Source organism: Engystomops pustulosus, chromosome 2, assembly GCF_040894005.1.
Source record: "Engystomops pustulosus chromosome 2, aEngPut4.maternal, whole genome shotgun sequence".
NCBI lineage: Eukaryota > Metazoa > Chordata > Amphibia > Anura > Leptodactylidae > Engystomops > Engystomops pustulosus.
This window is the reverse complement of record NC_092412.1, coordinates 45,736,213-46,024,570: the sequence shown is the minus strand read 5'-3', so window position 1 is coordinate 46,024,570 and position 288,358 is coordinate 45,736,213. Positions and strand designations below refer to the sequence as shown.

General features: G+C 40.8%; 2 protein-coding genes and 1 long non-coding RNA gene across 8 annotated transcripts; all 3 read left to right on the top strand.

Annotated features, from left to right (window-relative positions):
• The first annotated feature begins 71,015 nt into the window (after positions 1-71,015).
• On the top strand, positions 71,016-196,109 carry TRPC4 (transient receptor potential cation channel subfamily C member 4). 2 transcript variants are annotated; one of them, XM_072134444.1, is made up of 11 exons: positions 71,016-71,631; positions 136,639-137,043; positions 166,328-166,846; positions 172,007-172,334; positions 183,052-183,191; positions 184,362-184,684; positions 188,811-189,006; positions 191,827-192,021; positions 192,361-192,402; positions 193,151-193,240; positions 194,016-196,109. In XM_072134444.1, the coding sequence occupies exons 2-11, from the start codon at positions 136,663-136,665 to the stop codon at positions 194,697-194,699; spliced, it is 2,898 nt and encodes a 965-aa protein (XP_071990545.1). In that variant the 5' UTR covers positions 71,016-71,631; positions 136,639-136,662; the 3' UTR covers positions 194,700-196,109. The 2 variants fall into 2 exon arrangements, with proteins under 2 accessions (XP_071990545.1, XP_071990546.1); XM_072134445.1 differs by lacking the exons at positions 71,016-71,631; positions 136,639-137,043; positions 166,328-166,846 and having other exon boundaries at positions 172,185-172,323.
• A 3,880-nt stretch (positions 196,110-199,989) lies between these two features.
• LOC140116472 (uncharacterized) lies at positions 199,990-202,446 on the top strand. The gene is made up of 2 exons (XR_011852771.1): positions 199,990-201,121; positions 202,237-202,446. It is a non-coding gene; the product is annotated as an uncharacterized lncRNA (long non-coding RNA).
• A 28,980-nt stretch (positions 202,447-231,426) lies between these two features.
• On the top strand, positions 231,427-287,866 carry POSTN (periostin). 5 transcript variants are annotated; one of them, XM_072134440.1, is made up of 26 exons: positions 231,427-231,613; positions 233,607-233,705; positions 252,000-252,064; positions 253,443-253,600; positions 253,689-253,853; positions 254,236-254,382; positions 254,747-254,888; positions 255,224-255,436; positions 256,174-256,308; positions 257,651-257,799; positions 258,365-258,501; positions 260,843-260,973; positions 261,890-262,020; positions 262,242-262,344; positions 263,171-263,238; positions 265,811-265,856; positions 267,315-267,338; positions 267,952-268,008; positions 269,638-269,679; positions 270,918-271,016; positions 272,275-272,370; positions 275,154-275,237; positions 276,468-276,548; positions 278,307-278,351; positions 280,895-280,928; positions 282,904-287,866. In XM_072134440.1, exons 1-25 carry the CDS (start codon positions 231,492-231,494, stop codon positions 280,897-280,899), a joined length of 2,544 nt encoding a protein of 847 aa, XP_071990541.1. In that variant the 5' UTR covers positions 231,427-231,491; the 3' UTR covers positions 280,900-280,928; positions 282,904-287,866. The 5 variants fall into 5 exon arrangements, with proteins under 5 accessions (XP_071990541.1, XP_071990544.1, XP_071990540.1 ...); XM_072134443.1 differs by lacking the exon at positions 276,468-276,548; XM_072134439.1 differs by lacking the exon at positions 280,895-280,928.
• Positions 287,867-288,358: the final 492 nt, after the last annotated feature.

Sequence of the window (288,358 nt, the reverse complement as noted above, 5' to 3'; positions counted from 1 at the left end):
TTTAGCGGATGTTTAGTTATTGGATAGTTTTATAACTTTGATTTAACAATATTTTTGATTAATTAACAATAGTTACAAGAGCAGATTTACTAAAAGTGTCTAGATCTAGATCTATTATTCTGCATCAGATTTATCATTGTGTCTTATGCTGGAGTCATAAATCTGAGGTAGTTTAAAGGAAATCTACCATCACAACCCATCATGATAAACCAGGGACACTTACTCATAGATCCAGGTACTGTGATTGTGGTAATCTTCTCATATATGTTATCCATGGCCTCCTACCTTCTAAAATAAACTGTTAAAGCCAGAAGGGTTCTGGGGTGTGTTACCGTTCTACGCTGCAGCTTCACAGGCTGTTACACTGTGTACACTCCCTTCTCCCACTGTGTGCTGAAACTTCCCCTGCTGCAGTGAGATTACATCAGACAGAGGGGGAAGTGCTGAGGAAGCAGGGAGAGGGTGAGATAGTCTATTAGCCTGCGAGGCTACAGCATGGAAGGGCTCTGGTATTGCTGTGGTAGCAAGTGATGAGTGGACCCAGTAATATAAAAAAAAATCTGTGCAGATCCGGAAACCAAATTCGGAAACTCTGACTTTAACCCATACTAGTAAGAACCACAATCACTGCTGGTACTGATCACGGGTGTTAACTGTTTAAATGCTGCTGGAATAATCTGGCATAGTCGCCAGCAACACGGTTCGGGTCCGCTCAACACTAGTTGCACCTCCATACTTATTTTATATATACTGCTTTTAGTATCCAACTAGATTTTTACATTTCCAGTACCCCAAAATACTTTAGCAGAGCATCACATGACCAAGCTAGGACAGAACCGTGTCTGCTAGTTGGAGATGCACTGTGATTACCCTTCTCCTCTATAGTCTCCTATATAATCTGAGATACCTGGGTGAGCTGTGCTCTCCATATCTATAATCTGTCACATTTTCATTAGCTCCCTTTGTGAAGAGCCTGTATCATACTGTCCATCGTACATGAAATCTGGTACCTGTGATGGGTGACAAATAGTGACAAACTCAAGTATGTGTTTGTCACTGTGATGGGTGACAAACTCAAGTATGAAAAAAAAGTGTGTCCTCAGTGGCAGATTTACAGTGTCGGTAAGCAGCTATCTGGTGGTGACACATGGTATACTATAATGGAGCGGACTGTCCCTTTGATGATGAAATTGTCATAACCTGGGGCGACCTATGCTTTTTAATTTGAGTTGAGTAGTAAAGACTATAGAATAGGTGAGTAATTCTCAGATTACTGTATGTTGTCCTATAAGTTCTAAAGATAGTGGACAACTAAGATTCAACCCCAGAATCCAGGGGGAAAGGGGACTACATTTTATACAAATATGCAAAAAAAGAGTAATCAAATAATAAAAGCAGTCACTTAGCTTTGGGTCAGTTCTAGGGAAGCTTATACTTTGCGGACCAATGACCAAAAGTAGTATTCAAATGTCGGATCTGTTTAATAATAGTAGTATGTCCAATAGATGTCATGTTCCGATGATGAAGTACAGCAAGCTGTTATAAACCTTGACTAGAGGCGAATCGATTCGTTGAAGCTCCAACAAATTTCATAAGGTTTGCTTGAGGACCAAATCGGATCGGTCAAAACTGACGTTGCGCCATTTATCCTTCTAGACCCACATATATATATATTTATTTTATAACAGTAAAATAACTCACAAACAATATATGCCCTAAAACACATGTTTTTTTCATAAAAGGGTCCTATCTCATTACATATATTTTCAAATTTTTTTGTAGGGTTTGCATTAGGGACAGGGTTAAGCCCCTTCCACACTGGCGTTTTTCACGCGCGAGTTCTGCGCATGCATTTGACGCGCAGAACTTGCATTGCACTCTGTCCCATTGTATTCAATGGGTCTTTCTTCATTAGCGTTGGTTTTAGCGTTTTTCACGCCCCATTCAAGTCTATGGAGATGCATCAAGAACGCATTGCACTCGCAATCATTGGGTTGCTAGGTGACCAGAATAACATTATTTCCCCTGCTCGTGATCGAGCATTTAATTAAAAAAACACAATGAAGAACAGTGAAGAATAGAATAAAAACATTGAACACAGTGTATTTAAACATCTGCAATGTGTTCTTCACACACATATATATTGTTCTTCACATGCTATTTTGTTCGCGCCGTTCCGCGCGTATCTCCCGACAAGTAAGCAGATGTGCCGAACATCTGTAATCTATTCTGCACTGTGTTCTGCACTGTGTTTTTCTCTTAAATGATCCTGTGGTCACTGTGTTCACTGTGTTCAATGTTTTTATTCTATTCTTCACTGTTCTTCACATCTGCTAACTTGTCGGGAGATAATATACGCGCGGAACAGTGAAGAATAGATCGCAGATGTTTTCAAATTATCAGAAGACATTCTTTTTCAATTAAATAACACATTTTAATCCCAAACCATGGTCCCTTTGAAAAATGCTCGAGTCTCCCATTGAATCGCGCGTGAAAAATGCGCCGAAAACGCAAAAAAACGCTAACAACACGCGCGTGAAAAACGCAAAAACGCTAATTACTCCAAGGAAAAATGGAACAAAAACGCAGCCAAAAACGTCAGTTTTTCACGCATTGCACCCTGACGTGAAACGCAACGCTAGTGTGGAAGAGGCCTGAGGGTTAATGTTTCAGGCCATCTGCTTCCCCCGAAATATAGACTTTAAAACTTTATGCAAATGAGCTAGAGGCACTCTCCTCTCCGCTAGCTGCGCGCCTCCGCCTCCGGGCTCCAAAAAATCTAAAGATAATTTACGCATGCACCCTCATAGATATTCCCCCATGTCATTGCATTAAGCCTAAAAGTAACCCTAACGGTAACCCTAATGCTAATGAATTAAACAAAAAAAATTAAACTAATGATAAAAAAATAACATAAAAAAAATGTTCATTTCGGATACAACCAAAAAGATTTGTATCGATAGTGAATTGACAAATAGATCAGCTCATCTCTCTACACAGGAGCGTAGCTACAGGGGTAGCAACTTTAGCATCTGCTATGGGGCCTGCAGTGTCAGGGGGCCCCAGAATCTGAGGTATTGGGTGTGTATGTGCTGTATGTGTGTATATGGTATTGTAAGAATGTGTGTATTTTCTGTATGTGTGTTTATGTGATATGTATATGCTGCATGGGCATTAATAATAATAATAATAATTAACAATTTATTATCCCCCAACGGAGGGAAAGAGAGATGTCACAAAAGGCTGTAAAACACCATTTAAATACATTACAAATACCATGGACATACACCAATTAACAGATAACAATCCGGTTTATAAAATATAATAAAAATACTTAAATATACATAATAAAAACAAAGTCATAATAGACTAATCAAAAAACCCAGAAATTATTCGCTAATTAATTAATTAATCTAAGCCCCCTTATTCGTGTTGGATAGATGGTAACATATGTATGTGTGTATATGCTGTATGTATGTAAGTATATACATGTGTTTATATATCTGTGCATAAATGTGGGTAATTGTAGAAAACATGTGTGAGTATGCATGTATATTTTTCTATGGAGGAAGGGGGACCTCATTCTGAAGTCTGCTATGGGGCCCTTCCTCTCCTAGTTACGCCCCTGTCTCTACACCTAAATCTCATTCTATAAACTCCCTTGTAACCCATTAACAGGACTGTACTATATGTTAAGTACATGTTATGTGCAGCCGTATATAGTATATGTGTTCTAGGCTTCGTAGAGATGAGTTTCAGTATCTGAAAAAATATTAAAGAGCGATTCTATTTAACCCTTCCAGGCACAATGGGGGTCATTTACTAAGGGCCCGATTCGCGTTTTCCCGACGTGTTACCCGAATATTTCCGATTTGCGCCGATTTTCCCTGTATTGCCCCGGGTTTTTGGCGCACGCAATCGGATTGTGGCGCAACGGCGCCGGCATGCACGCGACGGAAATCGGGGGGCGTGGCCGAACAAAAACCCGACGGATTCGGAAAAACTGCCGCATTTTTTAAAAAAAAGTGTCGCTCGGCACGCGCTTACCTTCACTCAGCCCGGCTCGGTGTACTCCAGTGCGTTCCGATGCTCTTCAGCGCAGCAGCGACATCTTGTGGACGGCGGAGGAACTACCTTAGTGAATTGCTGGAAGACCCGAATCCACCGCAGAGAACGCGCCGCTGGATCGCGAATGGGCCGGGTAAGTAAATCTGCCCCATTGTACATAAGGTTTACATGATGAAAGTTTTTTATCTGCAATAAACCTTAGAACATTGGGGGTCATTTACTAAGGGCCCGAATCGCGTTTTCCCGACGTGTTACCCGAATATTTCCGATTTGCGCCGATTGTACCTGAATTGCCCCGGGATTGTGTCGCACGCGATCGGATTGTGGCGCATCGGCGCCGGCATGCGCGCGACGGAAATCGGGGGGCGTGGCCGAACGAAAACCCGACGTATTCGGAAAAACCGCCGCATTTAAAAACCGAAAAAGTGTCGCTTGGTGACCGCTTACCTTCACCTGGTCCGAGGTGGTGCATTCCGGCGCGTGGAGATGATTTTCAGCGCAGCAGCGCCACCTGGTGGACGGCGGAGGAACTGCCTTCATGAATCCCGGCCGGACCCGAATCCAGAGCAGAGAACGCGCCGCTGGATCGCGAATGGGCCGGGTAAGTAAATTTGCCCCATTGTGTGGAGTAGTATTTCTCCAGCCTCCTTTCCTATCATTGTTATTTTAATGCTGTGCGAGTGACACATATGGAAATGAAGAAATGACTGTGTGTCAGATCCTGTCTCGGATGTAGCGCGTTACCTGTGACATGTCGCTATAATTAGAGGCTTACTATTCTCTTCCCATGCTCCGTGTGAAGTGCGGAACAATACAAGATCCTGAAATCCAGAACCGATGAAGGGTAGAACAGTGCAGCGACTTCCCAAACAAAACACAACAAAGTGCTTGTTACAGTCACTCTTTACTGGGCTGACATGCATTACCGTACGTAACACTAACTCATCACAATATTTCTATACAGCGGCAGTGGAATGTACTCATAACATCATATCTGGTATTCTAGCCCCGATTACCATTACTATAACATTACTAAAGAGGGATCACCAAGGATTAGAGACATATAACTACTTTTAGCAAGAAACAGCGCCACATCTGTCAACAGGTGATATCGGGAATAGCAATGAAAGTGGATGAGACTGAGCTAAAAGACAACAGTGGACATAGATTTCTATATTTTAGTAGGAATCTGGCATGTTAGGCTATGCAAAAATAATAGTACCATGGGATAATAGCGTGTGACATGGAAATTTTAGGCTGGTATGTGTAAAATGCAGCCTAGAAAGAACTTTTAAAAATTGTGTTAATATTTTATATGTATCTTTGTCTTTTTGACTGTCTGTCTGGACTGTCTCTCTGTACATGTCTGTCTCTGACTGTCTCTATGTAAGTGACTGGCTCTGACTGTCTCTCTTTCTCTGACCTGTCTTTATGTCTGTCTCTGGACTGTCTCTCTGCCTGTCTATCCGTATGTGACAGTCTCTGTATGTCCCTGACTGTCTCTCTGTATCTGTCTCTGATTGTCTGTATGTGACTGTTGCTGACTGTTTCCTTTCTGTCTGTCTGTGGACTGTCTCTCTGTCTCTGTACATGACTGTCTGTGTTTGACTGTCTCAAGACTGTCTACCTGTCTGTCTCCCTGCCTCTATCCATATTACCTCACACATAAGCTGTCTTATACTTGGCGAAGATTTATTATAAGTGTGGTAAAACTGTTTCAGTTGCCTATGGAAACCAATCAGAGCTCTTTTTTAGTTTTATAAACAGCTGTGGGAAAATGATAATTTATTTCTAATATGATAAATATCTGATATGTATTATTTTGGAAAGCACAGGGTGAAAACCCGAGTCTATGACATCTCCTGAGTCACAAAGAGTGGCTGTGCAAATTTAACGGCTCTTAGCTATAACACAATAGAATGGGTTGACCAAAAATATTTTATATGTATCTATAGACTGTCTCAGACTATCTCTGACCATCTCTTTCACTGACCGTCTCTGTCACTGACTGTCCCTTTTTTATAAACTTTTTGACCTTCTCTGTTTCTGACCATCTCTTTCAGTGACTGTCTGTCTCTGGCAGTCTCATTTCAGTGACTGTCCCTGACACTCTCATTCCAGTGACTGTCTCTGACACTCTTGCCAGTGACTGTCTATGACACTCTCATTCCAGTAACTGTCTCTGACACTCTCATTCCAGTGACTGTCTCTGTCTCCAAATGTCACCTTGTCTATGGGGAGATTTATCAGAAGTGTTTGAGAACAGAACTCCTCTATTTGGCCATGGCAACCAATCAGAGCTCAAGCTTAATTTTTTCACAGCTGTTTACAATCCAATATATATATATATAAATAAAGTAAAAAGCGGGCAGCACTCCATGGTTCAAATTTCAAAATAAAAGGTGAACTTTATTGAACAAGTGGCGACGTTTCGGTGTGTGACACCTTTATCAAGCAACAGACAAGTGACCCACATTGGATATATATAGCAAAACATAGTAAGTGATTAGCATAAAGAGGCGTGTCTTAAAGTGCCTCTGCAATATTGTGTTATTCATTATTGTACAAAAAATATATAAAAAATTACATTAAAAGATAAGGTGCATCGGTTTCAAATACATGTATATAACAATGTCGTTGTTCGCTGTACAATTATACAGTACAAAGTGTAATCATAAAGTGTACAAGTGCAAAGACTAGCGTGTAAAGAAGGGGTTAAAATTACCCAAAAGGCTCTGGAGAGAACTCTCTTGGTGGGAGCTTCTGGTCCACAGCTGATACAATCTTAAAGTCTGTGGATCCAACCTGCACGTGTGCAGTGGTGCCCTGAGGCTGCCGAGAAGACATCTTGGAAAAGGGCAACCAAGCCCTCAATGCAGTGTGCACTGAGGCCAAGAAAATGAACAACAAATGACCTGTGACAACAGCTTAACCACTTCACGACCGCCCGCCGTGTATTCACGGCGGCGGTCGGGTCGCGCTGCATGGAGAGGGCTCACGGGCTGAGCACTCTCCATAGCCGGTAAGTCTTTGCTGCATATTGCAGCAAAGGCTTACCGGTAACACCCGCGATCGGTGCTAGCACTGATCGCGGGTGTTTTCGCAGCGATGGCTGGGCGCCGCCATCTTACCTGGGATCGCCGCTCCCCGTGACGTCATCGGGGGGCGTCGATCCGTCTCCATGGTAGCCTCGGGTCTTCCGAAGACCCGAGGCTATTTTGTTTTAACCCCTTCATTACAATGTGCTAAAATTTCAAATCACCCCCCTTTCCCTAGAACTGACATAAATATAAATAAACTGTAAAAATCATAAACACATTAGGTATCGACGCGTCTGAAAATGCCCGATCTATCAAAATATGATAACGGTTTTTCAATGCGTTTAACTCCGTAACGGAAAATAGCGCCCAAAGTCGAAAATGGCACTTTTTTTCCATTTTGAAAAATATAAAAAAAATCTATAAAAAGTGATCAAAAGGTCGTACAGTCCTAAAAATGATATCATTGAAAATGTTATCAAATTTTGCAAAAAATGACACCACCCACAGCTCCATACACCAAAGTATAAAAAAGTTATTAGCGCCAGAATTTGGCAAAATCAAAAAAATATTTTTTGTACAGGAGGTTTTAATTTTTGTAAATGTATGAAAACATTATAAAACCTATACAAATTTGGTATCCCCTTAATCGTACCGACCCAAAGAATAAAGTAGACATGTCATTTGGGGCGCTCAGTGAAAGACGTAATATCCAAGCCCACAAGAAAATGGCGCAAGTGCGTTTTTTCACCATTTTCACTGCATTTGGAATTTTTTTCCCGCTTCCGAGTACATGGCATGGGATATTTAATACCATCACTATGAAGTGCAATTTGTTTCGCAGAAAACAAGCCATCACACAGCTCTTTATGTGTAAAAATAAAAAAGTTATAGATTTTTGAAGGTGGGGAGTGAAAAATGGATATGAAAAAACAGGAAAGGGTCCGGTCCTGAACCGGTTAAAAGGGAAAAATGAGCACAAACACATTGACCTAAGTATTGGGGATAAGAGGATCGCTCTCATTACCATGGCGGCAAGATAGTAATATACACCTCTACGCAGTATACATAGATTCGAGGTGATTTGCGCCAAGTGCCCACTATGGTGATGCATCACCTAATGAGAGATAGGTAAAGCACATAAGAATGCGCGCCAGTGGGATATTTAGTGAGTATAATCACATCCCAAGGAGGTGGTAAGATCCCACAGGGGAGATGGAGCATATATCACGCTCACACCCTCCAGCGTGGGCATCCAAAACCACTGCAGCTGGCAACCTACTCAGTCCCACATATATGTGGGTATTTTGTGGCACAATTTGGCGCTTAATCCCTGCACAACCATGGATATATTATATGGATATATGTTATAGTTGTCAACCAGCCGGCACAGGGCACAAGATGTAAAAAAGAAACTGTCACGGCGAGGACGCCGCCGCCTCGTCACGTGACGTGGGGTGCAACTGTACGGGTTAATTTAGCCTACTCAAACTTGCACTCACCTTTCACTCAGGACACGAATTGAGCATAAATAACACCTCATACAGATCCAGCACCAGAACCGCTGCCACCACTTATTGCATTTATACTGGGACCAATAAGTATCCCACTCTACAACAACTCTTGCTTCTCAGGCAGTCACGTTGTCACACCACTAGACATGCACACTCAGCACTCTAGCAGTCACACAGCTAACCACACTTCACAAGGCTATGAGTTCGCAGAGCATACAGGGACCAAAATTAAAGCTTTAATTACAAAAAGTTGATCAGTGCAAAAAAAGATATTAAAAACAAAAGAATTACAAAGGACACAAAACACGGCAAAACAGTTATAAAATAAAAAGGGAGAAAAATAACAGAAACTTACAACTTAAAGTAAATCCTGATCCCAGGAGGTGGGAGAAATAAGGAACACACTCAGCTTGTCAAGCAGCCCCCAAAATGTGAACACCAATTCTTGGATTTCATATTGTTTTATAACTTCTCAGTTTGGTTCAGATTTCAGAACCTCCCATTCATTAATTAGTCCAGAGGGTCATTCAGGATTGGGCAAAGTTTTAATGAGGGGGGAGAGTCCAGGAATATTTAAACAGTCTTTTGTTTCCAAATCCTGATGCAGAAGAGGGGGGGTAGGGAGACCAAATGTCCTTTGGGGTCTGAACAGACCAGTCTTCAGTTCAGAGGTTATCAGGCTGTTAAAGCTCCAGGATGTCATAAAAGCTGCCTGGACGCTTCAATAGATGCCAAATATTTAAACAAAGTTTGTAATTACCCTATAGTTAAACCAATCTTATACATTCACAATTAATATCTCCTTGACAGAAACCAACAACATGAAACCATGGTTATGATTAAACTTTGTACTGTATAATTGTACAGCGAACAACGACATTGTTATATACACGTATTTGAAACCGATGCACTTTATCTTTGAATGTAATTTTTTATAAATATTTTGTACAATGATGAATAACACAATATTGCACAGGCACTTTAAGACACGCCTCTTTATGCTAATCACTTACTATGTTTTGCTATATATATCCAATGTTGCTTGATAAAGGTGTCACACACCGAAACGTCGCCACTTGTTCAATAAAGTTCACCTTTTATTTTGAAATTTGAACCATGGAGTGCTGCCCGCTTTTTACTTTATTTATCTACAAGAGGATAAAGCCAGAACCTTTGGGGGCGCTGCACCCCTCCTTATTAGGAGTCCATAAGATTGTGCTGACTTGGATTTTACTTCTTCTATATATATATATTTATTCATATAACTCTTGCTCCCCGGAACACCACCCAGCAGGAGCCCAAAATAACATACCCCCTTATTTCACTAAGAATAAGGGTTTCTGTGACAGGCCGCACTGTCCCCCTTTTATCCCCTCACCACTAACTCCAAGGACCCCCTGACCAGCCTCTGCTGCTATGACGCCTTGCCCTAACTAGACCCTCCTAACATTTTCGACTAATTCCCCCTACCTTCCTCGTACAGACCCCTCCCATTTTTTTTCTTTCACTTCACCGTTTCCCCACCACCAAATTTAGAGCAGATGGGATCTCCTCATACTGGTAAAACCGTTAAAAAATGGCACCCATCATTGTGGGTGTGCTACTTTTATTTACCCCCCTAGTGACCGATGCTTGCCCCTTAGCAACTGACTCCACCCTCCATGCCTTATCATGCCGGCCTCCCCCTCTACTCTGTTTCGTGTCCAGCCTCTCCTTTATTACCCATCTAGTTCTGTGAGCTGACAACGTGCTTAGATTATCAGGGTACAGGTTTATATACACTTTCATTTAGCTTCTGAATATTGTACCAATATCACACATAGAAAGAGAGATGAGACAGATCAGATCACATCATGAGATCCATGAGATGCATATTATACACTGTCAGCTCTGCTACATATCTGTTCTTACAGATATGTGCCCACCTCACCCTTTCCCCGGTGGGGCTAGAGTGCAGGGAGCAGAGAGACAGAAACTCAGCATCACGGCCGTCAAACAGAAATCCAAGATGGCCGCCACCTGACCCTAAGCCAGAAGTTACAGGGTCGGGTCTAGGGACAACTGAAATTCTGTACACCAGGACTCATAGAGATAGAGAAAAAAGGCAAAAAGCTTGGGTGTCAGCTCACCTGTTCCGCAGCTAATAGGAAAAGTGCCGTGCAACGATGAGAAGTCCGGTCCGGTCCCGGAGACCAAAGGTATATGCAGGAGGAAAAAGGGGGGATATCATCGGCAACAGGCAGGTGAAGTAAAAAATCCAATCTTTATTTCCAAAACATGATTAAAAAGTGATCACTGGGGAGAGAAAAATGGTTACGCGTTTCGGACCATGGGAAAGAGGTCCTTATTCATACCGGGTATGAATAAGGACCTCTTTCCCATGGTCCGAAACGCGTAACCATTTTTCTCTCCCCAGTGATCACTTTTTAATCATGTTTTGGAAATAAAGATTGGATTTTTTACTTCACCTGCCTGTTGCCGATGATATACCCCCTTTTTCCTCCTACTCATAGAGATAGGTTTGAATTAAATCTGTGAAATGCTGTTTTTGTTAATAACAGTGAATTAGAGATTGTGTTATTATGTTATCCTGAGTATATTTAAGATACTTGTCTTTGTGGGACTACCCCTTTAAGGTTTTAAAAGAGTATACTTTAATATAAAATGAAGATGCTCTCCTGTGACAGATCTGCCTCTATATTTTATTAATGGAAGCTTTGGTGTTGGCAGCTTTTCATTTGACTACTTTTTATATCTCATCTTGCCTGGCACATTGTAACTGGAATCAATACAAACTTTTATCTAGGTGACAGACATCCCCGGTCTCCAATATGCTTCATTTTACTGATCCAGTCTTTTATATACAGAACATTAGTCATTCTGTGGTGCCGAGTGTGCAGTAATGATTAATGGGCTGCCATTGGATCATCATGATATTAATCACATATTTGCTAATAATGTAATGTAATTTTGTTTGTTAAGCCATATTGCAGCATTATTCCTCATCCACACAGCAGAGCCATAGGTAAGGAGTCTGCATAGACACACATGGAGCAGTACATATGGTAGTATAATACTAACTTATCTCCCCTAGAAACTCAGTGCACAAATCTATAGGCCTTAAAGGGGTTGGCCACTAGTGTCAGTTTCAACAGGGTAGTTATAAGACCCTAAATAAATTTCTCTGTAGCCACCAGGTGCAGGACTCAGGACTTCCAATGACTTCCTGAGTTCTGTTGGCCGATGAAGGTGGCTTTGCAGTCATTACTGTATGAATGCCCCTTCAGTGATAACTGCTCCCATAAAAGTGGTTCAAGGGTAAGTCCATAACCCTCCAACCATTGACTGCATGGCCCGTACCTGAGACGCCTGCAGAACATGGCACGTCACATGGTGTCCTGATTCCCGCTTATGGCAGAACACATGACTCGGAGCTCCGGGTGGCTACAGATGACTTGATGTCCAAACTTTGAATGTTTCTGTGAATAAAGAGCCCATCTTTGATTTCACCAATAAGGAGTTCTGCTGCTTTCCTTCATACGGGATAACTTGTGGTCCTGGTAACAGGGACCCATAGCCAGGGCCACCCGGATTTTCCTTCCCATTTCGTAGACCCTGTTGGACGAGTGCTGTCTCTTTCCCCATTTCTCTACAATTGTCAGTACACAGTGATCAAAACAATGCTGGCTTCATGAGGTGACAAATAAATATGAGATGAAAAGGGGTCTGTGCAGGGACCCTCTACTGTCATAGTCTACCTCTGCATATAAGTGTATCTATTACTAAAAGGGGATATCCAGATCTTTTTAGTTATCCACTATCTGCAGGATATGGGATTACAAGCTGACAAGTCTCGACTTTTGTCCCAACTTTTGTATGGAAGTGATGGAAATAGCCAAGCACTAAGCTCTGGTATCTCCAGAGCTTCCATTCACTATCTATATCAGTGTTAGAGATTCCCAAATGCCGTTCTCGACTATTTCCAACACTTTCTTACAAGTGAATGGAGTGGTAGGACAACTGCTTGACCTGCCCCTTCACCAAGTGGTGAGAACTGAATCCCCGTCCTGTGGATTGCTAGGGGTCCCCAGTTTTAGTTTTATGATGCAAATAGCTACAGTGTAGTACAATATGCAGCTCACCCTAGGTTTCCTGTGATCCCATAAGTCAGGCCCTCACTGATCAGCTTATTATCTCCTATCCCGTGGAGTAGGGCGGAACGGTGGCTGAGTGAGTAGCACTTCGTCCTTGCAGCGCTGGGGACATGGGTTCGAGTCCCACCCAGGTCAACATCTGCAAAGAGTTTGTATGTTCTCTCTGTGTTTGCATGGGTTTCCTCCAGTTTCCTCCCACACTACAAAAACATGCTGTTTATATTGTGAGCCCCATAGTTCTTTGCAGCACTGCGTAATCTGTGTGCGCTATATAAAGAATTATTATTATTAGAACTACTTGAGATGTTGTGTCAAACCCCTTTAAGTCAAACTTTTAGCACAAGGTGGATAATCATGGTAACTGACTTGGAAAATCTAGGTCAGAATTACCCCGACTGATGTGAACACTTTAATGTTGCTTTCCTAGATCATTACCCATGACTTCTCCAGGAACCATGAACGCCAGGATGGGTCCTGTGTGACTATTAGAATTTGATGAAATATAACAGAAGTTTTATGATGCAAATAGCTACAAGGTAGTAAAGTGGTACAATATGTCGAAGAATAAGAGTTCACTGTCGACGGCCTGAGCTATAATTGGATCTGGTGATTTCTATTCAGTTCAATTTAGAAAAGTCATTGTCACGTTGACCCGAGGTGAGAAGGTTTTAGTCAACATCTTAACGCCGAGTAAAAACAGCCTCACCGATAAAAATAAAAGATGCTGGTTACCTAGGCAACAAGGGACCATGTGCAATTCCTTATAACAACTCCACCTACACTCTGGTTACCATAGTAACTGCTTGATTATGATTAGCTCGGAGCGCAGATTGAAATATTGTTTAGCCGCATAAACTACAGGAAAAGCGGAAAGTGTCCTACAACAGTGACTGATGATCCCCGTCTAGAAACCATGCAAGATGTTTTGTCTTATGTTACATACTGCGCTCTGGATAACAGTCTGCTCCGCTGTTACTCCACTTAATGCGATCATACACTTGGAGAAATGAGCCATGAGACAAGCGCTCAACCAAGCTTTAAGTAATGATTAAGTAATGATTATCACCATCACTTGTTTTTCCACGGAAGTCAATGTTAAGCTCCAAAACATCAATATCACATTACAGTAAAAAATTCTTATGTTTTTCAGCAGGTTGTTCAGCCATCTTCTTAAAATTGAATTTAAAAGGGTAGCACCAAGTTTGCTTGTTGTCACTAATTCAAAGGATGGCTGTGTATGACTCGCTGAAGAGAAATCAGCTCCCTCATTTCCCATCCCCCGGGAATTCTCTTCAGCGAGTGACACACATCAAATGTCTAAACTTCCTAATACGGATTTTTTTATACAAAAAAACGCATGGAACGCAGTATGAAAACTTCTGTGGGGACCTGTCATTAGGTTTAATGTTCAAAACTATAGTCTAGACTTCATTCAATAGGAATTCAATTAATGAGAACTGTTCTTGGCTATCGCCAGCACTCTCATAGACCTCCACCGTTATCTCTTAGGATAGGAGATGATAATCAGACTTGGTAACAGTTATGGCTAGTCTACAAGTGTCAGCAGTCACAGAACCCGCTGCAGCCAATCAGTGATCTCAGTGGCGCCTGGGAGACGTATAACAAGTGAGATAGAGCAGCAAATTCATATACCATTTGTGGATAACCAGTTAAAGGACACCTGCCACCAGGATGAAGGCTGAAAATTATTCAAATTAGCCTAAAGGGCTTCATGCTCCATTAAAACCTATGGAGCCCGGAGGCCAGGGGTGTAACTTTAGGGGGTGCAGAGGTTGCGATTGCACCTGGGCCCAATAGGTTTAGGGGGACCTTATGGTGTCCCTTTCGTATATGAGTAGACCATTACTATAAACCATAAATTATAGTTGGGGCCTGGCAAAGGCTTTGTACTGGGGCCCATCAGCTTCTAGTTACGCCACTGAGGGAGCCCCTCAGGCTCATTTGCACAATTAAAAATCAGGGAATAACAAGCTAAAAGAAGAGGGGATTCTGGTAGAGGGGGCACACACCAGTAGGTCTGTTTGCTTGCTTTACAATCCTTCATCCTGGTGTTAGATGTCCTTTAATGTAAGGGAAAGAAAACAAATCCCAAAAATATTAATTAAAACTAAAAATGTGAAAAAAGAAAATCTAAATGAAATCTGTTGCTAGCAAGGTCAGTTATTAAAACAGTCGGTTTCTTTTCTAGCCTGTGATTTCAGCTGTAAACTTACTATTCATTAAACCCAATACATGTGCGGGCAGTCATGAAAATGTTAATTACGCTGTGCCACCCTTGCTTATAATAATACTACGCTGCAGCTTATAATGTCATGTTCTGGCGTATAATGGTACGTTGTAGAGATCTACTACTACATATGCTGTAACTAATTGCAATGTGCTACTATGTGGCTCACAATTGAGTATAAACAATGAAAAAAAACCTATATATTAGCCATTTTAGATAGTACAGCAAGTATATTCTAAGTAGAAGTTATATGAATAAAACTCTCTTGGTCCACTTATTTAACAAACAGGGCAGACAATGTTGGAGTGACTTATATACATGGGAAATTTTCACAAATCCTAAAAATATGATCTTTTTATAATGGAAATATATAGAGTTAATATTTTCTGGATCTTTCTAGGCTTAGGTGATTGATCAATCTCCTTAACCACAGTGTCACGGGTGGTCCCGCGACCCACATCGCGGGTCGCGGGCTCACCCGTGCCGCCCTGCCCCCGCCAGCGCGCCGCCAGCGCATCTCACCCGTCCCGGCTCCTGGCTCGCTCCCCTCCGCTGTGCGCGCGCGTCCCCGACTGCTAGGGCGCGCGCGCGGCACCTTCTCCAAATTTAAAGGGCCAGCGCGCCATTAATTGGCGCTGGCCATATTGCCAAATTCTTCATAAGCCTGCCTCTTCCTGTTACCCTTGCCGGATCTTTGTGCCTCACAGCCTTAGAGAAAGCTTACTAGCGATTATTCCTGCGTTCCTGTGTATTCCTGCGTTCCTGTGGATTCCTGTGTTCCCGTGTATTCCTGTGTGTTCCCGCTCCTGTGTTACCCGAGTTCCTCCGTGTTGCTGTGTTCCGTGTGCCTGTGTTCCCGTTCCCACCTGCCTGGACCTCCTGTTGCTGACCCCGGACTTGGACCTGACGTTGCATCTCTGCCGCCTGCCCTGACCCTGTGCCTGGACCTGTCTACGAGATTGTCATCGGCTAAGGTACCTCGACCTCGGCTGCCACCGTGGGCTAGTCACACCTGGGAACGACCTAGTGGTATCCTGCCGCAGCAAGTCCAACCCGCTTTGCGGCGGGCTCTGGTGAATACCAGGTGCCGCTAGGCTCCGGTTCCGGGTGTTGGCTAGTTACATCTCCCGCGGTGGTCCAGAGGATCCACTGATCCTGACACACAGCTAGGAATTAATCCACAAAAGTGGCATAGGTAGACATCCTTCTGTTAGGCTTCTCCTGTCTTTGGATACAAAAAACCTTTAATATTGCATTATGTGAATAAGACCCGAACGTCACTTTGATAGGAAACTTCACTTCTCCTACGTAACATCATTTATTATCTCAGAAAAACTGAGCAGAAGCAGAGCTGGTTACTTGGTCCCCTAGAAACATCTAAAACATCAGTCTATAAAGAAACCCTATTATAATACCTTATGAATAGAAGTGAACAGCCAAATCGAAAAATCATCTCCTGTGGTTTTTGACTTGGAGAGGGAGGAGGTGACACATGATGGAGAAGATGATCTCAGCAGGAATCTGCTTTCTGCCTTCCTTGACCTGTGACACCTATTTTCTAAATCATCCCCTTATTACTCATTCACTCCCCAATGAACCATAGGAAGTTCTGTTTTTTGGCTTCAGAATCAGGTCATTATTTTTACACAGAGCTGCCCCCTGTTGGCTGTTTTGGCCATGGACAGAGGTGCTATTGTTATCAGGAAGGTAGGTTGGAAAGGTTTTAAACACTGCAATTATTCTTGTGGAATTGGGCAAATAGACTGGGAACTGAAATCCATGCTCAGGTACCCAGATCCAAGGATGCCCAAAAGGAACACAAAGATTACAGAAATCCATGCTTAAAACAAAGGGTTTGACTTATAAATATTTGGCACACAATGGATTTGGCAGATTATGGAAGATCATGTGAGATACTTTTATTACCTACAGTATTGCACCCCCTCTTTGTCTTTCTTTATACCAGAAATGTGGCTTATGCCGTTAATAGATACGTGACATCTTAAGGATCCTCTTAGATATGAACAATTGTAGACGCTTTTCAGCATAACCTAGTGAGGGCCAAAAAGTATCAAAAACTCTTAACATTTCATCTTTAAGTTCCACAAAAATTCCATATGTGTTCCACAATTTGAGCCAACATTGAAGCTAAGCTCCCACAAAATGTTCCATCAGAGTATAATGTACATTATACAGAGGACAAAATAAAGAGATGATGTAGGGAATGGGAACAGATGACACTCACAGTCATGTCAAGAAAATCGGAAAAAGTTTGGAGCCCCTCGAGATTGTAGTTGCTCGAGATGGGAGCAGACGTCAAGGGAGAAAGAAAGAGAAGGGAGACAAACAGACGCTTTCCTAGTGTAGTAGGTCAGATAAAAATAAAAATACTTTAAAGTGTGATTAGTGCGCTCACCTTGTAGTGCTCGAAAGTAGCGCCTTATGCAGATTTATCCTTGGTGGATGCCGGCTCCTCCTTCCTCGTGGCCGTCTGTTCCAAATTGCTCAGAGGACGCTGTGATGATGCAACCAAGAAGCCCAAATGTACATGTGGAAGAAAATGGGTGCTGGCGCTCGTGGATGGACTGCTCTGGATATGGTTCCTTTAAAAGCGTATTTTATTCAATGTGCAACGCGTTTCGGCCCGGGAACGTGCTTCTTTTGCCTGACGAAGGCCCGATTCCGGGGCCGAAACACGTTGCACATTGAATAAAATACGCTTTTAAAGGATCCATATCCAGAGCAGTCCATCCACGAGCGCCGGCACCCATTTTCTTCCACATGTACAGTTGGGCTTCTTGGTTGCATCGTCAAGAAAATGTGACCTTCACATGGATCAAGTTTTCTCACCTATGTGAATTCAATCTTGGGGCTTACCCAATTGACCCAGTTCAGTATGGGAATGATGGTCCATCATGTGTTGACCTCATTTAATGGATTATTATCTGATCTAAGAAGAACATCACATCTCAACTAAAAAAAATTAAATACACCATTGACCAAATTATCTGCCCTATAGAGATTGTTTGTGTTCTATGTGATATATATTGTTTACAGTTATGAATTAAAGGGATTGTCCAGGATTCTAATATCGATTGTCTCTAGGTCGGCAGCTGCTCAGTTAGAGTCATGGGTCCTTGGCAATTCTTTAACACCAAAAGCCCGGACATCTCGTAGATACATGTGTTATTTTCCAAACTTCCTGAAAGAACATAGATAAAAGCAAACATAACTACAGCTTAGATAATGCGAACATCAGATAATGTAACAAGAGATCTTCTTTTGTTTGTTTATTGAATATTTATATAGATAATTCATTTATATAAGAAAGAATCTAGATAAAATCAAGTCTGGTGTAATAAACCATCTAAAAATTACAATGGGAAGTAAAAGGTTCACAGTTCTCTCTTAGGTAACAACTTTAGACTTTATAACAAAAATATCGTTCCAATATTTATTATGTGACTTCTATTTAGTGAGATATAAACATCATCTTCAAAGAAGGATTCGTGCCCTCATTCACTTTTAGCAGATTTTTCTCCAAAACTTAAAAGGTTCATGGATACCAGTCTGCTGCATCTTACGTTTCATGTTCAAAGTCAATAGAACGTTTTTCTTTTGGTAAAAAAACAATAAACAACTAAAATATATCCCAACCTCATACCAGACGCTATGATGACATTTTGACATCTTTGTATTTTCTGTGTAAAATTTTCTGTCCAAATGCAAAAGCTTTCGATTATTGGTTGTCAATAGGCTACAGGAGATATATTGTACTGTACATAATGTCCCATCTACAGGCAGCATGTTATGGAGCTGGATGAGCTGAGCAGATGTATATAGTGTGCTAATTACAGGCAGCATATTTTAGTGCAGGAGGTATGTAGATTGTATGTAATGTCCTATCTTCATACAGCATGTTATAGAACAGGAGGAGCTGAGCAGATTGTATAAAGAGTCCTAATTACAGGTAGGATATTATAGTGCAGGAGGAGCAGAGCAGATGTACGTAGTGTCCTATCTGCAAGCAGCATTTTATAGAGCAGGAGTAAGTGAGCAGATTGTATATAGTGTCCTAATTACAGGCAGTATATTATAGAGCAGGTAGAGTAGAGCAGATTGTATAAAGTGTCCTAATTGCAGGTAGGATATAATAGTGCCGGAGGAGCAGAGCAGCTTTATGTAGTGTCCTATCTACAAGCAGAATTTTATAGAGCAGGAGTAGCTGAGCCGATTGTATATAGTGTCCTAATTACAGGCAGTATATTAAAGAGCAGGACGAGCAGAGCAAATTGTACACAGTGGGCACATTTACTTACCCGGTCCATTCGCGTTCCAGCGGCGGCTTCTCCGACGAGTGTTCAGGTCTTGCGGCGATTCATGAAGGTCCTGCGCCCGATGTCCACCAGGTGTCGCTGCTGCGCCGAAGTCCGCCGAGGTGCCCCAGAGTTCATCGTCTTCATCGTGGTGCATGTGAGTATGGCCCGTGCGACCAATTTTTTAAATACGGCATTTTTTTCTGAATCCGTCGGGTTTTTGTTTGGCCACGCCCCCCCATTTCCATCGCGTGCATGCCAGCGCCGATGCGCCACAAACTGATCGCATGCGCCAAAATCCCGGGGCAATTCAGGGGAAATCGTCGCAAATCGGAAATATTCGGGTAAAACGTCGAGAAAACGCGAATCGGGCCCTTAGTAAATTACCCCCAGTGTTCTTTATACAGCCAGCGTGTTATACAGCAGGATGAGCAGAGCAAATTATATATAGAGTCCTAATTACAGGAAGCATGTTATAGAGCAGACGGAGCTGAGACGATTGTACATAGTGTCCTATCTGCAGGCAGTTGTTATACATATTCGGGCTCTTAATGTAATCCCCGGCTCACAGGTCACGTCAGATATTCTTAGAGGCTCCAAAGAATCCTGTGCCAGACCTAGGAATTGGCGTAAGTTCTAGCTAATGTACTGGCCGGGAACAACCCACTCCACACCCCTTGGCACCCACCTAGCCACTACAAGCCTTGCAAAATCCACCCCATTGCCCTAGCTGCAGGCATCATGTTATAGTGCAGGAGGATCCGGGAAAATTGTACGTAGTGTTTCTCCATGTCTTTGTTATCTGGTATACAATTGCACTATAACCTACCCCAGTTCCTGATGCCGGCTATGGGTACAGGACATGCCTACCTCCATACCCCTCTACCACCACTTGGTGTGAAGGTGTCTTAAGGGGGAATTAGGGGCAATTACTGGCAGAAAATGGGTGCACAAACCCTGGTAAATCTCCCCATTGACTTATTTTCTTAGAAAAACAGTATAATAACACAGAATTCTAAGAAATTGTTTTCAGGATTTCTTGTTTTACACTTACTTCAAGAAGATATTACAGATGAGTTGCTTCGGAATGCTAAAATTATGGATTTTATGATTTATGTTTAACATTGAGTTTACTATATTGAATTGTACCTGAAGTTTTGTCTTTACCTCAATTGCCCCATTTCTTTACCTTATTAGACCCTGGCATTTTATTGTCTTTTGCAAGTTCCAGGTGACTGGGTGTTTCTCTACAACATGGATAATGCATTAAGCAAACGCAGCAAGGCGTTCCAACCATTTATCAATGCAATGACCTTGTGCCGTGACCTTGAAGTGACAATAGAATGATGCCATTTTTCCTCACCGCACACAAGAAAAATGACATTCTGTTGTCCAACACTTTTGGTATTTGGTCGAATAACTGACACAGTGGAGGCTTTTCCCAGAATGGAATTGCTTAAACATAATAATAATTCCTTTTTATATAGCGCACACAGATTACGCAGCGCTGCACAAAGCATGGCAAACTGCTCCCTGTCCCCATGGGGCTCACAATCTAATCAACCTACCAGTATGTTTTGGAGTGTGGGAGGAAATCGGAGGATCCGGAGGAAACCCATGCAAACACGGAGAGAACATACAATTAGTTGGTAAGTATTAGTTGGTAAGCATGCTGTCTGACCCCTAGAAACCCAGTGACCGTGAGTTAAGGGGTTCTGGTGTCCCCTCTGGGAATGGATGCCTGTTGTATCCTGGGATTGATTGGGGTCCCTGTGGTTGATCAGGTACTCCCTATACTTTTTAAAGGGGTTTGTCATTCTGAATATATCCCTTTTATCAGCCTTTCGATCATTTTAAAGGTTTGTATTAAATCAGTATTTTACAATGTACACGAGTAGCTGGCATCACACAGAATGTAATGCTGCGTTTTCTCTATTACAGACTATAATATATGTGAAGAAGTTTTCCAGGATGGGACAAGGAAAACCTCTTACGCTACCTTGTAGCTTTCAGGAAGACTAATGACATGATGGGGGATTAAAGCTACACGAGTATTTCTATTACTGTAAATACACTCAGTCTAACTGTGGACTACTCTGATGCGATGTGGTTGCGTCTCTTCAGTACAGAGTAGGGAACTGGTTTAGCTGAGTGAGAGGCTTTTGACAAGGGTCAGGGAGTGAGAGCTCTCCCTAACCCTTTTCTGATCAGACCTTAAAAGGAGCCTTTTTTAACAAATTTTCATACTTATTGGTCTCAGGGCCATAACTTCTTTTTTTAGTACAATACCTTCTGTGGTGCTTTATTTCGAGACACTTAGGGGTTCATTTACTAAGGGTCGCGCACGCACTTTAGTTGGACTGTGCACCTTTTTGTGGGGTTATACGGCTTACACAGTTGTTTAAAAAGTGTGTGTGCTGGGATTGTGGCACATGTGACCCTTTTGTGGTGCAGCTTCTCTGGCGCCCATGCAGCACAAAATAAGGGACTATGCCGTCGGATGTTCTGACTGATCCGGACCAAGCGTGGGATTTAACTTTCAAATTGTGTTGCACACCCTATGTTAAAGGTGCTCCACAAAAAAGATGGTGAACTCTGTCGGACCTGAGCGGGGAAGTGACACATGTAGGACATCAGGCGCATGATCTAAGTGAATCGCAGCACAGTACATTATCGTCGGATAATGCACTTTTTGTGAACTCCAGTGACCCCGTAAGTAAATGTGCCCCATAGTGATAGTTAAAAATAAAAAATGTTAAAGGACATTTTTAAATTTTTAATTTTTGGGATTAAAGTTACAAACTGGAGAACATTTTTGTTTGTTATGTATATTCATTTTTTTTTTTTTAGTTTTCAAATTAACTAAAAATGATCATTATAATTTAATTCCTCAGTGTGCGACGGTCATTTTGACACATAATATATATGTTCTGGGGAAAAGGGGGGGGGGGGACTATGTCGATGGTTTTACATGGTGTAGAGCGGGATTTATTATCTTATTGGGCAATATTAATATTTATTTATAAATATTTATTAATATGTTATCTGTGTGTGTTTTTTTTTGCACTTTATTTTTATTTTCTGATTTTCCCCATTAACTGCGGCATTTTTAGAACCCCATTTATGGGGGGAAACAAACCGCTGTGAAGGCAGAGGTTTGTTGAGAACTTTACTGGGACTTTTTTTGAAAGGTGAATACCATTAAATTAAAGGGTTTAGTAGGAGGAGAAATTCTACATGACCATCTGGCATAGTTCTGCTTTCCAAGGCTAGGAAGCAGTGCCACCCAGGTCCCGACCTAATACTTGCACAAATTGGAAGCTACTATGATGTATTGGTGGAATGTGAGCTAGAAAAAAAATGTTATTTGGGGGGCTCAAAGAACTCCAGTCCGACAATTCTAACAGATACAAAGTAATTCATTCTTGATTTGATTAGCTGAAACTTTTTTCAAAGGGTTCAAATTCAATCTGTCCAAACCAATGTTAATCAATTTGATCAAGTTGTTATATAAACCCTTTAGTCGTCTAAAACACAGATTTTTTTTTTTATAAAAAGATCCACTCTCATTTTGAACCGTATCCATAACCCTAATGAAAAATCTGTATAATATAAACAAAACAAGATATGAACTTTTATTAAAAAATATTCAGTATTTTAGAGAACTAGAGGTGGTAATATACCAATTTTCAGGACAAAAAAAAAACAATGGGTTTGTCTGAAGTGGATCAGAAAAAATTTTGATTCCATTCAACACTGAAAAATCCTCAGATTATCCTCATCTATACTACAGTTGAATGGTTAGCCGTTTTTAAGGAATAAGTTATAGAACCTTCAGTATTTGACACTAACGACTAAAAACATATAATTATTGCGATTTAGCCATCCTCATTTTAGGTATTAATGATAGAGAATGTAATGGAAAGAATCAGCTAATGCAGAGACAATAGAAAAATGGTTAAAATGCGTTTCTTATCTTAATAGGTTTTGCGGTTAGTAATTACCGTGTGAAGCAATGAGATGAGTATAATATAAATAATGGAGATGTGGTATGAACAGGGCGTTTTACTAATTAATGCCCCTCTATAAGACACTTTCGGGGTCACATGGACATTTTTTCCAAATGGGCAATTCGTTTTTACCTAGTGAATGAAGTGTGCTCTCCAGCTCCTCGTCTTTCATGGTGCCTGCTGCCGGAGATACAACAAACATCATCGTTGAGATTTTCAGATATAAAGTCCTTCATTAGATTGATGAAATGTGAAGTCCCAAATTATTAGCAAACACAGAGTCTCAGCATCTGCAGTCACTCAAAGCCTGCCGGAGATTGACGGGACTTCGATTGATGAGATTTTATTAAAATATACTTGGCCCTGTTATGGGACTTCTTCTAATGCTACCTATCTGTGTGTTACTTTCAATGACAGATGTAATACAACATAAAGAAGTCATCATCTCTGCAGTAGTAGAACAAAATTCCCAGATCCTGGACAGCAAGGCCATAGCAGATTTGTTTGGTTAAAGAGGTTGTATCTAGTTTGCAAGCTATCCCCTATCCACAGTGAGGAGCTGACTGCTGGAACCGCCATCGATCTGCTGAAACCGCCATCGATCGATCCCTTCTGCAATCCGGAGAACAGGCGTCTATTTCTCACTAATTGATGGAGCGGCAGGTCGAGCATTTGTCCTGCCACCACATTAACAATGGTGTGGGAGTGTTGTAAATTGGAAAGCACATCTCTCAGCTATTCCCAGAGTCCCATTCACTAAGGAAGTGCTTGAGATAAGCGAGGGCTGTGCTCAGTAATTTCTGACACTCCCACAGTATTAAATGGAGTTACAAAACATATTTGCAACCTGCCGCTCCACCCACCAGACAGAATGGGATACCCCGTCATGATCTCATAATCATAAGGGTCTCTGCAGTCGGACTCTCCTCAATCATTTGTTATCTCATATCCACTTGGTACAATCCTTGTAAGTTCAAATGTATTTAAATGAATTTAAATCTGGAAAAAATTGGGGGCAGGAAATCAGATTTTTTTTTTATGCAAATGGTTTCCAGATTCTAGACATGGATGGAACGCAGCCTCTTATTCATCAGTAGGAGTTTATGTGCATAGTCTGGCAGTAAATATGGTTTCCTATCTATATATATAATCTATCTGTGAGCAATCAAAGGTATCACATGTTACTATATAATTTTTCAATTTCGCGTTTCCATTTTTCAATCCCCACATTAAAAAATCTATAACTTTTAAATTTTTTCATGTAAAGCGCTGTCTGAGAGCTTGTTTTCTGCATAACAAATTGCACTTGGTAGTGATAGTATTTAATAGCCCATGTTGTGTACTGGGAAGCAGGAAAAAAATTGAAAAAAAGGCATTTGCACCATTTTTTTGCAGGCTTAGTTTTTACGGCTTTCACTGTGCGTTCCAAATAACATGTTCCCTTTTTTCTTTGGATTCGAACAATCACGGGGACACTAAAATTAATACAGGTTTTATTGTGTTTTAATACATTTAGAAAAAATTAAATACCTTCTGTACAAAAATAAAATCTCCCATTTTGCCATCTTCTAGAACTAATAACGTTTTCACGCTTCGCTATACAGAGTTGTAATTTTTTTGCGAGATAAGACGATGTTTTCAATGCTACCATTTTGAGGACTGTACGTCCTTTTGATCACTTTTTATTTCATTTTTTATGTTGCGAAAAAAAAAGGTTTGTTTTTGATATTTGATAGGTGTAGAAAAAAAACGGAGGCTGCCCGGAGCACCCGCCCTGGCTGAGACCGCCCGAAAAAGGACCCCCTGTTGGTGCAAAGAAAGGACCCTATCCAACAACACTAACTTGAAGGGTGACCCCACTTTGGCTTTAATATTCTTAATTTGCTTTTCACTCTGTATTCCATCTTGCTAGAAAGATGGGCAGATTTGTGCTTTTGTTTCAGGTTACATCTCAATGCAGGGAGTGAATCATGGGAGCAATTTCTTCTCCCTGTAGCTTTGCTGTATGAACCTAGTCCAGCGCAGATCCTCAGCGGGTGCACCCAGTATGGCAGTATATGGGGATTTTACTGATCATCAATTACATTGTAACAAATGATCAGACACCATACAGCCGCAGGTGTTACAAAGATCCAAGGCTGTCATGGCTGTCATGCTGATGAGGTAATGGCGACCAACGATATAAGCCAAGATGGCGGCTTCCACGAGCTGCTGGCTTCTTGATCAAAGGGTTAAAACAATATGCAGCAGACACCCACCTCAGCCTTTGAGCCCCCTCCATACACCCGCAGCCAATGTGTGATGTACTAATACTTCACATGTCGGTAAGGGGTTAATACAGATAAATGATATCCTCTATCTATTAGTCTATGTGTAGTAATAATAATTCCTTATGTGTATAGTGCACACAGATTACGCAGCGCTGCACAGAGCTTTTCCAAATCGGTCCCTGTCCCTAAAGGGCTCGCAATCCAATCAACCTACCAGTATGTTTTTGTAGTGTGGGAGGAAACCGGAGGACCTGAAGGAAACCCATGCAATTACGGATAGAACATACAAACTCTTTGCAGATGTTTTCCTGGATGGGACTTCAACCCAGGACCCCAGCGCTGCAAGGCTGTAGCGCTACCCACTGAGCCACATTGCTTTTCATACATGACCTTATTTGATTAAATCTCTTTTAGCTCTAAGAGATTCTCCATATGGAATGGACATTAATGTATGTGTTGGATGAAAGCTGTTAGCTGATAAAATTGTATTGGCTTTGCTTCCAATAAATAGCATAAAGAGTGTCCACTTGAAACGTATTCACATTAACTCTAAGCTCAAGATCCAAAAAAATGGATATTGTGACTGGATTTTCAGCTAAATTAAAGTTGTTGTAGTTAATATACAGGCGGTCCCCTACTTAAGGACACCCGACTTACAGGCAACCCATAGTTACAGACAGACCCCTCTGACCTCTGGTGAAGCTTTCTGGTTGCTTTACTATAGTCCCAGATAGCAATAATCAGCTGTAAGGTGTCTGTAATGAAGCTTTATTGATAATCCTTGTTCCCATTACAGCAAAAATGTTTAAACTCCAATTGTCACTGAGGCAAAAAAAAATTTTGTCTGGATCTACAATTATAAAATATACAGTTTCGACTTACATACAAATTCAACTTAAGAATTGCCTGTATTTAATGAACAGGTCTGTGAACTACGTGTCCTCTGTTCAGACTAACAGTACATCCTATTAGACAGCTCAACTAAAGCAGTTCCCAGCTCAGCCTCCCTGACTATATACTTGATAAGCTATGAAAGATATAGATGGAGAGGTTAATCATAGTGCACCCCCAGCTAGAAGAAATATTTGCTTGGAAATGTGATGCTGTACTAAGACATCATGGAATAGAGAGTAATCCAAAAATCAAGATGAAGTCTTTGTTTTAAGCAGAAGAGACGATGGCTACATTGAAAAGAAGTGCACTACATATGTATAAACGAATATTTGAAGAAGGTCAGCCAAACAACTGACCACTCTATGGAGACTCTAAGTTTGTCCCAACTTATTGATCTGTTCTGAGGAAAGCTATGCCAACTAAATTTAGATTTAGAACACAGCATGAGTACCGAAGTCAGAATGAATACTATATATATACAGGCAGTCCCCGGGTTACATACAAGATAGGGTCTGTAGGTTTGTTCTTAAGTTGAATTTGTATGTAAGTCGGAACTGTATATTTTATCATTGTAATCCCAGCCAGAACTTTTTTGGTCTCTTTGACAATTGGATTTTAAAAATGTTGGTTTGTCATAAGAACCAGGAATAACACTAAAGCTTCATTACAGACACCTGTGATAACTGTTACAGCTGATCATTGTAGCCTAGGACTAATGTACAGTAATTACCAATATCCAGAGGTCCGTTTGTAACTAGGGGTCGTATGTAAGTCGGGTGTTCTTAAGTAGGGGACCGCCTGTATTTACATTATGTTAATTACTAAAATTTTAACATGGGATAAGAGAGACTTTACCTCATTTTAGGTTTTTAGGACAAAGCTATGAGTTGTTTCTCATTTCTAGGATTCCTCTTATCTTTTACCTGCTAGAAATGTCAGAAATCAACAGAACATCAGTCTACCAATTTTCCATTCTACTTCATCCCTCGGGGCAATTTGTTCTGAGATTTACTACAGATGGTCAGAAATTATTTACTTTCATCACAAACATCAATGTAGGAAATGGACCCCTCCCCCACAATTGTTTTTCCCTGCTTTGTCACAAAGCAAAAATTCACTATTAAACATTTCCATAAATACAATGTGCTTCATTCTTTATTCTAGGTATTTTTAAAGACAAACAGCCTCAAATTTTAAATATATACATAAAGTTTAGTGAATGTGAAAAAAAACCTGGTATACTCAGTTTATGCCTGTTTATGTGGACTCTAGTGTGCACACTAGTGAGGCAAACTGCACATAGCACTGCACTAATAGTAAATCTGAGCCAATGGGGCAGATTTACTTACCCGGTCCATTCGCGATCCAGCGGTGCGCTCTCTGCGCTGGATTCGGGTCCGGATGGGATTTATTAAGGCAGTTCCTCCGACGTCCACCAGGTGGCGCTGCTGCGCTGAAGTTCCCTGGAACGCACTGGAATACACCGAGCTGGGCTGGGTGAAGGTAAGTGCAAGCTCCGTGACACATTTTTTGTTTGAAATGCGGCGGTTTTTCCGAATCCGTCGGGTTTTCGTTCGGCCACGCCCCCCGATTTCCGCCGCTTGCATGCCAGCGCCGGTGCGCCAAAAATCCGATCGCGTGCGCCAAAATCCCGGGGCAATTCAGGGGAAATAGGCGCAAATCGGAAATATTCAGGTAACACGTCGGGAAAATGCGAATCGGGCCCTTAGTAAATGACCCCCAATGTCATTAATCACAAAATGTCGCTTTGATAGTTTGCTTTTATGATACCAAACTTTTAGGGGTCTTTCTAAAGTAGGCGGAGTTATTTCTAAGATGAGCCCTCAGTTAACTCCCATAAGCCCTCATTTCTCAGTAATAGCTCCTCCCTCTCATGCTCTACTCCCAGTTATGTTCTTTTTGGGGTCACCAGACTGTCCTGCTTGTGAGTCCATTTAATGTCAATCATGTGTGATATTCAGAGAAGTAAAAAATAACACTTGATATTCACCCTGTAATAATATTCCAAGGAATCCTGAAATTTTGCAGAAATTCTGTTGTAATTTGCATTAAACACTGTCTGTGCCACATTTATAAAGGGGTTTAGACAGTTTTCTGGCACTCCTATGACTAGTTTGACAAAAGGGGTGTGGCCTTTGAAAAAGGTCTGTGCGCCAAAAATAATGCTGACCCGACAGAATTTTGTCCTAGTTTTCTGTCGTAAACTAAGCCAACGAATGGGAGGTGCAGAGTACAACTAGACAGTCTTATACAGGCAGCCCCCGGGTTACGTACAAGATAGGGTCCGGAGGTTTGTTCTTAAGTTGAATTTGTATGTAAATCGAAACTGTATATTTTATAATTGTAGATCCAGACCAAAAAAATTTTGGCCCCAGTGAGAATTAGAGTTTAAACATTTTTTGCTGTAATGGGACCAAGGATTATCAATAAAGCCACCGTACAGCTGATTATTGCAATCTGGGACTATAGTAAAGCATTCAGAAAGCTTCACCAGAGGTCAGAGGGGCTGTCTGTAACTATGGGTTGTCTGTAAGTCGGGTGTCCTTAAGTAGGGGACCGTCTGTACTAGGACAGATTTATCATCCAGCACCAGACACTTTCTTGTGCAGGATAAGACCGTCTAGTCCAGTGATGGCCAACCTATGACACGCGTGTCAGCACTGACACCCGTAGCCATTTTCAGTGACACACGGCTGCTGGAGAAAAATTGCTGCAGTGCTGTTGTCTGGGGCCGGTCAGGCCGTCGGTCGGTGATGTGGTCTGCAGCGAGCGGCTGCATCTCAGTCAGAAAGATCGCAGCTGCTGCTCCTGTCCTCCAGTCCTGCTCTGCGGAGGCCGCGCAATGACTCCAGAGTGGAGCAGACCCAGCTTGCAAAGACGCAACCTATGCTGTGCCTGCGCGGGAACATCTACACAGGAGCTGAAGCGGCCTGAAGAGGAGTAACGGAGGCTCGTGGTGTCGTTGGAGCCTGTGCCAGTTAGGTAAGTTAATTTATTGAGTTGAGCTCTGCCGGGCTGGGCTGTGATGTACACTGCTTTGGGGGGGCACTTCTCAGGACACAAATGTCCTTAAAACTAGTTGTTGCTGGACTGCCACAGGTTCGCCATCACTGGAATAATTCCCCCTCCCCCTCACTTATCTTAGTTCATGGCACCCCACACAAGTTAAATAACAGCAAGACCAACAAAAGAAACCAACTGACCAATTAACAAAGAAGTCACTAAGCAGGTAAGTTAAATAACTATACATATTTGTTATTTAAACTCTAAATATCACAAAATAAGGTTTTTTTTTCTAAAGGTGACACACCACCCGAGTTATGCTTGGTTTTTTGGCGAATTTTTACACACCAAGTTCAAAAGGTTGCCCATCACTGGTCTAGTCTAACTCTACACTGACTAACTTTAGGACACATTTCATAAATCTGCCCCACTGTTTTTTACACCATAAAGTAAATGTTCCTTCCACTTAAAGGTGGTTTTTGGCTTCTTTAATTGCAGAAATTGTTACCTGAGGAATATAAAAGTTATTCTTCTCAAGCATCCAATAAATCAAAGTTTTTAAAAGTAAGTAACCACGAGTGCCATCACTCCAGTGCTCCAACAGGGCCGGCAAAAATTAATGCAGCTCCTCTACCTCAGGGAAAAAAAAATCATAGGTAAGTATAAATTGGGGCAACAGAAGGGGATACACGAAAAAAAGACACTATTTAGGAGGCACAAATGGAGGCAAAGAGGTACTATAAAAGGTGACAATAAATATGGCAGGACATTATTTGAAATAACTAATAAAGAATATTTTTGTGGAATCAAATAGGTCATATTTAGAGATGAGCGAGTATACTCGTTCGAGTATTAAGGTACTCGAAACGGCTCGTTGCTCGGACGAGTATTTCCCCTGCTCGAGATCGAGCATTTAATTAAAAAAAAACAGTGAAGAACAATGAAGAATAGAATAAAAACAGTGAACACAGGATCATTTAAGTGAAAAACACAGTGAAAAATACAGTGAAGAATAGATTACAGATGTTCGGCACATCTGCTTACTTGTCGGAAGACACGACAGAACGGTGCGAACAAAATAGTATGTGAAGAACACATTGAAGAACACGGTGAGCAGGACAGAGACACCAGGGAGCAGCACAGAGACACCGGGGAGCAGCACAGGCAGCGGCAGGCACGGAGACAGCGGGGCAGCGGCAGGCACGGAGACAGCGGGGCAGCGGCAGGCACGGAGACAGCGGGGCAGCGGCAGGCACGGAGACAGCGGGGCAGCGGCGGGCACGGAGACACCGGGGCAGCGGCGGGCACGGAGACACCGGGGCAGCGGCGGGCACGGAGACACCGGGGCAGCGGCGGGCATGGAGACAGCGGGGGAGCGGCAGGCACGGAGACACCGGGGCAGCGGCAGGCACGGAGACACCGGGGCAGCGGCAGGCACGGAGACACAGGGGCAGCGGCAGGCACGGAGACACCGGGGGAGCGGCAGGCACGGAGACACCGGAGCAGCGGCGGGCACGGAGACAGCGGGGGAGCAGCAGGCACGGAGACAGCGGGGGAGCGGCAGGCACGGAGACACAATGATTGACGAATCCAGTGAGTGCACCAGCAATCACAGCCAGAGCATCCGGTCACCAAGTGCTTCATTTGCTTAAAGATCAAAGTGGGATTGCTGGGAAACAAGTGGCTGAGTGGGTGGCACTTCTGCTTTGCAGCGCTGGGGTCCTGGGTTTGAATTCCACCCAGGTCAACATCTGTAAAGAGTTTGTATGTTCTCTCCGTGTTTGTGTGGGTTTCCTCTGGGTACTCCGGCTTCCTCCCACACTCCAAAACATACTGTTAGGTTTTTTAGATTGTGAGCCCCATGGGGACAGGGACTGATTTGTCATGCTTTGTGCATAATCTGTGTGCGTGATATAAATAAAGAATTATTATAGTTATTTCTCATTAATTTGCATGGCATGGAACTGGTTGCACCTTTCACTCATAACTCAATATGAAGCCTGCATAGTATGTAAGACACAGTAATTGTACCTTTCGGTTCCTTAGTTCTCAGATTTTTGAGCTTACGTTCACATTTTGAAAACTTTTTCTTTATAGTTGCTAGTTGTTTTTTTACAGGTGACTGATTCTAACTTTGCCTTTTATAAGACACCTAAGATGTTATTTTTATATCTCCATCCACTTTACTAACAAGATGCATATTTATATTTGATATATGTGATCTAAAAGTTTTATGGGTAATTGGAAGCCTCATCTATATTCAACCATTTTATCTATTTGTTTGAACTCGTCAACAGTTGTGAAATTAATGATGTTTTCTGAAAAGGTGGATTATTATGTTATGTACATGAGCTGTAAGTGTATCTGATATTTGCATTCTCAAAGGGAAGACCAACTTTAGGATCTTAATTAAAAAATGCTGCAAATGGCTTCAATGAGCAATGTACTGTATAATTGCCAGGACAATATGGCAAATGGAGCTCTATTGTAGAGCTCGGTGCAGCCATTCCTGCCTTTGAATGCTTGCACGCTCACCATTAAATTAAGTTTGTTGAAGTCATATGAAATGAAGAGAGGATGTTAACAGCATTTTATTACAAAATATAACAGAATGTGTAAAAGGTGCAGAGATACTTAGAGATAGAAAAGTTTGTGTTGAAAAAGTATGTCTCACAAAACATCAACGCATTTCAGGGTCAAGGTACACATATTTAAAGATACACAGCATTGATGTTTTCTGCAAATAAGGTGGAGAAGAAAATTAATTCATTGGGGAAATGGCCTCAGACAAGACAAACAAAGATAGTGAACCCTAAGGCTAATTAGGTAGGCTGTCCCTACCTAATTTCCAAACATACCCTAAGCGGCAGGTGGCAACTGTTCAACTTCTCAACTTCCTGTGCCAAAGTTAACAGGGAGACAAAGACTAAAAAATACAAGCATAGTAGAGTAGGCAACAGATATACTGTAGGTGATAATCAAGAGAAATGGCAGGCAAACCTTATATGAGTCTCAGTCCAGAGGTTGATGGCACCAGTGGATGCACGTCATGTTAACATAGCATCTACAACACACAGAATTAACTCAATGTTAAAATGATGCATACGCAGTACATTTAAATGTTGCTTACATTGTGTTTCCGTAAGCACAATGTTAACACAATGTTAATGCAATGCAATTGGGCAAACCTCCTCTTCACAGCTGTTGAATTGTGTTTCAAAACACAATGTAAATGCAGCATGTGACCTCACCCTACCATCCAGACAAAGCAGATAAGGAAGGGAGAGTGGAGGAATATTCTTTCCATCACAGCTAGCTTAAAGCGGTTGGTCACCTTTGCATAAAAATATTAAAATAAAGTAAAATGCACCCCAGTGACCCCAGTTGTGGGTGTTAACCTCCCTACCACATTCTTTCCTCCTTCTTTATGCTTGTCCACTCATGTGTATATAATAGGCGCTATAAATAAACATTATTATTATCACTATTTACCACTGCACGCACATCCAAAAGTGTAGAGGGAATGTTGTGCAGAAAGTAAAATGTTGAGGGTAAATCCTGCATCATGTGAAGGTACACAGAGGATAGGAGGAGACAACACTTGTTCCACCAGTGAGAGCGACGTGGAGGAGAGTCAGGAAAAAAAAAGAAGATTGGGACAACGCCAGAGAATTCCTAATGAAGGTAAGTTTGAAAAATGTTCATGTGTCTGCCCCCAAAACATAGTTAACATTTTTATTAAAGGGAACCTGTCAGCAGAACAGCTTTTAGATCATGTTTTTTTCATGGTCCAGCTTGGTGGAATAATCCAGAAAATCAACTTCGAATTGAGATGTTAATTGGCTTTATAAAGTTAAGGAAGTGGAAAGTTTATCAGCCAAGCAGGGCCATATCTAGGTTTCAGTAGGCCCTTGGGCTACAGACCTTAGTGGATCCCTTAACAGTAAACTCAAGTAGCGGCATGCATTAATTATATGCAGCCTCATCACCCCCCCATAGATTCATTATATACAGCCCGGTGCCCTAGTATGGATTATATTAAGGCCCTTTCCCATGGATCATATGCAGCCCCCCTTCCCCCCTTAATTATATGCAGCCCCCACGGATTATATGCAGCCGCCTAACCCCCATAGATTTATTATATGCAACCCCCATGGATTAATTATATGCAGCCCACTCGCCCCCATGGATTATATGCAGGAATTGCCAGGTTGCCCAGGACTGAGATGTGGCCACAAGTGGGACCACCCAGCAGCTTTGGGCTTGGCACTTGCCCAGGTATGCCGGTGCTGGTGCCTTCCATGCACGGAAGTCACACTTTCCCTGCCTCTGAACACCACATCATTCACCGGTTTTCAGGAGATCGGGCCAATGATGTCCCTGCATAGACCATTCATTCCAGTGAAGGGGGTGTTCTTAGACAGGGAAAGCGAGATTTTTAGTGTTAAACTTTCCACCTCACTGACTTCATTAAACCACTATATATCTCATTTCAAAGTTGATTTTCTGGATGATGCCGCCACACCACGCCATGAAAGAAACATGGTCTAAAAGCTCTGCAGCTTGATAACTTATAGTGGTTTATCAGGCCAATTTCTGATGACAGGTTTTTTAAAGGGGTTGTCCGAGTTTTGAAAAAAAAAAACTATATGTGGCCAGGAGCGGGCTGCCTAAAACAATAAAGATGTACTTACCTTCCGGTGCCCTCCGGCCGCCAGAGCAGCGCTGCATTCAGCTTCCGGCCGGACCCGACAACCTTCCAGCCCCCATACACAATGCTGTGTATAGGGACGGATAGGCGTACCCGGCCACGGCCGGCCGGAAACTGAATGCCGGAGGGTACCGGAAGGTAAGTACATCTTTATTGTTTTAAGCAGCCCGCTACCGGCCACATATAGTTTTTTTTTTCAAAAATCCCTTCATGTGTTAGCAACCCAGAGCAAAATTAATAGGAGACAGGTGAGTGTTGTGGAAATTAATAAAGCCATCAAGGAATGAAATAAAGGAGTGTTCAGACTAGTTCAGACTAGTAAGGACATGTAACCAAAGAGCAAAATCACACACCACTTCGGTAGCCGGCCCAGCAGACAGATGATGGCGCTGAAGCCCAGACAGCTACAGATGTTACAGTAAGTATAGCTGGTTTTGTTACTTTACAGCATGACCAGCACATGGGAGAAATATCATTTCAACTTCCCTTTAAGCCTAAATACCATCCCATTCTTTTTTATAACATTGGAAATAACAGCACTTGTCCTGTTTATACTATTCTGCAACCATTAGTCCAAGTGACATGTAGTTTTGTAAGTCGTTTGTCTGAAGTGTTCTGTACAGGGCTGTTTGTTATCATCTAGCAACATTTTTACAATGAACGATGTTGATAAAACTTAAATTAAAAGACTAGGATAAAAATCAGTCCCCCATTCCCCCTGTGTCTCCTATTCTAATGCTTCCTTGTTCTCTATTTACTAGTCTACTGGATCATATAATAAGTCATCACAGTTTGATCAGTGGTGATCCTACACCGTGGTCCCTTATTAGTTGCAGCTTTCCTTTATTACTCCTGTAGGCACAGATCCAGACCTTTATAAATAGCTGATTACTCAGAAGGCTCCCCAAAACAGCAGTGAGGGCTTTGTGATTATCAGAATTCCCTAATAAAATCCAAATAAGATTTGTAAACCTGATAACACTATTAAAAAGAATGTGTCAGCAGTTTTTACCATGTAGCAGGCCCAGAGAGCAGTTTAATTATAACTATGATCTAATCAGTGAACTGCTTTACAGCCCTTCCTGAACTAAAAGCCCTCTTCAGGTCTTACTCAGAGCAAATGGGAGGGTATGGAATAGCTTGAATCCAGATTCCAAGTCCAGCTACAAACCTCACAGTCCTGCTGCAAATAATAGAGCCAACGTCTAATAATGTTGGTTCTGTTCATTCATCAATCATTCTGCTGTTTTCTGTGTCCCATATTCCTGACCGTAGCCTGTGTTTTTCAACTCTGATTCTGCTTTGTAATGGATTCCCCCGGATTCTCCCTGGGGTGCTGTGGTGGTGGTCTGGTGACTTAAAATTATAATGGTAGGCACTTGATGGGTATATTACACCCTGGTTTGGGCACTTGGTAACATCCTTACCTTTTACTATGTGACCACCCTTGTGTGCCTGTGTTTGATATCCCATTGTGGAATGTATTGTATTGCATTTGTGACCACCACCCTTTGTGTTGTTGTTCTTGTGGTTTTATCATGTTTTTAATATATTTTTGGAGTGTCGATTTGTTATAATAAAGTTGAAATTGATTTCATAGTCATATAGCCTTCTTGTCTTTTGACAGTTATTGACTACCTAGATCTTGTTTACTGCTTTTTGGTATTCATCTCCCTGATTACTGTCTGCCTTGACCTTAGACTGTCACTGACTATTCTCAGTCTGAACTCTGTCTTCTGAAGAGGCAGACTTCTGAATGGGGCCCACTTACCCCCTTAAAAATCATTTGTAAACTCGCACATTTTCCAGTCATCAAGTTTAGCCGGTAGCTGCTGACCACATGGGGGAAGTACACGGCAGGGAATATGGATAAGAGATACATAGTCCTGTAATTCTGCTGTCCCCTCTGTCTCCCCTGACATTTTTTATCTGAGCTGATGAATCCTGCTGTATACTGTAGAAGATGTGAACTGGTATATACAGATACTGTACAATGTGCAGTATGAAAAAAAAATACTGTATATACTCGTGTATAAGCCGAGTTTTTCAGCACAAAATATATGCTGAAAAACCTTACCTCGGCTTATACACAAGTCAATAAAAAATACATACATACAACTTACATACTCACCATCTGATGCCCCAATGCTCGTGACAGCTCCCGATCCTCGGCGCGGCTCCTTCCTTCAGCTGTATTAGACGGCAGAGACGCTTCCATGCGATCTTCCGGCTGGCGCACACTATGATGCCGCTGATGACGTCATAGTGGGTGCTGGCTGGCAGATCACGTGGACGTATCTCCTCCGGCTAATACAACAGAAGGAATACCGAAGAGGAGCCACCAGGAGCCACACCGAGGATCAGGAGCCGCGACGAGCATCGGGGCGCCAGAGGGTGAGTATGTAAATTTGTTTTTTTGTATGTGCTTGGCATGGCTGTATACTACCTGGGGCTGGCTGGCTGTATACTACTTGGGGCTGGCTGGTTGTATACTACATGGGGCTGGCTGGCTGTATACTACTGGGGGCTGGCTGGCTGTCTACAACATGGGGCTGGCTGGCTGTATACTACAGGGGGCTGGCTGGCTGTATACTACATGGGGCTGGCTGGTTGATTACTACTGGGGGCTGACTGGCTGTATACTACAGGGGGCTGGCTGTATACTACTGGGGCTGGCTGGCTGTATACTACTGGGGGCAATAAGTGCAAAAAAGTGCAATAATGCAATATCAAAGAAATTATATCCAAAAAATAGATGACAAAGTAGTACCACATCCTATTGCTCATAACCACAGGCAAATCTATGCTTCCCAATCTTGAGTAGCTCCTCTAAGGTTAAGTTTTATTACTTATAACGGATGTTCTGGAAATATGTTTTTATTGTCTTTTATTGCAGTAATGATGAAAATGCTAATTGGTTGAAAATAATAAATGATGAAAATGCACATTTGAAAAGCAATATACGTTAATCTAAGTAGTTCCTGTGCAGAAAATTGCATTTTTCTAAATTCATTATTTGCGAAAGTGATATGTAATATCTAGAGAAATAATTCAGCAAGTATTAAACATTAATAGCTCCAAATGTGAACAAAGCTGTTTTGGCTGCGTCCTCATAAACAACGGTATACGTGTTCATTTGTAAAAGCTTTCTGCTTTGTACTAAGGTGATTATGAAGCTGTTAACATCTCCTAACAGTATTTTCCCCATGGACACAATGGATTATTTCATGTATTACCGGCTCACTAATACTGCAGGAAGAAAATAAAGAACTTAGAGTGTTCAACGCTCATCACCAAGTTCATCAAGATCTGGGGCTAATGTGACCCTGATTGTGCATACATTGGAAATCTAATGGCTAGTAACGTCATGGCATTTCTATAATACTCAATCTACTGTACAATATGATTGGTTTATTAAAGGGGACCTATCGTCAAGTTTAAAAATGCTAAATGAATGAACCACTTCAATTTGTGCCAAAACTTGTGCCTAAAGGAAAGTCAGACTTTACAAATTCAGTCCTATTATGAAAACTAGTCTATGCGAATAATGTCTTGCAAAATACTAGTTGCTCATTGCAGATAGCACATGTTTCATCGGAAATGCATTTCATTACTGGGGGAGGCTGCTGGCATTTCTTTAGTAGTGGAGGCTACTGGACATTTCATTAGTAGAGAAGCCTGCTTGGCATTTCACTAGTGAGGGGATGCTGCTGGACATTTCACTAGTGAAGAAACCTGTGACCAATGTATTTCCCACTGTAGGCTTATACTTGAGTCAATGGCCCACATTTAGTATAGTGTTTGCTACATTTGTGGGGCAGATTTACTTACCCGGTCCATTCGCGATCCAACAGCGCGTTCTCTGCGGAGGATTCGGGTTCAGCCGGGATTCACTAAGGTAGTTCCTCCGACGTCCACCAGGTGTCGCTGCTGCAATGAAGTTCATCGGAATGCACTGGAGTTCACCATCCTTCGCTGGGTGCAGGTAAGCGCGTGTCAAGCAACGCTTTTTTTTTTAAATGCGGTGGTTTTTCCGAATCCGTCGGGTTTTTGTACGCCCATGCCTCCCGATTTCCATCGCGTACATACCGGCATTTATCACTGATGTGCGCCACAATTCTGCAGCATGAACAAAGTGCACCAAAAAAAAATGGTGCCCACTTCCCAAGCAGTGCAGGGGGCACCAGATTAAAGGGGTGTTCCCATTTCAGCAAATTAATTTTATTGTTTGTATAACGAAAAGTTATACAATTTTCCAATATACCTTCTATATCAATCCTTCACTGTTTTCTAGATCTCTGCTTGCTGTCATTCTATAGAAAGCTTCAGTTTACATCCACTGGATAGAAATGTGACCATGGTCACACAGGTATATGGCTCATTAGTATCATACAGAGTAATCAAAGCTGTCCACTGGAAATAAACAATTAAGCTTTGTATATGATGACAGCAAGCAGAGATAAAGAAAACCAAAAGGAATTGATACAGAAAGTATAATGGAAAATTGTATAACTTTTCATTATACAAACAATCACATTTATTTGCTGAAATGGGAAAACCCCTTTAATGAAGATAGTGCCCCAGTTTGGATGAATCTGATGCACTCTGCTGACTAAACAGGCAAACCACACACAGTACAGACTGCACTAGTTTTGATAAATGTGGGCCACTTTGTTTTACAGTTTTTTAATTCAGGTCGGCTTATATTTGAGTATATACTGCACAGATGTCAAACACAAGGCCCACAGGCCAAATCCACTGTCTGTAGCTCTGCGCTGCCTGTATGCGCCGTCTCTGTACACGCCGTACAGCTGTATGAGGCGTCTCTGAATCTGGCTTCAGTGCCAGCACGTACAGCCGTCATTCACTGGAATAAAGGAGATGACGGCCGCTGCAACAGAGGGCATATATTGTTCGTGAGTTATTTTACTGTTACAAAACCAATAAAAACTGTTTAAAAAAAAAATTATATATATATATATTAGGTACAGGTACACCATGCTAGTAACGGGTTGGACCCCCTTTTGCCTTCAGAACTGCCTCAATTCTTCGTTAAATAGATTCAACAAGGTGCTGGAAGCATTCCTCAGAGATTTTGGTCCATATTGACATGATGGCATCACACAGTTGCCGCAGATTTGTCGGCTGCACATCCATGATGCGAATCTCCCGTTCCACCACATCCCAAAGATGCTCTATTGGATTGAGATCTGGTGACTGTGGAGGCCATTTGAGTACAGTGAACTCCTTGTCATGTTCAAGAAACCAGTCTGAGATGATTCCAGCTTTATGACATGGCGCATTATCCTGCTGAAAGTAGCCATCAGATGTTGGGTACATTGTGGTCATAAAGGGATGGACATGGTCAGCGACAATACTCAGGTAGGCTGTGGCTTTGCAACGATGCTCAATTGGTACCAAGGGGCCCAAAGAGTGCCAAGAAAATATTCCCCACACCATGACACCACCACCACCAGCCTGAACCGTTGATACAAGGCAGGATGGATCCATGGTTTCATGTTGTTGACGCCAAATTCTGACCCTACTATCCGAATGTCGCAGCAGAAATCGAGACTCATCAGACCAGGCAACGTTTTTCCAATCTTCTACTGTCCAATTTCGATGAGCTTGTGCTAATTGTAGCCTCAGTTTCCTGTTCTTAGCTGAAAGGAGTGGCACCCGGGGTGGTCTTCTGCTGCTGTAGCCCATCTGCCTCAAAGTTCGACGTACTGTGCGTTCAGAGATGCTCTTCTGCCTACCTTGGTTTTAACAGGTGGCGATTTGAGTCACTGTTGCCTTTCTATCAGCTCGAACCAGTCTTCCCATTCTCCTCTGACCTCTGGCATCAACAAGGCATTTCCGCCCACAGAACTGCCGCTCACTTGATGTTTTTTCTTTTTCGGACCATTCTCTGTAAATCCTAGAGATTGTTGTGCGTGAAAATCCCAGTAGATCAGCAGTTTCTGAAATACTCAGACCAGCCCTTCTGGCACCAACAACCATGCCACGTTCAAAGGAGATTGTCTTGACCATGTCTACATGCCTAAATGCACTGAGTTGCCGCCATGTTATTGGCTGATTAGAAATTAAGTGTTAACGAGCAGTTGGACAGGTGTACCTAATAAAGTGGCCGGTGAGTGTATATATAGCTTTGTGGTTGTCCTGAATTGGCTAATACTATATAAATGTAACAACTGAACAGCTCGAATAGATACACTTATACAGTAATAAAATGACAGTCAGCTCCTTTAAGGCAACCGCAAGGCTGATGTGGCCCCATGGAAAATGATTTTGACCCCCATGGCATACAGTATACTTTTCTGTATATTTCAGTATCAAGTTCACCCTTTGGGCTACACCGTGGTTTTCATTGCATGACATGAAGATTACAATGTTCGGCTAGCTGCACATGACTGTGTGCATTCACTGGCTGCACACAACAGATCCATGGTCTATAGTTTGTGGCCTGTGTGTCATCAGCATATGAGGTCCAAAGGCTGCCAAAGCCACAATCACAAGAAGGAGTATGACCGTATCCAAAATTTGTTGCCCGGGCAGTCGGCTCATACCCAGGCTCCGGAAACTTGTATAGTGCCTTCTACTCTGCAATATATTGGTGTATTGTAGCATATGCATTATGCCATGTATTATCCAGCCCAGCTCCTATGTAGCCAAATTTTGTAGATTTGTTTTGTCTTAAAGGAAACCAGGGACCCTTTTTGAACCTCCTACATGTCCCCACAGACAATAAATAGCTTATCCTCAAACTGTTTTTAGAAAATGAGGGGTTCAAACATTAACTTATATTAAAGTCTACCTGGCTCCCTGTCCACTTGTGTCATTGTGTCCCTGGGGAGTGTTTAGTACAGAGTGGAGTCTCCCCCCTTCCTCCTCTGAAAAATACTCATCTGTGAGTTTGAAAAAAAAACTCTCCTCCTCCCAGTCACCTCTTGCCAGCACTATTTGCCGGAGGAGGAAGCAGGGTGGGGACAAAGAGTAGAAGGGAGGAGAAGGGTTTTTTTCAAACTCACAGATGAGCATTTTCCATAGGAGGGAAAGAACTCCCCAGGAACACAGGACACAAGCTGGTAGGGAGCCAGGTAAACTTTAATATAAGTTATTGTTTTAACCACTAATGCCAGAAGTTTTATAAAAACAATTTGGGGATAAACTATTTATTGTCTGTGGGGACATGGAGGAGGGTCATAAAGGTCTAAAGGTTTCTTTTAATATCCTTCAAATTACCTTATTTTAAAAATTTGCTAAATAAAAAAGTCTTTGCATCACCGTGTTCAGACACTTAACTTTTTCATACTTGTACGGAGCTGTATAAAGTTTCTTTTATGTGAGTTATACAACTCTTTCATGATCATTTTTTTCCTTTACATTGTTCACTGTATGCAAAAATTATTATATTTTGCTAAGTTAGGCATTTGGGGGCACTGGGATATCTAAAATATTTATGATGTTGATTATACATAAAATGTTTATGATTATATTTATTTATTCAGCTATATATGTGTTGAAGGGAAAAGTGGGGTGATTTGAGTTTACATGCTGCTTGTATAGTGCCTTCTACTCTGCAATATATTGGTGTATTGTAGCATATGCATTATGCCATTACACAAGCAGGTTTTTTTTTTAGAAAAATATTGATTCATTTGACTTACCATGAATATTGATAGTTGGAGCAAATTCTCGGACACCATGTGGACTAATTATGGAAAGAGACCTTAGTCTTCAACGCACGTGTGTCAATTCTCATGAAAAGGGTTCAGTCAATCCAAAAGGTTCATTTTGGGACTCCAAACTCACACCTGGACTTCAGTGAGAAGTTTAGGTTTGGCATTTGGACTCTTTCAAATCCCACTGGCAAAGCTCCCCGATGACGCCAAAGGGAGCGACAATCTTAGGGAATCTAGCAACAGGCATGCACCACCAACATTTTAAAGGTTAACAGTGATCGCAACTGAAAGTGTCCGGTCATCAATAGTCATGAGCTCAAGTGATAGGGACCCCAGGTTTTGCATCACCTTGAAGATCTCAGGGCCTCCACCACCCATCATCCAGGTTTTAATGGATTCTTCCAGTCTCCTTGTACAATCATAATGTAGATTATGGGCACTAATTATCTGATAGCCAGTAGGGACTTTGCCATTCTCTTTGTAGACAACATGGTTATGGTAGCCTGTAGCCAACCAGACGGCAGCGTACTAAGATGAAACCTACTGGAAGCTTCCAAGAAAATGGAGATAGATAGCTAAATAGGGGGGTCTTCCCCTGTAAGCATCGAGCACTGTTTATAATACACAGGCTTTGTTGCTATATGGAAATGAATCTACTTATGTTAGCTATCTTAGTTTAGAATCCGTATCTTGGGCAGCACGTTGGCCCAGCACGTATTTGCGTGGGTTTCCTCTGGGTCCTCTGGTCTCCTCCCACACTCCAAAACATACTGGTAGGGTGATTAGATTGTGAGACCCATGGGGACAGGGACTGATTTGGCAAGATCTGTGCAGCGCTACGTAATCTGTGTGCGCTATGTAAATTATTATTATTATTATTACGAATGTCCAACCCCTATTAAATGGAAATGTCCCAGCAACCTCCTATTATGACCAGGGTAAACTACAAGCAGCGAGTAGCTTCAGCAGGGATCCTGCCCTGTTCAATTCTTTCCCCCAAAAGTTCATGTAGAAAGTTGTTGTCATGCTGTGAAACCCCTTTACTGTGACATAGCACCTATCATGGGTGTCAGTAAGGATTCACTTCACTAGAGCTTCACCAATTTTTTCAAAAGATCTGACCCAGAACCGGATCTATTCAGTGCAAACCAATATTCCTCCAATTGGTCTGCAGGTTGGTATAAAACCTCTTCTAGTACTGTAAATCCCAAATGAAATTATTCTATTATGTTTTTTTTTTATTTACGATGTTTTATTATTTTTCCCTTGTTTTCTCTAAATTTTAAGCCTCTGTAGTGAATAAGAAAAGTTTTGAATTTGATACGGTGCCCGAAAAAAGCAGATTCATAACAGATCTACTAACCAAGAAATAGATTTGCTCATCTCTATGTGTCAGGTAATTATCTAACCAGACTGTGATCAGGTAATATAATCCAGCACATATCAGAACAAATTGAATATACTTTATGTACAGTATCTGTGAAGAGTGCACAGTAATCTTATATGTCTCCTGTTATATGCCTAATAAATATGAAGATGTTCCAAGCCCCGAGCATGTCGTAAATGAAAACAGGATGAAATGTTACTCGCTGGGTACAAGAAGATGGAGGGAGTGTGGAGTTTAATTATTTTTATGGAATTAATTGTAATTATAAAAATTATGAGGGGAAAGAGAAATTGAAAATTCAGATGGTAGGAATTTAGTTATCGTGAGCCTTTGGTGCAGTTAATTTGTTATCTTTTGCTGATTGAGATGAATCCAGTAATACTAATACTAGATAGAGATGAGCGGACCTGAACTTTAAGTTCCGATCTAGGGTTCGTGTGGGTCCCCCGTGACCCGAACATATTGCCGGATTGGCGGCAGTGCTGCCAATCTGGCAAATTAACGCCGCTACTTACTAGCCATGGATATGATTGGCCAGGGGGGGGGGGGACCTCTGGCCAATCACAGCCATGGTTAGTAGTTAGGGGTTTCAATTTGCAGGATTAACTGCACAGAGGTCACTCTGATTAACTAGTTACACCTCTTCTAAATGCATGAGCCCAGGAAAACTGTGAAGATGACAGAAGAAGGTTGCTTTTTTATAATAAAAAAAACCCCACCGCAACCTACTAGCCATGGTTGTGATTGGCCAGCCCTGGCTAATCAAAGCCATGGATAGTAGTTAGTGGTGTCAATTTGCCGGATTGTCTGCATGGCCACCAATCTGGCAATATGTCAGGTTGCGCAGGAGGCACCAGAATCTCGGACCCAAACTTTAAAAGCAATCCAGCTCATCTCTAATACTAAACATTATGGGTTTAAATACATGCAAAAAAATACCCAAAAATGTAAAGAAATGGATGTATGTAATGACAGTCTCCCTGTCTATTCTATCCAGATCAATGCCACTGATAACAAAGACCCAACACACCTTTCCCACGTATTGTATATCTGCTTTGTACATGACCAGCAATTTGTTTCCTAGTGGAAAGATTAAAGGAAACCTGTCACCAGGGACCTCATTTTCACTAAAGACAGGCTGCAGAAGCCCATTACACCTGCAGTGCACATCTTCCTTTCTGCCTTTTATAAGCATTTGCATTACAATATAATTGTGTGTTATAACTTACCTTGCACCCTGACAAAATACTGGTGTAGTCACAGGGGCTGGGCTTTGGTTTGGATGCATTTCAAAAAACAACATTTGCCTTGTCTGTGTTACTCCTTCCTCTGATCTTAGCCCCCACCTGTGTGCTCCTGTACAGCTCCACCTCCTGCTTCTTCTCAGAGGTCACAGCCTGGTGAGATGACATCAGTGGGGGAGGGAGGAGCTGTACAGGAGCACAAAGATGGGGCAGCCTGCAGCTCAGACATGTTGTTTTTTGAGATACATCCAAACCAAGGCCCAGGCTTTGTGACTATCCCAGGATTTTGTCAGGAAGCAAGAGTAAGTTATAACACACAATTATATTGTAAGGCAAATGCTTAGAAAAGGCTACACTACAGAACTTGCTAGTACAACAGAGTGCAACATTTACTAGAGACATACTGTATACACAAATCCCAGGTTCCACCACTAATCCCAGGGGGGACTGACCCAGAGACCCTCAAAATATACAGCCAAACTGTAGGCTGCTTTTATTTTCCCACAGTCAGGACCATATTAACCCCTTAAGGACCAGGCCCTTTTTCATTTTTGCGTCTTTATTTTTCACACCCCACCTTCAAAAATCTATAACTTTTTTATTTTTCCATGTAGAGAGCTGTGTGATGGCTTGTTTTCTGCGTAACAAATTTCACTTCATAGTGATGGCATTTAATTGTCTATGCCATATACTGGGAAGCGGGAAAAAAATTCTGAATGCAGTGAAAATGGTGAAAAAACGCATTTGCGCCGTTTTCTTGTGAGCATGGATTTTACGTCTTTCACTGTGCGCTCCAAATGACATGTCTTATTTCTTCAATGGGTCAATACAATCACATGGATACCAAATTTGTATAGGTTTTATAATGTTTTCATACATTTACAAAAATTAAAACCTCCTGTACAAAAAGAAAAATTTTTCATTTTGCCGTCTTCTTGCGCTAATAACTTTTTCATATTTTGGTGTATGGAGCTGTGGGTGGTGTCATTTTTTGCAACTTTTGATGACGTTTTCAATGCTTTTATTTTTAGAATTGTACGGCCTTTTTATCACTTTTTATTGAATTTTTTATATTTTTCAAAATGGCAAAAAAATGCCATTTGCGAATTTGGGCACTATTTTCCGTTACGGGGTTAAACGCAGTAAAAAAACATTCTTATATTTTGATAGATCGGGCATTTTCGGACGCGGCGATACCTAATGTGTTTATGATTTTTACTGTTTATTTATATTTATATCAGTTCTAGGGAAAGGGGGGTGATTTGAATTTTTAGGTTTTTTTAATATAATTTTTTATTTTTTATTTTTTTTAATTTAAATTTTTTACTATTTTTCAGACTCCCTAGGGTACTTTAACCCTAGGTTGTCTGATTGATCCTACCATATACTGCCATACAACAGTATGGCAGTATATGGGGATTTTGCACACCATCTATTACAATGTGCAGATCGCACATTGTAATAGATGGCCTAAAACATGATAGCCTCGGATCATTGTGTGATCCGAGGCTGTCATGGCAACGGATCGCCGCTCCCTGATGACGTCACGGGGAGCAGCGATCGGAGCCAAGATGGCGGCGCCCACGCGCCGCCGGCTCGTTAATGCCGCCGGCAGCTTTGCCGGCGGCGATGAAAGGGTTAACACCCGCGATCGGTACAAGCACCGATCGCGGGTGTTAGCGACGGGTGCTTGCTTCATTGTGAAGCAAGCACCCGGCGTGTATGAAGAGGGCTCAGCCCGTGAACCCTCTTCATACTACCCCATGCCCAATAAAACGTACAGGTACGTCTTATTGCGCTATGGGGTTAAGGGTAGTGGTGGACACGGGACAAGAAATCTGGTGGGGTGCTTCAATTTATTCTGAGTAACAGAAATTCCCGAAAATTTATAATAAATCTTTATTTCTATAGCACCATAAAATCAGAACTTATCACGAAACTCATAATTCCCACCTCATGTTCCGTAGAACCTCTCAATATAAACCTCAGCTGCTGCAGGATTACACATTACACACCTCAGCTGCTGCAAAACCTCATAATGCACATCTCATCTGCTGCAGGACCTCATAACATACATCTCAAATGTTGTAGAATATCACAATACCCACGTCACAATACAATACAAAACGTCACAATACACAACTCATCTGTAGTAGAACCTCATAATACACACCTCATCTGCTACAGAGCATCATGACGCAAACCTTAGCTGCTTCAGAACCTCATAATGCTACTTTGAGCGGCAGCCAAATATCATAACATACAGTACATCTCTGCTGCCACAGAACCTCACAATACAAAACTGAGCTGCTGAAGAATTTCATATTACATGCCACAGTTGCCAAATTACCTCATAGTACTGACCTCAGTTGCTGCAGAACATTATAATGCACACCTCAGCTGCTGCAAAACCTCATCATGCAAACCTCATCTTATCATAAACATCTCACATGCTACAGATATGCTCATCAACCACAAGGGTCTGCCCACTCACATGCAAACCTCCTCCTCCTCTGCCCGTGACAAGGGTGACCAGGAGCAAGGATTGTACAGAGAGCTTGACTCCCTGCACTGCTTATCACTTAGCTGTATCAGTGTCCTCACGGCACTGATATTGCTGATCATGTGTCAGGTGTTGGGACACGGAGGATGGTGGAGGCCCCCTATTTCTGTTCTCTGGTGGGGGCCCTGGGTCTCGCATCCTGGTTTCTCTTTCTATAATTCTTCCCTGCCAACAGTGAAAAAAAGGTTTTATAATGTATTTACTTGAATTGGATAACTTTTCTACATGTTACTTCAATGAATTATGACATGAAATGCTAGTGTATATAGGTCTTCTATATACATGAACCCATTGAATGGGTTAATCAGGGAGAATTTTCAGTTGACAGAAGAAGGCTCCTTGTTTTCTAAAAACCCAATTATAGGCAGAATTAAAAAGGAACCTTATTTTTCATTGATTTTTTTCTTCTCCGGAGAGTATCTGTGGTTAAAGACCTTCTTGACATACATCTCACATTCTTGGCGGTGGCTTAACTAGGAGACAGCAAAACACCTTTACACTGCCGAAGGTCCTCCGTTCTTTGCAGTGTATCAGGTCAGGTGGTCGGGCCCCATGATACTCAGGGCCCCAAAGCAGCTGCTATGTCTCCTACCCTCTAGTTACGCCCCTGATCCTTTGCATTTATGTGTTATTATGTAACGGTGCTGTCAGTGGCCTTGGGTTCTATTTACCTTTGTGATTTTTGCTAAGACCAGGGGCGCCACCGCTCAAAATGTGTAAGCGAATCATGGATTTTATACGCTAATAAAGTGGTTTTTATTCAAAGAACAGGAATGTGCTGGCTAGCTTTTATTCCTACGAGATGTGTGTGACCGGGAGTTCATATTCCCATGGACAGAACACTGTGTGAGTGCAGCTTATATATTCATACATTACCATACAGGTTAATGCATAAAACAAAAGATTGTGGATGGTAGATTTATGCAGTGCATAAACAATCACAGTTATGACAATGTGGAGAGCGGGGGCTGATGGTTGCCATCTTCTTATATACAGTCAAACCTTGGATTACAAGTAACTGGGTCTGCAAATGTCTTGCAATTTACAAAAATTGTAATTTGGTTTACAAGCAAAATTTCATAATAAAAGCATAATGTGAGCGTTCCCCACCATGTACTGTAAATCCCTCTCTCACAAAACTGTATAACACAATATTGAAGAAGTACAAGAAATAAAGGGGCTAGATGTTGTACTACGCATAATCAAATATATTTAGAGAAGGAAGATTCTAAGTTTCAATGATTTCCTTTGATCAATTTGGATTACGAGCATGAGTCCTGCATGTAGTCCAATGTATTTGGTCATTGTGGAACCAATTGCCTGGTTTTCAATGATTTCCTATGATATATATATATATATATATATATATATATATAAATATATATATATATATATATATATATATATATATATATATATACAGGCGGTCCCCTACTTAAGGACACCCGACTTACAGACGACTCATCGTTACAGACGGACCCCTCTGCCCACTGTGACCTCTGGTGAAGCTCTCTGGATGCTTTACTATAGTCCCAGGCTGCAATAATCAGCTTAAAAGAGTCTGTAATAAAGGTTTATTGATAATCCTTGGTCCCATTACAGCAAAAAATTTTGAAACTACAATTGTCACTGGGGCAAAAAAAATTAATTTGTCTGGATCTACAATGATAAAATATACAGTTTCGACTTGCATACAAATTCAACTTAAGAACAAACCTTCGGACCCTATCTTGTATGTAACCCGGGGACTGCCTGTATATATATATATATATATATATATATATATATATATATATATATTAATACTCCTCTTTAAGATTTCTTCTTAATTCAGGAATTAACCAACTGCAGACAGTGTTAGGTAGTGGCCCAGGAGATCTATGCATTCATGCTTTTGTGTGTGTGTTGTATGTAGCATCAGGGCTGTGTAAAATGGATTATTATTCCAGGTTTGTAGCTGGACTCATCACTAATATAACTATAGATGATGTCACAGCTTATCTACTCCTCCTCCCTGTACAATGACCTCCATATAAATAACACTGACCCATCATTACATCACTACTGACAATAGATGATGTCACAGCTTATCTCCTCCTCCCCCCTGTACAATGCCCTCTATATAAATAACACTGACCCATCATTACATCACTACTGACAATAGATGATGTCACAGCTTATCTCCTCCCCCTCCCTGTACAATGACCTCTATATAGATAAAACTGACCCATCATTACATCACTACTGACAATAGATGATGTCACAGCTTATCTCCTCCCTCTCCTGTACAATGACCTCTATATAGATAACACTGACCCATCATTACATCACTACTGACAATAGATGATGTCACAGCTTATCTCCTCCCCCTCCCTGTACAATGACCTCTATATAGATAACACTAACCCATCATTACATCACTACTAACAATAGATGATGTCACAGCTTATCTCCTCCCCCTCCCTGTACAATGACCTCTATATAGATAACACTGACCCATCATTACATTACTACTGACAATAGATGATGTCACAGCTTATCTCCTCCCCCTCCCTGTACAATGACCTCTATATAGATAACACTGACCCATCATTACATTACTACTGACAATAGATGATGTCACAGCTTATCTCCTCCTCCTTCCTGTACAATGACCTCTATATAGATAACACTGACCCATCATTACATTACTACTGACAATAGATGATCTCACAGCTTATCTCCTCCTCCCTGTACAATGAACGCTATATAGATAACACTGACCCATCCTTACATCACTACTGACAATAGATGATGTCACAGCTTATCTCCTCCTCCTCCCTGTACAATGACCTCTATATAGACAACACTGACCCATCATTACATCACTACTGACAATAGATGATGTCACAGCTTATCTCCTCCTCCTTCCTGTACAATGACCTCTGTATAGATAACACTGACCAATCATTACATCAATACTGACAATAGATGATGTCACAGTTTATCTCCTCCCCCTTCCTATACAATGACCTCTATATAGATAACACTGACCCACCATTACATCACTACTGACAATAGATGATGTCACAGCTTATCTCCTCCTCCTTCCTGTACAATGACCTCTGTATAGATAACACTGACCCATCATTACATCACTACTGACAATAGATGATGTCACAGCTTATCTCCTCCCTCTCCCTGTACAAAGGAGTCATAAAGAATATCAGTGATACATTTCCTTTAACCCCTACACATACCTGTACATTATAATACATCTCTGCAGGAAGATACGATCCACTTCTGGGCAGCCCTGGGATCTACCAAGTGCCCAATTTTCTGGACAGACAGACCCCTTCCAGGTCTTACTGTAAACTGTCTGCGCATGCGTCACTGATTCAAGTTCAAGTATGTGCAAGTAAAAAAAATAAAAACACTAAAGATTAGAATAAATCAAAAAATAAATAAATAAAAATATAAGCCCCTATAATGTCACTTTCCCATAAAAACACTTAATGAAGTATAAAAATCACAAAAACACAAATGCCCCCACCCCCACATATTTGGTATTGCCACGTCCAAAATAATCTGTATAATAAAACAGAATCGTTACTGGACCTGCACGGTAAACGCCAGAAAAAAAACCCGCAAAAACATCAGAAAACAGATCATTTTTAACAAATAGCCTTTTAAAAATGCTCTAAAAAGTGAATAAAAAAGTAACACACTCTAAAATTAGACCACTAAAAAGAACAATGCTTCTCACAAAGAATAAGTCCTTAACAACATTTGTCAGCCAAAAAATTAAAAAGTTATGCATATGAAAGTAGGTGATGCTAAAATTGACAACATTTTCACCTAATTACTTTTTATTCAGTAAAAATGGGAAAAAAAGGAAAAATCTTTATAAATGAGGTATTTTCGTAATCGTGGCGACCATAAAATAAAAATAATGAACTATTTTTATGGTAAGGTAAACATCCAAAAAAAAAAACACCAAAAAATCTCCCTAAAAATTGATGACTTTCATTTCCTCCACCAACAAAGAGTTAATAAAATCTCACCAATTAGCTATAGATGCCCCATAATTTTGTACCAGAAAAGTGAATCTCATGTGGCAAAAGAAGTAAGCCCCTATAGGTCCACAATAAAAATAGAAAAAAAAATTATAGCAATTATTACAATGTGACATAGCAAATCTGCTCTGGATGGCGCCTCCTTCCATTCTCTGCCCGGTCGTGCGCCCATACAGGAGGATACCACCACATATAGAGTATCAGTGTACTCGGGAAAAACTGGATATCAAACCCAATTTGTGGAGCCTTTTTTTCATTTAATCCTTTTTAAATTGTTTAATTTTCCACCCAAAATGAGTGTATTGTTAAAAAATATTACAATTTGTAGACTGCACCTCCATTTTGTTTTAACCCCTATAAAACACTTAAAGGGTTAACAAACTTCTCAAAAGTGATTTTTCATACATAGAGGGGTATAGTTTCGATAATGGGGTAATTTACGAGTCTCGCTATTATTTAGGCCTCTCACAGTCAATTAGAAGTTGAGCAGGTCCATCTAAATGCGGGTTTTGGTGATTTTCCCAAAAAATTGAAAAATGGCACCTAAATTCTGAGCCTCATAACATTCTAGTAAAATATGTGGAATCTTAAAAAATCATGGCAACATAACGCAGACATTTGGGAAATGTAATTTATGAATTTATTTTGGCGCTTTGACTATCTGCATCAAAAGTAGAGAATTTAGAACTTTGAAAATAAAGAATTTTTCCGCATTTTTGACAAAAGATATCATCCAAACTAATTTAATGAAAACTATGTAGACTAATTTAATGTTTACATTTAATTTAATTCTATGTAATTTAATCTAATTCTATGTAAATTAATGTTAACTAATTTAATGTAAACTAAGTACAATGTGTCACGAGAAGAAAATCTCAAAATCCCCTGGATATCTCATAGCGTTCCAAAGCTATGAGCACTTATAGTGACACAGGGCAGATTTGAAAAATGGGGCTGCTTCCTAGAGGCCAAAATAGGCTGAGTCATGAAGGGGTTAATAATAGATTACTCCATACTCTATACCTCAATCTAGCCAACACCAAAACAACTTCTGTTTAGTAAATCCACATCTTTGGATAGTAACATTAGATACTTGGCTTTATCATTTGTTTACACTCTCAGTTGTTCTATCTTTTCTATTTTGTCCACTTCTTCTCTACCATGCAATGTTCTGCAATCCACATAATTGATTCTTCCAAGAACGTGATAAGACATCTAGCCTTAGGCAAAGTTTAGTCTCTGGACACAAATATCACTTTTACTTTTTCTTATGTTCACAAAATAGCAACAGAAAACCTAAGCAAACATAGGAACATAAGAGTTTTAACTTTAACTGTTATTTAGAATTTGAGTCATTCTGCAAAACTTTGTAATGGCAAAAAAAACATTGGTGTATATAACCAAAATCCAAAAATCTGAGATTGATTTACAGGGTAAATTCTGTGGGGTCCTGGGGAAGTGTTGATAAAAAAAGTGTTTCCTTCTCCGGCACCAGGAAACACTTGATGGTTGTAAATGCTGGTTGTTACGGGATCCACTTCAGCCAATCAATGGCCTCTGTGGTCCACTGGATGCTGCTTCTTATATCCTTATCTGGCTCCAAGAGAAAAGTGATTGGCGTTTTTGGTGTTTCTTCTATTGCAGCTCATGTTTTTCGTTGTGGGTGCCTGGTCATAAACAAGGTGCTGAGATTATTGAGATCCTGGCCCCACTTTACAGACTTGGGTCACAGTGTGCGAATGACATGTTTTCTGCACTCTGGATGATGAAAAATGCCGTGCTGCGGACACCCTTTGGGCCAGCCTGGTGTGCTGAGTCATTGGGCAGTAGTAGGCAATGTTGTGGCTATGGACTGACTGCTGCACTTTGCCTCTCTTATTCATGTTCTGCTAGCTGCTTGTGGCTTCCTGACCACCACCTCCTCATCCATCACTTCCTTGCATCTATGTTTGGTCTTGTACCTTGTCATGAACCCTGGCATCCCTCCTTCTCCGTCTGTACATCGTAGAAAGCCCCAGCAGTTGGGTTTCATCATTGTCTGCAAGTAGGCCAGATGGATGAGTCATAGAATATCAACTAGGAGAGTCCAACACAGACAGGGGCCCCTGCCCTTTGCCCATGGCATGACACTGGGCCTTTTACAAACTTTGTCCCCTCATGTGGCTCATCCATGACTTGTGGCAGAGATGGCTTTGCTGTTTTGAAGTGGGTCAAGGTGGAAGGCTCTGAACTTTCAACAGCACGACATGTCAAAAACAATCTGTATCAACTTTGTGAGACCTTTGGGGTAAGTATGTGATCTACACCCTGGAACCTGCTTACACCAGAAGAAGTTGTAGCAGGCAGGGACAGAATACATCCTCTCCCTGCAGCACCACCTCCATCACCTCCCATTCTCAGTTCTTCACACTGAAATTTAGAAGCATATGAGTATATAGATGGAGCAAACAGGAGCACTGCTATCTTGAAAATGGATGCATTGAATATGGACTCTTTTTCATATTCTGTATATCTAGGGATATACCGTTGCAGCAAGAGTGCTGCTATTTCTCTAATTGATGATGCAGTAAGGTTATCTCATTATCACACCTCTGACTTTCTTACACTATCCTGAAAAGGGCAATTATTTCTATATTTCTCTCACAACCTTCTTCCTTATCTGCCCTAAAAAGGGCATTTGTGAAATGTTTTAATAGTGAAATGTTCCCTATCGATCCCGCCTTGCCAGTCACAGCCATGCTCAAACTCGGGCATGGCTGTGGCTGTGATTGACCACGAAGCAACCAGTTTGCCCAATTTTTGAGGTTCTGGTTCGTTCAACACCACTGGTGAGTTTACTCACAAACTGGGGCAGATTTACTTACCTGGTCCGTTCGCGATCCAGCGGCGTGTTCTCTGCGGTGGATTCAGGTCCGGCCGGGATTCACTAAGGTAGTTCCTCCGCCGTCCACCAGGTGGCGCTGCTGCGCTGAAGTTCCCCGGAGGCGCGCTGGAATGCCCTGAAATTCACCGGCCTATACCTGGTGAAGGTAAGTGTAATTTTCGCTACACATTTTTTTTCTTAAATGCGGTGGTTTTTCCGAATCCGTCGGGTTTTCGCTCGGCCACGCCCCCCGATTTCCGTCGCGTGCATGCCAGCGCCGATGCGCCACAATCCGATCGCGTGCGCCAAAATCCCGGGGCAATTCAGGTACAATCGGCGCAAATCGGAAATATTCGGGTAACACGTCGGGAAAACGCGAATCGGGCCCTTAGTAAATGACCCCCACTGTGTCTAAATGTACCTGAATAATGTATTCTGTTTTGAAGGCAAAGATAGGTCACACCAAATATTTCATTTCAATTGTTTTTATTCACTTTGTATTTTGAACCATATTTTTGAAGCCTGTATTTTTTCCACACCTTTCTAAAACCTTTGCCAAATTCTATATAAGGAAAGAGGAATTATGATGCAGTACATTGTTTTTTATCTGTAAGACCCATTATCAGTAGAACAACTTGTGTTGTTTGAGAAGTTATTTGAAGCTGAATTGTTGATTAATACTGTTTAACTATAGTACTGTAGAAATAGTCAGAAGTGATACTTCACCATCCTGACAAGAGAACAGAACAAGCTTTGGATGTTGACAATTGGTTTTATCTTCTTTGGAGAAAATCTTTTGGGAAGCCTGTGTTTTATTACAAGAGGAACATTTATCTCTAAGGAAAATCTTACCCCAGGACAAATTACCGTGAACAGAACAGTCACACTTAAATGCCGTCCAAGTCATAAATCAAGCTGTTTATCTTTTACATATATCTCACTTGGCAGCCAATCTGATAACCAATTGGAAACCAAAGCAAAGACACACAACACAAGACCTACTGGTAAAAATCATTGTATAAAGCTAGACAGATAGAGATCACAGAACCTTGTTGTTTAGGATCTTTTTCTTAAAAGAAGTGTTATTTTTTCTTAAAGAGGAAAAGGACCACAAACATGCGGTTAAAAAAACCCTTAAAGGACCACGTCAATTTAATTTTTTTACTCCCTGTCTTTATAAAACCATCATTTTCTTATATTTTCATTTACATAGTTGTATAGGGCTTGTTTTCTGCCTAACAAATTGTACTTCCTAGTGACAGTTTTCATATTCCATGCTGGTTACTGGGAAGCTGGAAAAAATTCCAAATGCGATAAAATTGTAGAAAAAACACATTTGCTCTGTACGCTCATGTACGACATCATTCTGTGTGGCGGCCAACCGCGAAGAGCCGCAGTGAATTGGAAAGAACCATAGAAGTCCGAAGGACCTGAAGAGGATCCAAAGCAAGAAGAGGACCTATGGGGGCGTCGGAAAGGTGAGTACAGTGATAATTTTATTTTTACTACAGGTTGGTAGGCTGGCTATATACTATGGGGCTGGCAGGCTATATACTACAGGGGGCTAGCAGGCTATATACTGCAGGGGCTGACACCAATGCATTTCCCACCCTCGGTTATACTCGAGTCAATATGTTTTCCCAGTTTTTTTGTGTTAAAATTAAGTACCTTTTCCTATACACAGGTCTGTTTATACTCAAGTATATACAGTAAAGACGAACAAGAAGTTTTGGAATTGATGATCTTACCCCCACAGGCTTTATATCAACAACATCAAGTCTGTCTGGGATTCCGTGTTTTTTTGGAACAACAATTTTGGAACAACCTTCCTGCTTTTTGGCCTGTCACACCAAATAATCACTGATGTAGATTTCTCTTTTGTTCATTCACTTTACATTTTGTTAATTGATGAAAAATAAAATGTTAACACTATTTTGGAAGCGTTCTTACGGCCTAAAACTTTTGCATAGTAATGCATATGAAGAGTGCAAGTGTGTAGGATGTGGATGTTTCTGCATAATACTGTAAATGTTACTTTTCTGGCTTTACTTCGGCCAGGGCCTCTGACGTACCCATCGGAGGCCACTGTCAGTGTCTGTAATAGTACTCAATACGGACAGAATTGGGAGCTTTCCGTCAAACTCTGACCTTGGTGCACATCACTCTCTGACCCCAGATGTGGCTGCCTCATGGCATCATCACCCTCTAGTCTGGCTGCTACAGTGGCCAGAGCTAGGAGACAGGACGAAGCACGTGAGTACATGAAGATGACGGTGGACATAATTCAAGGGAGGGTAGTATATATAATTAATGATGGGGACCAGTATATAAAATTAATGAAGAGGGCAGTGGACATATTGAGGCGGGGCAGTATACCAAATTCATAAAGGGGGGCAATGTACATAATGAGGGGGGCCAGTATTTAACATGCAAGAGGGGGCAATGTTTATAATTCATGAGGGGGCTCAGGGTGTATAATTTATTACGCAAGCAATTGACTTTAGCCCCTTCTCAGAATGAGATCCATTTGACATGGTTGTCACAATGTACTGGTGAAGTAAATGGATTGATTTGAGGAAATACTGCACAGTTAAAGATTTCTACATGGTATATTACTAACTATTCATATTAGAACTTTAAATTATGTTTTATATAAGAATAAGGAAGCATAGACAACCACCAACCACTCGTTAAACCAAACATTAAATGGATTTTCTTAGCTACAAAATTGTTGAGCTTACAGCTCCATTCTGTGTGTAGTGGCTGATACCAGTCACTGCAGCTTTCAAATGTGTGCCAGATGATTTACAGTGACCTGGTGTGACCCCTTCCTGAAAATGGCAACCAAAATTGTGTACAGCAGGACTGTTACAGACAGGTTGGAAATGCTGTATTTTTTGTAATATTGAATTAGGGAATGTGTTATGTTTTGCCCACACTTCTCCAGTGTCACGGGTGTCCTTGCGATCCATGCCTCGGATCGCAGGCACACCCGTGCCCCTCTCCATGGCGCCGCCGCCACTCGAAGATTTAAAGGGCCAGCGCACCGCTGATCGCTGCACTTCCAGGTTTCCCATAAAGACCGGCGACTCCCATCACTCCCCTCTGGATCTTTGAGCTCATTAGCAATTACAGAAAGCTTCCTGTCCCTGCGTTGTTCCTTGTTCCTCCTGACTGTTCCCGTTCCTTATTGATCTCCTGTTGTGACCTCGGACCTGTCCTCTGACCTCTGCATCTCAACCACCTGACTAAGTGCCTGTGCCTGACCTCGAGCCTGGATCTGGTGGCACCCCACCACGGCAAGTCCATCCTTCTTTGCGGCGGGCTCTGGTGAAGACCAGGTGCTACTTTAATCCCGGTGCCAGGTTTTGGCTAGTACCATCTCCCGTGGTGGTCCAGGGGGTTCACTGACCCTGAATCCTGACACTCAGGAGGTACCAAACACACGCTGGGAGACTGGAACTTATGGGTGAACGGAGGTGCAGGTGGACAGCAATATGCATGCGCCTGGAACCAACATCTGGTTCATGACCTGCCCCACTTCTGGTATGCGGGAGTAAAGGAGGGGGGTATGAGGGGTGGGGGAAATGGGGTTTGCGGGTTGGGCGGTTTGCAGGGCAGGGTTGTGGAGGATGTGCCGCAGGGAAAGAGGATGTGCTGGCCGGCATGCAGGGGGATGTTCCAGCCCTGTACAGGGAAAGGTAATGTGTTTTGGTCGGCTGGTGGGAGAATGGGCGGCCAGGTGGGTGCATGGGCGGGTGGGCCGGAATAAGGGTGGGCAGGAGTGCCGGAGAATCATAGCAGTTGTACCCCTACGTGATCACGTGCACCGGCCTATGTCACTATACACTATGTGCCGGCTCTGTACAGGGAAAATTTTTTAGCCGGCCAGGTGGGAGCATGGGCGGGTGCATGGGTCGATGGCCCGGAGCATGATGCTGCCTTCTCGTCCAGCAGGTGGCACGCCGCCTAAGGCGAGATTCTCAACTCACTTCATGGCAGGTGCACCCCTGCGTGATCACATACGTTGGCCTATGTCACGATACACGATGCAGCTGCCAGCTGAAGAAAAGCATAAGGATCTGCAGGGTGGGGGGGGGGGGGTGCCGGGGCTGGGGGTAAATACAAGGTTTTTTTTTTTAATGGATTACAGCTGTATATACTAGTACTGAGGGGTCAGGCTGTGTATACAGGAAGGAGGGAGGGCAGGCCATGTATACAGGAAGGAGGGAGAGAGGGAGATGCTGTGTATACTAAGGGAAGGCAGGCTATGTATACGTGGAGGCAGGCTATGCATACTGAGGGGGGCAGGATGTGTATACAGGGGAGGCAGGCTGTGTATACTGGGGGCAGGTTGTGTATACTGAGGGGGCAGGCTGTGTATACTGAGGGGGGAGTCTGTGTATACGGGGGGATGGCTGTGCGTACTGAGGGAGGAGGCTGTGTATATGGGGAGGGCAGGCTGTGTATACTGGAGGGGCATGCTGTGTATACAGGGGCATGCTGTGTATACTCAGGGGGGGAAGCTGTGTATATTGAGGGGGTAGGCTGTGTGTAGTGAGGGGAGGGGCAGGCTGTGTAATTCTAGGGGGCAGGCTTTGTAATACTGGAGAGGCAGGCTTTGTATTCTGCGGGGGAGGCTGTTCGTACTGGGGAGGGCAGGCTATGCAATACTGGGGGGAGGCTGTGTATACAGGGGGGAGGCTGTATGGTAGTGGAGTTGGCATAGCGCTATATACTGTCTGAGGAGGAATCTGTATGTAGGGGCTGTATTTTAATGAAACTGGGTGGCCTTGTATGGAGCACTGTATATAATGTAATTTGGGAGTATGTATATGGCGGCTGTTATAAATAAATTAGGGAATATGTATATAAATCGGGTGTGTATATAAATTAGCAGGGTGCTGTAGCTCAGGGGGTGTGGTATATATAATACATTGGGGGAGCTTTGGATACTATAAATTATTTGGAGGAATATAATGGATGTCTTATGTGGGGAATAGTGTGTTCAGTCGTGTTGTGAGGATAATATATATTAGAGGTTTTATATGGGCACAGTGTGACTTCAGCAGAGATAAACCAGAAGCGGGAGAAATTGTAAAGAAGTCCTCTTTCTGATGGAGCAGATCATCACCTGTAAGGTTCTAGATGTCAATAATGTCTTTGTCTGATGACTGACTACTAGTGTGTGACATAGCATCATTGGGCGCCGTGGGGGGGCAGCATTTTAAATTTTCGTCTCATACAGCAAAAATGCTATAATCGGCCCTGGTGTATTAGTATAAGATGGGAAAGTGATAAAGGGGGGGGCACAAAATTTACCAGTCATGTGCCCAATAATTACTGGCGGCTGTGAAAGCACCCGAAAATAAAGCTGGACTTCTGACTTCCGATGCTATAGGCTGCAGCTATCAGTTGAAACCCCCACCTTTATAATATTGATGGCCTATTCTGTGGATAGCTCAGCATTACCATAATCATGAACCAGTTCGTTCCAGCAAATTTGCTTTGTGTGTGTGCAAGATTTAGCAGACTGAACCTAGAACTGGCATGTTGATTTCTATTCAGGAGTTCTAGTCTCGGTCCTGTAAATCCAATAGACATACGGACTAGTTTGCTGTAACAAGCTAGCCTGTGTACAAACCAGCCTTAGAGTCGTTACTTCTGGAAATATATAGCGCCATTACTGTTTTGGTACTAGTAGTTTTATGGCTGATTTACTGTCTCAGCTCCATTGGGATACGATCAGGGCCGGCTCCAGGTTTCAGTGGGCCCCTGGGCGATAGAGCCTCAGTGGGCCCCTTAACAGTGAACTCCTGTGGTGGCATAACCCTGCCACCTGAGCTCAGACACAGTAAGGGACAATCATATTTCAAGGATGCTGTTGCTGATGTAATTCAATTTTCTGATCAGGAGCGTAACCAGCAGAGGGTGAGCTGCATAGCAGATCATTTCTTTAAAAACACATGCATGTTTTTACACAATCACAAACAGTATATACACATCAAATTTACAACATATACAACATACACACAGATACAGTATACAGCATATATACACACACATCCAATATATACACAGCACATACGCACAGATATACACACGCATCCTGTATATACAATAAATACACACAGATATACAGCATATATACACACACATCCAGTATATACAATACATACACACAGATATACAGCATATATACACATACACATCCAGTATATACAATACATACACACAGATATACACACGCATCCAGTATATACAATACATACACACAGATATACAGCATATATACACACACATCCAGTATATACAATACATACACACAGATATACAGCATATATACACACACACATCTAGTATATACAACACATACACACAGATATACAGCATATATACACACACACACACACACAGTATATACACAACACACATATACACAAAAAAACACATATTCAGCACATATACACACAAACACATATAAATGCATCTACATATATAGCAATTATACTCACCCAGTCAGATGTGGTGGCAGGGTCAGGAAGGAGACCGCATAGGAGAAGGTCGGACAAGAGGTGTGCAGGCCGGGCAGAACGGGAAGCGCGCAGGCCGGGGAGGACCGAGGCGCTCAGGCTGGGGAGGACCAAGGCGCGCAGGCCGGGGAGGACAGAGGCGCACAGGCCGGGGAGGACTGAGGAGCGCTGGCCGGGCAGGACCATGGTGCAGGTCGCGGAGGACCGAGGCGCGCAGGCCGGGGAGGACCGAGGCGCGCAGGCCGGGCCGGACCATGGAGTGCAGGCCGGGCAGGACCGAGGAGCGCAGGCCGGGCAGGACTAAGGAGCGCAGGCCGGGCAGGACCATGGTGCAGGTCGCGGAGGACCGAGGCGCGCAGGCCGGGGAGGACCGAGGCGCGCAGGCCGGGCAGGACCATGGAGTGCAGGCCGGGCAGGACCGAGGAGCGCAGGCCGGGCAGGACCGAGGAGCGCAGGCCGGGCAGGACTAAGGAGCGCAGGCCGGGCAGGACCATGGTGCAGGTCGCGGAGGACCGAGGCGCGCAGGCCGGGGAGGACCGAGGCGCGCAGGCCGGGCAGGACCATGGAGTGCAGGCCGGGCAGGACCGAGGAGCGCAGGCCGGGCAGGACTAAGGAGCGCAGGCCGGGCAGGACCATGGTGCAGGTCGCGGAGGACCGAGGCGCGCAGGCCGGGGAGGACCGAGGCGCGCAGGCCGGGAGGACCATGGAGTGCAGGCCGGGGAGGACAGAGGCGCGCAGGCTGAGGAGGACCGAGGCGCGCAGGCTGAGGAGGACAGAGGCGCGCAGGAAGCCGGGGAGGACCGAGGAGCGCAGGCCAGGGAGGACCGAGGAGCACAGGCCGGGCAGGATCGAGGAGTGCAGGCCGGGCCTGACGCGAGGCGCGGGACGCCCATATCACAGAAGAGGTGGGTGGGGCAGGGCCCGCGGGCAAGTAATAGATCGTGGTGGGCCCCTTCGGAGCTCTGGGGCCCCGGCACTTGCCCGGGTCAGCCGGGTGCTGACGCCGGGCCTGGATACGATAACATTTACCACTTCCAATATTTCAATTAAGAGTTCCATGGAATATTATGTAAACTGCAGAGAGATTTCTATAGAAAGCTAATATTAGTCATCCTTAATTATGATTATCCAATCGATCACTTTATTATAAAGACAAATCCTGGGGGTTCGTTTTTCTATTTTTGTAAGCAATTTATTCTCGGCTCTTTCAATCGTGCATTGCTGATATATACAGTGTTTGTAAAGCAGAAATGACAAATTGTCAAAATAATGATTTATCGCTGTTAGTTTATCTGCATTCAGCGTTTCTGGTAATATTTGCGAGGGGAATGTGCACTTCAGAATAATAAGTAAACAACAAAGAAGCTTTGCTGACGTTCTGCCTCCTCTCTGACTCCACAAATTTAGTTTCAGGCTCATAATTCTGTTTTAATTGCCCTGAATGTTTCTAGAACTGAAAAGCTGTCAAGATGACTGCTCCACCAGCTGAGGTCTCTTGAGGTGAACTTGGCAGAGACCTACCTGATAATGGGCAATGTGACATCGCCTGATTTCTAGCCTTTAAGTTCTATTAAATGTCTACCTTCTATAAATCCTTGAAATGGTCCATTCCAATAATCATACTGCAAAACATTGCATTACAAAAAAACTATTATAAAGTCGGCTTTGTTTTCAATGAAAGTGCCCTACTCATGTGCATGTGTCCTTTAACCTCACCGAAAATTATGAGGCTAAAGGGGTTGACAGACAAACAGGAGCTATGATTATGATTGCTACAGTATAGAAGAAGCTTCCTAGGTCTGTAGAAAACTGACAGGGCAAAACCCACAAGCAAAACAAGGCACCTCTAATCCATCACCGACCTAAGGTTCCCCTCCACGATCCAACAAGAAGGTATGGACTTGATGGACTCAGGTTGAAACAATGGAACAAGGTGTAAGGCTCTAGTAGCTCCTACCAGTGAAGACCAGGATGACATTATGGCACAAGATATAAGACTCTGGTAGCTCCTACCAGTGAAGACCAGAATGACACTATGGCACAAGGTGTAAGGCTCTAGTAGCTCCTACCAGTGAAGACCAGGATGACATTATGGCACAAGATATAAGACTCTGGTAGCTCCTACCAGTGAAGACCAGAATGACACTATGGCACAAGGTGTAAGGCTCTAGTAGTTCCTACCAGTGAAGACCTTGATGACACTATGGCACAAGGTGTAAGACTCTAGTAGCTCCTACCAGTGAAGACCAGGATGACACTATGGCCCAAGGTGTAAGGCTCTAGTTGCTCCTACAGGTGAAGACCAGGATGACACTATGGCCCAAGGTGTAAGACTCTAGTAGCTACTACCAGTGAAGACCAGGATGACACTACGGCACAAGGTGTAAGACTCTAGTAGCTACTACCAGTGAAGGCCAGGATGACACTATGACACAAGGTGTAAGGCTCTAGTTGCTCCTACCAGTGAAGACCAGGATGACACTATGGCCCAAGGTGTAAGGCTCTAGTAGCTCCTACCACTGAAGACCAGGATGACACTATGGCCCAAGGTGTAAGGCTCTAGTTGCTCCTACAGGTGAAGACCAGGATGACACTATGGCCCAAGGTGTAAGACTCTAGTAGCTACTACCAGTGAAGACCAGGATGACACCATGGCACAAGGTGTAAGACTCTAGTAGCTACTACCAGTGAAGACCAGGATGACACTATGGCACAAGATGTAAGACTCTAGTAGCTCCTACCAGTGAAGACCAGGATGACACTATGGCCCAAGGTGTAAGGCTCTAGTAGCTCCTACCACTGAAGACCAGGATAGAAAACACAATGCTATAAGGGAGATACACTACACCAGGGAGGCTGCAGCAGTACATGAACCTCAGACATGTAGATATGTCAGGTCTGAGTAGATATTGAAAACAACAGGTTGAAGAAAGTCCATGTATGGAGTCTAAGTTCCTCTCATTTTCACAATCTTTTTTTAATTTGTTATCACTAGTGTTGAGTGGACTCAAACCATAAAGTTCTGGTCCTTAGTGGAGTTTGGGGGTTTGGCTCTCACAGTCCCAACCCCAGACTTCACCAACCGGTTAATGCCTACGATAGGTTTAACTGTAGCCATCAACATTTAAATTGTTCTGGCACATGTGCACTGGGACTTACATATCAGGGAAGCTGTGGGCGGCTATTTTAGTGAGGTTTATCATCTAAATGACGCATAGAGTTACCACCGGTGACATTTAAACCGTAAATACCTGCAAAAGTGAATATGAACAGTGGCTTCGCAAGCTGAAGTGTTGAAACGTTGGCTGGCAGTGGCTTACAATGGCTTAGAAAGTAGGAAAAGTTCAATCCGCAGCCCGGTTAACACACCTGGATGGGGTAGGATAAACAATTGTTTGGCCAATAACCTTCAGAAGCTCAAACCTTGTGAAGTAGAGTACAACTCAGCAGTCCGGGGCTTTTCCGTGTGAACATTCAAATGAATTTGGAGGATATTTTTTATAGGTAAATTTTATATTAAATTTGCCATAAAAGAAGGACTAGAATGGACAATTTATTGTTTCTATTATTATGAAATGGGACAACAGAAAACAATAAAACTATACTACCGTATTTTTCGGACTATAAGGCGCACTAAAAATCCTTTGATTTTCTCAGAAATCAAAGGTGCGCCTTATAGTCCAGTGCGCCTTATAGAACCATAGTTACAGACAACAGCTGCCTTGAACTGTGCACAGGTCTGCCACGTGCTGGTCTTTCATCCTTATAATCAGGTGTGCCTTATACTCCGGTGAACCTAGACGTTTTAGCAGGCATTAATTGATGGTGCGCCTTATACTCCGGTAGCCTTATAGTCCGAAAAATATTGTAGTCTCTCTGATGTTAGCATTTTAAGCACTTTCCGCTGCTCACCCTCTGCTTACATTTTCAGATAAATATTTTCTCTGTTCGCCGCTGCTCACTACTACAGCCGGTCTCATCAGTGACCTCAGCACAATATCTCTAGGAAAATATGATATAAGACCTTGTGTAATACTTTTGGATTGCAATGTAACAGTAGAACAGTAGATTTTCAACAACGAGATGGTCATTATACCCAAAATTAGCTTCTACATTCTGTCCAGGGTATGAGAAGATGAAAATGTATACAAGTTTTTGAGTTGCAAAGTTGCTAAGTGTTTTTCAACATCCAGACAACCCTTTATTGTTTTTTAAGAGTAGGGAGATCAGTAGAGAGGGATGATAATGTATAAGAGTGAGAGTATAGAGGAGTGATACAGTACTGTGTACAGTATACCAAAGTATGGACAGAGAGGTTAATGGCCACAGTGCATAGGAGTGGAGGCCCATACTATAGAGAACTTGGAACCAATGGGGCAATTCTGTAGAACTGGGGGTACAAGTGGTTCATGGTCTACTTTTATACTAATTGTATCATCAGAGAACAAATTACATTTTTTTTAGAAAATAGTAAATCATGATAATTGTTTGGAGGGTTGCTATGGCTTAGTGCATAGGGCATCTTGACCTGTATATACAGTCTTTTATATACAGAGTTTCCCAATTCCCAATCTGTTTTTGTCAATTTATTTTAACATTACTTTTTCCACACACTAGTAGAACTGGCTCCCTAACAACAAACTTCATTGAGTCATGGGGGTGTCTGTTAAAAGGCTGCAAGTCCCAGTGTCATCATTATTATCTCCTCACAGCTCTTCAAGCTCTCATAGTTCTCCCTTTTTCCCCGCTGTATCCACACTGGAATTCAGCAGTATTATTTATCCTCATATATTTAGCATGAAGACAGCTATAATGATAATGTGTAGGAAGCCATCATTTGCCTCCTGGAATGAAAAAAAAGACATTCAACCCCTCTTCCAAGTTATCTTCCATTTCTCGATGCATGCAGTGATCTTCTCCTTCCAGCTTCAATAATTTGTTTGTACTTTGTTTACCAAGCAGACAATTTTTAGATCTTATTTGTAAGCACCTGCACAATGTAAACATCAGTTTTTTATTGGCTATTTGCCATATACACATCTAATTGCTGTCAGACACAGTCTCAAAATCCCTGCTTAAAATTTTCGTGGAGGGGCTGTTTGCAATTACTTTTTATAAAACTGTCATAACCTATAAACTTGCTGCCTCTTGTAGGTTTGTTTATAAATTATAACCTTTTCTGCGGTTTTAGATATGCGGTAACAATTTTTTATTGGACTCCTTTAATATAAACTATGATGAATATATAGAAATATACAGAAGGGGGGCACGTGTCAGGTTTTTTCATGTACATCAGTGCCATACACATGCCACCACTATGCCTCATTTCTCTAACTCTCTGGAAGGAAAGTTTTAAGGGGCTAGGGCAGACACAGTGGCATTTATAGTATTCATAGAATTCCCAGCTGAGGAGATACTCAGAACTCTTAATGGGAGCATAGTAAGTGGTTAATGTTTAGTCTCAAACAATATGGGAGATCCAGTTGGATCTGATGGCACCAGAACATGATCCTATGACCTCCTATTGATAACTTAGAACTCCATCTGACTGGTCCAAATAGGAGATTTTCTATAACCCACCTAGGTGCAGGAGGGAGGGAGTTGTATCTATACCACTCATAAAAACAAGTCACCCCCTTGGCCATTGTTCTTTTCCTGGGGGATTATTACCCTCACAAAAGGCAGGAAGGATCTGAGAGTAAAGGCCATCTACCCCCATTGGTTCAGCACAAGATAATTGACTTTCACATGGCTGCTTATATACATGTTTTACTCCAAATGTAACTTGTACTTTAATAACTGTACATATATTCCCTTGTGTGTATTGATTTGTTTAATGTCAATTAAATATATAAATTTAACCTGCCTATTTTATCTCAATCCATGAATCCTCATGTCCATTTCTCCAACCAGTCTATTATCTAATGAGAGCAGGTGGAAGAAACTACCGTTCTGAACTGGATTCTTTTTCAGCCCAGTGAAAGGAGACTGCTAGCCGTTCATGGGCTGTGGGTGAGTGTTGTGCCATGTCGAAGGTTGTGTGGACAACTCTATTTCACTTCCTGGGCCACCGGGAGCCAATGTAATTTGATAAGGCCTGGGTCCATGTCAGACCAATACAGATCTCAGACCTACAGTAATTAAAAATAATGTCTATGAAATAAATACAGTTCAAAGATCAGACTCCAATAATAAACAGACTACAGACCACCCAACAATTTAAAATTCAGACCCCAAACTCCTTTAAAATAAACCCCAGAACAGACACTTCTTTTGTGTCCCTTCTCACAATGGCTAAAGAACCAGTAGTTCATGACATCATCAAAGGTCCTTCACCCCAACAAGAAATATCCCTGGGTAGATGTTATATTCCACTTTGCTGCAGATCCTTAAAAGGTGTGAACAAGATCTTTTAACAGGTTTTTTTGTGTATTTGCCTTTGTGTATCTGCAGTTGTGGAGAGTATTATGGAAAAATGCAATACTCCTGCAATACTCCTCGTTCAAACAAACTTGATAACTGTGAATCAATAAATTACTAGTTTTATAATTACTTACAAATATGTATGTGTATGGATGTGTATTTAACCATCCAAATCCTAAACGTCTATTACAGTCTCAGCAAGCGCATTGAAGAATTTCACAGTTTTCCATTATAAAAACAATGATCTTAGTTGGCTGGACCTGGCGTGCCCCATGACAATTATTCTTCATCATCATAAGCATTTTATGCTAACAAAGAACATAACGACTGTCCACTTATTTCTGAGAGGTTCCAGCATAGAGGGGAAGAAATCTGTCACACAGCCATTATATTGGTGATATTACATTGCTGAGAAACAACTGAAGGAAGTGCCAAAAATGTTGTTAATAAGATGAGTTTAAAGGTCAGATGAATGTATAGGAAAAAAGACAAGACTTAGCTCCAGGAATGGCCAACAGGAGCCAAGTCTACAGCTGTTGGTGTAATCCGTGCTCAGCGCGAGCGGCTGGCTGACAAATCCGGTCTATTTGCATCTGTTCCACGAGAAATAAGATTGTACTTGGCTCTCATTTCCTAGACAAGAAAGAGAAATAAATGAAGCCTAGCAGAAACCACAACAGGATATGTCTCGCAACGAGACTCCTATAATGTGTTATACAACCAAATGAACAGGACAAGAAAAGATAGTATTCCTATTTTTTTGATAAACAGTGAACCTACTCACTCTTGAGCTTACATGCTAGGCCATTCCTGGATACCATTATCGTTAGCCCCTTAAGGCTGGCAACAACTTAATGTTAAACTAAAATGCTTAAAATCAAAAAACATTACTCATCCAGCACTTAGGAGAGGGACAGTACCCTATGTAGAAAACATATCATTATTGTTATTATTATTATGTATAATTCCATGGTGATGTACAATCAATAAGGGGTTCACATACATTACATTGAGACAAGAACAAATAAGTACAAAGAGATCTGAAACTACAGAGATCTGAAACAAGTGGAAGGAGCATGTTGCCCGTGAGGGCTCACTTTCTATAGGGGAGGGTAGATGGAGACATGAGAAGAGGGAGCAGTATTTGTATATTGCAGGCAATCTTGAACAGGTGGGTATTCAGGTTACATTTGAAGGACTGGAGGTGGGAGATAGTCTGACACATTTTGGTAGAGAGTTCCAGAGTATGGGGGAAGCAAAGGAGAAGTCTTGGAAACAGTTGTGAAACGATCTACTGTTGATACAGCTGAAGGTCCTGTGAGGATCAGAGATTATGTGTGGGGCTGTATTAGCTGATTTGTTCAGAGATTTATGGAGGTGACAGGTTGTGGATGGCTTTATAAGTCATGGTTAGAGATGAGCGAGTATACTCGTCCGAGCTTGATGCTCGTTCCAGTATTAGCGTACTCGAAACGGCTTGTTGCTTGGACGAGTATTTCGCCTGCTCAATAATGAGCTTTCACTTAATGAAACACAGTGAAGAACAGTGAAGAACACAATGAAAACAGTGAACACAGTGAACACAGGATTATTTAAGTGAAGAACACAGTGAAGAACACATTGCAGATGTTTCCGTACATCTTCTAACTTATCGGAAGACGCGCGCCAAGCGGTGTTCTTCACAATAGTATGTGAAGAACATTATGTGTGAAGAACACATTGCAGATGTTTCCGTACATCTGCTAACTTATCAGAAGACCTTATTTCTCAATAAGATGACACATTGAAAAATGCTTGAGTCTTCCATTCGAGACGAGCACTCGAGCATTGGGAAAAGTTTGTTTCGATTAACAAGCACTCGAGCATTTTAGTGCTCGCTCATCTCTAGTCATGGATAGTATTTTAAACTGGATTTTTTGGACAATGGGAAACAAGTGGAGCGGCTGGGAGAGGCATAGGAGAAGCAATCAGACAGATGGATTAGCCAGGCAGTAGAGTTAAGGAGACTTTGAAGGGATGCAAAGGGCCATTAGCTGGGAGAAGACTATTGCATTAGTCAAAGTGGGAGATAATGAGGACATGAACTACCAATTTTGTAGACTCTGGATTGAGGAAGGGTCTGATGCAAGAGATGTTCTTGCGATGGAGGTGGCAGGTTGTAGTAAGGGCCTGGATGTGAGGCTTAAAGGATAAGGCAGAGTCACAGATTACTCCAACACAGCGAACTTTAGAGACTGGGGAGAGTGTGGAGCCATGAACTTCAAAGAAATGTTACGGTTTTCTAAAGTTGGACATACATTTTGGACTATGGTTGGCCAATGCCAACAATTTTTGGCAGGATCCTATCACTGATTCACTTTATAGAAATGGTTTGCCAAAATAGGATTGGTGTATTTTTGGCTAAGAAATAATGTGGCATGTTGAATTTTTAAGACTTGTTTAATATTCCACATGCAACCCTTATCTGAACATTATCTAGTTTGAAGTAGCTGAAGAAAAAGTAAACCTACATTTACAGAGGATCTGTTAGTTCTCCAAGATGTCTGAAACAAGCTCTGTGCCAAGCAATGGCATAACTTGAAGCTGATGGGCCCCAGTGCAAAGTCTGTGCCAGGCCCCTGACTATAATATATGGTGCATAGTATTAGTCTTCTCATATTGCATAGTTTCACCTTATGGGCCCCTTACGCCCCTTGTGGCCAATTATGACTGCACCCTCTTCACTAACTCAAGTTACACCCCTGCTGTCAATTTCCTTCAATACATTTTTTGCAAGAACAAATGCTTTTTTGAATGAAAAGACTGATCACACCAAATATTGATTTGATTTGATTCTCTTTACAACATTGTTTCCATACCTGCCTAAAAATTTTGCACAGTATTCCATGTCCATACAAAATTGCTCCTTTTGTGAACACTGGACATCCTTCATTGATGAGTTTTATAAACTCACTCTTATCCACTCTGCATATTTTCCGTAATTTCAGCTTTCGTTAATTAAATCTTAGGAATACTTTGGTGATGTTCAGCTCTGGAGCACAGGTAAAAATTGAGGGAAATGAGGGGTTGCTCCTTGTATCGCTTGCTGGGCATCGGTGCATTGTATAATCTCTGTAATTCATTAACCCTCCTCTGTGCTAATACATAATTAAACCAGCATAGCACATCCATAGTAACAATCCTGAAGCCTCACGCAGAAACCTTCCAACGCATTTCAGAGCCTCATTTAAAGCACCATAACAATCTACGGGCTATACCTTCTTATGGAAGTAGCACAATAAGCCTCGCACTTGTATGTGAAGTGGATGAAACAGTCCAACCTTCGCTGCTGTATGTGATGTTCAGATTATACTAAAAGCTTCATAGATATTCGGAAACACATAGACAAATTGCTCAGGAAAAGATTAGGACTGCTGTAAAATTTACAAGCCGTGTGTGGGAGACACTTTGTAAACATCCATTACCTATAGCAGACAGTATTATTCCTGGATGACTGCTAGAAAAAATGTAATTTCCTCAATTTCACACTGAAAATATGAAAAAATGAGTTAAACGGGGATCGACATGAAGTTGTTTTCACAGTCATATCCCCTGGTTTTGTAACATTTCTCTGGGCAGATGTACACAGCATTCCCCATAGGACTCTCAATGCAATGCAACACTGTGTACAGATGTCAGGTCCAAAATCCTGTAGGCAGAGAAAAAGGAAAAAAAACTGAATTTAAAGCAGAAGCAGTGTCTGCGTAGAGCGGAATCCATCACGTCCATGTTCTACTCAAGTATTTTTTTAAAATTCTATTTTTTTTAGTTTGTTCTTTTTTCTATGTCCTTGTTTTGCCTTTGTGTATTGTTATTGTTTTGGATTTTCTTTGCCTTTTTTTACTACCTGTTTTTTTTTCTTTCTGATCCCAGACAGATACAATTTGTGATTCCGATTAGCACTGACCTGATTACAATCAGGATCCACTTTTGTCAGGCTCGATGTGTCTGCAAAGAGCTCAACAGATTTTACTGTGAGTGACAGAAAGAGAAAACATACCAGGCAGGCAAATGGAGCCAGCAAATCAGTAGCAAGTGATCAGTGAGCAATAGGGGAGATGCAAGGAAGGAGCTTCAAGTCAGTGGGAGGAAGGAGAAACTACTCAGAGAGTGGGAGAGAAGGATAATCGAATGGGAAAGCAGGGAGATCAAAACAGAATGAAGGGATACCCTAAGGGATTTCACCAAAGAGAGGCGGATACTTTACAGCAGGGAAAGATGCAGCCTCCATATAAGTCAATGTAGGCTAGCAGCAGTCCAGACAAGTGCAAGTGCTAATCTTCATTTCATGTGCTTCTTAACCACAGCAAGACACTGAGCCTGGAGATGGCATGATGGTATTTTTGCAGTCCGCATGGGATCTTCTTATATACTTCTCTATCGATTTCAGCTCCTTTCCTCGTAAACACCTCTAGAAATTAAGGAAAGCACAGACTATTCCTGCTTTTACCATGGAGAACAGATCGGAGGACAAATATTCTGTGATTTATCTTCACCCATAAATCTTACGGATGAAGTTTCACTTGGAAAAACCAAATCTGGACATTCTGTGAACTTCACTTGTGGATATTGGAAAATCGCAACTGCACCAAGTAAGTAGTAAATAACTTAGAATGAACATGACATTAATTATGTATTATTTATTCATTGTTTTGTTGTCTAACATTGTGTAAGATTTTTTAAAAATCTATGAATCCATTGACTGTGTAATTTATGATAAAACCTTTTGCTTGCATTTTCATCATTTTTGCTCATTAATGTACTACGGAATATGTTGAAGCATCAAATAACCGGTTGGCTTAGTTTACTGTATGGTGGTATAAGGCTGGCAGACGCTGACACCTGCAGGAAGACTGAGAAACCAAAGATTTGGAAAAGAAGAGTTTTAAGAATGTAATATTTTGTAATGTTGACACATCTGGTTAGCAAATAGATTATTATGCCCTACCTGATATCCCTGACATCATTACATCTACTCCTAATTCTTGTTGACCACTCACAGGAAGCTTTCATTTTGGGTCAGTTTTCTGCTCCACCTACGGTCACTATGAATTATGACTTTCAAAATAAATATCACTATTATATGGTTACATTTTGAGTTTCATGTTGCTAAGAACATCTCTGTTGAAAATTGGTGTAAGGATTCTAAGTATCAATGTCCTATACATGAGTTTCCCTCACTCAGGACATCATAGGGGCGAAAAGATAAGACATACTTAAAATGGTAATAAGTTGTTGATAGTGAGATGGGAACAAGATAAGGTGAATAAGGATTATTTTACCAGTCCTTTACCCCTTGTTTACTAACGCAATGAAGTCTCTCTTTTGGGTTCATGGGGGTCCCAGTGGTTTATGCATTCCCATTACATTGCATATCGGGAGCTTATAGTCATCCTGAAGGTGGTTGCACGTGAACTTGATGTACTTCATATAATACTTACTGTAAAGAGGCAAATAACTTTGAACCTTGCCATGAAGCTAAAATACAATATTTGCTAGTTCTTAGAATAGAATTTGGTCCTGGTGATGTGTGGTGGACATAAAATTGTACAGGTACATGGATGTTGTTGCTGTTGTTATGATGGTAAGGCCAAATTGGTCTTTAAAGAGAAGAAAACCCTGACTCACATGCCATTCTGTATGATGTGCTCCCTGGGGTTTCCAGTCCCTATGGGACCAGAAGGTATGATGACAAGTACATAGTTCTCATGACTGCTCGGCTAACCACTGGCCTCAGCAGTCACATGTTGTTTATGTACACATAACCACTGAGGCCAGTGATTGGCTGAGCAGCCAATGGTTTTGTTAAGAATACTTCAGGTCTAATAGGAACTAGAATCTAGAGGGACTAGACTCTGCAACACAGAAAGTAGGAAAGGGGTTTTACGCTTCTTATACTTTTAACTACCTGCTTATTTTTGAAAATCCTCAGGTGATCCCCTTTTCAGCAGATCTGTTTAGTCTCCTGTCAAGTATTCTATATAGAATAACAATTTTCCATCCATGGTATAACATTCTACTAGAAATTGTTGTCTAAATGAACAGTTTGGGGATTGTCCCTACAAACTTATATCTGACGTTTGTAACTTTTCATCATGTCCATTGCAGTGGTTTTAGAATGTATGGAGTTTGGGGCTTATGTACATGCTGAATAGTGACTCCCATTGGCTGCTGCATCTAAGAGGTTTGATTGGACAAGAGGAATCCCAATGGTGTTTGCCTCTTATCCAATTGGGCTACAAGAGATAAAATAATCCTATAATGTTAAATCTCTGATCATGGTGTGAATGGGAGTCCAGGACATTCAGCAAATACAGAATCACCCAGTGGAAATCATTACTGTCATTACATTATTGATGCTATTTTCATTAAAAGAGTGTGTCTGGAGAAGGAACATGTTATTCTTCAGTCTTGTGTCTTCCGGGGACTGCCTTGATGTAATGGTTACTTGCTGTATTCCATAAAGTGCCATCAGAGGGGTCTAGCAAGTGACAATATGGAATGATGTCTGTATAAATGTTCTTTCTGTGCTCCTGTGTGATTTTTTATTGGACATTATACCCAGTTTATATCATTAGTGTCTTATTAGGAACATTTAAACATTTCTTAATTGAATTACAACCTCCCGCCTGCTTCGCATTATGCCTTTCCATGAGTGGAAACAATATATAGGTCCTTCCTTTCGCTTTACAATCTAATTCAGTTGATGGGACCTTGCAAGCATTTATTTTTATTCACAATGTTAGATTGGGCTGCCATAAAGACTGGACTCAAAAAGACTCATGTGTGGGAACGTTCCCAATCAAAAGTGTTGCTCAATATTTTCGGTCAAATGGAGGCAAAAATGAATATTGCCTATAGTGGGTGCTATATACAACAGGAGTTCTATTGAATGGCGGCAGGTCAAGAGGTATAACATGAAACTCCTTGGCCTCCATGGAAAATCTGTACCAAGCCACCCAACTATATTATATAGTATAGCTTATAAAACTCCAGCATCCATGTCCTTATTAGATTAGTTTCTGACTATTTCAGGGTTGTTTCAGGGTTCCAAATACCCTAATTAGGCTCCATACTGTTAACTGTCTGACTCCATCCATATGACAGGAGAGATCCAAAAATAAAGTCACTTATTTAGAAGGCTATCAAGAAAATTTAATCTATGGCATAGGCCTTTTGAGCTTGGTGTGTCAAAATTCGCCCAAAAACCGAGCATAACTCGGGTGGTGTGTCACCTTGACAAAAAAACATATTTTTGTGATATTTATAGTTTAAATAACAAATATGTATACTATTTAACTTCTAGGGTACTTTAACCGTGGATTGTCTGATTGATCCTACCATGTACTGCCATACAATCAGACAGGTGTGAAATTGCTTAGTAACCTGCAAACTTTCAGTCATGAAAGGTCACAGGTTATAGCGAGGGCGCAGGCGCCGCTATCCGCATTTCCTTCATTCCCTCTTGGCATAGAGAAGGTGTGCGGAGCAAAATAATCGCAATGTCTGGCGATTTGCAAAGAGTTGCAATTATTTCATGGCTTGTACGTCACAAAACTGACACACAAGCCTTGATGACTGCCTTCTATCATACAGTGCACTGACCTTAATCACTGTATGATGGGAGTGGTTGTCCTCCCTGGTCCCTGCTGTGGAGATGGTCATTGTAGAGGTGGCAGCTGCTGGGACATCACACAGGGCAGCAGCAATGTGACCTCTGACTGTGCTGCCACCCTACCCCCACCACAAATATCAGGAGCTGCAGAGAAGGCTCCTGGGTGTATGGCCGGGTCACCTCTCCTGCTGTGCCCTGTGCTGATACCTGTGCTGACTGGAGACACTAGGCACAGCTCACACATGGGGAGGGGCCGGCCCGGGGGAGGAGGAGGGGGAGTGCTGGAAGCTCAGTGCAATCTCTCAGCCTCCCGGCTACTGCACCTGGTCATGTAGTATGAAACTTAACTCTCAGGCAGCTGCGTGTCAGTGAAAATGGCTACGCGTGTCAGCACTGACATGCGTGTCATAGGTTAGCCATCACTGGCATAGGCAGTGAAGCCTCACCTTACTAAGGATGGGAAAAATCTAAGTTGATGAAGATGGTAAATAGTTCTCTTTATAAAAAAAATGTAAATTGGATCTAAGGAATAATGTATATGTTGGGATGGGGGTGATGAAGAGAAAAAGGATTAGGCAATGAAAATGAACTTTTGAAAATCTGTGTTTCGGGGCATGTCAATTGTTGATCCCATGAAATAATGTCAATGTTTAGGGTATAACATTCTATAAAAATGGTGCAGCACAAGAGGAGTCTTGGATTTGGATTATGCAGTGTGTAAGATGCTTCATCTGTAATTATAAGTTTAAAACAGGTTGTGGTAGTAATAAAAAAAGTATCCCAGGATTTCTTCTTAAGATTTCTGGATGAATATGTAGCTTCTGTAAATCCATTGCTTGAGGTGATATATAAGAGCTGGAATGCGATGTGTGACAGTGTGATGTGTCCTAAGGTTTTTCTCACATTTTGTGCGTAGCCAAGAGCCGGTGTCAATCATTCAGCTATTTATGGCTACTTGATAAATGACACTTACAGGAGGAGAGAATCTTCTTTCATATCGATCTCCTTTAAACAATATTTTTCTATATGGTTGTAGCTGTAAAGCTTTGGGATTTAGTATAATTACTTTTTCTCATAGGCTCCCAGACTATGGGATATATGTTTGTGTATGGCTATAGTACAGTGATGGCAAACCTTTTAGAGACCGAGTGCCCAAACTACAACCAAGACCCGCTTATTTATCGCAAAGTGCCAACACAGAAATTTAATTTGTTATTTATACTCCCTTCTCTGTCACAGTTTTCATTGATACCAGCACCTGAGGACACCAATAAAGCAGAAAATAGTCCCAGGTAGAGCTGTCACTTTAAAATACCTCTCCACAGCAAGTCCTGGGCTGTCTGGGACTGCAGGAAGATACCTGGAGTCATCTCTGGTGATGGCCTGAGTGCCCACAGAAAGGGCTCTGAGTGCCACCTCTGGCACCAGTGCCATAGGTTAGCCATCACTGCTATAGTAGATATCATAGGTGATGATTACACAACTCTACCTATTCAATGTTAGTACATGAGGCACCATGGTCACTCCAGCTACAGAATGGAATAATTCATTAATTTTAGGGGAAATTTTTGTGGAGGAGGGGGTTTATTTTTTTGTATTATTTTTATAGGCATATATTAAACATTTTCACTGTGATTATATTATATATAGTTGTATGTTGTGTTAACTATATAGAAATGACTTATTGGGGCACATTTACTTACCCGTCCAGTGGAGTTCACGAAGTAGGGAATGTCCGTCGAGAATGAACTCTGCCGCGATTCACTGACACCGTGCACCCGATATCCTGCATGTGTCGCTTCCCCGCTCTCCCGAATTCACCATCTTCTTCCCATTGCATGCAAGTGCATTGCATGCGACACAAAGTTACAGTAAAAATGAAGAAGAAAATCAAGTCACTCACCAAAAAACGTGAGCTTTATTGTAGCCAAAGGAAACAGGCAGAGAGGCGCCGAGCACGCTGAAAAGTTCACTTTTTTGGTGAGTGACCCGATTTTCCTCTTCACTTTTACTGGATGTTTTTCCTATTTCTGGATATACTTACCTTGGAGTGCACCACCGTGTTAAGCTGTTGTCGTTGCTTGTGGTTCCAGTGCCTGTCTAGGTGTATGACCTGTGCGTGAGGGATGCAGCTGCCTGCATTTCTTTTTGACTGTCTTGGTTCTTGTTCATACAATTTTAAAGTTAAATCCCGGGCTCTGTCCGAATCATTTGGATCTTCCGATGGACCGCCCCCCCCCCCTCGATTTCTGTTGCATGAAAGCCAATGCCAAAGTCCAATCGCGTGCAACATAATTCCCTTATAAATCCCTGTCCCTGTGGCGCGATCCATGAAAACATTGGAAAACCCGAATGAAATGCAGCAGTGGGACTTTTAGTAAATAAGCCCAATTGTGTATTTTATTACCATGTCATTGTTGTGTATCATTTTTAGTTCCAGTAGTGTCGCTGCCTCTTATAGGCCATAAGAATGAAATGTGTCACTTTATAGAGGGTCTTTCATCACCTTAAACAATTGTGACTCTTTTCAAAGGTTCAATGGTTCCAGTGTAGTTGAAATTCTTTCTTTTGCCTAAACCATTCCAGAGTGATCAATGACATTAGAATTGGCACCCACTTTTCTAATTACGCTCTATACTGTCAGGTAGGAGGTGCAAGGCTTTCTGCTCCAACATAGATCCACCCCCTGAAGTAGATAGCCAATAAGCTTGATTGGGGCCAAAACAAAGAGCATCAATTGATCTTAAATGATCAACGCTTAAGGGAAAAATTACAACAGAAGCGGAATCATTGGAGGGACAGCATTGGCGCTGGTGGTAACAGATCTACCTTAAAGCATTGAAATCCAGGTATTCTGCATTCTAAACATGTAACATATGCTTAGTTATACATATTTTAGCATCCTTGTTATACATCCTACTATGCATATGTATGAGTAAGTCACACTATAGATGCTTGATTAGATAGACCTTGTGTATGGAGCCGATTGATCAGTGTTTGATTTGAGATGTAAATGTTAGGATTCTTTGTGTATACTGTACTTATCTATACCACATCTCACCATACCAAACCATGTGCCATGTTCCCAATCATATTGTCTCAGATGTCTGAGATACTGTGAGAGGCCATGTTTTCTATGGTAACTGATCTCCTACTGCAAATTTACACATTCAGAGCTACTTATTATCTACTTACAGAACAGATCCTTTTATTATCTTCAATGAATTTACTGAGTAGTGAATATGTAACATTTTTTCCGTAGATATTCTTCTATGACATCTAGATTTACTTTTAGGTTGACAGATAATCTTATCTGGCAATGGCATTGGCTCTGTCCACAGCTCTATGTAATTTTTCTACTTTTTATCAACGTTCTGTATGTCCTAAACCCGTATTACAGCACCACTGGGCAATGATATATTTACCCACTGCCAAATTATTAGCCCCATTCAAAGTACTAGAGCAAAATAGAGATTCAGCAGGCACAGAGATTCCGCCTCCAATCCATTTCAATGGGAAGAGTCATTTGTTTCTTGCAAACAAAAAAACGCCACATGGCTTTCCATGCCAAAGTTCTGGTGGGAGAATCATGGCGGTCACCACATTTGCTGCACAAAGGTAAGCTTTTTTTTGGCATAGAAGGAAAAAGATCTGCAGCTAATTCCAGCCTCAAAATCCAAACCACAATGCATACAGGGCATTTTTCCAATGCAAAAAATTGAAGTGGATAGATTATTGGATGAGATCTTTATTATAAGCTTTTATGTGAAGCATCAGATGTATTCTAAGAGAAATTCAAACTGTAGTCATGAATGAAAACATTGAGGAGGGGGTGAGAGTGATAAGCAGATGCCAGACTACTCGGTTGGCTGCATCTAATCACTGACATCCAACATCCCTGACCTTGCTGTGCTACATTTTACATTGGGAGAAAATTGTTAGGCCTTGATACATTAAGATAGAAAGATACTTATCTACCCTAATAATGACCCTAAGACCATTGTCGCTCTCTGTATCCTTCACCAAAACTCTTTCTACCTTCGTCCTGTGAATTCTAAAAACAGATTCAGTGCTCCATAACTTGGGCCACCATCTGGCGAATTTAAAATCTGCCTGTATCCTGTAAAGCTTGTAACCTTCTGTAGGACCTCTGTAACATACGACTTAAAGGAAATCTACCATTTGCTTTCATGCATTATGAATCAATCATACCTTGAGAAAGCTGTAGCTACACTGATGCAGAATCTTGTTTAATCCCTGAACTGAGTGGTTTTGCGGAAAAAACAATTCTAAAATTTGGGATAATGAGGCTCTGTCGCTCCTGTGCCTGCCCCATTGCTTCTCCTCACCCTAATTATGCCCTGCTCCAGAGAACGTTGTGCTCACTGTGTTGTACCTGAGAGGCAGAAGTAACCAATCATTGCACCATCCCCCAGCTGTTGTGTATGTGTGATCCCACTCAGGTTGATTAGTCCTGTCTGGACAGTTCAGGAAGCTCTGTGTAATGTGTTTTTATATTGCAGCCAGTATGCACCCAGCTTTTCCTGAATTTAATAATTGTTTTTTGAGAAAAACCACTCGGATCAGGAATGAAACAAGAAATTTTTCTGCATCAGTGTAGCTTCAGCCTCAAGCGCTCAAGTCCAAAGCCGTCGGACGCCCCCCAGATTTCTGTTGCATGTAAGCCGGTGCAGCTGCCACAAAATCCAATAGCGTGTGACACAATCTCCTTTTAAATACCTGCCACTTTGCGTCACTTTGCGTCTGCGAATCCTTAGCAAATAAGTCCCAAAGAGCGCAAAGTCACTGCTCTTCTTACCTTCCTCATTAGCTTCCATGTATGAAAGAATACTTTCTGTTACAATTTCATTATACTAGCAGAAAAAGGATGCTGGGTACTGCGCTATTTCTTTACACAATTTTAAAATGGAAGAGGAAACTGAATCCGTCCTCAGGTGGGAACTGAGCCTAGCATGGACAGCTGTGTATCTTGCATGCCCCACCTCTGTGCTTGTCCCCTGCTTGATCTGCTCTATTGTCCTGCCAGCCATCTTGAACCCGTACCTTGTAATCAGTGAACGTTAATTCTGAACCGGTTTTCCCCTGGTCCTTCTTACTCCAGTTATATTTATTACATAGTCATCTTTGTCGTGGCTAAATAACATACTGGGCTCTGCAGAATCAATCTTTTGAACTCTAGGACATACTTATCAGGACCTGAAATAATCACAAATGCTAGACTATTGCTAGCACTTGTGACTATTTAGCCCTCTCTGCTACCTTCACCCCAGTGGGCGTGAAGGGGCGTGAGGGGGCACACGGCCGTCTGGCAGTGGGCCGGCGCGGGGTGTTACTGTCCCCGCGCTGGCGCACTCCCTGCCGCCGGCGACTTTTAAATTGCCGGCTGAGTTTATTTCTATGCCAGGCCCTGCCTGGCATAGAATTAACTTGCCGCAGCCTCCTGCCCCAATACATCAAGAGGCGGAAGCCTCTTGATGTATGCCGCTGCAACTATCCACCGCCGGGGAAATCATATGCTGGAGCACGAGTGCCAGTGTGTGATAAATGTCCCCCTCTGAATCTATGTGTGAACTTGTAGTTGTGTAATAGTCTGAACTTTTTGGCGCTTCAAAAACTTGTCATACCTCCTAGCAAAAGCCCTTATGGTCTGGATATGGGCCTGACCAGACCTGTGACACTTGACCGACATGATGTTATGTGCATGGCTCCCTTAAGCAGCTTGTATCACCCTTTAATTAAAATATAGAATTGAGAAATGTTTGTGTGTTATAAAAATCTTAGCGCCTGCTCTTCCTCTGTCTACAGTATTTTTGTAACGCAGCAGGTTTCTACACCTCAGTCCACAGGGCTTCTCTTCAGAGGATGGTTTCTTGTATAGTATCATCATAACAGACTATCTCCGTTTCATTGAACATAATGAAAACCCTTTTACTCAGCAAATATATATTAGCTTATGTAAATGGAAATCCTTCATTTATATACATTTATAGATCCACTTTTCTGCACAGCAGGACATTAATGTGTATAGCTAGTAGCTAGACCAGTGCACTTAGTCTGGAAACCTTGAATATCACTGAAAAACTACTTCTGCTGAGCAATCTCTGGCAAGTAATAGCCATAAAATGTCTGGAAGAGCATTGTTTGTTGGTCTAATCTGGATAATTTCATGAAAAAGATAGTGTTGTTACTGTTTCCTCCTGTATTGAATTAAAAACGATACATAAAACTTTCATCCCAGGTTAGTGTGAAGAGAACTTGACTAATTTAAAGGGGTTTACCTTATCTTTTTTGTAAGGTGTGTATAATGTAGGGGGTGCACACATACAGCATATAGACATATACATACAATATATACACACCATGAATACACATACAGCATAAACAAACACAAATACATCATATAAACACCATATATACACACACAAATACATCATATAAACACCATATATACACACACAAATCCACTATCCCCTCCCCCAACATTTTTCATGAGCTGTTTATTGTGGATGATGTGCATTGCACAGTTTGCTGCATAGTATGTATATAACAGGGCACATCCTCCAATCTTTAGTGTGGCAGGTCGGGGGGCCCCATAGTGGCTCCTGTGGCTGCTGCCCCTGTTGTTACGCCCTGATCTAAAGCAGAAAATGATGGGACTTTACATACTGCAGTCCTTAAAGGAAACATGTTGAGGTAGATGTATTATGACTGACACAGCCAGCGTGCAAAATGTCTGAATTCATATCAACTAAATGTACGCCAGGCACGGGGCGATGTGGATGACAGCTGTAACCTGTGCTCTTTCCTGGCCCCACCCTTGGACAACTTGTTCCCCTTTCCACTGCGCCAATATGATTAAAAAGTGGTACATGTGGCACAATGGTACATAGGCTGCTAAAACCACAGCTGCTTTTCTGTCAATGAAATACCATTTTAAGTAAAGTTTGTTAATGAGACAAACTTTACAAAGTTTTAATTTTACGTCCCCCTGACCCTATTTTCCATCAAAAGGGAAATCGGATAAACCAAATTTTCCTATTGTAAACTCTATTCTTTTTTTAATAATTTTCTAACTTATCTTAATAAAAATAATGAATCACTTATTTATATAGCACACACAGATTACTCAGCTCTGCACAGAGCTTGCCAAATCTGTCCCTGTCCCCAATGGGGCTCACAATCTAATCAAGCTATATGTATGTTTTGGAGTGTGGGGGGAAACTGGAGGACCCAGAGGAAACCCACGCAAACACTGAGAGAACATGCAAACTCTTTGCAGATGTTGACCAAAATCACTTATGTCTCAAAAGTGATTATCTCACTATAACACTTTCCCCAAAGTATCATTTTTGAGAGTTCAATCATCATAAATTGGCCAAATGAGAATAAGAGGATTCACTGCCGAGACACAGAACAGAAACATAAACCATTGGGGTAAAGACCTAGTGAATAGAAAAATTATCACTGTATGACAATTCTGTTTTCTATCCTATTTCCGAAATCTAATTTGCTTTCTTTGCCACTTTTAATGTCCAACCCAACTCTTACACAAGTTTTAGTTTGGTGGATTTATTGCTTGTTCAGAGGTAATTTTTTTAAAAAGTGGCAAAACTAATACTCACCTCTTCACAACCCCCCAGTCCCAGTAAACTGGTAGGAGATGAGTTGAGTTACTATGACTCTTTACTTGATGAGTAGTTACTTAACAGTGGTGTTCATCCCAGATTTGTTTTATAGAAGCTTAGCTGAATTTTTCAAATCATTTGATTCAGGTCCCGAATGTGCCACCCCCTGTTCTGGAAATTATTACTGTATATAACAATCTGTACTGCTCCAAAACTCAGATTTTTTTGCTCTCTCCCGGGCGGCGCCTAGTATGACGTCAGCAGCGTCACCCGGGAGAGAGCAATGGCAGCGCCCAGCGCGATGTACAGAAGCCAGAAGACGGGTGCGGAAGCCAGAAGAGGACATCGGGGGAGCAGCGCTGCAGATCGGGGCCACCGGAGGGTGAGTATATAAGTTTATTATTTTTTAAGTGTTGTGTTTTAACTTGTGACTCGTGTATAAGCCGAGGGGACGTTTTTCAGCACATTTTTTGTGCTGAAAAACTCTGCTTATATACGAGTATATACGGTACTAATTAACACTTTAGTGTCACCTTATGGAGTGGCACTTTATTTGAAGATCAGCATTAGTAGCCTAATTCACATTTGGTTCTTTTCTTTTTTGTGATATCACAATATATTCATGTTTTAATTTAGTCTAGTGAGACCGAAAAAAGCGACTGTAAGGAAGAGCGTAATTAAGACCCCTGATGAGGTGACGCTTGCTGAAACGAGTTGGGTCAGAATCAGGGTCATTGACTATAATTGGTACTTATGCGCTGGTTGGTTAATATAACGCAATCAGGATAAGAATTCATCATTTGTAAAGCCCTACGGAATTTGCTGGCACTATGGCTATAAATAAAGATTATTATTATTATTATTACACGTTCTATAGCGACATTACAGTCCCTTATGAGGCTTTATCAATTTACCCCAGTGTTTGTTTTATCTTAGATTTAATGTTTCAGAGAATAAGGACTGATGTTCCTTGTTCGTCATCTATTTTAATTGTAACAATAATAAAGGTTACATTTTAACGATCTCTCTTTTTCAATGAGACTATGTGATACCTTAAAGGAAACCTACTACGAAGAATCTACTGTGAGAAGTAGATATGATGGTAGATTCCTCCTGCCTGCCACTACCCTAATCTGTAATGTAATAATCGTGGAACCTGACCTAACTTGTTAGAAACTTTATTTTAGTAATATGTAGATTAACTGCAGAGGCTATTGGGGCGTGGAGTAGTCTTATCTCCCAGTGCCCAGCCACGATAGTACATGCCCCAGTAGCCTCTACAGTTAATTTACATATTACTAAAATAGAGTTTGTAACAAGTTAGGTTATGTTCTAGGATTATTACATTACAGATTAGGACAGAGGCAGGCAGGAGGAATCTACCATCAGATCTACTTCTCATAGTAGATTCCTTGTGGTAGGTTTCCTTAAAAGAAACAATCTAGTTTACCAACTCTACAGCTCTACCCATCTACACTTTTCTCTCCTCCAAATCACTAAGTAACTGATAAAAAAAAATTTTGTTATTGAAATTTACAAATGTAGGTGGTCCCTGACTTAAGAACACCTGATTTACAGACGACCCCTAGTTACAAACGGACCTCTGGATGTTGGTAATTTACTGTAGTTTAGGCCGAGGATACAATAATCAGCTGTAACAATAATTAAAGGCATCTTTAGTTAACCTTTATTGTTAATCCTGGTTCTTATAACAACTCAACATTTTTAAAATCCAATTGCAACAGAGACCAAAAGAAAATTTCGATTAGGGTTACAATGATAAAATATACAGTTCAAACTTACATACAAATTCTACTTAAGTACAAACCTAAAGAACTGTTCTTGTACGTATTCCCGGGGACTGCCTGTATAAGGTATTAAGTGGTTTCAGGGGGTATGGCTGCCTTTATTATTATTATTATTATTATTATTATTATTATTATTATTATTATATTATAATGCTGAGACCATTTTTTGTGTATTAAGGTATAAAGCCACCCACCTGTGTACAATGATCCTCCCACCCTTTGAAGTATTATAAGGCATTCATTACACACAAGCGTTTTGTGGTAATGCATCGAATAATTATTTCTTTTAATCTATATAAAAGCTAGTTACTAATAACATAGAAGGTCAGTAAGTATCAGAGACGTTACTACAGCAACCAGAATACTTACTCATTCCAACATCTGTTATTTTACATAATTAGCAAAATGACGTCTTTACAGAAGACCGTTATCTGGGCTCCGGTAGAATACATCCATACATCCAGTATATGCTTGGATGTCATCCGCTGTAACATATATTCTTCATATGTACTCGAAAAAGGGTAATCACAAGATAAAACGGTCATGGATTTATTGAACTTTTAATAGAAGTCCAATACAAATGAATTAATCATAATGTGATCTCCTGTGGATCATTTATAGACTGGACATAAAAAGTCTGACTTCTGGGTCAAACGTATAATGATCTTGTGATAGATGATGGCTCAAGGCGTTACAGGGAACATGTAGAAAGTGAGGAAATAAGATGAATTATTTATACTTTTGGCGACACATTGTATGAAGCAAACATAATAAAAGTATAAATAATATCAGTAAAAACAGAAAAACGGATAATACATCAGTAGGTGTTAACCTAAGAAATTAATGATGATAAGAAGCTGTTTTATATCTATTCTCCTGGTTCTGACCAATGAATGACTCATAGATACCGTATTTTTGGAACTATAAGGCGCACAAAAAATGCTTTGATTTTCTTATAAATCACGGTGCGCCTTATAGTCCAGTGCGCCTTATGTATGAACCATTCTTACAGACAACAGCTGCCTTGAACTGTGCACAGGTCTGCCACCTGCTGGTCATTCATCCTTATAATCAGGTGCGCCTTATAATCCAGTGCGCCTTATATATGAACCGTACTTACAGACAACAGCTGCCTTGTACTGTGCACAGGTCTGCCACCTGCTGGTCATTCATCCTTATAATCAGGTGCTCCTTATAATCCGGTGCGCCCTATACTGTAAATGAACTCAGACATTTTAGCAGGCATTTAGTGATGGTGCGCCTTATAATCCGGTGCGCCTTATAGTCCGAAAAATACGGTAATAATAATAATCTTTATTTATATAGCGCCATCAAATTACGTAGCGCTTTACTGGATAGATGTTATTCAGTATCCTTTTATACCATGAAGAAGATAATACATAATGGGGCAAATTTACTAATCCTGAGAAAATGAAGGGATCTCCTAGTTAATGCCGCACCGCTTTGGAATAAAACAGTATTTACATGTTTTGGAGTTTCTTAGCTTGTCATTTCCCGAATTAACTTACCAACTCTGTAACAAAGGCTGATAGGGGTGGGGTACGTTGTCTGTGAACGGTGGGGTTAAGGATTGGGGAACTTGGAATTCAGCTGTCTAAAGCTTTGTTCTCAGTGGCTTTTTTCATCCATACACACTTTTGATTAAAGGGGTTGTCAGAGTTTTGAAAAAAAACTATATGTGGCGGGAGCGGGCTGCCTAAAACAATAAAGATGTACTTACCTTCCGGTGCCCTCCGGTATCCAGCGCTGCTGTCGCTCCGGTCCGGGCGCCATGTAAACAAACATGGCCGCCAGAGCAGCGCTGCATTCAGCTTCCGGCCGGATGCGACAACCTTCCGGCCCCCATACACAATGCTGTGTATAGGGACGGATAGGCGTACCCAGCGCTGCTCTGGCGGCCATGTTTGTTTACATGGCGCCTGGACTGGAGCGACAGCAGCGCTGGATACCGGAGGGCACCGGAAGGTAAGTACATCTTTATTGTTTTAGGCAGCCAGCTCCCGGCCACATATAGTTTTTTTTCAAATCTCGGACAACCCCTTTAAGGTTGACCTGACATTTGTTATGTTTATAAGGTCCATAGGGATATATTTAGAAAATAAAGTCAACACAACAGGAACGCGATCAGAAATAGAGTCATACACAAGTCCCAAGTCAGGAACTTAAGGTTACATTAAGCATTGGTGTACTGACCCTTAAAAGGGAACCTGTCACCAGGTTTTACCCCACTAAAGTACTAGTCCCCTTAGATAGTATATGAAATGTCTTTTCTAGAATTCCCTCTTTTATGTGAAATCTCAGGTAAATATGACTCATCTCACCCCATTTTCACATGAGACGAGTCAAGTTTAGTGGTTGCAGGGGTTTTCATTTAAGAAGCCCCTATCTTTAGTTAACTAGTACCTAGAAGCATTCTTTTTATGCTATGTTAAAGATAAGGTTCTCATCTTCCAGATTACATCAGGGTTTTGGTTTTGTGAACTACAGAACTGGAGATACAGGCAGCTAAATCATACTTAGAAATGCAAACTGCTACTGCTACCTGTTCTGGTCAGCTCCAGGGAAGCTCCAGGACAGAACTAGCAAAAAGTGGGGGATGGAAACTTAAGAGGAGCAGAAGAGTACATTTGTGAGAAATAGCTACTAAAGGGCTATAAATGTCATTTCAGAGAAATAGCTTTGGGTATTTTTTAATGTTATATTTCAATGAACCAATCATAAGCACAAAAAGCTTTGAAGATGTATACGCCTCATGTTGATCATATGTATCTAATCCATTACGCGGAAATAATAAAGCAGATCCAACCACGACCCTGTGTGTGTCGTCTATGTAAACTGGCTTCTCCCAGTGCTGGTCTCTTGCAGCTATCTAATTTGGGGATCACCTTATAACTGTGGTGGGAGTTGCAGTCCTGCAACCCAAAGAGACCCCCTGAAGGTCTTATCTTTAACAAGATGAAGATTATGTTACTGCCTATTTGTTTCACTGTCTGAATGTCCAGTTCTGTAGCTCCCAGAACCATAAGCATGTAATCTGAAAGATGATATTCTTATCTTTAATATGACACCAGTAGCGTATTTCTAGAACCAAAGATAGGGGTTTCTGAATTGAAAACTCTGCCTGCAACCACTAAACTAGACTTATCTCATGTGAAAATTAGGTAAGAAGAGTCACATTTGTCTGACTTTTGGGGAGATTTTTTACATGGAAAAAGCCAAACAATTGCTTACCAGATACAAATGGAGCAAATAATACAGAGATAGTCAAATATATCTGAAGTACGGTACAGGCGGTCCCCTACTTAAGAACACCTGACTTACATACAACCCCTAGTTACAAACGGACCTCTGGATTTTGGTAATTTACTGTGCTTTAGCCTTAGACTACAATAAAGAGCTATAACAGTTATCACTTGTGTCTACAATGAAGTTTTATTATTAATCCTGATTCTTATGACAATCCAACATTTTTAAAAATCCAATTGTCACAGAGACCAAAAAAATTTGGCTGGGGGTTACAATGATAAAGTATACAGTTCCGACTTACATACAAATTCAACTTAAGAACAAACCTACAGAACCTATCTTGTATGTAACCCGGGGACTGCCTGTACTTCCATTAATAAAACTTAACGTTTACTTCTGATCATTAAAATTTTGCATATGCATCACATACAAACAAAAATGTGTATAACAAGTCTCTGTGCCCTTAACACCCGTGCACGGTAAACAAGGATGGGTCTTACCACAGCCCCGTGAAGCCACCTGGTCAGGAGTCTCAAGAAGAAGGTGTGTACCAGGGAGCTCTGTCTCTATCCCTTCTTATTATCGGTGCCCTTACAACCCTAATGACTCCTGCCCTTACAAGCACAGTACCCAGAATCTGTCCCTGTAGGTGGGTATTCTGGCCCTAACGCACATTTACCTACACTCCCTACGTATTTGGTCAATATTCTGACACCTCAAGGGATTTAGCGGTATAACTCCCTCAGCCCTTCACCTTCACAGGGGGCTAAGATATGAACAAGAATGCCGCCTACACTATTGGCTGGCGACCAGCATTGTAGTTCCCCTGGTCTATCAAAAATTGGGGAACAAGTTAATATCGGGCCTCATCTAGTTTTGCTAGACGTCTGGGTCCTTTACGAGGCTGTGGTAAGACCAATCATTTTTTTACTGTGCACAGTTGTTAAGGGCACAGAGACTTTTTATACACATTTTTGTTTGTATGTAATGCATATGCGAAATTTTAATGATCAGAAGTAAACGTTAAGTTTTATTAATGGAAGTTCTGTGCTTCAGAGATTTTTATATGTAAATAGGCAGTAACTAGAAGCTGATGGGCCCCAGTGCAAAGTCTGTGCAGGGTCCCTCACTATAATGTATGGTATATAGTGCTAGTCTTCTCATATGGGAAATTGACACCTTATTGGCCCCCTAAACCTCTTGGGCCTGGGTGCGACCGCAACCTCTCCACCTCTTCAAGTTACGCCCCTGTAAACGGGTAAGATTTCACATAAAAGAAGGACTTCTAGAAAGTACATTTCATACACTCCCTGAGTTGGCTAGTAGTTTAGTGGGGGTACAACCTGGTCCTCTTTAAGTTTCTTGAGTCAGAAATTTCTTCATAGGGCCCAAGAAGCAGCAGCAGGCCTGAAGAGTATAGGAAGTAGAACAAAATATGTTTGTTGATATATCTAGTATGACCCATTGTTAAATTTTAGAAACAATTAAAAATTGTGTCAATCTGTAATAAAATACATACGGTAGGTACTGGGATACTGGGATATGTCAGTGATAACAGAGACATGATGAAGAAGTCCTGGAAACACTACAATTATGCAGTTTATAGTACAGGCAGTCCCTGAGATACGTACAAGATTGGTTTTGTAGGTTTGTTCTGAAGTTGAGTTTGTATGTAAGTCGGAATTGTATATTTTATAATTGTAGCCCCAGACAAATTTTTTTGGTCTCTGTGACAATTGGATTTTAAAAATGTTGGGTTGTCATAAGAACCAGGATTAATAATAAAGCTTAATTGCAGACGCCTTTAATAACTGTTATAGCTGATTATTGTTGCCTAAGGCTAAAGTACAGTAAATTACCAATTACCAGAGGTCCGTTTGTAACTAGGGGTCGTATGTAACTTGGGTGGTCTTAAGTAGGGGACTGCCTGTATAGTGTAAGTGTAAGATAGGGGACCGCCTGTACTTCAGAAATTATGCCAGCCAGGCATTGTACCAGTCTCCAGAGGGTCAAACTCTTATTGAACTTTAATCCTTCCTCTTTCTGCCTGGTATAATAAGACAAATCGTACCAGAAATACCGAGGCATTGCTCAAGTGGTTTTTCTCTTTGCTGTCAAAACGTAGAAATGCCGACTTCTCAAATATTCTCTTTTTGTTATTCTACTGTTGGCTACAATGTGACACTTTCTCAATTCCCTCTCTTTTAAGTTTTTAAGAAGACATTCAGGCACAAACTTCCACAATTATTTTTAGCTCTGTTTAGTCTTATTATTTCTCCACCATTGTTTTTAGCAGGCCCGCTCTTGCGTTTGATCACGCTTGGGTGGCAGACAGTCGATATTTTCTTCATATAAATGTGACTTTTTGCAAACTACAGAATGATTCCTGAGCAGACGACATTGTGTTCTGATGAATATTGCAAATAAAACCATTTTATTTGCAGTTTTTATATCTGGACATATCTGGTCCCAAGCTATGGGGCACGTAATATCAGGGGACGCCATCATTGGCACTTACTTTCTCTTGGCATTAGGTTCCTTCATGCTGCTAGTGCTGTTCAGCATCCACCAGGTCCTAATACTGTCACCCTTCATGGGTGCTTGAAAATGCTCTGGCTGGTTATTAAAGGGCTGATGTATACACTGTGCAACCTTATCACTCAAAAGCTATACATTCACTCATGGCAAGCTTATCCCCTGGAAATGTGGTTTTCAACTTCTAGTGCCCTGCTTAAATATATCCACATATAGTTAATTCATATCACCCATGTTTGACCTCGCTATACTATATTTGACTGCTAGATCTAACTATCCTCTAACGGGCAGGTACATTTGACCCTGTACCTCTTTCAAAGAGCTTCACTTTGTTTACTGATATAAGTGGACATGAGGTCAGCCAAACCCGAACTTAAAAAATTCTGGCCCTGACTGAGTAGGGAGCCCCCACCAGTAGCACCCATGACCAGTGCTGGCATCAATCGCAGATGTTAACCTGTTTCAGGCCACCGTGAAATCGACCAGAACCATTTAAATCCCAGTGGTGTGTGGGCAATGCTATTTTGAGGAAAGTTGTCATTGCCCGAAGCCTCAACAGGAAGAGACAATTCTCACCAAGATGGTGACCGTGCAATCGCAACATTGATTTGAATTCCACCAGTGGCTCTAATGCCAGAGTTTAACGAGATTGGTGCTGGTATTACTGAAATGGGGTGAGCCAATCATACTTGTGACTGAAAGTCACATATCGAATTTGGGTCCAGGGGCACGAATCTGCATAGATCTAAACTTTGTGGTTTGGTTCCACTCAACACTGCTAATATGTACAAACTTGCCTGGTCTGAGCTTGGCTTGTCCACCAGCCATATCTCTGCCTGTCCCTCTCATACTGTACATCAACATCTCTTAACTTATGTTGGTCAGCTACCACTGAACAACAATTATTCCTAGAAGTAGCGGCTTTGGGTTCCCCTACTTCAAAGTCCATTGCCCTGTAATGGGTTAAAGTATGAAGCCAGGCAGCTACATAGACAATACCCTCAGGGGTAGCCCTTTGCAAAGTCAGTTTGGTAGCCCCGTGATTCCACGTCTGGGAACTCACTGTGCTTGGCAAACCAGTTTCACTTTGGGCCACTACTGAGGCCATTTTTCCTGGACTTCTCTGGTTTTTACCCCTTCTCCACTATAAATAGATCTGGTCTTTGCTGTGGAGAAATTGCAAGGCTTCTATCTCTAATGGTGGTCTCAGTGTCAATAGCAGCCGGTGCAGAGGCACCAATGCATGACACCGGGGGATAAAGCAGGATAATGGTCAGTCCCAAGGGAGGACACTGAGCCACCCTGCTGCTCTAAATGACTCTACATTTTTAATAATTTCTCTGAATTTAGAAGGTTTCAGTGAAACAACATTTCTAAAGTTATAGGCCATGTTATGAACTTAGCTTTTTTTCTGTTAAATCTATCACTTTGAAAATAGAATATGGCGCTCGTTAGCTTACTTCCTACTTAACATCCACTAATTCTATGGCCCACATTCACAAGGTGCAGTTTGCAAGTGCCTTGTGCAGGGGGCGCCAGCTTTATGAATTGTGGCGCCCATTTTTTATGAATCTGGCTCCCCTGCACTGCTCCAACTTTTTAACATGGGGCGTGCCACACACTTCTGTCGAACTCTGCATGATAAATGTGGTGCATGGCCCAACGAAATTTGGGTAGTGTAGAAAATAGTGCCGTCGCGATACAGAAGGGTCGCTTGTGACACATATGTGACGCGGGCACTTCTTAAGTACACGTGCAAGCTGTTTGCACATTAAAGAACGTGCAAAGTCCAACACACAAGCGGTGCACGGCCTTTAGTAAATGTGGGCCAATGAATCCAAAATTATGACAATCCCAACTCCACATAACATAGATGTGTCTTGTTTTCCTCTGACTAAAAAGGATTCTTGATTTCATTAATTTATAATGTCTAATTCCCAAGTAGAAAAAAAACAAACACTTCATAGAACCTAACATATTTAAGATTTTCAAAACCATAATTTGCATAATTTATGTAAAATCTTAATGTGAAGCATTTTATGTACACTTTTGCTTGAAGGCACCATGGTCTATCTAAATGCTTCTTACTATACACAAAACTCTGCCTAGCACTAACACACTTCTATCATGCAGGTCCACAGCGGGTTTTTATGGTATAATTTGTGATATATTCATCTAAAATGAGGACTTCTGCAGACAACAGATATTATTAGTGACAAAATAGAACTGTAGAAGGATTCAGGAAGGTTCCTATGTGAGCAGTTGCCAGGGATGCAATACTTCAAAGCTTTTGATTTACAGATCTATGCCATCTAGCTGAGTGAGACAAAATGAGCATGTAGCCGCTTTTTTGGCTTTTTTCCTGGCATCAAAACCAATTCGACCCAGGTTCTGAGGAGACTGCATATAGTGGCCGTCTACTTGGACTCAGCTAGTATCTGAGACCACGTGGAATGGTGAAGGTTCAAGGCCTGTTGACACATGGTGAGCATCAAGACCAGTTCAAATGGTGCGGTATTCGGCATCCGCTGTTTCAGTGGTGCGGTGCTTGTGTAGACTCGGGCCGTACATGAAAATTGACCAGCTGGGACTTATTTGCTATACAGGCTCCTGCCTCTTGATGCATATGTCTGCGCCAAAGCAGCAGCGGGGTTATCATACGCAAGTGCACGAGCACCCACGTATGATAAATGACCCACTCTCTATATACATATATGTTTATGTTGGACATTGTACACATGTTTGTCAAAGATCGCTTGATGATTGAAACATTGCACCTGGATGGAATAAAGCTTTCTAGCATTGATAGAAGTGCCACCTTTATCATACAATGTAATTATCGCTTCCCAATCATAATTGCTATCCCCACCCGATGTGTAAAACTGTAGCAGAATGAGTTACTGTACATATCACCAACATAGGTCTTGTCCCAAAGGAACATGTGATGTAATGAGTTCCATCTCAATAAAAAATGTATAATTAATTTGTATAACACTTATTCCTCTATACCCTTTTTGACTATTTTACCATATAATTTACTTTTAACCACACGTCGGCTGCGGGGGTTTGGAAAGAGCTAACAAGCTGAGCCCTATACAGCTGGTAAGCTGGTGAGCTGGTGGTGAACTCACCGGTAACACGAGCGATTGGTGCTAGTATCCGATCGCAGGTGTTAACCCTGCAATTGTCAGCGCCATTAAAAATCCGGCAGCACATGGGTCTGCCATGTTGGTCGCTCCCCATGACGTCTTCGGGGAGCGACAGTCCATTGCTATGATAGCTTCGGGTCACACAAAGACCCGGGACAGTCTAGTTTCACATCATTTATTACAATGTGCGATTTGTACATTGTAATAGATGGTGTGAAAAATCCCCATTTACTGCCATACTGTAGTATGGCAGTATATGGTAGGATTTATCAGACAAACTAGGGTTAAATTACCTTAGGGTGGCTGTTAAATAGTAAAAAAAAAAAAAAATTAAAAACCAAAAAATTCAAATCCCCCCTTTCCATAGAACTTATATAAATATAAATAAACAGTACAAATGATAAACATGTTAGGTATCACTGCATCCCAAAATGGCCGATCCATCAAAATATAATAAACGGTTATTCCTGGCGTTTAACTCTATAAAAAAATCTATAAAAAGCGATAAAAAATGGTAGCAATGAAATGTCATCAAAAGTTGCAAAAAATGACACCACCCACAGCTCCGTACACTGAAGTATGAAAATTTTATTAGCACCGGAGGATGGCAAAATGAAGAATTCTTTTTTTTGTACAGGAAGTTTTAATTTTTGTAAAAGAATGAAAACATTATAAAACTTATATAAATATGGTATCCCCGTGATCATACCAACCCAGAGAATAAAATAGACATGTCATTTAAGTTGCACAGTGAAAGCAGTAAAATCCAAGCCCACAAGAAATGGGGCAAATGTATTTTTTCACAAAATTCACTGCATTTGAAGTTTTTTTTCCTGCTTCCCAGTACATGTCGTGGAATATTAAATACCGTCACTATGCAGCGCAATTTGTTACGCAGGAAACAAGCCCTTATGCAGCTCTTTACATGGAAAAATAAAAAAAAGTTATAGCTTTTTGAAGGTGGGGAGTGAAAAATGAAAACAGAAAAACGAAAACGGGCCAGGTCGTTAAGGGGTTAATGAGTGGTGTTTTTTTTATGGTCGCTGGTTTGAATGACATTTTCAGACATGGTCCCATATACAGTAATGAAGCATTTATTTCTAGCTATTCTATAATAAAACTCTTCCTATGCAGACAAAGGACTAGTGCTTGTCACAGTGCGGCAGATGGCCTGGCGTTCATGTTTATTGTTACTGGGAATTAATATACAGGGACAGCTACTGACTACAAGCCTCGCAGTTATCTTCATTTATGACCATGATAACTATAGACATGGGGCACATGGGGAGGATAGTTATGTCTGCCTGTGCCTGACAACTCAGATCATCTAGACTATGGAGGATAATATGTGATGCTATTATAAATATACAGAAAAAAATGAGTAAATCAAGGCCATTTTCTGATCATATTTTCTAGGCTGGAGGCTATGAATGATATTGAGGGCAGTCTGGAAGTCTGGAAGTCTGACACAATGGGGCACATTTACTTACCCGGCCCATTCGCGATCCAGCGGCGCGTTCTCTGCACAGGATTCGGGTCCGGCTGGGATTTAAGATGGTAGTTCCTCCGCCGTCCACCAGGTGGCGCTGCAGCGCCGAAAATAATCTTAACGCCCCGGAATGCACCATCCCATAGGAGGTGAAGGTGAGCGCTCCCCAAGCGACACATTTTCGGTTTTTAAATGCGGCGGTTTTTCCGAATACGTCGGGTTTTCGTTCGGCCACGCCCCCCGATTTCTGTCGCGCGCATGCCGGCCCCGATGCGCCACAATCCGATTGCGTGCGCCAAAAACCCGGGGCAATTGATGTACAAGCGGCGCAAATCGGAAATATTCGGGTAACACGTCGGGAAAACGCGAATCGGGCCCTTAGTAAATGACCCCCAATGACCTGTCTATGATCAGCTGTTTGTAGCAACCTCTAGGGCAGGGAATGGAACCCGAATGTGGAAGCCGAATCCACTTTAAAGTGGCCATTGTGTAAAACTGCAACTCTACTTGTATTAAAATGAATGAAATCTCAGATTATATATAGTCGTGCAACATTCATTACCTGTATAATTTCTGGTGTCGCCTTCTGCCTAGAACAGCTACAGTGCAGGACTGGGGATCCCCACCAAATGGATATTTCTGGGTTATCCTGAGGATATGTAATCAGCATCAAGCTGTAAAAATCTCTTTAAACAAAGTCTACCAGAAGTTTTGACCCTACAAAGATAACAGAGACCTGGAGTTGTGTATAAACATACCTTTGTATGTGTAGTCAGTAGCAGCAAGACTGTGAAAAACTTTCCAGGACTGTAGCTGGACTTGGAACCCTGGTGGAGGCTTCTTACACAGCAGGGTTATGTTATCCCTTCAAATTGCTTTACAGCTCCTGCTGTGATATCTAAGAAGTAGCCTAAAACTTCTCTTACTTAGAACAGAGGGGAGAAGCTGTAATCTTGTCAGTTAAGAGATATCACACACCAGTGCTACAAGTCCAGCTACAATCCTCTAATATATATATATATACACACACAGTGGGGCAGATTTACTTACCCGGTCCTGTCGCGATCCCGCGGTGCGTTGTCCAACATGGGTTCGGGTCTGCCGTGATTCACTAAGCCCGTGCGCCCAAGTCCCTATCCCCGTCGCTTCCGCGGTTTGTCCGATTCCATTGGGTTGTCTGACGGCCACGCCCCCCGATTTCTGTCACGTGCAAGCCGGCGCCGATGTCCCAAAATTTGAAACTCGGGGCAATTCGGCGCACAATGGTAATATTCGGGAAACCCGACCGAATCGCGGTCACGCAGACCCTTAGTAAATGAGCCCCATTATGTGTGTATATATACATATATAAGGCAGTCCCTGGGTTACGTACAAGTTAGGTTCCTTGGGTTTGTGCTTAAGTTTAATTTGTATGTAAGTCCGAACTGTATATTTTATAATTTAAATGTTTTTTGTCCTAGTGACAATTGGATTTTCAAAATTTTTTGCTGTAATGGGACCAAGGATTATCAATAAAGCTTCATTACAGACACCTTACAGCTGATCATTGCCGCCTGGGACTATAGTAACATCTAGAGAGCTTCACCAGAGGTCATAGGGGGCAGAGAGGTCCGTCTATGAATAGGGGTCATCTGTAAGTCGGGTGTCCTTAAGTAGGGAACTACCTGCATATACAGTAAAGTCTTTTAAGGCCTCATCATTAAGAGGTTAGAGTAATTTCATTTTGTTGATGGCAATGAAATAATGATAATTCAGTATGAATGTGTATAGGGCAGTAGATTACCGTAATAAGTTCATATATATGTAGATCACCGATTTTTAAAAACCTGCAAAACTGTAACTATACAACGATGCCAAAAAACTGGAGGTTTGTTTATCTGTATTAATCCAGGCAGAGCTCTGCGCGGTAAAGGACAGTACAGTAATTGATCGCGTAGAGTGTCGATTAAGAAAACATTGTCTGAAGACGGACCATCTTTCTTGTTTCGGCCGTCGATGCTGTGATGGATAATCGTACTTTACATAATGAAATGTCAGTAAATATAGTAATTGATGTTAATGGAAAATAAAAAGGAGAGGAACTCATGTAGTGAGGAACAGCAATGCAGCATGAATAGTAGAGGATTCAGCAGTAATGAGTGACAGGATTTAGTATTTGGCATTAATGTTGCTTCGTGACTGTTTTTAGGTTTGTGATCCCGATTCTTTAATCAAATTCTGCATAAATCAATATATAAGAAGATACTAAGAAGAGACGTAGTATAATATCTCTATAAAGAAACATGCGGCATCCACCACTTTCATGATAACATGCTGATAACATATCCAAAGAATAGGTCATTAGATTGGGGGGATCCAACCCCCAGGAACCCCACAGATTAGATGGATCACACAGCTCCTTTCTCAATGTAGTGGTCAACCAGGTAACTGGAGATCATCGGTGCTCTTGGGGTTGGACCCACCACTCAATTTTTTTTTTGTCTTCAGGATTTTTAACCTAGAAAAATTATTAACTTCCACAGTAAATGACTTAATCTGTTAATGCTACCAACTCTTACCCCCCCCCCCCCCACAAAGTTTTAGTACTGAGGGATCAGTGGATGTGCGTTTTCCATACAGGTAGGTGTCAGCTTTATTACACAGCTGACACCTGCTTTTAACTTCCCTGATCGGTCCTGGCACCAATTGCTTCAGTTAACCTGTTAAGTGTCATGGTGGAACCCAACAGCATCACCTACAACAACAACAAAAAAAAGTTCTGACGGAGGGCGCCATCATTATAGATCAGCAGTGGTTAGGATTACAGCCTTGCAGCACTGGGATCCGGGGTTCAAGTCCCAGGTTCAACATCTGCAAAGAGTTTGTATGTTCTCTCTGTGTTTGCATGGGTTTCCTCTGGGTTCTCCGGTTTCCTTCGACACTCCAAACATAGTGGTAGGTTGATTAGATTGTGAGCCCCATTCGAGACAGGGACCGATTTGGCAAGTTCTGTGCAGCGCTGCGTAATCTCTGTACATTATATAAATTATTAGAATTATTATTCACAATACACTACTATTATAATATATTGTATGTGCAATCATACCCCCTAGGGTTAAAGTACCTAGGGGGCCTGAAATAATAATTCACAAGAATAACATAAGCTCTGTTTTATGTAGCTCCTACTGTGTACACCGGTCTAATGAAAGGGCTCTCATACCCCATCCAACAAATGTCTTTGAACAGATGACCGGAATCAGAAATAGCAATCAAACTTTCTTTATATATATATATATATATATATATATATATATATATATCAAAAAAGTGAAAAGACATAAAACACATGTACATCACCAAGTCTTCGGCGAATTGTGCCAATTGTCCATAAGTTGAAACGAAACCAAAAAACGGGGAGGTAGACGTGGCACATCGGATAAAAGATACTATTTTATTCTTCTCACATTAAAAAATCTGTGCAGTGTACATGTAGGTGAGCCACCTACGCGTTTCGGCTTGTACCTAAGCCTTACTCATGGTGAAAAAGTTAAAAACAAATGGTTGCAGATCATTTAAATTGCCTAACATGCACCTGATGGCTGAATGACGTCATATCCGAGTTAATTCGGAAAAGACGTGATACATGCAAGGGAGGCTTGTACAGATAATACAATTTACATGATTTCCATAACATTTTTGTAAGAATAAAAAATAGATGCATTTATACTTGTAATCTTACATCATAATACAGAATATAGTGAGGATATACGTGGATAAAGGAGAACAGGAGATGAGCCTAATAAATATATGAAAGGTCGTTTTTTGAGTTCATGCCTTTGGGTAACCTTGTACCCAAGGCTAGTATCCAGTATGCCTCGCGTCTTAGGAGTATTTTTCTCCAATCACCTCCGCGTATTGGGCAATGAACTCGTTCTACTCCAAAAAAACGAAAGGTAGCGATACTTCTATTATGACATTCTACAAAGTGTCTTGCTGCTCCAGATGCATTGACATCACCATTTTTTATGTTGAGAATATGTTGACTTATTCTTGATTTGAGTTTTTGTACTGTGCAGCCTATGTAGATACTGGTGCATTCTGTACAATATATCTGATATACTACGTGATGAGAGTCGCAGTTTATAAATGAGGTAATTTTTTGGGTTTTCTGTAGATCTATTTTAAATTCTAATGTTCTATTTAGAGCTAATGGGCATACGTTACAGCGAGACCCTCCACATTTATAGAAGCCCTTCACTGAGAGCCATGTGCTTTGTTCTTTGTTCTTTGTTCGTGTCCATAAGTTGGTTGCACACTAGGAGACCATGGCCTTTCACTGAGCCGCCAACGCCCGTATAGTGTGACACTGTGTGACACTGCGGAGGAGTACAATGTATTCATGAGGGAACGGGATTAGGGGTGGTGACTGCCGCATGACGCGCCGGATAGCTTTGAGAGCGGTTCGGCGTTTACTCCGCCGCAATGTTAGATAGCGTTATCAGAGGTTTCCTATAACGCTATCATTCTAACTCTGCGGCGTTTGGTGTAGCACTAGGAGCTGCTTACTTTAGTGCCGAATTAATGGGTGACAGGTAGAGATGAGCGAGTATACTCGTCCGAGCTTGATGCTCGTTCGAGTATTAAGGTACTCGAAATGGCTCGTTGCTCGGACGAGTATTTCCCCTGCTCGAGATCGAGCATTTAATTAAAAAAACACAGTGAAGAACAATGAAGAATAGAATAAAAACAGTGAACACTGTGAACACAGGATCATTTAAGTGAAAAACACAGTAAAGAACACAGTGAAGAATAGATTACAGATGTTCGGCACATCTGCTTACTTGTCGGAAGATACGCGCGGAACGGTGCGAACAAAATAGTATGTGAAGAACAATATATATGTGTGAAGAACACATTGAAGAACACGGTGAGCAGGACAGAGACACCGGGGAGCAGCACAGAGACACCGGGGAGCAGCACAGAGACATCGGGCAGTGGCACGGAGACATCGGGCAGCGGCACGGAGCGGCACGGAGACATAGGGGCACGGAGACATAGGAGCACGGAGACATAGGGGCACGGAGACATAGGGGCACGGAGACATCGGGGCACGGAGACATCGGGGCACGGAGACATAGGGGCACGGAGACATAGGGGCACGGAGACATAGGGGCACGGAGACATCGGGGCACGGAGACATAGGGGCACGGAGACATCTGGGCACGGAGACATCGGGGCACGGAGACATCGGGGCACGGAGACATCGGGGCACGGAGACATCGGGGCACCGAGACATCGGGGCGCGGTGACATCGGGCAGCGGCACGGAGACATCAGGCAGCGGCACGGAGACATAGGGGCACGGAGACATCGGGGCACGGTGACATCGGGGCACGGTGACATCGGTGACATCGGGGAGACTTCAGTGGAAGAAGAGCAGCGGATCCCGGGACAGCGTATCTCCCGACAAGTAAGCAGATGTGCCGAACATCTGCAATCTATTCTTCACTGTGTTTTTCACTTAAATGATCCTGTGTTCACTGTTTTTATTCTATTCTTCACTGTTCTTCACATCTGCTAACTTGTCGGGAGATAATATACGCGCGGAACAGTGAAGAATAGATTGCAGATGTTTGCATACATCTGCTAACTTATCAGAAGACATTCTTTTTCAATTAATTAACACATTTTATTCCCGAACCATGGTCCCTTTGAAAAATGCTCGAGTCTCCCATTGACTTCAATGGGGCTCGTTATTCGAGACGAGCACTCGAGCATCAGGAAAAGTTCGTCTCGAATAACGAGCACCCGAGCATTTTAGTGCTCGCTCATCTCTAGTGACAGGTCCTCCTTAAACAAAAATGTAAGTGTTAAAGGAATAACATCTTCAATAACTGACCAGAAAGAATGATATTTGTTTGTAGCACGGGGTCCCTTCATCAGGCAGGTTTAAAAATGAAGCACTGAGTGAAGGACACAAAGTGTAAGTGATGTTACACCAAGATAATTAGTGCATGATAGATCATTAAGATAAGCTGGGGCCGTAAAACTAAGGTGTCTGCTATACATGGAAGGGCAATAGGGGTGATGATCGAGGAGTCCAAGCATCTTCAGTGGGTCTCTTGGGGAGGTTTAAAGTGTGACCATGAAATGGGCCATAAATCCAGGAGCTATAATGATTCTTTATGTAAATGATTGGAAGGTCATCATCAATTTGAATTCAATTATGTCACTCTTGGGGATGTAAATCTAAGTATACAGGCAGTCCCCGGGTTACATACAAGATAGGGTCTGTAGATTTGTTCTTAAGTTGAAATTGTATGTAAGTGGGAATTGTATATTTTATCATTGTAATCCCAGCCACAACTTTTTTGGTCTCTGTGACAATTGGATTTTAAAAATGTTGTATTGTCATAAGAATCAAGATTAACACTAAAGCTTCATTACAGACACCTGTGATAACTGTTACAGCAGTTTATTGTAGCCTAGGACTAAAGTACAATAAATTACCAATATCCAGTGGTCCGTTTGTAACTAGGGGTCGTATGTAAGTCGAGTGTTCTTAAGTAGGGGGCCGCCTGTATTGTCTTTGTAAGGAATAGGTTGGAGATTTCTTTAAGATGTCCATCTGATGGTTATATGTGACCACAAGTGGTGCCTGCAGCTCCGTCTTAGGTACGGTGGACAGTCTGTTTGTGATAGATTGTAGTTTGTACGGTATTGTTTTTGTTGCATATGTGCATAATGTGACCAGGAAATGTATGTGAGATTTAGAGGAGCTAAGAATTTGCTAGTTTTTATTGGAAAGATAACAGTTTTTCTTCAGAGCCTGTCCGGATTCTGTGATCTCTAACTTTCCATGACCAATCTACCTCCAAGGACCTTAAGTATGTATTCATGAATACTACTATATCATTAGGTCCTGGAAGGTAGATTGTCCGTTTTATAGACAGGAATGTAATCAGATGAAGTAAAAGGCATTTCTGAACCAGGGGCTTCACATGACATATTAGGAAAGCAGTGCAAAAGTTTTAATAGATGTATATTGGTAAGTTACCTAATATTCTTCCCCAACACTTACACACATTACAAAAATATGATGTAAAGTGGCCAACCCCTTTATTATAACAATCCAAGTACTGACACAAGGACTTAATATAGCACCTGGATTTATGGCTCATTACATTCAAAGGTCGACACTATTGCCCTTCTTTGTTTAACAAGAAAAAATTAAAAATGATACCTCAGTTTCATTGCCCTGGTTTATTTCACTGTTCTATCACATAAGTATTAATTGACTTGGTGTAACATTTCTTATATTGAAAATATAATTTTGTGAAGATAGGAGATGTGGATAACCTGTAACATCATCTAATGTTGCCAGTGATTAAATGATGGGTGAGTGCTATCTATATAAAGGACATTGGATTGTTGAGCCGGCGCTTCCTACGTCTTAGTTCACACAACGTAATGTGTTTAAACAAGGTTTCTTTATTAAAAATGCGACGCGTTTCTGCTCCAAACCGGAGCCTTCATCAGGCATAACATAAGAAGTGGTAGTGACGTGAACCTCCAAATATAAAGGACATTGTACAGGGAGGAGGAGGGGATAAGCTGTGACATCATCTAGTGTCAGTAGTGATGTAATGATGGGTCAGTGTTATCTATATAGATGTCATTGTACAGGGAGGGGGAGGAGATAAGCTGTGACATCATCTATTGTCAGTACTGAAGTAATGATGGGTCAGTGTTATCTATATAGAGGTCATTGCACAGGGAGGGGGAGGAAATAAGATGTGACATCATCTATTGTCAGTAGTGATGTAATGATGGGTCAGTGTTATCTCTATAGAGGTCATTGTACAGGGAGGAGGAGGAGATAAGCTGTGACATCATCTATTGTCAGTAGTGATGTAATGATGGGTCAGTGTTATCTATATAGAGGACATTGCACAGGGAGCAGATAAGCTGTGACATCATCTATTGTCATTAGTGATGTAATGATGGGTCAGTGTTATCTGTATAGAGTTCATTGTACAGGGAGGGGGAGAAGATAAGCTGTGACATCATCTATTGTCAGTAGTGATGTAATGAGGGGTCAGTGTTATCTGTATAGAGTTCATTGTACAGGGAGGAGGAGGAGATAAGCTGTGACATCATCTATTGTCAGTAGTGATGTAATGATGGATCAGTGTTATCTATATAGAGGTCATTGTGCAGGGAGGGGGAGGAGATAAGCTGTGACATCATCTATTGTCAGTAGTGATGTAATGATGTGTCAGTGTTATCTATATAGAGGTCATTGTACAGGGAGGGGGAGGAGATAAGCTGTGACATCATCTATTGTCAGTAGTGATGTAATGATGGGTAAGTGTTATCTATATAGAGGTCTTTGTACAGGGAAGGGGAGGAGATAAGCTGTGACATAATCTATTGTCAGTAGTGATGTAATGATGTGTCAGTGTTATCTATATAGAGGTCATTATACAGGGAGGGGGAGGAGATAAGCTGTGACATAATCTATTGTCAGCAGTGATGTAATGATGGGTCAGTGTTATCTATATAGAGGTCATTGTACAGGGAGGGGGAGGAGATAAGCTGTGACATCATCTATTGTCAGTAGTGATGTAATGATGGGTCAGTGTTATCTATATAGAGGTCATTGTACAGGGAGGAGGAGATAAGCTGTGACATAATCTATTGTCAGTAGTGATGTAATGATGGGTCAGTGTTATCTATATAGAGGTCATTGTACAGGGAGGGGGAGGAGATAAGCTGTGACATCATCTATTGTCAGTAGTGATGTAATGATGGATCAGTGTTATCTAAATAGAGGTCATTGTACAGGGAGGGGGAGGAGATAAGCTGTGACATCATCTATTGTCAGTAGTGATGTAATGATGGGTCAGTGTTATCTATATAGAGGTCTTTGTACAGGGAAGGGGAGGAGATAAGCTGTGACATCATCTATTGTCAGTAGTGATGTAATGATGGGTCAGTGTTATCTCTATAGAGGTCATTGTACAGGGAGGAGGAGGAGATAAGCTGTGACATCATCTATTGTCAGTAGTGATGTAATGATGGGTCAGTGTTATCTATATAGAGGACATTGCACAGGGAGGAGATAAGCTGTGACATCATCTATTGTCATTAGTGATGTAATGATGGGTCAGTGTTATTTATATAGAAGGCATTGTACAGGGAGGGGGAGAAGATAAGCTGTGACATCATCTCTTGTCAGTAGTGATGTAATGAGGGGTCAGTGTTATCTGTATAGAGTTCATTGTACAGGGAGGAGGAGGAGATAAGCTGTGACATCATCTATTGTCAGTAGTGATGTAATGATGGGTCAGTGTTATCTATATAGAGGTCATTGTGCAGGGAGGGGGAGGAGATAAGCTGTGACATCATCTATTGTCAGTAGTGATGTAATGATGGATCAGTGTTATCTATATAGAGGTCATTGTGCAGGGAGGGGGAGGAGATAAGCTGTGACATCATCTATTGTCAGTAGTGATGTAATGATGGATCAGTGTTATCTATATAGAGGTCATTGTGCAGGGAGGGGGAGGAGATAAGCTGTGACATCATCTATTGTCAGTAGTGATGTAATGATGTGTCAGTGTTATCTATATAGAGGTCATTGTGCAGGGAGGGGGAGGAGATAAGCTGTGACATCATCTATTGTCAGTAGTGATGTAATGATGTGTCAGTGTTATCTATATAGAGGTCATTGTGCAGGGAGGGGGAGGAGATAAGCTGTGACATCATCTATTGTCAGTAGTGATGTAATGATGGGTAAGTGTTATCTATATAGAGGTCTTTGTACAGGGAAGGGGAGGAGATAAGCTGTGACATAATCTATTGTCAGTAGTGATGTAATGATGTGTCAGTGTTATCTATATAGAGGTCATTATACAGGGAGGGGGAGGAGATAAGCTGTGACATAATCTATTGTCAGTAGTGATGTAATGATGGGTCAGTGTTATCTATATAGAGGTCATTGTACAGGGAGGGGGAGGAGATAAGCTGTGACATCATCTATTGTCAGTAGTGATGTAATGATGGATCAGTGTTATCTATATAGAGGTCATTGTACAGGGAGGGGGAGGAGATAAGCTGTGACATCATCTATTGTCAGTAGTGATGTAATGATGGGTCAGTGTTATCTATATAGAGGTCATTGTACAGGGAGGGGGAGGAGATAAGCTGTGACATCATCTATTGTCAGTAGTGATGTAATGATGGGTCAGTGTTATCTATATAGAGGTCATTGTACAGGGAGGAGGAGATAAGCTGTGACATAATCTATTGTCAGTAGTGATGTAATGATGGGTCAGTGTTATCTATATAGAGGTCATTGTACAGGGAGGGGGAGGAGATAAGCTGTGACATCATCTATTGTCAGTACTGATGTAATGATGAAGACTATTTTTAATCATGTCTGTGATGTAAATGAGGTTAGTGCAACAATTACAGACTATGGAACTTTTTTAAAATAAAATATGGATAATGATATATACAAAAAAAATTAAAAAACATTAAATATTTCAAGAAATATGATTTAATACAAAGATCGGCTTCAACATAATCCTTTTCTAGTGACACATTTCCTTTAGAGCTGAGAGATGTATCACTATAGATGCAGATTTTCTCTGTGATGTTTGTAATCGAAAAAAAGAAGTGAAATATAGTTTTTTTTTTAAATAAAACCAAAGCAGTAAAATGTGAAATACAGAGAGTTCCCACAGATTCTTTTTCTAGTTAGCAGGATAGAAAGATGGGAAGTCAGGGTCAGGGGTCCATATACATAAATATACACTGAATCATCAGAGCTTCTCTGTAACATTTTCTATTATTGGAGATTTTAGTTCAGGAAAATTGTTAGAGAAGGGTTTTTTCATTATTTTTATCTCTTGTCCAGCAACAAATACTGCATCCTCATCCAATACTGCATTTTAGGGACAACCCATTGGGGCAGATTTATCAAAAGTGTCTGAAAGTAAAACACTGTACATATAAACAGTACTTTACTGCACCAGATTTGTGAAAAAAAGTTTCTGATGATAAATCTGGAGGAGTTTAGGATGGTCTAGTCATACCTTGCACCTTCTATTAGTTCGTCAAGTTTACAAATGAAAACTGCTCCAAAATTCTGGTATATTAGAATATTTTTTGGCGCATGGACTTTGTCCTGCTAAGTCACACCCCTTTTCAGAGGACACACCCCTTTCATTGTACTAGTTGTAAAAGAATTTTAATACTGGCTTCAACCCCTGTTAAATGTGTACAGACAGTTTTTTGGAATTCTGTCCCAAACAGAATGATAAATCTGACCCCTTGGGGCTCGTGTACTAAGGGCTCTGCAGCCGCACTTTCATCGGGTTTCCCGAATATTTCCGTTTTGCACCGAATTGCCCCGCGATTTTGGCACATCGGGGCCAGCTTGCACGTGACAGAAATCGGGGGGCGTGGCTGTCGGACAACCTGACGGATTTAGACAAACCACGGAATTTAAAAAAGATTTTGTGTTGCAAGATCAAGCACTCACATGCACTGGGAAGAAGCAGGTGAACTCCGGTGGATCTCGGCGCAGCAGCGACACAGGAAGGAACTCGGACGCACAATGTTAGTAAATTGTGCCGGACCCGAATCCACGTCGGACAACGCACCGCGAGATCGCAACGGGACCGAGTAAGTAATTCTGCCCCATTGAGTTGAAAGAACACTGTATAATGCTTAAAGGGGTTGTCCACTTTCGGCAAATAATTGATATGATTTGTGTAAGGAAAGGTTATACAATTTTCCAATATCGTTTCTGTATCAATTCCTCAGCGTTTTCAAGATCTCTGCTTGCTTTCCTTCTATAGAAAGATTATGTGTTTACTTCCAGTGGATAGAAATTTGTCCATGGTCATGTGATGGACATACAGGTGCACACAACTCTGATTACTCTGTGGCATAATAACGGCTCCTGGATCTGTGTGACATCACATGACCATGGACAGATTTCTATCCACTGGAAGTGAACATAGAAGCTTTCTATAGCAGGACAGCAAGCAGAGATCTTGAAAATGGTGAGGAATGGATACAGAAAGTATATTGAAAAATTTTGGAACTTTTTTTTACACAAATCATATCAATTATTTGCTGAAAGTGAACAATCTCTTCCATGTGGTGGCACTTCAGGAAAATCATATGCATTCTTTCTGGTTATCCACAGCTAAAGACTTTGGTTGCCAAAGAAGATTGCAAGTAAGGATTATTAGGAGGAACGCATCAGATGTGCTGCAGGGAGCATACAGAAAGTACTTAAAGGAAATCTACAATCAAAATCCATCATGATAAACCAGGTACACTTACTCATAGATCCAGGCACTATTTGCTATCCATGGCCTCCTTGCTTCTAAAAATCAACTTTTACAATTATGCTAATGAGGCAGAAGGGCTCTGAGGGGTGTTACCAGAGTCTGTATCTCCTCCTTCCTTAGTACTTCCCCCTTCCTCTGCCTGCTGTCATCTAACATAATGAGAGGGAGAAGTGTCCCTGCACTGTGTAACAGTCTCTGAATCTGCAGCACAGTGGGGCACTTGTAACATCTCCAGAACTCTTCAGACTCATTAGCATAATTATCAAATTTAATTTTAGAAGGAAGGAGGCATGGATAACAAATATAAGAAGATTACCACAGTCACGGTGTTTGGATCTATGAGTAACTATCCCTGATTTTTCATGATGGATTTTGATGGTAGATTTCCCTTAGGCTACATTCACACGATGTATGCCCGCCGTACCGTAGTACGGCGGGCATACATCGGCGCTGTGGAGAGCAGCAGGGGATGAGCGCAACTCACCCCCGCCCATCTCCATAGGCATATACAGTGCACGGCACCGTATCACGTAGGACATGTCGGTATGGTGCCGTGAGCCCATACAAATGTATGGGGGACGTATATCGGTCGGATATACGTTTAATGGGATTAATGGGATGCCCGCCTTTCTATGGTGTAGCCAAAATTAGCTGCGTCCCATTTAGTTGCCCAAATCAACTTGCCCCTACATTTGGGTTTTATGTATTTTAGAGGTTTAGTTAAATGGATATCAACCAAAACAGCAATTTTGGAAATAGAAGAAAATGCAGGATGGTTTTTTTTTTTATATTGTTTTCTCTTTTTATAGATTTATATTAAAGTTTTCTGTGTCATGTTAATTTGTGGTTTCCTTTAAATGTAATTAGATGAATTTTGAAGTCTGTTGCATTAAGGAAATAAGGGCCATTACTGCTAGAAATTGCATATTCTTCCAATAATGATGACAGGGTTAATGGTGTCTGAATCAATCTGTTTCAATTTTCTTAGTAACTTATGATCCCACAGAATAACGTATCACTTCTAAAGGTCCAGCTCTTAAGGACACGACTATTTTTTATAAGTATAGGATAAGACATTACAATAAGATCTATGAAAGGCAGAGAAAATCGTACTTACTTATCCTTCTCAGAGTCCATGACCGGGGCAGGGCTGAGCTGAGATTTGGTTAAAGGGAACCTGTGAGCAGAAATGGACCTAGTTAACCAATACCAGTATGTTGTTAAGCAGCTAAATACCATCCAGATAATGGGGGTCATTTACTAAGGGGCCGAATCACGTTTTTACGTCGCGTTACCCAAATTTTACCGTTTTGCGCCGATTTTCCCTGAATTGCCCCGGGATTTTGGCGCACATGATAGGATTGTGGCGCATCGGCGCCGGCATGCACGCAACGGAAATCGGGGAGCGTGGCCGTCGGAAAACCCGTCGGATTCAGACAAACCGCCATATTTAAAAATAAAAATGTGCCGCTTGGCACGCACTTACCTGCACCCGGCCTGGCTTGGTGAACTTCAGTGAACTCCGACGGAATTCAGCGCAGCAGCAACACTTAGTGGACATCGGGCACACTACCTTAGTGAATCGCGGGAAGACAGAGAACGCGCCGCTGGATCGCGAATGGACCGGGTAAGTAAATCTGCCCCAATGTTTCTTCTGTGGCCCAGCTTAGAGGCATCATCCAGGTAATGAACGTTGAAATGAGATGTAAATTAGTTGTATAAAGTCATGGCGGCAGAGAGTATAGCACTAATGTTAAGCTCTCCTTGCCCCACAATGCCCCATTCCCAGTGACTGCCATCATTCAGCAGACTTCTTGAGAGCCATTAAGGCCCCTTCCACACTAGCGAGTGTGATGCGATGAACTCGCATCACACTCGCAACGCAAGCTGCCGGGAACGCACGGCCCGAACGCTGCACCGCGGGAGTGAACTGACATGCTGAGTTCACTCCCGCGGTGCAGCGTTCGGGCCGTGCGTTCCCGGCAGCTTGTGTTGCGAGTGTGATGCGAGTTCATCGCATCACACTCGCTAGTGTGGAAGGGGCCTTAGTGATATCCCCAGACACAGAGATATCATTTACAGCAAAGAGGGCATAATGAGCTTTAATTCAGTGTTGAGCTCTCTGCCTCCTCGTCTTTGTACATACAATATACATCTCACTTCGAAGTTGATTTTCTGGAACCACAATGGGACCATAATGGAACATCAGAGAAACATGATTTTGAAGCTGTGAAGCTGCAAGACAACATATTGGATGTGGTTTTCCAGATCGATTTCTGCTGACAGGTTCCCTTTAATGTCCATTATAGTTTGTCAGGAATGTTTTAACACAGAATAGATAGATATGTAGATAGTTACTTGGTATTATATAGTAAAATCGTTATGTTTTATGTTACCTTCTTATATATTATATTTAATATGACTAAGTAATCCATGTGTATTTTATTCAAGGCTGCGCATGATGATAATTTCCATCTTAGATAGGGGCCTCTTTAGTAATCAATTGCGCTTCTTTCTAAAAATCTTATATGATTGGAATGATGATTAGAAGTTTGGCTTTCTACAAGGCTTTCTTGTTAGGGGAAAGGGATTGGTTATGAAAATGAAAAGGGAATCAATTCCATTGAGCGAAAGCTTAAGCATAAAAAGAAGATCCTAAGGCTGCATTTCAATATCGTCTTCAAGATAAAGATTGAGTAATAATCTCGTAATGTATAATACTTCACTGCATAGGAAGGAGAAGTTTATTTAGGAAGTTGCTTTGCTATATTTGCATGTTAAAGATCAAAGGGGGAGATTTATCATAGGTTTGTGAGGTAAAACTGTTTAAGCTGTCCATGGAAACCAATCAGAGCTCAGCTTCAATGTTATAAACAGCTGTGGGAAAATGAAAGCTGAGCTCTGATTGGTTACTATGAGCAACTGGAACAGTTCTGCTCTCAGACATTTCTGATAAATCTCCCCCATAGACGCTGCCCATGCCAGATAAACAATTCATTGGATGCTACTGGTCACCAATGTGTAGGAGGGGGTGCAAAATACCTATCAAACATGTTCTGTAAGATACAGATATAACAGGTTATTACATTCTGCCAAAGAACCATGTATGGGTAGGCAAGTGATATCCAGGACTATTACATCTGACTGGTTGTTTTTTCATTTCATTGACTTCCCTACCAAGACATGGAAAAGATCAACACCCGTGGCAACTGTCTTCTTATCATACCCATCATCTCTGCCCTACATAGAAAGTACCATTATGTACCCCTTGCCTTCCACCTGGCAATTATAAAAATCAGGCTGTCTGTGAGGAACCTGATACGTACAGTATATACCATCCAGGAAGAAGCCACTTATACTTCCCACCTGGTGATCACCATGTTCGGGGTAAACTCCTAGGTCCTAGAAAACCATATAAGCTCTGTAGCGCCTACAGAAAGCTATATCCACCTTGTTGTTTATAAGCCGCTCATTGTTCCCAGCTAGTATTGAGTGGCACTCAATCATATGTATATATATAGTGAGTTCTTCTATGAATATTGTGACTCTTAACACACTATATAAGCACTATGTACTATAGTTGATATATAAAACTTGTTACACTGTATGATCACTTCATTGTTGCCACATTAAGGGGCTGAAAGGTAGTAAGCAAAAAACAAATAGTTATGAAAATAGTTAATCCTTAGCCTCCTTATCTGTCTGAAGTAGAGAAGACCTTCAGATATACTGCCCACTGCTAGATAAAGAAGCAGAAAAAAAAATAGAAAGAAGCAGCTTTACTTAATAAAGTTTAACATTCTGCTCATGTGCACCCCTCATCTGAAGTGGCTAAATTAAAACTAATAATGGGTATTTGGGGATTGGATATAGAATCAAGGGGGGGAAAAGATGGATGTCAGCTAAGCCAATAGACTGTTATATGACTTGAAAGAAGAAAATTATAAAAAAGTTATGTACTATTAGTTCTGCAAAATATCAGATTGATCCAGCACCAAAAAGCTATTTAAAAAGTTGTGTTTTCAGACTTGGAGAAATTCTAATTGTTTCATAAAACTAATTCTAGCACAGGTACAAGGTACAGGTAAAATCATATCACCTATACGTTTCAAGCACAACAGCGCCATGATATGTTTTATGGAACAATTGGAATTTGTCAAATAAAGTCTGACAACAAAATGTAATGTCCGTGCCAATATGCCCCTTGGCATATTAGGTGGCGTTAATTCCCAGTTGCGTTTCCTGTGTGTGAACTGTGACTTAGCTTTTGTTGTTCATTGGGTTAATTAGCCCCACCCTGCTCTCTGGAGTTTAGCTCTGTCCAGTAAGGGTTACTAGCCTGATGGTGTCCAGGATCTGCTTTATATACCTGCTCAGTCCCATCAGACCTCACTGGTTATACTGCATTTCTCAGCTTATTTGTTACCTGTGCTTTCTATTGATATACTATTGCTTACTTAGGTTATCTGATCTCAGCTTTGTACTACGACTATCCCTTTTGAATCTGTACTATACCTGCTTTCTCATTATGACCCTGACCTCGCTTTCTGTGTTATTTGTTTGTCAGTCTTGTTTTGTGTCTGCACTGGGGCTTAGGGAGGGACCGTCCCTATGGTTGTCCCGTGCCACCACTAGGGCACCTGAGGTAAGTAGGCAGGTGACAGTTTGTGGGGGCACAGTTTAGGATTTACTGTCATGTCTGTCCTCTCTGTGGCCTTTACCCCCCCCCCCCCCGCCTAATACAAAACTTTATCAATAACTGGAGAGTTTTGGCGCAGGATCAATCTGATATTTTGCTGCATTGCTTACTCTGGTCCGAGGAGGGATCTACCACACATACTTTGACAGTAACTGCCCCCAAAATTGTGGTGAGCTGGACCTTTTTTGCAAAATATTTGTGTATGTATTAGCAGTAGTATAACAGTCATGATTTCGTGATCTGATGGGTACATGTTCTCATATTCAGCACTTGAAAAATGACATAGCAGTTTCATAAATAGATTTTCCTAAAATTTGAACACTTATTATATCCAGCACTTTAATAAATCTGTTTGCAACCAAGAACTTGTGCTGAATCGTATTATAATAATAGCATCATGTTCACATTTTACACCTTCAATGGTGTCTATACAACTGCCATACTCCTGTAACTCCTGTAATGGTAACACATTGCTCTACTTTAAGAGGTGTCCAATGTTCTTTACTTTGGAACTAAATGTTAAATTAAAATTTTCCGAGCTAGTAAACAAATTTTAGTTTTATATTAGGATGCAATTTTTTGCCAAGAACCTTGACCCACAAGACTGCGGGAAAGCTGCCATTATAAATAATTGATATTTCAGCTGTTCATACCTTATGTACCAAGCGGCCTACAGATAAAACATTTAAGATATCTGATACGGTAAGCAAGAAATGTCTTTGGTGTAACAATTTGTTCACATGATTGGGCTCAATTAGTAACAAGAGAAAAAGTACAGTGTTGAAATCGGGAGTAGACATTTGTTGGAAACTCTTGCTTGTCGTGGGCATGAATGCTATTCGGATGTCCTGCCATGAGAGGCAAAACACAAGGCTGCAAGATGTCCTGGCACATATCTGAGAGATGTTAGTGCCCACGTATCATGACTATTGGTGACCTTATGTCTTATGTTATGTGGCTGCAAAATGTCCTGAATATACCTTAAAGTACTTAGTGTCCCACTTTACTAGGAGGAACTTTCATATGTGATGGTATCCCAGGTCATTACTTCAGCGGTTTGACCAGTGTGTTGCTCCAAAGACAGGATTGAAGCCTTCATAACAATGCACCTATACTGAAACACAATAGACATCCAATGCCAAACAGAAACTGTGAGAAAAAAAGTCAGCTCACTCACGTAGGTTGTATGATCTTGTGTAATCCATGGAAGAGGGTGCACGGATAGAGACCGCTGTGTCAAACAGCAGAGAAATTCCCAACAGGCAAACGAAAACACAATTTTTTTTCGTTTGCCTGTTAGAAACTGTGTTTGTTGTTGAAGACGGTAGGGTTCCAGTCAGTAGCAGTCCGAGATTCTCTTTCCTTACACTTCTCCAAACAAAAGGGACAGTGTTTGGCCATCAATGGCAGGACATGTAATAGGGACGCTAGTGGGTCACCAAAATTCATTATGTTTGGTGCCTAGAAATTGTCCTGGTAAAAAAGGGGGTGGCAGGTTGTCTAGCTTGATAACTATATATGCCAACCCTCCAGCAAGGTCACCTCCTAGCAGTAGGGTCAGAATGGTCAGCCCAATGATGCTGTTGAAGTTGTTCAACTGAGAAAATTGTCATTGGGTGCATTATAAAGGCCAGTCGAGCAGTGTTATCTCTCACCAAGAGGCACACTACCCAAAAGTAACCTCTGAGGGCTTTTTAATAGAGGTGGAAGGACTTATATACCCTCTGGTGGCATAACACTGGGGCTTGTTTACTAAGAGTCAGCGGAACGCATTTCTGTCAGACTTCCCGTCATTTTCTGGATTTGCGTCGCTGTGACAGGGATTTAGCAGGGGATTGTGTCACACGCGTTTGGATTTTGCCGCAGCGGCGCTGGCTTTCATGCAACAGAAATCGGGGGGCGGGCCGTCGAATGATGCGACTGATTTGGACTGAGTGCGGGATTTAACATTCAATTTGTATCACAAGACAATGCACTTACATACACCAGGAATAAGAAGGTGAACTCCGGCGGACCTGATCGGGGAAGAGACACATGCAGGATATCGGGTGCACAATCATTGTGAATCGCGGCAGAGTGCATTCCGGTCAGACAATGCACTTTCGGGAATAATATGGATGTACAGTTTATATTTACTACATACTTTCATGTGCATGAGACATTACTGTATGCTGTATCTAAGATTTTTTACAGATTTTTTTTCTTGTCAATAAGTGTATATAGTAAATGATACAAAATAAGATACAGGTCCCAACAACTGCATATAAATTGACATAAAAAAAGGCGGATTCATAACGACGCCGTTTTAGGAAACGGTATGACTTAAAAACAGACGGCATTTCTTGTGAAAGTGCATGTTTAGCCTCTGTGGGGAATATTTGGCACAGAAGTAGTTTTAACTATTTGCTGTTTATGAAGTCCTGGTGCCCTGTGCAGGTAGTTATATGATGCCAGCATCTTATAAACCAAGTTATAAACCATTCCGGGTAACCTAATAAAACACAGGCACCTTCCGAAATCTAAATATTTATAAATAAGCGGGAGCACCATGGGGAAGGAATGTTCCTGTTTGCATGAGGAACATACCTTTAGTCAGATACAGTATTTGTTGTTATCTTACAAATTTCCAAGCATGATTTTTAAACATGTTATTCTAAATTTTGAGTTGACTTAAATTATCTGTAGGTTTGCACATATTAGACTTTCCTCCCAATCATCCTGTTCTTCACGGGACTGTTCTAAAAAGTGGGCACAAAATTATAAGGAGGCATTTTGTGTAAAAAGGGGCATTGCAAGCATTTTTGGGTGTTTCCAGGCTGGCCGTAGGAGGGGAAACCCATGAATAGGATGATGGGAGATATAGGGGCAGATTTACTTACCCGGTCCATTCGCAATCCAGCGGCGCATTCTCTGCTCTGGATTCGGGTCCGGCCGGGATTTATGAAGGCAGTTCTTCCGCCGTCCACCAGGTGGCGCTGCTGCGCTGAAAGTCATCTCATCGCGCCGGAATGCACCACTTCGGACCAGGTGAAGGTAAGCGCTCCCCAAGCGACACTTTTTCGGTTTTTAAATGCGGCGGTTTTTCCGAATACGTCGGGTTTTTGTTCGGCCACGCCCCCCGATTTCCGTCGCGCGCATGCCGGCGCCGATGCGCCACAATCCGATTTCGTACGCCACAATCCCGGGGCAATGCAGGTACAATCGGCGCAAATCGGAAATATTCGGGTAACACGTCGGGAAAACGCGAATCGGGCCCTTAGTAAATGACCCCCATAATGTCATATAATTGATATTTGCTTGTGGCAATGAATTTTTATATCAATAAGGACACTCTGCTTTACATTCATAGGCTACAAACCCTACTCTTCTCAGCACAGCTCTAAGACGAGGAATGGATACAATTGTATCCTGTCTAGGCAATGCTCTGTGAGCTAAACAGCTTCATGTAGTATTTTTTTAATAAACATATAGATTTACAGGCAGTCCCCAGGTTACATACAAGAAAGGTTCTTTAAGTTTGTATTTCAGTTGAATTTCTTTGTTAGTCGGATCTATATATTTTATAACTGTAACTCCAGACAAAACTTTTTATCTGTCCCACTGAAAATTGGATTTTCAAAAATGTTGTTGTAATTGGACCAAGGATTATCAATAAAGCTTCATTACAGACACCTTACAGCTGATCATTACAGACTGGGACTATATTGAAGCATCCAGAGAGCTTCACCCTGGCAGAGAGGTCCGTCTTTAACTATTTCATTTTCATTTCTACCAAAACTGTGAGCTAACAAATAAGATTACAATTACTTAAAATATTCAACAACACACTCTTATGTATTAAATTGTGGATGAGTTTCTGTAAATGATTCTCACACTCACTGCAGGCTGTTTATTACCTTCTGCAGATAAATCCATTAGAGAAGCAGCTTGATGATCTCTTACATGTCTTCTAGTTATTTAACTATTTCACAACCGGCCAATGTAAAAATAACTCAGCTTGTGGTAAAGTGGTGTATGGAAAGGGCTCACAAAATGATCCCCCTCCAAATGCAGTGGGTGTCCGCTGTCTTACAAAGCTGAAACATGCCAGTTACTGCTGCTGTTAGTGCTCTCACCTAACAACACTGCACTGCCGCCATCTTTAAATGCTGATCGGTGACCAAGTGATATCACCGTAGGATGCAATGTTACAAGTTGTGATTCGACCAGGTTGCAAACGCAATGGAAACGTGAATGCAGTGGAAATGCAAACACATTGTAAACATACATGCAATGTAAATGCCATGTAAATGCAAACGCAATGTAAACACTGTGAGGCACATTTACTTACTTGGTCCCTCTGAGTTCCCGAAAGTGCATTGTCCGACGACAATGCACTGTGCCGCGATTCATGAAGATCGTGCGCCCGATATCTTGCATGTGTCGCTTCCCCGCTCAGGTCTGCCGGAGTTCACTTTCTTCTTACATTGCACCTGTGTTCACATCCCTTTTACATCATGTTATCAAACTTGCATTTACATTGCATTTATGGTAACATTGCATTTGCTTTCACAGATCGTAAAAGATATAAATGGAATGTTCAACATTGCCTGCCACTGATTGGACAGTATGAGAGAAGATTAGCATAACAACACGCCTCCAGCCTCAGCTCCTCCTCTCTGACAGAACACAGATTACAATGGTCAGATACTGGGAATGATATCTCCGCAACCACGGGGCTACAAAGAAAACTCGAAGTGCCCCGGAATCTGTGTATCCACCCATACAGAAAGTTATGCTGATCTGTGAGGTGGTGACAGGTCCTCTTTTGGACCTGCTAAAAGTATAGCCCTGGTTTTGTAACCATTTAGCATTTACTGGTATGTGCAGTTACTAATGTGCCTATGCACTGCGCTCCAACATTTTGGAGTGGATTGGCAAGAGTTTTTTTTGCCAAACCCTGACTCCTAATGCTTCCCTGTCACAGAATATCACATGTGTACCTAGGAAGTACAATGTATCCCACAGTTGAAAGACACCATAGAACTTTGTAAAAGGAAAAATGAAAAGATAAGACTTGTGGAAGGAGCGGCACCCAAAAAACTTGGTCATGAAGGGTTAAAGCTTATATATGATAAGTTAGGATAAATGAGTGTTTCTAACCACTTAGAAGACAGAAAATAGATACTCCTCGAGGCATCTTCTCTAAAATATTTAATGAAAATTATTTTTAGCCCATAATAGATGCAATACCTAAAAAGCCCCCAGAAGTGAACATGGATTGCAGTTTTTCCTCAATATAAAGGGTATTAAATACAAATAATGTGACATAAAGTGGGAAAAATCTCAAATGGAAATGGAAGAAAACACAGAAAGAAGATAAAAAAGCTTTTGGAGTCCTTAATTTATACGAAGCTACAGCGAATGTGATCAAAGTTGCTCCTCTGAAGTTTGATTAAATGTTTCTGGATTCATTTAAATGTTCTCGGCAGACGCCATCTGCTTCATTGGAATGAGCCACTTTCTAATTTATTAAAAGGAGATTAAGGCGAAGGCATTTACATGGGTTCATTCTTAAATGTTAGCACTTTTATTTCTAATACATTAAAAACTTTATGTCCCCATGTAGACAATGAAATAATCCAGTTTACATTCATTATCTGTGTAATTATAAAAGATGCAATTTTTCATAGACTTACACCATGTATTGCCCTCTGTAGTAGACCCTAGACAACTAGAATAGAAGTTGAATCTTGTTATATGCTAATATATGGTTTATACTGGTGTTATCCCTGCCCCTCTCACCACAATGGATATATGAAGAGGCCGCACTCACATCCGGGCAATCCTATGCCATCATGGAATGGGTGCAGTCTTTAGCTAGAGCACTGGCACAGTGCAGGAACACCGCATGCTGCCCCACTCCACTCCGCATGCCACACTCAATGCCCCTCCAAAACACTTGATGTGTAGGTGGTGTAAGGGGGAAATATTTTACTATATGTGACTACATAACAGCTTGTACTAGTTATATACCAGCTTATACAAGCGTTGATTAATCTCCCCCTACATCTTAAATAATACAATGGAAGGTTACTGCTGGAGGGTAGAAGGGTAATTATAATTCCTTTATTTATACAATGCCTACACATTATGCAGCGCTGCACAGAACTTGCCAAATCAGTCCCTGTCCCCATGGGGCTCACAATCTAATCGACCTACCAGTATGTTGTGGAGTGTGGAAGGAAAACGGAGGACCCCCAACACAAACACAGAGAGAACATACAAACTCTTTGAAGATGTTGACCTAAGAGAGTCTTGAACCCAGGACCCCAGTGCTGCAAGGCTGTAGTGCTAACCACTGAGCCACTGTGCTGCCCCTAAGGGTTGTTATTTTATTATTGCAATATAAAAGAAAAATATAATAGCACTCTCTGGTAAACTAGATTATTGGATTTATCTCTAATATGTTATTCTCAAAACTCTTATTATATTGATTTTAACAGTCATTTTTGTACATGATTAGTAGACTTCCATGTTGCTTGCACTGCTATAAAAGAGAATCTACCTATTCAGAAATCATCACACAAAAAAGTTAGAGAGTCAGCTCACCTGGACATCGAGATTTGTTTAGGATCTTTTCTGCGGTTTGCAGCGGATAACCCGGGTCTCAGGCAAGCAACATACCAAAAGAGAAGAAAAAAATCCAGCTCCCGTTTTCAGTAAAAATACTTATCTTTCAGCTTTATTTCTCATTTAAAAAGCAGATGCATAGTAGGTTAAAGCACAGGGAAAAATGGGGAAACAGAGTGCAAGACCTCTGCTAGCCTAGTATATTTTGTATATTCCGAAATCATCCCACAAGTAAAATAGCACGTTTCTGGAACCCAGAAGGGTATGCATAGTCAATTTATAGACACCCCCTGAGCACTTCTGGGAGGAGCAGGAAGTGAGTTAGAGTTGTCCATACAACCTCCGGTATGGCAAAACACTCGCCCACAACCCTGAATGGCTGAAAAACTCCTTTAACTACCCTTAGTGAAACAGAGCCTTATCATCACAGTAGACTGCCACCAGCTTCTCGTTTGATATAAGGTCAGTTTGTAACAAGATTATATCAGGTAAGGAGCTAGCTTGGTAGCATGTATATGACCGAAAGGTGGGGATGAAAGAGTAACGTAGGTTAAATTTTCATATTTAAGTGCACACTAGACAAACAGTACACACAGTACATTTATATACAGTTTAAGGCTAGATTCACACTGCCGTTGCCCGCCGTACCGTGGTACGGGGGGCACACAGCAGTGCGCGGGGAGAGGAGGAGGGGGTGAGCGCTGCCGTAATATGGGATATGATAGGGCATGTCCTATCTTTTTCCCGGTTACAGACCGGTACGTTGACGCAGGTGTGGCAGTGTGAATATAGCCTTACAGAGTGCAGAATACAGTGTAAGTACAAGCAATTCCGTTACCTTGTGCAGAACTAATGGGAAAAGGATAGTTCACACTTGATGGGCAGTACGGTGGCTTAGTGGGCATCACTACAGCCTTGCAGCACTGGGCTCCTGGGTTCGTGTTCCACCCAGGTATACATTTGCAAAGAGTTTGTATGTTCTCTCCCTGTTTGATGGGGGTCCTCCAGTTTCCTCCCACACTCCAAAACATACTGGTAGGTTGATTAGATTGTGAGCTCCATTAGGGACAGGGACCAAATTGGCAACCACTGTGCAGTGCTGCGTAATCTGCGTGCACTATATAAATAAAGGAATAATTATTATGATTCATCCTGCCGGATCTTGTGGTGGCAATATTGCCCAGGAAAAGAACCAAGTGCAGAAGGTGGTGGGTTTACATTACCTGTAGATACACCTCTTGACATTCCCTAGGTGGCTCCATAGAACATTCCACATTGGGCGCTTCTCTATAGGAAGTCAAAGGATCTGGGTTTTTGTCTCATCACATCCGTATGAATCCCTGGATTCCATTGAGACCAGACCCGACCCACTATCATCCCATTGATAGCTCTGTACATCTCAGTTTCCAAGGATGCTGGAGTAAGTTGAGATCCAGGTAAGTCTACGCCTCACCGTCCTGATCCCAAATATGCCATTGGCTGAAATGGATCATAACTCCATAAATGATGTATGCAGTTCTTAAGGGTTTTGATCATTAGCAGAGGGAATTATAAGAAAAAGCCTCTATGGAGGTGTTAGTTGCTGGCTACTCCCCTTTCCAGCCTTTGAAGTATGCCTTCCAGAGAGTTAATTAGTTATTCAACATAAAGTTATGTTGATGTGATGAACAAGACAAAACCTGGCATGTGACATCCTCTTTTACATGTATATTCCTATTTTTCATCATAACACTGTACAAGTTTTTTAGAAATAACTTTCCAGTTGCCAATTGATCTGTCATTTTGAAGAACATTCAACAGTCCCTGCTGCACCAAGAAGATAATTTACATAGAGATATAAACTGCATCATGAAGTGCCCTATACAAAATAGTTTTACTTATGGATAAATGAAAGCGTTGGTAGGCTCCCTTTAACAGTGGAATCATGGACAACAAAATTTTGGAGATGATTCGTTGAATTTGTGGGACAGTGTTTAGAGGTCAATGTACAGAGAGGACACAATGGGGCACATTTACATACCCGGTCCCTCGGAGTTCCCGTCCGTCCAGAATGCAGTGTGCCGCGATTCACTTAGATCATGCGCCCGATTTCCTGCATCTGTCGCTTCCACGATTAGGTCCGCCGGAGTTCATCTTCCTCCCGGTGCACGTAAGTGCATGGCTTGCGACACAATTTTGAAGTTAAATTCTGCGGTTTGTCCGAATCCGTCAGAACGTCCAACGGTCCGGCCCCCAATTTCTGTCGCATGAAATCCGATCACGTGCACCAAAAAACCCTTTTAAATCCCTGTCCCAGCAGTGCAAAATGGAGATCGTCGGGATGTCAGACGAAAGTACGGTCCACTGGGCCCTTAGTAAATTAGCCCCAATGTGAACTATAACTTTCACCTTTTGTTAATTTAATGGTGTGATCTTGTCTTATTGATATATACAGTAGGTCAATGATGGAGAACCTTTTAAGAGACCAAGTGCCCAAACTACAACCCAAACCCACTTATTTATCACATAGTTCCAACATGGCAATTTAATCACTAACTTATTGCTCCCTGCTCTGCTGTAGCTTTCAATCATATCAGTGTCCTGAGTACCCTAATATAAAAGATAGAAGGAAGACAAATTCAAGTTCCCCTGAGCAGGAAGAATTTTTGTGCCTGGAGAAGGAGCTACAATGATAATTCAGATCTGTCCACGCTTTCCCACTCCTCCTTTAGTCCCAGGAAGTGCTGTTGCTGGATTTACTGGGAGTAGATACCTTGAGTCCTTTTTGGCGATGCCTGAGTGCTCACATAAAGGGCTCTGAGTGTCACCCGTGCCATAGGTTGGCCACCACTGCAGTAGGTGGTCCATTTTATTGCAAGAGTATCCATCATCACGACATGATGAATCCTGCAAAATGATTGCTACAGAACAAGGATTTAAAGCCAGTGACCAGTAAATAATGTTCCTTGTCAAATAAATCTTAATAAAATGGCTTTTGCCCCTTCAGGCTTCTTCTGTGACATCTTGAAGTGGCAAAAAACCCCCCCATTAAATTAGCAAGACCCAGGGTTGGGCAAAATGCTGTCGCTTTTTTTTTTTTTTTTACAAATTTTGCGAGTATAATAATTATTTTTAAAAATATTCTTTTTCTTTGATCTGTCCCCCTCTGTGGGGGACAAACAACATCTTGTCCATTAACCCAACTGTGTGCCTGCAGGGTGTAAAATAGATCTAAGTGCCTGTGGTGTGGAGAAGATAGGGAATAGGTCAATGTGTATTGATTCTCAATATGTTGTCACTTTCCTGGTTGTTTTTTGTAACACTGAATACTTATTTTATCATTCTTCATACATGCACTCACAGTAATTCAGACCACCAGTGGTACACAATTGTATATTACCGTTTTTGCGCCGTTTTCCCCTGAATTGCCCCGGGTTTTTGGCGCACAAGATCGAATTGTGGCGCATTGGCACCGGCATGCATGCAAGGGAAATCGGGGGCGTGGTCATCAGAAAACCCGACGGATTCAGAAAAAACGCAGAATTTAAGGAAAAAATGTGTCGCTTGACATGCGCTTACCTGCACCAAGGATAGGATCGCGAACTCCGGTGAACTCCAGCGGACTTCAGCGCAGCAGCGACACCTGGTGGACATCAGGCACACTACCTTAGTGAATCCCGGCCGGACCCGAATCCGCATCGGAGAACCTGCCGCTGGATCGCGACTGGACCGGGTAAGTAAATGTGCCCCAATGTTCCCAGACCCTACATTGTTGAGCTACAGGCAACCCCCAAATCTGAAGAATATTGTGATCAGAAGCTCCCTACCAACAAACATACAGAAAGGAACGGCAAAACCTGTTCTCTCATTTTGACCAACACACAGCAGGAATATGACATCCCGGCCACAATTTCATGTTCAACTTCTAATGTGGTCTACCTGATTTTGTGCACAAAATGTCCTGTGGGTCTTTATGTTGGAGAGACAGGACAAAGATGTAAAAGAGGAGCAGAAACATGTATCTGTGGCCAAACACTTCAGTCCTGGCCATAACACCATGGATATGAAGCTTCTAGTATAAAAGGGCACTTTCTGGTCACAAAATGAGAGACGATTTGGGAATACAAATTTATCACCATCTTTGACACCCTCCACACAGGACTCAATCTATCCAGGGATTCATGACCCAGTACAAAATCTAACAAATGTTATCCTTAGATAATGGGTCATCAGAGACTCCAAAGTCATTAACTTGGAGGCAATAAACTATCACACTAATTAAGGACCTGTTGTCTCAACTTTGTTATTGCTATTGTCCTTTTGTTTCCTTTTTTTTTTGCACCTTTTTGTTCATTGTGTATAAAATCTGTGTGACTTCAGAAAGACTGTTATACCACGCCTGATGAAGGGACCTAAGATGTCCCGTAAGCTTGCTTGTAACATCTTATACTTCAGTTAGCCAATAAAAGGTATCACAATCTCAAGGTTATTTTTTTTTTATCAAAAGCAACAGGAATCTCTTTTCTTGTAACAACCAAAAAAAAATGTAATACATGCTTTGATTTTAGTGGTGATGACTCTTAGAGACCTAAAGAAAGCCGTCAGACAGTGATATGGATACAAATACTCTCCTACATCAACATCCATGAATGTAACTGACAGCTTAATTGGTAGCATTTCAGAGAAAATGATTTATATAAACAGTTAAAGGGACCAAATAAAACTTCAGAAAGAAATTTGTCATTTCAATTCCCAGGATAAAACATGAAGTGACCATCACAAACAGCAGTTGACAAGAGTCTGTCCATGTTAATGCATTAGCTCTCAACCAAATGCAGTTCTATCAGGCCTCCCAGTACTCATGCACACTGATCTGGACCAAGTGTTCACATGTCCTCAATGTGTAGAGATAAATTAGCAGACATTATAAGGTGTGAATGACCTCCATACAGCATTAGGATTGCCCATATTTAAATCCAACAACTAAACCCCTCTTAATATTTTCCTTTAGATAAAATCCCTCATTATGGTTTCCCGATTGGGTTATCTTGACTCTATCATCAATTCCCTTACATGTGATAACAAGCAATTAACTCATCAAAGGTTATACCAATGTGAAACTGGTCAAGAATCTTGTTTAGCTTCCCTTCAACCAAATTCTAATTCCACATGTGAATTATTTCATTCTAGCCAAGGGGGAGGTAACCTTATATTTTCTTTGGGGGGGGGGGTTCTATGTTTTGTAAAGTAAAAACTTCTCTCCCCTTTGGCTAGTATGAGTTAATTCCCATATAAACTTCTGGGGTTCATACAGTTATTTGGATTTAAGAAAGAGTTAACAACAAGTTGCTAAAGTGTTCAGCTGTTCAACAGCAGTGGAATAAGATATGCCATTCATTCAGTACTTTGTAATGATACAAAACTAACATCTAAGGAACCCAAAAACTTCAGGACCTTGGAGGGTCCAGGGAATCCTTGGTTAGGGTGCTACAGCTACTACATTAATGTTAGAGGGGTTGGTCACTGCTTTACATAACTTTCCCACTTGCCTTTACTGTCTTGTAAATAATCCCTAAATGTTCATCAAGTGATTAAGCATTACTGCTACATACTTTTGCAGACCCCCAATGCTTTTTTCTTTACATCTCTGAGTTCTGGTGAATAGGTGGATAGGTGGAGAGGTTGATAGGTGGAGAGATGGCAGCTGTGTGTTTATATGCTGAGAGCAGCATGCTGTGAATGGGGGAAGACTGCATCTTTCAAAGAATGTAAACAGAGGTACATATACTGTACATGCAGAGATATGTCTAATAGAATACGTTTACAGAGTGATTTGGATTCTGGCTCTTGATGATAGTTTATTGACTCAAAATTTTAATAAATGTTTTAAGGTGACCACAAACTAGATCAATTGTAGAGGAATGCACTCATTTTGGTGGAAATTGATAAGCATGTAAGGTGAATGTGGATATAATAGGGACACTGGACTCAGTGACAATAGAAATGACAAACCAGACAGTTCGCCTTAAACTCCAGCCCCCCATATCCCTGCCTGCTTTCCCTTGCATTTCTTAGGTGACACATGAGAACCACAATGCCTCCCTATGCCAAAATAAGGAAATTAAACTGGACAAACAAACAAATAACGCTCCGGTTTCTGGTTGATACCTGTGTTGAGCAGCGATGTGTCTTTGATAAAGCCATCAACCCATCAACGCACATGTGCCGGGCTGCACTGAAGACGTAAACCGAAACGGAAATTACTGCCCACCTATGGCAGAGGAGCAAGAGGCTACTGGGGCGTGGAGTAGTCTCAGCTGCCGGTGATTGGACATGCCCCAGTAGCCTCTAAAGCTAATTTGCATAAACAAAAATTTCAAGTTACTTAGATTAGGTTACAGGATAATAGAGAAACAGGAATGAGTATAGAAGACAGAATCTACCATCAGGAATACTTCAGATAGAATATTCCTGATGGTAGGTGCCTGGGTAATGCTATTATTAAGCATTACTGATGTGTGACACTAAATCCTACCACATATTTATACTTGGATTTAATAAAGCCGTGGGATAGTTAATCATAAAAGGATTGGGTTTTGTTGCATATTTATCCTGGCGAGAATATTAGCATTTATCTTTGCCATTGCATATTATGTAATAGTGAGTGACAGTGAGGAGATTCATGTGACTTTGCCTGTAGGCACAACGCGCTGGACATTGCTGTCTCCTCTGTCTTGCCGGGTCTGTGAGTTCCATCAGTGGAAGCTGCTGTCTGCATCTCGTCCTGATTACTAATGATCTAAAACACTGAAACACTTAATGACGCATTTCGATTTATTGGAGGGTGCATGTGTTTGTTGTTCAGTTCTTGTCTGTATTCATAAAACGTTCCCTGAAGACTCTCTGTAATGACATTACACATGGGGCAATGGGAAGAAGCTAAAAAAGTTATTTTATGAGACATATTTATGGAGATTTTATTGTGAAAATTCAAGTGGAGAATGACAGAACTAAGAACTATGTAAATGAAGGGTATTATGATGGGCATTATGACTAGGGTTTGGGTGCACCCCGCTGTTCAGCAGCCAATCCATCGAATTAATGCCCCTAGCTGCTAGCCTTGGCCTGTGATTGGCTAAGGGGCATTAATATGCAGGATTGGCTGTTCGGCATCCAAGGCGGCAATATGTCTAAATCACGTGGGGGAACACCCGTACCCTCAACCTGAACAGGAAGTACAGGTCCGCTCATCTCTAATTAAGACATTAGGAATGATCAATACAATATAGTAAAATACGTATGAAATCTCATGTGGGTATATAAAGCGAATGCATTATATCACACTATATCAGCTTAAAAGTATCAGCAGCAAAACAAGTGGCGTCAATTACAGTGTGTGATACTTTAAAGAGGACCTGTCACCCATAATTTCGGCACTAAGAGCTGCTTACTAAAGTAACTGAAACAGTGCGTAACCTCCGGTAACGCTATCAAACACTGCGGTGGAGTACAATGTAATCGTCAGACCGCTCGAAAAAAGCGGTCCGATGTATTCATGAGGGGGCGGTCCGAGGTGCTGCCTTTTCCCCGGACCACTCGGCTCACTCCATAGGCCACAGGTGGATGCCGCACGTCATGCAGCTGTAACCGCCCCAAACGACGCCCCAACCCCGCCCCCTCATGAATACATTGTACTGTGCCACAGTGTTAAATAGTGTTACCAGAGGTTTCTGGTAACGCTATCACTGCGGCGTTTGTTTAAGCACTAGGAGCAGCTTACTTTAGTAAGCAGCTCCTAGTGCTGAAATTATGGGTGACAGGTCCTCTTTAAGGACACCTGTCAGCAGATTAATGCAAACGAGCTGCACATACTAATAAAAACAGACCCCTAGCCCTCTTCCAAATATGGTAATAAGAAAAGCCTATCTATATGGGAACATATTATAAAGCTCTGTGCATGTAGCAGTCCGATCGCAGGACCCATCTTCCGGCAGTCTGGCGTATTCATGAGGGGGTGGTCCAGACACTCCCTTCTCGTCTGCTTCTCCACTGCCACCGCCACCTCCACAGAAGATGATGGCAGTGACTGTTTGGTTCGATGCTGCAGTCACCGCCCCCTCATGAATACACCGGACCATCAGCCATCATACCACTACATGCCATAGTGTGGCAGAGCTTTATAATATGTTCCAATATAGATAGGCTTTTCTCAGTATCATAATTGGCAGAGGGCTAGGCATCCTTTTTTATTAGTATGTGCAGCTCATTCATATTAATATGCTGTCCTTTCAGTTCAATATTGACTCAAATATAGATATTATTTTATGGTTGTTAACACAACCATGTTCTAACCAGAATTCAGTTTTTTGTCGTATGCTTTTTTTGTTGTTGGAAAATCAATAATAGAATACTCTTCGAGGCATTGATGGAATTCACAGACAGAGATTTCTATCTGAGGCACAGGGGGTTGTGGGATTCTGTGGGTTGAAATGTTATTTCAGTCGTAGATCTGAGTCACCGATGTGCTGTTCGCAGTCACGAGCTGTGTAATAGTGCGCTGTTACATCTTGTCGGGTATATAGGGATTACTGTGTTTTCTATAGTTTACTCTTTAATTAGGAAAATAATATCACTGCAGATGTAAACACACAATGTACCACATGTGGGAATAGCAAAATAAGGAGCAGAACTGGAGAAAATTGAGAAATCACATATAATGTGTGCTTTATTAGTTATTATTGTAACGTTTGGCTTGTACAGTCTACAGTGTTATATAAGAATATAAGAATTATATATCCCCTATGGGGGAGATTTAACAGAAGTGTCTGAAACCAGAACGGTTCTAGTTGCCCATAACAACCAATCAGAGGTCAGCTTTCATTTTTCCATAGCTGTTTATAAAATGAAAGCTGAGCTCTGATTGGTTTCAATGGTAAGCTAGAACAGTTTTACCTCAGACATTTCTGTCAAATCTCACCTTAGTCTGTGAGGACTTCTATACGTGATATGAATATACACATTAAAAACCTATTTAAATGGCGTATCTTAGATACGAAAAATACAGCACCAGAAGCAAGCTCATTACATAAATACAGGCAGTCCCCTGGTTACATACAAGATAGGGTCTGTAGGTTTGTTCTTAAGTTGAATTTGTATGTAAGTCGGAATTGTATATTTTATCATTGTAATCCCAGCCAGAACTTTTTTGGTCTCTGTGACAATTGGATTTTAAAAATGTTGGGTTGTCATCAGAACCAGGATTAACGCTAAAGCTTCATTACAGACTCCTGTGATAACTGTTACAGCTGTATATTGTAGCCTAGGAATAAAGCACAATAAATTACCAATATCCACAGGTCCGTTTGTAACTAGGGGTCGTATGTAAGTCGAGTGTTCTTAAGTAGGGGACCGCCTGTACAGTCATATAGCCAAGATAAGTTAATAAATACAGATCTAGGGCAAAGCTCGGTACACAAATACAGAACCAAGCTCAGTGCATCAATACAGCACCAGAACCAAACTAAGTACATAAATATGACAGTACGTTAGAGCAGCATCCTTATTGTTATTGTTCCACCTGACCATGTTATTACTCTGTAATGTTGTAGAAACTCTGTACATGTACCCCATGATCTGTAAAGCGCCGGAGACTTACATAGCATTATAAAACATAACTATTTATTTAAGCCCCTTCTACACTGGCGTTTTTTAACGCGCGAGTTCTGCGCGTGCTTTTGACGCGCAGAACTCGCATTGCACTCTGTCCCATTGTATTCAATGGGTCTTTCTCCATTAGCGTTGTTTTTAACGCGCGTGCTTGCGTTCGTTTTCACGCGCGTCAAAATCGCAGCATGCTCTATTTTTGCGGGTCACGCGCGATTTTCACGCCCCATTCAAGTCTATGGAGATGCATCAAGAACGCATTGCACTCGCAATCATTGCAAGTGCAATGCGAGTGCAATGCGTTTTAAACGTAAGGGTTGCTAGGTGACCAGAATAACAGTATTTCCCCTGCTCGCGATCGAGCATTTAATTAAAAAAACACAATGAAGAACAGTGAAGAATAGAATAAAAACATTGAACACAGTGAACACAGGATCATTTAAGAGAAAAACACAGTGCAGAACACAGTGCAGAATAGATTACAGATGTTCGGCACATCTGCTTACTTGTCGGGAGATACGCGCGGAACGGCGCGAACAAAATAGCATGTGAAGAACAATATATATGTGTGTAGAACACATTGCAGATGTATTTAAACATCTGCAATGTGTTCTTCACACACATATATATTGTTCTTCACATGCTATTTTGTTCGCGCCGTTCCGCGCGTATCTCCCGACAAGTAAGCAGATGTGCCGAACATCTGTAATCTATTCTGCACTGTGTTCTGCACTGTGTTTTTATCTTAAATGATCCTGTGTTCACTGTGTTCACTGTGTTCAATGTTTTTATTCTATTCTTCACTGTTCTTCACATCTGCTAACTTGTCGGGAGATAATATACGCGCGGAACAGTGAAGAATAGATCGCAGATGTTTGCAATTTATCAGAAGACATTATTTTTCAATTAAATAACACATTTTAATCCCAAACCATGGTCCCTTTGAAAAATGCTCGAGTCTCCCATTGAATCGCGCGTGAAAAATGCACCGAAAACGCAAAACAACGCTAACAACACGCGTGTGAAAAACGCAAAAACGCTAATTACTCCAAGGAAAAATGGAACAAAAACGCAGGCAAAAACGTCAGTTTTTCACGCATTGCACCCTGACGTGAAACGCAACGCTAGTGTGGAAGAGGCCTTACTGTATGACATAATGGTGATATATATGACTGCACAAATAAAATTTAGCCCAGACCACTATGAGCGCAGGCCTCTTCAACCCCAAACCAACACCCACCAATTATGATAATACTCCCAAAGACATTGTAACGTCCGTGCCTATGGCGGTATAGAGGTGTTTATTTCTGTGTGAACTGTGGCTTACTGCTTGTGTTTGGATTAACTGAGCCACACCCAGCTCCTTGCATTTCTGTCCTGCCCAGCAAGGGTTACTAGCTTGATGGACAGTTTCCCCAGTCCGCGATCGGCCTTATATACCTGCCCATTCCCATCATACCTTGCTGGTTATTTTGAGTCTTGTCTTCCCTGTGTTTCTAGTTCAGTTTTACTGTCTCCGTTTGTCTGCCTGTATCTTTACCTGACCTGTATATTACCCGCTTGATCTTGACCTGACCTGTATATAACCCTGTTTGATCTTGACCTGACCTGTGTATATCCCGCCTGTACCTGTATCTGGATCTGACCTATGATTATCTGCCTGTAGACCTGTATATATCTGTTGTTTTGTCCCTGTCTCAGTCCTGTGTCTGTATTCTGTGTACCAGTGTGAACACTGGTCTATTCCTGTATTCCGGTTACCTGTTCAGTCCTGTGTTTGTATTCTGTTACCAGTGTGAACACTGGTCTATTCCTGTATTCCGGTTACCTGTTCAGTCCTGTGTTTGTATTCTGTTACCAGTGTGAACACTGGTCTATTCCTGTATTCCGGTTACCTGTCCGCTCCACCATCCAGCAGCTGCCAGACGAAGTAAGTTTCCTGTCATGATGTAGGGTCACTCAGGGACTATCAGTTAGGTTCCTGATAGTGGGGTCGCCAGTGGCTCATTGTAATGAATGTGCTGCAAAAATGCCATATATTTCAATACAGAAGTATTGCAGTATATGGTAGCAGCGATCTGACCATCTAGGGTTAATGTACCCTAGATGGTCTAAAAGATAGTGAAAAAAAAAAGTTTAAAAAATAAAAAAAATTAATAAAATATTAAAAGTTCAAATCACCCCCCTTTCCCTAGAACGGATATAAAACATAACAAACAGTAAAAATCACAGACATATTAGATATCGCCGCGTCCCAAAATGCCCGATCTATCAAAATATAAAAACGGTTACGGCCGGCGGTGACCTCCGAGGCGGGAAATGGCGCCCAAATGTCCGAAATGCGACTTTTACACCTTTTTACATAACATAAAAAATGAAATAAAAAATGATCAAAATGTCGCACAGACCTCAAAATGGTAGCAATGAAAACGTCACTTCATTTCGCAAAAAATGAACCCTCACACATCTCCGTGCGCCAAAGTATGAAAAAGTTATTAGCGTCAGAAGATGGCAAAAAATTTTTTTTCTTTTTTGTACACATTCGTTTAATTTTTGAAAATGTATTAAAACACAATAAAACCTGTATAAATTTGGTATCACCGCGATCGCACCGAACCAAAGAATAAAGTAGGCATGTTATTTGGAGCGAAGAGTGAAAGTCGTAAAAACTGAGCCCACAAGAACGTGACGCACGTGCAGTTTTTTTTCAATTTTTCCACATTTGGAATTTTTTTTCAGCTTCGCAGTACACGGCATGTTAAAATAAATAACATTACGGGAAAGTAAAATTTGTTACGCACAAAATAAGCCCTCACACAGGTCTGTACACGGAAAAATGAAAAAGTTATGGATTTTTGAAGTTGGAGAGCGAGAAATGAGGCGAAAAACCCTCCGTCCTTAAGGGGTTAAACAATTAAACACATATTTGTCAACAAGAACATTCACTGCAAAATCCCCCCATCTGTATGCCGGCCAGCCAATGGGCATGTAGGCGACAACCCGTACCGATACGCCAGGTGTGACAACATAGTGTATTACCGAAAAACCCATCAAACAAAAGGAGGGAGGTTGGGAAACGTTGTCCAGAAGAGAGCCAACTTATATGCCGTATGGCTGACATATATGCGCTATATATACGTCCCCCATCCATCACAATGGCCTCGCGGCACTATACGGGAGCAGTACGTTGCAGCACATGCGCGGCACCGTACCTCTCTGTACCCAGCAGAAAGATAGAACATGTCCTATCTTTCAACAGAATACGGTGCCGGGTTCTATGTTAGGCACTCTCCCCCTCCTCCTCTCCCCAGCACTGCAGTGTTCCCGCCGTGCTACGGTACGGCGGGCAACGGTAGTGTTAATGTAATGACACACACGATCAATGCCAGCACAGATTGGGGGTGTTACTGGTGGCATGGTGCTGCTCTGGGTTCAGTACCAAAACCTGGGTCCGAAAAGGAATTTTTAAGAACTTAAATGGGTCTGCTTGTCCCTATTGGTAGGCATTTCCCTCTCAGCCTGTAGCAGTTCTCAACTGGCTGGTCATCTTATGACCCACAGGCACCCACATGACTTACAACAGGACATTTATGTTGTCATCATGATCACATCTTGGGTCACTTAGGTTTTTGCTCACTGTAATCTCAGGTGACTTCAACCTTTTAGAGATGAAGGGTTATTCTATGTAGGGTTCCCTTCCAATGTCGCCTTTGCCATGTCGTTGAGTGGTAAATCTAGAGCTGGGCAGATCTATTTGTAGGTTCATAGACTCAGTACAAATCTGAGTTTTTTCTGATTTGCTTTAAACAAATCTTTTGAAATATTGCTTTCATTGCTGCCTGAGCTTAGGTAACAGGACAGGTGAGGGAAGATGAAATCATTTATAAAAAATGTGGAGCTTTTCATGGAAAGGACTAAAGGGGGTTATATACCAATTTCCAGGACAAAGACCCAGCCAGCCTCATTCTGTAGTCACAACCAATACATAACACGTCTGTATTATACAACATAAGGGATCGGTCTGCTCCACTGACTATTTAGAAAAGTGCTGATATTACATTGCAATAACATAGCATCTGGCAGTGAATCAGTAATAACAATTATATAATATCACATAATTATGGATGTAACAAAACAGTTCATGTGGGGAAGAAACAGCTACAGTAACCAACTTACCGTACTTACACGGGGAGATATACTAAGCTAAATGCATCCAAAATTTGTAGCAGAACATTGGGGCACATTTACTTACCTGGCCCTGCACGATCCCTGAGGTGCGTTGTCCGACAATCCTGCTCAGCTGCCGCGATTCACTAAGATCGTGCGCCCGATTTCTTGCATGTGTCGCTTCTATGCTCAGGTCCGCCGGAGTTCACCTTCTTCTTCCTGGTGCATGTAAGTGCTTGGTATTGTGACACAATTTAAATGTTAAATCCAGCAGATCCCAAAAAAGTCAGAAAACCCGGTGAAAATGCGGCCGCAGGGCCCTTAGTAAATAAACCCCATTGTCTAAAATGCCCTGGACTATATATGATATATCAACTGTTTTAAATACTTTTACATGTACTTTTTCCCGGTTCTTTTTCCGGGACTAAACAGTTAAAAGACAAGACAATCTATAATGATCCAATATTTGTCATCATCATTTATATACTTTTTGTGTAGTAGGTGTGCCGCTTTCTGGCGGCCCTAACACCCCTACAAATTATGCTTTAAGCCTTCTATCTGCCTAGCTAATAGCATTACTATGGTCCATTAATTGATAGGCCACTGCCTCAAACATGGATGGGGTCAATAATTACGCCCCTGATGAGTCATCAGGCGAAACATTTCATGTGGGGATTTCATGACCAGGATATTTTGGAATACCTTGACCAAGATACCTTCCGTTCTCTCTGATTGTCAGCTTCTGGGACACACAGATAATTTCTCTTTGATTGAGATTTTGATGTTTACCGACGGTGTGCCCATTTAGGTTCCAGTCGAGGTGGTAATCATTTAGGACTGCGGCTCTGAGTTGAAGATATTTGGGTATACCAGGAACCCCTCCCTATGTGTTAGGGCCTGCCAGGCTATACTGCGCAACGATATTTGAGTATCCTCTTTTACTCACTTCTATCTTCGCTCATCTTACCACCGTTTTCATCTCTTTCCACCACTTGATGCCTGAATACTTTACGTATTGGCATTTTAGAATTGATGTAGCTGCTACATAATACATTGGCACAGCAGTGCTCCTGCAGATAGTACATTGGCACAGCAGTGCTCCTGCAGATAGTACACTGGCACAGCAGTGCTCCAGCAGATAATACACTGGCACAGCAGTACTCCAGCAGATAATACACTGGCACAGCAGCGCTCCTGCGGAAAATACACTGGCACAACAGTGCTCCTGCAGGTAATACACTGGCACAGCAGCGCTCCTGCAGATAATACACTGGGGCAACAGCTCTCCTACAGGTAGTACACAGTCATAGAAGTGCTCCTTCAGACAATACACTGGCACAGCAGTGCTCCTGCAGATAATACACTGGCACAGCAGTGCTCCTGCAGATAATACGCTGGCACAGCAGCGCTCCTGCAGATAATACACTGGCACAGCAGCGCTCCTGCAGATAATACACTGGCAAAGCAGCGCTCCTTCAGATAGTACACTGGCACAGCAGCACTCCTGCAGATAATACACTGGCACAGCAGCGCTTCTCCAGATAATAATCTGGCACAGCAGTGCTCCAACAGATAATACACTGGCACAGCAGCACTCCTGCAGATAATACACTGGCACAGCAGTGCTCCTGCATATAATACACTGAAACAGCAGCAGCGCTCCTGCAGAAAGTACACTGGCACAGCAGAGCTCCTGCAAACAATACATTGGCACAGAAGCGCTCCTCCAGATAATACACTTGTACAGCAGCGCTCCTGCAGATAATACATTGGCACAGCACGCTCCTGAAAACAATACATTGGCACAGCAGCGCTCCTCCAGATAATACACTGGCACAGCAGTGCTCCTGCAGATAATACACTGGCACAGCAGCACTCCTGCAGATAATACACTGGCATAGCAGTACTCTGCAGATAATACACTGGCACAGCAGCGCTCCTCCAGATAATACACTGGCACAGCAGTACTCCTGCAGATAATACACTGGCACAGCAGTGCTCCTGCGGTAAAATACACTGGCACAGCAGTACTCCTGCAGATAATACACTGGCACAGCTCTGCTCCTGCAGGTAATACACTGGCACAGCAGTGCTCCTGCAGATAATACACTGGCACAGCAGTGCTCCTGCAGATAATACACTGGCACAGCAGCACTCCTGCAGATAATACACTGGCACAGCAGTGCTCCTGCGGTAAAATACACTGGCACAGCAGTACTCCTGCAGATAATACACTGGCACAGCTCTGCTCCTGCAGGTAATACACTGGCACAGCAGTGCTCCTGCAGATAATACACTGGCACAGCAGTGCTCCTGCAGATAATACACTGGCACAGCAGCACTCCTGCAGATAATGCACTGGCACAGCAGTGCTCCTGCAGATAATACACTGGCACAGCAGCACTCCTGCAGATAATGCACTGGCACAGCAGTGCTCCTGCAGATAATACATTGGCACAGCAGTGCTCCTGTAAACAATACATTGGCACAGCAGCGCTCCTCCAGATAATACACTGGCACAGCAGTGCTCCTGCAGATAATACACTGGCGCAGCAGCACTCCTGCAGATAATACACTGGCACAGTAGTGCTCCTGCAGACAATACACTGGCACAGCAGTGCTCCTGCATTTAATACACTGGCACAGCAGCACTCCTGCAGATAATACACTGGCAGAGCAGTGCTCCTGCAGATAATACACTGATGAAACAGCTCTCCTACAGGTAGTACACAGTCATAGCAGTGCTCCTGCAGATAATACGCTGGCACAGCAGTGCTCCTGCAGATAATACACTGGCACAGCAGTGCTCCTGCAGATAATACGCTGACACAGCAGTGCTCCTGCAGATAATACACTGGCACAGCAGTGCTCCTGCAGATAGTACACTGGCACAGCAGTGCTCCTGCAGATAATACACTGGCACAACAGTGCTCCTGCAGATAATACACTGGCACAGTAGTGCTCCTGCAGACAATACACTGGCACAGCAGTGCTCCTGCATTTAATACACTGGCACAGCAGCACTCCTGCAGATAATACACTGGCAGAGCAGTGCTCCTGCAGATAATAATACACTGATGAAACAGCTCTCCTACAGGTAGTACACAGTCATAGCAGTGCTCCTGCAGATAATACGCTGGCACAGCAGTGCTCCTGCAGATAATACGCTGACACAGCAGTGCTCCTGCAGATAATATACTGGCACAGCAGTGCTCCTGCAGATAGTACACTGGCACAGCAGTGCTCCTGCAGATAATACACTGGCACAGCAGTGCTCCTGCAGATAATACGCTGGCACAGCAGTGCTCCTGCAGATAATACACTGGCACAGCAGTGCTCCTGCAGATAATACGCTGACACAGCAGTGCTCCTGCAGATCAAACATCGGCACAGCAGCGCTCCTGCAGATAATAAGCTGGCACAGCAGTGCTCCTGCAGATAATACACTGGCACAGCAGCGCTCCAGCAGATAATACACTGGCACAGCAGCGCTCCTGTGGATAATACACTGGCACAGCAGCGCTCCTTCAGATAATACACTGGCACAGCAGCGCTCCTTGCAAGCCAGGAGGCGTATAGCCGTTGGGCTAATGACTGCACAAAGGGGGTCTTAGCTAGTGGGGTTTAAGTTCATGAATAAGGCCCCTTTGACTGAGGTGATTTTCCCTTCCTTTCTGATTTCCTGTGTATGCTATGGTGGTGGGGACTACATGACTAGGGGCGGGCCTGCGTCGTTGGTGAGCATAGCTTAAATATAAGCTGCAGCCATCACTCACTCTCTTTCTGGTTGGCGTTTCCCACCCGCCCTCCCTTTGTTTAAGGTGTTTTCGTCATCACATTTGTCACATCTGTCGGATAGTTGGGGCTATTGGCTGGCCGGCATACAGGTGGGAAGGTTTCGCACTTTATGTATGCTGTTTTTTACATATGTTTATTTGTTCAATTTATGTTTTGGAAAATAATACAGAAAAATAAAAAAAAATGTTTATACGATGGTTAACTTATATAAAGCTGTGGCCGACCCTCATGTCAACCCACATGTTCAACTTGAGTACAAGACTCCGTGTGTTTATTAGCGGCGGATATTGGTTCAGGGTTAAAGGGGCCCGAGCTCCAGGTGGTTTGGGCTTAACTTTATTTTCCTGCAGATAATACACTGGCGCAGCAGTGCTCCTGCAGATAATACACTGATGAAACCGCTCTCCTACAGGTAGTACACAGTCATAGCAGTGCCCCTGCAGGTAATACACTGGCACAGCAGCGCTCCAGCAGATAATACGCTGGCACAGCAGCGCTCCTCCAGATAATACATTGGCACAGCAGTGCTCCTGCAGATTATACACTGGCAAAGCAGCGCTCCTGCAGATAATACATAGGTCACTGATGGGTTGAGGTTTTGGTGTTGATGTGCATTATGATTTCTCCTCCATTTTTTCATTTTTCTCTGCTGATCGGTGCTGTAGGATGGCATCTCCACTATTCATGTATAGATGATATATAATGAGGATAAGCCTTAAACTGAAAACCCTTTTAAATTAAATGTGATATTATATTAAAAATTACAAGAAAATACCAATGCTTTGCTAATGCTTACTCAAATGTTTTCTTTTTTTCCCCCCAGAGACAGGAAGTAATGGCATAAAATATGGCTCAGTTTTATTACAAGAGTAAAGGTAACAATTCTCATTTTCAAGATCGGATCCCCCTGCGCATTGTACGCTCAGAGTCTGAACTTTCGCAGTATGAGAAAGCCTACCTGATTTCAGTGGAGAAAGGAGATTACGCCAGTGTGAAGCAAGCGCTTATAGAAGCCGAAATTTATTTCAAAATCAATATCAATTGTATTGACCCTCTGGGGAGAACGGCTTTATTAATTGCCATTGAAAATGAAAACCTGGAGCTGATTGAGCTATTGCTAAGTTATAACGTCTATGTGGGAGATGCTTTACTACACGCCATAAGGAAAGAAGTGGTTGGAGCAGTGGAGCTGCTGTTAAATCACAAAAAGCCAAGTGGTGAAAAACAGGTAGGGTCATTATTTTATTATTGATTGGAATTACACTTTTTTTTATTTATATCATTTCTTATTTTTCTATAGGTAAAATAGACCTATAGAAGTCGCTCACCGATTCCTGTTTAGTATCTGTGTCCGTCCTTATCTTAACTCAAATTTTGTTAAGATTTACAATTTATTTAGGCCCATTCAACTCAATATTGTGAGCCACAACTGCAGCATGTCAGGTGTTGGAAGAGAGTGAGGATGATGCTGGTAGTAGTAGAAAAGTTTGTAGGTGTTTAGGTGTTTGTAGGCCCTTAGTAAATGACCCCCACTGACTTGTCGCTGTCTCAAGTGGAAACAAAGGACTTCTACAGGGACTGACTACGCTCTGGCGCTTCCCTGCAATCTCTCTCTTCTGGGGGTCGCTGTAGTGGTTTTACAGGGGCTGCACCGATGTTTGTGGTGGTCAGTAATATACTGTAGTTCCCCTTGGGTCAATCCCTGGTGCTTACTGCTTTCCATCAAGATGACCTTTGATGATGGTGAGGTGCAGGTGGACCGGACCACAGGGAGACAAGGAGGGCGACAGTATATCAATAACCTTTACTGATAACTTGAAGATACTTGTACAGTCCAGTTGCATATAGTTCTTACTACTAATAGCCTAGGATGGGGTACTGTGTATGTGAGTCGCGAGATAGATGGCTTCCTGAAGCGCTGTGGGACTTGGTGGCACCGTGATCCCGACTTTCCCAATGGTGCTTGAGTCTATTTTCTCTTGGTAATCCAGCAAGCTTTCTACATATGTATCTAGGGCCAAATGCTACTACTTACACTGGTACAGGGATACATAACACAGTTTTCATAAGAACATGTTACCTCATGAAACATATAAAATGCCACTTCATTATTGTGGGAGCATCAGAAATTACCAAGCACAGTGCTCGGCTTCCTCTGATAACCTGACCTCTGTTGGCAATGTCCAACAATACTTAATATTGAATGGAGCAGCAGGATGTACACTTGACCTGCCACTCCATCAATGAGTGAGAACAAGACCCCTGTTATTGGGATCAGTTGAACCCCCTTCATATCATATTATAAAACAATATAACTTGGTACAAGAACTTTGATTTGTTGATTCCATCTAATTGTGCTCCCCTGAATCTATATATCTTTGGTCTGAAAACTACAACCTCAGATGTCCCGTTAGCTAATGTGATTCAGCCCCAAGTGTCCTTCCTTCCTTCCTTAGAATACAAATTCCTATGGTTCATGTGGCTTCTGTAAAGCATATTACTAAATTCTGTAAACAGCAGCTTTAGTTTGATGTCTATCCCTAAGTACCAGTATATCACCAACCAGCCCCTTGCCCCCCCAGTATTTCACCAGCCAGCTTCCTAGCCCCAGTATATCACCAGCCAGCCCTCTGCCCCCCAGTATATAGCCAGCCAGCCTCTTCCCCGATATATAGTTATCCAACCCCTGCCCCCAGTACATAGCTAGCCAGCCTCGTGACCCTTAGCATATAGCTAGCCAGCCCATACCCCCCAGTATATAGCTGACTAATCCAAGTACATAGCGAGTACATGCTCCCAATATATAGCTATCCAGCCCCCCTACCACCCAGTGTATAGCTAGCTCCTGTCCCAGTATATAGCCAGCCAGCCCCAAGTATATATATATATATAGCCGACCAGCACCCGGTATATACTCAGCTTGCCCCCAGTATATAGCCAGCCCCAGTATGTACAGCACATAAAAAAAGAAAGTCATACTCACCTTTTTAACTGGTGAGTGCCAGCTTATTTTCTTCTTATGAACATTTATTTTTTTTATACTCACCTTTCCAATGCCCTGATGATTTTTCAATGATAGCCTGTGCAATTTCAGTACAGGGCTTTCCTTCATGAAAACATGTAGGCGATACTTTCCCCTTAACTCTGACTTTCACATTGAATATTTGACTTTAATATTCTAATGACCTGTCAGTCAAAGTATCCTATTAAGTGATACTGTGCAGAAGCCACTAGTTTTTTTTTTCTTTTTTGCATATATTTTTTTATATATCTTTCTGGCAATATTTGACACGATTGGTTATTTTGTCATCCATATTTATGCAGAGATTTCTGTTCTTTCCATAAATATTCAAGCATCATCCCTGCAGTATTTGACAATGAATATACTGGGTGGTTAGAAGGGGACAAAATATATCACTGGATATTGATTTGATCTACTAATTTTTATGACAGTCTGCTTTGTATATTGAAGGTCTTGTTATAAGACATGTATGAAGCAAAATGTCAAAGGCAGAGACTGCAAACATATTTTTTTTAAAAACCAATACCTACCAGTGCGATGTCCTTCTTATGATCCAGTGCCATGACCCATGATGTCTGTATACCTGCCTTGTTGCTGAAGCATATTAAAGGCTTCCTGTGCCATACGTGACAAAGGCCATCGACTGACTACAGTACACACATGGGTACACAGTCTGATCAACTGGAAAGCGAGAATACTGTTCAGACTATGCCATAACAATATTTCCTTAGATGTTCATAGATAATTATTACTCTTCTATTTATCACAATCTTCTTGGTGCCTAGGTACGATATATCCTGTTTATTCATTCACAGCTCCGGTTCCAAAGATTTTATTTATAACAGTAAAGCCAAGAAGGCGAAATGCAACTTGTACATAATTAGAAACATAACCTGCCTACCCTTTTTAAGTAAAGTGTGCGGCGCTTACTACAGGCTCTCTGCTAATTCATTTAGATTTTTTTAGTTCTTTTCCCTTTTCTCCGTTCATCTTTCCTTTACAGGAAATTATTCTTAGAAAGATAATTAGCGAGGCAATCAGCAGTAAAATATTCACAAAAATATACAAAAATCAGATGGCTACTGCAGAGGATAGGCCTTGAGGACATGAAGCTAAAATCTACCAAGGAAAATATTCTATTTTTTTTCTATTTTGATAGACCTTGAAAGGTGTTTTCTAATCTATTCCATGTGATATGTCATAAATACCTCAAGGGAGGGAGCTACTGGACATTTAATTATTGAAAGGAGGTTGCGCTGTCACGTCCATGCCAAAACGCTGCACTATCCATAGGTGGCGGTAATATGTGTGTGAACTGTGCCTTAATGTTTGTGTTTATGTCTGCCACACCCCTCTGATTCTGTCCTGCAAGAGTTAATACTCTGGACCTGTAATTGCTTGCTCCTTCCACCTGAGGCAGTGCCTAGTTCCTATAAGTGCCCAGTTTATCCTGGACTCCTGGCTGGTTAATTTTTCTGTCTCCTGTGATATCTAGTTCAGTCTTAACCGGTGCTGACATATTAACCAGCCTTACTTACCCTTGGACCACTGTGTATCCTGCCAAGCCAGCCTTGGACCACCATGTATCCCGCCAAGCCAGCCTTGGACCACCGTGTATCCCGCCAAGCCAGCCTTGGACCGCCGTGTATCCCGCCAAGCCTGCCTTGGACCGCCGTGTATCCCGCCAAGCCAGCCTTGGACCGCCGTGTATCCCGCCAAGCCAGCCTTGGACCGCCGTGTATCCCGCCAAGCCTGCCTTGGACCGCCGTGTATCCCGCCAAGCCTGCCTTGGACCGCCGTGTATCCCGCCAAGCCTGCCTTGGACCGCCGTGTATCCCGCCAAGCCTGCCTTGGACCGCCGTGTATCCCGCCAAGCCTGCCTTGGACCGCCGTGTATCCCGCCAAGCCTGCCTTGGACCGCCGTGTATCCCGCCAAGCCTGCCTTGGACCGCCGTGTATCCCGCCAAGCCTGCCTTGGACCGCCGTGTATCCCGCCAAGCCTGCCTTGGACCGCCGTGTATCCCGCCGAGCCTGCCTTGGACCGCCGTGTATCCCGCCAAGCTTGCCTTGGACCGCCGTGTATCCCGCCAAGCCTGCCTTGGACCGCCGTGTATCCCGCCAAGCCTGCCTTGGGCCGCCGTGTATCCCGCCAAGCCTGCCTTGGACCGCCGTGTATCCCGCCAAGCCTGCCTTGGACCGCCGTGTATCCCGCCAAGCCTGCCTTGGACCGTCGTGTATCCCGCCAAGCCTGCCTTGGACCGCCGTGTATACCGCCAAGCCTGCCTTGGACCGCCGTGTATCCCGCCAAGACTTTCATGCCTGCTTTGTACTTATATGTGTTTCCTAAGTATTCTTTGGATTGTGTTAGGGTGCGTTCACACGTTGCAGTTAAATTTGCATTGCAATCAGCTTTGAGGTGGTTTTAGGGGCAGTTTTGTCAATTGAACAGGTGATAGACATGAACTGAATGGGTGAATTTGATTTTGAAGGGGAAACCAGCTCCACAAATGTCATTCACTCGTTCAGTTCATGTCTTTCACCTGTTCAATTGACAAAACTGCACCTAAAACCACCTCAAAGCTGATTGCGATGCAGTTTTAACTGCATTGTGTGAACGCACCCTCAAAGTTCTGTTCAAAGAGTCTGTGGTGTCATTAACCCTGCACAAGCCTCTCAACTGTGAGACTGATATTTCCCCAGGGACTGAGTGCCCCAAGGAAGGGGATTTCATCTTATCTCATCCAGTGCATGAGGCTGTGCAAGATGATGCTCAGACCAATTCCTCTGAAAAAATCTTGTGCTCTGATAATGTTCTTGCTCCCATTGATAATGGACCATTGCCCCCTCCCAATCTCTGTGGGAATGGTGAGGGTCCGGTGGCCCCTCTTAAAAGGGGGGATACTGTCACGACCGTGCCAAAGTGTGTGAACTGTGCCTTAATGTTTGTGTTTATGTCTGACACACCCCTCAGATTCTGTCCTGCAAGGGTTAATACTCTGGACCTGTAATTGCTTGCTCCTTCCTCCTGAGGCAGTGCCTAGTTCCTATAAGTGCCCAGTTTATCCTGGATGGTTAATGTTTTTTCTGTCTCCTGTGATATCTAGTTCAGTCTTAACTGTTTATCTAGTGGTGGTGGTTGCGCAGGTGCTGGGCAGGTGCTGACATGCGGCGTGGACATGTTATTAGTGAAGGGAGGCCACTGCTGTGCATTTGATTAGTGAAGGGAGGACACTGCTGGACATGATAGTAGTGAAGGGAGGCCGCCGGTGGACATGTTATTAGTGAAGGGAGGTCACTGCTGTCACACATTAGTAGTGAAGGGAGGCCGCTGCTGGACATGTTATTAGTGAAGAGAGGCCGCTGCTGGACATGTTATTAGTGAAGGGAGGCCGCTGCTGGATATGTTATTAGTGAAGGGAGGCCACTGGTGGACATGTTATTAGTGAAGGGAGGCTGCTGCTGCTGGATATGTTAGTGAGGGGAGGCCACTGCTGGACATGTTATTAGTGAAGGGAGGCCACTGCTGACACATATTATTAGTGAAGGGAGGCTGCTGGTGGACATGTTTTTAATAAAGGGAAGCCACTACTGGACATCTTATTAGTGGGGGGAGGCTGCTGCTGGACATGTTATTAGTAAAGGGAGGCTGCTGCTGCTGCTGGATATGTTATTAGTGAGGGGAGGCCAATATGTAGCAAAGACTTACCGGCTATGGAGAGGGATCAGAATCTGAGCTGTGATTGGTTGCTTACTGCGACAGCAGGAAGCAGACAATGGCTCCTGTATATGGTGGTTCAAAACCGAGTCTATGATGTTCCCTGAGTCACGGAGAGCGGCTGTGCAAAATTTGGTGATTATAAATTCGACGGTGCAGATTCCTTTAGCGGACATACATATACACACATACACACACACACATACACACACACATATACACTCAGCTTCATATAATATATTCGGAAGCATACTTGTACAGAACCTAAATTGTTACCTTACAAATCTTTACTTTGAACCTCTGAAATTATGAGCTAATCCCCTTTATAAATCTCCTACAAGCAGTTCATTAAAAAAAAATGGACTTGCGCTACTTTGTGTTATTGCAGTCTGGTTTATTCCAGCGTTGATGTAGTTAAGGAAATTTGCATTCATGCGTGTAAGTGCACAGATTGAACTTTTGTAGCTAGAAATAACAGTCACTGGGAAATAAAGATACACATCTGATTCCAATACTAAAAATATTAATAAACTCAGAGTCACAGAATTTTCTTGTATCTACTATGACTATTTTATTATAGCAATTATGGAATGATTGCTCCTTATTGGAAGAATAGTTGGTGTATCTATGAGTGTTTCTGGGAAGATACGTTTTCCCATCATTCCACTTAAAGCATGAACATACTGTACCCTGTTTTACTAGCCTGATACAATGTTCTGTCTACAAATCAAGAAAATTGGGGCACATTTACTTACCCGTCCGGAGGAGTTCACAAAGTGCAGAGTGTCTGACAATAATGGACGCCCGATATCCTGCATGTGTCGCTTCCCTGCTCAGCTTCACCTTCTTCTTCATCTTGCATGTAAGTGCTTGATCTTGTGACACAATTTGAATCTTAAAATCCGCGCTCAGTCCAAATCACGCCCCCCGATTTTTGTCGCATGAAGACCTCCGCAGCTGCGACACAATCCCCAGTTAAATACCTGTCCCAGCAGCATAAATCCTGAAAACTTCGAAAATCTGACGGAAGCGCGATCAGCTGACCCTTAGTAAATAAGCCACATTGGGGCTCATTTACTTACCCTGTCCTGTCGTGATCCAGCGGCGCGTTCTCCAACGAGGATTCGGGTCTTCCACTAAAGCTGTGCGCCCAATGTCCACCGGGTGTCGCTGCTGTGCCGGGGTCCGCCGGAGTTCACCATCCTATTCCGGGTGCATGTAAGTGTGGGTCAAGCAATACTTTTTTATTTTTTAAATAGCGCGATTATTCCGGATCTGGTTTTCCGACGGCCACTCCCCCGTTTTTCATCACATGCAAGCCGGCGCCGATGCGACACAATCTGATTGTGTGCACCAAAAACCTGGGGCAATTCGGTGCAAAACGGTAAAATTCTGAAAACCCGGTGGAAAAACGCGATTCGTATGCTTAGTAAATGTGTTTTTCAGCGCCACCTGGTAGTCAGTCCAGTAATGGACTCCAGCTGTTGTTACATTTCAACTCCTGGCTGCATATGTGTGTACAGGCTGAGTGTTGTAGTTTCATAAAGCTAGTATTTCAGAATTTGTTGACCGGAGTCATTGTCAATTTTCCAAAAATTTTCTGAGCAACTAAAAAGATGTCTATTTTTTCCAATTTTACTCTAGTAACATTGATGCAATTATCATACATTTAAGGACAGTTTCTATTGTATTCTGTGCCTGATGCTAAGTAAAGTACAATTCTGGATTCCTAGAGAGTATGATTGATCCTTGCCATATTTAGTAGCATTGCTGGAAATATTAAATGTTTATGATTCAATAATAGACATCTTTCGTGAAGAAGTATTCATCTGTGGATGAATTATCATTAAGTCACTGAAAACCTGGATGTCAAATTCTATCTATTACTGTGACTGATGAACATCACAAGCTATAAATGGATTTATTGTGATGGTTGTGAAAAAAAAGTTATAAAATATTCATGCCACATTTTGGCACCGTTAATCCTATGAATTGAATAGTTAATAATGAACCATTGTGTGAGCTGAAAACCTTTCTCACCAATCAATCATTTCTAGCGGTGAAATATACAGATCCTGCCTATCTCTGAGAAAAACAGTCTTCTGTGAAACATAATCTCACTTGTGACAAGATGACAACCAAAGAGAGTAAAGCGGTGTAATCCACCATTTCGGATATTTTCTTCCAACTGTTCTCATCTATCGTATTAAAAATGTTTTCCTTAATTTACACATTTTTCGTTTCTCTAGTCAAACAAGTTAAGTCAATGCAAAGTTCTGTTGGATTTTCCCTTTTTTAATATAGATAATGGGGCACATTTACTTACCTGTCCTGACGCGTTCCCCGAAAGTGCATTGTCTGATCAGAATAAACTCTGGCACGATTCACTAAGATTGTCCGCCCGATATCCTGCATGTGTCGCTTCCCCGCTCAGGTCCCCGGTGTTCACCTTCTTCTTCCTGGTGTATGTAAGTGCTTGGTCTTGTGACACAATTTGTAAGTTAAATCCCGCGCTCAGTCTGAATCAGTTGGATCGTCCAGCGGCACGCCCCCCGATTGCCAGTGCAGTTGTGCCAAAATCCGGTTGCGTGCTACACAATCCCCAGTTAAAGACTTGTCAAAGTGGCGCAAATCCCAAAAACGTTGGAAAAAATGATGAAAGTGCTCTCCATTCTCTTCTACAGGAGTCACAGTTCAACAGTTCTTTTGTTTTCATCTTCCATTAAAAGTGAATGGCAAAAAAACTGATTCTTCACGTCTCCACTCCTCCTTTGCTTTGATGTGATGTGGCAGCCATGACTCACTTCACCACGAGTGAGGGCCAAGAGAGACCATTCTGGATCTAAGTCCATACCCCATGCATGGTGTGTGCATTTATTTGATATTTATGCCACGTCATCCATTAATGTGAATGGACTGAATACCCTTCAAAGATTTTTCCAGGATCCTTGAGATTCCCATGATGCCGGGCTAAGGGCTCGGCAAAAAAAAGCTCCCTTATCCTGCTCCGGTTTCTGTTTTGTGATGGCCTCACACTGGAGCCCAGTGTTTGGCTGCAGCAGCTTTGACATTTCTGGCATACTCTAAAGTTCTGGAGAACAGTTGACCACCATAACACATGAGTCTGGGTGGGGCGTATACAGTATTTTTTGGACTATAAGGCGCACCGCAGTATAAGGCGCACCATCAATAAATGCCTGCTAAAATGTCTAGGTTCATATATAACTGGACTGGACTATAAGGCGCACCTGATTATAAGGATGAATGACCAGCAGGTGGCAGACCTGTGCACAGTTCAAGGCAGCTGTTGTCTGTAACTATGGTTCATATATAAGGCGCACTGGACTATAAGGCGCACCTTTGATTTCTGAGAAAATCAGCACAAGCCCCAGCCTTCTTTTAAAGAAGAATTTCCACTAAACATTCAATAGGAATTTTTTCAATCCAACAGCCATCTCCAACTCATAGCATACATTGCCTGCCAGAACGGAATAACTGAGCTGTGAGAAGAGAAAATGAGTGTTTGGCTCTATAGAAGATGATACCTTACAAAATATTATAGAATTGATGAGAGTTCTGGACCTATAGAGATGTAAATGTATCGTTACATCTCAAGGGTTGGCAGCAAATCCGGTATTTTACCTTGATGAGGGGCAATGCACAGATGTTCTAGTGTACGAGGAATCTGCCAAGGAGAAGGTTCACTGTAATTGAAAGCATGAGATTTTCTTTAAATAATCTCCTACGGTGAAGTCACTTATCAAAAACCTTTACACTGTTCCCCTCACTTTCCTTTTACACTCAGTTTTGTGAAAAAGTTTAACAAATGACTAATACACTGTACTTTATGTTACATTTCCTTGCCATTTGGGAGATACTTCAGCATGTTAGTTTTCAGGCAGTTTCTGTGAACCACACACAATGCACGGGCTGATACATAAGCCTTTCTACTAGTTTGCTGATAATCTATATTGAAAATGGTGATAGATGTATTGACTTTTAATATAAGACCACAAAGCCTTTTTAAAGGAAATCTTCCATTTGATTTGATGCATTATGAACCAAAAATACCTTGAGAATATACTGGTAGGTTGTTTAGATTGTGAGCCCTATGGGGACAGGGACACATTTGACATGCTTTGTGCAGCGCTGTGTAATCTGATATGCACTATATAAATAAATTATTATTATTATTATTATTATTATTAAACAAAAATATGCCACCAGTTAACACTGGCATAGATATGTTCATAGATGTCTTTCTTTTTAATTTAATTATGAGTGTTAACCATTTAAGTGCTATGGTGAAACATGAAAGAGGTACTTAAATGACACATATTGGGTGGGATTGTCACCCCTATGACGTCCTCAGGGGCCTACAATCTGTTGTTATAACAACCAGGAGCAAGTATAGTTGCAATACAGCTGCTTTTCTGTATATTGTATAAGGGATAAGACAACTTGGGTTCAAACACCCTAACTTTTTATTTTAAAAAATAAATAAATAAGCATAAACATAAAAATGTTAAGTAAAATGTTAGGTAACCCTGCATCACAGAATGCCCACATTATCAAAATATAAATGCAATCCCATGCGGTAAACTGCATAACATTAATAAACCTGATTGATATCACATATGCGAATTTTAATAAAAGCAAGTAAGATTTAGGTAGGGCTAAGTGGAATGGCATGGAGTAAATATAAGTTTCCCTCCAACTAAGTGAATAACATCCTTGAAAAAGGGTTGCCTGGGTGAACATTTTTCAGATTACCATATATACTCGAGTATAAGCCTAGTTTTTCAGCACAAAAGAATGTGCTGAAACCCAAAACCCGGCTTATACTCGAGTAAAAAAAATAGGTTTTACCAGGTTTTTGTGGTAAAATTAGGGGCCTCGGTTTATACTTGGGTCGGCTTTTACTCAAGTATATACGGTATATCTTACTACCACATTAACACCTTTCTCATATAATGAAATAAAACATTTACATCTTCAGGTTTTTTACCACATCGAAATTTCGACTCCACTGATTCTTCACATTATTTTTTAGTTTTTTGATGCACTTCGTTTTCTGCATTTTGATAAATAGATAGATAGATAGATAGATAGATTGATAGATAGATATGGAAATATGTTGATAGATATCCAATATAACAATTTAATGAAGATTTCTATTGAGGCTTTTAGGCTACAACATTTCCCATTGTAATAGCAGGTAAACCATCCACAGTATATTCCTCCCTCTGAAACCAAGGATCCTGAGTGCAAATACCAACTTAAGCAATAATAAAAATTGCCTTTAATATTTAAAGGTATCCTGAGAGCTACAGTATGTGCTGAGAGGAGACATGTTCCACATCTCAGAAGGAAGGAAGACCATTTCCTGTTGGGTCAGTAGAAACTTCCTGTGAAATTAAAATAATCTATAGGATGTAAAAAAAAAAAATTATAACATAAGGACTGTGTGCCAGTTTTCTGTCAGACTTTGCACGTTCGTTCTAGTGCAAAGCTGCTTGCACAGGTATTTAACAAACATTTAACATTGTGTACTTAACATTTGTGTCGCACTTTTGTGCCACTATTATTCATGCAACACAAATTTCTGCACTGAAGGGGGCGTTCCAGTGATCAGTCAGACAGTGAGCCAAATTCCATTAGAATCGAGTAGAACGCCCTATGTTAAAGGGGCACCAAAAAAAGTGGTGTATTCTGTCAGGGCAGTGCAGGTGGCGCCAGATCCTTAAAAAAACGGAAACCAGAAATCCTGAATCTGGCGCCCCCTGCACATTACACAGGTAAACTACACATAGTACAGACTGCACTGCTCTTAGGAAATGTCTAAAAATGTTTCTTGTCGATAATCTGTCTAACATTGGCAAACCTTTATTGGCGACCCCTTATAAATAATTCATTTATGTATTTATTTTACAGATTTTTTATAACTTTTTATTTAGCCTCTTAATATTTTGGGCACATCTTGCTCAAAGACACGTTAGATCAAAACTGGTTAGAGTAAGCTCCGGTCTCGATAAATCTTTCCCTCTCCCCGCCTCCTCTAAGTGGCTTGTAAGAGGATAGCTTGTAATAGCAGGCGATTACCTGTCATGTTTGCCATAGCATGCTATGAAAATTGATTTATTTTGCTTTTACATGGGTGCATCATGCTATTACATAAGCTATGAGTATAATGGGCTTTTACCTCCCTTATCCTTTAGAATCACGCGGTAAAGCTGCAGTGGGCACATTTCTCCCTTTGTTGTGGCTCAGTATGGCTGTCATTCTTAAGTACAGCATCCTCCTCCCACAGATACTTATTTTCTTGCCTCTAGCTATACCCTATAGCTGTACCAATTGCTGTCATTTCATATTACGCCGGCTTTTCTTCTCGCTCATCTGTGTCTTACCCTTTCGGGGCTTGGCGCGGCTTCAAATAACTACAAATTATTTGATGCTAGTTCTAGCAGCCGCAGTCATTATATGTGCACTTCACTGCCAAAGCCAAGGAAAATGTTAAGTTCTTGATCTTGGATCCTCTGTACTATCAACATTGTATAATAACATGAGTAAATGCCGGATGGGTATACTGATAATTAAAAGGGAAACACATTCCTGCCAAAATTTCGAAATCAATCAACTTTGTATAATTGAATGTGGAGTCATCTGATAAGGAAGCGCTAGATTTTAAGTGCTACATTTGTGTTCTCGATAAGCAAACACATCTCTCTGTGGATCAATGATCTGTTCACTGGCTGTGAAAAGTGACAAATCCAATTATTATACTAATTTAATATACTGCTTATTATGGCAAGAACTGTCTGTATTTCTACGTAGGTGAGCGCTTGTTTGTTGTTTCGGATGGGAATGTTTGAAGGTCAATAAACTAATCCTATTGCAGAAAAGAGTATAAAGCTATTAAATAGATAGGGTCTGTAATGTATGGAAATCCCATACATTTGTACAGCTCCTGGAAAACACATTGAAGGAGATATACTGCAAGAAAAGAATCAGATTCCAGATCTCAGTTTTCTGAAGTTTTAAAAAAAATTTAAAGAGGTCCTTTTAAGAGATGAGCGGACCTGAGGTTCAAATTTGGGTTTGGCAGCCAATCCATCAAGTAGTCAATCATAGTCATGGCTAGTTGAAAGGGGTGTCCACTTGGCGGATTGGATGTTCGGCCGCCAATCTGGCAACATGTCCAGGACAGGTGGCGGACCCAAACGCCAAACTTGAACTTTTTTTTATCTAACCAACATTAATTGTAAGTAATTTTATCATTTTTGACACCCAATATGTCCATTGGATTCTCAACTGTGGGTGGCACTGGAACAGTAGCGACAGCCTGCTATTAGAAAGCCTGATTAGCATATTAGGAACCAAGACTAATGGTGCTGACTTCTAAGACTAGAAAAATTAAAGAGCCTAGAGAAAAATTTGTAAATGTTCCATAATCTATGAAACAACGCCTCATATATACAAATTTCTTATATATTATACAAATTATGTCTCCTGTGTGTTTTATAGCTAACTAAAAGCACTCAATCAATTAAGTAGCTGTATAGTTTGCTCTAAGCTGCACTAAGTTCAGCTTCTTCACCTTCCAACATTCACAACTGAGAGAACAAATAATGTTTACCTTAGAACAGGCAGTCCCCGGGGTTACATACAAGATAGGGTCTGTAGGTTTGTTCTTAAGTTGAATTTGTATGCAAGTCGGAACTATATACTTTATAATTGTAGCTCCAGACAAATTTTTTTGGTCTCTGTGACAATTGGATTTTAAAAATGTTGTATTGTCATCAGAACCAGGATTAACAATAAAGCTTCATTACAGACGCCTGTGATAACTGTTACAGCTGATTATTGTAGTCTGGGACTAAAGTAGAATAAATTACCAACATCCAGAGGTCCGTTTGTAACTAGGGGTCGTATGTAAGTCGGGTGTTCTTAAGTAGGGGACTGCCTATACTTCTTGCAGAGATAAGCAGGATATAATGCTGTGACCTGGATATTGGTAATTTACTGCACTTTAGTCCTAAGCCACAGTGATCCCCTGTAAAAGTTATCACAGGTGTCTCCAATGAAGCTTTATTGTTAATCCTGGTTCTTAGGATAATCCAACATTTTTAAAATCCAATTGTCACAGAGACCAAAAAAATTTGACTGGAGTTACAATTATAAAGTATACAGTTCCGACTTACATACAAATTCAACTTAAGAACAATTCTACAGAACCTATCTTGTATGTAACCCAAGGACTGCCTGTATTGAACAGATATGAACTGCTGTTTATTAGAGGAATTTTATATTTAGTTATTGTCTTGTTCAGCCCTGACAAAATAAGTAAAATAATTCATAAAGTAATTCATGAACTTCCATAGAGTGTTCACATAAAACTCAGTTTAACCATTGCTACCCCATGTTGTGTAGTTATAGGGGATACTGTGGTCCTCTTAGAGGGTACCAGGCCATTACAACATCATTTCATTGCTGGTTTATGATTTATTATTGGTACAGAGTGGCCACACAAATAAGGCTAGAGAGAAAATCATCCAATGAATGTTGTATAACCTGTAAAATCCCTTGCCACCTTAAGTTAAACAAACTAACCTGACAAACTAAGTTAAATTTATCATCACCAAAAAAGTCCCTTACAAAAGTCAAAAATACGGTTGCATATATTTGTGCAATATATTTATAAAATTTGCCAATTTTTGTTTTTTTATGCTGCCCTTGCCAGATGAGCAGACCTGACATTTGGGTTTGGACACACACACTGAAACATATCTGAGCAGCAAATCCAGCAAATTGATGCACCCCTAGCTACTAGCCATGGCTATGATTGGCCAGACGGACACTATGGGCAGTCATAGTCATGGCTAGTTGTTAGCAGTGTTAATATGTGGATTGGCTGTTCGACCACCAATCCATCAATATGTCTGGGCTGTGTTGCCGAACCCTGACCCCGAATGCAAACAGTGGGTTTGCTCATCTCTGTAGTGTTAGTGCTTATAATATGGGTGCCAAGTACAAATGTCGTGAAACCGATCCCAAATTGTTCCTCCTTCAACCTATAAACAATTGCATTCTGTTCTGTGAGGGGGTAATAAGAGGGGGCAACAAGATATGGGGTCACATTAAGAGAGGGAGATATCAGGGAGCCCACAATTAGATGGGGAAGATGAGGGGGGCTCACAAGATAGTGGGGTCCACAATAAGAGGGGGAGATACCAAGAAGCCCACAATAAGAGAGTGGATGTGAGGAGGCCAACACGATAAAAGGGGGAGCTGCTGGGAAACATGAAAAGTGACTTTATTTTTTTTAAGTACACTGCAAAGAGGAGAGGGGGCCACACTAAAAGTGGGGAGATGAGGGGGGTGAACAAGATTGTCACAGTCAGAGGATGAGATGACACCAGGGGGCCGACAATAACAGGGGGAAGATGAGGGACCACAAAAAGTTGGAGAGATAAGCACTGCCAGTGACTTCTCACATTCCAGAAGGAACACCCCGTGCTCCCTTGCCCCCTGTGCCCCACAGGTGTGGAGGTGGCGGAAAGAGGAAAGTAATCACAAGTGCTGGTAATACGGTAGCATTTACAGTCATTTCAGGGCATTGCAGAGAAGTCCTGATAAATAACCCCCATTGTTTAAGTGTGGCCTAAATATGTACATTTAATATTCCCACATAGCAAAAGGTGAGCCCTCAATTTCACTGGTGGGTCCTAGGTGTTCGACCTTGTGCCTACTTCATATCCTAACTATAACATTCCACTCAATTGTCTCCATCCGCCACAGATACATCAGGATACATGACAGTTGATGCTTCAGCCAATAACTTCAATATGTGACTAGTATCCTGTAGGAAAAATATGTATCTGATGCAGAGAATAGTGGGCTATATCTCCTCTGGGATGTCAGCATCTAATTCCAGGACTTGAATATTTTACTATAGATAAACATCTGTCTCTATCCATGGACACATCCACCAATAACTGCTACTTGTTAGAAATATTTTTATGATTGCGGGACGTTTGACACAAGGGATACGCCCCATTGTGAGAATGAAGTGCCTTTGGTTCTAGTGTAAAGCTTAATTCACACGACATGTGCCCACCGTACCCTAGCACGGAGGGCACACTTCGGCGCCAGGGAGAGGAAGGGGGATGTGCGCCGCTCACCCCCGCCCCTCTCCATAGCGATTTATGGAGAACGATGCCGTATTCCGGAGAATGATAGGACATGTCCTATCTTTCTACCGGCTACGGAACGGCACCATTCCACTCCCGTACGGTGCCGTGCACCCATTGCCGTCTATGGGGGAAGTATATATGTTGGGCGTATATACGTCCCATGTGAATGTAGCCTAAACCTGTATCCTCTTCACAGATTTACTCAATGGAAAAATGTTATCGTGAGCATTTTAATTGTTTTTGTCATCATTTATATGATATTGTATATTTTTATATATTGTATATACTTTTTACATAGATGGTTGGAATCAGAGATCGCATTAACGCCTCACCAAGCGTCATAGACGCATGATGAGGCGCAATTACTCCCCAGAATAATTGCCAAGCGTAAAAGTACGCTTGGCAATTATCCCCTGTAGTGTGTGGGCTGAGCGGTCCGGAGCACACTGGAGCATTGGTGTGCATGACATTGCACTGGCAGCGCACGGGCCGGCACTGCTCAGCTCACACTACAGCGCTGCTAGCCTGTAGAATGGAGCTGCTCCGGGTAGCCGTGATGTCACGTGAGGGGCGGAGCCTCCGGGAAAGGGGCGTGGCTTACTACGCAGTCTCCTCACAGGAAGTAGAGCTGTAATGGCTGCCTGCAAGTAGAACGTGTTCAGGTACTGTGTGCATACAAGTGTATGGAGTTGAGGGGGCTTGATAGGAGTGGATGTGATAGGACTGCGTGTCTGGCGCGTGCTGAGGTGGCAGGTGTGTGTTACGTGGGACTGCATGTCTGGTGCTGAGGTGGCAGGTGTGTGTTACGTGGGACTGCATGTCTGGTGCTGAGGTGGCAGGTGTGTGTTACGTGGGACTGCATGTCTGGCAGGTGCTGAGGTGGCATGAAGTATATGTTACGTTGGACTGCGTGTCTGGTGCTGAGGTGGCATGAGGTATATGTTACGTGGCACTGCGTGTCTGGCGAGTTCTGAGGTGGCATGAGGTATATGTTACGTGGGACTGCGATTCTGGCAAGTTCTGAGGTGGCATGAGGTATATGTTACGTGGGACTGCATGTCTGGTGCTGAGGTGGCATGAGGTATATGTTACGTGGGACTGCATGTCTGGCGAGTTCTGAGGTGGCATGAGGTATATGTTACGTGGGACTGCGTGTCTGGCGAGTTCTGAGGTGGCATGAGGTATATGCTACGTGGGACTGCGTGTCTGGTGCTGAGGTTGCATGAGGTATATGTTACGTGGGACTGCGTGTCTGGCGCTGAGGTGGCATGAGGTATATGTTACGTGGGACTGCGTGTCTGGCGGGTGCTGAGGTGGCATGAGGTGTATGTGAAACAGGACTGCATAAACAGTAAAAACACGTAAAAAATGACAAAGACGCAAATTCAATTAATAAAAAACCTAAAAAAACGCCGCCCCCCAACACAGACACCAAAAAAAATAAAACAAAATTTCTTTTTAAAAAAGCATTTTACAAAGCAATCATCAAGGATTTGCAGTGTCAGCTGCAGTCTGGCCACTGGAGCTCGGCGGCGGCTGCCACAGTCTGGTCACATGGGGAGAGGGATACATTGTGCGTTAGCCGCAGTCTGGTGTCGCCGGCGTTAGCCACAGTGTGGTGGTGGGAGGATTTGGCGGCCGCAGTGTGGTGGTGGGAGGTCTCGGCGGGCCGCTGTGTGGTGGTGGGAGGTCTCGGCGGGCCGCAGTCTGGTGGTGGGAGGTCTCTGCGGGCCGCAGTCTGGTGGTGGGAGGTTTCGGCGACTTTGGTTGGGGGGTTGGTGGCGTCAGCTCCAGTCTGGGCAATACATGATGTAACATCATTATAACTGCCTCCATTTGCTATTTAAACACAGAAGATACGGACACATGATTTTCTTATATAATTAGCATCTATCAACATTATATACAGCCATGAGTTATATACTTGTATTACTGAAAATTTCATACTCCTTCCCGGCTAAAAATACTCCTCAAAAATAGTAAGAGGAGTATTATTACCCTTCTAGAAATATGTTAGCGCGACCTCTGGTTGGAATATTGTAAAATGATTGATCTTTTTATCATTTGTGACATTTTCCAGTATTATTGTACTGTATATTTCATTATATTTTTCTTTTCTAATGGTGAAGATAAATCTTGGCTGTAGCTTCTTTTGAACTCTGTAGGCAGCTTACACACTGATTCCTCGCGCTCCCTGATCTGCAGAGACCACCTGCAGTCTCTGCTCTGTCCCTGACTGGTTCCTTCTATTAAACCCTAATTACCTGAACTGCTGTCTCTTATCCCAATATCAGCTACAGGAACCATAGGTTTTAGGCTGCCCTTCCAAGATCAAGTTCTGCTTTAGCTTTTTCTTCTTTTTGATGTTGCTGTAAACGATGAATATCTATTCAAGGGAACCTGCCACTTGTAGTGGCAGGTTTCAGATGCAAATACCGAGCACCAGCTCAGGGTGAGCTGGTGCCGGAGCTTATTTTTGTTAGTGTTTTAAACCGCGGTATCGCGGTTTAAAACACTTTTTAAACTTTATAGCCGGCACAGGGAGGTACGCGCTCGGCGCTTACCATGCGCGCGGCTCTCCTTCACTTCCTATGTAGCCGCGCGCATGGTAAGCGCCGAGCGCGTACCTCCCTGCGCCGGCTATAAAGTTTAAAAAGTGTTTTAAACTGCGATACCGTGGTTTAAAACACTAACAAAAATAATCTCCGGCACCAGCTCACCCTGAGCTGGTGCTCGGTATTTGCATCTGAAACCTGCCACTTCAAGTGGTAGGTTTCCTTTAAGGACAGAAGCTGCTTTTCTGCTTATTTTTTAACCTCATTCAGGACTTTTCAGGTTTTTGCATTTCTGTTTTTCTTACCGGTCCTCCCGCAAGCCGTATCATTTTAATATTTTTGGTTTACAGAGCTGTATGAGGTCTTATTATCTCTGAGGCTAATTAGGCTTTCCAGTGTCACCATGTTATATTCTGTGCAATGTACCGGGAAGCTGTATATATGGTGGAATTGGCAAAAAACATAGTTGTGCCTTATTTTGATGGGTTTTATTTTTACAGCTTTTAATGTGCAGTTGAGATAATTCAACATCTCCTAGCCGGTATATTCCACTTATTACGTTGCACAGAGGATCAAGATTGTTGTATGTCATGCACCTGTGATAAATGTTACACTAGGATCATTGTTTCAGGTTTCTGTGAATTATTGGCCTTTGTCGTCCTGTTCCTGGGTTATTTAGCTTTAAGACATGATAAATTTTGGATTCTTGGCATTTAATATTTTTCACAAAGGCCATTGAAATCTCTTAATGATGCTGTGGATAACCGCTCAGCTTCTATTTATATGTCTGTCTAAAATCCTGGTATTTGCTTTTCAAGCTTGTCAAAGTCCAGATAAATATAGCAGATAGATGGCTTCTGCTCCAGTCATTGCTGGTGTAACTGACTGTAAAATTTTACATTGTCTGTATTTTATTTTTTACATTTTACATTCTTTTTGGGCTCATTTTCCCTGCTTAGCTTAAAGAGAAACTGTTACCGTATATACTCGTCTATAAGCCAAGTTTTTCAGCACAAAAAATGTGCTGAAAAACGTCCCCTCGGCACAATAGGAGTGAAGGCCCTGCTCGCAAGAGCTTACATTCTATTATCTTTGCTACCTAAATCCAGTAGTTTCTTTGCTATACCCCTCAGATTACATCAGTGCTGCAATGACTGCATCCTCTGTCTGTGCTCACAAGCCCTGGAGTCTGTAGTATAAACAAACTCTATGGACTCCTAGGAGGGGAGGGGCTGCTGCTCTGCTCACAGAGGAGGTATTCATCAAACCAACAAGAAGACAGGATGCACCAAAAAATGTTCATCTATCACAATCAAATATTAGTTTTTATTTAGGTCCAAGCAGAGAAACAATCAGACATACATTTAAAATCACTTAAAACATCTAATGTACATGAAACAACAGCTGGAGACCCTGGTATGGATCCACACAGTGTAACCACCTGCAATAAGCACTCAGTGGTGCACAATACTTCCTCCCACACACTATACAGTCAGATGCCATGAGTGAACAAGCATGTGTGTCCAGGAAAAGGTCCAGTATGGCAACAAGTATCTATGCCAGCATGCAATATTGCAATATTAGAAACAAATCGATAGGTACCAGCCAATGGTTAATCCATGGAAAAAGATACTCTCTAATAATAAAGTGCATGAACAAATGTAAATGACTAAAGTGCAAGTGCTAAGACATGAGCCTGCAAAAAAGGTTTAAAGGAGAGTATACCAAAGTTGAAGTTCTAATTACCCATCAGGGTACTGGAAAGCGGGCATACAGGTGGAGAGAGGAAAGTAGGGGTATGAGGCTTCCCACGCGTTTCGTCACTCTAGGCGACTTCCTCAGGGGTATGTCACATTATTATTAGAGAGTATCTTTTTCCATGGATTAACCATTGGCTGGTACCTATCGATTTGTTTCTTATATTGCAATATTGCATGCTGGCATACATACTTGTTGACATACTGGACCTTTTCCTGGACACACATGCTTGTTCACCCATAGCATCTGACTGTATAGTGTGTGGGAGGAATTATTGTGCATCACTGAGTGCTTATTGCAGGTGGTTACACTGTGTGGACCCATACCAGGGTATCCAGCTGTTGTTTCATGTACATTACATGTTTTAAGTGATTTGAAATGTATGTCTGATTGTTTCTCTGTTTGGACCTAAATAAAAACTAATATTTGATTGTGATCAATGAGCATTTTTTGGTGCATCCTGTCTTCTTGTTGGTTTGCTGATAATTATTTATGCACCAGCTCAATTGTACTATTAGGTTGTGCTACCTCCTCTATTGTTTAGAGGAGGTAGTCATGTCACAGAGCTCTCTCTGTGTATGTAGCAGAGCTGGATGTGTTCAAGACAGTGGATACAGATGTCTCTTGCACATAAAAGTGAGGTACAAGATCTCCCCTGCTCCCTATCAGTCCCTCCATCCCAGTCTGTGATTTTAAAGAACTTTCTCTCTCTCTCTCTGCACCTCATGCTGAACCCCTCACACAGCACAGGCTATAGACTTTATGTAACTGGTTTACTTATGATTTCTAACATTGGAAAGCAATGGAAGCTGCCAGGCTAGTTACCATATACATCCTGTATGTGCACTGTGCACTGAGTTCAGTGGATTTACTTGTGGGAAACTAAATTTATTTAATGCTACTTTGAGAGAGAACACAAAGCACCATGGGTTCTGTGGGTAAGCTAACTGGCTTCAGCTTCAGGGCAAAGACAAACAGACATTAGCCTCCTGCCACTTCACCTCTGATGAAAAAGATTTTTGTCAAACCGTTTCAGAAGAGAAAATGCCATAACTTTGGAAAGAAAAGGGTAAGCAGCACAAAGTAGGCATCGTTTGGCTTTAAAGGGGGAATCCCATAGAATAATTCGGGAAAATTCTTATAACTTTACAGATATGCTTTAAAATTTTCAACAAATTTGGCCAAAGCATCCAAAAAATTTAATTGATACAAATTTCATCCAGTCCTTTACTGATGTTGGACATTTTTAAAAGAAGAGTTTATTCATCTTTAATATACAAGATGTTGATAAAATGGAAAGTATACCAAAAAAGCCCTCTATTTTATTGTCCTATATTGGCACACAGGAAGTAACTGCTTAGCCTTCATGAATGAGCACTTCCTGTATGTTGATTCAGGACCAGGGAGTAGAGAACAGAAGTGGGGGTGACAAGTTATCTTTCCTTTTTTCTCTTATTATATTCTGATCCTGTTTGAAACAGTTTTAATCTTGCCAGACAGCAGATATCAGAATTTATGATAAAATAAAGAAAATACCTTTCTTACTTTTCCTCTAGTTTACAAGCCAGGTTAAATAGACCATCATTAGAGATGAGCGAACATGCTCGTCCGAGCTTGATGCTCGGTCGAGCATTAGGGTACTCGAAACTGCTCGTTGCTCGGACGAATACTTCGCCCGCTCGAGAAAATGGCAGCTCCCGCCGTTTTGCTTTTTGGCGGCCAGAAACAGAGCCAATCACAAGCCAGGAGACTCTGCACTCCACCCAGCATGACGTGGTACCCTTACACGTCGATAGCAGTGGTTGGCTGGCCAGATCAGGTGACCCTGGGATAGACTAGCCGCTGCCCGCGCTGCTCGGATCATTCTGTGTCTAGATGCCGCTAGGGAGAGAGCTGCTGCTGGTCAGGGAAAGCGTTAGGGTGTTCTATTAGCTTACTGTTAGGCAGGAGTGATTCTCCAAGAACCCAACAGCCCTTCTTAGGGCTACAATAACGTTCTACTTTTTTTTTTTTTTATTTGCATCTAGTACCATTTTGTGAGGAATTAGCAGGGGGACTTGCTACCGTTGTGTTTAGCTCTTAGTGGCACACATATCCACCTCAAACACCAAAGTGGGAAAATTTAGTAGGGGTTGGATTTCAATTAGGCACAGTCTGCCATTTGTCCTTTTTTATTTTACGTTTATTTTGTTTAATAACGCGTCATCTCATCTGGCATAGTAGTGTGCTTTCATACTTGGCTAGAAAATAGCCATAGGAGAATCCAAACGGCTTACTTACGCCTACAGTAGCGTTATATATTTGATTTCTGGTTGATCTGCTGGTGGCTGTACTTGCTGCAGTGCATCTACTAGCCAATTGTGAGCAATTTGTAGTGAGACTTGCGACAGCTGTGTTTTGCGCTTAGTGACGCACATATCCATTGCAAAGACCGAAGTGGGAAAATTTAGTAGGGGTTGGATTTCAATTAGGCACAGTCTGCCATTTGTCCTTTTTTATTTTACGTTTATTTTGTTTAATAACTCAGTGTCATCTCATCTGGCATAGTAGTGTGCTTTCATACTTGGCTAGAAAATAGCCATAGCAATAGGATAGCATCGTTTGGTTTTAAAAACTCAAAAACACAAAAAAAAACAAAAAACACAAAAAAAAGTAAAAAAAAAATTAAAGTTATAACTCTCATTTTAAAAATGTTTAACCCGAGGGCTAGGGGTAGAGGACGAGGGCGGGGACGTGGGCGTCCAACTACTGCAGGGGTCAGAGGCCGTGGTCCTGGCCGGGGTGAGACACCACCTGCTTATGAGGGAGCAGGGGAACGCCGCAGAGCTACACTCCCTAGGTTCATGTCTGAAGTTACTGGGACTCGTGGTAGAGCACTGTTGAGGCCAGAACAGTGCGAACAGGTGATGTCGTGGATTGCTGACAATGCTTCGAGCAATTTGTCCACCAGTCAGTCTTCCACGCAGTCCACCCATGTCACCGAAATCGCCACTCCTCCAGCTCCTGCACCCCCCAGTCTGCCCCCTCCCAGGAAAATTTGGCATTTGAACCGGCATACTCTGAGGAACTGTTTTCTGGACCCTTCCCACAGTCACAAACCACTTGTCCGGTTGCTGATGAGCAATTTTCCGATGCCCAGGTTTTCCACCAGTCACAGTCTGTGGGTGATGATGACCTTCTTGACGTAGTGGAAGTGTGTAAAGAGGTGTCCGACGATGAGGAGACACAGTTGTCAGACAGTGGGGAAGTTGTTGTCAGGGCAGGAAGTCCGAGGGGGGAGCAGACTGAGGGATCGGAGGATGATGAGGTGACAGACCCAAGCTGGGTTGAGAGGCCGGGTGAACACAGTGCTTCTGAGACGGAGGAGAGTCCTCGACCAGAACAGGTTGGAAGAGGCAGTGGTGGGGCCAGACGGAGAGGCAGGGCCAGAGCTGGTGCATCAGCGCCAAATGTGTCAACTAGTGAAGCTCCCGTGGCGAGGGCTCTTGCGGCGAGGGCTAGATCTTCAGAAGTCTGGAGGTTCTTTAAGGAAACACCGGATGACCGACGGACTGTGGTGTGCAACATTTGCCAAACCAGGCTCAGCAGGGGTTCCACCACTACTAGCTTAACTACCACCAGTATGCGCAGGCATATGAATGCTAAACACCCCACTCAGTGGCAACAAGCCCGTTCACCTCCGGCCGTGCACACCACTGCTCCTTCCCCTGTGTCAGCTGATAGTCAGCCCCCTGCCCAGGACCCTGCCACAAAAACCCCATCGTCGCCTCCACGATCCTCCACAGCATCCACCAGCGTTCAGCTCTCCATACCCCAGACGCTGGAGCGGAAACGCAAATATAGTGCAACCCACCCGCACGCCCAAGCCCTTAATGTGCACATCTCCAGATTGCTTAGCCTGGAGATGCTGCCCTATAGGCTAGTAGAGACCGAGGCCTTTCGCAACCTCATGGCGGCGGCCGCCCCTCGGTATTCGGTCCCCAGCCGCCACTACTTTTCCCGATGTGCCGTCCCAGCCCTGCACCAGCACGTGTCAGACAACATCATCCGTGCCCTGACCAACGCCGTTTCTGACAAGGTCCACCTGACCACGGACACGTGGACGAGTGCTGCCGGGCAGGGCCACTATATATCGCTGACGGCACATTGGGTTAACTTGGTGGAGGCTGGGAGCGAGTCTGACCCTGCGGCTGGTCATATACTGCCGACGCCGAGGATTGCGGGGCCTACCTCGGTCCAGGTGTTTCAGGCCTACTATGCCTCCTCCTCCTCCCACCCCTCCTCCACCTCCTCCTCCGAACTACCATCCGTGGGCACGGCGCCATCAGTCGGTAGCTCTAGGCACAGCAGCAGTGCCGTCGCTAAGCGACAGCAGGCGGTGCTCAAACTGCTGAGCCTAGGCGATAAAAGGCACACCGCCCAAGAGCTATTACAGGGCATCACGGCGCAGACTGATCTGTGGCTGGCACCGCTGAACCTGAAGCCAGGCATGGTTGTGTGTGACAACGGCCGTAACCTGGTGGCGGCTCTGCAACTCGGCAGACTGACACATGTGCCATGCCTGGCCCATGTGTTAAATCTGATAGTTCAGCGTTTCCTCAAGACATACCCCAATCTGTCAGATTTGCTCACGAAGGTGCGCCGCATCTGTGCGCATTTCAGGAAGTCCAGCACAGATGCTGCCACTCTCAGGGCAGCGCAGCGCCGCCTCCAACTGCCCGCTCACCGACTGTTCCACGAGGTGGAATTCAACACTGACCATGTTATCCAGAGTTTACCAGCAGCGCCGAGCCATTGTAGACTGCCAGATGTCAACTTCCACCAGAACTGGTAGTCAGGTCAGTCAGCTTCCTCAAGTCTACAATGAGGAGTGGACGTGGATGTCTGATATCTGTCAGGTGCTGAGTAACTTTGAGGAGTCAACACAGATGGTCAGTGGCGATGCCGCCATCATCAGCCTCACCATCCCGCTGCTTGGCCTGTTGAAAAACTCTCTGATCAGCATGAAGTCGGAAGCTTTGCGCTCGTCACAAGAGACGGGGGAAGAAGATTCCCTTGTTGATAGCCAAAGCACTCTCAGGTCTGTTTCTCAGCGCATATCGGAGGAGGTGGAGGTGGAGGAGGATGAGGAGGAAGAGGAGGAGAATGTTGGCGAGACACAAGAGGGGACCATTGTTGAGTCCTTCACTGTTCAGCGTGTATGGGCAGAAGAAGAGGAGTTGGAGGAGTTGGAGGAGGAGGAAATGGACAGTCAGGCCAGTGAGGGGAGTGAATTCTTACGCGTTGGTACTCTGGCGCATATGGCAGATTTCATGCTAGGCTGCCTATCCCGTGACCCTCGCGTTCAAAGAATTTATTCCAGCACCGATTACTGGGTGTTCACTCTCCTGGACCCACGGTACAAGCAAAATCTTTCCACTCTCATCCCTGCAGAGGAAAGGAGTGTGAGAATGCATGAATACCAGCAGGCCCTGGTGCACAAGCTGAAACAGTATTTCCCTTCTGACAGCGCTAGCGGCAGAGTGCGTAGTTCTGCGGGACAAGTAGCGAGGGAGAGTAGGCGAGCAGGCAGCTTGTCCAGCACTGGCAAGGGTACGCTTTACAAGGCTTTTGCCAGCTTTATGTCACCCCAGCAAGACACTGTCACCTGTCCCCAGTCTCGGCAGAGTAGGGCTGATCTTTACAGAAAGATGGTGAGGGAGTACGTAGCTGACCATACCATCGTCCTAAATGATCACACAGCTCCCTACAACTACTGGGTTTCAAAGCTGGACATGTGGCACGAACTGGCGCTGTACGCCTTGGAGGTTCTTGCCTGCCCTGCCGCTAGCGTCTTGTCCGAGCGGGTTTTCAGTGCAGCTGGTGGCATCATCACCGATAAGCGTACACGCCTGTCGACTGACAGCGCTGACAGGCTGACGCTTATTAAGATGAATAAAGCCTGGATTTCTCATAATTTCCAATCTCCACCAGGTGAAGGAAGCTCAACCTGAATAATTGATCCACTCCTCCTCCTCCTCATTTTCCTCCTTCTCCTCCTCTTTGTACAGTAAAGCAGAGGAAACTGGCTATTTTTTGACAGGGCCCACTGGCTCTAGCTATAGTACTTTATGCATTTAATTTTTCTGGAGGGCCACCTACCCGGTCCTCTGTTTTAAACAATTTTTGGGAGTGCCACATACAGGCACTCAATCTATTCAATTTTTCTGGAGGGCCACCTACCCGGTCCTCTGTTTTAAACAATTTTTGGGAGTGCCACATACAGGCACTCAATCTATTCAATTTTTCTGGAAGGCCACCTACCTGCTCCTCTGGTTTGAAAATTTTTTTGGACTGCCACATACAGGCACTCAATCTATTCCATTTTACTGGAGGGCCACCTACCTGCTCCTCTGGTTTGAAAAATTTTTGGGACTGCCACATACAGGCACTATCCAAATTAAATTGTCTCCATAGCAGCCTCCACACGTTGTCTCCATTGCTACCTCCAAAAGTCGTCCATATAGCTGCCTCCATACATCGTCCCTTTATCAAACAAGGTGTGTCAGGCAGAAATTTGGGTTGTTTTCATGGATTCCACATCAAAGTTGTTAACTTTGTCGCCACCCTGCTGTGTTATCCACAAAATATACTGGCAAACTTTTATCATTTACCAATATTATTTCAGCGCTTCTTGCGCATCTGTTTACATTCCCCTCACCCGCCATATCCCAAACTTATAAGAACGCTACTACACTTAACTTGGTGCAGGCTGGGACCGAGTCTGACCCTGGGGCTGGTCATATACTGCCGACGCAGAGAATTGCGGGGCCTACCTCGGTCCAGGTCTCAAAGGCCTACTATACCTCCTCCCAACCCTCCTCCACCTCCTCCTCCTCCGAATTACCATCCGTGGGCATGGCGCCATCAGTCGGTAGCTCTAGGCACAGCAGCAGTGCCGTCGCTAAGCGACAGCAGGCGGTGCTCAAACTGCTGAGCCTAGGCGATAAAAGGCACACCGCCCAAGAGCTATTACAGGGCATTCCACATCAAACTTGTTAACTTTGTCGCCACCCTGCTGTGTAATCCACAAAATATACTTGCAAACTTTTATCATTTACCGATATTATTTCAGCGCTTCTTGCGCATCTGTTTACATTCCCCTCACCCGCCAGAACCCAAACTTATAAGAACGCTACTACACTTGATCTTATACAAAAGGTTCTTAGAAGTGCTGTTTGGGGAGTAGCCTAGAGACAGGGGCTTGGATTGGCGAAAGCTCGCCTGGCAGCGGAGCGCCAGCTCCATGCCAAGATCCAACTAACATAGTTTTAACTGCAGCACCTTTAATCTACTACTAGTTCACTGCCTCCATACATGGTCCCCTTATCAAACGAGCTGTGTCAGGCAGAATTTTGGGTTGTTTTCATGGCTTCCATGTTAACTTTGTCGCCACCCTGCTGTGTAATCCACAAAATATACTGGCAAACTTTTATCATGTACCGATATTATTTGAGCGCTTCTTGCTCACCTCCTTTGGTTCCTCTCTGCCACCCATTGGTTTGAAGCCTGAGTCCATTTAGGGTATGTCGCCATGCCACTCTCTAGCCTGCCGCTGCTGCTGCTGCCTCTGCATGCCGTCCCCTATAGTGTCAGGGTCAATTATTGGATGTTTTAGATTCTATCTAGCTTCATTCTGTCACTCTTTCATGGCCATGCTGTTGCCCATAATTTTGGCATAATGGTGCGTTTAAGCAGCCTCAGAGGCATCCATGCATGCTGCCCCTGCTGTTTCCTGTCCATTTCCGTGGTGTTTCCATCCTTTTCTGAGGTACCCAGGTGTTTGGCCAAGCTTCCCTGTGCAGAGCCTTGGTCCCCTTGAAAAATGCTCGAGTCTCCCATTGACTTCAATGGGGTTCGTTATTCGAGACGAGCACTCGAGCATCGGGAAAAGTTCGTCTCGAATAACGAGTACCCGAGCATTTTAGTGTTCGCTCATCTCTAACCATCATGGTAAATTTCTTAATGACAGATTTGTTTTGCACAATTCTGCAACTAGGCAACAATTCCATTCATCCTAAGGGTGCTCTTTAGGTGCTAGACACAAGGGGTATTTATCAGGACTTCTATGCTAAGAAATTGGCATTGAAGCCCTGAATTAATCGCAAATTTTAGCACTTGTGATTATTTTCCCCTGTCCACCACCTCCACACTAGGTGAGCTGGATGGGCATGAAGGGGGCTTGGCCAGTAGGAGAGTGGTCAGGTTCAGGGAGTCCCTGTCCCATGGCGGTGCACTTGCACTTACAGCCAGCATCTTTTAACATGTGAAAAGTTGCTGGCTGCACTAATTTCTACGCCAGGTAGGACCTGCCATAGAAATAAAGCACTGCACAGCCACCTGCCGGATACATCAAGAAGCCTCTTGATGTGTCCAGCTGCACCGAAGGGGCGACGAGGCTATCATGTTTTGCCATATGATAATGTCTTTCAAAATGCAATGAAAACACAACGTGTGACCTCACCCTTAGAAGTAACCAATAAATTTTAAAAAATGTTAATGCTAAAATATATGAATTTAAAAAAAAAAGTGATACATCAAGTGAAAGGTCTCACAGAACATCTGGAAAATAAAGATACATAAGGCACGGCACAAGGTGCAGACCAACGACAGCAAACGTTACATGACATGATAAGGATTAGGCACATGTTTATACAAATATGAAAGTGACCTTATGTTTAAGTTAAGATTAACACATTGGGGCAGATTTACTTACCCGGTCCAATCGCAATCCAGTGGCGCGTTCTCTGCGGAGGATTCGGGTTTTGCCTGGATTCACTAAGGCAGTTCCTCCGACGTCCACCAGGTGTCGCTGCTGCGCTGAAGTTCCTCGGAATGCACTGAACTTCACCAAGCCTGGCCGAGTGAAGGTAAGCGACAGTTTTTTAAAAAAAATGCGGCGGTTTTTCCAAATCCGTCGGGTTTTTATATGGCCACACACCCCGATTTCCGTTGTGTGCATGCCGGCGCCGATGCGCCACAATCCGATCGCGTGCGCCAAAATCTCGCGGCAATACAGGGAAAATCGGCAGAAAATGGAAAAATTTGCGTAACCCGGCGGAAAAACCCGATTCGGCCCTTAGTAAATGACCCCCATTTACTCTTTTTACCTCTGCACAGAGGTGTATCCGCTATTTGTTTTGTTTTGTTTGTTTCATAAAACTACATAATGGCATAATACCTATGTGCATAATTACCACACATTTAATATATTTGTGTCCCTTTTACAGGTTCCCCCAATACTTCTGGATAAGCAGTTCTCTGAATTCACTCCAGACATCACCCCTATCATTTTGGCGGCTCATACAAACAACTATGAAATAATAAAGCATCTTGTTCAAAAAGGAGTCTCCATCCCCAGGCCGCATGAGGTCCGCTGTAACTGTGTGGAATGTGTTTCTGGATCCGATGTGGACAGCCTACGGCACTCTCGATCAAGACTTAACATCTACAGGGCATTGGCGAGCCCCTCTTTAATAGCATTGTCAAGTGAAGATCCTTTCCTTACCGCATTCCAGCTGAGCTGGGAACTCCAAGAATTAAGTAAGGTAGAAAATGAGTTCAAGTCTGAGTATGAGGACCTTTCAAAACAATGCAAGCAGTTTGCTAAGGACCTGCTGGATCAGACAAGGAGCTCGAGAGAATTGGAAATTATTCTCAATTATAGGGATGATGGTGGCATACTGGAAGATCAGAGTGGTAACGACCTGGCCCGATTAAAACTGGCAATTAAGTATCATCAAAAAGAGGTAAGATATTACACAATTATAAAAATTTTAAAAATATATACAGTATACTAAAATAATGTTTTTGATAACACTGGATCCCATCCCACTGAGTAAACTAAGAACAGTGCAGTCTGTACTATGTGGGGATAGCAACACCCTTCTGTCGGATATGCATGTTAAATGTGGTGCACGGTCCTACTAAATACCGGAAAGCCCCTTTCAGTGCGCCAAAAAGTGTTCCATGCGCTCGAGATGTGTCTTGGACTCTTCTTAAATACACGTGCAAACAGTTTGTGCACCTTGGCCATCACTTCAGCACAAAGTTCACCAGACAGGACCCAAAGAATCTTCTTGCAGTCCCAGGCAACTTAATAGATGCTGCTGTCTGCACTATTTTTAAGGGACACATCCTTGGCTGCTTGGGACTGCAGGAAGATTGAGACAGGGTGGATTATCAATAGAGGTCCTTTTTCTGCTGAAAGTTATGAAAGAACATGGAGCTGCTTAAATTGCTGTGTTGGTTCTATGCAATAAATAAGTGGATTTTGGTTGTAATTTGGGCACTCAGTCTCTAAAAAGTTCATCATCACTGTTCTATTTTGCTGTTGTCGTGATACTTCAGTGATGGATATAAGGATAGCAGGAGCCCTTCCCTCTTTGGTCCCGTATTACCTTATAGCTTATAGCCTTTACAAAGAATTGCAATATTTTTACAGACAGTTGTTCAGTTGAATTTGTATGTAAGTCGGAACTGTATATTTTATAATTGTACCCCCAGACAAAAATGTTTTTGTCTCTGTGACAATTGGATTTTAAAAATGTTGGATTGTCATAAGAACCAGGATTAACAATAAAGCTTAGTTGCAGAGACATTTGATAACTGTTACAGCTATTTATTGTAGCCTAGGACTAAAGTACAGTAGATTACCAACGTTTGTAACTAGGGGTCGTCTGTAAGGCGGGTGTTCATAAGTAGGTTCGTATCATTTTTTTACTTACCTTACTCTGAAAGTACCAGATTGGTACTAGACTTTTTAATGAAGAATAAAGAATTCTTCTACGGCAAACGGCCTATTATTTCTCCTTATTGGATTCAAGAAGATAAGCGCCAGGTAAATGTCCTTTGAACAAAAACTGTAAAATGCTTAATTTCCTTATGGTGGCGCTGCAGTAGACTCTGGCTGTGAGGTTCCTGAGCTGGATTTAAAGGGAACCTGTCACCAGGGACCTCATTTTTCACTAAAGACAGATTGTAAAAGCCCATGACACCAGCAGTGCAAATCTGCCTTTCTGCCTTTTCTAAGCATTTGCATTACAATATAATTGTGTGTTATAACTTACTCTTGCATCCCAACAAAATCCTGGGGTAGTCACAGGGGGTGGGCTTTGGTTTGGATGCATTTCAAAAAACAACATGTGACTTGTCTGAGCTGCAGACTGTCTTCATGTTTGTGCTCCTGTACAGCTCTGTCCCTCCCCCACTGATGTCAGGCTGACCAGGCTGTGACCTCTGAGAAGAAGCAGGAGGTGGAGCTAGACAGGAGCACAAAGGTGGGATCCAAGCTCTGAGGAGTGGGTAACACAGACAAGCCACATGTTGTTTTTTGAAATGCATCCAAACCAAAGTCCAGCCCCTGTGACTACCCCAGGATTTTGTCAGGGAGCAAAGTAAGTTATAACACACAATTATATTGTAATGCAAATGCTTAGAAAAGGCAGAAAGGCAGATTTGCACTGCAGGTGTGAAGGGCTTCTGCAACCTGTCTTTAGTGAAAATGAGGTCCACAAATAGCTTGTGAAAAGGGTCAAGATTTTTAGATAGGGTAACCATTGTTCACCAAAGGGCAGAATGGTTTAAAATGTAATAAGGTTAGTCTCCTCATCCGACCACTGCCACTTCTATTATAACACCAATAGTTTTTACGATCATCCCATGCTTCAAAGCTCCACTTCCAGATGGTGGAGGAAACATTGACATGGAGATGGATGGAGATGAACAAAACCTCTCAGAATAGACTGATTAAAAATATATTTAAATTGTTTTTAATTAGCTAATTATGAGTACATTAATGGGAAAAGACAGCTTTTCAGAGGAGAAAGCAAAATACTGGAAATGGAGAACAATAGCCTTTTAATAAAACCATAGAATAAATGATCGAGACTTCATATTAGATTTGACATTGTCATATCAAATTACTATTATCATGTGTCTATGACTCAAATTATATAAAGAGCTGAATAATGTACTTATAAAACGCCAACACATGATTAACTGAAATGAAAGAACTTTTATTAAAACTTGTTTCTTAGCACATTATCTGACAGAAGGCGCTTCATGATATTGTGGGTGCATAATAATCCAAGCTTTTCATTTTTATATTGTTATATCTTGCAAATTATGAGAAATGAAAACATAAATTACTTTAGAATAATTTCAATAATTTCATCTTTCATTTATTATGATGATTCATTTTAACACTCTGGACCTTCCAAAATCCAAAAACTTTATTCTCTATGTAGAGGTGGAGAGGAGTTACTTCTGCTCAGCTCCGATTCCAGGGGAAACAGCTAAAATCATCTGATCAACTGAGCTACTGAGTGTCAGACCCCCGCCACAATACGATATTGATCCCCTAACCCATTGTGAAGTATTGTTATGTGTTTAATGAAAATGTTTTTATTTTCATATGCTTGCTGAAACTAAGAGGACATTTGACTATGAATGAGTCTGGTCAAAGTTTAATCCTCTGTACCAAAAGAATGCTAGACCCCCTCCGTAATGTTGACCCGTGTCACAAGAGGAATTTACAAATATTACCCACTCCAGGGAAAACAGAGCCTTTGTGTCTGCGATGCCCATGTAATAATTTACCAACCAATGGACTATGGACATTACTTCTTTATCCCTAAGTAACCAGCCCAGGACCTTCACCACTGCAGTTTTCTGTATAATACTTTGTGACACAAATAAAGAATCTCACATATGCCTAGCCTTTCATGGAAACGCTGCTCCACACACATTGAGATATTATACCATTCTTTGTCTTGGTATGATTTCTTTGAGCTCACCCTGTGAATTGTATTAGTCATTAGAGAACCTGAGATTGTGTGAACAGGGGCAGTAATTGACACCATGGATAGTCCATCAAAAATAATGAAAACAGAAGAAACCATTTACCTTCAATAGGGAGTCCAAATCTTCAATATTGGTAAATGTCCCAATGCAATTTTAAGTGCTAGAAATAGATATAGAGCTGTAAGACTCTCCATCTTATGGAAGTTTGGGACTTGTACACACACAGGGGAAACAACTATGTTTCTTTCAACTCTGTATCCTCGGTTATCCTACAGTAGTTGGATGAAAAGGAATAGATGTGGATCAAGTAAAAATCTAAGTTTACCACCATTAAAGATTTGGACTCCCTATTGAAGTTGTAGCTTGGTATACGATTTATAACACCAGTATGTAAAAACTAGAAAAATCTTGTGTTGTCTTTGGATTGTAATGTTCTTGAACCGTAACTGATTTTTTATTTTTTTTTTTTGTTTACTGTGAAGGGAATGTGTTTAACTAGTAGTCTATTAACATTTTTGGAGGTTTTATTTTTTTTAAAAAAACAGTATGCATTTCCTTGATCTTACTGAGCATTGCTAAATTAAATCCACACTCGGTATCAGCAATCTTATTGAGTACTGAAGACTGTGAGCTCCTCAGCCTACCAGCTCTCCCCCGCTTTTAACACAAAATATTTTTCATTGTTCCTACTCTTCTTTATATGCAAGTAGCAGACTATCTACACTATTCACCCAAATCTCCATTCACGTCTGCCTTCTGAGCAACTATCAGCTCACTACCTTGAAAAAGGAAGGCAGTGAAGAAAAAAGCTGTTAAATACTAGTGTAAGGCTTATTTCACACTACTGATCCTTATCTCCGTTACAAAAGTAAATAAAGGGGGTTTAACATATCAGTTGAAAATCCCATTGACATTAAAAAATGCATGGTTAACTTTCACAAATGCCCCTGCAACCCAAGTCACGGGTTGCAAGGGCGCCCTTGTTCCCCCTTGTAATTCGCACCTCTTCCGAGTTCCAGCGACGTCTCCTGTGGTTCTGCGTGTGCCTTCTAGGGCGTGCATGCACCCGCTCTGAGGGAGTTAAAGGGCCAGGGCGCTGCTAATTGGCGCTGGACAGCCGCTGACTTGTTAAATAGCCGGCCTCTTCCTGTAAAAGCTTCCTATTTTGCAATTCTTGAGTATTATCTGTTGTGACCTCTGCTGCTGATTCTGACTACAATTCTCTGCCGCCTGTCTTGACCTTCAGCTTCGTCCCTGACTCCGATCCTCTGCCACCTTTCCTAACCTACTGCCTTACTTTGACTCTGATCCTGCCTGCCGTTTCTGTACTCCACTTTGGCCACCACCGCGGGCCAACCCACTTTGCGGTGTCGGCTCCGCTCTCAGGTGTCGGCTTACGTCATTGCTTGCGGTGGTTCAGTGGGTCTACCACCACCGACCGTGACAATAACAGATACCTGCCAATCGGACCGTAACGGGTGACATATAATTTACATTGATGTCAATGGGATTTTTAACTTTGGTAATCCTCCATTTTTTACTTTTTTTAAAGAAGGCAAGGAACGGAAGTATGGAACGGTAGTGTGAATTTAGTCTAAAAGGAAGACTTGGGACAATATTTTTTTTATTATTGATAAGTTACAATACAAGGAGACAGCAGGGACAGGAAGAAACAATCCAGCCTCTAAATATAACAGTTTTCTGTATGGCTTTTTCCCTAACATACAGTCAGAATCTTGATTTGAAAATACAAAAAAAAAAAAACTCTAGACATTAAAACTTAATCTAAATAGGCACAAAAACTCTCACCCTACTGATTCCTTATATTTACTTTCTGGTCTTTTTAAAAAAAATACCATCTCAGCTAATTATTGGCATCAGTGGGTGGGGGAAAGCAGGTTACCCCTTCACCTTAGCACCCTATGCTAAGGACTGCGTGCAGCAAGAGATTAGTAAGGTGAGTGTGACTTTTTTTGCTGTATTTGTACTGCAAGCCTTTTTCAATGGAATGTTCTCTGTTAGGAAAACCCTTGAAATAATTAAGGTTAATGTGACCTCCTGACATCCATGGGAAAAACATTTTTTCTTTTTCTTTGTATTTTTAGTTTGTCGCTCAACCTAACTGTCAGCAGCTGCTTGCTTCCCGCTGGTATGATGAATTCCCAGGATGGAGGAGACGCCATTGGGCAGTGAAGATGGTGACATGTATAATAATAGGACTACTTTTCCCTGTCTTCTCTGCGTGCTACTTAATAGCTCCCAAAAGCAACCTTGGACTTTTTATAAGAAAACCGTTCATCAAATTCATCTGCCACACTGCATCGCACTTGACTTTCCTGTTCTTCCTACTACGGGCTTCACAAATTGGAAACAAAACAAAAACCGACACTGAACCAAACAACATTGAATGGATCATATTACCGTGGGTTTTGGGTAAATGACTTACTAAATGCATGATGAATACATTGTAAATCTATGCAACTGGATTATGATTGTCTATAGACAAACCACAGAGCAGCATGCAAAAGATTTTAGACTATAATAGTAGTAGAATGTAGGATGTTTGATGTTGAACAGGATATTTGTCTGGCACACAAATGAGTAGATTTAGTATTTTCTGTAAGATGCCAATGAATAGACATTACTCCTGTTTCCCACATTGCTCTGGTACTTGAGTCTTGTTCGCCCAGGCGGTGACCTTCTTTGACCAATTATCACCTCTTCAGACCACGGGACATCACGTGTGATGTTGAGGAAGAGACGCCCTGTGGTCCAGGAAGGCTACTCATTGGATGAAGCCGATCCCGTGACCTCTGAAACATGTATCTGGGTGCACTTCTGACAAAGACAGAGAAAGCAGGATATGAGAGCTGGATCAGGGTTAATTTACCATTACTGAGTTTTCCAGAAATCCTGGAAAACCCCTGCAACGTTTAAGTGTGTATAGATTTTTCTCGGAGAATTTTAATTATGAAAATAATACTTTAATACTGATATTTCACAGGATCAGAAAGTCTAAAGTTGGCTATACATTATATTAACAAGGACAGACATTTTGTTTAATCTGTCTAAAATGTGGAATATTTTTTCTTCCATGTTGGTTTCTAAAATGTTACTATTTCTCTCCTATTGTCTGTAGAGGAGGGTGGCTTCATTTGTCCTACCATAAGAGTAGGGTTGCAGTATGTGTTCTAGGCTGTTAGCTGTCCTGGAGCTTAATTTAAAACTACTGGGATTCAGACTACATGTTCACCACCATTGTTGTGGCTTTGAACTGAGTGCACTGTGACCTGGCTGGGCTGCCATATCGCAAAAGATAACATGTGTCTTATCTTTCAGCAAATTGTGGACGTGGCCGTTTGGCTTTCTGTATGTAGCCCAGATCCCCACACCCCAACTATAATGTAGCATTTGTCTACTCCTGTGGGTTAGAGGTACCTCATGGGTGTTTGTCCTTTCAGTCTACGGGCACGTTAACATGTAGACAGACAATAAAGAAGAGATACTGTTGTGCCGTTTTTATCTCCCCATCTAGTATTTTATGTATTCTGCCTCATGCATGTAACTGTATTATATTACAGTACCAATGGTAACATTTTCCAAGACGTTTTTGTTTGTATTTTGCCCTTTGTTTGTCTTTGTCTCAATTTAACTATATTCCCACAAAGACAAGATTCTTAAATTTACTCAGAATGACAAATTAACACATTCTCTAGTTCACTGTTATGAATAAAATATCAGCTTTTCATAGATATAATTCCAACATGTCTCAGTCCTGGTGTACACAATTTCGATACCCCAGGATCCAAACCTAAATCAGATTTTTAAGGTTGGACAGGACAGATTGTTCTCCTGTCTGACACTGCACAGAGCTCCTCTCTGCATCGGCCCCCACCCCTGCATTCCAAGGCACACAGAAACAGACATCTTGCCAGCAAACAACAGTGTGAGGAGAGTAAATCTACAAGCTACAGACAGATAAGGTGAGAGAGGGAGGCATATAGCAGAGCTGACAGTTTTTGTTATGACTGAGATAGTAGAGCTAAGGATGTAATTGTGTGTTATATGCATCTCATGGATCTCATCATCTCTCATCTCTGATCTGTCTTATCTTTCTTTCTATGTATCACATACTAGTGAATATTCATAAGCTAAATGAAAATGTACAAAGACCTGGACTCTGATAATCTAAGCACATTGTAAGCACATAGAATCTAATAGCACTAGAGGGATCATAAAGCTTAGAAAGTCCACACCTATACTCTGGAATTTTACACTGACCAGCCTATGGAGTGATGGGACCAAAAACAGCTATAAAACTGGGTAAGATTGTAAAGTAAGGGATTTTTCCAAGAAAGAAAATTCTCACATCTCAATCCCCTAGTGATGTTCACAAAATAAAGATCATTTTAACCCTTTACTTTACAATTTTACTCAGTTTTATTGCTGGCTTAACTCCACTCTAGGCTCCTCAGTGCAAAATGCCAGGGTGTGGGCAGGGACTCTCTAAGCAGACACATTATTATCCATCTCGTTCTGTGGGGTGACAATGTGGTTACATTATCAGGGTACAGGGTTGCACTTTCATCTGGCTTCTGACATTGTACTAACATACTTACACATAGAAAAAAAAAAGTGAGACAGATGAGAGATGCATGAGATACCGATTACACAGAGGCATGACAGACAGAGGCTGACAGACTTTTACACTGTTACACTTTTAGCTATTCTACATCTCTGTTCTGACAGAATTGTGCCTGCCTACCCCTTCGGATCACCTTTTAGTTTGTAGTTTGCAGCTTTCCTCTGCTCACGTTGTGGTGCTGGCAGGAAGTGAATCAGTGAGTGTCTCTGAGCTCCATTCAGGGGGCGTGTCTACAGGGCTCAGAACAGAAAGACACAGAAACTCAACAAGCACGGCCTCACACAGAAATGCAGCATGGGGGCCTGACCCTAAAGTCAGAAGTTACAGGGTCGTGTCTAGGGGCAACTGAAATTGTGTACACCAGGACTGATAGAGACAGGATGGACTTATATCTGTTAAATGCTGTATTTTTGTTACTAAAAGTGAATTAGAGAATGTGTTATGTTGTTTCTCTTGAGACATATAAGAAACTTGTCTTTTTGGGAATACCCCTTTAAGGATTGGCTTTTTATAGCTAACCCACAGGAACTTTTAACAATCTATTTTGGTCATATCTGTCCATCTGTGAATTTCAGGAGCTGCAGGCTGTACATTGTTCAAAATAATGACCAATAGATTGTACTTTAACAAACATTATTCCATGCTGGCCATAGGAAAGCGGGATTCAGCAGACCAGTATTGTTTGCCTCTAACAAAGGAAACAGCATTGCAAAGTAACTAGAAAAAGTCTAACTCCTGAGAAAAACCAGATGACGAATGAAAACAAGTGATAAACAATTATGCTTCTATATTTGGTTACAGAGGTGCACGGTGCACTTAATTACTGCACAATAATGACTTGATGTGTTCACTTAAAACTGATTATATAGGAAAGTAATTATTCATCTATCTCTACAGCTGGTAAATAGAAGCCTGTAAACGGCACTGTGTGGGAGGTGAAAATGTGGACTTCTCAAACGTATGCAAGGGTTAAGCCAAGATCGTTGTAATGCCCCATACTGATAATCATTAGAACACTAATTATATTTGAGGGAAATTGGCAGGGTCGGCTCCAGGTTTCACTAGGCCCCTTGGCGACAGAGCCTCAGTGGGCCCCTTTGCAGTAAACTCACATGGCGGCATTAAAAGTTCAGAAACTCCTGTTTCCTAAAATATTCCTTAGTTTATCAAACAGCCCCCTAATGGTTATTTTATATAAAAAATCGCCACTCACTCCCTATGGATTCATTAGATACAGCCCCCTCAACCCATGGATTCCTAATGTACAGGCTTATGTGGGCCCAACCCAGCAACTCTAGGCTCCGGCTCTCACCCAGGTATGCCCAGTGGTGGCACTGGCCCTGGTAATGGGTATCCACTATATTAAAGGAATAAACAACTTTCCAAATAATTTATAGTTAGAAAGTAGTACTATGGTTTTGTACACAGGAAATTCAGACATGTTACCAAAACTTACAGACTACAAACGAACCCTGTATGTAGTCAGATCTTGAATTATAACTCTGTTACAAATGCCAGTGCATCAAACATGTGGCTAGACATGTTGGTATACAGATTTTGAGAGTTTACCAGTATGTAAATGTTAAGAGGATGTAAGTGTTAGGACGTTAATAATCGTTAACACCATCATTTATAGTAGGTTTTGGAAGGTTAAGTGGTTGAGCTGTAAAATACTTTATATCTGGGCTGTATTAGCCACAGTATGTTCTCTAGTCTAAGCGAAACTCTTAGTAGTATGGGTGGACTACTCCTCCAAGCAGAGATCTAGGTGGTGTCTTACATTGCTTTCTGGGTAGACATATATAATTTAGATCTGCCATGTCCATACTGTGCTGCTTGTTCTTTTCTTTCTTTCATTTTATGTTCTGAAGCTACTTGTCAGAAAACTTCCTCAGCAGCAGAGCAGAGACTTACCTCTTCCTGTGTTTGCTCTGAGCTGAGTCAGTTATATGCTGCCCTCACTTCCCATGGTGCTTTGGTGCAAAGTAACTCCTCAAAAGCATCTGAAGTCACTTAGCAAATCCAGTGAGATTCCTCTATGACATAGATTGAGCTGCAGAGAGAGCCAAAGAAAGTTCTGAAGAATCAGCTAATGGGATGGAGGGATTGATTGGAAAGACCTATTTACTCATTATTATGTTTAGGAGACTTCATACATAGATCTGCACAAACATAAGGCTCCCCTGCCAGCTACACACAGAGAGCAATATCACATGACCTTAAGATGTGTAGTTCACAAATGAGCTCTTTGACATACACTACAGAGGCTCACTAAGATGGCTCACTTGACCCTGACCCTGACCGTAATAGTTTAAGCCAACCCCTAATAGGGCTACCATGCCCCTTCAAACTGTATACAAAAAAGGTTAAATTGGAGTGTATTTTGGGGGCTAACCATCTGAAAATATCTCCCAGGAGAGCTAAATAGGGAGCCCTTCGGGAGCTAGAAGGGCTGGCTCTTTTTAGTAAGCTGAGTCAAATTATCCATATTAACATAATGGGGCACATTTAAGGGTCCAAACACCGTCGGGTTTCAGGGTTTTTTTCCGTTTTGCCCTGAATTGCCCTGGGTTTTTGGCGCAGGCGATCAGATTGTGTCGCTTTGGCGTCGGTTTGCATGAGACACAAATCGGGGGCCATGGATGTCGGACAACTCGACTGATTTGGACAAACCACAGAATTTAAAAAGCAAATTGTGTCGCAAGATCAGCACTTACATGCACCAGGAAGAAGAAGGTGAACTCCGGGGGACCTCAGCGGGGAAGCGACACATGCAGGAAATTGGACGCACAATCTTAGTGAATAGCGGCAGACCCGAATCCTCATCGGACAACGCAAGGCGTAAATGTGCCCCATTGAGATGAACTGCACATCACTACTGACCTCCCCTCTTCCCTCCAGAGTGAGCAGGGAGCAGCAGCCCCTCCCTCTCCAGCAGTTTTTCCAGAAATAAGTACAGGCAGGAGAGAACTGCTACTGAATTTCAAAAGCAATTGACTTGAGTTTTAAGAATTTGTTAGAAAGCAGAAAGCATCCAAACAGTTAAATCAAATAATAACATAAAACATCCACAATTAATGTCACACAGATTTTATAGATATTCTGAAAGTTTGCTTGTCTCCCCCCAGCCAGCAGTCTCCATAGTCGGCTTTTCATTGTCACATGCTGGGCTTCATATCAGCATTGCACAGGCATGGACACAATTTATCTCTGACAATTTAAAGATTTGGATTAAAGTAGAGGAAATACTGCTTACCTTGGCAGTGTCACTTTCGACCTTCGCATTTTACAAGCTGTGTGTATTTTTAGACAAATGTGTCGCAAACAAGTAAGCAAAGAAATCTAAATGGTATTTTTGAAACAGAATACCTAAGTAATGCATTCATTGCAAATTATTCTACTGATGTAAGCCAAAAATAGCAGCAAGCTGAACATTCATCAGTGTAATAAAGGGAATATCTGTCAGCAGTTTTGACCGTACTGTTTGACCATGTTGTTAGTAGCGGCAGGACTATTTATAATTTCGGCAGTCTTTCACCCATGCAGTGAGTCCCCTTTATAGCCCCTTCCTTCTGCTTTGAGGAATTGCTGTACTATCCAACCAGCAGCCTGCAACAACTTTTACCTACACAAGAAAGCGAGTGATATGGAGCAGTTTAATGCACAGCACAGAAAGATCTTCATGCCGAATGTGTTCTTAGATAATTTCACTTTGTTGTGAAGGAGATCCATATTCCACCCTATATACAAAAGTGAGCATCTATGGATGCTGCTGTCTATTGCTGCTCTCCCTGTGTTTGGTAATATAGCAGTGTAGAAAGATTTGGGATCTAATCCCAAACAGCCTGTATAATAAAAAAGTAGCCAAGTCAAGTAGCCAAAAGACAAAATTTTTTATTAATTTAAGTTACCAACATAAACATAGAACAAACATCCATTGGGCAAAGATAAAAGCATTTAAAAAGGATGCATGCCAGTGCACCCATAGGTGAGAGAACAACTGGAGCCTGACACCAGATATTGTCAGGTCATCCAGACCTGGGCCACCCACAATTGAATCCCACAAACACTCTAGCTAGGATATATGAATGTGTGGCGGCTGGGTATGTGTATACATCAACTGCAGTGGGATAACCACTAGCAGTGGGCTCAGCATGAAATGATGGAGATCTGTGCACTGATGGTGCAGAGTATCCTCTATATCGTGGAGTGAGAAAAATTGCCCACAAAACACATACCGCCCAAGATAAGCCAATGCCTATATGTTACCAGCGAGTGTGGGATGGGGGTGAGGGCTCAGGAGAGGTCGCTCCACGCGTTCCGACGCCAACCGCAGCTTCCTCAGTGCACAGATCTCCATCATTTCATGATGAGGTCACTGCTAGTGGTTATCCCACTGCAGTTGATGTATACACATACCCAGCCGCCACACATTCATATATCCTAGCTAGAGTGTTTGTGGGATTCAATTGTGGGTGGCCCAGGTCTGGATGACCTGACAATATCTGGTGTCAGGCTCCAGTTGTTCTCTCACCTATGGGTGCACTGGCATGCATCCTTTTTAAATGCTTTTATCTTTGCTCCATGGATGTTTGTTCTATGTTTATGTTGGTAACTTAAATTAATAAAATTTGGTAATATAGCAGTGACCAGTGAACTTCAACATTCTGCTCACTGTCTATCTATATAGTATTTTAGGTATATCTCAGCAAAATCTAGTTATCTCTCTGTTTCTTTTTTCACTTCCTAGATAAAAAAAGATGTGCTGGGCAGAGAGAAATAAGCAGTTCTGTTAGAAGATCGTGTTAATAGAATACTAAAGCCAGGTAAAAACAGAAGTTGCTAAAGCTCACGGCCGAGAGCTTTATAGACAAACAGTGGGAGAGTAGTAATACGTTATCAGCCATGACAATCCCCTCTATCATAATCAAGCATGATAAAGCAGGGGCACTTGCAGGAGCACTCCCCCCTCCCACAGTGTGAGATTAAAGCATTAAGAGGGGCAAGTGCTGAGATAGCAGGAGGAGGGAGAGACAGAATGTAAAGCTTCAGCTTTGGTAACACCCCCCAGAGTCCTTCTGGGTCATTAGCATAATTATGAAAGTTGATTTTTGACGCAAAGGAGGCCACGGATAACACATAAGAAGATTGCCACAGTCACAATGCCTGGATCTATGAGTAAGTGCCCCTCATGCTTGATTTTGCTGGGCGATATCAGTTAAATCCCCTGCACTGACATCTCCCCAGCTCATCTTTATTCACTTAAATGGAGGTGAACTACAACAATTAATAAATCCAAGGCAACTCTTTAAAAGGGATTTTGCTGAGTGGAAAGATTGCTTGCCAATATTTCTATTTTGTGTCATACACATAGAAATAATCAGATTTAAACATTCAATTATTAATATGATTTCTAACACTCACATTTAAAGCTCAAGTGATGCCAAGAAGAAAATATACAGGGTTTTAATATTTCATGATAGCTAAATTTGTATCTCCCCTTATAAAATGTTTAATAGTTCATTCATTTCCCTAGCAACACAGATGGCATTTTGGAATGGGCTACAGTATATATTATGTTTTTTGTTTTTGTGGAAAGAAGATACATTGTGTGATAATTGTATACAGTATGGCGCAAATATCCAGGTATTAAGGACTAGAACCTTTATTTATAGCAGCATGCAAAAATAAGAGCACAACATAAAATATTCAATTTATTAGGAGGTGTGTATAATACTGGGTTTCATGAATACCAAAATGTCAGTGTTGCTTGCTGGCAATGCCCATACTTCCCAAATAAAGCAAATCTGTATTCATAAACTTGACCTACATAAAAATAAATGTAGTTTGTAGTTTTTATAGAGCATGTGGGGCTGGTCCGATTGTATACAGTGTCCTATCTGCAGACAGCATGTTATAGAGCAGGAGGCACTTTGCAGATTGTACATAGTGTCCTATCTGCAGACAGCATGTTATAGAGCAGGAGGAGCTGATGAGATTGTAAGTGGTGTCCCATCTGCAGGCAGCATGTTATACAGCAGAAGAAACTGAGCAGATTGTAAATAGTGTCTTATCTGCACGCAGCATGTTATAGAGCATGAGGAGCTGAGCAGATTGTAAACAGTGGGGGTCATTTACTAAGGGCCAAAATCGCCTTTTTTCGTCGGGTTTCCCGAAAATTGCGCTGAATTGCCCAGGGTTTTTGGCGCACGTGATCGGTTTGTGGCGCATCGGCGCCGGCATGCACGGAAATGGGGGGGGGGCGTGGCTGTCGGCAAACCCGATGGATTCGGACAAACTGCACATTTTTTTTTTCAAATGTCCGCTTACCTGCACCCAGCAACGGATGGTAAACTCCAGTGAACTCCGACAGACTTCAGCGCAGCAGTGACACCTGGTGGACATCGGGCACACTACCTTAGTGAATTGCCGGAAGACTCGAATCCTCGACGGAGAACCCGCAGCTGGATCGCGAATGGACCGGGTAAGTATATCTGCCCCAGTGTCTTATCTGCAGGCGGCATGTTATAGAGTAGGAACAGCTGAGCAGATTGTAAATAGTGTCCTATCTGCAGGCAGCATGTTATAGAGCAGGAGGAGCTGAGCAGATTGTATATAGTGTCCTATCTGCAGTCAGCATTTTATAGAGCAGAATGAGCTGAGCAGATTGTACATAGTGTCCTATCTGCATGCAGCATGTTATAGAGCAGGAGGAGCTGAGCAGATTGTAAATAATTTCCCATCTGCAGGCAGCATGTTATAGAGCAGGAGGAGCCAAGGAGATTGTACATAGTGTCCCATCTGCAGGCAGAATGTTATAGAGCACGAGGAGCTGAGCAGATTGTAAACAGTGTCTTATCTGCAGGCGGCATTTTATACAGTAGGAACAGCTGAGCAGATTGTAAATAGTGTCCTATCTGCTGGCAGCATGTTATAGAGCAGGAGGAGCTGAGCAGATTGTATATAGTGTCCTATCTGCAGGCAGCATTTTATAGAGCAGAATGAGCTGAGCAGATTGTACATATTATCCTATCTGCAGGCAGCATGTTATAGAGCAGGAGGAGCTGAGCAGATAGTACATAGTGTCCTATCTGCAGGCAGCATGTCATAGAGCAGGAGGAGCTGAGAAGATTATAAATAGTGTCCTATCTGCAGGCAGCATGTTATAGAACAGAGGAGTGGAGCAATTTGTAAATAGTGTCCTACCAGCTGCTATATTTCATAAACCTTCAAACAGTCCCTTTTGGCCACTAGGGGGTTAATCAGCTGCAGCCGTAGACGATGCATTTATGTGTCATTTTCCTATAATTACACAATTTTGCATAACATATTATAAATGTACACAAAGATGATAATTTACATGGCATTGGTTTTGAATAATGGTTAGATTATAAATAATGCTTATTTTATCCTGGTTTTTATCTCGTCTGTAAAAATAGATGGTGAAATATACTGCGAGACTGTTGTGTCAAGACTGGAAAAACATCTCTCTGCGTCGTTCTGTTCATTCTTACTTTCCCACAAGCCTAAAAATATATTAGATAACGGGGTTGTAATCTGCTCTCAGTAATCCAGAATACAGGATTTTACAGATGATTTTGAATTTATATATATCTCAAGACTATGTTCATATTGAAAAAACTTTGTATGAAATTATTACAAGCAAAAGCAAGAACAGAGAGATAGAGAATAGCTGTCATGTTCTGTTTTATGGGCGACCATGAGGTCTAATGTGTTTAGACATTACATTCTATTCTGACGCGGTGTATTGTGCAATTGTTAGTCTTACAGTAAAATCTAAGCAGAACATTTATTGCTATCTGAAATGGGTCATATTTATTTATTTAAAGAAGGGCCCTGGAAAGGAGATGGGACATTGCCATAGCATCGCCGGGTTGCAGCTTCACAGGCTGTTACACTGTACAGGAGCACATATCCCCCTGCTCCCTCAGCACTGACAATCTTTTATTGCCTGCTGTAATATCACACAGCCTGTGAAGCTGCAGCATGTAGGGGCTCTGGTAACACTCAGCACTGACAATCTCCTATTGCCTGCTCTAATATCACATAACCTGTGAAGCTGCAGCATGTAGGGGCTCTGGTAACACCCCCAGAGCCCTTCTGGCTCATTAGCATAATTTTAAAAGTTGTTGTTATAAGGAAAAAGGCCATGGATAACAAATGTAAAAAAAAATGACCACAGTCACAGTACCTGGATCTATGATTAAATGTCCCATGGTTTACATCAGACCACATCAGACCCCCATTCTCGTGATACCAACACTGAGACCACGGATCAGCAAGTCAGGCCCTATTCTTTGGATAAGGGCTTAACTTGTTTCTTTTGAAAATCCCTTTAAAGACAAACACTTAGCACATGTAGATTTTATGAGTCGCTATTGATTGAATGTATAATATACCTGGCATTGGATAGATGTTCTGCTGTCAAATTAGTTCTTTGTGCAATGATATACTGAATTGTTAAAATATTTTTACAACAAACAGGTATCATATGGGCTGAAATTAAACAGATGTGGGACGGAGGATTTCAGGATTATGTCCATGACTGGTGGAACCTGATGGATTTCGTCATGAATGCATTGTACTTGGCAACTATTTCATTAAAAATTGTTGTATATTGCAAGGTAAAATTCGACTAACTAAAATGTTTTATTATGTATAACATTATATGAAATTCAAATATGCTTTATTATGATTGTATTTTATTATGTTTTTTAAAAATGTGTCATATCTCGTTATCATGGGGTGGTACTAAAGGTGATTGTTCTATCTTGCCTTAAAATAAAGTGCCTCTCTCAAGAGAGGAAAGATGTGCAAGCCCTGCGCTTCCAAAAACTGCTTTCCCTGTCTACTTGCCGACCCAGTGCTGAATCAAAGGCAAAGACTGGACAATGGTCCATCCTTTTTTTGTCTTTGTGTTCTGTGCACAAATCCAAACAAGAGAAGCAGACAGTCAAATAGTGTGGTCAGGCAAACTAAGTCAGAACCAAAATAGCAGAAAGGTAAAAAATTGAAAGGCAAAGAATAGTCAAGGACACAAGCAATAACAGTCAGATACACAGCAAAGCAAAAAAAGTATACAGAATATGAGGGTATGTTTTTTTTATTTTTTTATTTGGCCGCCCCTAATGGATAAGGGCTGAGACATTAAAAAGTTAATAGTTATCACTTATCGCTGATTCTTCCACAAATTTTCTAGCAGCCACCATTGCCAAGCAATGTGTGTCTTTATCTTTGGTGCTCAATATGCTAATTAGGATCTTTACTGTGAAATGAGCAGTCCACAATTCCAGCAAACAAATTGGCACCACCCACCTTTCACGAGGTAGCCTTTTTAGTATATTGGGTGCCAAAAGTTACCAAAATGCAGAAATGCAGAGTTGATGAAGTAGTGAAACATCTCATAATGTCTCAAGATCCTCCCTAAGGATCCATGGCTAAGTGGTGCACACTTGGCACAACCTCAAAGCAGGGGTGCACTAGCTAGGAGGCGAGCTGAGCTTCTTACCTCAGGCAGCATCATCTGCAGCAAGATGGGGGGAAGCATCAGGGGCACAGTTATCTGCTACAAAGCAAGATCAGCCACTTAAAAATTATGAAAAACATACCTGATGTCTGCATCAGTGTAAGACACTGCATGGAGAACCCACTTACTAAAAAAATAACTTGATATATTACTACTGGATGAGGCAAAGGGGGCAAAATTCTCCAAGTCATCCGACAAGTGATGCTATATGTATGATCTATATGAGGAATTTTTAACTTGTAACATCATTTTTTTTCTGTTGTTTTAGTACAGGCATGAAAAGGCGACTGAACGTCACCTCTGGGACACGTGGCATCCAACCTTAGTCGCTGAAGCCTTGTTCGCAATAGCAAATATATTCAGCTCATTGAGATTGATCTCATTGTTCACAGCTAATTCTCACCTGGGTCCCCTGCAGATCTCTTTAGGAAGAATGCTTCTGGATATTCTAAAGTTTCTCTTTATTTACTGTCTTGTGTTACTGGCATTTGCTAATGGATTGAATCAATTATACTTCAATTATGATACAACCAACAACACCAAGAACTGCACTGGCATTAGGTGTGAAATTCAGAACAACGCCTTCTCCACGTAAGTTGTGACCCACAAAAATTATTATTTATATATTATGTTTTATTATGAGCATCAAAAATGCCAAGTAGAGATGAGTGAATCATTGAAGCATCGTCAGTAGAGATGAGCGAGCACTAAAATGCTTGAGTGCTTGTTACTCAAGTCGAACTTTTCCCGATGCTCGAGTGCTCGTTTCGAATAACAAACCCCATTGAAGTCAAAAGGAGACTCGAGCATTTTTTAAGGGGACCAAGGCTCTGCAATAAAATGTGTCATGTTATTGAGAAATAAGGAAGTCAGTCCTGTTTCTTCGTTTTTTTAATTCAATGGAATATGCATGGAACTTCAAAAAGGAGAATGACCCGTGTTAAACGTCTGCAATGTGTTCTTCACACATATTGTTCTTCACATACTATTGTGAAGAACACCTTTCTGCACTAATGTCTTCTGATAAGTTAGCAGATGTACGGAAACATCTGCAATGTGTTCTTCACTGTGTTCACGGTGTTCTTCACTGTGTTCTTCACTTAAATGATCCTTAATGATCCTGTGTTCACTGAGTTCTTCACTGTTCTTCACTATGTTTCCTTAAGTGAAAGCTCGTTCTCAAGCAGGCGAAATACTCGTCCGAGCAACGAGCCATTTCGAGTACGCTAATACTCGAACGAGCATCAAGCTCATCTCTAATCGTCAGTTTAAATAAAAATCAAATTTGTCTAAATTGAGGTGGTTCCAACTGTTTTGTAAATTGGCACGTAACCCCTGTAGTCCTTTAAACCCAATATTTTGTTAATTTTCTACAAATTTTGTCATAGGGGTTAGCTTTCGTATTTGTATCAAATCTATAAATTGATGAATAGATCTTTTTATCTCCAATACCAAGGATGGTATTGTACAGCACCATTGAATTAACCTCTTATCGATATAACGGACAAAGAGCTGATGCCGGCTCAGCTCGAGATTGGAGCTGAGCTGGCATCGGCATACACGTGGTGTCAGCTGTAACTGACTGCAACATTTAACGTGCCTGCCAGGGGTATCTCCCAAGATTATCCCCCCCTTCCCTGTTCTATCTTTGGTGGGGGAGGGGCACCTATCACTGTCATGGCAGCTCTGAGGTCTGATCAGGGACCCAGGGCAGTGCCTGTAAGCTCCCCATGTGCATAGGCTGACATAGGATATTATCATGAACAAGCAGTCAGATGATTGCTTGTTCATGTCTCTTGGTGGAAGAAATTTAAAAATAAAAATAAAAAGTTCTTAAATAAAAATAAATTAATAAAAATGCCCATAAGCCCTATAAACATATAAAGAGACATACAATGCAAAAAAATGTCATGGTGTCAGCAGTTACCCCATGGGATTAGAAGACTGTCTGAGTGCATACATATGTGTGCATGAGTGTATAAATGTATAGATGTGTATATGCTGTATGACTGCATATGGTACTGTATGTATATATATGCTGTATGTGTGTGTATATCATGTATTTCTGTACATGGTACTGAGTGTATATCTGGTGTATGCTGTATGTGTGTATATTGTATGTTTTTGTATATATGGTGTGTATATATTGTATGTGTACTTAGCTGATGAATGTATACTATATGTGTATGCAGTGGCGTAACTAGGAGAGGCAGGGCCCCAAAGCAGGCTTCTGAATGGGGCCCCTTCCCACTTCAAATATATACTTATTTCTATACTCACTTGTATGAGTTACACACCATACATCGTATACATACACATACAGCATATATACATCACATATATGTATGTACATATATGTATGTAATGGTGCACATCCTGCGCTTTTGTCAGATCAGATGATGGGGCCCCTGACACTTTGGGCCCCACAGCAGCTGCTATGGCTGCTACTACTGTAGTTATGCCCCTGTGTGTATGTGAACTATTTGTATAAGTATATAAATATATAAATATATGTGTTTGCAAGAGTATGAATGTGTGTGTATGAGTATATAAATGTGAGTGTTTACAAATATGTAGACTTTTTAAGGGAAAGGGGGCCCCATGCAGAAGTCTCCTATAGACCTAGCCTCTCCTGCAGATGAGTGCCTATTGTGCAGCAGAGTAGAGCTGATTGCTGGAGGTGCCTGATGTCTATAACCAACAATCTGCTATTGCTGACCAATCCTAAGGAAAGATCAGTAGTATCACGAAATGAAAACCCTGCTTTCAGACACACGGTGGTCATACGCTGCGTCAAAGTCAGAACATTTCTAATAATCTACATTCTGGATAAGTGATATGGTTAAGTAATAACCTACAATTACCCAGGCACAAGAGGAAGGACCCCTGCAGCTACAATTACAAGCTATAAGCTCATTAATATTTTTTCATCCACCTCCAGGCAAGACCCTTGAAATCTGGTTTGATGTGACTATAAATAGTTGGGATGTTGAAAATGGAAGTGAATTTCTTTTTATTATCTTCTAATTGATAATATTAGGGTTCTCGGTGATAAACAGATGACAAAGTACAAAATTAAAATGGTTATAAAAAATAATGCAACATTTTTTTAGATTGCTAAATTAGACGTGTGTATTCCTACTATGTTTACCCCACATGCTTAATGGAATTGCCTTACAGAAGGGTTTTCCAGGAATACGCGAAGCCCTTCTGGGGCTAACGCAGGGTGGGCAGAGAAGGAAAACCCACTTACCCTGCCATGACCTCCTGGTCCCCCGTCACTTCAGCCAAGTGGCAAGGTCCACATTGGCTGAAGCGAGATCTACGTTGCTCTGGAACTTCCAGTCGTGGAGAAAATTGAAAGTAATGGAGCAGTGGGGTAACTGGGAGCTTTTCTTTTCCCCTGTTCGTACCCCAATTGGGGGTTTCCATATTCCTGAGAGACCCCTTAACTAGACCTAAACTAGTAATGAAATTCAGAGTGCCTAAAAGAAAATGTTAAATTAAATAAGTGTTTTCAGGGGGCGCCAAACGCTGTCCATAGTAAATGCCTGTGCGGTCCTATCACAGCACAGGCTGACAGGGATACATTACTTTTGCATGGTTGATAATGAACAAGCAACCAAATTATTGCATGTTCAAGTTCCATATTGGGACAAATCAAAAGGTTTTAAAAATGTTTTTAAATAAAGAAATAAACCAATAACTTACAATAACAAATGTCCCCGAAGCCTGCTACATATAAAAGTGACATTTAACATAAAAAAGCGAAAATCATCATTCAAACCCCTTATTTATAGTATTGCCAGGTCTGTAATGACCCGTACAATAAAGCAAAATCATTATTGAACCTGCACAATGATTGAAGTAAAAAAAATGAAAAAACCCACCAAAAAATATGATTTTGTCCCACATAAAATGCTATAAAAATGGTACTATTGTAAAGTACAACTTGTTTCACAAAAAACAAGCTCTCATCCAGCATTATGGACACAAAATTCAAAGTGTTATGCCACGTGGAATATAGCGATGTAAAAATGATAGATTTTTTTCTTAAAAAACTTAATCAAAGTTACAAAAATTTAGTGTCAAAGTAATCATATTGACCCATAGAATAAAAACAACATGTTACTTAGGGTGTATGCCAAAAGAAAAGTAAAAACTCATTTATAGAATTGAGGGTTTTTCTACAACTCCCCCCCCACACACACACACACAAAACAGTTACTACATTTTCATCCATATGTCATAGCCACCCCAAAATGGTATCAGTGAAAAATGCATCTTATCCCTGTAGTCTTATGCTGTAATAATGCCTTGATACTGCTATGTGATCAGCTATATTCATAGTGCATGGTTTGCTAATGTTAGGAGACTAAAGGACCTGTGATGATGTCACCCTGGTCACTTGACATGCTGATATGAAGCTTGGGACACGGGGAGGTGTTGATGGGAGGGGCTAGTCGAGCAGGGCACGCCCCCTCTGATACCATGTAAAATAATAAAAAGTTGATTTATAATGATGTGAGGGAAACAATTTTCATCTAAAGAAGAGTCTCAGTTAGTTAATAGGACTCTATGGGAACCTGTCACTAGCTGTATTTGTGAAATTTGGTGACAGGTTCCCTTTAAGTAAAAAATTGGCTGCGCCTTTAAGGGGTTGAATATGAATTTTTGTGATTTTGATTTTTAAATAATTTTGCTCTTATTTTTCCAGGTTATTCGAAACACTGCAGTCTCTATTTTGGTCAATTTTCGGACTCATCAATCTGTATGTTACGAATGTGGAACCAAAGCACACATTCACATCGTTTGTTGGTGCAACCATGTTTGGAACCTACAATGTAATCTCCCTGGTTGTTCTTCTCAACATGCTAATTGCCATGATGAACAACTCCTACCAGCTCATCGCTGTAAGATATATTTTATATTACTTACCTCTAAGGGCGTAACTAGGAGAGGATGACCCCCATAGCAGACTCCTTAACTAAATATACATATTTATACACTGACACATATTTATACGCTATTCACATCATATAAATATAGTTACATACACATATAGGGGCAGATTTACTTACCCGGTCCATTCGTGATCCAGCGGCGCGTTCTCTGCTCTGGATTCGGGTCTGGCCGGGATTTAATAAGGTAGTTCCTCCGCCGTCCACCATGTGGCGCTGCTGCGCTGAAAAGCATCTGAACGCACTGGAGTTCACCGGCTCGGGCTGAGTGAAGATAAGCGCGCGCCGGGTCCCGGTGCATGGAGAGGGCTCGCGGGCCGAGCCCTCTCCATAGCCGGTAAGTCTTTGCTGCATATTGCAGCAAAGGCTTACCGCTAACACCGGTAGCACCGATCGCGGGTGCTTTCACGGCGATCGCCGCCGGCAATGCTGCCGGAGGCTTCAAAAAGATGGCGCCGCATGGGCGCCGCCATCTTGCCGCGGATCGCCGCTCCCCGATGACATCACGGGGAGCGGTGATCCGTTGCCATGACAGCATCGGGTCTCACGAAGGCCCGATGCTGTCTCGTTTTAACCCATTCATAACAATGTGCTATCAGCACATTGTAATGAATAAGGAGTAAAATCACCATAAACTGCCATATTGCAGTATGGCAGTATATGGTAGGATCGATCAGACAACCTAGGGTTAAAGTACCCTAGGGAGTCTGAAAAATAGTTAAAGTAATAGTAAAAAAAAGTTAAAAAAAAAAATTATATTAAAAAAACCTAAAAATTCAAATCACCGCCCTTTCCCTAGAACTGATATTAATATTAATAAACAGTAAAAATCATAAACACATTAGGTACCGCCGCGTCCGAAAATGTCCAATCTATCAAAATATAATAACGTTTTTTCACTGCGTTTAACCCCGTAACGGAAAATAGCGTCCAAAGTCAAAAATGACATTTTTTTGCCATTTTGGAAAATATAAAAAAATTAATAAAAAGTGATCAAAAGGTCGTACAGTCCTAACAATGATAGCAATGAAAACGCCATCAAAAGTCGCAAAAAATGACACCACCCACAGCTCTGTACACCAAAGTATGAAAAAGTTATTAGCGCCAGAAGATGGCAAAATAAAAAAAAAAAAATTGTACAGGAGGTTTTAATTTTTTTAAATGTATGAAAACATTATAAAACCTGTACAAATTTGGTATCCCTGTGATCGTAGCAACCCAAAGAATAAAGTAAACATGTCATTTGGGGCACACAGTGAAAGCTGTAAAATCCAAGCCCACAAGAAAACGTTGCAAATGTGTGTTTTCACCATTTTCACTGCATTTGGAATTTTTTTCCCGCTTCCCGGTACGCGCCATGGAATATTAAATACCGCCACTACGAAGTGCAATAGAAAATAAGCCATAACACAGCTCTTTATGTGGAAAAATAAAAAAGTTATAGATTTTTGAAGGTGGGGAGTGAAAAATGGAAGTGAAAAAACTAAAAAAGGCCAAGTCGTTAAGGGGTTAAATGCGGCGTTTTTTCCGAATACGTCGGGTTTTCGTTCGGCCACGCCCCCCGATTTCTGTCGTGCGCATGCCTGCGCCGATGCGCCACAATTCGATCGCGTGCGCCAAAATCCTGGGGCAATTCAGGTACAATCGGCGCAAATCGGAAATATTCGGGTAACACGTCGGGAAAACGCGAATCGGGCCCTTAGTAAATGACCCCCATAGTATATATACATCATATTATTACACATATAGTATATGTACACTATATATACACATGCATACAGTAATAACACACAATATTCAAAGATACAGCACATACACTACAGGCGGCCCCCTACTTAAGAAAACCCAACTTACAGACGACCCCTAGTTATAAACAGACCTCTGGATGTTGGTAATTCACTGTACTTTAGCCCTAGGCTACAGTAATCAGCTGTAGGAGTTACACATGATGTCTGCAAATAAGCTTTATTGTTAACTCTTGTTCTTATGACAACCCAATATTTTTAAAATCCAATTGTCAAATTCTGACTGGGGTTAAGAACATAAACTATACGGTTCCGACTTATAAACAAATTAAACTTAAAAACAAACCTACAGAAAATTGTACGTTGTATGTGACCCAAGAACAGCCTGTATATAAAACATATACACACCATATACACATCACATACACATCTAAAATATACAAACATATATACAGTACCATATACAGACCCAAGAGGCTTCTGGGGAGTGGAGTAGCCGGAGCTGAAGCTACATGGCGCGGCTACTCCACACCCCAGTAGCCTCTTCAATCCTCCTACCAGAAATCTTCAGCACGCAGCTCCTCGTAGCTGTGCATCCTCGCCCGAGAAACCTGCCGACTGCGCATGCGCAGAACAGCAATCAGAGCAGGTGAAGCTGGGCAGCCGCGAACCTGCTGTTCTGCGCATGTGCAGTCGGCAGGTTTCTCGGACAATGGCGTGCAGCTGCGAGTAGCTGCGTGCCGAAGATTTCTGGTAGGAGGATCAAAGAGGCTACTGGGCCCTGGAGTAGCTGCGCCGTGTAGCCTCATCTCCGGCTACTCCACACCCCAGTAGCCTCTTTAGAAATTTTACATATTAGGGGTATAAAAGATATTAAAAAATTGTGGGGACATGAGGATTAGCCTTTAAAAGGTTTATAGGTAGATCCGTAGTGGTAGGTTCCCTTTAAGTCCTTATACCATCTGTACTGTATACACAAAGATAAATATTTGCATCTTATTAATTTTCTTTTATCCCACTTTACTAGGATCACGCAGACATAGAATGGAAGTTTGCAAGAACAAAGCTCTGGATGAGTTACTTTGAAGAAGGAGGGACACTACCAACCCCTTTCAACATAATTCCAAGTCCTAAATCTCTGTGGTACCTCTGTAAATGGGTTCAGAAACAAATATGCAAGAAATACACAAAACAGAAGCCTAAAAGTTTTGGAACGTTAGGGGTAGGTACCTTAGTATAGTAAATTGCAAAATGCAGAAAGAATAGCACACAGAACTTTATAATGCTAAAATAAAGAGCAAATACGTCATAGTGCATAATATGAGCTTGTTCCTGTCTTCTTCAACCTCATCATCTGCAAGTCATATAAGTCAATACTACTTCTATCCATGCAAATGGGTTAAGTTTACTATTATATTAACAAGATGATCCATATAGGATAAAAAGGCCAAACTACAGATCTTTACTATTTGGGGTGGCTCATGAAGCAATGATTTTGGAGAGATTCTCACCATGAATGGTGATGGTATTTTGGTTATTTGTTTTTGTTATTTTTTTACAGAGACGAGCGGCTGACAATCTGCGGAGACACAATCAATATCAGGTGATTCTTTTTTTATCCTAAATTAATTAAGCTAAGTAGACCTCTCATGTTCCAGGTAGAGGCACTCTGATTACATTCAATAAAACTTATAATAGAAAATTCAGTTTTTCTGCTGTGCATGATATATTACCATCAATATTAACAAATGCTCCCGCTTACACTTTCCATATACAGTTTATGGGCTGCACAGTGGGGCACATTTATCATACACTGGAGCGAGGGGCAAAGGCGTATAATGGTGCCCCTGCCCTTCAGCAGCCACTGGATCTATCAGGAGCCTCTGGCCTACTGGCGGGGCACTTCTATCCTGGGTCTGACCTGGCGTAGAATAGCGTCATATCCCATGCAGGTCATAGGCAGTGTGCATGCGTAGGGAAGAGTCACACTCCATCATGGAATAAAGTTCACCTATTTTACGTTTTTGGAACTCTGAAGTGCTGCCTTTTATGTACTTATATTAGTTAGGGCTTGTTGCCAAGGACCTTGTGGCTTACCACCCAGCCACTTAAGGCTGTTGTGATGCTCTGGATTTTCTGTAATTTTTTTTTGTGATTGGTTTATTTAGTGCTAATACTTCTAAAGCTCCAGATAAGACCATAGTTTTATTGGCCCTGGAATAAAAAAAATAGTACAGTATATCCTTTTTTGAAGGCCATTTCATGTTTGGCCATTGTTCTATAGCTTGAGTATTTTGTATGTGTTGTTTTGCTGTTACACTAAATATTGGATTTATCTCATCTTATGTCAGGAGGTAATGAGGAATCTTGTTAAGAGATATGTGGCTGCAATGATCAGGGATGCCAAGACTGAAGAAGGATTGACTGAAGAAAACTTTAAGGTATCAGATGACATATTCTTTTAGATAAGCCAATCTTCATTGATACATTGCATTTCTTTTTCCTTTATGTGTTTTCATTTTTTTTGCTGCCTTCTAAATCTCCTATTTTTTCCATTCACAGTGCTGTGTGAGGGTTATTTTTTTATAGGACAAATTGTACGTTATAAAAGCACCATTTAATGTTCATTGCAATGTACTGGGAAACAGATAATGGGGATTATTTACTAAGGGTCTGCGGATCGCATTTCCGTCGGTCTTCCGACAAGGATTGCATGGCTGGGACAGGTATTTACAAGGGGGTTGTGTTGCACGTTATCGGAATAGGGAGGCATGCCGTCACGCAGGATTTAACTTTAAAATTGTGGCGCAAGCCATGCACTTACATACACCTGAAACAAGAAGGTGAACTCCAGCGGACCTGAGCGGGGAAGCAACAGATGCAGGATATAGGTGATCTTAGTGATCTTAGTGGATCGACTTTTAATCAAAATCCATTTTAAAAATTCATAACTGTAGAAAAAACATGTGGCTGACGCGTTTTAAGTGTGTAAGTTACCCATTTAGTCTTAACCTGATGGATGGATGTCATCAAATTGATGAGTGGCACCGTAGCAATTGCATGTTGTATGTCATATAGAATTTTCTACTTGGTGACAGGTCCCTTTAATTCCATTAATCTGGAAAGTTAAGCATTAGAAAGTAGAGACAGTTTTCTGAAGAGCTGAAGTATTGTTATTCTTTCCTAAAATGACACAATCTTTTTCATTTTTCGTAGGAGCTAAAGCAAGATATTTCCAGCTTCCGTTTTGAAGTCTTAGGATTATTAAAGGGAAACAAGTTAAAACTTCAAAACGCTAAAATGAACAATGTATCAGAGGAGGAGGAAGAGAAAAGCAAACCCAAAGTAAATAAGAGTCGAACACAGAAGAACACCTTCAGCTTCTTTGACATAACCACCATGATTCATCCCAAAGCGGGAGAGATAGCAGCCGATAAGCATAACAATGTGAGCAATGGTTCTGCCTTGCTAGCTTCAGAGGCTTCGAAGGAAAAGCCGAAGAAAATTCAATTTGCCAAAGACGTAAAAACTTTTGGGCTTTTTCACAGACATAAAACGTCTAACACAGAACAGAGTTCTTCTAAAATCTACTCCGTTTCTGAAGAAATTCTGGAGCCAGAGATATCTAGCCCAACAGAAAAATTATTGACATCTGTGAAAAGCCAAGAACTTACCTCTGAATTAAATGTTAACAAACTGGAAGAACAATGCATAGGGACTCATGGGACTATGGGCACCTTGGAATGTCTGTCATCCGAGCATTCTCCTAGTGGTTACACTTCAGCGAAGGAGAGTCCATCAGATAAAGTCAACCACACATTGAGTACAGACCTCAAGTCAGACATGAAGAGCACACCAGAAGAAGCCTCCACAGAAGAAGACACAACAACAAGACTGTGATGACCCTCTGTACATATTACATACTTATATTTTAAGTGCATTGGGAATATTTAACAATTCCTTACATGACTGATGAAAGCATTGTCACTTTGGGGCATAATGAGTCTGACCATTTATGACCGTCTATAGGGAATGGACGGCACAGTAAGGATTGTATGGTTTGCAAAAGAACAGTATGCTACTGAACTCTGTCTTGGCATTTAGGTTTTTGTTTTTGCAATAACCCATACAGTAACTATCGGTGTATAAGTATATCTATAAAGGTACCTTGATATGTTAGACTATGCAAAATAATCCTATTGAACGCATTGAGGAAAATAGTTGACTCTGTTATACAATATTTCCTTCTATAATGTATTGATGATGAAATTGTTCTCTGCATGGAATAAGACATAAAGCTCAGGGAATATTAGAGAACATAATCTTCTATGTACAGGGTGTTTAGTGTGTATTGCACAAAACCATATGGGAATTGAGGGTATGAACCATAAAAATGCAGCCTCACTTTATAGAGCTCTCGCTTCTTCTCGAGGGAGAGAAGATAATATGGACAGTATTCATAAATAGTGATTAGAGGACATCATAGGCCATTCTTCTTGTTAGTTATACGTGTCTTCATGATTTTGTAATGGAGTTGGATGATTGGTTTATTTCACAGAATGGGACAAAAATTGCAGGGAATTTATCTTTTGAGATGCTGTCACATGAAATCCTGTAGAAGACATCATGGGAACAGATGAACTCTTTCTCCTCCTCGTCTTTTCTATGTACTAATTCTGAGAATTTCCAATAAAAAGTTTTCACTTAAACCATTAATTTATCAACTTCTGGTGATCAAACCAATATTTAATGTATTCACACTAAAGGTTATGTCTACTCTCATTTCTGATTCCTATATAGATGTAATCTACATGAAGTATATTACCTTTAAGTATGTTGAATGACTAATGATCTAAGTATTCCGAATAATAATATACAGTAACTAGTTGAAAGCCTTGTGGACCACCAATCCCAAAACCCCATGTAATACAGTGGGACTGTACATATTTCCTACATTAAAGGACATCTACCATCAGATAACCTGATGGTAGATGTTAATACTCACCTCCCCGTCCTGTCCCCATTCACCAATAACACTATTTTTTGCATCATTTAGAAGTACAGGATTGCATAGGTATAAAGGTTTGTAATCTATGCAGATGAGCCTGAGGAGCTGCGCTGAGTGCATCATGGCTCCACCATGAGGCACTCCTCCTCGGCCGATTGGCACGCCCACACAATGCTAAGAGAGCCGGTGACGTCTCGTGCTACGCGTGATCATAGTATTGTCTAACTACATTCTGCTTTGATTGCTCGTAGCCCAAGAATAGCAGAGGTAGAGCTGGTAACATCGCCGACTCTCTCTTAGAATTATATGGGCGTTCCAATCAGCTGAGGGGGTTATAAATTATTTATCAGCAGAGTACCTAAGGCTTGTTTGCAAAGGTTATAAAGTTTTATATCTATGCAATCCGGCACTTCTAAATAATAAAAAGTTATTGGCGAAGGGGAAAGGACGGGACGTGAGTATAAACATCTACCATCATGTTAGCTGATGGTAAATAACTATATGGATGGCTCTTCCAGCTAAGCAAATTACCAAAATGCAGAATAGAGTCAGTAAAGATAGTTTAAACCTTTGAATCAGTAGAGTTGCATCCCCAATCCTCTAATGACGCTGGTGTTCCAGTGAAACATGCCAGGGGGGAAAAGGCTTTGAAGAGGACCTGTCACCTCTAAAAACTGCACTAAAGTAGAGCAGCTCCTAGTGCTACAGCACTCCACTGGACTGCCCTCCCACTCCATATGCCAGGGGTGAATGCCTAGCTTAACGCGGCAGTCACCGCCCCTAATCCCGCCCCCTCATGAATATGCCCGACCGCTTACAGAGTGGTCCAGCGTCTTTCAATTCTGCAGTGATGCAGTGTTTGTTAGCGTTATCGGAGGTTTTAGTAAGCAGCTCCTAGTGCCGTTTTTAGAGGTGACAGGTCCTCTTTAAATTGTCATGTGGAGCTCCCGCTGTTAAGTGTGATCACTGCAGAGACACTTAATTACTTAATACTGCAGAGTACTTTTCGAGACTATTGGTGTGATAGTAATCTTGTGATTGTTTGAGATAGGCAGCAGCTTCTAACTGAGGTTTTTAATCTTTTTGGAGTAAAAAATCTACCCTAGACTATTATATTTTTTAGAATTACATGAAATATTTTTAGTCCTGACCCAATGTTTTTTTCTGTCTTAGGACAGATTGGAATTCATTTGTGTAGATAGCCTTGGCAGTCCTAAAAGGGACAATCAATATGTAAGTAGTAAATGCTATAGGATTAGGCACTATACAATGGGCCACAAAAGTAGTGCACTATAGGCAGTTTACCTGTGAAGTGTGTAATTGAGCCATTAATTAATTAAACTGGTGCCCACTGCACTGCTCCAGCATAGTGCACCAACTTTTTTTTGGTGCACCTTTCACATAGAACGTGCAACACAATTCTGTTGAGTTGCAGTAATAAATGTGGTGCACAGTCAGAATCGGCACCGGAGCTCCCCTTTAGGTGCAAGATTTTGCAAAGTACACATAGTACAACTGTGACACAACACTGGCGCAAACACTTCATAAATACATGTGCAACCAGTTTGTCAGACAGACAGACAAAGTCAGACAGGTGCAAACACTAATATTTGTAGGCCAGTATCTTTTTTACATATTTCTTAAAGTGACTATATTTATGGCTATAATATATTCCCCTATTATGATTTGAATGAACTAGATTTTCCAGTATAACTAGGTGGATGGAACAAGGGCAAGAAAAAATAATTGTTCTTTGGTGACGTGTTGATATACTTATGTCTGCTGTCGTCAACCAGTGACCTCAGTGGTCCCTGGAGCATCAATAGTGGCCAGAGAGCCATTCTATGGGAATGGGGAACCTGATTTGCTTAAATTTTGCTGAAACCAGAATTTTAATTTTTATATAAATTTTCGTTGCCTATTATCTTTGTTACCTATATTCAGCAGTTTCTTTTCTGTCCCCTTCAGATTATCTCATTGTTGCAGTAGCTGCTTCCTCTCCCTGTGCTGACAATTCCTGGAGTCCGCAGTTTGTTTATCTGTTGGACTCCTGGGAGGGCAGGAGCTGCTGCTCCCTGTTCACAGGGGAGGAGGTCATGTGACTGTGCTTTCTCTGTGTATGTAGCAGAGCTGGATGCGTTTAGAGCTGTGGATACAGATGTCTCCTGGACAGAATAGTGAGGTACAAGATCTCCCCTGTTCTCTATCAGTTCCTCCATCCCAGTCTGTGATTCTACATAGCTTTCTCTGTCTTTCTCTTCACCTCATGCTGCTCCCTTCCCCCACCTTGCAGTTGGCACTTTGTGCACTGTGCAGATAAGCTATAACCCTTAGTGCTCAAACAGTGCGGCATATAGACTTCATGTAACTGGTTTCTTCCACTTGTTCCCAGCGATGAAAGCTGCCAGGCTTATAACCATATACATCTTGTATGTGCACTATGCAGTGTTCAGGAGATTTACATGTGGGAAACTAATAGGATTTAATGCTAAATTACTTTGAGAGAGAACACAAGGCATCATGGGATCTATGGACAAGCTAACTGGCCTCAGCTTGAGGGCATAGACTGACAGATATTAGTCTTCACCCACTTCACCTCTGGGGAGAAAGATTCTTGTCAAACACTTTCAGAAAATGCCATAACCTTGGATAGAAAGGGGCATCATTCTGTTTGTTTTTAAAGGGGGAAACACATAATAATTTGGTAATAAGACTACATAACTTTACAGTTACACTTTGAAATAGCGGTTTCCCATCACAGTCTTGTCGAGCCCTGTGGAGATTAGGAATTCCTTCTGGAGACAATAGTAGGACATTTTTTATCAGAAGTGTGTGAGACCATTGCAAAACGTAGCATTCAAAAAATAAATAGAACCGAAAAATAAAGTATAAAAAATAGTTTACATAAAATTATATGCGAGCAAATTGGAGAATGTATATTAATGTACATAGTAGTAATACTACATCAAAATTAAATAATATTCCTCTAAAATTGCAAACTTGCCTCTATAGTATTTCACTATAAGAGATAAAAGTGCAAGCGAGCACAGTTGAAATTTTGGCAGTAGACCAATATAGACTAATCTAAGACTTACATGCAAATGCAAGCCACAAATGTCAATATAAAATTCTCCTTGACCTTAGTGTAATGAATGAGAAGTCACTTCTTCCAGAATTTATGTATTTCTATATATTCAATTTACTGTAAAGAGGAAACATATCTGCAATATGCAGCAGAGATGCAATACACCTTGGTACTATTACGGCTTGGTACATGAGGCCTAATGTCTAATGCTCTATGATATGATGACGCAGGGACTATATCACAGGGACAAGGGTCATATTGTCAAAGCCAATGTAATAAGGGGGCATTTTATGACCTAATGTAAACCTCCCATAAAAGATCTGTAGTTGACCTTGAGACAACCCTTCAATATTCATGTTAAATTGTTACATTTCTGATATATTTTGCCCTTGACTGACTTAAAGGGAACCTGTCACCAGGAGACCCATTTGTAGCACTCCCCCAGTCCCCACAGAGCATAGTACATACACTGCCAAAGAGTTTTTGTATAAAAAAATAGGTTTATTCGAAAAAAAGATATGTTATATATTAACTCTTAATGCCATGTGCTCTGTGATTAGGCACCTGGGAGTGGCTACAGAGGAACAGTGCCCTCCACCCTTGGGAAACCACTCCTCCATGTGTCCTTTTCAAATAAATGAGTAGCTCCCATCACTAGGGATTGGCTGTAGAGGAGCAGGGGGCGTCGCCAAGCCAAGTGATAGAAGTCATTCACATATTTAAAAAGGACACATGGAGGAGCGGTTTCCGAAGGTTGGGGGGAAACTGCTCCTCTAAAGCCACTCCTGGGGGACGAGTGCCTAGTCACAGAGCACATGGCAGTGAAAGTTACTATATAACATATCTTTTTTTCTGCAAAACCTATTTTTTATACAAAAAAAAAAGGTTACAGTGGGTCCACAATAGCACAGAGGCCGGTGCACATGGGAGGGGCCATGCTGGACCAGAGTTACCAAGGACCAGAGAACCAAGGTCAGAATTAGTTCATAATTACTTTTACACCACCCGAGTTGAAAATTATAAAAGGTAACTTAACCCTTTAAAAATACCTCTGGTCAAAATCACAGAACAGAATCCACAGTGGTATTACCTTTTTGTTTTTCTATCTTCATATTTATAAAACCGCAACAATTTTTATTGCCATATGAGGGCTTGTTTTTTTTTTCTTTTGCATTGGCACCATTTAGGTGTGTTAGAGTGTTTCATAAACTTTTAAGGTGGACTGCATGAATAAAATCAATTCTGTCTGTATAGTTTTTGCTTTTTAGTTTTTGTATGAGATTCACTGCGCATGAGAGATTTACTCTGGACGATGATGCTGTTGGCGATAACAAATTCATATATTTTTTGTTGTATTTTACTACTCTAAAAAAAATTCTTAAAAAAAAAAAATTATTTGAGGGCACCATGTTCTGAGACCCAGTAATATTTTATGTCAATGGAGTGATAGAACTAGTTTTATGTGGGCAAACTGTAGTTTTTATTAACTTAAGAAGCATAGAAATTTTTTTTTTCAGGTTTGGCCCTTTAAAACTACCTTTTTCTTTTATTACATTGAAAGTTTGGAATTAATAATGCTAGCAGGTTGGGTTTTATGGATGCAGCAATAGCAATTACATTTTTTTAATCCATTTGTTTTTTAATAATAGGGCAATGTCTGGAAAAACACGATAAATTAATACAAAATAAAAAGAAATTAGTTGTTATACCTTTAAAAGGGAATAAAAAAGAACGCAAAAAAGTGGATTGGAAGTCACACATCAAGGTTATAAAAATACCTGCCTAGGATACAATTTCTAGGCCTTACCATTGTAATGCTGTATGATGACTGCAGTGTCACAATAAAAAAAAATTCTGAACTTTTTTTGTTATTAATCCAAAAGGAACACACCTGATGTTTAGATATTTGAAATTTTGATATAATCTCTTGGGTCTATCCAACCACAATTCCCCACACTCTTTTTTATGTTCTAAATCATGTGAGATGATAAAATCTCTCTTACGGCATGGTCTGGCAAAAAGCTAGTTTGTCTGCAGGCAGAAAGACTAGAACAACATTGTGATGTCACATCCTGCTCATTCCGTCTCCCGAACTGCAGCAATGGAAGAAACCACTCTTCAAGCACACTCTCCTTGGGAGTTGTAGGCCATATGACTTTCTTGTAGCTATATCTGGGCGAGGGAGATGAAGATAAACTAAGATGAAAATGGCTTCTTTCGTAGGAGAAGGTGACTTTTTGTTGGATGACAGGAGTTTTACCATCTGCTAGGACCATGCCAGGCAATTTTCTATGAAAAAACACTAAGTTCTCCTTTAAATCTATGTTCCAGAGGTGATAAGAAAACGACTCAAACTGTCACCTGTCAAATACAAGCTGTGGATGCCCCAGCTTATACGATAAAGTATATTTAGTGTTATCGATCGAGTTGTTGTACTATTAAAGTATAAATACTTGAAGTGATTTACAAGATCGCTCTGTTATCTTCTTGAAATGTCTTTTTTTTTACTTTGATTTGGAATCATAAGGTCAAGAGTAAAAAAAATCAGTAATAAAAAAGCATCATTGTGGATTGTTTTTAATTACTTTATATAGGTTTTGTCTAAACCGATGAATTTACTGACAATTATGTCTGGAAAGTGCAGTCAATAAATAATTAGTCATTGTTTCAATTCAACAGACTGTTCAGAGACATAGACACACTTGAAGGAGTTGCTTGGCAGAAAATTGAGACAGTAATTAAACATTATTGAATTATCCAAAGCAAAGAAAGATTGAAAGGGTCTATGGTATTCACCTTTTAAAGGAAATCAACCACTTAAAAAAAGTTTAAAAACATCTAAAGATACTCACCTATGCTCCTTGTGATGTTGATCCAGGCAATGGTCTTCTCTAAGCTTGATACACACCGGGGTCATCTAGAAAAGAAACTTATAATTAGCATCCCAGAGAGCGAGGACAAGATGTCCGACACTCCGGGCTGCTAATGATGCACGCCCCCTTCACAACGTCACCTCCCCCTCCAACAAAGGAGAGGGAGGTATCACGCAGGAGTTGTGAATTTACACCTTTCGCTTGACGTCAATTCCCTCTCCTAAGCTCACAATATGGGAGAGGGAGATGCGGGACATGCATAATTAGCAGCCTGAAGCCCTGGACATCTCGTCCCTGAGCTCCATGCTGATAATTATAAGTTTCTTTTCTAGATGTGTCAAGCATGGAGTAGACTAGTGCCAGGTTCAACATCAAAAAGAGTGTAGGTGATTACATATAGATGTTTTTTTTACATTTTTTAAGAGGTTGATTTCCTTTAACCTTAAAGTAATGGTTTGGACTTTGTTACAGAATCAGGACCAGCATCAATGTTTAAGCTTAGAGCAGAAGGTGTGTGCAGATATCAAGCATACAGAAGCAAAAACAACCAATCAAGAACCTACACAGTGGATCAGCGTTGCCCCGATACCAGAATTTTCAGTGTCATACGAAAGCAGGAAAGCAGTAGCGATCGATACGGTACTTTTCACGAAAATAAAAAAGCGTTATCTGAATTCAAAATGTTTATACATACATAAAAGTCTGGTAGCTGCTGCTTGAGCACACCGAACCCTTTGAAGCTTTGCTTACACACTGCATTTTTAAATGCAACACAAGTGCCGCAGGGAGGAGTTTCTCTTCATTGCAGCTGTACAATACAGAATTTATGACATCATTAAGTCCGCCATAGAGTGCAAAAAACAGCATTCATATGACGTCATACAGTGTACAATACAGGAATCGAGATACGATGCAGTGCAACATAGTACTGTCACATGTACACTGCATGTTTACATCACATAAACTCACAATTTTGGTGTCATTACAGCCATATTAAGCATCCACAGTGACGTTACCGCTACAAATGTGACCCGTGTTGTGGGATATGGCAACCATGACCTGAATATTTTTACATTTTAGAGTAATTTCCCCATCTGATCCCACTCCACACCTCCGCATTATTGTACCTGCACCTTAATAACACAGAGCACAGCCCCACAACCTGTGACCACTTTCTCTGGGGTACAGGTAAGCCAATGCACTTCACTACTCACAGATCCACAACATGACAGCCCACTTAGGCGCGCTGATGATGCATAGCAGAAGGAGCGGGCCCCAGCCATTCTTAAGCTGTATCCTCATACCAACACCAGAAAAACAGCTATACCCACAGCTGACTGCACCCAGGGCACAAGGCTCACCAGCCGCATAGCTATGCCCACAGCTGACAGCACGCAGGGCACAAGAATAACCATCCATACAGCTTTTAGCCTAGATTTGTCACAGCTGCTTTCCCTGTTCTCCTGGCAACAGGCTGGGGACAGGAAGATTGCAGAAGAGGAGGCAGGATGTTAGAAGAGATGGCAAAGGAGTTGGTAGAAGAGATGGCAGAGGAGTTGGTAGAAGAGATGGCAGAAGTCAGAGCCGTCACTTGTTTCAGATGATGGTCTGTAGTTCCCGGATCTGGCCGGTAATAAGCCCATCAGAAGCTGCTGCTGCTCCTCGGGCACCTGAACATCATGGCTGCTGCTGACTTTGCTCTCTTTATCCCCCTCATTGCTGCACCTGTTGCCATCCACAAAACATACAGTTCCTGCATGACTTCCATGCACTGGGGCCTCACACTAAACCCAGCAGCGCGCTCTCCTCTCCTAAAGTCAACACATAAAGGCTCTTGCGAGCCCTCTCCACCTCTAAAGACTAAAAGGGAATTATGAATTTAGTCTTATTCATTGGCACAAGTGCAATGCAACATGCCGTACCTACTAAGAGGTCTGACCTGGCATAGATTTTGGCAAAAAACCTGCACCATTTTCTGTCCTGATTTTTGTCCATGATGTCTCCTTTTTGCAAAAGTGGTAAAAAGTAAATATTTCCATGGCATGCACCAGGAATTGCGTTAAGGACCAAACCTGGTGGACAAGGTCAATGATATACTGGTCCCAATGATAGATATTCCTGGCCTACACTTCAGGAAGCCTGGCAAGTTCACTTTAAGTGATAAAAGTTATCTATCACTTAAAAATCAAAGGGTTATATACATTTCTTAAATATTAATGTACAATACTTGCGCCTACTCCAACACAAATAGTTTATTCCTTTTGCCACATTATGATAGTGCGAAGGAGGATGATGAATCCGCAGTGACAGCCGGAATACCTGCGGGAAGATCTATTATACTTCTAGAAACAAGTGGTGAACATTATTTCTTCTTCTTATCTTCTATAGCTGTCATCACATTTAAGAAGAACACCTAGATTTCAGTCACTAAATATAGGCAAGCAAAACGTGATGTCTGATATGATCGCTTTTCCTTGCTTCATCTTGCTAAATTAAATGCAGTATAAAGACAATACTATGAAGGGGGGTCATTTACTTTTCCCTTTTTTTTCTCTTATATTTTCGACTTTCAAATTATAGAATACATTTGCAGATTTGTGCCAAAATTTTAGAGTTTTCCAGTCTCTCCAAAGTTAGATGCACAAGAATTTTACAGTGTTGTGCCTAATATTTCTGTAAAGTCCACATGTGGATGCATACATTTTTAGAAATTTTTGCTACTTATGTGGGACTTTTTTTTTTAAACAAACTAACAGACACAAATGTATGATATATCAACATCTAAGCAAAATATACAAAGTTTTCCAAGATGGTTGTCAAGGGTGCTCCCGCTTTCCCTGTCTTGGATCCCGGGCGCATCCGTGCTCCTCCGTGTGCCCCCCGCTGCAGCCCGGTCACTTCACTCACCTCTCCTGGCTGCTGCTCTTCCTCGGACTGCCGTGCGCACGCGTCCCCGCCACCTAGGGCGTGCGTGCGGATCCTGCCGAAAATTTAAAAGGCCAGCGCACCTCTAATTGGTGCACTGGCTGAACACCTCACCTTTAAGAATCCTGCCTCTTCCTGTGTCCCCTGCCGGATCTTTGTGTCTCACAGCCTAAGAGAAAGCTTCCTGGTGATTATTCCTGCATATTCCTGCGTTCCTGTGTATTCCTGCGTTCCTGTGTATTCCTGCGTTCCTGTGTGTTACCCAAGTTCCTCCGTGTTGCTGTGTTCCTGTGTTCCCGTTCCCACCTGCCTGGCCCTCCCGTTGCTGACCCCGGATTTGGACATGACCTTGCATCTCTGCCGCCTGCCCTGACCCTGTGCCTGGACCTGACCATGAGACTGTCTTCTGCTAAGGTACCTCAACCTCGGCTGTCACCGTGGGCTAGTCGCACCTTTGAAACGACCTGGTGGTAACCTGGCGCAGTAAGTCCAACCCGCTTTGCGGTCCCTGGTGTCGGCTATTTCCATCTCCCGCAGTGGTCCAGAGGATCCACTGATCCTGACAGTGGTATAAGGAAAACCAAGCCTCGTTTAGCTACCTTGTAAGGAATAGATATACTGGTTTGGTTTTAATCCCACATCATGTCATTAGGCTTATTGTAGGTCATGCTTGATGTCAAGGGAGCTGCCTTACAAGGTAGCTAAAAGAGGCGTGGTTTTCCTTATACCATCTTGGAAAACTTTGCATATTTTCCCAGAATCCCCCTAGTGGAGCATCCTTGGCTATAAGGTCCTCTTCTATCTTCTGAAGCTCCGACTCCATCTTCAGGTCCTGCAGCATTGCACACACCATAACACCAGCCATTTGCCGACATCATAGTGTGTGTTAGTGATGGGAATTCCGGCTCTGGATCATTAGGCTCCTCTCAACTAAGAAGAGCCAGCTCTTCTGGCTCCTTAACGGCTCCCTATTACATGTATAATAGAAGCCGCAGTCCAGCCAGTCCCTCATCTGGTTAAAAAGGGTGTGGTCAGCTGCTAAGGGGCAGGGTTAAGTCAGCGATCAGCTCACTGAGGGGAGCTGTATCCCGTTGTTCACGTAAAAGAGCTGGATCTTAGTGCCGGCTCATTCACAAAGGATGCATGACTAGGGTATGTGCAGCCATAGGCATACTCTGTGATGTAAGCACGTGGCTGACGTGATGGTATATGCAACGGCACCGCACGGGGACCCAGAGACCGAGCAGGAGCTTCAGAAGACTGAAGAGGACCTGTGGAGGCTTCGGAAAGGTGAGTACAGAGGTTTTTTTTAATGGGCTGGGCTTAGGGGGCTGCTGGCTATATACAAGGGGGGAAGGTAATTGCTATATACTAAGGGGCTGCTGGCTATATATAAGGGGGCAGGCACTGGCTGTATACTAGGGGACATTGACTGCTTGCTATATACTAAGTGGAAGGCACTTGCTATATACTGTATAATGTATAATGGAGGGTGCTGCTGGCTATATACGGGTGGGCATTTGCTAGCTTGCCATATACTGGGGGGGGGGGGCTGTGACCAATGCATTTCCCACCCTAGGCTTATACTCCAATTAATAGGTTTTCCCAGTTTTTTGTGTTAAAATTAAGGGTCTTTGCTTATACTCGGGTCGGTTTATACTCGAGTATATACAGCCGATACCTCATTTTATATATTTCTGTTTATACATATTTCCAATAGAAATTCAATGTGAACAGTGCCAGCATTATTATTTTTTCTTTTAGATATTCTTCTGTTATCCTATTTGACATCATGGACTTTCTGTAGCACGATCACATGTTTTGTTTTGCCAATTTCATACATTGAAAACACTATTCTTAAAGGGGTTATCCGGGTTTAAATTTTTTTTTTATGGCTGGGCTGGGGAGGGCTATTTAAACATAATAAACATGTACTTACCTCCTCCGGTGCTGCAGATGTCTCGCGCCGCGGCCCGTCTTCTCCGTGCGCCGGTTTCAGTAGAAGGGCGCACAGGGAGCTTCCGGCCGGCCGGATGCTCCCATGCGCACCATCTCCCAGCGCTTACAACGCTGAGAGATAGGGACGGATGGGAGGAGCCGTCCACAACGCAGACCGGAAGCTCCCTGTGCGCGGCTTCCGTGCCCCTGTTTGTTTACAGGGGCACGGATCGAAGTGACCGCGGCGCGAGACATCAGCGGCGCCGGAGGAGGTAAGTCCATGTTTATTATGTTTAACTATCCCTCCCCAGCCCGGCCATAAAAAAAATTTTAAACCCGGATAACCCCTTTAAAAAAAACATTCATTTAAATCATCAATTTAATTATTTATGACTTGGTACCATTGAACCGGTTTCTCTGCAGACCCATGCACCCTGGTTTCTGTAAATATTGATAGCCGCTGGTGAGTGATTAATTCAGCATCTATTTATTTATTCCTTTCATTATTTTATTTCGGCTATTTCAGAATTATGAAATGGCTGGACCCTTTTTCAAGTCACCTTCTGCCCCCTCCTCCCCCATTTATCCTCATAGACTGTAAAGCTTTATTATTATTATTATTATTATTATTATTATTATTATTATTATTATGGTATATCAGACGCAACACTGCATGGCGCACATTGCAAATATTTTTGCACATTTTCAAAAAATGTGCAAATATAAGAGAAGAAAAAGAAAGATAAATGACCCTCTAGGTGCAGGGAAAACCGTTCTACTAGATGTAGATGATGTGGCACATTTACTAAGAGTAGTGTGTATAGTGCAGGGTGCGCCAGATTCAGGATTTATGACGCACCTTCTTCAAGAATCTGGCGCCTCTGCACAGCTGCTACATGGTGCACCAACTTTTTTGTCGTGCACCTTTAACTTGGGGTATGTGACAGAATTTACATGATAAATCTGGTGCACGGTCCAGCTGAGCCCCGGAACGCCCCCTAATTTGTGTCCTGGAAAGAATAGTGCAGCTGCACCACAAAATGGTCGCATGCGACACAAATGTGGTGCAGACACTTCTTAAATACCTGGACAAGCAGTTTGCATCCAAAAGAATGTGCAAAGTCTGACAGAAAACCATCCCTTAGTCAATGGGACTTGTGGACTTATTAACGGACTTACGCCACAATTCTGGCGGTTCTGCGCCAAAAAAAACTGTGTGCAAAGCCTTACACCACATTTATCAAGGCTTTTTAGACCTGTTTTTAGCCATTTTCCGACTTGTCTGACAGAGGGGCGTGGTCTTTGGAAAAGGGGTGTGGCCTTATTTGAATGTTATGTACGCCAAAAATTGTGACACAGAGTTTAGACCACTTTAAAGTAGGTCTAAACTGGAAACCGACAGTCTTATCCTGCACCAGATTCATTAACACAGTGATAAATCTGGCGCAGAAAATGAATCGGGTTTTCCTCCACTAAACTGACGGAACCTGGAACACATTGATAAATCCCCCCATTGTTTCCCTATGTATCCGCCATTATTATATACTATTCCACTCGCTGCACAATTTTGCTTTCATCCTTTTGCTCTTTGGTGACTCATCTGTTACTCAGCATCAGGTACTGGATGTTAATACAAATGACTTTATGATCCATATCTATAAATCTGCTGTCTGGCTGCAACAAGCCCAGTTTGCTGCTCCCCTGACAGTACTATTCGCTGTTATCAGCCAATTATGTAATTAAATGCCTTTCTAAGGAGGAGAATAAATTACCATTACCATCCATGTGTATGTATTGTCTATCATGTGCTGAAAAGGGAACTTTGCATCAGGAGGAGGATCCAGACAGAGCCTTTGAGAGTCTCCCTTTAATTTGATAGGCAAAGTGTCAAATAGCTTCTAATTTGTAATACATATAACTTAACCCCTTAACGACTTGGCCCTTTTTTTGTATTTTCATTTCCAGTTTTCACTCCCCACTTTCAAAAATCGATAACTTTTTTATTTTTACATGTAAAGAGCTGTGTGAGGGCTTGTTTCCTGCATAACAAAATGTAATAAATAGTGATGGTATTTAATATTCCATGCCGTGTACTGGGAAGCTGGAAAAAAAATTCCAAATGCAGTGAAAATGGTGAAAAAACGCATTTGCACCGTTTTCATGTGGGCTTGGATTTTACGGCTTTCACTGTGCGCCACAAATGACAGGTCTACTTTATTATTTGGGTCGGTGCGATCTCGGGGATAACAAAGTTATATAGGTGTTATAATGTTTTCATACATTTACAAAAATTTAAACCTCCTGTATAAAAAGATTATTTTTGATTTTGCCATCTTCTGGCGCTAACAACATTTTCATACTTCATTGTATGGAGCTGTGGGTGGTGTCATTTTTTGTGCCTTTGATTAAGTTTTCAATGCCAAAATTTTTAGGTCTGTACAACCTTTTGATCACTTTTTATTTAATTTTTTACATTTTTCAAAATGGAAACAAAGTGCCATTTTCAAATTGGGTGCTATTTTCGACGACGGGGTTAAACAGAGTGAAAAACCGTTATTATATTTCGATACATTGGGCATTTTCAGACGCAGGGATACCTAATGTGTTTATGAATTTTACTGTTTATTTATATTTATATTAGTTCTAGGGAAAGAGGGGTGATTTGAACTTTTAAGTTTTTTTGTTATAATTTTTTTAAACTTTTTTTTTAATTTTTATTTTTACTAAATTTCTCAGACCCCCTGGGGTACTTTAACCCTAGGTTGTCTGATCGATCCTACCATATACTACCATACTGCAGTATGGCAGCATAAGGGGATTTTCTTCCTCATTCAATACAATGTGCATTTAGCACATTGTAATGAATGGGTTAAAAGACTGTCATAGCAACGGATCGCGGCTCCTCGATGACGTCACGGGGAGCGATGATCTTCAGCAAGATGGCGGCGCCCATGTAAAGCCGGCGATCGGTGGGATAACAGCTGCGATCGGTGCTAGCATATTGCAGCAAAGACTTAACGGCTATGGAGAGGGCTCAGCCGTGAGCAATCTCCATGCACCCGCACCCGACGCTCCCTGTACTATTACGGCACGTGTCGGGAAGGGGTAATAGGAAACCTTCCATGAGGATTCTACTATCAGAAGTAGATGTGATGGTAGATTCCTCCTTCCACATGGTAGGTTTCCTTTAATAAATCAGAAAGTTTGGTATCAGACTGCATTAACACCCCCCTCCCCTCTCCGTAGAGATGCGTGGGACACTGACGTACAATCGGGGGAAAGAAAGAACATGTTCTATCATTTCCCCGTGTACAGTGCGGTACGATGCCACACGTGTGCGACACCATATCCCTGCTGGGAGCCTATTGCCGTCTATGGGGACATATGTATGGAGTTCGTATATATGTGTCCCCACAAATACAGTGTGAATGCACCCTTATATTGTATATCTGTATGAACTTTTTATATCTAAAGCCGCAATTATAACTACGGAGCTAACCTGCAATATGACAGAGTGGAGACGATCAAGAATTATGCTGAACTGCCCCCTACTGGCAAGTTTTGTGAATTTCATTATAAAATTAGAGGTTGCATTATGTGAACTTTCAAATTTTAAGGGGAAAACAGAAAATGTGTGGCGCAAAGACCTTGTACATATGAGGTGATAATAAAGCAACCACATAAGTCAACAAAAATGGAGTCAGTTATGTTAATGGAGTATTTAAAGTACTTCTTGTATCCATTATAACACACACTGGGGGCTTCTGTTTCTAAAACCTTGGATTTGGATGTTTTTATCGATATATTATAGTTGAGTTGTTCTTTTCCAATTCTCATTTTTACTATGATAAACCAGTTTGGCAATGAATTTTAGTGCTTGTAAATTTCCTATTCAGTGTAAACTGAATCTCAATTATGAAAGACAGTAAACTCTCCATACCATGAATTCCTGTCCACCTACTTAAAAGTTCTCTGTCACCTACTGCTACACCATTAAACTATCAGTATGAACGCACTAGCTATAGCATGCAAACATTCAGTTCTGTATGTACGCAGTCTATAGTGTCATTATGGGGGGCCAGCATGATACACAGGTGCATGGAGTGCCAGCCTGTGATAAATGTCCCCCCAAGGTTTCAGCTTTTAAAGAGCCTGAGATCGGGGCACCTGAAGTGATGTTTACTAAGCAGCCTCTAAATTGACTCATCTCAGACAAATAGTGAGTCATTTTTCATACGACTTTGGAGGCGATTCTGATGGTACTGTAAGTTTACCGGAGTAAAAGCTGGTGACAGAAGCCCTTATAGAAGATATAGAGGACAAAGGAGAATGTGACAGCAGGTCCGGACTACGTAGAGCATCTTTGTAGTCTATATCCATGGGAGCCGTAAGAGCTTATGTTCCTGTATACCTCCATACCAATGCTGCAGGTTTTCTGTATTTTGTTGCATTGATTCATTTTGCATCTGTTATTTCATATCTTGGTGAGTGATTCTCATATATTTCATTGTGAATGTGATACTGCAGGCTTTTCTGTTCTTTTCATGATGTACAATGAAAGAGCCTTCAGCTTAAGTCAGACATCTTTATCTGAGATTGAGGTATTCCTGCCTTGAATTAAATGGAGTTCCATAGTTCTGTCTTTCAAATGCTTCAAGGACACGTCAGAATACCATGAAACCTGAACATTTATCATGAATCACAACCAACCAGAATGAATCAAAATTGAAGATTTGGCCAGTGATAGGGTTTGTTCTGAGGTGACCCCCTGCCCTGCATGTGCCAACTTTGGACTTTGGTAAACATGCAAAAACGCACCAAGAATTGTCCAAAAAACGCACGTTTTAGGTTGATGCCACATGTGGCATTTTGAACGTGTTTTGAAAAACGCATGTGTTTTTGACAGGTTTGACAAATTATCTTAATTCAAACTGGTCAAAAACGCATGCGTTTTTTTACGGACTGCTTAAAAACAGACCAAAAATGCACGTGTGGCATCACCCTACTCTCACAGTTGACTTCTGACACCAGATTTCTGACTTTACTACCCTACTTCTGATTCTTTCCCTCAGATTTCTGACTCTGATTCTTGACTTTCGACACCTGACTGATCCATTTCATTTCAAGAAGGGGCCATTCTTAGTAATTAAAGTTTTTCTCTATAATTGGGGTACTACTCCCTAAGCATTTGATCCAATATTTTAGTTTTCAGGAGTTGCCTCCACAGCAAGTAACCTCCTCGCAGTGTGCTTGCACATGCTTTTTGATCAATATTTCAATTTACTATACATGTGGCTTACAGTAGATTGATAGAGAAGAAAAATAGCCGAAAACTGCTAGTGGGATTTTAGATCGGATATCACTAGGGTTTATTATGCTGTAGAGTTTTTACTGCCAGATGCTTATTGGTTTTGGAGAGAAAATAAAGTTTTGTTGCTTGCACCAAATCTTATGTCCTATCTGCAGGCAGCATGTTATAGAGCAGGACTTTCTTAGTAGATTGTATATAGAGTTCTACACATTGCAGTATGTTATAAAGCAGGAAAGCCGAGCAGAGTATACATTGGGGCAGATTTACTTACCCGGTGGCGCTGCTGCGCTGAAGTTCCCTGAAATGCACTGAAGTTCACACTCTTATCCAGGATGAAGGTAAGTGCAAGCTAAGCGACACAATTTCCTTTTTTAAATGCGGTGGTTTTTCCGAATCCATCAAGTTTTCGTTCGGCCACGCCCCCCGATTTCCGTTGCATGCATGCCGGTGCCGATGCGCCACAATCCGATCGCGTGCACCAAAATCCCGGGGCAATTCAGGTACAATCGGCGCAAATCGGAAATATTCGGGTAGCATGTCGGGAAAACGCGAATCGGGCCCTTAGTAAATGACCCCCATTGTGTTATATCTGCAAGCAGCATGTTATAGAGCAGGGGGAGCTGAGCAGATTGTACATTGTGCCCTATCTGCAGGCTGCATGTTATAGAGCAGGAGGAGCTGAGCAGATTGTACTTTGTGCACTATCTGCAGGCAACATGTCATACAGTAGGACAAGCTCTATGATTGAACATGGAGTTCAATCTACTCACAGCATGTTATAGAGCAGGAGGAGCTGACCAGATTGTACATAGTGTCCTATCTGTAGGTAAATTGTAATAGAGCAGGCGAAGCAAATTAGTTTTACATAGAGTACTACGGCGTGCAGAATGCTATATAGCAGAAGGAGCTGAGCAGATTGTGCATAGTGTCCTATCTACAGGTAGAATGTTATAGAGCAGGAAGAGCTGAGCAGACTGTACCTAGTGTCCTTTCTGCAGGTAGAATGTTATAGAGCAGGGGGAGCTGAGCAGATTGTACATGGAGTTCCATCTGCTCACAGAATTTTATAGAGCAGGATGAGTTCAGCAGATTGTATATAGTGTATATCTGTAGGTAATAATAATAATTTATTTTTATAGTGCCTACAGATTACGCAGCACTTCATAAAGCATGTCAAATTGGTCCCTGTCCCCATGGGACAGGGTCCCCATGTTGACCCGGGTGGGACTTGAACCCAGGACCCCAGCGCTGCAAGAGCAGGATGAGCTGAGAAGATGATAAATAGAGCTCTACAGCTTGCAGCATGTTATAGAGCAGTAGGAGCTAAGCAGATTGTACATAGTGGTCTATCCGTAGTCAGCATGTTATAGCACAGTAGGAGCACAGCAGATTGGACATAGTGTCCTATCTGCATATAGAATGTTATAAGAGGAAGGGACAAGCCTGCACTCCCTACAGTTAGAGACTGGAGCATAGCACTCATAGACCGGGACAACATTGCAGCAGATAGAGAAAGGATGACAGTGGCTGCAGTCAGGAGGGGATACATTGTAATTCATTTGAAAGTCTTCAATACCAGCTTCCCCCTTTAGATCCCTGAGGTGTTTTATCTGAAAATCAGCTGACATGTTTTACAATGAACAGCCCCATAGACACCTAAGTATTATACATTGATTTTAGCTTCTGTGTGCTAGCCACTTCCTATCACCCAATTTATATTGTGGGTCCCTACTAGAATCTGGGTGCACCAAAGAACACCACAACAGCTCAGCAGCCCCTACAGGAGCGACTCATCAGCCCAACCCCCACCTTAATGCCAAATTCCACCCCCAGTACCTGGTGCTAACCACTCCACCGGCACCGCACCACAGTAGCACCAGTCTTATTAACATTTTAGCGTATTACCAGCGCCCTGGGATCTCTCTTTAGCATATGTAGACCTGTCCTAACACATCGCCGGAGATAAATACCCCATCATTTAGTTACAAGAAATGAAAGCAAATGAAAAGAAAACAGAAGAATGGAAACTTTAGAAAATGCACAGAAAGAAATCATTTTCAACTTTTCCACTAGAGGTCCCTAGAGAATTACAGATGGAGACCCAACCACTAAAGAACATGTCTGCATGGAATATAGAATGCATAATAGCACATTCATTTGTATATATAATAATAATTAATAACAGAGTTATTCTTGTTTTTTTTCTGACATATTTTATAATACTATATATCATGCGGATAAGTGGACAGCAATAGTAGATAATATATACTTCACATAGATAGTAGACAGATCTTATGTCTTAAGTCCATGAACCTCACGTTGTGTTGGACAGTATGGACGTCCTGTGCTGTACACATTCTAAAAGACAGGTTTGCACTTGCATCGCCAAATTGGAAACCAGAAGAGCGTAATTCCTTCAATATTGAATCCTTACACAGATTTATTCATCCTATTCTGGCAGCTACAAAGGTGCATTTAACCCCTTGAAACTCAGGTTTTGTTCAGGTTTTTGCACTTCCGTTTTTTCACTCCCCTCCGTCCACAAACCATTTCTTTTTAAATCTTAAAGATTACCTTAAAGATGAGAAGTAGATCTGAGGGTACATTCCTCCTGCCTGCCATAATCTGTAATTTAAAGGGGTTTTCCCACAAATTCAAGTTAGGTCCTATCCAGAGAATAGGGCACAAGTTGCTGATTGGTGGGGGTCTCACTGATGAGACCCCCACAGATCACTAAAACCAGGGATCCAATGGGGTCTCACGTACTTCCATCTGACCTTTTGTTGTTCCATGAGAGTAATGGAGAAGACAGTTGTGCATGACCGTTCTGCTCCATTCATCTCAAAGGAGCTGACAGAGATCACCGAGCGCGGAGCTCAGCAATTGAGATGAATGGAGAAGATACTTCTTATAGTAGAATCCTCATGGTTGGTTTCCTTTTAGTTTACAGAGCTGTATGAGGGCTTGTTATCTGCAGGACAAATTGTAATTTCTAGTGTTCTAAGTTTCCATTTTTCATTCCCCGCTTTCAAAACAGCTGTACGAGGGCTTGTTATTTACAAAACCAATTGCACTTCCTAGTGATGGCATTAATATGCAGAAAAAATTCCAAATCTGGTGAAACTGACGAAAAAAACACATTTGTGCCATTTTCTTTTGTGCCATTTTATTCTTTAGGTTGTTATGGTCATGGAGATATTAAATAAATATAGGTTTTATTATGTTTAGTAGATTTAATAAAATGTAAGTACTTTGTACAAATTTTTTTTTCAGTATTCCAACTTTTTCATTCTTTGGTGTACGGAGCTGTGTAAGGAATAATTTTTTGTGGAATGAATTGATGTTGTCATTATTACCAATTTGGGGACTGTACAATCTTTTGATCGCTTTTTATTACAATAATTATCTGTTGGAAAATGGCAAAAAACGTTTTGGACATTTGGGCGCTATGTTCTGCCACGAGGTTCAGCACCATTTTTATATTTTGATAGATTGGACAATTTGAGAAGTGATGATGCCTAACATGTTTATGATTTAATTTTATTTATTTTTATATCAGTTCAATGGGAGGGGAGTGATTTGAGGTTTTAATTAAAAAAATTATTTTACAGTATATTTAGACGCCCAAGGGTACCAAAATCCTGGAGGGCCTGATCGATCCTAACATATACTGTAATACTACGGTTTTGCAGTAAATGGGAATTTTCCAATTTATCTATAATAGTGTGCCACTTGCACACAATTATAGATTCTGCTAAATGACAAGCCTGAGAGTCTTAAGCAATGGATTGTTGGATTGTTGACCCCAATGAAAAACAATGTTACGTGTTAGATGTAGAAAGCGATGCACTTTTTAGGGGAGGATATATATCCATTTGGACACGGTCCTATTGAACTTAAGACATAAATGAAAGCACTTCTTCCACAAGGACCATGTCATTGCCGTTCATTTGCATGGTTCCTGCTTGTTCTTTAGACACTAAATCCCTCGCTTTCTTTTACAAAATCAGTGCCGCAGAATCTTCTGGTGGGCTCCAGGCTTTAACCCAATATTGAACCATAGGAGTCCAGTAGAAGAAAACCTAATAAAGACCCTAGTTGGGTCTTTTTTATAGATATGATTGATGATAGATGGGCCCCTAGAATATTTTTTTATATACTTTAGCAAGCTCCTAAAGGCGCTAAGCAGACCCATTACTCCAGTTGACATGTGCAATAAAAAAGCCAAAGACCAAGTGAGGGAGTTTATAAGGAAACAGCGGCATCGAGAGCAGAACAGATGGCTTCCATTATGTTGTCTCCTAACTTAAAATAAAACATTGTTGTCCGCTGCTTTGTTTCTAAAGGACTGTCTTGAACTTTCACGATAAGTCAAGAATCCAGCATCAATGGGTTTGAGATAAAATGAATCGAAATTTTATTGTTTCAAGTATTTAAAACGGAAACAGAGCCGTAGTGGAACAACTAAAATCGTGACCTACGCATTTCGGCTTATAGCCTTACTCATGTTATGTTGAGAAAAGTCTAGAAGTCCTGTGTTAGCCAAGAATAATAAAAATTCTTCTGTGATGTTAAAAACTTTTAGGTTAACTCAAAAGTTTTTAAGGAATAATACCTTTATTGACTGACCAGAAAAATTATTTGTGCTGAAAGTTTTCAGGACACACAGGCCCCTTCATCAGGCAGGTTCCAAATGAAGTCCTGGGAGCCCTGAAACACAACATAATCTAAGGGAACCATCTATGAAATGTTGTAATTTTTCTTAGTGCTTCATTTGTAACCTGACTGATGAAGGGGCTCGTGTGAACAGGAAGCTGGTTAGTCAATAAAGGTATAATTCCTTAAAGGAAATCTACCACGACGGCTCTACCTATTAAGGTAGATCCGGTGGTGGGTGCATTTACCGAATGTGAGGATAGCCCTTTTTAGGGCTAATCTGTTATTCCTCCACTATCTTTTCTAATCTTTTATCAGGGTAATATGCAAATCTGGGGCATGGAGTAGCCAGAGCTGAGGATATGCAGCGTGGCTACTCCCCACCCCAGTAGCCTCTTTGATCCTCCTACCCAGACATCTTCAGTGCGCAGCTACATGGAGCTGCTTGCACATGTCTGCAAAGCCAGAGTTGTGCGCATGTGCAGAACACAGGCCAGCGGCTGCGCGATCTCGGCTCCAAAGACAGAGCTGCTGCGCATGCGCAGAACTCCAGCTTCATGGACGAGTGAAGATGTCTGTGTAGGAGAATCAAAGAGGCTACTGGCGTGTGGAGTAGCCGCACGGCATAGCCTCAGCTCCAGCTACTCCACATCCCAGTAGCCTCTTTAGAAAATTTGCATATTACCCTGATTAGAAAAGATAGAAAAGGTAAAGGGCTATCCTTACATATGTTAGATGCACCTACCCCCAGATCTACCTTAATTAGCCCAAGGGAAGTTTGACCATGATCCTCTGGTATATCCGATGCATAACTTCATTTCAATGTTAGCCTTGAGTAAGAGTTTGAAATGCATTGGTTTGCTATTGATGCTGATGCAAGTTGTTGAAGATGTGACCGCTTCCATTTATTGTTTTATCATGACTAGAGATGAGCGAGCACTAAAATGCTCGAGTGCTCGTTATTCGAGACGAACTTTGGCCGATGCTTGAGTGCTCGTCTTGAATAACGAACCCCATTGAAGTCAATGGGAGACTCGAGCATTTTTCACTGAAAGGATACATTGAAAGAAGATGTTTGCAGATGTTTCCATACATCTGCAATGTGTTCTTCACACATATTGGGGCACATACTAAGGGTCCGCAGCCGCGAATCCGTCGGGTTTTCCCCGAATATTTCCGTTTTGCACTGTATTTCACGGGATTGTGGCGCACGCGATCGATTTTTGGCGCAATCGCGCCGACTTTCACGCGACAGAAATCGGGGGGCCTGGCCACCGGACAACCCGAAGGATTCGGAAAAAACGCAGAATTTAAAAAGCCATTTGTGTCGCAAGATCAAGCACTCACATACACCAGAAAAAAGCAGGTGAACTCCAGCGGGCCTCGGCGCAGCAGCGACACCTGGTGAATATCGGCGCACGGACCTTAGTGAATCCCGGCAGAACCCGAATCAGCGCCGGAGAACCCGCCGCTGGATCGCGACTGGACCGGGTAAGTAAATGTGCCCCATTGTTCTTCACATACTATTGTGAAGAACACCGTTCTGCACGCGTGTCTTCTGATAAGTTAGCAGATGTACGGAAACATCTGCAATGTGTTCTTCACTGTGTTCTTCACTTAAATGATCCTGTGTTTTTACTGTTTTCATTGTATTCTTCACTGTTCTTTACTGTGTTTTCTTAAGTAAATGCTCGATCTCAAGCAGGGGAAATACTCGTCCAAGCAACGAGCCGTTTCGAGTATAATAATACTCGAACGAGCATCAAGCTCGGACGAGTATACTTGCTCATCTCTAATCATGACTTCAATAAAGATCAAAAAGTTTTGCTACTAAAAGTTTGGTGCTAGATCCACTCTAAACAAACTTCTATGAAGACTCTGATCAGAGGGGATCTCATGAGCACAGATGGGGGCACTCTAAAAATGGTGATGGGCTTTTACTTATCATCACATGCATAGAGTTGAATTTTCCAATAGAGAACAACTTAAATTGCAAACTTTTTATCCAATTTTTTAACCATGAACGGTTCAGTATAGAGAGAGAACATGACCTTTACAATAGCTGAGGACAGTCATTAGGCTGGTATGTGTTATACCTGCAGGCTCCAAATTCCATACTGATACCATATTATACCTTGTTACCATAAGGTCAAGATTTTGCAGTACATCACCCACTTCAGAAGCACAAGCCACACCTGCGTCTGCTGCAATGTATCAATTGTCACCCAATTTCATAGTTATCCTGTAGTTATATCTGTAGCCATGAGGCACATGAGATCATGTAATGGAAATACTGATATTAGTTCAGACAAGGCTTCTGGCAATTCAGGGAAATAATAGCAGACCAAGACTGGGATTATAGTATATAATTATATTCCCATAGTTGTATAAATCAGAATATTTCCCTTGGTAGGTGATGTCAAGCATCTAGAGATGGTCATCAACCTCTTACTATCATGGCAATTGCTCAAAATATAGATATTATAGGTATAGATTGTAAGCAAATCCAGTGCCCAAAATGTAAAGTGTGTTTTTGGGATCAAAAAATTGACGGCCTATTGTTAGGATTGCCAACCATTTCAGACCTGAGGAATTTCACTTTTCTTTAAAAGAGCTGTACGGCCGGTCTGAAACCCTCTAGTTTCTGTGGTCATACTTGACTGCAACATCTTAAGGGTTAACAGGCACAATAAGAGTTCACATTGATCAGACCTGGTCCTGGAGGATATCAGTTTTATAATATGGCCTCATCTGCCAAATATGATGTGGGCTCAGCGCCTCACAAAAATGTATCAAAGGTTAAAACACCAATTTGACTTAGCCCCACCAAAAGCAGTGATACATAGTAAAAACATAAAGTACATGTGACAAGGTAAACAGTAAAGCAGTTTATTTACAGAGAGAGATACGCATCTTGTAGACCACCACATTGTGAAGACCACCCCTTTCCAGGACAAATTTACCTTGACAGATTTCCAGTTCCATCATATAGTTTACATACTGACCATCTTCTTTGAGAAGAAGACCTCTTGTTGACTTTGGATGGCCATCACAATTGAGGTTTCACTATGCTGGAATGTCAAGACCAATAGAAGTAAAAGATCCTTATTGTCAACGAGCCACAAAGACAACATTCTCCCGACATGTGCTTTGGAGCTCAGCCCCCACACAAAGCCCACGGACAATGGGCTCAAAAATGTCAGGCCATAAATTATACAAAAAGTAAAGTATTTGTAACTAAATGTGATTCTCCCTTATGTCATGCATATTTGATCAATAAAGATCAGAAACTGTGGATTTACTATGGTCTATAATTATGTTTTCATGACATAAAATGCTTTTATTGGAATATCCCATTCCAGGAATGTTTGGTCTTCTGATTGCATAGAGGATGCCACAAGTGTCTTAGCGGTACGGATCATCTAGTGTGTGGTGTGGGCTCAGGGCACAGCAGTGGTGCCCAATGATGGGAGATGTGGAAAAAGTTTTATGATCACTCTCTGCTCTTTTGATATTACCCATGGATTTTCAGGGTTGGGTTCACATGTGGCAGATTTAATTAAAAATCCATGTAATTGCTACAAAAACCACACAATTTAGGGTTATGGAAGGATTTTCAGTTAAAATTTCGACATGTCGTGTTTGAATATACTATATTTTGCACGTGCATTAAGGCCCTCACCAAACCACATTCAATAATAATAATAATCTTTATTTATATGGCACCATCATATTCTGTAGCACTTTACAGATTCTGTATAACATATACAAATAAAATAAGACATTACAGAGTAACAACAGTCATATGAAACAATAGAAGTGATGGTCCTGCTCCCAAGAGCTTACAGTCTATGATGAATGTATGAATAGGTCTCTTTTTACAACATACAGCAATAAGTGTCTTGTCTTTCTCTGTTGTGGAAAGTTTTTGTATGACCCATTGTAATAGGAGTCATTCATGTTCATGTTCCTACCTGCCAGACTGCAGCCACATCTCATCGCTTAGAATAAGAATCAATGATGTGTCGTTTACCATCTGAGCGTAAAAACGAATAGACAGGTATCAACAAGGTAACAGGTAATAAGGATTGTATTATATGTCACCCTTATAACAACAGGGTTCAACAGAAACAGATAAGTGCAGACTGCCATGTCCAACAGGGAGTGATAGTTTAAGAGGCAGAATAGGGTCATGTCGAAGGTAAATGGGGTATATTTACTGTTAAATAACCAATATTGTAGTTCTCAGGTTTAGCAGCCAATGATTCCTTAGCGTCTGGGATAGAAGTGCGGCTTTACCCACATTATTGTGCATTATTGGCCACTGCAGGAGGGTGAGGCTTCAGACACATTGGTGACACATGGTAAAGTTCCATACTACAAAACAATGCAGCTCACCCTTCTTGTGGATACTCCGTAACGAATTTCGTCCAACGCTGTGTGATTGTAGTATCACGTATAAGCAACACGTGCGGGGGTGCAGACCCGATGTCTGCTTGGACTGGAGGAGGTGCCTTCAGCAATATAAAGGAGAACATAATCACAGCCAGGGGTGTAACCTCAGGGGGAGCGAAGGGTGCAGTTGCAACCAGACCCAAGAGGCTTAGAGGGGCCCATAAGGTTTCACTTATAAACCATACATTATATTCGGGGACCAGCCATCAGCTTCAAGTTACGACATTGATGACAGCGCTTCCCTCTAAAAAGGTCAATTCTTTATTATAAACTTCTTAAAAACATCCTAGGTAGGTAGGAAGCATGTGCGTTTCGAGTGGCACCCCGCTCTTGGTCATGGCACAACACACTACACTCACTGGCCACTTTATTAGGTACACCATGCTAGTAACGTGTTGGACCCCCTTTTGCCTTCAGAACTGCCTCAATTCTTCGTGGCATAGATTCAACAAGGTGCTGGAAGCATTCCTCAGAGATTTTGGTCCATATTGAAATGATGGCATCACACAGTTGCCGCAGATTTGTCGGCTGCACATCCATGATGCGAATCTCCCGTTCCACCACATCCCAAAGATGCTCTATTGGATTGAGATCTGGTGACTGTGGAGGCCATTTGAGTACAGTGAACTCATTGTCATGTTCAAGCAACCAGTCTGAGATGATTCCAGCTTTATGACATGGCGCATTATCCTGCTGAAAGTAGCCATCAGATGTTGGGTACATTGTGGTCATAAAGGGATGGACATGGTCAGCAACAATACTTAGGTAGGCTGTGGCGTTGTACCAAGGGGCCCAAAAAGTGCCAAGAAAATATTCCCCACACCATGACACCACCACCACCAGCCTGAACCGTTGATACAAGGCAGGATGGATCCATGCTTTCATGTTGTTGATGCCAAATTCTGACCCTACCATCCGAATGTCGCAGCAGAAATCGAGACTCATCAGACCAGGCAACGTTTTTCCAATCCTCTACTCTCCAATTTCAATGAGCTTGTGCAAATTGTAGCCTCAGTTTCCTGTTCTTCGCTGAAAGGAGTGGCACCCGGTGTGGTCTTCTGCTGCTGTAGCCCATCTGCCTCAAAGTTCGACGTACTGTGCATTCAGAGATGCTCTTCTGTCTACCTTGGTTGTAACGGGTGGCGATTTGAGTCACTGTTGCCTTTCTATCAGCTCGAACCAGTCTGCCCATTCTCCTCTGACCTCTGGCATCAACAAGGCATTTCCGCCCACAGAACTGCCGCTCACTGGATGTTTTTTCTTTTTCGGACCATTCTCTGTAAACCCTAGAAATGGTTGTGCGTGAAAATCCCAGGAGATCAGCAGTTTCTGAAATACTCAGACCAGCCCTTCTGGCACCAACAACCACCTCATACTGATGCTCGGTTTGAACTGCAGGAGATTGTCTTTACCATGTCTACATGCCTAAATGCACTGAGTTGCCGCCATGTGATTGGCTGATTAGAAATTCATAGTAATATATTCCTCCGTTACAAGGGTGACACTGGCTGCATTATATACCATCAGCCAACATTTACTCCAGATATTAAATGATCATTTACATACTGCAGCTTTTGAAATGAAGAGGTAAAAGCCAGAGTTGACAACTCTAGTCGTGTATCTGCCTGCTCTATACAGATTATTCAAAACTGCCGGTAGGATGTAATGTTCTGTCTATATGGTGGCAAATGCCGGAATCACAATGATCACTAGTATTGGGGCCCAAAGTACAGTTTTTGGAGAAGTGCAAAATGAGTGTCAGTCACGTGTATGCACTGTGTCACTATTCAATGGCTATACAACTGACAGGGATAGTTGAGTATTGTACGAAACAACATATTCATGAACAAGAGCATTATTGCATCCTTAACATGTTGGAATAAAGATGAATCTAGCTGATTTTAATATGACTAATTAAAGCCAAGTAATTTTATTATACAATAATCCCTGGGAGGTCATTTTCTGGATCATTTTGATGTATGCTGCGACATAACATTAGGATATCTGGAGACATGTTTTAATGGATATTTTTATTGAGGATGGTTTGGTTTTGTGTATGGGGTCTGTATTTGTTAAGTGATCTATTTTGGAGTCAATCATAGTTTTGGAGTCTGGGATCTTTGAATGTTTTGAGTTTTATTTCTTGATATGTATTTGTTTTGGTTTTTGTTGTGGGGTCTAAATATACTAGTGGTGATATAGAGGCTGGGAGTGGCAACAACGCTCATTGGACAGAAAGTTCTAAGGTCATCAGGAGAAGTTATGATTGAAATCTGACCAAAAGGAGAAGAAAAGGAAAGAGAGTGGGGCACATTTACTTACCCTGTCACTGGAGTTCCCCGAAAGTGCATTGTCCGTCTGTAATGCACTGTACTGTGATTCATTGAGATTGTGCACCTGATATCCTGCATGTGTCGCTTCCCCGCTCATGTCTGACAGAGTTCACCATCTTTTTAGTGGTGCATGTAAGTTCTTGGGCTTGCGACACAATTTTAAAGTTAAGTCCTGCGCTCAGTCCGAATCGGACTGTCCAACGGCATGCCAAACCAATTTGTTTCGCATGGAAGCCGGTGCAGCCCCACACAAAAAAAGGATTGCATGCGACACAATCCTAGCGCACAAACTTCATAAATACCTGTGCAAGCCATTTTAGCCCCAAAAAGGGTGAACAGTGTGACAAAAGTGCAGCGTGACCCTTAATAAATGAGCCCCAATGTCTACAATCAGAGAAGGCACCATCAGTGAATCAACAGATTTGTAGAGTAATGGCCGCCTCTCCTGACACATATGTTTCAGTAAATGTACAGTTTTCCTAAAAAAATCTTACCCACAGCTAATTTGATGCTTCTGTAGCCCATGTCAATCAAATATGTCCATATACAGAGGAAGACTGTCAGCAATAACCACTAAAGGCAGTTGTCAATATTATGAACAATAAAGTTATAAACTTTTCTATACTATGTTGTAAGCCATTGGTCCTTTGGGTTCCTACTGGCAGTTTACACACACATTTTTTTTCCATTAATTTTTTTATTTTATTTAAACAAATAATTTTATACAAAAAACATAAAATTCATAATTACCATAACAGCAATAAACACAGCAGATATACAATTCCATTACAGAATCACCACCTATTTGGCTTTCCTCAACAATTCAAAAGCTGTCGTGATACAGTTTAGTATAAAATATTTCCCCTCTTTTCCCCAAAACCCTCCCCTTCCCTCCCCCTGGTGGCTGGTGATTATGCACGCCATAAATATGGATTCAGCAGTTGCTATCATGGGCTCTGGAGTTATCAAACCACATTTTACACAATCTGTTTCTAGCACTTTCTTGTTTCATCTCATAGCATTCTCCCATAATCATACTATCCATCTTACTCTTCCATAACTGAACCTTGGGCTCTGCCATCAAAAGACCCTTCATGGAATAGAGAATCATTTCGGCTGACCCCTTCACCCCAATCCTAGTGCCCAAAATACAGATCTTAAAATCAGTTTACACACACATAAATTTTGCCTAGACCTTTTTAATTTGAGTGATCTCACTTTCATAGGAGCCATATGAAAACACTTATCAATGAAAGTAGTAAACCAGTAGTCAATATTACAAAAGAGAATCATAAAATTAGCTACAAATGAAGAAGTATTAATTTGAGAGTTAAATCTGAAGCAAGAAACCTTTCAATTTTGATGAATATGGAGGGTGGGTTTGTCAGAACTTGGACACATGAAAACTGGCCATGCAAGTCATACAATACGTGTAATTCATTAGTGCAAGAGCCTCTGATACAACCAACACGACAAGGGGGCAGAGATAACATTATTGGCGCTGGGTGCACCAGCATATTATAAATCTCCCACATGGTCTTTTACAGTAATTGGGTTCCAATTTTTTATAGTTTGCAATCAAACCTGTCACCACAAGGGAACCTATCACCACATTTTTCACAAATACAGCCAGTGACAGCTATATTAACTAAATGCCACCTTTCTTTCAGCTAAAATTTGTTTTCCTCACATCCCCATTAAATCAACTTTGTTGACTTGGCCTACAAATCAGCCCACTCCACTGGCTCCTCCCCATGCCTTATGCCTCTTATCACCATTCAGTACTTCATGTCCTGTGACCTCAGGACACGAAGTGATGTCATCTAAGGCCTTTTACAAACAAAACTTTTGTAAAATCTACCCCGTGCATGTATCTGATCACATGGAATTATAGCATACTTCCATGGACTTCTAGTTCTTTCCATACTTCATGGAGGCTGCTGTGATTTCATATGATCAAAAGACTTTGATGACATCACCCTGGTCACATGAAATGAAATGCTGAATGATGTAACAGAGCTCTCTCTCAGCATTCCAACAAGCCACTGTGTAAAACATGTAGTTGAATATTGGCAAACTGTCCCTAAGTACTGGTAGCAGTGAGACCTGTCAATCAGGACTAGAGAGACAGGGCAGTGCAATGAACACGACATATGCAGGACTCTATTATTATCATTGGACTGAGTTGCATATAAGTTTACAAACAGACTTTTTAACATTGCAGCCAGGAACCATTCAGGGATAGGGGCAATGCTTTTTAATTCTAGTTTGGGTGGGTTTATTTGAATGTCAGCTTCCCTTTAAGTGATAATTCTAAGACAAACCTTCCGATAAAGAAATTGTACTGGACTATTTGGCTGGACAAAAGGGACAGTGCTCAACATGTGATACTGTAAACTAAGGATTTTGGTGTAAATAAAAACAGGTGTTTTCTGGTGTAAAGTTAGATCAGATCGTCTTAAAAATGCAATTTATTCAAAACTGCCTTAAAATGGCAATTTATCACCATGGCTACTTCCACGCAGAGGTTTAAGAATGTTTCACATTTAGACAGCATATGAAAATAAACCCAATTGTGAGTCACTTTCGAATGTGGGACCAGTAGCCCTGTAAAAAAAACCTTTTCAAGAAGACAATACAGCATGGCTCATCCTTGTAATATGACTAGGAACGTCTGCAAAATAAGGATCACATGTTGGAAAACATCTACATCGGACTTATTCTTCCTCACCAGTAGAGAGCGGGGAACTGATTGCCTAAGGAAGGGGCTCCTTCTCATTGTCAATATTTGGCTGGTGAAGGGGCAAATATTTGCAGTCCTCTTCACCCCTTACATGTAAAAATTTTGCTCTCTGTTTTCACCTCAACAAAATCTGTTTCCATTATTAACATTTCCAAATTAACCCATACATAAATATGTTACAAATAAAGACCTTTCATCACCTCTTCCAATTCTTTGCACTCTATTGCGCCACTGCGCCACTGAGATTTTTCTACTACAGGCAGTCCCCGGGTTACGTACAAGATAGGTTCTGTAGGTTTGTTCTTTGAATTTGTATGTAAGTCGGAACTATATATTTTATAATTATAGCTCCAGTCAAATTTTTTTCTGTCTCTGTGACAATTGGATTTTAAAAATGTTGGATTGTCATAAGAACCACAATTAACAATAAATCTTAATTGCAGACACCTTTAATAACTGTTCAGCTGGTTATTGTGATCTGTTTGTAACTAGGGGTCGTCTGTAAGTCACCTCCATTACCAAACATTTAGTGCAATTTTTTTGGCAACCAGTATAATGAGTAGGTTATCTACTGTCTTGTGGCTAGTTGCAGGTTTTCTGCTATATTTTTTCATACCTTTAAACAAAATTACCTACAAAGATTATTGTTCATGTACAAATTTGTTCCATGGAACCAAAATTTAATATTTAATACATACTACCTGATTACCAAATATAAATCATCTTTATTAAATCATCTTTATTGAATATAAAGTTACAAGCATATCACAATTAGTCAACAAGATCTATAGCCAGTTAAAGAGCACCTGTCATGCAAATGATTCCACCAAAAATAAATACTTGATTAAAAACTGTGATTAAAAAATATTTGCCCACATCCCTATATGTTTCCTTTACATGGCTGCAGTGTTACAAAAATTTCAAATTTTCTTGTATTGCCCTAACTTCTTCTTCCCGATTGACAGGTCTAAGTACTATGATATTCTGCTATATGGAACACTGAGTGAGAGCTTTGTTACATCATTGGGCACTTATAGTCATGTGACCAGGATGACTTCATCAAAGTCCTGTTACATCTGCAAGATCTACCCTGTATATCTATCTGATCACAGAAATCAAAGCATGCCACCATGGAAGATGGGGAGGAATAGAAGTCCATGAAGGCTGCTGTGATTTCATGTGATCAGATACATACATGGGGTAGACAATGAAAATATAACTGGAAATTAGATGATGTCACCCTAGTCATATGACATGCTGAGAAGAGACATGGAACATAAGGAGTAGTAGATGGGAGGGGCTGGCTGAACAGGACATGACACCTCTGATACCAAGTAATATAATATAAAGTGGATTTATGTGGATGAAAGGGAATTTTTTTTTTTAGCTAAAAGAAGGGTGTCAGTTCATTATCGCTATATAAAGATTATTATTATTAGGACTCTATAAGAACCTGTCACTAGCCGTATTTGTGGAAATGTGACAACAGGTTTCCTTTAAAATATATTAACATACAGTCCAACAAACCATTTCCTCCACCAACAAGAAATGGATATAAGAATCACCTCTGATAGTGTGTTAATCAAACAGACGGTATATATGTATGAACACAACACAAGCTCTAGTATAAGTATCACAATGGTAAAAGAAAGCAATGTGCTGTCCCTATTGTACTTAGTAATAAGTCAAAGAGAGCATGTGTGTCTGGTTCCCATACATTACAAGTCAGTGAGACGGGTCAGAAGACTATGTGAAACGGAGTCCGGTACTGTCCAAAGTCAGAGTGATTCAGTTACACCAGACCACCACCACATCACCCCAACAGGTGTTTTGCTTTCAGCTTTTTCAAGGGTTCTCTGACGTAGATGCCACACTGGTGTAATATTAACCAATGAAAATATACATACAAAAGTTGAAATTTTGAGAAAAAGTCCAACAAAAACGTTCCATCTTTTAGTCAACATTCAACTAACTTACATAATAATGGTTGTTCCATTAGTATAGAAAAACTAGCTTTTCTGCTATCGTCCAGGTCCAATTAGTATACTAAGTGCTAAAACTAATATAACGAATTGCTCAGCAACGGTAGGGGCTAAAGTATAAAATACCAACTACAATTGCATTGGTGTCAATTATTACTCCTTATGAGAACTGGTATTTACCACAGTCCTGAGCTCCTACCCAGTGTGGTGCTGACGTGATGGCAGGCTGATGTTGTCAACATGATAAAACTGGCTCTGCCTCTGAAGACCACCAGAGACTGGTTTTCAATGAAACGAAGGTATTCCAGCACTCAGAATCTTCTTTAAAAAAATATTAGAATTTTTATTTTGTAAATATTAAAATTGCAAGGTCACATCCTGGCATATCATCCAAAAAAGAAAAGATCTACGCGTTTCAGACTAGTGTGCTTGCGTCCTTATTCATGATCTAAAAAATCATTGTGATCCTCCATCTTAAAAAAGAGGAGGAGAAAAAAGACCAGGTGAACTGGCTTGTAATCAGTTAACCCTTACATAACGGCAGCAGAGATACATTCCATGACAAAACATGCTAGTTCATCAAAGTATACAGATAAACATTCGGACATAATTTACTTTGTGTACAAACCTGCTATTAATGCAACCACATGAAAAAATATATACTAAAATGAACTAAATACATTTGAATATATGTTAACACATACTGTCACATGGACGGAAGATTATTTTATGATATTCAGAGCTCATCATGTTGTTTATAACGTAGATATTCTAACACTATTCAAAAAACACCATAACCTCTTTATTGTATAGACCCAGCGTTATATTTGTGTACGCTATTAGACTATGTACTTATTCATGACTGCATGGGTCAATGGCCGATGCGTTATAGCACAAAGTTAGAGCAAAAGACCCCAGTGATAAACCCCATTGCATGTGTTTTGGGAATTCTCAATATAGATATAACGTATCTGTTTTATTATTTAAACCTGTCGGCATTCGGGTATTTAATGTTAAAATCCAAAACATCTCCCGGTTGCGCAGTTTGTGTGTTCTGTTCCCTCCTCTGATTGGGATAGTAACCCTCTCTATGCCGGTAACTTCCAAAGAGGAAAAATCTCCTTTGTGTGTATAATAAAAATGTCTGGAGAGACTGGAAATGTTTTTGTCTGTAAATTTAGAACCATCAGTTACATGTTCTGCAATTCTCTTCTTGAGGGAACGTATAGTACTCCCAATATACTGTACTCTACAGATGTTACAATAAGCCAAGTAAACAACATATTTAGTGTTGCAATTTATAAACGACTTGATATTTCTAGGCTTATTGTCTTGATCAGAAGAAAAAACTTTTTTGTTGGTCATAAATTTGCATACATTACACCTATTTCCACCACAGGCATAAGAGCCTTTTGTATCCAGCCATGTATTTGTTTTGCCCTGTGGTATAGAAGAAAATGTGGAGGGTGAAACTAAATTCCCTATTGTGCACGCTCTTCTAGAAACAAACTGACACCCTGGACGTAGGATATTTTTAAGTTTATTATCTGCTTCCAATACCGGAAGATATTTTTTGATTATTTTGACAATATCTTTGTAATCCTCACTGTACGTTGTGGAAAAAAACACTTTATGCGCAGTAGGATTCTGTCTATTATTCTCATGTTGATTTTTAAGGAGAGACTCCCTAGTCCTTTCACTGGCTATAGTCTTTGCTCTCGCTATATCCCTGTTTGAATATCCTCTATTCTTTAATCTGTTTGTCATGATAGAGCATTCCTTTCTGAAGGTGTCAGAACTGCTACAACTTCTTCTTGCTCTAATAAATTCTCCTACAGGGAGATTGTGAATTACATGTTGTGGGTGACAACTGGTGGCTTGAAGAATTGAATTGCCACTAATTTCTTTTCGGTATAACACCGACTCAATGTTACCCGTGATATTGTCCCCCCTTAGGGTCACATCTAAGAAAGTAATCTCATTTGTACCTATATTGTGTGTAAACTCCAGGTTATAATCATTGTTATTAATGTACACAATAAATTCAGATATGGATGTAGGGGTGCCCCTCCATATAAGCAGACCATCATCTATATAACAGCCAAAAAAATATATAAGATCTCGAAAAGGGTTATTATCAGAATAGATAAATTCCTGTTCCCACCAGGAGACGTAAATATTTGCCAGACTGGTTTTGATGGGAGGCACCACACAGGACTTTATTATTTTGACACCACCTGGGGATCACAGTAAAAAAAATAAAATTAACCCGAAAACCCCGTTTTTACATCTCCTTATTAGCATGACACATGTCACATTTGACATCTCCGCTGGTCTAAAACTGGTGCACTCCTCAAAGACAACCACTCCTTCTAAAGGGCCCTGTCCATCCCTTTAATACATGTGGGTAGGGGGTTATCAGGGCTTGTGAGCCAAGTTTTCTGGCATTCAAGCCCTGAAATAGGCATAATTCCTGTTGTATGACAAGGAATTGCACCTATTTCCCCCCTTACACCACCTCCATGTCAAGTGGGCACAGAGGGGTGTGACATTGTAGTGGGACAACGCAGGGTACCCCGAGCCTGTGCACTACCCATTGCCTGCGCCAGTAATTGGCCAAGCCTGATTTGCCGTAGAGCTTCCAAACATCGCAACCACTGATTTATTTAACTGGAGCCTCCCGATAGATCCGACAGGTGCAGTGAGGTTGGGGATCATCCCATGCACCAGTGATGAATCCCCCCAGTAGTTGATGTTATGTAACACTAGGGCTTCCCTGTAGTGGTCACAATCAGTACCTGTGGTGATGGGAGGGTGTCCATGATATCATAATAAAATATTTCTGCTAAATGTTGCCAATTATTTACATAATTAATTCATTTAACTATTTGGATGTCACCGCCATGAATGCTATGACATAATAAAGCTTTCTGCCTACAGACATCTCCATGAGGTTTATGATGTTGCACCAATACAATAGGTTATGTATATATTGTTTTTAGGTAAATGTATCCGCTCCTCATCACAGTCCATATATGCAGACATGCCATTGCCAGATGGGGACAAAATGACTAAACTTCCAAAATCTAATCTACAAATATTTGCAAGGAAAATGATTCATTTGTGAATTAGTCACAACTGGAGCAGAGAAAAATTTATTTTCCTGGAAAGGAAAAAAAAAGAAGTTGCACTTGGCTAGAGGTCCTGTAAGTTGTGCAGTGATTTCAGCAGCGGCTGATACTTGTGGAGGGTGGTACATTGTCTCAGGTTGATACTCTGCTCCCCTCCCACTGAATTCCAGGCTGTATATAAACTCGCCTCAGCCCTATAACACTTGGCAGTTCTCCCTTTCCATTTACAGGGAGCATTTGGGGGACTAAACAATGAAGGTTATATTTTTATCAGTCTTTGCCATTTTTGTTCTGTCTGCATTTGACCGTGCAGATAGTAATGGCTACTATGACAAGATCCTGACTCACAGCCGCATAAGGGCCAAAAAGCAAGGGTGAGTATCATCATTTATCCTTATCTGTTATAACATCACTTTTTACCTGACTTTTGTTTTTGGAAACTGTTGTATGTACAGAAAATTACATCATTTGGAAATATCTTTTTACCCACTTTTTATAAAATGAATAGTTGTATCAATAGATAGATACATGATAGATAGATAGATAGATAGATAGATAGATAGATAGATAGATAGATAGATAGATAATTGATACATAGAAAGATAGATAGATACATAGATAAAATACAAAAATTAAGCAGCACTCCAGATCCAAGCAGGTAAAAGTAAAGTAGAGTATATTACAAAACTGGCTAGATAGATAGTGGATAGATAGATAGATAGATAGATAGATAGATGGTGGATAGATAGATAGATAGATAGATAGATAGATAGATAGATAGATGGTGGATAGATAGATAGATAGATAGATAGATAGATAGATAGATGGTGGATAGATAGATATATTGATAGATACTGATAGATACTGATAGATACTGGGTGGATATAGATAGTGGATGGAAATATAGATAGAGATATACAGATGATAGATAGATGGGTAGATAGATACATAGATTACAGATGGATATGAGAAAGATAGATAGATAAATAGATAAATGATAGATAGATATAAATATACTGTAGATATCTGTTTAAACACTGATGATAATAGATAGATAGATAGATAGATAGATAGATAGATAGATAGATAGATAGATAGATGGATAGATAGATAGATAGATAGATAGATAGATAGATAGATAGATAGATAGATAGATAGATGGATAGATAGATAGATAGATAGATAGATAGATAGATAGATAGATAGATAGATACTGTAGATAGAAAGATAAAAAGTTAGTTAGATAATGTAGATAAATAGCTGATTGATGAAAGATTGATGGATGCATAGATATATGGATATATGGATAGATAGATAGATAGATAGATAGATAGATAGATAGATAGATAGACAGATAGCTGATTGTTGGATAGCTAGATGGATGCATAGGTAGATAGATGATAAACATTTACAAAGATTACAATATAATAGAATTATATTTAAAAGATAGATATGATAATGAGAGATGTAGACAAAACAAAGTCATTTTGCTTATTATTCAGAATTTTAGAATGTTTTTACAGATTTTTAGAAACTTTGCATTTTACAGAAAGTTTTTAGAAACTTTATAAATAAAGTCGAACCCCTTACATGCCTATCACAGAGATGTAGCAGGGCTGAACACATTGCATTTCTTTTGTGCAATGTAATAACTGCACAGTAAGACAATACTGTAGAATAACCAGCAGTCCTATGTAAATCCAGAGATACCACAGTATCACTAGTCCCAAATGAGAATTATTAATCATCTCTCAGTTTGTCTGTATTGATATTTATAGAAAGAGCATCTTAACCATCTATCCACCTCTGTATATCTAGACCTTTAGAAAGATTTATGACTCTTTTTATGGAAAGTTGTATTGGATGTGGAGTTTTCTATACGCAGTTTTACATACATAGTAGTTGTGTTAAGAATATAGTAGGTCGGAGTGCCCCCTAATGTAATAAGCGGTGTGAAGGGTTAGTTTACCACTCTGTGGGGCAGGGGGTATTGTTTGCATAGCTGTGCTTGGTGTTCTGCACACTGGAGATGGGTATTACTAACTCTAATTGCATTTCATTGTACGGGGAACCTTCCGAACAAAGAAACAGCCTTCACCTCCCGGAGCACATGGTTTTTACAAGACTTGCTAATGGATGGGAGACCCCTGTAAAAAAAAAAGCAATAAAGAGCCTAGTAACATGTTCCAGGCACCTGGCGGTGACCACTGGAAAGTCCACTACACATAAAGCTGCCTTTGTTTCCTTATTAAGACACCAGGATGGGGGCAAGCGGAAAGGGACCCGACAAAAATCCTAATTATTCACATTAATTAAATGAAATATTTTCTTTCATTAATTTTTTTTCCTTAATTTCATTCTTTTCAGCCCAAATGTCTGCGCCCTGCAACAAGTCATGGGAACCAAAAAGAAGTACTTCAGTACCTGCAAAAACTGGTACCAGGGCGCCATCTGTGGCAAAAAGGCGTAAGTCACCCTAATAAATTTACCACCTATATTATTGATGGACTTTATAATATGGATCTTTACATGTAGGATGGAAAATCTATGTTATAGGATTGGGTGCAGAGTCGTATGAGTTCCTGTGGGATTAGCTGCCAGATGATGGTTTCCATTAGAGATTAATATTTATTGTGAAAGATTTATACTTGCGGCTTCACTTTTTAAACAATTTACACAATATGAAACTTTATAGTGTATGAGAGAACTTCCAGGCGTGGAATCTGAATAAACAGGGCTCCATAGAAGTATACTTAGATAAAATGTGATAATTTTACATAATAAATGCTTCATATTCCCAAAGGGGACACACACAAGTCTCGCTCAGCATAGTTTGATACAGTGCTCGGTGGAGGGGTTGTATCTTTGCATTCACACAATGTGAATGTGTAGACTTTGCATCAGACGACTGTGCATTCTGCATGGTATATACATTGTTACAAGATAGCAGTAAATTTACAATAAACATAACAAATTTTAAGAATTTTTATTTGTTTGTACTTAATCTGGCAGTGTGCATATATGTTGCGGTCAATGAAGTGGGTTTGTGTTCTAGATTGTTCACATCATACATTAATGGAGATCTACCATTTGTTTTTATGTATTGTGAACTAAACATACCTTGAGAATGCTGTAGCTACACTGATGCAGAAACATATGTTACGTAATCCCTGAACCAAGTGGTTTTGCTCAAAAAAACTATTATAAAATTGAGGACCTTGGGAAAGCTGGGTGTAGACTGGCTTCCATACATAAAAGAGCTTCCTGAATTGTCCACACAGGACTCAACTTGAGCTGAATGACTCATACACAGCAGCTGGGGGATGGTGCAGAGATTGATTACTTCTGCCTGTCAGGGAAAACACAGTGATGACATATTCTCGACTTATGCTATGCAGGAGATTGGAGCAGTGCATAATTAGGGTGAGGAGAGTAGTTGCAGAAACCGCTCAGTTCAGGGATTAAACAAGATATGTTTCTGCATCAGTGTCACTACAGCATTCTCAAGGTATGTTTGCTTCACTATGCATAAAATCAAATGGTAGATTTCCTTTAAGCATGATACCATAGGTTTGGATGAACTCACTAGACACGTTAAGGCAATGTCATTGGATTATATTGTATTAAAAAATTGCACAAAATATTGAGTTAAGACCAGTTTCACACACTAGAAAACATCAGAGCACCAACTGGTAATAGATGAACATGTTCATCTGTACAAAATATTGTGCTGCCTTAAATGATGCAGACGTTTTGGACTTCTTGAAAGTTCTCAGAATAATGCATTTGGCTATAAGAGCCTGGAGTCTACTCTGAAATGTGACTTGTTTCCTTAGAAGGATGGTTTTCTTCCTTTTGAAGAGTGTTATTTTGAGTCCTTCTCCCAAGGAGTATTGCTTTTAGGACTACCTACTCGCTGGGTCTCCACAAGCAGAAATTGGACCTATACTATGTCATCTGATATCAGGGATTGTTATTTAAAGAGGACCTTTCACCTCCGTCTTCCACCATCTCCAACTTTTTGCATCAGGTGTCACTGGTTCCACCACAGTTGGAATTTTTTCTCTAGCCCCCACATCTCCAGAGAAAGCAGTGTTGTTATTTTTGGCTCCCAATGTATTTATTAAGCTGCTTATTGTCAGATGGGCTGGATAAGATTTCCTGGCTCCGCCTACCTGTCAGTAAGAAAGACGAATTACACATTCTTTAGGAGTGGTGGGGGGAAAGAAACAACCCAACTGCATTCTAATTTGGGGAGAACGGCCTATCATAGGATGCTAGCAGTTGAAGTTGGGTACTGAAAGGACCCCTTTAAGTAACTGCTCAACATATTGAGAGTTATTTTTATAGATTTTCTTTGGTTTAGTGTTTGGACAGTATTATAATTTTTCTTGGGCAGACTATAGTAAATGCAGACAAACCGTTCTGGCTTTGTGTTTACGCAGTCATTATTTAAGTTAAGCTGGTATTATGATTACTTACTACCAGTTCTATCCTAAACCAGACTTAAAGAAAAATTCTTAAAGGGGCAGTCCAAGTTAGAAGACATTGGGGCAGATTTATCTAGCTGTCTAAAAATCAAAATGTTCTTAGTTGCCCATGGCAACCAATTGCAGCTCCACTTTAAAATATTCATGAGCACTGGTAAAATGAAAACTGAGCTGTAATTGGTTGCCATGGGCAACTAGAAATATTCTGACTTTTAGACAGCTTGATAAATCTGCCCCATTATGTTATTTCACCTACCCGAAAAAGGAATTCTGAGTTTAAAGGATGAAAGTCTATTTTTGACATCTGTGTACCAATCAGAAGATGGTATTCTACCAAAAGGTTTTGTGTTTTTTTTATTTTTTGCTTTTTTTCCTAGTAACAAGTTAAGTTTACAATTCTTCATCATTTTTTAAACACACCTCTCTTATAGAGTAATTGTTTCCTCTTTTTCTTAATAGAGAAAAAATGCAAAAACTACAGCAAACAAAAATGGTTAATGCAAACAAAACAAAAGTAAACAAAATAACTTCATTGTACTATAGGGCAAAAGTTTCAAAAATATGGAATATAAATGTTAAAACTTCATGGAGAAAAGTAGCAAAATGGTTAAAATGCTCAAAAGAGATTAATTTTGATTCTATCCTTAATTTTTATTGGGTAACCAGTAATACTAAATTTATCCTGTGGGGGCAGTAAAGGGAAGCCAAACTTTTGTTGTCTGGTCTTTCTATAGCAGTGATAGCGAACCTAAGGCACTTGTGCCAGAGGTGGCACTCAAAGCCCTTTCTGTGGGCACTCAGGCCATCAGCCTGGGACAGAATTCACCAAACAGGACCAAATCCAAATAGGCAACTTATGAGATGCTGTGCTCAGCACTATTTTACAGAAACACTTCATTGACTGTTTGGAACTTCTTGAAAAGTGAGGTGTTAAAAGAACAGCATTATCTTTGGAGGTCTTCCTGCTGGACCCACCATTCTTCCTAAACAGAGAGACCCCGGAGAGAAGCTACAACGAGAGTCTGAATTTGCCCACCTTCTTTCAACTGTATTGGTGGCCTCAGGTGGCCAATACAATGAAAGAAATGGAAGAACAGGTAGCAATAAGTTACTGTTTAAAATGGCACATTGGCACATTAGGGTAAATAAGTGGGTTTTGGTTGTAGTTTGGGCACTCGGTCTCTAAAAGGTTTGCCATTACTGTTCTATAGAACCAGAACAAGCAATGTCTGTCAGAGGTTCCTTGGACCCACCAGATAAAATTCAAAGTGGGTGAGAGTGGGGGGTCTTTATATAACATAACCATGAGGTGACTCTTTGGTATGATAAACTAGGGAATATTTTAGGGAACAGGGGACTGTTTTAGTTTCGAAATTGTTAATACTGACACGTCAGTTCCCTTCAAAGGGGCCCACTGAGGCTCTGTCACCCAAGGGCCTTCCGAAAACCTGGAGCCGACCCTGCTACTGATTGACCTCTGTGGTTTAGTATTGGTTTAGACCCTGGGGCCACTGGAGGATCCTCTGGTACTCTGGTGAACCCAACACTGAGAACATCTGTAACTTTTTTAACAATCCTCCTCCGAAAGTTTCTGCATTCCACCTTCTCATTGAAGGATAGTGCACAGAAAGATATGCAGTAACATTGATTGCAAACGGAAAGTTATCTATTCTCACACATTTCTTTTCCTAGCCACTAGGAGGAGCAGTGACACTTCCATCACCCCCTCATACTGTACCAATAACTTCAAAATAACAATAAATGTCCTCGTTTCCAATTTTATTGCAATTCTCGTGTTTTTCTCTATAAACGTATATTGTTTTGATAGAGATGCAACTTTACTTAAAATGACAGCTGTAGCTTTTGGACATGTTCCCATTTAAAATCCATTTTTTTGTGATCTGTAATGCTACAGGGTCTACCCCAACTAGTGTATAATTATTCTAAAGGGGCAAATTCAATCCATAGCTCCCATTAGGGCCATTGCATTAACTATTGTTATAGACTTTATGAACATTCAGAATGTTGCAAACGAATGACATTGATTTTGATCCATATGGGAGTCACATCCGATCCAACATGTTCCTAAAATATCCTAATTCTAACCTGTTAACTACATTTACTGTACACTGTAATGGTTAATATAATGTGCCACCCCAGGCTGTACAGTATGTGGAGGAGTGCATTCACTATCTACATACTTACATCACAACGTGATGTCCTACGAAATCGGTAAGGGAGGCTTATCTCTGTGTACTTGAAGGGAGTGGACATTATTTTACTCTATGTCACTGTTTTGGCAAATTAATAAATTGTGAGATGGAATAAATGTTACACGTACTTGATATATTCAAGGAATAATACACGTTAGACAAGGCTTGGCCGCATTTGCCTAGCTGACCATATGCATGTGGTGTTCACCTGACATTTATGTAGGGCTCAATAGGTATTTGGGAGTGATTTGTTCCCTTCTTCCCACTGAAAAGGTCTGCATGGTGTGCAAACAGAGTGTGCATGTATATGAGGGGGTCAGAAGAAATAGCTATTGAAGGGATATATATTGAAGAGACTCCAGCCTAGACATATTAATGGTCTGTCCATTGGAGAGGTCACTAATATGGGATTGGTGGTGGCACCAACAGACCCGTCATCCCTAGAAACTGATTGTAGTATCATTTTACACTGAATGGAGCTGGAAGGAGACAGCACTATCCAATGTGTAGTGGTGGTTCAGAGGTACTGCATGCTTGGATCATTATGAAGTAAATAGGACGCAAGACTGAAAGGCTTCTCCATATCAGACTGAGTTTTCGTCTTCAGGCTCATTCCATTCAGATGATTGCATGGGTGCTGGATGTTGAACGATAACTAATATCATATAATAGACCATTTATATGGTATAGGGCAGTGATGGCAAACCTTTTAGAGACCGAGTGCCCAAACTACAACAAAGACCCGCTTATTTATCGCAAAGTGCCAACACAGAAATGTAATTTGTGATTTATACTCCCTTCTCTGTCACAGTTTTCATTGATACCAGCACCTGAGGACACCAATAAAGCAGAAAATAGTCCCAGGTAGCACTGTCACTTTAATATACCTCTGTGCACAGCAAGTCCTGGGCTGTCTGGGACTGCAGGAAGATACCAGGAGTCATCTCTGGTGATGGCCTGAGTGCCCACAGAAAGGGCTCTGAGTGCCACCTCTGGCACCAGTGCCATAGGTTAGCCATCACTGGTATAGGGGGTTTAGGCACTGGATATCCCCCGTGTAGAAGAAGCCACCACCTCTCCCCTGAATAATAGACCTACATGTGTAATGTAGCTCCAAATGTAACAAAAATTCCAAAGCCTAAATATATTGAACCTAAACACTGATCATTGCTCTGCCTAAGTTGTGTATAGTGTGAAGTCCATTGCTGATGTGAAAGCAACTCCGTAGTTTTATGTGTTAGCAGAATGTTTGTCATTTTTCATTACTGTCATATCCAAAGGCCATAATTTGCAAGATACAGAAGTCATTGGCGGCTAAGAGAGTATTCACGTGTGATAACTTGTGGTTTTAGATGGAATAACCATTCATTTGTTGTTATTGCTTTGACCTTTGGGGTCATGTCAATCACACTGAATCAGGAATGGACCTGTCAGCAGTCCAGCCGAGTTCCTGTTATTATAGCTATATGCATGTTAAAAGTAACTTCAGACAAAGAAAGTAAATATGTTATATTTTATTGGAATAGTAGGACATGTAGATTCTTTAAATATCATTTTAAGTGTGTCAATGTACCAAATACAGTGATTGAGATATGAAAGTGATATGTTATATATGTACAGTGTGTAGGGTTTTATTCATGCTACATGGATAAACATGGGTGTCAGTGATTGGTATCATTGCCCCCCAACAGTAGGGTTAGGATCTAACCATAGAAAAAACTTTCCCATTTTTTAATGTTCTTTCAGTGTTTGTGTAGGTTTCTTCCAGGTCTCATGGTTACATCTTACTCTCTAAATAGGGTTAATTAGCTTCCTGAACAATTGACCCCAATGTGTGACTCTGACATATGGAAAATAGATTGTGTGCCCAGCTGGGAATAGGAATGTATGTGTCTCATGGCATTAAATGTACAAGAATGTAGAAAACATTGACAGTATTTAAGCTATCTGACTTGTTTAGAATTTTTATTGATATTTTTCTCACGTTCTCCACTTTAGCATTCAAAATGCCTGCTTGACTTATGACCAGCACACATTCCTATTATACATTGTGAATATTGCAACAGATTTACTAAGAGAATTTGTGTCTGAATTAGTGAAAAACTCTGATTTGCCAATGTTTTTTATGGGTTTTAGACTTGTTTTGTATCTTTCTACACAAGGGAAAAAGACATTGGGGCACATTTACTAAGGGCTTTGCGCCGCACTTCTGTAGGACTTTGCAAGTTCTTTTAGGTGTAAACTGCTTGTTAAGGTATTTAAGAAGTGTCTGCACCACAAATATGTGGCACGCAACCGGTTTGTGGCGCAGCTGCACTAGGCATCATGCAACACAAATTAGGGGGCGTTCCGGTGCTCAGGAGGACAGTGCACTTGATTTAACATGCAAAGTCTATCGCACGTCCCCAAGGTTAAAGGTGGACCACAAAAAAGTTGGTGAACTCTGTCGGGCCAGTGCAGGGAAGCGACATATTCATGATTTCTGGCGCACAATCTTAATGTATCTGGCACTTAAAATCTCTTAAAATCTCATCTAGATACTGCTGTCATTCAAAATTTTATAAATTGTGATAGGACCCCTTTGGTAAATTTTTGGTTTTGGTTATATACTAATTTTCAGGACAATTGGAGCAACATCAGTTCTGACTGAATAGATTCGGACCTAAACTGAATCTATTGAAAAATTTGGCAAAGCTTCAGAGAAATTAACCTTGGATGATTCAATCCTCTGTAATCACTGGCCTTAGTGGTGACCTCTATACGTATGACATTTCTGTGACCGTCCTTATCTTGGAGCTGGATGGCCCCTTTAAGAATTGTCTCATATTAAGAGCTAAACATAAACTCCACATCAGTTTACCTGCGGCTCTGTACAATACATTGTACATTACACTATGTAATGTAACCTGACCTCCACAGTGTAAATGTGTGTCGGCCAATCTTCTGCAGTTCCTGTTGTAAATTATCAGGAGGAGAAGAAAACTCCTCGCCATGAAATCCTGATTTGAGATATTCTTTGAAATGTCCCATCTGTTTGCTGTTAAAATCACAAGCTCAGACAAATCCGGCCTGCAAATTGAGGTAGTGATGGCACATTTTACTTTCTAAGTAAAAGTGAATAGATGAAAATGACTTTGAAGTCCGAACAATGAGAAGATTATCTCTGTTTATTTTATGGAGTGGAAGGGATTTTCCGCCTGGAGCCAAAAGGCCCATGTACGTATATCGTGTTTAACATATCAGATATTAGCGCTAGGGTTAGGTACTGTACAGAGCAATATTTAGACCATATGTTAGAAATCAGAAAGGAGACATTCCTAAATGACATGATGAATGTGGAGGATTGGGATCCAAGATATGAAGACTAGGTTTTTAATATAGAGACCTAGTCTTAACATATACCCTACTAGGGCATATGGATCCTATAGAGGAGGGTGTGGGGCTCTTCTTGGAAAACTTTTTTGCACCTTAAAATATCAGTTATCGTTCTGATAGGAGTGGCCCATCCATTATATTGATATTGTGGCTCATCAAGTGAACCACTGATCACAATAAGAAGGGTCTCTTCTAACCACTAAGTAATGGAAGCAACTTGACAGATATGATCAGCTGATCCATGAATTCTTTATAGGAATGCCAGAGATAGCCGAATATCATACTCCAGCAGTTCCATAAATGGCACAGCAATACTCTTGTGAAACTATGTTGTCCCTTATTCTGTGGATATGTGTAACTTGATATATCTTGAATACTCTCTGATAATACATCCATTACAGAAGGTAGATGATCAACTCAAGATTTCCCAGATAACGCAATCCCCAGAATTGATATCTAAACTACTCATATCTAAGAAAGGTATAAAAGGATGTTTTCCTATCCGAAACGCGTAGGCTGCTGCTGTCCTTCTGAGTGGAAGTTTTGTATTGCTATATATGCATTAAATAAAGAAGTCATCAGAGTTTGGATCCTGGCTGGACCGTGCATTTATTTTTACTGGATTGTTTTACCCGGACAGAGGGGTGGCCCGCGCCGGATCTTATATTACTCTGGGAGGTGAGCTGCCATTTCCTTCTCATCATGCACTCTAGTAATGTCTGGCCACCAGGGCAGAAGTTATATTCCCATTACAGCCATGATTCTCTCAGATGGGAATTCCCTTTTTTTTAGGTATTGTTTGGTAATCACAACTTATAACCTATCCACAGAGATAAGTGTCTGATCTCCGATTGTTGGGACCACCATGGATCACCAGTGGGGGAGTCTCATGTCTCCCATTTGAGTGGAAGGATATCTCTTGTCTATGGAGTGATACATGTCAATTCCAGAGACATTGAATGGAACTAATCTGGGACTGTATGGCAGAGATTCCCACTTGTCACTAGTGCCATAGTTGGAATATTTTACTGAAGCTTTATTTCTTACCAGAACTATAGTTTTCCATGACTCAGGAAAGTGTTTTTTCATTGCTAGGCCACTATCAGGCTATAAATACTGTACCGGCCGTCCGGGACTTACGGACACCCAACTTCCAGACGACTGCTAGTTACAGGTGACCTCTCTGCCCACTGTGACCTCTGATTAAACTCTCTGGTTGCTTTACTTTATTCCTTGGTGCCATGAAAGTTCCAAACTTGAAAAAAAAAATTGTCTAGAGTTATAAATTTACAATTATAAAATCTGCCTGTACAGACTTACATCCAAATTCAACTTAAAGAGTAACCGTCATTTCAGATGATTTTTGATATTGTGGGGGGGGGGGGGGGAGTGTAGTGAACATTTTTCTAGTATAATTCATTAAGAAATTCTGCTTATTTTCTTTTAAACAAACAGACTGCTAAGTGCCCCTTTTCTTCTACGTTGCCATGGAAAATCTGTCTACAGAATTGAAGACAGGTCTCTCACACCCCCCTTCCCCTATATCAGTGATGGCTAACCTATGGCACTGGTGCCAGAGGTGGCACTCGGAGCCCTTTCTGTGGGCACACAGGCCATCACCAGAGATGAGTCCAGGTATTTTCCTGCAGTCCCAGGCAGCCCAGGACTTGCTGTGCACAGAGGTATTTTAAAGTGACAGCTCTACCTGGGACTATTTTCTGCTTTATTGGTGTCCTCAGGTGCTGGTATCAATGAAAACTGTGACAGAGAAGGAGTATAAATCACAAATTAAATTTCTGTATTGGCACTTTGCGATAAATAAGCGGGTCTATGTTGAAGTTTTGGCACTCGGTCTCTAAAAGGTTTGCCATCACTGCCCTATATGTTACACAGCTGTGAGTGTTAACCCTCCCTGCTCTCTCCATGGCTATAGTATGCTATGAGCACTATATTCAAATATCCAGCTGAAAGTGAAGGAGCCATTTACAACACAGGAGGATTAGATGTGAGCTCATGCAGCCTCCATAGACAAACACTGTACAGACTGCAAGGACTATTTTATACTATTGGATGGAGTAGCTGGATTTTTATTTTACAAACTAAGAAAAATTTGTTAATATATTAGGAAAATGTTCACCACACACCCTCCCCCACACAATATAAAAAATGATCTCAAATCTAAGGGACCTATCTTGTACATAATCCGGGGACTGCCTGTATTTGTAAAGTTGTACTTTATGTGTATGTGTTTTACTTTTAGGCTGCATTCGCCCATAAACATCAATGTTCATGTGTATGTTGAATACTCTTGGCTACTCTCTAATCCACACACCAAACAAAATGGAAATAGGAGAGTTAAAGGACATCTACCATCATGATCAAGGGTTGTAACCGAAGCACAATTACATGCTGTTGTGTGCCCCTTCTGGCAGGATCAGCTATTCTTTGAGCTTCTTTTGCTCTTATTCTCACAAAAACAAGGCTTTAAAAATTATGCAAATTACCCTGAGAGGCTCCAGGCTCCATAGAGGTTAATGGAGCCTAGAGCCCCTCAATCTCATTTGCATAATTGTTAACACTATTTTCTGTAAAATCAAGGGCATAAAAAGCTAAAAGAGGATCAGATTCCGTCAGAGCAGACAAACATATAAGTTTGCTTGGTTTAGGGTCCTGTTGGTAGTTTTCCTTTAAGCAATTTCAAGTGCAAAAATATCCAGGTAGCATGGAAACACTGTATAACTCTGGTTAAGCTCATAAACACTAAATAATAGACCAAAAGAAAATGAAGAGGAACACCAGTAGGTATTAAGATAAATATAAAACACTCATTTAATTGAATATACATTAAAAAGTAGTCCCTGACACGTGTTTTGATCAGCAGATCTTTGTCAAATTCTGCTGATCTAAACCAATTTTCAGATCAACATCTGAAAAGAGTTTGTATGTTTTCTCTGTGTTTGCGTGGGTTTCCTCTGGGTCCTCCGGTTTCCTCCCACACTCCAAAACATACTGGTAGGTTGATTAGATTGTGAGCCCCATTGGGGACAGGGACCGATTTGGCTCTGTGCAGCACTGCGTAATCTGTGTGCTCTATATAAATAAAGGAATTATTATTATTATTATTTGTAAAAAATGTTTGGGGCTTGGGGTTGGAGGTTCACTGTACAGTAACCTAGATTCAAGTCTAGCAGAACAATTTAAGTTCTGCTTAGAAATGTTATCCTTCTACTTCAACAGCAACCAATACCTCAACAATATTTTATAAGAAATATCCTAGTTGGTTGTTTAACAATGTGATACATTTAGACAATCCAGTGTATCAGACGTGTCCAGGAAGTGATTTTGATAATCCTGGCATTTGTATATTTTAAGCTGCTGCTGCCAAAGTAGGATGTCACCTTTGATCTGTATGTGCAGTTTGGGAGTTTTTGACCTTGTGGTTCTAGATGAGTACATTCATGTAAGGACATGAAAGGCATTTTACGAGGTTCATATCAATACTGGGAAGGAGATACTCTACGTGTATTATTTCCCTGGGGAAATAATCTCAGCGTGCTTAAACAAATCTATAACACTATAAGGAGCTCCACATCTCAAATTTCTATATACATTTACTTGGGGGAGGGAGAAGCTTCAAATCTTTGGTGATGAATGAGTGAATGTGACAAGGCTCATGATATAGAACTTTGCTATTGAGCCCTCAGGATTATATTTAAATTGATGTTTTCAAGTACTTGTTTAAAATGTTTTTAAAACCAATATGGGAGGCAGAAGTAGCATGAATTATGACCAAGAGGGGCGAAATGTCCCCCCCCATTGCACATACCCCTAATATTTCACAGTTCATCCCCATCAACAGAAATCAAACATTTATAATATTAGTAATAACTTTCTAAATGTGTTTCACCCAGGCCCCAAATTCTGAAACTTATATAATGGGGCACATTTACTTACCCGTCCTGATGCATTCCCCGAAAGTGCATTGTCCGACCGGAATGCACTCTGCCGCGATTCACAAAGATCGTGCCCCCGATATCCTGCATGTGTCGCTTCCCCGCTCAGGTCCGACAGAGTTCACCATCTTCTTCCTGGTGCATGTAAGTGCATTGTCTTGCGACGCAATTTGAAAGTTAAATCCTGCGCTCAGTCCAAATCAGTCGGATAGTCCGATGTCACGCCCCGCCATTTCTGTCGCATGAAAGTCAGTGCAGCCGCGACACAATCCGATTGTGTGCGACATAATCCCCAGTCAAATACCTGTCACAGTGGCGCAAATCCCGAAAATGACGAAAATCTGACAAAAGTGCAGCCACGGACCCTTAGTAAATAAACCCCAATGTATTACTGATTTACATGTTGACTGCTATGGACTTCATGTTTTAGATGATATGTATGGATTGTAGTAACACAATTGTGATGTAAGAAGTTCCTTTTGAATTGGTCATTCTGTTAGGATTTAACGCTTAAGGTAGTTTCAATGTCAAGTTTGCATTAACTTTGGTTACTTCATTTACATAATCACTACAAACTCCATAGATTTTCTGCAGAAAGTTTCAAAGGTTACTCAAGACAATGCCATGTTAACTTGGATGTTGGCATTGGTTCGGCATGCTTTTGATTTTGGTTGATATAGTTTCTTGTGTTACTAGGTTTATTGATTTGGATAAAAGTTATGTTATATAGATAGTATAGATTTGGTAATATTGAGGCACATGAACACTGACTTTCAGTTGACATGGTCTCTTTACTTATTCTCACACCATGAGATTATGGTCTACTTATGCAGACTTGAGAACTTCCACATTGTTGTTTCTTGGTACTCAGTACTTGCTGGGGGTTGGCCATTCCGTTGGTTCCCATTTCCCCTGTGTTCCTTCCCTCCTGTATCTATGTCTTCGATATTGTCTAGTTTCTTTTAATTTTGTTTATCCTGTTGTTTGGGTTCTTGCTTGTTGGTTCTATTTGTGTGTTTCTTATCATAGATGATACCAGAGAGACTTAGGTTACTCCAAACCCATTCCGTCTCTTTTTCCCTTTTTTTTATCCTGCTACACACCCTAGACTTATACATGACTTTTGTGTTTTATTCTTCTTAAGTATTTTATTTTTCTTTCTAAAGATCTCAATTGACTCTTGTCAAGACAACTGATATGAGGATTGCACCTTAATTCTGCCTCATCTGTTACATTTGTTATGGTGATAAAGACAATCTGTAACGCTCAATGGGTTTACTGACAGGATATGTCATCCCCATGATCATACTGCACATTTATCTCACTTATTCTCAGCTCTGAAACATTTTTATATACAGAGGGTGAAAAAATATCAATTTTGGTCATCTAGGTAGTTATCAAAGTCATGAATGAAATTGGTGGGAATAAATGTGGGCTTAAACTTGTTGACTGTACCTGAAAATTTTGACAGTACCAGATGCCATGTATTATGTATAAATGACTACAAAGACAATACGTTGGATGCTGTATTTCAAGGTTTAGAAGTCACATTAGAAGTTTATAGAGCTGGTTTATTCACCTCTCTTTCTATCATACTCTATTATGTTGCATGTCACTTAATTTTTGTCATAATTTTTGACTGTAAGGCTACCTGCACACAAATATGTGTAATATCGGGTGGCACTCAACAGATTTGTGGTCCATAAGGTCTTCTCACATGACAATGTCAGTAGAAAAGGATTGAGCTGAGGCACTCAGCTCACACAAAGGGCCATGAAAACCCCACCTGTGTGTAGGAGCACATTGAATGTAAAATCTAGTGAGATCCCTAACTGTATGTAGCCCAGACAGTGGTTCACATTACTATTCTAAACTATCTCATTATTATATGAGTAAAGTGGTGGAGGACCTGGGGAGCATGTCCTCGGATCCTTTCCTATAATCAGGCTCTGGGTGTTGCCATTGCAACCATGGATATCACATGCCCCAAAAAAACAACGTTGATGTCCATGAGTTGTCTAATCCAGATAAATTTCTTTAATTTATGCAATAATTTGTGGTATTTCAAGTTTAGACCCAAAGGAGTAGTACCTAAAATGGTGAGAATCAATCCCCAAATTTCAGTACTAGACATAAAAAGATGTAAAATATTTCCATGACGTGTTCCCTTCATGTTATAGTGGAAATGATAGCAGAAGACAAAGACATGATCTCACAAATAGCATGGCACACACCGAAGGAAAGTCTTTTCTTCTTTTTTTAGTCAAAAATATTTTGTATGAAAGTCATATTTCCTTCACTGTAGTGTTTACAACAAATAGTATCATATAGAAAGCAGATCAAAATTATATGACGTTTCAGTCCTCTCAGCCTTTATCAAGTTAGATCTGTGTTTTGGGTACAGGAGCAGAAAGGAGTGGTGAGGCAGAGACAAAGGTCGAGAGGACCAAAACGTTGTATAATTTTGATCTGCTTTCTATATGATACTATTTGTTGTATAAACTACGGTGACAGCGATATGATTTTCGTACCTATGTAAATGTTTTTCACTACTGATAGAAGAAACACCTTTCCATTGGTGTGTGCCATTCTCTTTGACAGATACGACCACCACCAATATTAAAGAGAGTGTAGTATCCCTTGCTCCACAAATAATGATCTCACAAACAGTCTCATCCTACTAAATTGGTTGAAGATTTCTGGTTCTGTATTTTGGTTGATTGAACTGATCTTCTCTACTTTACCATGTCTCCTTCTTAAGTCATAAAGTGGGAAAGAAAATCTATTTAGCTATAATGTTGCCACTCATTTTCCTGGAAAACTAAAGCACATTATTAAGGTCTCACAAAAAAAAAAAAACCTTCAGCGAATTTGAGCTTTTCCAGACCTGAGTTTTGAGCCCTTGCCAAAACAATTTCCCAGATCCACTTACAATACTGCAATACATCTGTAAGGGTAAAAATGTGTTCATTTTCACTTAACTACTTTTATTCTAAATGCTCTATACATGTAGTTATCTAGGTATGTAACTACATTCATAAAGACATTCTCAAAGTCTTACGTTTTAAGACTTAAGTAAATGCTCTATCTATCAAGCAATCTCGACAATTTGATATGACCTTTGCCTATCATATATAGCTCATATATATTTAACTTGGCACTCCTCTTATGTCAAAAATTGAGGAGAATTTATTATTTATCTCTCTAGCAGGGAGTACCCACTTTTTCTCCTTTCTATCTGTGCTCCAGTGGTCATAACACCGCATCTCACCTCCATTTCCACTTATACTTTGCAATCCATGCCTGATGAAGGTCTGAATTCATAAAACCGAAACGTTGCAAAATAATAATTTTTGTTGGATTGCTGGATTAAATAAATTCTCCTAAAAGGAGTGCCAAGTTATCTCTTTTCTATACATAGGGTGTAGTTGCCTACTTGTGCACCCATATACTCCGAAACATCGAGTGACATGTATTTTCTCCAATATTCAGAATAATTAAGGCTTTCAGGCACAACTTCCCTAGCTTACATTGTTACAAGTGTAAAATTTGCCACATTTTTGAGCCCGTTGATTACCCCTTTTGGTGCATCTAATAGTCCATAATACTAGTCTTCACCTTCCCCCAAGAAGATCACTACAGGAGAAAAAAGGAGCAAAAAGTCTACTAGTATTACCTGCACTATTCGTAACTGAAATAAATAATGGTTTTGCTTCAAAGTTTCAAATGATAAATGGAATCCTTGATTGTTTAATCATTTGCATCCCTTTGCCTCTTGGTACATGGCTCCTTTAAGTATTGTTATGGGCAGCCTGAATTTATTTAGTGGACAAATAAAAGCCCTGGTATTGTTTTATAAATGGGGTATTGCTTGTAAGCCAGACTCTTTACAAAGTTACTATTGAGGCATATCTGATTCAATAGATATATCCCTTTAAATGTAAAGTACTACCCATGTTCAACAATAAAATGTTACACTATTACTAATTTATTTTAATTATTGTCTATGTTCACATAGACACATTTTAGAGTAAGCAGTTTAGATGTATGACTGTAGGCTGTTCTTGCCTTTCCTGTTTTTGTTCCATGGTAAATCTTCTCCTCCTTGTGTCTGCACTACATTTTGGTTTGGATGTGCGCCGAGCTTTGTTGTAATTAATGGCTTCCAGTAGTGGATTTCATTTATCGCAGAAAAAAAGTCATTTGTTTGAGTGCAATGCTTAAGTTCAATTGTCAAATGAAGTAAAGAACTTAGAGAGAAGAGAAAGTAAAATATTCTAAATGAAAAAATAAATAATAGAGTAGTATTCTAAAGATTCAGTATTCCGTAAAATCTCTATTTATTAATGCACATTTTTAGTAAGTAAGATGGACCATGGGCTATTAGATATGGGTAGAGGTTACACAAACACATGAAAAGTATAAATGATGAAATAACAATAGAAGATGTAAGGTAATAGCTATAAATGTGTCTGTTACCATGAGAGGGTCTTAAAGGGGTTATCCAGGAGTAGCAAAAAAATGTCCGCTTTCTCACTGAGATATAGATACCTCTGTCCATGGGTTCATTGTGGTTTTTGACTGCAGCTTAAACATTCTGAAACATAACCTGATTACAGAATGGTCAGAAATAGTGATGGTTAAAAAAACAGCTTCTTTAATAATACATAGTAGGTGAAAGTCCCTTTCAAAAATTTTTGCACCGGGGCCTAAGAAGTCAAATTTGTTTAAAAGAAAAATAAAAAACCCTCTTATCAGTAGCTCCGATAGTCTTTGTATGTTAATATCTATAGATGTATGAGCTATGATCTGGAATAACAGTTTAGCTACAGTGCCTACAGAAGATCTGAGACACACCTACTCTCTGCAGCACTGCCCCCTGCACCAATGATTAGACAGGAGGTGTGTCTCAAGCTAATAGGCAGATGTCATCAAAAGTCTGAGTAAAACTTGTTGAACCCCATATTAAGTCTACTAGCTATGTATTGGGCACAGAAAAACTTGTTAGCTGATATCCCACAGTACATTGGCAATGAGATACGAGTGAATCGGAAACATTTCCTTCCATAGGGTTTTGTAAATGGTTACATTTTCTGCATTTGCCACAAGGCAATGAATGCAGAAATTCTTTCTCCTTCCATGTCCTACATGTGCCTCAGGGTTTCTAGAACAGAATGAAATACTTTGATATGTACTTTTTTTCATAAAAATAGAAGCTAAAGTTCTTTAGGCTCTAATTTAAAAGATTGTGGTCTCATTGTAGTAAATTGAGAACTGATTGTCACAGAGAGGATTCCAGAAAACTTTTGTTCACCCATTTATTTGGCCTAGTATCTTCTGCAGTTTATAGTATTTAATCTCTGAATCCCAAATGTCTCTAATATACAAATAGCCCCTTGTGCAAATAATCTTGTACTTTACGTTGTATTAAAACTGTATCATGTTACACAAAGGCACAGTGATCACTACGATCATTCAATACATTCAGTATAAAAAATCCCAATTTTGGAATTACTGGATAGTATGAGATTTGTTCTGTATGAACCATTGCTATTTTTTTTAATCTGCAAAGGTCTTTGCTTCATTTGGCCTGTCGCCACACTAATTGATGTTGTGCAGATGGTGGATATAGATTCTGTATTACTGCTATCGGAGGTCATATAAGGTCTACATTACAGGGGCATGTTGTTCACATTATATTGGAACATATTGTACACAAGACACAAGTACAATGCTTTGTATTCAGTCCAATGAATTTACTGTAATTACCTTTTCTCAAAATACTTGTGGGTTGTCAATACACTGGTGAATACTCTGGACATGGAATTATATTCAATGGAATCAAAATTACTAAAACCAATCATAAATATCAAAGATTACCAGGTTGTTATATATTGTGAGAATGTCTCTTACACATGTTTTACACAAACTGGTTCGTAAAATGTTTGACACACATTGTATTGGTATCTGGCTATAAGTGAGTGGGGTTATGGGACCTGCTTTGGCAAATCTCTATCTTCAAAGAGGCCAATAATTGGCCACAAGGGTCCTGGGAACCACAGCATGATGGCTGGAAGTACCAGCATAATTAGACTCTCCTTATTTTTGGAAATCTGAAAAAAAAAAAGAAATCTTCAATGTCACATATGAGCTAAACATCAAACTCTTCTCTACATTCATGGCTTGTATATGAAATAGTTTATTTTGTTTGATATAATATAGTAATATATATCAGGTACACACAGATAGAGTTAATGCTAAGGGTTGGACGGGCTCCTTTTTATATCTGTTCTGATACTCAACAATAACTGGTTCCCTGTATGATTGTTATAACACTGGGGAGAAACTGGAGAAAAGCCCAGTTTGTGTAGGAGCCCAAACAGTTTATAAAAAAAAGTCACAATGAAGTCTCACTACAAACCAATTTTATGTGCAAAACGTTGTGGCTCCATGATACATAGTTTGGTAGTTGGTAAGAGTTTGATAATTGTAGAACTCACAACTACATCGGAAACCTCAAGAACTCCTGCAGGAAAACATTCATTCTCTATTAAGTAATACATCAGATTACTCAACCTTACATAACCATATACTGTAATATCAAAAGTCTGAGTGTAGGGACGTAGTTGAACTACTTTAAACAATAGATCATATAATTCATCATATAATACATTATAGAATTGTAGATGATTCTAAACATTAATTTATAATAATTTTCCTTCTCAACAGTACTGTCCTTTACGAATGCTGTCCTGGCTACATGAAAATGAAAGATCAACAAGGATGTCCTGCAGGTAAACTCACAAAGAGGACCAACTTTCCAGAAGTCTTTAGTAGTAGGGTCTCTGAATAGCAGTTATTGCATTAACTGCTGGAACGTCCATGGGTCCATTCCTAATGCCAATATCTGAGGAAGGTCATGTTTTATCGAAACGTCATATGAATTTGAGTGGATTCTTATGAGTATAAAAACATCTAAAAAGCATATAGAATTGAGTGCCATCTTCTCTATTCTTAAACACATCTGGGCTTGGGACCATAGTTTGGCACCATCAAACACTATAGGAGTGCTGTGAAATTCTTACAATATCATTATGCCCATTAAGGCATTTGTAAGACATCCAAACACATCTTCCTGTTCCCAAGTAAACTATTATTTCAGAGAAAAATTCTATTTTTATCTTTATGCAAATTAGATTATCAGGGGTTGGGTGATGCCGACTGGTGCATGTGTTTTCCTATTGCTAGATTACTTGAATAAAGTTAGAATCTATATATTTGTTCTACATTAACATAAAGGTGTATCTTGTATCTTGAAAGTTCATAAAGTAGTTTAAGGTCGTACAGCTCCTCAACATAACAGTTACAATTTTCGGAACCCTGGAGGTGACTCAGTCTTTCCAGATTTAATGACTCATTCCTTGTTCAGTCCAGCAAAGACCGGTTATGTGATTATTGTCCTTGGTATCACCTCTTATTTCCATAGTGCGATTTGTTATAAATCACCCCTGAAAGCAGAATGATTTACCTTTCGCAGAGCAGATGTTCCAAATGCCAAAAAGAATGTTCCACCCTTATCTGTTTCATGATTTTATTTAGTTTTCAAGATTAGCTTTAATTGAAAGTCCCAATAAATAGGGCAATTGACAAGGGTGCTTAATGCGTTCTCATGCCACAGTAAATTATAGGTTTTTGCAGAAATTTCAGTACTATAAAATCACTGCAAAATGCTTTGTTTTTGGCACCTTTAGGCCATAAAACTGTTGGAATTATAGGCTACATTTCATTTATTTGTTTGAGCAATATGATTGAGAAAACTGTTTTAATAAGGCTTCATGTTTCGGGCAACTCAGAGTCTTTATTAGCATTAACTGCTTCGATGGGTCTCCAGGGCAACAGACTACAAGTCTTGTGTAGTCTGATACGCAAATAATCACTTCGATTTGTCCACCATGTCTTGCCATGGTTAGATAAACAAGAAAATAGAATATACTACATATACATGTGTATCAGGGTTTGGTTTTTGTGGATACCATTGCAGTTTGTAAATATACAAAACAGTTGGATATTTTAACAAAAGATTAATTTGAAAGAAGTTGTGGAACAATAAAATAAGCTTCTAATTATATAGACATGAACATTGACATGTTTTATTAATTATTTTAACTTCAGTTGCTCCTATTGACAATGTGTATGGCACTCTCGGAATTGTGGGAGCCACATCAACACAAGAATACTCAGATCGGTCAGAATTAAGGAAGGAGATTGAAGGAGTTGGCTCCTTTACTTTCTTTGCACCCAGTAATGATGCTTGGGATTTGTTGGATGCTGTAAGTACATTCAGGGTTCTAAAAATAATAGAGGTTATACCAATGAAAAAAGTTGCATTTTTTAGATATTTTTTACTTTATATTTTAGGAAATCCGCGCATCGCTGCTTAGCAACGTGAATATTGAGCTGCTGAATGCTTTGCATTACCACATGCTTGATAAGAGAATGCTGACCAAAGATCTCAAGAATGGAATGACCCTTACCTCTATGTTCAACAATCAGCCTCTTCTGATCCACCACTACACTAATGGGGTAAGTTTTACTTAGTTCTCCAACCAATTTTGCAGTTTGGGTTATAGCATCCAGTATAGATCATATGGCCTCTGATGCCTTCTGTCTTAAAGCAGATTCATTGATATAAAACAAATTATTCTAAACATAATATTTTAGAAATGTTTTGTTTTTTTATTGTGAATTTTGTTTAGGCTCTGTTAACATTATCTTTTTTGAGTGAAATCAACATTGCATAGAAATGTAGTACAACAGAAAGATTTTCACCCGTTCTGTGTGTTCTCCAACTTCTGGTTTTGGCTCACAGTAACTGAGGCTAAAAAACTAATGAAATGCATTCCGTTTAATGTCATTGAATTACAACACTTTAATGGTACTTAAGTCCTTCTTTCTGCTATTGTAGATTGTGACCGTAAACTGTGCAAGAATCATCCATGGTAACCAGATTGCCACCAACGGTGTTGTTCATGTGCTCGATCGTGTTGTGACAGCTGTGGGAAACACCATTGAGGACTTTATTGAATCTGAAGACGAATTGTCATCTTTCAGGGTAGGTTTCCTAATGTAAATACCGCAAGCTCTATGTTCAAATATCCTTAGGGCTACATAATCCACTTTGGATGTTTGTTAATGTCATTTGCTGAGTTTACAGAGGTCTATGTGTGTGTTTTGTTCAGTTGGGCCTGGTTCATGTCAAATTCAAGAGATCTTCATGGCACAATAAATGTCTGTGATGGAATGCAAGATCTTCAAGAAAGAAGTGTAAAGTAAACAGTGTATAGCATAGAGATAACATCATGATTTTGTAGAACTTTTCAGTAAGCTGCAGAGATTTATACAACCCTTATTTGCGTTAGTCTTATTTAATGCCAGTCCTTTGGCAAAAAATATTAAAGTTTCATTTATGTTTTCAGGCAGCTGGCATTGCCTCCGATACCCTGGCAAAGCTTGGAAAAGCTGGACATTACACCCTGTTTGCTCCCACTGATGATGCCTTCGAGAAACTCCCACGTAATGTTCTTGAGAGGATTATGTCTGACAAAAAAGCAGCTGAGGGTGAGTTTATTTAAGAGCCCTGGGTAGATGCCATGGACCTTTTTGGCATGGAGGTGTGAACTTCAAGATTTTGATGAACATGTTTTCAAGTGCCACCATTTAAGCTTATCAAAGAAAATGATTTAATATGATACTATTTTTGCTCTACTTACAACCATACTCGATAGCAGTAAGCCACTTTCCTTTGCCTCATTCCGGATCTTCTTAGTTCAAGAATTTTGGGTTAATTTTGATGTTGTAGTTCTGGACGTTGTATTTTGACTGGACTTGTCTAAAATTGGTCCCAAAATGGTCCTAAAAGATTATGTTTCTATTTATTTCTATGTATGTTTCAGCCTTGGTTAACTTCCACATCTTGGACACTGTCCAGTGTTCTGAGGCCATCATGGGAGGAGCAGTTTTCGATACCCTGGAAGGAAGTCCTCTTCAGGTTGGATGTGATGGTGACAGTTTGACTGTAAATGGCAAGAAGCTGGTGAACAGGAAAGATATTGTCACAACCAACGGTGTCATTCATCTGATTGATGAGGTTCTTATCCCTGATTCTGGTAAGTATCAAGCCTTTGTGATTTCATACACACATCAGTTTACTGAGATGGCATCTAGATCCAGAGAAAGACTAGCCTGTATTCTAACTTATTATAAGTTATTATCTTTAAGCATACATCCTGGTGGGCATATGTATCTCTGGCTAAGTCAACAGCCAGTCAAAAGGCTACTGGCAAGTAGGGTCCCAATAATAGAAAAAGTAAAAGTGAAGCTTAAGTACAGTGGGACCTTTAATACATACCCTATACACCCCAGTATAATATTATCCACTTTAATTAAAACAAAATTAAAGGGGTTGTTGAACTTTATTAAAAACTCTAGGGGATGGGCTAGAGAGGGCTTTTAAAAAAATAAACCCTTACTTACCTTCTCCGGTGCTCCCTGTCTCTCGACACCATTGTTCATCAGAGACGGGCCCCTGTTTGCAGGGGCAGGCACGTTCGACTCCGACACCTTTCCCATGCTTTGTGCGCCCAACCATACCCTGTCCCTGTATCAGTTGCTGGTACATGGGATGGGTGGGCATGCTGGATGGGTTTGAAATTGTCAGAACCAAACATGGCTGCACTTGTAAACAAACAGGGGCACGGCTCTGACGAATGATGACATCGGAGATTGTAGGTTTAGTTTTTTAACAGTATTCTCCAGCCCATTTACAGAGTTTTTAATAAAGTCAGACAATCCATTTCACATAAATTACCTCAGGTAGTTCTTAAATTTGCTTTATTTATTCCAGCAAAGCAAGTCCTGGAACTCGCCGGTAACCAACAGACCACTTTCACCGATCTCATGGCACAGATGGGATTGGCAGCCTCCATGAGACCTGAGGCAGAATACACTCTTCTGGCTCCTCTAAACGATGCTTTCTCTGGTATGTATACTATACTGTTTATATTTACAATGTAACTTAATATCTTCTATAAACCATAAAAGATTTTAGAGCCATAAAAACATTTACTTATGTACTTGGTTTCAAACAGTTAAAGAACCAACCGGTGAAAATCTCAGTCTTAGTCAACTTTTAATTATAAATTTTGAGTGCATTTTTTTAGATATACAATAACATTATATGTTATATTAAGTAGATTAGATATCACTCATTACCTTTCTGGAAAGTTTGCATGTCCGACATATTGCTTTTTCTATAAGCCTTCATCATATACAGTTTTATACTTTCAGCATATTTGTAAGGCATTGGGGCAGACAACTATTGGGCTTCTTCCACTTATATAATATGATCTTAGAGACAAAAACTATTTAGACAATTAAAGTACTAAAACTGTACATGAAGTTTACCTATACAGTAGTTAGGGCTACCTATTGAGTATTCTCTGGGTGGTTTAGTCTATTTATAGAATTGAACTGCTTTTCCATTTGCCTCCTCAGTAAGCCAACGGCTCCCTTCTTAGTGTAGTGGTCAGACCAGGTTACTACAGTTCAGTTCCCCTTCATTTAAAACGTAGCTAAGTTGCATTGACTCAGTTTAGCCTCTACACAGATAATGGACATATCTGTTTCTTGTCCCATACTCTTTTTCTCAGATGCTGAGAACAGATGATGTGTAAGGGAACTAGAGTTTGAACCACAACCAATCTGATACAAAGAACCTATCCTTGTGATCAGTATATTTGATACAGAAAAACACTTTAATTTAAAATATTCCCAAATCCCCCTTACAATAAATTATTATTAATGATGTATGACTTCATGGTCAGTGAACCATTGAGATCATTACAGTTCATGGGAACATTTGTTGGAGTACACTCCAAAAAGTTAGGCTTCCACATTTAGATTTCCAGGTTTCACATTGATATGACTGCATGTCAAAATTAGCAAAAATGGTTACTCCAAGGTCAAATAAACATATCCAATGGCATCTGTAAAAGTGCAGAGACCTCCCTATCCTAAAAACTATGAGGGATGTAAAGTTGGCAATATAAATTAGTCTATGGCTTTCTGAATCCTGCTGGAATGGTCAAACCAGCAATCCGGATTCATATCTGGCCAATCTTTGGCCAAAAAAGGATTGGGCATGCCAAAATGTAATATGCCCTCAGATAAGCTGTTGCTAGAAGTTTCTGAATGTAAAACATTTACAATATCTTACTGTGTGAGATGAGATCAGTTCTGTACAAATCTTTTAGTTACAAGAAAATAATAAAAATAAAAAAAAGTTATCACATAGTTGATGACGCATGCTACCATTGTTGCAGATGAGACCCTGAGAATGGATCAACGTCTTCTGAAGCTCATTCTCCAGAATCACATCATCAAGCAAAAGTTCGTGCTTAATGGCCTTTACAATGGACAAACACTAGAAACCCTTGGCGGAAAGATCCTCAGAGTGTTTGTATACCGCACTGTAAGTATTTTGTGTTTCAAGTCCAGTTTGAGCAATAAACGTGACTTAGCGGCTCTAGGGAATGCTTGTGTGGTTTTCCAAATGAGCCTCTAAGGGCCTTTTTCAAAAAGTTTTGAAGACAATTAAAATTGTGCTGTGTTACCGTGTCCATTTTGAAAGGGGTTTTCACCTTATTGCTATAAGATTATCCTACATTTCCCATCCTATTGGTGGCCAGTCCAGGTAACGACAGCTTAGCTATTCAACTACGGTAAACCATTGTTGATAACGTATGTTGATTGAAAGGAGGGGGAATCATCTGATCAACAAAGGTCCTACATTTTCGACTCAGGTCCAATCACTGTTAACGGTCTACCGTTAAATGAAAGAGCATTGACTACTTACATAAAATCCATTGTACTCTGTGAAACTGTTTTATTTTCCTATAATAACTGCAGGTTGACATGTTTTTTTAGGATACCCACTTTTTAGAAAGTAGCATTTTTGAAATATGACTATATGATAAGTATTATGAAAAGCGAAATAGAAGTTTATGCTTCCAAATTTCTTTTTATGTGAACATCAGGCTGTGTGCATTGAAAACTCCTGCATGCTTCGTGGAAGCAAGGAGGGACGAAATGGAGCTATTCACACCTTCACCAAGATAATCAAACCCGCCGAGAAGTCATTCTTCGATATTCTGAGCCTTGATAAACGTTTCAGGTAAATATCCTTCAAACTATTTTATATTCTTAAAACTTAAAGCGTCCTCAACCCTTCAACAAACTAGAGACGTCATCTTAGTTCTCAGCTTCTTGTCATATTACTTGTAATTGTGTAACAGCTCTCATCTCGGCCATCAGTATATGCTTTGGTTGGGTGTGACCTATGTGCTGTGACTCACCTCCCTCCCTCATTGGAACGTTTATGTGACCTGACCTTAGGGAAGGTGCTAACAGCAATCCTAAGTAGACATGGCAGCCCTTTGCACTGATAAAGATATCTTACAACGTTTTTTGAAAAGTTTGTGATCATTTAAACAATATTATTATTATAAATGGAAAAGGGACAGTTTGAAATAAGGAAGAAAGTAATTCCTTTTGGTCTATAGACAAAGGGTGGACCGATTCTCTGAATCAGGAAAAAGAGGGAGAGAACCAAAGTGCGGGACTCAGGTGTAGTATTAGAGTGACAGTGGTTGAAACTACTATTATAAGGTGCTCATCTTGCGGCTATCTTGTAGCCTAGCATGTAGTGTGTTAATGTGATGCGCTGCCTGTGGGTCCATGAGGATGTTCTATCCCGCAGCTGGAACAGGTGAATGGTGGCAAGGCTGAAGAATCCACATCAACGGCGCGTCAGCACTTGGAAAGCTCTTTATTGTTATTATTAAAAAGTGAACTACGCGTTTCGGCGCTGTGCTAGCGCCTTCGTCAGGTTCAGAATAATACAAATTCACTCTACGTTTTTATTATTTTGAACCTGACGAAGGCGCTAGTACAGCTTTCCAAGTGATGACGCACCTTTGATGTGGATTCTTCAGCCTTGCCACCACTCACCTTTTGGTCTATAGGTTATGGCTGGTATTGCATCTTAAGGGGTGAACTATTTTGTTTACCTGAACTATTTTGAATTGCTTACATCATGGAGGAAACATTTGTCACCCTTATAACTGAGGCTACATGAACATGACCATAAATTATGTCCAGTGTTTGTGCGACCTTGACTCATGTTGCGCATGGTCACATTGCAAGCTATTGGGCAGGTCCTACTTCTGCCCACTCACTTCTTTTTGAACACGTTTTCCTTGGGCCTGTTTGCCTGTTTGTAGCAGTAGTGTCAGAAACTTGTCTGAAGAGTTTCTAAAGTGGCCTACACAATGCTTTTTTTAAGTGTGGTTTGATTTGGAATCAGGTAGACTACAGAATTTCATCAATTCAACACTGTGATAGGACTGTGAGTGAGGAATACCAACACTAAAATGCAATCATGGTTCTGCTCTGTAGAAGGGATTCCTTGCATCATATATCAATATGATTGTTGGACACCGGTCCTCGGCAGAGTGCTTGGTCAATTGTCCGCAATTCAAGGGCCAAACAAGGTTGTTTGTGCTTAGCCCAAAACATGTTCAATGAAGGAACAACAGGCATAAATATAAAGCTTATATTCTGTCTTCATGGAAATGTTTTTTTGTTTTGGTTAAGGAAAGAGTTAGCACTGTACAATATATGAGGTCATCTGCTGGAAAAGAAACCATGTAATTCAGATCTGCCGATTGTGCAGTTTTCATAAGTAATTGGTAGTGAAGGTTTATGAACCACAATCCATCTGGCAAATACTGCAGATTTCAAGACATTTTCAAACTTACTGTATTTCATTTAGGTTTGGCAGAACATGATTAAAAGATTTGGTTTGTGGGTTCATTGCTCATGCAGCATTTTATACAAGGACACATGGAAATATCCTTTTAAAGATAGAAAGATAGATAGATAAATAGATAGATAGATACAAGATCCAAAAAATGAAGCAACACTCCACATCCAAAAAGATTATAAGTAAAGTAGCGTTTATTCCAAAATTTTGAATAAACTCTACCTCACTTTAAATCTTTTTGGACCTGGAGTGCTGCTTCATTTTTTGGATCTTGTGCGTGCATGAGTTCTTACCCCGAACTCTGAGGTTTTTGCACCCCCCCTCTTGGTGCGGCCATTGTGGACATTGTGCTGCTGTGGACTAAATAGTTCTAATAAAATATGCATATTTTTTCTTGGTTTATTATTATTTACTCGAGACTCAAGACTAAGTGATTTACTTGACAATGGTAACATTGAAATAGCTTCTCTACTATGAGACCTAGGATTGAGTATGATAAGTCTCTATATCATATACTATAGAATTGCCTCAGCAGGAGCAGTCGTGTGTGGTCTGTAGTCTAGCTGAGTTGACATCTTCTTGCAACGCGATCATTAATCCGCAATTGTAATTCAACAGCTCATATATAATAGTAGTAAGCTTGGCCTAGGAAATGCTTCTGCCTTTAATATAATGTTTCTATTTTCACTAGCATTTTCCTCGATCTGATCCAGCACGCTGAGCTGAAGCAACTTCTGTCAGAAGATGGAGCATGGAGTCTCTTTGTTCCTACCAATGATGCATTCCAGGGATTGAGCAGTAGCGATTTGGAGATCCTTAAAAGTGAGTCAACCATTCTGTTTTATCTGGTTAAAAAAGTTAATCTTAAAGGGTTTTACCCAGGGGCGTAACTAGAATTGACTGGGCCCCATGTAAAATATTTGTCTGGGGTCCCCCATAACTGCACGTTGTGGTGTTTCAATATAATAGGTAGCACAGTGCAGTGTCACCCCGCCAGGAGGTGCAAACAACAGCAGCAGGCTGTAATTGGCTAACGATAAAATAAAAAGACAGAATGTGGAGTTTTCTGTTTACAAAAGTGGTCTAGGACAGGAGATTCTCCAGCTCTCCTCAAATATCTCTTCAAATGTCATTGTTTGGACACTATTCATTGGATGTAATTCTCTAATGTTCAGAGTGTCTCCCTAGTGACTGTATATATGGACAGTCACATACCTGGGGGAAACCTACAGTGTATGTACAGTGGACGCTGGGGATATTATGGCCTCCACTGAACATATCCCCATATGTATGGGCCCCATAGCAACTGCCATCTTTACCATCTTAATAACTAATATCACTTAATTACACATCACTAAAATAAATAGCTGGTCATTAAAGGTCCTACTGCATAGATTCCAGCAATCATGGAAACATTATAGGAAGACACTTGACACTATAACAGTTATATTTTTGAGATAATTCAAATCTGGACCAAAAAGAGATCAGAGAAGGGAGAATGCAATAAAATAATTGTAAAAAGTGCAGTGCTGAGCAGATAGATCCAAATCCTCTATAGTGCCACAGCTCTGTCTTCCCAATTAAACTGGGTCTTCTTGATACCCCAACCCAATCCATATCCTAGGGCCTAGGTATGACTGAAACATCTGCACATATATTGTTAATCACTTGCCTGCACATTGTTGATAACTCACTTCTAGAATATTTTTATGAGCCTTTTGTGCATATTCACTTTCAGGAGACAAAGTAGCTCTTCAGAACATCCTCCTTTACCATCTGGCCCCTGGAGTATTCATCGGTGGTGGATTTGAACCCAGTGTAACCAACATTGTGAAATCCCTTCAGGGAAGCAATGTCATGATTAAACTGGTAAGGAGATGGCAAGTTATTCCTTCCTCTTCGGGTGATAATTATTTTTATAGCAATTTTAATTTGCTGGAAGTTGACAAAACTTAATAAATCCTTTCATAAACTGATCATTTCAATACATGTTGCATCAGTAATAAATTCATACATTACAAGAGAGATTAAAAAGTTTGGAGAACTGTGCCTCCAAGGCAATGACTTCATCCAATGTTCTCTCCTCGTAGCTCAACGATTCCATCTCAATAAATGATGTCTTTGCTAAGGAAAAAGATTTAATGGCAACCAATGGTGTGTTCCATGTTGTAGACAAACTTCTGTTCCCCGCAGGTAAGAATATTACAATATTACTGCCATAAATTATAGAGGAGATGGTGGCACACCCAACACCTTACTTTCCAGAACCAGTAGTATTTATATCTAGAGAAAGTATATGGAATGGAGCCTACCACTACATTTTATGTGCACAAAATCACTAGCATGTTGTGTGAAATGGATTTTTTTTTTACATATTAAACATGGTCACTTGTAAAAAGGACATATTAATGTAAAGCCAAGATGTGTAGCTACCTACATGTAGATCAGTTCCCTGAAAACCAAATAAAGATGAGGTAAGCACGGGAACTCCCCCACTTATCTATCACCTTCACATAACTACATTCATTTTTTTACTGTTGATGAAGGTCAGATTGGTCAGAATTTTTATTTTTATTATTTGTGAATTCAATTCTCTGATTTCACCTCAATCTGTAGACAATGGGCCATATTTTCTAGTAGTGTGCACTACATCCAGTTTGGCTCACTAATATGCAGTGGGCGACACATTCATGAAGACAAGATCTTTATGAATGTGGCGCATGCTGCACGTGCCCAAAGTGCATGAACTGAGTGCACTGCTGCACTCAGTTCAGGGGGCATGCACCACATTTCTATGAGACCAATGCAGCCAATGCATATAAGCATCGGAACGACCCTTTCTGTGCGACGGCACAGTGCAGTCGCGAAACAATACTAGTGCAAACACTTCATAAATACATGTGCAACCAGTTTGAAAATGTATTTATGTGCAGTCCACACCAGAATTCTGGCACATGCTGCAAAGTAAATCTGGGACAATGACTTCTAACTAAGGTCCTGTAACTTCCTTTTCTTTAAGATTTGGGCATTGGCAATGAACAACTTCTTGCAGTTCTTAACAAGATCATAAAATACATCACAATTAAGGTACGTTACACTATTGTTATTATTGTCTAGAGAAAAATTGCAAACAAGTTTGTTCTGGTAAGCTGGTACATAGTGTTCATGAGCTGAAACATTCAGTGCCTGTACTAGGAAACAGTCCTGCCTCCACATGAAACATACTGTATTCTAATTTGATCCAAGGGAAGTCTTCGTTAAGGAGTGTCCACCTCTCCACCAAACGTGGCCAAGTTCAGTGCAAGTAGCGGACTATGGAAACAAGCACAGCTGTTCTGATCTGTTTCTATAACTGCATGGAGGGAGTTATGGAAACAGTGTTCATTGTTTGCCTAACTTGGGGAATTACACAATGACAAAAAGTTTTTTTTTCATACCAGTTCTGTATGACTAAAATTGAATAACTTTTGAACTTGACCATAAAAATTAAAGCCATATTGATTAATCTTGCCGATTTAAATTAGACCAGATGAGTGATTGGCTATCATTGATGGTGATCATGGTGTTGGTGATGTTACATTGACATATAGGGGGTCATTTATCTATGGCATTTCTCTTTTTTTTTCCTCTTATATTTACAACTTTTTTGTTGTAAATTTGCATCTAAATTTGTGACTTTTCCACTCGCCAAGCAAAGTTAGCCGCACAAGAATTTTCAGTGTGTTTCTTTAAAATCCAGATATGGACATATTTTAAGAAGTTGCAAATCACAGTAAAATGGTAGGTGTAGGCAAAAGTTTAAAAGGGGTTTGCATAACAATGTGTCGGCTTTTGTGTGACTCTTAAAAAAGGGGTCAAAACAGAAACACATCCCTGAGATATCACCCTTGAAGATAAATGAGAAGTCCAAAACCCAGAAAAGCAAAAAAAAGACATGCACAGATGTCCTGACTAAAGTTAATTGGCCCCAAGGTGTTATATGGACAGTGACAGTGTATGCTCAGTAGAGGTCTGGGTCAGAGACATTTATCGCCAGCATATGATAGGCCGGCTGCTGTGCAGCGTTTATTCTATGCCAGGCATGGTGAGTGTGCGGGGAGAGTAAAGCCCCGCACCGGCCCACTCCTGATCCACCGCGCCCTCTGCTCCGCTGGACGCAAGTGCTAGTAATAAGCTAGCATTTGTAATTATTTCAGGGCCTCTGTGTCACAGACGTGGCGCAGAGGTCCTACTAAATATGCTATAATATATCTGTCCGTCACAGGTTTATACAGCCATCGCTGATCACTGAGTGTACGTCCCTCAGCAGAAGGGAGCAGGATAGATGAACATAGCTGGTGCATTTTTCCACACAATATGACATATACTGGTCATTTGGAGGAAGCTTTCCTGGCTTGTACGCTGGGTATATGAAGAAACCTAGATCTGAATGTAGCCTTTGAAGCACATAAAAACCCTTATAGTTACCCTAATTACTTTGTGGTCAATGATAATATACTTCACAATAATGGAATTTAATTAACATTTAAGATTCGTAAAGGGAACCCGTCATCAGGAAGTTAATTTTACATGATGAGAGGTTCCAATAGCATCTGGCATGTTGATTTCAAAAATGCCTTTAACGTGCATCTGAATAATTCCATTGATTTTTAATCATTTCTTTAAAGGGAACCTGTCGTCGCTGTTCCAAAAAAATGAAACTAAGACAGGTTCCCATAGAGCCCTTTAGTCCTAAGGGCACCCATTTATCAACTAACACTGGCGATAGCAAAAAGCAAAAAATCACATTTTATTCTGTACCTGGTAACCAGGGAGAACCCAGCGAGTCCACGTGGGAGGATCACCGCGGCTCGAGTCCTCGCCCTCCTCTGTGCACATCAGCCAGCGCACGCCCCCTGTATGATTTTTCCTACATCGCAGAGTTCCGCGCACGCGCACTGGCTGCTCTCAGCTGTGTCACTGCTTATCAGCGAGCAGGAAGCCAAGGAGCCGCGTGACGTAGGAAAGATGGAGGCGTGCGCTGGCTTATGTGCACAGAGGAGGGCGAGGACTCGAGCCGCGGTGATCCTCCCACGTGGACTCGCTGGGTTCTCCCTGGTTACCAGGTACAGAATAAAATGTGATTTTTTGCTTTTCTATGCATCGCCAGTGTTAGTTGAAGAATGGGTGCCATTAGGACTAAAGGGCTCTATGGGAACCTGTCTTAGTTTCATTTTTTTGGAACAGCAGTGACAGGTTCTTTTTAACATTACCTGGCTCCCTGCCAGCAGTGTGTGTCCCAAGGGAGCAGTTTAAATGGCACAAGTCTTCTTCTCCTATATCCTTCCTCCTCACTCATCACCCTTCCAATCCCTCAGCATCTTATCTACTCACTGCCACAAGCAGGTCTCGTTTGAACTGCTTCCCTTCGGGACTCACCACACACTGCTGGCAGGGAGCAGGTAATGTTAAAAATACAATAAAAAAGCACTGGAATTATTCAGATGCATGCCAAAGGCATTTTTGAAATCAATATTTCAGAGGAATCTGTTATCATGTGACAATGACCTTCCTGAAGACAGGTTCCCTTTAAGATTTTGTAAATATAATATCCTTAACTGTAGTATTGTTTATGTTTTGAATTTTTTTTTCTATTTCTTATTAAATTTGTTTGCTTCAGTTTTCCAGAGGAAGCACATTTAAGGAAATCCCTCTCACCAAATACTGTAAGTAACCTTTATTTAGTAAAGAAATACTTTTCATTAAAACGGGAAATTCATGAAAAGCAGTATTCGCACATCTTGCTCTTTTTGAGAACTGTACTTATTCATTTAGTTTTGGCAAGTAATCTGCATGGTTTGGCATTTACCCACACTTTCTGCTTGGTAGATTATACCACAAAAAGAGAAAAATCATGTTTTCTTTTCATATATTTCCTGCTTTATGTGGCTTTTTTATATGACTCTTGTGGAAAATAAAATGCCTGACTACAGCATATTTTTGTATTTGGTCAAAAAACAGATATTATTTTAATATGTGGACATCCTCAAATGAATAGAACTTTTGTTTGATAACGCTGGAGCATAATGTTCTGATTGTCTATATGCTTGCCCATACATTTTTGGGGGGTTATTTATAGTTTTCTAAAGACATTTTTGGACCATAAACAGAAGAACTTACAAGATGTGCATCTTCTTCAGTCCACTAATTATACACAAATCAAATAACATTTGTTACAAGTTGGTTGCCATGTCCGATTCTGCTAGCTTGGTAGATCATTGATTGTTGGCTGATAGCAAAACCCATTTTACCTGCCACATTCCTTCCAATACCAGAATCACAACAGGCTGTGGAAGGAGCTTGCTCCCATTGCTTTCTCGTCGTAAGAGATTAAGGATGATAAGCCCTTGTCTTAGTTAAGAACTTTCCCATTATCCATCTGACACACCAAAGGGATCAAGAGTTTAAAGTTAAACCCTGTGTTCACATCAGGCACTTATATCAGACGGACATGTCTTGACGCTTCAAAAAGTAAAATGTAAAGTGCAGGGTGTTAAGGTCACCACTTATTTATTTTTGTCTTTATTTAGTTTTTTGGAATCTTTTTTTAACTCACAAAGTATATTTTTATTTATTCTTGAAGGGGTTGTCCACTTTCAGCAAATAATTGATATTGTATGTGCAATGAAGAGTTATACAATTATCCAATACACTTTCTGTATTAATTTCTAAGAGTTTCTGCTTGCTGTCATTCAACAGGAAGCTTCATTGTTTACTTCCTGTGGCTTTCACAAAGGTGATGTTACTTAGGTGCGCGGCTCGTTATTTCTCAGAGCGTTATCAAAGCTGTGTGTTATAACGAGCCGTGCACCTGTGTGACATCCCGTGACCAGCAAGTAAACAATGAAGCTTCCTTTCTCTACACAAACAATTACTATTATTTGCGGAAAATGGACAACCGATTTAAATGTATAGTTTAAAGAAGCGGTTTCCCAATTCTTTTTTAGTTGTTAGTTAGTTAGTTTTTAAGTTTTTTAACTCCTCACACATGTTTGAAATGTAAACACACAAAAAATTGATGGAGTTTTAATGTAATATAAACTTTATATATTGTTATTCATTGGTGTACTATTATTAAAATAGTTTGTTATAGCATTTTATATTACCTTTTTCTTTTTCCTTAGTCACCAAAGTGACCATTGTCAAGGGTAAGTAACTTATTGGCATTTACTTATCCCCTGAATTTTTTACTTTCGTTGTAGTGTTGCAGGTTTTTTTTTTACTATTTGCTTGAGTAACAGGATAAACCTAAAACTACAGGTTAAAAGATCTGAGCTTATATCACTGTAACTGACAGCAGAAGTAACATCTGTACAGCCTTTCTTCATATTCTTAAGACGAGAGCTGCTCACCTCTGGCATGACCTGGGGGTGATTCTGCTGTACAGTAAAATAGATGCCCTTTCAATTAAGAACAACCATTGATGGGTCGTATGACCTCCAGGCTATGTGCGGACATGATATTTCTCTTTCTATTTTTCAAGCATATAAGGTATAGATGAGTTTAGACTAGATGAAAAGGCTTTTGGATTCAGAGTTTCTACATTCCTTTTAGTTTTTCTTCACTTTTCTAAAAAAAAATAGTCTGCTATGTTACATATGTATTGAAGCAGCAGGAAGAAATGTGTATGTTGTAGGATTTAATATACACCACATCCTAGTTACCTGGTTTTAGTATTTTGAAATATTATATCACATAATCCACCAAAATAATAATGTATGATGTGTTAAATGTCCTTCATTTGTACTTTGCTCCCAACAGAGCCAATAACAATCAATAAGGTCTTTGGTGGTGAGACAATTCGCAAAGTTATCCCAGGTATGTATAGAAGAACTTGGTTAAAGTGACCATTATATATATTATTACAGGCGTTCCCCTACTTAAGGACACCCGACTTACAGACAACCCATAGTTACAGACGGACCCCTCTGCCCACTGTGACCTCTGGTGAAGCTCTCTGGATGCTTTACTATAGTCCCAGACTGCAATGATCAGCTGTAAGATGTCTGTAATGAAGATTTATCGATAATTCTTGGTCCAATTACACCAAAAATTTTGAAACTCCAATTGTCACTGGGGTAAAAGAAAAAAAATTGTCTAGAATTCCATTATAAAATATACAGTTTCGACTTACATACAAATTCAACTTAAGAACAAACCTCCAGACCCTATCTTGTATGTAACCCGGGGACTGCCTGTATATACGCTTAATACACATAATATTATATATATACATATAGTTAGAACAAAAGTATACCAAGCTTGTGCTCTAACTATCTGGAATGGTGCAATGCTCCTGTATATTGGGTATTGCAGGGCCTGAAGTAGAAGTCGAACAGGCAATGCAGCATATACTAATAGAGCCTCTAAGCATAAGCGGCAAGACCTGCTTGGCAGGGTTAGCATCAAGCACTGGTGCACGATGCACCATTACTCGATAAACCCCTAATGTCTGTTACTGTAGACCAAATAGATGGCTGACATGTTCATAGAATGTACTTATTGGTAGCAGCAAATTTTTAAGTATCAAAAAAGAGTCATTGGGGCAAATGTATCATAAGTCTGACGTTGTCTGACTGTTTTTTGGGCCTTGTTTTGGCTTTTTTGACGGTCAGATATATCTTAATGGTTTTCCCTTATTGATACATATTGCCCTTGGCCTGTAGTGAAATTGTGATTTTTAAAGACAAAAGTCGCAAAATGTCTCCAAATGTCGCAATTAGCTCCAAGCTGATTTCGGCATTTGCCGTAGATTTTGCAACTTTTTTTGTGACTTTTTAAGACAGTCGCAACTTCCGCATCAGGATTTAGGTGATAACTCAGGGAACGCTGCAGGAAACTAGACAATGGCAAACTTTGAAGGGACACTGTTTTAGGCGCAAAAAAAGGCGCAAATGAGCACAGGTACCATGAAAAGTCTCAAAAATTAAAGAAAAGGGCAGTCCACATGCTTGATAAATGTTCCCCATTAACTGGAGACATAAAATTTTGTAGTAAGTAATCTGTAACATATTATAAAAGGTCACACTGCTATGCTAAGAGATAAAGTTTAGGTTTCCTGAATATTCTACATGGTAGCCGGCTAAATGGGACTTTTGGGAGGAGCTTTTATGAACGTTTTATGAGTCAACAGGGAGTGACCTCAAACAAAGCTGAAAGACAAGCCGACGCTTTTCAATGTCGCTTTCAGCAAATGTCATGAAGAGAACTATATAAAGGTCCAGTAAGCACCAGCCCCACCAAGGCTTTGGTGGCCCCAGTGGAAAATTAGTACCAGGTCCCCCAACTATAATGTATCAGTTATGGTACAAGTCTCCTCCTATTTGGAGGAGATGCATTATGGGACCTGGACCCAGGTGCAGTCATATCCTCTGCACCTTCTCAAGTTATTAGCCCAGGAAATCAAGCATTTATAACATCAAACTTTTACTTTACAAAAAAAATCAGGTGTGGCTGAGGAGGAAGACGTAACTTGGGACACAGATTCAGGTATTATTAAGTTCAATGTATCACGGTTTGAAACTCACTGCCTGTCGGTCACTTGTCCACATAGAGGAGCACTGGATGTTTTTGTACAGTAAATGTCACTTTTGCCCTTGTCATCTTCACTATGTATGTGCATGCGCTGTGCTGTGCAGTGACACAACCAGTCACTTCACAACGCTGTAGTCACTGGATGGTTTACTGAAATTCACTGTTAGATTATTGCGCTAGTGAGATGCCGACTGCACTTTGCATCGCACCCTTGCTTGGCTTCAAATTTCACACGCTCTTACTTTCTACGTGTATGTTCACGATTGCATTGTCACCACTAAGAATGAAGCGGGCATGGATGTTCTGTATGTGTGTTTTCTTTCTAAAACGTTATTTGTCTGATTATGTGAATTTACTGCACAATAAGAAATTTGGGGTACAATATCAATTTATCATGAAACAAATAAAAATGATTATTGATTGTTTAGAAACAATTATTACACTATTAGTCAATCATTGCCAATCATGCTATGGGGCTATACTTTAGCTATGCCAATAATTACTATTGGAAACACATACAAAATTAGAGCCACATAGAGAAGACTCGGTGACTAAACTGGTACAATAAAAAGTGGACCCTGCTAGAGCGGGCTACAGCCAACAACATAGAGATAATAAGTGAAGGTTATCAAATAGATTAACAGCAGGGTTACTATGTACTATAGGAAACTGTAAAGAAGTAGGGTTTTCTTTGTTTTATTTGAAGAGGATAGTCTGATATTTTGGGGAAATATTTTAGGCAAATGTAAAGTACATTGAGCAGCAGTCAAAATGTCTGCCATACTGTATGTGTTATATTATACTGTTGCAGATGTCTGACTAGAGGCACAGAGGATTTTAAGTAGCTCCTCTTATAAGTGTTGTGTTGTTGTTATTGCCATCTATGGGAGCGCATGTACGAAGCAGCCGTACAAAAGTCAAAATGTAACCTCAGCCTAAGTGTTGGATCAACAATGAAAATCACTTTTAGTTATCCAAATTATTAAAAGATGTTTGAGGTTTTTGTGTCACATGATAATGCAGATGCACTGGCTCATCTTAGAAATCCAATATGTTCTAACTACAGATGAAGTGTTAAGTACATGTAGTCCACATGTAGTTTAGTCATTACTATTAATGAGTGTCTTTGCTGCGTCATTACTTTTAGGACATGCAGAATACAAATAACTCAACATTTTCATTTATTAATTTAGAAACAACCATCACTAGAGTGACCAAAGTTATTGAAGGACAACCAGAGGTCAGAGTAATTCCTGGAGGCGAAACCCGAGTGACCAAAATAATTCAAGGGCGTAAGTTAATTTCTGTTTACAAAATAATAATGTAAAAGTAGAGCAAACTTTGCAGTTAACAAGTCTATAAGTCAACAAGCTTGTAGAACCCAGTGGGAAAAGTCAGAGTTTACCAGATGTATTATGAGTTGATAAATTGAACACATGTAAGCAAGGGGCTTGGCTTGGTGACATTTTCAATAAGACTGGGGGATTCTATGTACTTCTCCACTATATAAAGAAATTTTATATAAATTTAAGAGGAAAATTATGCTAAGTTGGAGATTTATTGCAAGCAAAGGGGGTGGGATTTATTTTATTTTAACACTATCTATATAGTGTTAACTAATATAACATCTGGTGTAACCTTAGCAGATGACATTTAGCTTTTTAGCTGACAAAACTTCTTGTAACATTGGGATTTGAGCCATCTTAGTTTTTTATTGTAAGGATATTATGTTTTAACTGCTTGGTTTTCAGACTGCACAGTTTAGAAGTAGCATTAAAGGGATTGTAATAACAGAATGAGCGATTACAAGCTGGTCAGGGAGGGGCCAACTCCTGCGAACCCAACGATTACTAGAACTGGACCCACTGCAGCCCAGAGAGTGGGCTTCCCATTCTCACAAATGGGAGGAGCAACAGGATAAGCATTCATTGGCATTTCAAAAATTGTAGAGCATCGGTTTTCTCTGGCATTTACATAGACAGCAAATGGGAGTGCTGGAGATAGCCAGGAGTTGTGTTTGCCAATTTCTGTTACTCTCATACTATTAAATCAATCAGCAAATCATATGCTCTATCTGCCACTCTTTGGGGGTCCCAGCAGTTGACCCATCACCAATTATTTTGTCATTCCATATCCTGTGTATAGGGGATAACTTGGTTGGTACAACTCCTTTTAATGATTACAAATACTACCTTGCTGTAATGGCCCTCCTCACACTCATCCAGTAGAATTGTCTTTACTCTGTATGAATAGATTTGGACATAAAAAAGTCCAAATGCATTTATTTAGTATTGCATATAGTTTTGCATAAATTTATATTACTTAACAGGGGGAAAATCCAAACTTATTTCATTTTTGAGCTCCTAATAGCTCAAAAATCTAATTAAACCACCCAAATAAATAGCTAAATGCTCAAAGTGAAAAGAGACTTGATTAAATATATATAAAGTAAAACTTATATGCTACAATATTCAATAAAAGACAGATACAAGGACATTGTGTTTAATATATATTTTGATTTTATATACTTTTTTATAACAATTGTTCCAGAACCATCAATCACCAAAGTCACCAAAGTCATTGAAGGCAACCCAGAATTCAGTCTGGTTAAGGAAGGAGAGACAAGACTGACTAAAGTCATTCAAGGTAATAATTGATTATATGTAGTTTCTGTAACACAAAGTATAATTTTCAGCAATGTTATATGTAAAAAACATCTGTTTTTTTATCCTTATTTTAGCTCTCTGTTAAATTCAATACTTACATTTTGAGGGCGGACAAATCAGTCCATGTTAATATAATATGTAATGCAAATCCATTTGTAGAGACTGGATTTCTGTAACTTATACTTGTGTGGTTTCATCCCACAGATTCTCTGGTTGCATGAACTCTAGATAACATTTCACTTTGGCAAATTATTCTTGAATTAGGCTTCTGCAGACAATGTATAATTCATCTGTTTTTGTCAGTGATCTAACAAAGAACTGGGCTTCAGAGTTGAATATCCAACTGGACATGTAGGAGGCCAAGTATAACATGTGAGGCCCAAGGGAGGCCATTTTGAATTGAAATGAGAACGAGATTGAGATGATATATTAGAAACCGATGAAGAAATTCAAATGATTTAGTACAATAACTTTATATATTATATTGGTATATTCATACATGTCTATCATCCAGTGCATTAGTAGGATTAAGCGCTGCAGAATTTTATGGTGCTATATAAATAAAGATTATTATTTATTTAATGGGCAGCTTGAGCACTAGACAAACTGGCAGATGCCAGTGCTGTCTGTATTCTGTGTAAAATTCTACATTTATCAAGAATATTGTAAAATAAAAATGTATCCAATTGTGAATTATTTCTGCATATAACTGGACTTCACTCTGCCTCTACAATATATATAAGTATGTTCATATACATGTCATCCAAAGTACATGTCAACCAAAGTGAATCAACATTTAAACTCATCTGAGTCTTTGTCAAGAAAAATTAATAATATATACATTAAAATTAACATTTTTACATTTATTACAATGAAGAGGGTAAAGTATAACAAAACATGTTATAAAGCAAATGACTTAAAGGGGTTGGCCACTTTCAGTAAATAATTGATATAATTTGTGTAATGAAAAGTTATATAATTTTTTAATGTGCTTTCTGTATCAATATATCATGGTTTTCTAGATCTCTGCTTGCTTTACTTCCATAGAAAGCTTTTCTGTTTATTTTCAGTGGATAGAAATCTGTCCATGGTGATGTGATGGACACATAGGTGCATGAGCAGTTAGTATCACAGACGGTAAGTGGATCCGTGTGATACTAACGTCTTGTGCAACTGCACATCCATCACATGACCATGGACAGATTTCTATCCACTGGAAATTTATAAGCTTTCCATAGAAGGACAGCAAGCAGAGATCTAGAAAACTGTGATAATACCGAAAGTATATTGGAAAATTACATGACTTTTCCTTACGCAAACAATATCAATTATTTTCTAACAGCGGACAACCTCTTTAACTGCCAGTTGAGATAATTTTTTATATTGTTGGGGGACTGTTATTAACATTTTTCTAACATGCTTTATTAAGAAATTCTGCTTGGTTTGTAACAAAACAGGCTGCAAAGTGCCCCTTAGTAATGGCTTTATTTAACTGTTGTCAAGGCTGATCAGTCTACCAGATTGAAGACAGGACTCTCTCCCCTCTCCTATTTCTTTATGCACCTCTGAGCAGTGAGTGTTAACCCTTTCTGTTCTCTCCCTGGCCAAAAACACAGGGAATTTAGAGGTAAGCTGAAAGTCAGCCTGCATAGATACACACTATACAGGCTGGAACACAAATGTCTATAGGAGGAAGCATTGCAGCCTGTTGCTTTACAAACTAAGCAGAATTTATTAATAAGAAGAAGCTAGAAAAAATTTACAATTCACCCCCGCAATATTAAAAATTGTCTCAAATAACTGTTAAACTTTAACTGCAGCTTCAAAGGTTTACCATAAAACTGACCATTTGCAAATTGTAATATTACAAATGTATTTGAATTATATGTATCATTATATCTGATATTCCAGGAAAAATGTATTAAACTTTTCAATTGAATTTGTTAGAACCCACGATTACTAAGATCACTAGGGTGATTGAAGGTGAACCAAATTTTAGGCTGGTAAAAGAAGGTGACATACATCTGTCTAAAGTGATCCAAGGAGGTAAAGTTAATAAGAAATGACTTTTGCCTTTCTTTCTTCAACTCAGTGATCTATTTCATTTTAATTTCTGACTTGATCAGGAAAATTAAGCTTTTGTAATTTTTTTATAAAATGATGATGATCCTAGAATCAGTGTCTTCTGGCTTTCAGAGTGGACATCTGCCAAAATGATTATTAAATAGCTCCTTTGAAATTTATCCAATTACGTATCCAATTACATTTTTTATGTCAAATCTTCAATACTAATTTTTTAATCCAAGCACACAGAATTTCATCTACAATTTTCTTTTTGTTTTTCTCGTAATCAAATTTGATAGAACCTAGAATTACTAAGATCACTAGAGTGATTGAAGGTGAGCCAGAGTTTAGACTGGTAAAGGAAGGCGAAACTCAAGTGACTAAAGTGATCCGAGGAGGTAAAGTGAAATGATGACATCTCAAAAATTCTCTTCCCATACCTAATTTCTTGACAAGCTAAAACAGTACCAGCTAGTTGTGGGGTCTTAAAATCTAATCAGAAAACTTTCTGATTGAAAATTTGAAATTTCACTCAAAAAATGCCTTTCTTTTCAAACTCTATTGATTTAACCAGAATCCTTTAAAATTAACGTATTTTTTGTTGCCGAGATCCTGGAGAAAATTACACCATGAAATGCATCCAACATGGTTGTTTTTGTATAAATTATTTTTTAAATTTGTTTTATGCATATTTCACAGGCCCTGAAATTAAGTACACTCGTGTTTCCACTGGTCTCGGAGCTGACTTTGATGAGGCTGAACTTGCAAAGAGACTAGAAGAAGGTGGGTTTTAGTAACAATTTCCATCAATTTCTTAGGAGGCTTTTCAAAGCGGTTGTCCAGGTATACAAATTTTTCTGTATGGCTGTGGGGGGCTTAAAAATAATAAATAGTATATGCTAATCTTTCTCCGTACAGTACTCCTGTTCAGGCATGGTCTCTCTTTGTATACAGAGGTCAGCTACTGGCTGAAACTAATACTGATATAGGGCTGTGGTCAGGATGACACCTCCCATCTCTGTATACAAAGATCCATTATTGAAAGGCTGAACAGGAGTGCAGAGAGAGGTGAGTATATAACGTAAATTATTTTTTAAGTCTCCCTTTGCTATAAATAAATTGTATGTCTGGACAACCCCTTTAAAGAGATGAATAAAGACCTCTAGGCAGCAAGTAACAAATGTTGTCCTATTGATCCTAGTCCATGTTTAAAGGAATCCAGCAGTCAAAGCTAATATATTAAATAATGATGGTACATGGCATGAAGGGAGGAGCAGGACTTATTTTTATTGTATTTCTAGAACCTGAAGTCCTGCTCCTACCTTCAAGCCCTGCACAAGGTATCATTCAATGAATTAGAACCTGTCTATAGATTTAGAGTATTTAGTAGTTTATTACTTTTTATTATGATCAGCGCTGTTAATAAACATATGTATGTGAATTCTATACTGTCTATAGAAGGTAATGTATACCTTTAATGCAGAACTTATTTTTCATATTATGGGTTCCATTTCTTATCTTTGATAGTCCCCAGCCAGCTATGTATAGGTGTTGTACAGACTTTAAGAAGACTATTTCAAATATTAGTTTATTATAGATGTAGAAGCAAGTAAATGTATCCACAATCTTTTGTTCTAGAAATAAATTTTATTAATGCAGTAAGTAACATACTGAATATGAACATTCATGCAATATAATGCATGGATCATAGTAAAATACTATTATCCACACCCTTTAATTTTAGGCTTTCGTATACATAATTTTGTTGATCTATTGATATTTTAGTAGAACAAGATGAATTAGTTAGTTAAATTTAGCTAGGAAATTAGGGTGAAGTGCTCTAAACTATGTTCTCATATCGTGGGAAGAAGTACATGTGTGGAGTTACATGCTTACCAATAACATTGGAGATTCATAACTCTGTGGTGACTGCATTTTCTGTGCCCCAAATCAAAATATCCAACATTTTGGGCTTATTTAATCCAATTTATGCCATAAAATGTATCCTATCAGAAGTCACCAGGGTTTCCAAGTTCATTGAAGGTGAATCACAATTTCTGGACGATGAAGAGCTGAAAAGGCTTCTCCAGGGAGGTTAGTGAGTGCAACTGGGCAACTAATATCACTTAACAAGAAGTTGTTAGTGATGGTAAGCTATCGGGTGCAATCACTTCTTTTTAAAGACTAAATTCATCTATTATGACATTTCTCCTGTACTTTTCTTAAAAGCAATGAGGTCAATATCCAAATTCTAGCTGAATTATGATTTAGTCTTTAAAACAAACGTAACTAACAAAGGGGACAATGAAGATTTGTTTGAATTCTTGGAAATTAGATCATTTTTAAGAGATCATATGCGGACACACAAAATGTTCAAAAACTTAATAAAAAAGATACAAAAAATCTTGAGAGTAAAAAGAAACAAATATTCATTCCTCCCCTTACTCTTCTTTTCAGCATGTATTGGTGATATGGTAAAAGATTTAACTCAATACAATTATACAGTGAAATCTTTAACAGTTAACATTTTTATGATCTACTTTAACACAGATTGGAAAAACAGCAATTTAACTAAAAATTTTTGAATTGTATCTAAATCTTACTTATTTAAAAGATAGTAACAAAATCCAGTGACTTCATGTGTTGCCGCTTCAATTGCGAACTGTTCGATTTATGAGGGTCTGTATGATCACATTAGGAAGTGTAATGTTATTGTACACAGTAAACCTTTAGTTGTAAAGTTGAAACACTTTATTTTTATCATTATGTATGTAAAGGTTACATTTTGGCAAATTGAATTGGCTAATTTTGATATTAAATAACAATTTTGGAGATGCTTTTAACATTGTGTAATACATTTACTCTATCTGTTCTAGAAATGTATGTATGAACTGGTAATTATGTGTAATAATTGTGTTTCCCACTAGTGTGTATCTAACAACTTTAAGAAATTGTGTAGACACTCAAAAAGGGAATATTCACTCCAAGTTTTTCATGTATTTGTACATTCCTAGGAAGAATAACAGAGGAAGTAGAGGGGTTGGCCACTTATAGGAAATTAAAAAAAAAAGGATAAGTGGGGGACCCTAGTTGGGCCGCCCTTATTATACTCACCCTGTTAAACTTTCCATGGAGCCGCTGGAGTCTCTGAGAGTAGCGCGTCATATGATCCCGTTAGCCAGCAGAAGAGGGACTTCCTATGACCTGTTTCTTGCTGGCTTTCAGCAGACAAAGGGGCTGTGTAGTCTTTATTGTATATAAACCCCCTCTGTCATAATCACACCCCTATAATTGTCCTTGGCAATGTCCTTGCCACACCCTTCTTACCAACCATAGCTGAGTGGTTATGATGGAGGGGACATGCACATAGTAAGGACTGCACATCACGCCCCCATCCATCGAAAACCAGTAGGGCAAAGGTCACAAGAAGTCCGGAATTCTGCTGGCCAGTGTATGCCACCCGAGAGGCTCTCTGCAGCTTCCAAGAAGGTTTAAAAGGGTAAGTATAATATGGGTGCTCAGGGTCAGCCACTTGGCCTGTTAAACTTTACTAAAGGTGGATAGCCCTTTTAAAATTTTAATTACCAAAAAAATATAATCCAGAATTGTTATTTCATGTTGAACATAAATATTTGTGAAAACAGTCATTTTAGGCAAACCGCCAGGTTCTTTTTAATAAAGAACAAAACTAACATTGCAGCTTTGAATTCTGTGTTTCATTTATTTAATTTTCAGCTTCTCAGATTTCCCACTTGATTAAAATTTAACCAACTCAACTCATATTGCAATGATTATTGTGACTATTGTGTCTAATTACGTAAAATCTCTATTCTGTTTTGTTAATGTGTTTAGAGCCCCAGGTTAGAAGAATACAGTCTGGAACCAGAAGAGTACAAGGTATAAACTATATTTCCTTTCTTGCTTTTGATTTGAAAGGAGCAAATGTGCCCTACAGTAGGGTGTTGTAGGTTGTGAGTAAGTAGTCACATTAATTCCCACCCACCATGAATGTTCCTGTTATCCTAGTTTGGCTGTACTCCAAACTACTCTTCTATTAGCGGCAGGTCAGACTGGATATAAAGATCTGTCTTCAGGCACATTCTGTACTGTAGATACCTGCCTAAAAACAAAGTTTTGCAAGGATTTTGTGAAATTTATCAAAACTTAGGTGGTCCATACACCTTAAAGGAAACCTACCACTTGTAGTGGCAGGTTTCTGATGGAAATACCGGGCACCAGCTCAGGGTGAGCTGGTGCCCGAGCTTATTTTAGTTAGTGTTTTAAACCGCGGTATCGCGGTTTAAAACACTTTTTAAACGTTGTAGCCGGCGCAGGCAGGTACGCGCTCGGCGCTTACCGTGCACGCAGCTCTCATTCACTTCCTATGTAGCCGCGTGCACGGTAAGCGCCGAGCGCGTACCTGCCTGCGCCGGCTATAAAGTTTAAAAAGTGTTTTAAACCGCGATACCGCGGTTTAAAACACTAACTAAAATAAGCTCCGGCACCAGCTCACCCTGAGCTGGTGCCCGATATTGCCATCGGAAACCTGCCACTACAAGTGGTAGGTTTCCTTTAAGCAGCTCCTTGGCAGCTTGCTCTTCTAAAACATGCATGGTTTCTTAGCAAGAAGAGCAGCTAAACCCACTGCCACATGTAGCGTGTACTGAAATGCTTGCCTAACGCAATGATAGGGTCTCCTCTTGTACATTTCTACACTAAGGCACGTAACTAATACAAAAGTATCATGCAGTTAAAATCTGTCTGACCAACCTGATGTCCCCCAACATCTGCTGCTGTGGGAGAATCAGAAGACACATTAGATGGCTGGGGTGGCCAGAAGCACTGGTGGTGACTTATCACCACTTTGTCTGGCTTCTTTTACTACTTCATGAGACTTATTTGTCCCAGTTGAAACTTATTTGTCCCAGTTGAGATGTGTTTGACCAGTTGAGCATGATTTGTCCCAATCTCACCAGAGATAAATAAGTCTCAAAAAGTAGTAAATGAAACCTGACAACTGATAGATCAGCCCCCACATTGTGCAGCTGATATTAGTTCACTGTGTACAGTCAGCTTTATAAACAAAATTAATTTTATGATTTTAATGGTCTAGCTGCTTTTCATAGAGTGAGTTATGATTAGCGCTAATGTGGAATAAGAAAGGAGTACGTATCATAAGTAACAATGTGAGTAATCATCGGAACAGGAGCTGGATTCTATCTCTACCGGGCAAGATACACTGGAACATTAAAATGCTTTATTATAAAATGATCACTATTAATCACCAGTTTTCATGGATGTGTTTTCAATTTACTATGATTTCATTTTCCTGGATCTTCTTGTCTTTACAATAAAAATTGATGCATTTTATTATTTTCCTGCTTTTAAGATTTGTAAAATTTTTCTGTTAAGATCTAAAAAAAACATTTGCATGGGCAGATAGCGGGGCAGCTACAATAACATTTTGCTTTTTGCTATTTAATTATGCTATTTAATCTTTTCATGATCCCACTGAAATATATCAGTTTTATTTCACTTTTACACACCTTGAAATATAAAAAAATCTTGCTGTTTTTATAGTGCCTTTTAATTTAACATTACCTGTTCTGTAGAGATTACTTTTCAACAATCATCCAATTATAGTCCAAGGGAAAATTACAATAATGCTGGAGGAAAGTTTATCAGGGATATAAAATTGGTATTAGCTGATGGAATTGTATAGCTACTTCCCTCCATGTATAGTAACATTCAGCCATTTTGCAGAGCATGCGCAAAACAAACTCTCATACAGATGTGGCCGTCCTTAACTTGAATCTGATAACCTACTATACAAATATTAGAAGCCATTAAAATCCATTAAAAAAGTCAAGTTAAAAGTGGTGGTTCCAACTTTTATTGTTATCTCCTGTCCACAGGATCTCTATCCACAGAATAGGACCCAGTTCATGTGCATAAGGGGCTGTCTGGAGTTTGAAAAACATTGCTGCTCTCTTCTGAAAACATCATCATATCTGACCATGGTTTGTGCCGGTATTGCAGCTCAACTGTATAGAAATTAATGAGCTTGGTTGGAAAGCCACACACTTCCCATTGTCAGTAGAGGAGCTGTTTTGGAAGTAAGCAGCCTTATTCTTCAATCTCAGGACAACCCTTTAAATGGACTTGATACAACCCCTTTAAGGTTGTCTGTAACAGTTAACTTAATATGCTAGCTGTCAAGTTAAACTTGACTAGGCTAGACTTGATCTGTATATGGGATGCTGTATTAAGAGATACAATATACCCTTTTACAACACAAGAAAACACCCACATTTTGAAAAATACAATGGCAATGAAGATTTTTTTTGGGTTTGGGTCCAGGAACTTCAGTTTACACCTATTTTTACATTGAATTAATGGAAGATCTGATATTGAACTACTATGTTGCTTTTTCGTTTTAGGCTAATTTGCACTCACTTGAATTGCTGCAGGAAGGTAGAGCTTTACTAATGCTATGCTTATGTAATAACCTCATAACCTCTGTTTTTGGATGAACATATTGCCTGCAATATTCTATATAACAAATTTAAAAAGTGTGCTGTTAATTTAATTGAGTAAATGAGAGAACCAAGTATAAATCAATTTGTGCACCTTTTTTATGATACATCCAATAAACTGCATGATGTACTAAAAAGCTTACACTCCCATACTCACATTTGACAAGCATAGCACATTCATTACTGATTTACAGATTATATTTTTAAGTACAAAACTCTCTGAGAAAATCGGATAAACCCTAAACTACCTATTCCCCCTGCCCCCACCCTTTCTTCCACTTCCTATTCCGTCCGGTCCCACAGGAAATGAACTCTGTGTATATTACTGGCTATAGCCACATTTGCCACATATTCACAGGGATTAGAAGTAAAAACTGGTTTGGGACCCGGAATGGGAATTGAAAAATGTTAACCTTAAATACAACCCCTTGAAGGTCAACTTCCCATGACCCAATTATGGCCACCTTTTATTTATACACTAAAACATATCATGTAATAAAAAGGCACCATATATTCCCATAACCTCAGCAACAACATGTCTACTGTATAGCTGCCAAAAACCGGTCAAAAAGATGTTGAAGTTTACTTTTTAGTGTTGGCCTTAATATTCAAAATACTTGGTATATCCCCTTTACTCAATATTTAACTTTAACAAAATTTTGTATAACGCTGAGCTACTTTTATTAACATTTGGTGATGAATTTTCCATACTAAATGGGTTTCACATGTTGTGTGAACTTTTTTGCTGTTCCATAATTTATTAGTAAATAGTGGTAAGTATACCTCTCAAGAACACTGCAGCAATATTCTGTCAACAAGGACTGTAGGAATACCATATAGTGGCATGGAAGTGGGACAGTATGGTGTTGGCTGGTCAAATTTTACTTATGGACAACTTTTTGAAAGCCCCTTTGAATGAATCAGATTTACACTTTATTAATCATAAACACTGCTGGGTAGATCCCAACAGCATGAATAGAACTATGGGGACATTTATCAATTGTTGAAATTCCATTGGCCAAGTTAAGAATTGCGATTATTTTCTCCTTTATGCTTTCTCACACCAAGTGGTCATGCAGCACGGTGCCTTTATAGCTGGCATTACAGCCTTGCAGCACTGGGGACCTGGGTTCAAGTCCCAGGGTCAACATCTGCAAAGAGTTTGTATGTTCTCTCTGTGTTTGCATGGGTTTCCTCCGGGTCCTCCAGTTTCCTCCCACACTCCAAAACACACTGGTAGGTTGATTAGATTGTGAGCCCCATTGGGGACAGGGACCAATTTGGCAAACTCTGTGCAGCGCTGCGTAATCTGTGTGCGCTATATAAATAAAGGAATTATTATTATTTTTGGAGGAGTGTAAAGGGGACTGTGTCGGGCTTCAAAATGGGCTAGTGCTGAGTATTACTGTCCCTTGCTAGTACTCTAGCTAATGCCTGCATCTGTTCATACACAGGCTATAGCACAGTTACATGCCAGGCAGAGCCTGGAGTAGAATCTCTAGCAGCGCTGCCATCCACCAACGCTGCAGCCTCCTTATATAACCGGCGTGGTGGAAGGGGCAGTGTTTACATCATACAAAGGTGCATAAGGCACCAGCGTATGATGAATCTGACCCCAAGATGTTTATTAGGAGCACTACTCCTGTAGTTTCCTTATAAGATTTACTTTATATTTATGTTAATGCAGCACAAGTCCTTCAGACATCATATATACACTCTAAAGCACTTGTGATTCACCTTCTTTACCCCCTTGTAAAAAAAAACACAGGCAGAGAAACAAAATCCTAAATTATTTTTTATACAGCCTCTCTAAAAGTCAATTTTGGTGATGGGTTATATTGGATCATGTATGATAATGAGAACATTTTTTTAGTTACGATCTTTAATTAAATAGAAACATTCTTCTTTGACAGGTCAACCAATAAGGAGAAAGCTTAGAAGAAGTCATCAATCCTAAATCCATTTCCAGCAACTGTTTATTAAGGATTTACAAAGGATCTACTCTGAGAACATGACAAAGAGTATGCTACGTTACAATAGGAGTCATCTGGATCTCACATCTTGCACAAATTGTCTTCAAGCAAGCAAATACATTCTTATTGTCCTAAGTTTTCTTAAAACAAGGGGGAATTGTACAAACTTTTTGAAATGTAAAACCAAAAATGCCTGAATGTACGAAAGAAAAGGATTGTCCATATTATGTTGCCCTCAGTTATATGCAATAAGTTGTGATGTGCTGTACACTCAATTTTATACCACTTCATGAATGGAGAACCACCAGACCTTAGAAGAACTTTGAATTGTTGGTGTTTTTGGACACTTTAAATGCATTGGTGCTTTGTTTTTTTTTATCGAAACCTATTTTTTTAACCCAAAAACCTGCACGGCTAGTCTTTGGTACTAACTCCTATGGGTTTATTTGTAAATTATGCCATTTTATAACTGGTTTTGTATGCTAAAAATGATAGAGTCATTTGCTTCCATGTTTATTTTTACTCAGATGTTGCAATGCAACTACATTTGCTAGGGAAGAAGTGTTTACCTTACATTCCTCTGCCTTTTTCTTTAAAGCGAAACTGAATTAAATTAAATATGGTTTTAGAATGTGAAAGATAAATAAAATGTATTCAGGGACATATCATGTCACAAGTGAATCTGTTCTGTGATGGTTTTCTGCTCTTGTAGACATTATATGCCCTTCACAGATTAGAGAGGTCTATCCGAATGTTCATGCACTCATTTGGTAGTGAACATAAGAACTACAAACCTACAATGTCAGAAGTACAACAGTGGTAATTTTAAGCAAAAACATTCTCTTTCACATCCTAAAGCTTTGTTTTAGAACATTAGTTTCTATTTAAAGGCTTTAAAAAAGCTATTGGGTGTGCCTGTATACCTCTGTTTCTTAAACAAATACTCAATAAAGAATGTGGTTGAAAAATGCATTTGTTAATTAAATTTTTTTTATTAAAAATGTACAAATAAATATTCAAATAAACCTACCAAGATACAACTAAATGGAGCATCAATGGCTTATTAGGACTCCACACAACTGCAAATATGGCCTTCAAAATCACAATCTCTAAAGGAGAAATTATTTATTTTCCATCGTAACATCACTACTGCCAATAGATGATGTCACATATTATCTACACCTTCTATCTACACAGAATATTCCTAAAAAACTCTCCAGACCTCATTCACTCACCAGCCATGAGACTGCCTTGAAGTATATCACTAAATGTTGTTAACAGGGATCAAAGAAAATGGCTTGCCCCATTAAAATGGACAAACAGTCGAAAAAAACTCGGTGACAAATTCTCTTTAAGTAAACAATGCAGCTCTTATGACTCACATATTGTTTACTGCAAGTAGAGGCAGTCAGGATCGTATTAGCAAAATATAGGAATACAGTGAAAGTAGAGACATATATTACAGGATTAGGCTACTGACATCATGTACTTGAGACTCCCTCTACACCCTCTGCAGCAAATATCTGTAGCTGTAGTACACCACAGAATAACAATAAATGTGGGTGCTCTCATATAATGTCGGAGGCCTTATCTAAAATTCCCATTCCCATACTGTAATTGCGCATGCATCTATCAAAGCATAACTGTAAAATTATAATGAATTTACCAAATTATTATATGTGATTTTCTTTCCAAAGTTATGGCATTTTTTGTTCTGAAAATGTTTGATAAGAATCTTTCTTATCAGAGTTAATGGCTGTGGAGACTAATCTCTGTTTGTCTATGCCCTCAAGCTGAGGCCAGTTAGCTTGCCCACAAATTCCATGATGTCTTGTGTTCTCTCTCAAAGTAATGTAGCATTTAATCCATATAGTTTCCCACAAGTAAATCCACTGTACATGGGGACTAGCCTGGCAGCTTCCATTACATGAAGGAGCAGGGACATGTAATAAGTGGAAGAAATCATAAGTAAACCAGTTACATGCAGTCTACAGCCTGTGCTGTGTGAGCACTAAGGGTTAATAGCATATGTGCACAGTGCACAACCTGCATGAGGTGCAGAGACAGACAGAGAAAGTTCTGTAGATTCACAGACTGGGATGGAGGGACAGATAGGGGAGATCTTTTACCTCACTATTCTGTGAAGGAGACATCTTTATCCACAATTCTGAACACATCCAGCTCTGCTACATACACAGAGAGAGCTCTGTCACATGACCTCCTGCCCTGTGAGCATGGAGCAGCAGCCCCTCCCTTCCATGAAACCGTCAGATAAACAAGCTAGGGCTTATCAGCACTGGCAGAGAAAGCAGCCACTGCAGCACTGAGATAATCTGAAGGCTATAAAGCCAAAAAAGAATCAAGAGTATTCAGGTCCAATTAAATCAATACTTTATTAAAAAAAAAGAAAGAAAAATAGATATGAATAGCACACATATTAAAAAACTTCAGTGGTGGTACTCCAAAATAGACTATTTTGCCATCTAGCCCAATTAAAACCCAGGAAATATATTGCAGAAAAAAGTGCAAGTGCAAAATATATAAATACTAATGTGTAAACATTACTCTTTCAACATAAAAATCATTATGACACCATGGCCATGTTGAAATTGTGCTCAGTATACATCGACATATAGAGATTAGTTACCGATTCAAGAAAGACTCCTGGGTCCTGGGCTGTGGGGAGATATTGACCTGGTGTCTGTAATGAAGTTTTATTGCTAATCCTTGTGCTCATGACAATACATAATTGTGAAAATTCAATTCAGGACTGCCACTAATTATGAGGTAGAGTAGATTTTGAGGGTTAGGCTTTACGGCCTGGTTATGACTGCCAACTCTGCACCCCCATAGCTACACCCATGAATGATTTTTATAATGCTTGGTTACTACCAAATTTAAAGGGGTTAATTGAAATTGCTCTAAATTGCCTCTAAGGAGAGCGACGTTAGTGCTTCAGGCAGTTCTCCCCGGGCTTCTGTTGGGGAGATTCATCAGAAGTGTCTGAGAGAAGAACTGTTCTAGTTGCTCATGACAACCAATCAGCGACCTGTATAAATTTTATAAACAGCTGTGGTTTTGCTCTCAGACACTTCTGTTAAATGTTGAATTTGTATGTAAGTCAGAACAGGTACATTTTATAAGTGTAACTCCAGACAAATTATTTTTTTTCCCCCTGTGGCAATTTGATTTCGAACATTTTGGGTTGACAAGGGAACAAGGATATGCTATGCTATATGCTATGGAAGCCACCTATGCACAGCAGTGTTAAGGCCTGTATTTAGTATCAGAATGTATAAGATATATAAGATAGATTATAGATTTCATCATTTGGACAAAAATCTAGTTTTACAGTAGCTTGTGAATATCATGAAAAAAATGTAATAAAATAAAATATAGCTGTGTGCACAACAAGTAGCGATAGGAATTGGTTAAGATTTTATTTGGTGAAATTGACCGTGTAATGAAGTTCTGTCATGTACACAGAGGAGGAGATTTATTAGGAATGTGTGAGAGAAAAACTGTTCTTGTTGCCCATTGTAACCAATCACAGCTCAGCTTTCTTTTTCCCAGAGCTGTTTACAAAATAAAAGCTAAGCTCTGATTGGTTGCCATGGGTTCTCAGACACTTCTGATAAATTTCCCCATGTGCTTGCTTCAAAAAGGAAAATAAAACAGCGCTTATAATCAAAAGATGTTTTTAACCAGGTAAATAGATTTTTTTTTTATAGCATTAGCTCACTTTGTGCCATAAAAGCTAAATCCAATAAAGACTAACCAGTGGGACCATACCAATCCTGAAAACAGGATAGTCTCATCATTGGCTTAGAAACCCACTTCTGATTATTTATGGGCCATATATAGTTGTCTCATCTGTAAGATTCAGTATATATATAGTACTAGCACAGGCTATAAAATCTGTACTTTCCATTAAAACTAGAAGCAAATCTTATTTTTAAAGCGTGAATACATGCGCTCCCATCATAATACCGAAATTGGTGGAGTGCGGAGTTACAGCTGTTTGTGATATTGTACATTTAAGTAGAAAGACTTTAAATATGAGGTTTCTTATTTTGTCAAAGACTGTAACTGCTTATTCAATACAATATCCAGATACATAAAAAACACACAACATTCCATCTCCTATAGGGCAACTATAGCATGACATAAGGTAAAATCATATTTTTGTTAAAAATCGTAGCATATGTTGAAGAAATAGAATAGATCGGTGTGGACCACCAGACCTTAGAAGAACTTTGAATTGTTGGTGTTTTTGGACACTTTAAATGCATTGGTGCTTTGTTTTTTTTATCGAAACCTATTTTTTTAACCCAAAAACCTGCACGGCTAGTCTTTGGTACTAACTCCTATGGGTTTATTTGTAAATTATGCCATTTTATAACTGGTTTTGTATGCTAAAAATGATAGAGTCATTTGCTTCCATGTTTATTTTTACTCAGATGTTGCAATGCAACTACATTTGCTAGGGAAGAAGTGTTTACCTTACATTCCTGTGCCTTTTTCTTTAAAGCGAAACTGAATTAAATTAAATATGGTTTTAGAATGTGAAAGATAAATAAAATGTATTCAGGGACATATCATGTCACAAGTGAATCTGTTCTGTGATGGTTTTCTGCTCTTGTAGACATTATATGCCCTTCACAGATTAGAGAGGTCTATCCGAATGTTCATGCACTCATTTGGTAGTGAACATAAGAACTACAAACCTACAATGTCAGAAGTACAACAGTGGTAATTTTAAGCAAAAACATTCTCTTTCACATCCTAAAGCTTTGTTTTAGAACATTAGTTTCTATTTAAAGGCTTTAAAAAAGCTATTGGGTGTGCCTGTATACCTCTGTTTCTTAAACAAATACTCAATAAAGAATGTGGTTGAAAAATGCATTTGTTAATTAAATTTTTTTTATTAAAAATGTACAAATAAATATTCAAATAAACCTACCAAGATACAACTAAATGGAGCATCAATGGCTTATTAGGACTCCACACAACTGCAAATATGGCCTTCAAAATCACAATCTCTAAAGGAGAAATTATTTATTTTCCATCGTAACATCACTACTGGCAATAGATGATGTCACAGATTATCTACACCTTCTATCTACACAGAATATTCCTAAAAAACTCTCCAGACCTCATTCACTCACTGCCATGAGACTGCCTTGAAGTATATCACTAAATGTTGTTAACAGGGATCAAAGAAAATGGCTTGCCCCATTAAAATGGACAAACAGTCGAAAAAAACTCGGTGACAAATTCTCTTTAAGAAAACAATGCAGCTCTTATGACTCACATATTGTTTACTGCAAGTAGAGGCAGTCAGGATCGTATTAGCAAAATAGAGGAATACAGTGAAAGTAGAGACATATATTAC

Bases quoted from the DNA above. Each gene is read 5' to 3' on its own strand.
- TRPC4 (XM_072134444.1), top strand. From the start codon at position 136,663: ATGGCTCAGTTTTATTACAAGAGTAAAGGTAACAATTCTCATTTTCAA. The intron at 184,685-188,810 runs GTAAGTTGTGAC...TTATTTTTCCAG, and splicing joins CAGAACAACGCCTTCTCCAC to GTTATTCGAAACACTGCAGT. The intron at 193,241-194,015 runs GTATCAGATGAC...CATTTTTCGTAG, and splicing joins TGACTGAAGAAAACTTTAAG to GAGCTAAAGCAAGATATTTC.
- POSTN (XM_072134439.1), top strand. From the start codon at position 231,492: ATGAAGGTTATATTTTTATCAGTCTTTGCCATTTTTGTTCTGTCTGCA. The intron at 256,309-257,650 runs GTATGTATACTA...CCATTGTTGCAG, and splicing joins TCTAAACGATGCTTTCTCTG to ATGAGACCCTGAGAATGGAT. The intron at 269,680-270,917 runs GTATTATTAAGT...TTATTAATTTAG, and splicing joins AACTTGGGACACAGATTCAG to AAACAACCATCACTAGAGTG.